Genomic DNA, 242,440 nt, shown 5'->3' on the forward strand with positions numbered 1-242,440 from the left:
GCCAAGCCAGCCAAAGAGGAACAACAGGCTGAACTCTATTCTTCTCCCTTTCACCGCTTCCCAGCATCAACTTCCATGAACATCTTTTAAAAGATAATACTAAAATCACTGTCTCTCCATCAAAGGTGACTGCTACTGCCCAATGAGTTAAAGAGCTATCAGAGCAGTAAATTAATAGAAAGACATAGACAACGATCATAAGCTTTGATCTCTCAGCAAACAAGGCTAACCATGGTTACTGTCTCATATTATTAGCACCCAAAATGCTTTCCAGAGAAGCATTCCTTACAGGGGAAAAATAAAATAAATCAGCAAGATACAACAAAATCACAGCCATTATCTTTTCTTTTTTTTAGACACTTGGATAATTTCTCTTTTATGAAGTACAGGACAAGGGATGTTCTGTTGCTTACAAGAAAACAAATTTGCATGGCATTTCCTGCATGTCTGCTTTAGAAATGGACAACAAGCTGCTCTACTGCTTCTGAAGACTGATCAGTATTGCGGTTCAGTACAAGCAACCTCAATGTAATTATAGCAAGTAACCAGGTCAGACTTCATAACTGAAAATGTGAACTTACGACTACGTGAAAGATCTCTTCCAGCTATTCAGTAAGAACCTGAAAGCAGATCCCTTGCCAAAAAAAAAAAGGGTGAAATCAGGCTGCTATCTGATAGACACTCAGTAAGATGTATCACAGGCTTTTGATGACTGATACATAGAAGGCTGAGCAGAACGAAAGATGCTTGCCTTCTAAGAATTTGCTTTCACTTACTTTGAGTCATATATTCCCATTCTCTTCTTCAGTACTTGCAACTCAGTTACCATACTGAGCCTAAATGTGCTGTACAGGTAACAAGATCTATGAAATTATACTCCATGAACTAAATCTTTATTGCTTGACAGAAGCAAAACTCTCTAAAAATATGGTCAACTGTTTCAAAAGAGACAGAAAGCCCTAATCCTTATTTTGATCTGTGAAGTAATCCTACATCCTCTCAAGTCTTGACCAAGACTTTTCATGATCTCTGCCAAAATGGTAAAAATTTTTTTATTGGGGTGTTGTACAGTTTAGAGTTTGAAAAGAACAAGTGATCATGCTCAGCTTCTATAGAGGAATTTTGCTATTCAGTGTTTGCATTGTATGCCCAGAAAAGGGGCTTTTGATAGATTCTCTTAGGTACTGCATAGACAGCTAATAATCTGATTTTAACAAACATGGTTTGAAGAAGACACCAGCAAATTTTTAAGTGTTTTATTAATTAAAGAAAAAAAAGTAAAAAACCTCAGCCAGTGTTATACTCTATAAATTGGCAAAGACATTCAAAACAATGGACTGGCCAAATATCTCTTATTTACAGTTAAGAAAAAATATCTTCCGGTGGCACAAATCCTCTAAAGACCTGGAAAGATCACTTATTCCCTGATATATGTATTTGAGAAACCCTTTCAAAGCCAGCATGAACTCAGTCAAGACATGATCTACTGTGAGGTGGTTGCAACTGGATGATCTTAAGGTCCTTTCTAACCAAAACCATTCTGTGATTCTATGATGGAAGAGAGAAGAGGGCAGGTCACAGTCTAGGGAGACAGGGCCTAAAACCAATCGCTCTTTCCCACACAGGAGCTGCTGTTCAGTATAAAGTGCAGATATTCCAGAATATTTTTTAACTCTTTTTTTTTTTTCTGTTTTATGATCTTAATATAATTTTGCACAGTATGTTTATACATTTGCAATAATGAATGAACATTTTAAATGAATGAATCTGATTGTATCAAATAAGCATCTGACAATGTGTCATTAGCGTATCTCCAGATCTGTATTCAAATTTGAGTATTTGCCTACTTTGGATTGCTATGTGTAGACAGCACTCCATTTTGGTTACCACTGTAACTATTAGCAGTTATCTGTCACAGGTGTCAGTGTACAGCAACAAAAACCGAATCCCAGCATATGCAACAGGACAATGTATACATAAAGGGACTGTTCAGCTGAGATGACAGGATGGAGGAACTGTATAAAGAGATGACTGTAATTACTGTGCTTTGAATTCTGTTGCATATTTCAAACTATTACTTTGTGATCCCCAGGCTTAGAATTTTTTCATAAGCCTTTGTGCATATTTTTGCTCTGTTTCTTTAATAGGAAAAAGCATGAATATAGAGACTTTTTCCCTTCTGTAACAATAATGCTATGGAGCTACCTTCACTACAGATTCAGCATTACCTGGTAACATCACTGTTATTTTTGTCTTCCTTCCCAGGCAATGTAACAAGAATTTCAGGCACCAGTGCAGATTCTCATTATATTTAGCAGTGTTTAGCTGAAAGCAATACAAAGGATAAGCTAAACTCAGTGTTTAACTAAACTAATGAACAAAAAAAAAGTAAGAATAGAAAAGAAAAAAAGAAAAAAGGAGATGCTTTAAAGGTATCATTACTTCACAAATACTTCAGATTATTTCAATCTTCCGTTCTACTATCTTCTGTTCCAGATTTGAAAAGTCAGATGACATTTTTACCAACTGGAAATTTCTCTGGAACTTCTGCTCTCATTTGAGAAAATAAAGATGGATAAACTGTCTTCTCATTAGTGTGTTTAGCACCCCATCTCACAGGGAGATCTCTTCCAAAACTTTGCTTGTATAGGCAGCATATATCACCCACTCACATCATGTCCAGCTGCAAATAGAAGAAACAGATTTGGAAGAAGCAGCATTGAATTCAAGTTATTTCTTATTGTGTTCAGCACTTAGAAAACAAAGCAAATTTGGAAATCCTTGTTGTATAACATAAATGGACTGCACAGAACTTAATACTAGGCTTCTATAAAGTACAAAAACAAACCTAAAACCCCTCATCTTCACATAATCGTATGTGCAATTTAAAGACTTAATAAAATTAGTTCAAAAGTAGAAATCTGTTTACTATTGAAGCTTCTTTAAAACTGTTTACACCATCAGCTTAAGCCTTGGAGACAGATTTGTAATGACTCAGCCTGAAAAAACAGCTTAAATATTTATTAAAAAAACCTCTTGAAATGCTTAAATTTCAGGAAGCCTATAGAGAGAAAGCTGAGAACATTAAAACATCTTTTTAAAAATTACTTTCAATTTTCAACCCACATAAATAGAGGTTCTAGATCTACAAGCTTTGTTATAATTTACTATAATAGCATTTAATAATCTGCAATCAAATAAGCAGCCTTACTAGCTCTTTTGAAACACACTAGAGGACACATTTAACCTATATAAACACCCGGGTTACTATATAATGTAGTATCATAGAATAGTTAGGGTTGGAAAGGACCTTAAGATCATCTAGTTCCAACCCCCCTGCCATGGGCAGGGACAAACATAGTATTAATATATAACATAGTATTTGCCATCATGAAATTACACACCTGGTTATGTTTTACAATAGCAAATAAGTAATTCCACGTGGCTCCTTTCTGACTCCATTTCTTAGGTGCTTTTTCTAAGCCACGCACATCTACTGCTTTAAGAAGCACTCACTCTCATGCATTTTTCAGTTACAGTTTAATTCTAAAGACACATAATGCCTTTACGGTACTCACCAAATCATCAACATCACCACCTTCATCTGTGGGAGGCAGAATTTCATTTTTCTTTTCTTTTGGAGCCAAGAACTGAAAATAAAAATATATTTATATGATATTGACAAAACTTGGGCCCTTAATGTTAAATTAACAGAATGTCCTCTTTATATTTCAAAACAAATCCACCTGTAATTAAGAATAATGAAGGAAGTTTGTTCTGGTTTCCACTCTCCAAAGTCATTTTGAACTACAAGAAATTTCTTAAGAGTTGCTTTTAAAGGATTTTATGGTGAAGCTTTAGACAAGGGCTAAAACACTGAGAAGTTACCAGCTGCATCCCATTTGTGGGAAAGTACCAGATATCCACTAGGATGAAAAGCAAATACATTGCTTCTGGTGAACATGAAAGACAGAGGAAGTGGACAACCCTCGCCAAGTTGACTCACTGCCCAAAGATCAGACCACTCCTACATCTTCAACGGCAACATCCAAGAGGAATGTAGAAATGTAGAAAGCTTATTTCTACAACAGACAACACTCATAATTTGAGCTCAGCATGTTAAAACATCATATAGATTTTGCAGCTGAAGAAAAAAAATAAAAATGAGAAGATGACAGGGCCAGAGGAAATTCGAATTACAAGATGCTGTATGTCTGTGTATCTATCTTTTTTGCTGGAAAAGTTCTCAATCTAGTAATAATATAAAGCACATACTATGAAACTAAAAGCTAGTAACACGCTCTGAAAGGCTTCTTAGGCCAGATCAGATTTCATTTTACACATTTAATTGAGAGTCAAATGGTATTTCTGAAAGTAGCACATTTTTTAAGTTTTCAAAATTAGCTTTCCCACACTAAGTTAGGTAAAGAAAGGTAAAATTTGAGGAAATGTATGATGAAGATTTGCAATAAATTGAAACCTTAAGTTTCCACCAAATGCTGAAGATCCAAAGTCGATTTTTTCCAAAGACTGCTTCACATTTATGCAAAAGCAAAGTACATATAATAGTTGTACTGAAATGCATTACCTTCCTTAAAGCACCAGAAAAAGCACTTGACATTTCTGCTCTTTTAACCTGTCATCCTCGTGCTCTAAAAAGAGTATCTCCACTATTACAGAGAAAAAAAAAGCCCTCTACCTAAAATAATTTTTTCTCAGTGATAGGAAAATACGCATGGATAATCCAGCTTAACCAAATCAAAGAAGAAAATTTTTATGTGTTACCTATCTAATAAGCAGCTCTGTAAGTCTTCTTTTCCCTTTCAAACAGCAACCCTATCAATCTGAAATCTTCTATTCAAAATAGTCCTGAAACTGCTTCAGCCAGCGATCTGGACAAAAGGCTTTTGTATCACATAGGACCACACTGACAGCCAACCCCCTGATCTACACACTTGCATGTGATCTAGTATAGAGATGAAGAAAACTTGCATCTTACCCTACTGTATGATATTTTAAAAGATTCAATATACCCTTTAGTGAATCGTATCACCTTCAGCATAGAAAACAAATGAACTGTTTCTGCAATCTACTACAGACAGAGAAAAAATCCTGGCTTACTCCAAGAATAAGTAGTCTTCCAGATTCTGAAGTGAAAAGCCATATGAACCCTCAACAGACAATGGCAAATCAGGGTTCTGGTTTTGGATCTTGAAAGTGCTTGGTAATGTGGTTATCTATCAAGTAAGTGGCATTGCCAACTGCCTAGTTAGCAGAGATGCAAATCATTTATTCTGAAAGTTAAGCTAACTGCCGTATTAGAGAACTTTGTTGCAGAGCAGATTTCATGCATCCTCTCTTACTCCATTATTTAAAAGGGAAGTTATGACTGCTGTAGGACCTTCAATCAATCACAAAGAAATTTCCTGCATTGCAACACCTGGCTGACTGTAGGATGATGTTAAACAGAAAAGCAATTTTGAAGTCAGTCTACAAATGCTTTGCTTCAGCTTAGCCTGGCAGCTGTAAATCTAGTCCACAGTACTCTGATTTGTACTGCATTCTTATGCAGGAACAGTATTTTTCAGTCACTTCAAGGTCACAGTTAAGACAACAGTATACTGTAAGGTCTTCATAGCTAGTAGAGATTTCTTTATGGAATAGTGGCTATTTCACATAGCATTAGCACATTTTGAGCATCAATGGTAGTTTAAGACTAGAAAGTGAAGTTCTCAAGAAAAGTACTGTCTTATGAAGTTTCCAAGTAAATTCATAGCATTTGGAATACACAACAACAACTGAAACTCTTTAAAATGACCACTGGGGGAAAAAGCTCTATACAATTATGTGTGATGAGAAACAGCCAGTAGGTCCTTCATGTCTAGAAATAACATCATATTCTGTCATTTGTACTCTGCACATGTGCTTAGCTTTCTAGTCTCCTACTTTGTTAGCTTTTCATTTTCATGACATTTCTGTGCCTCTTTCACTTTTAGGTAAATTGTTACAGATGAAAAAAGCAGTTTCTAAAATACAACCTTTTACCCACTCATTAATTCACTCATGGAGAACCTACTTCTACCCCTTTCGGTTATTGCTAATGTAAAGCCTGGAAGCTGCCAAATCAGTGTGGCATCTTTTAGAAAAGCTGCTTCTCTGCAAAGTACTTAAGTGATTCTAGCCACAGGTTTACCTTCGAGGTCTGTAATACAAGGACCTTCTTTCTCCTAAACTATTTAAAACCATGGCTAGCAGCCTGATAAAAAAAATGCCCGTATTACCATCACCACACAAATACAGTTTTTGACAGCAACTCTGAATCCCGCTTTCTTTGAAACAGAAGGCACTGCCTGTTAGAATTCATTCCTTTATAACTGTGACATCCTTTGTTCATCACTGCAGTTACTGAAGTGTTATATTCCTGTAGAAATAATACCTGCAAATACTCCAAAACTTTTGTTTCTAAAAGGATCTTACATGATCACAAATAATAATACCCGCATCATCTATGATGTTAATCAATCCACAAGAGCTCCATAAAGTGGAAAATACTGGAAAACTAGCCACAACAATTATATATTGCTAGAGTTCACAACACCTTAAACAAAAAAGGATCCTCATTTTTGAACTCATGTAACAATGAGATCGTGGTTCTTTCTATGAAGCTCAAAAAATAATCTTGCATATACAAATAGTCTGTTATTGTTCCACTGAATTCCTAGAGTTCCTATTCTTCGTAGAGGATATTTTCAAATAATGATGTCATTACATGCTACTTTCTAAAACCCAATTAAAGTAAAATGCTGTGGGACATGCCAGGGAATTATTTAAACTCTGAATTGGGGCAATTTCAACTGTGTGGCAAAAGACCATTCTTATTCCTTCATAAGGATCCTGTTTCATTCACCTAAAGATTTATCCACATAAGAAAGAATCTTCTATTCCACAGTAAGAACTCTATACAAATAGTTGTTCATTAAGAAGAAAGATACCTTTTCAGCCTCTTCACTAGTCACTGAACTTTCCTTTGCTTCATCTTTAGTGATCAAAGAAATTCTGTCTAAAAAAAAAAAAAAAAGATATAAAAATATCATTAGAAGGTCTCCCAAAACCATACTTAATGTTACAAAAAAACCCATCTTCCAAATTCCAACTTCTGACTGTGTCAGCAGAAGCAAAAAAAAAAAAAAAATTGCTTAAAGGAAAATATGACTTGCATAAATGAGTCAACTATCATATCAACTATGATACAAAAATAAATTAATGAGCATATTCATAAGATTGTGGAAGTATCCATTTAGGAAACTGCTAATATTATGACAATCAAACTAATGAGACACTGAAATCATAGATCACAGATGAAATGCTGAAAATCTATCAGAAATTACACTTTTAGTCATTCACAGCATGCTCTTAGGTCCTTAGAAAAATTAACTCCTAACATACAAACACTTATGCTGTGATTACCTACACTCTAATTAGCAAAGTGCTGGTCCTGCCCCACACTTTACTCCTTGGTTGTGTGAGCACCACTACCCTGTGCAGTGACCCCTGAAACAACAAATTAAAAAAATCTAAATTACTTTTTACCCCAATAGTTTTTCTTCAGTTTAGCTCATCACTTGGCTACACAAATGCCTGTGCCTCAATAAAGAAGCTGTAGGTGTGAGAGCAAAGAAAAGTCGATTCATAAAGGTTTCAGCAACAGCACAAATATACAGCCACCTTAATGGCCCCATAGAACTACACAGCAGGGTTTCATGAGACAAGTGAACTTGTCACAGATCTGCCTTGCTCTTGAGCTACTCACTCATTTACTCACTCCCATCCTCTTTTGGGGATTGCAGTCATTCATGACAATGCCCAATGTATGTCACATTTGGAAGAAAAGAGGGGATGAGTCATGTGGTAACAAGAAAGGAAAACAGGACTTCTGCTTTTGGTAGCAGCAAATGAAAAGCTATTTCAGCTGCCTAGTGAAAGCAGCTAGATTATGCACAAAGCACCATGATTTTATCATCTTCTTACAAGACAATCTATTTTGTATGAAAATATCATCTCTATATTTGTAATTCTGTTTTCTCAATACTATACTGCAGTTTTTTACAAACTCTGATTTATAAAATTATTCTAGCATTGCTTTGGAAGATCCAGGTTTCCTACTTTCAAAGTTTATTGGTTTCTGTTTTTCAAATTTCTTCAGAGGTCCTCTACAATACTTCTGAATATAACATTCTTTCAGTGTGGTCTTGTGCTGTTTGGGTTAAAAAACAAATTCCCATCTTGTAATTTGCAAAAGTTGGATGAAGTAGACATTACAGAGTGTCTACAGTTAATTACTTTAAGAAGTGCTATACAAAAGCATATATTTGCATTTTATAGCATGCACCTTTAAGAGATACAGCTGGGCAGTTAGCAGATTTTCTTATCACGGGTTCCAATTAAAAAGAGTATGACGTAAAAGATTATTTTAGTCCACCGTGTTTTGTATTTGTGCAAGTGTTCCTTTATTTATCGCCTGCATAGTCTCTGAATGCCTTTTAAACTGCACTGCCTTGTATCTTCCAGTTTAATCATAGGTAGGTGTTACACTACCACATATTCTGTCCTTCAGGTTGCTTAAATACAATATTATCAGTGACATATTTCGATACTATCTATGCCTTTTTTGAAGCTTAATTTGGAAGAATCTTTTTATATTGCTGCTGCATGAGTTTTTTCCATTTATTTTGAAATTCAGCTGAAATCATATCTTCTTCTCCTTACTCTGTAACATTTAATTTGTCTCACTTCTTCCACAATTAATTTATCATTTCAGCAAGACTTGGCAAGGCATTATGAACATTGCTGAAATATGAAACTATTAGTGCGAAAAAGGAAGTTGCAAAGTGAAAGATTATTTTGGGCTTTTTTGTTTGTTTGTTTTAAACTAACCCCAGAGCCATCTGTTAAATTGTCCCATTGCTAAAAAGAAGTTTTCTCTTAGATAAGGGATAATAAACTAGAAAAATGCCATGCTACCTTGCATTATGATCTCCCAGAAATCCGCTAAGGCTTTATCTTCCACCTTTGATTTCAGGGCCTGCAGAAAATCATTAAAGCACTGCACCTTGGACAGCTGAAAAAAATTACAGCAATGATAAACAAGAGATTAGAAATACTAAAGAGCACTGCAAACTTAATTCTTCATGAATGCATCTAACACAGTGAACACAAAAGTCATTACACATTTTGGTTTTTATCTCTACTAAAACCAAGAGTTCTAAGGAAAGGTGAGCCACTGCCTTTCAGAAAGCCAGAGAGACTTTCTTGTAACCAGCTTTATTGAAGAACAAATTGGTAGGATTGCTTATTTTTCTTTTACAAGCATCTTTTAAAAGAAAACAAACAAAAGCAAATAATACCAGAGAGGCTAGTCCCCATTTTGGTAAGAAACATAAAATGCAAACATATTTCTAATCTTTCAAATAATGTAACAGATTTTAATCTGTAAATCAATTCTTTTTGCTATAACAACAGATTATCAAGTTCCTAATAGAGCAAATAGATTCATCATGTCTTTAATTTGAAAGATATGAGAATTTTAACATATTACCTTCACAGCCTCCTCTCTGAAAACTCTGATACAATTGATCCCTTTCATGTAGTACTGAGAACCTTTATTTTCCAGGAACTGATCAATGCGGTTTATCAACTGCTGACTCACTGAAGAACAAAGAGAAATAAATGAAAGAATGCACACTTTCAAAGCAAAAAATATTTTTCTTTCACGTCTCTCTTTCTATTCCACAGGCATCTTTAAAGAGTTAATCATACCCCTACTGCCTCAAGCTACTTAAGTTGACAACTGTTACTTAAGCTACTGAAAATTACTTCAGCCTCTCTGGAAAAGGTAAGTATACTGGGAAGAAATGCAAGCATGGCCAAAACAAAAGCCTTTCACTGAAACCCAAGATAAAAAGCACTTGCCTCGCTGGTTTGATAGAAAGTAAAACTAAAACACTTGGGATCCTAAACTGAGGGAGGTTATGTTCTACAACACAAGCATATCCCCATAGCATCCTTTGAAATACATGCATATTTCAATAAAAGTGTTAAATATACAATGAAGATGTAATAATGTCAAAACAACATCTGTAGGCTGATTACAGTTATAAAAGAATACCTTCTTGTTATTGACATTAGAATATACCTTGTCTCTGTACAGGTAGTTTGATAACTTTTTATCCGGGCAATGCTGTTTATGATTATGGAGATAAGTATTATAAAATGTGCATGCAACAGAGAGCAACAGAGAGCAACAGAGAGAGAGCAACAGAGAGAGCAACAGAGGCAAACAACAAGACTTGTACCAACAAGAAGGGGAACACCAGATTCATTCTCACTGTTTAGCTTCTAAAAAGTAGGCAGCTGTAAAACACTGCAAATGTGACAAGTGAAAATGTCACTAAGAGCTTCTGCTCTTCTGATTTTACTATTTTCTTTTCTTCATATATCATTACAGGTGAAAAACAAAACGATTTTATCCTCTGGCAGACACCTCAGCCTAGGAAAAGACAAGTGGGTGAAGGATACAACAGTTATCTACAAACTCAGAAGCATTGTGAGGACGGTGAAGGGAGTGGTAGCCTTTCTCAAAACAAGAGTGAAGAACTGGGTTAAGAACATGTGGGGAAAAAAAAAAAAGAGTTCCTCTTCAAACAAAACCAGTTAACCTCTTTACCACAGGCTGCTGTAGGATGCTAGAAATTCTAACAGCTTAAAAAAATGCTGTAAGAAATTCTTTAATCAGGGAGATTAAAGGTGATGTTGACATTGAGGAAGAAAATGCAGGAAAGGATTCTGGAGAAGTCACACCATCTGCCTGTTCTGTTCTTGTACTGTTAAAGTTGGTTTACTACATTAGCAGAACCTTTAACCTTCTATAGGTTAAACCTATAGACCTTATTAAGTTCAGAAGTTATGGGCATAGATATCACTGCAAGTATTTCAGCCATGGAAACATCAACATAGAAAATAATCTGCCAGAGTGACGGAAGAGACAAGGGTAAGTAAACACACCAAGAAACAGACACTGTTTAAATATTGTATTCCACTCTGCTCACTGTAAGCATACACAGCAATAACTGTTATATTTATGTTCCATAAAATGCTTAACTGAATGTGAAGAACAGCATCTCTGAGTGAAAAAGATGTGAAACAAGACATGCTTGATATTCTTTCCCACTAGCTTTTTACAATTTCCAGAAAAGGAGGCAGACAATGGTTCTGGTCCAACAGCAGCCATCACACAAGAATGTGTGTGAAAGTGCTTACTGCTCCAGAGGTGATCTGCTAATTCTTTTTATTTACTTTACCAGTAGCTGACAAACTAAATTTAAGTCTCAGTACTTAAACTCCCTGAGTTAAGTCAGTCCATTTTTTCCATGGTTAACGATTTTCTCATTAAATGTTCTAATTTCTTATGAATTGCACTAATAAAAGCAAGTCCTGCTGGTTTTTTCAGTGGTGATGGTGGGTTTTTTTAAGCACTGCCTTTTCATTGATGTGTTAAATTAAAACCCCAGGCACTATGAGGGTGCAATAAATGTCTTTATTGTCAGAATGATTCCAGCATACTGTTTGAAATTATCAGATACTCTACTTCTTCCTTTGCATTTAATTTTTTTAAATCCCTTTCCATTTGATTGCACTGGCAGGCATCAGAAGACTTCTTGCTACTGACTGTGAATGCCTCCTTTTGAAATCTGTTTTAAGAAATAAAAAAAACCTTACATGTTTTATTAGGCACTGAGAGACTATATGTAGGAAACGGGTTAAAGGCAACACTATTTTAAGTCAGTTTTCTAATGTCTTTAAACAGCTTGGAGAAAGTTTGGTCTGTCCACTGGGCCTTGCTTAAGTGACAGGCAATAATTCATGAATCTAAAATAGATAAAATTCTTCTGATTAGATGACCAAATTATTTCAGGGGGCCAAAGACAATACCAAAGAAGGTAGATAAGGATTATAACTGGAAGTTCTCCAAAGTGGACTCTGTTTCTTTACATTTCTAGGTCTGAGAACTTTGGTGATTTCTTGTTGCTTGTCATCTGCCTGTTACTATGAATCTTTGGGTTTGGGTGCTGCAAAAAATAGATCTCCCTGCTTTTTGGCATGTGCTGCATAAAGATCTCTATTAAACTAAATTGTGAATGTTAAAATTAACTCGGATATGCCCCAGACAAATCTCAGGCATTGGGTTTTTGAAGAGCAAGTCCTAGAATTACAAACGGACACTCTATTCAGGACACTATTGTGTAGTACCAACTTTTTTTTATTTCTCTCCGAGCATCCATCATCCCATAGACACCTTTAAGGAAGTGAACTAATGAACTACATTTTACATAAACTGTAATTCCAGCACTCCTAATAGCCACCATGTTTTGCAGAGCAACCCAAGAAATTTTAATCTTCTGCTTCCTCCTTCTATTGTACCTGACTGGTTAGAAAACAAACATAGTGATTAAAGGCTGGAGAAGTACAGGGGAAAAAACATCTTTGAATACAACATCTTTTAGTTCTAACAGAATTTATTTCTTTCATCTCTGGCATTCAGATACATTTCCTATGCTAAAATACATTCACCAGTGCTGTTATTTCTCATGAAATATGCCATGAACAATTATATTCACTTCTTATCTCTGAATAGTTACAGTACGAAAGCGTAGTTATATTCTCATGTTTGTTCAGTTCTGTCCTTGTTCTTGATTACTATGTCATCCAGATTACAGAATAGTAATAGATAAAAACTGTATTAGAGTCCAAGTTCAATTACTTGGGGATTTTTTTTTCCTTAAAAACAAACAAACAAACAAACAAACAAAAACAAAACAAAACAAAACAAACAAACAAAAAGAAAACAACACCAGGTTAAAAAAACCAGTTCTTTCTGTAGATGCAAGACTCCTGTTGTTGTCTATCTTCTGATTTATCTGCTGGTGGTGGTAATGATTTATATTCATGGGCAGTGCTTAAAGTAAGAGTCACTGACAAATCAGTTAAATCACCTCATAATTCATTTTAAACTACTGCTCTGTAAGAATAACCTTTTTCTAAGTGAAAAGAAGAGATTCTAAACTGAAAACTGTCCTAATTTTTAAGGACTTCCTGCATCTTTAAGCCAAGAAATACAAATTTTAACATCAAGAGCTCCTGAACTACTTCAGTGTCCTATAAGGTGCAGTTCAGTTTTGAAATGCTGTCTCTAAAAGGCCTGTTGGTACAGACCAAAATGATTTAGACTGGACATCTGTAGGACATACAGCCTAAACCCCTGCTCAAACCAGGGTCTTTGTGAATCAGGTAGTTCAGTGATCCACAGACTTGAGTTCCAAGTAGCTCCAAAGATGGAGAGTCGCTAAGTTCTCTGGGCCCCTCTTTCTGCATTTGACTACCTTAATCATGATTTCCACCCCCCACAAATATCTAATTCAAATTCTGCTTGTTGCAACTCAGAGCTTTGCATCTCACCCAATCGCTAAGCCCTTCAAAGACAAATCTGGCTTCATCTTCTCTGTGAAGCAGACATACAGAAAACTTCAAAGTAATTTTATGTACTCGAATATTTGGTTTGCAAATATTCTTCTAATGACTGAATTATTTTCATCAAACCAGTCATTGCATTTGGCCTACCTAGCAGCAGAGCATGAATAGTCTCTGAAATACACAAAAACATCCAATAAGATAGAAATGCAGATGAACTGCAAATACATAACGCCAACAAAACCTGAAACTAAATACTTAAGAAAACCCCAAAAAACACCCCCAAAACTATCTTAGATCTAGAAGAGTAGCTAACTATACACATTTCTACAGAAAATCAATGAATTATCATCCTTATTGCAACTAATAAATTCCCACTGCAATCTCTTACATACAATTCTTTAAGCATACAAAGCATCCAGTGCAAAACCAATGTTTTACATTTTACTTAAAAAGCTATCTACATGCCATGGCAAAAGTGTGACATCTAGGTTTCAGCAAATACTGTTATGCCTGACGTGTGCAATTACTGACTCTTAACTTTATTTTTCTAGAAATGCCTTGTAATAAAAATATTAACAAGTTTGCTATAAATGACAGCTGGATACAATTTGTCTCTGGACATTTATGTCCATAACTGTACAGCTGTCATTGCAGATTTCTCTCTCCACTGACAGTACAATAAAAAAAAAAAAGCTCTTTCAACTACAGGACTTTAGACACCATTTTCTCAGATAGAAGTCCTGGAAGGTACAATGAAATCCAGCCTCTAAACTCACAAAATTCATAAACCAAAGAAAATACTATACATGTGCCAATATCTTTTTTTACTTCCCATTAAGACATCCTATCTTTTACAGAAGCCTATGAAAGTACAACACACAATATCAGACACCTTCGGCTCTTCAGAAATGCATACATGGATGGAAACCCATAAATAGTCCAACAGCATGAACTGATAGTCATGTGGCTACTCCTTTGGCATGACAAAGATGGCAAATACTCACTGCATTTGAGAACCGTCTTTGCAGCCACAGCAACGAAGAAATGCATTGTACACCCCTGGGAGTAACAATTAGATTCTGCTCAGGCAAAATAATCTATTTTATTTGCATTCATTGACAAAAATGTTAGCAGCTGTTATTAGAAAACTGCCCTTTGTGATGATTGTGCACTTGTAACCTGCTCAAAATAAGACCTGCATAAAATGACATCTCTCTGGCCATGAATGCAAATGAGAAAGATATCTGGAGGGGAAACACAAAACTAGTTACATGAGCAATCAACATTAGCCAGTAAGCTGACACCATCACACACAACGTATGACGTAAGCTGTGGGTTCCCTACTGCACTAAACTACACAGATGTCGATTTAAAACAAAGTTAATCACTGCTTCAGAAATTGAGCCACAAGTTTCAGAAAATCTAGCCCTAAGACGCTTACCAGTTTGAAACTCTCTGATTTTCTAAAAATAGGTATTTACACATTAGTGACCGAGTTCTCACTAACAGCAAATGCATTGTTTCTCCTGTGGGATGCAGCATCAGACTCAGGCTGTCTAACTTGCACTGAAGGCTTCTCCTGTGAATGGCACAAACATCAAATCCCAGTGAGGCTACTACATGAGATGCAGTGGTACTCATTTTGGTGATAAATATACCGTCAAGAGTTCTGACAAACTGGTAAAAAAACCAAACAAACTTGCTATACTTAGGTCTTGATAACTTCATTCCTTCTGGAGGGAGTCTTGCTGTGGACTGAAGAGGATGTGCCATTAACCCGCAGCTTAATTAAGAAGCCACTATACTGTCAATATTTGAAGTACGACTCTCCCTATTACTACAACTTCTCTAGCTACCAAAAATAACCCACCTCAACAAAACAATTGAACGGACTTTCTCCTCCATGTAGAGGGCCTCTGTTGTTGTTTTGTTTTAAACTGAGAATCTAAGCTCTATTCAGTTCGGAAGACTACACTGGATGCTCTTTTTATACAAGAAAAAAGCAAAACAGGATGCAACCTAGTAGTTCTCCTGTCTGCGTTGTGACATAAGAAATGTAACTTTTTCTTTTTTTTTTAACAAGCTATTTGGATGCCACAGATCATCCTTTCCTGCAAAGACATTTGACATTTCACATGTTCTAGCAGAGGGGAAAAAAAAAAAGTTTCATCATTAAATGTGATATAAAATTATACCAAAAAAACCCTCACACAGAACCACCGAACAGTTTTAAGGCGGATTTTACTATTTACATAACCAGAATGCAATTCAGCTAGCCATTAAAAACAAGCCTGTAATGTTTTATGTATCAAGCTACCTAAAAGGCTCTAAAGCAGAAAAAGGATTATGCAAAAGAAAAAGATAATATGCAGAACACGTTTTTATTTATAGTGGCTCCATCTCTCCTTTAAATGGGTGACTGTACTACATTCTGTCTAACTACACCTTATGATTACAGAGCAGATGACACATAAAATCAGATTGCTGAAAATTTCAGAAGCCATCCAAACATGTACTGCAATTATCTCTAGCACAGCTACCAAGTGGACATATTTAAGCACTCTTTAGAGTTAAACCACCTTTAAGGGTAATCACTTTACTTACTTCTGCCTTAAACCTTTCCTACATGATAAAATTAATTACCATAACAAAGTAGCCAACTGTTTCACAGTTTCTGTATTCTAATATATTGTACAATGCGGTTTTTTAGTGCATCTTTACTGCATTTGAGAACACAATTCTAACTAATTTTTCAATAAGCAATTTCTTTTGGATCTAATACAAACTGTAGGTAAAGAACTGCTTAACTGGCTTATAGGTCTGAAAATTCTGGAGAGAAATAGCTATGTAGGCATTAACAAACTGTACTGCAAATCAATATACTAGTCAACACGCTCCTGCAAGCCATGTCTAAAAGGACCAAAGGCCTTGTTGAAATAGCTAGCACCTCACTTCAGCACCTCTGCAAATTTTTTTCTTTGAAAAGAAACGCTACATTAGTGGCTATTCAGTAGGTGAGATTCACCTTGCCACAACCTTCAAATCACCCTTTAAAAGAAAAAAGGACCCCATCCATCTTGTGCATTCTTTTTAAGATACCTTCAGATGACTTACATCTTTGTATAGCTATTCCAGTAGGGAAATACCATACAAACAAATGATAATTCTGTTGCATTTTCAGATTCAGGGCATGCAAGACAGTGGCTGATCTGTGCTTTTTATTCTTCCTTGCCTCTACTTCAAAACCCTGTCTTATTGCACACTGAGAATAGAATAGATTCTATGATTGAATGGTTAGGGTTGGGAAGGACCTAAAGATCATCTAGTTCAAACACCCCTGCCATGGGCACTGAAACTTCCCACTAAACTATGTTGCCTAAGGCCCCATCCAATCTGGCACACAGAGTCAATTCAGTGCACACAGAATCACCTCTCATCTTTAGGAGTTACACACTACCTGCTCATTACACCCTAAATGCACCCGTGCATTCTTTTGCTCACAGCATGAAATAAAAAATGATCTTGGCATGTAAAGATTTAAATCCCAGGTATCAGATTCTTATTTCTTCCTTGAACAGAATAAGTAGACAGCAGAAGACAGGTTTCTCACACTGTGCACAGCCAACAGCTTTCCACTTCAAGCCAGAAAGATCATGCAAAGCTAGATGAGAAGCTGATACCCTTCAGAGATCTGTAAGAAACACCTGAGGAGTTGCTCAGATGCCTCAATATAGCTGTTTAGTGCCATCTTACACAAACATGGGTATCCAAGACTTTCAAATGAGGAAGGCAAGTATTGACATGGGAATTGAGTGACACCTTTCTTTGGTAAGTAGCACTAGAAGCTACCCAGAAAACTCCAAAGCATCTCACATAGTACTAGAAATTTATGCTTAGACAAATAGCCTGAATTTACTGAACCCTGAAGATGCTAAATATAATTAAGATAGAGAGAAGTCATTTACCATCTTTGAAGTCAGAATTTTTCTGCCTCACCAGAATCTGGAAATCTTCTGCTGGATTAACACTGCCAACCTACAAAAGGTCCGAAAAATGATACAACCATCAGCCAATATCCATCTCTTTCTTATGAGGCAACAAGGATCTTTATATTTCTGTTCATTTTAATGAGGAAACAGAAGCTCTACATTTTTCTGTGTGCAGACTGACAGAATGCAAGTCTTCCAATGTGTGTTAATGCACAGTACTCCCAACAGTAGTTATGACACAAGCAAGATGAACTTACACTTACTATGCTGCACTGTTATAAGCCGAATGTGTTCTCTAGGGTTCAGAGGTCAGAAGCACAGTAATTCAGGTTACCTGCTAGTTCAGCTTTGAAAATTTATGTAGCACAGACCTCTCTCTAACCTTGATAGGGGCTTAATGAGGAATGGAAGCTCCCAGGCATGTGGCTACAGAATCACTGGTTTGCCACTCCAATGGGACACTCAAAATTAAAAGCTTGCACTCAACTCATTTATCCTTTCTGGCTCAGTCTGACATCTTAAAGTTGAAGCTCTAAACAGGTGTACAAATGCAGAAGCCTTTCAAAAGGACTAAAACCAGGTGAAATATAAACACTTACTGAAAAATGGATGCAGCAACTTTAGGGAAAAAAAATTACATTGCTTAAAATTTTCTTACAAGAATGAAAATTCTCCTGAGTATAACTGAAATTTTTATGCTTGGCTGTCAAAATAATTTGTAGCTCTTCCAATTATCTTGCTTGGTCTCTTAGTCTTTCATTTAATTCTAGAAATGACACCTTTCAGGAAATATCAGATTTTCCAATATCAGAAATTCCAATATATTAAGAATTCTGAACATTTAAATATTTTTAGATTTTAAATATTTTTTAAAATCTGAATCATGCATTTTAAAGACCAAGCTTAAAAGATAGCACATTTGAAAACAACGGAAGGTATCTCAATATTAAATCACGCTTTTCCCTTCAATACTAAGAATCAAGTAAAGGAAGGTGCACAGTTATGATATAGGCTTCATCTACCCATGTGCACAACATCTGGAGTCAAGTTAGACCTAGCAGCAAGATGAAGCCAAATTTGCGATTTAGAACCCTGTCCTGGTTGCAGCAGAGAACAGTTTCGAAAACCACAGCAATACCTTCAATTTAATACACAGAAGGCAACTCCTATGTAGCAGATGGTATGAAAGAGAGCAAAACCAAAATTCAGCTACTGAACCCCAATTCCGAGATTCTGTTTTCTTCAGATCCTCAGGCTTGCCCTTTAGAGTTCTAGACACTTGGGTATTTTTTTGACAAAATTCTCCCCCAGACTGATGGGAATTTCTGCTAAAATAGACCTAAGGGCAGCAAATCTCTAGCAGAGTTTCAAACCTACAAGTTGATAGTATTTCAGTCATGTTTCAGCTAGAAACCCTGCTTTTATCAGGAATTCTATATATTCACTATAATAGAGAAACTAAACTTCCTCTTTAAGAAAGATTTGTAAAAATATGCTTACAGAGGTGACATTTCCTTCAGCAAGTTTCATGATGCTAAAGCTACCTTCCTCATCTTCAGTTCTTGGTTTCTTAGGGTTGGGTCCATCTTCACTGCTGCAAATGAGGATGAAAATTAATACAAACACTTGAAGTAAACTGTGCTGCCTACTAAGTAGAGAGTCAGTAAATTAATGAAATATACACTGAATACTGGACAAAACCTCATGATATAACTATTCCTAAATTAACACTAGACCAGTTTTCATTTTTCCTCACAGGCTGCACAAAGCAGACAGTAAAAACAGATCAAACTCTGTCTTGGCATAAAGCAAAGGCACTGCTTGCTGAAGGTGCAAGATTATTCATGCTTATTTCAGGAGTGAATTTACTTATACACATCTTTTCCACTTTTCTAAATATAGACTATCTCCAGTCACTTTATTTTGAAACTGTATACTGCATTAACATAATAATTACAGATTATGATTTACTGAATTACAGTATATTACATATAGTAATACATTACATATGTTACAGTATATTACAGTATATTACCCACTTCTGGTGATCCATGTGGGTGCTAGTGATGTTGATAGCAGTAGGCTGGAGAACATAAAGAAGGACTACAGAGCCCTGGGAAAGGTGGTTAGGGGCTCTGGAGCTCAGATTGTCTTTTCATCAATTCTCCAGGATACAGGGGGAAACCTTCAAAAAGCTAGGAGGACTGGCCAAGTTAATAAATGGTTAAAAGGATGGTGCCATAGTCAGGGGTTTGGGTGTTTTGAATACGGGACCCAAGTTAGTAGGCCAGGTCTACCGGGGGTTGGTAGAGCTGATCTGACAAGACGAAGAGTGGTTTTGGTAGGAGGCTTGCCAGGCTGGTCAAGGTTGCTTTAAACTAGATGTGTTGGGGGAGGGTGGCATCGTTCCATCCCAACACACCCAGTCAGTTGCCAGCACCTACAATAAATGCTCGGAGCAATGCAGAGATATTTCAGCTGCTCCAGCCAATGAGCCAGCTTCATTTGGAGCTCGGCTCAGATGCCTCTATACAAACGCCCGTAGCATAGGAAACAAACAAGAGAAATTAGAGATGTGTGCACGACTACAGGAGTATGATATAGTAGGCATGAAAGAAACATGGTGGGATGGCTCCTACAACTGGAATGTTGGAATGGAAGTTTACAGGCTCTCTAGAAAAGACAGGCCTGGCAGGCGGGGAGGGGGAGTTGCTATTTATGTTAGGGATAGGCTGGAAAGTATGGAACTCTGTCTGGGGATGGGTGAGCAGTTGACAGAGAGTTTGTGGGTCAGGGTTAAAGGGAGAGCAGCGATGGGGGACATCACTGTGGGGATCTGTTACAGACCTCCTGATCAAGAGGAATCTGTGGATGAAGCACTCTACAGACAGATAGGAACAGCCTCACGCTCGCAGGCCCTTGTTCTCATGGGAGACTTCAACCACCCTGAAATCTGTTGGAGTGAAGGTACGGCCCGGCACAAGCAATCCAGGAGGTTCCTCGATTGTGTGGAAGACAACTTCCTTCTGCAAGTGATTGAGGAGTCAACAAGGAGAGGTGCCATGCTTGACCTCGTGCTCACCAACAGGGAAGGGCTGGTTAGAAATGTGACGCTCCAGGGCAGTCTTGGTTGCAGTGACCATGAGATGGTCGAATTCGAGATCCTTGGGACAGTGAGAAGAGCATGCAGCAAGCTCACTGCCCTGGACTTCAAGAGAGCAGACTTTGGCCTCTTCAGGAACCTGATTAGTAAGGTTCCATGGGACACAGCCCTAGAGGGCAGGGAGGACCAAGACTCTTGGCTGTTATTCAAGGATCACCTGCTACAAGCTCAGGAATGTTGCATCCCAACTAGAAGAAAGTGCAGCAGGAGGGCCAGGAGACCTCCTTGGATGGATAAGGAGCTGCTCAGGAAAATTCAATGGAAAAAAGAGGCTTATAGAAGGTGGAAGCAGGGACAGGCGGCCTGGGAAGAATACAGGGATGCTGTCCGGGAAGCTAGGGACCAGGTGAGGAAGGCTAAGGCCTAGTTAGAATTGAACTTGGCTAGGGATGTTAAGGATAATAGGAAGGGATTCTATAGGTACGTAGCGAGTAAAAGACAGACTAGGGACAACGTAGGCCCCCTTTGGAAGGTATCGGGAGAACTGGCTACCCAGGATTTGGAGAAGGCTGAGGTTCTTAATGACTTCTTTGCCTCAGTCTTCACTGGCAAAGTCTCTGACCGCACCACCCAAGTCTTGGAAGGCGAACGCAGGGACTGTGAGAACGAAGACCCTAGGCCCACTGTAGGAGAGGATCTGGTTAGAGACCATCTTAAAAACCTAAATGTACACAAGTCCATGGGACCTGACGGAATCCATCCACGGGTCCTGAAGGAGCTGGTGAACGAAGTTGCTAAGCCACTGGCCATCATATTTGAAACACCATGGCAGTCAGGTGAAGTTCCCAACAACTGGAAAAAGGGAAATATAACCCCCATTTTCAAGAAGGGGAAAACGGATGACCTGGGGAATTACAAACCAGTCAGTCTCACCTCTGTGCCTGGCAAAATCTTGGAGCAGATTCTCCTGGAAGACATGCTAAGGCACATGAAAAACAAGGAAGTGGTTGGTGACAGCCAGCATGGCTTCACTAAGGGGAAATCCTGCCTGACCAATTTGGTGGCCTTCTATGATGGGGCTACGGAACTGATGGACGGGGCAGAGCAGTTGACGTCATCTGCCTGGACTTGTGCAAAGCCTTTGACACTGTCCCACATGACATCCTTGTCTCTAAATTGGAGAGACATCAATTTGATGGGTGGACCACTCGGTGGGTAAAGAACTGGCTGGATGGCCACATGCAAAGAGTTGTGGTCAATGACTCGATGTCCGGCTGGAGACCGGTAACGAGTGGTGTCCCTCAGGGATCGGTGTTGGGACCGGTCTTGTTCAACATCTTTGTCGGTGACATGGACAGTGGGATTGAGTGCGCCCTCAGCAAGTTTGCTGATGACACCAAGCTGTGTGGTTCGGTTGATACGCCGGAGGGAAGGGATGCCATCCAGAGGGACCTTGACACGCTTGTCAGGTGGGCTGATGCCAACCTGATGAAGTTTAACCATGCCAAGTGCAAGGTCCTACACCTGGGTCGGAGCAATCCCAGGCACAGCTACAGGTTGGGCAGAGAAGAGATTCAGAGCAGCCCTGCAGAGAAGGACTTGGGGGTGCTGGTCGATGAAAAAATGAACATGAGCCGGCTTCAGTGTGCACTCACAGCCCAGAAAGCCAACCGTATCCTGGGCTGCATCAAGAGGAGCGTGACCAGCAGGTCGAAGGAGGTGATCCTGCCCCTCTACTCTGCTCTTGTGAGACCTCACTTGGAGTATTGTGTGCAGTTCTGGTGTCCTCAACATAAAAAGGACACGGAACTGTTGGAACAAGTCCAGAGGAGGGCCACGAGGATGATCGGGGGACCGGAGCACCTTCCGTGTGGAGACAGGCTGAGAAAGTTGGGGCTGTTGAGCCTGGAGAAGAGAAGGCTGCGTGGAAGAAATTCTTTACTGAGAGGGTGGTGAGGCACTGGAATGGGTTGCCCAGGGAGGTTGTGAATGCTCCATCCCTGGCGGTGTTCAAGGCCAGGTTGGATGAGGCCTTGGGTGGTATGGTTTAGTGTGGGGTGTCCCTGCCCATGGCAGGGGGGTTGGAACTGGATGATCTTAAGTTCCTTTCCAACCCTAACTATTCTATGATTCTATGATTACATTTGGCATTCTCACCACATTTGTTGTAAATAGAAATAGCAATAAAAACTTAACATTTAAGTAAAAAAATTATTTACTCTTCAAAAATTACCTGCTAATTCCTGTACTGGAATTGATAGCTGCTACAAAACTGTTTATGTGGTGGCTTTTGAGTCTAATGACCCACACTCTCCACCAGCACACAAGAGCTTTATAAGCTTCCGAGTACAGCAGTCAAAAACCTGCTAGATAAACCCCAATTAAGTACATAAGAACTCTCAGGACATTTTAAGCTAATCGCAAAATGCTTTCCAAAGACTGTTGCTCTAAAAAAGCTAATTTTGAATTTAAGCTACTTTGTGGCTTTGTCCTTACAGAATCAGAATTACCAGGTTCGAAGGGACCTTCAAGATCATCGAGTCCAACCCATGCCTTACACCTTGACTAAACCATGTCACCAAGTGCCACATCCAATCTCTTATTAAACACATCCAGGGATGGTGACTCCACCACCACCCTGGGCAGACCATTCCAATATTTTATTATTCTTTCTGTGAAAAATTTCTTCCTAATATCCAACCTGTACCTTCCTTGGCGCAGTTTGAGACTGTGTCCTCTCGTTCTGTCAGTTGCTGCCTGGTGAAAGAGACCAACCCCCACCTGTCTACAACCTCCTTTCAGGAAGTTGTAGAGAGTGATAAGGTCACCTCTGAGTCTCCTCTTCTCCAGGCTAAACAACTCCAACTCTCTCAATCACGCCTCATAGGGCTTGGGGTCCAAGTCCCTCACCAGCCTCGTTGCCCTCCTTTGGACGCGCTCAATCATTTCCACATCCTTCTTAAACTGAGGAGCCCAGAACTGGACACAGTAGTCAAGGTGCGGCCTCACCAGTGCTGAGTACAGGGGAAGAATAACCTCCCCGTTTCTGCTGGCCACACCATTCCCAATGCAGGCTAGGATGTCATTGGCCTTCTTGGCCACCAGGGCACACTACCGGCTCATACAGGTAACATATATCAAGGTGTACGTTCAAACAAGGAACTTAACTGTAACATCTAATATGCCAATCTTTACAGCACGTCTTGGCAACAGAAGAAAATCAGATGCTGTGTTCTGTGTCACTTAATGTGACAGGCTACTGACACAGGAGAATCAATTTCAGTTTAAGAATGACTGAAAGCTACTCACCTATCTGAATGGCAGCACCTGTGTTCAAGGAATCCCAAAATAAAGTAAGAAGTTTTTCTCAAAAATTCTACTACTACAGTGAAAAGACTATATGGACAAAGCCAAGGCTCCTAGACTAGATGCCACTTTGCATTCTACAAGGTTAAAACTGATTTTAAAAACTGCATTGCACATTACAATCAACTATTAGAAGGCACTTGCACAGTCTTTTTACTTTCTATAGCACACCTTTCCCCTACTTTACAATCAGCATCTATCCCACTTTGTTTCAGCAGTTTTCTCTTATACTTAATTTTGTCCCTACCGAAATGAAATCCCTTCTCCTCAGCAACTCCTGTCATCCAACATAACCTTACTTATCACTCTAGGAGAAATTATTACTTCAGTTATGCCTCAGGACAAGAATAGGATACCTTGCTCCATCCTCAACCCTACTTTCTGGCTGACTTTGAACAAGGTGCTTAATTGTTTTGGACAGCAAATATGCCAGTCTGTAAAATGGAGAGAAACTGATACTTTTTTAACACCAGTGAGTTTACAACCTCTACTTGAACCAAAATCCTTGTATGTTGACGTGCTTTGATGAAAGGCACAAAGAACAATGAAAATTATCTTTCAGAATATTTTTCTCCAAAGCTGTTTTGCAATCAATTGCAATGTCTTGAAATCTTTTTCCTCCTGCATTATTTTCACTGATTCAAAATGCTTGGGGATTGGAGGAAGGAGGAGAACATAAATGCTGATGCTGCATTTAACTGCCGAGGACCAAATCCACAGCTGTCATTAATCAGTTCAGTACAGCAGAAACTAATGAATCCACACCCATTTATACCAGCCAAGGATCTGACATTTAGAATCTGTTACTGGCAATGCACTGATTACCAGTATTTTTAAACTGTAAAACGTGCAACAACTATTTGAGAAAAATTAATGAAATACAAGATTAATTTAAAACACCCACTTATGCATTTATATAGAAGCCTCTCACATATGCAAAGTTGGATGAGGCAACAGCCTCTCCAAAGCCAACCTAAGAAGGAAAAAGTAAAACACTTTCTGTTTTACTGGATTTTTTTAAACTACACAAAGATTAGCAAAAGTGAAACAAATGAATACTGAATATTAAAAACTGTGTTAAGATAGCATGCCTACATTTATGTCGCCTTAATCCCACTGGACCTTAAAAATTAAGTGGAGATGAATCTGGTCAATATGATGATAGGAGACACAAATTAGGCTTAGGAAAAAAAAAATAGGTCAGGAAAGCTTCTAGACAAACTTTTCAAAACATTTTGGTGAAATTATTTAGATCTGATAGTTTTAATAATTTGAATGTTATTTGTTGTTAAACATTTTTCTTCGTCATTGTCACAGTGCAATGCTTATTTAAATCTTCTTTATCAAAAGATTACATCACTCAGCTCTTCCTCAAACACAGAAAACCATACAGTTAACATTTCTGTTGAAGCAATGACAATACCATTATACCCATTCATTACTACAGCAATATCATTTATTCTGCAATTTCTAGAACTCTATTACCATTCATTCTTCTTTGCATAATTGAGTTTGTATCCTTTTATTTCCCTTACAGATTTTTTTAAACCAATTTTAATGCCCTACATAAATTTCTATCTTAATTATTTTTATACCTGCTTTCATCACCCTTCTAAAGGAAACCAGTTTTTAAACAAAATAGCTCTCCTACTTGCTTGTCAAATTGATGCCTTTGGGGTGATATGTTTTTAAGCGACTACCAATAAATTTTTGCTTATATGCTCTCTCTAGCTTGTTTGAATCTAGTTTTGCTTTCTTTGGTTTTGTTTTGGGTTTGTCTGGGGTTTTTTTTTAACTGGTTCTATCACCTTTTTAAAGTACACATAGAAATCTATTTATGTATACACACACACACACACACACACACAGAAACTGGGGCACAGAGCATGGACATAAGAGTTTGCTCAGTATGAATTCAAGGACACACCAGGACAAGACAGGCACACATAGCAACGAACAAAATAAAAAGCAAGGTGCTTCCCAGTTTGTATACAGAAATACATTCATCATTCTACAGAAGTAACGTGAGAAGTCCAATGTCATGTCTTGCCAAAGACAACATGCTGACAAGGCTCTAGCCATCCCCAGATAAGGGATATATGACAGCTCAGATAACCAAGGTCTCAGAATGGCTCAAAGACATTGTTACTAGCACTGAAAGGACTGAGCTAAAAAATGACAAAAGGGAGGGAGAAGGAGCTCATTAAGAACTCTCCAACATGTGAGAGTGGTGAGGCATGGAACAGGTTGCCCAAGGAAGTTGTGAATGTTCCATCCCTGTGTTCAAAGCCAGGGTGGACAGAGCCTTGAGCAACCTGGTCTCATGGAAGGTGTCCCTGCCCATGGCAAAAGGGTTGGAACTAGATGATCTTAAGGTCCCTTCCAACCCAACCCATTCTATGATTCTATGATCCCAGGGAACCCACTGGTCATATTATAAACATTCAATAAATTAAGCTCTAAGACACAGATTTCATTTCAGCTAATCGAGTTGGCTGGAGTGACAGTACTAATACAGTAGCAATTAAATGTTTATTCTTTATATCTGCAGCACAAATAAAGTAAACATAGTATACGTAACAACAACAACAAAAAAATCTTAAAAACTCTTCAGACAATAGATGTTTCAGAAAGCGTCTGTAGCAGTTTGATTCTTCAAGACATCCACATTTACTGCACAGAAGATAATAATGAAGCTGCTTTTCTTTTGATTTGGTATTCAAAAATGAAAGCTGCAGAACCACCTAAATTGAGCATGCTGAGAAAGAAGACTCATCTTTAAACTCAATTTAAAGCTCTGCAGCACTTATTGTAGAGCTAAATTAGACCCTCTGTTATTCTTATTTGAACTGCTTTGTTAACTACCAGTAGAGACCAGAGAGAGTAAGCTGCAACAGGTTGCTCAGAGAGGATGTTCAGTCTCCATCCAGACTGGGTGAAGCTGTAAGTTACATACTTAGGCCACAGATGACTCTGCTTTGACAGCAGACTGGGAAAGAAAGCTTCTGAGGCCCCTTCCAACCTGAGAGATTCTGTGACACCAAATACAGATATGAGGAAGTTACAGAACAGTTCCTAGTGTGTCTTGCCCAGTAATAGTAAGACCACTGTTAATCACAAAATACCCCAGACATACTGTGGTACCACAATATTCTCCACCCATCAGCATTTTTATAGTGTGTAGCTTATTGATTTTATGTTCCAAAGACCCTGAGACTGCTTCACCCAGCAAAAACAACTTGAAGTGTAAAACAAAGTTTAAAAAAATCCGTAGTACATCTCCAACTTACTTGTCTTTGAAGATGTCTTGAGCAGTCTTCTTGTCTTTTTTCTTGACAACCTCCTTTAGGGGGAAAAGTGCTTTTATTTTTTCAAGAGGACCCTGACACCTTTCTTTTACCACACTGGGCATCTCCAACATCTCTAAAAGGTGCTCTTCAATTGGTGGCAATGGCTCTTTGGGGTGAAAAGCCTTATGCTGCAAACACTGCAAGAAACAATTTCACCAAAGGAAAAATTTTAGTTTATGTGCTTTTAATATAATGTCCGTATGCCTGACATCATATGGTAAATGCAAAATATCTTCCATATTAAAGAAACAGTCTTCATATTGCTGAGAAATATTCCAGCTCACAAGTGCTCCAGTACAGAAGTGTATTGAAAGTCAATTGGTCAGCTGTTTGGGAAGCTAAATAATATTAAACAAGAACAGTGATGCAGATGAGTGTTCCCACACTCACTGGCATGAGTTCTATGAAAATTATTAGGAAAATCCCAGGAATGAAACAGTCATCTGCATCTATTCAGCTTTTTAACTTCACTTTGTCTTTAAAATGCAGTTCTATTATAAGAGTCACATGGCAGAGATTTCTACACATTCCAAAATTAGGAATTAGCAACAATATATATACCTCAATCATGTATTCCAGTTACTGTCACAGTTTGTTGTCCCTCAAAGAAAGTATTTCCTCTTGGTCAATAATACTCAACATGCACACAAGAGAAATTCTCACCAGCTTAAGAGCAAATGAAAAGAGAGAAGTTAAATGTGCACAGGTAAGACACAGAAAAAAGGTATGGTTGGAAATCAGCTTTGAAAGAGTGAGGGAATGAAGGCGCCTGACAGTTTACATCAAAGTTGGAACAGATGGTAGGAACTACAGAGAAGGCTTTTTCACCAAAGTGTAAAGGCAGTACACACAGTTAGGGAGCCAAGCAAAGGGAGAGAGGTAAGGTTAATGAGGCAGGCTATGGAAATTCCACTGAGAATTATAAAAGCAAAATAGGTATCTTAACTGTTCTGAAGTGTGGAATAGCAAAAGCGATGTATGTATACGTACATATAAAAATATATACAGATACTAGTGGATGCACACACACATGCATAAAACCACATAATCATAGAATGGTTTGGGTTGGAAGGGGCATAATGTACATGATTATTCTAAGCTCATTGTATTGGGTGTGTTAGACACAAGTGTGAAGGTAACCTCTCCCGGTAAACTAGAAATACAGCAGAAATTTGCTCCCCTGTTGGCTGTCAGACTTGCCATTAATTTAAAAAACAAAGCCAAAGCAAACAAACCCCTCTATTCATACTGAAAGGCTGCCAATAAAGAAAATCCAGACCATATGCTACACATCAATAGTGATGTGCTTTCATGCTGCTATTAAGATTCCAATCCATAATAGAGCATACTGTCAAAAGAAGGCAGTTATACAAGGCTATTGATTTGGAAAGACTTGTAATGATTTAAGGCATAATTACTTTGAAAGAGAGTAAAAATGTTGCCAGAAGCTGCAGTAATGGCTCTAGTGATACAAAAAAACCAATATTAAAACAACATTAGAGAACTGAATTAAACTCAGAAAGCAAAAACATTAAGTCTGCTGTTGTGAATATGTTTTCCATCTGAAATCATTATGAGTGCAGCTGGAAAAGCTGAGCAGATCGAGTAGCCACAACCTCCACTTGTTCCTCTTTTTAGAGTAGACAGCTACCTGTGAAACATGAGATGGTAGGTACCATCAAAACTCAGGTGCTAATTAGAAACTAAGTTGAACAGACTTAACCTATGCCCTGGACTTCAAGAGAGCAGACTTTGGCCTCTTCAGGAACCTGATTAGTAAGGTTCCATGGGACACAGCCCTAGAGGGCAGGGAGGACCAAGACTCTTGGCTGTTATTCAAGGATCACCTGCTACAAGCTCAGGAATGTTGCATCCCAACTAGAAGAAAGTGCAGCAGGAGGGCCAGGAGACCTCCTTGGATGGATAAGGAGCTGCTCAGGAAAATTCAATGGAAAAAAGAGGCTTATAGAAGGTGGAAGCAGGGACAGGCGGCCTGGGAAGAATACAGGGATGCTGTCCGGGAAGCTAGGGACCAGGTGAGGAAGGCTAAGGCCTAGTTAGAATTGAACTTGGCTAGGGATGTTAAGGATAATAGGAAGGGATTCTATAGGTACGTAGCGAGTAAAAGACAGACTAGGGACAACGTAGGCCCCCTTTGGAAGGTATCGGGAGAACTGGCTACCCAGGATTTGGAGAAGGCTGAGGTTCTTAATGACTTCTTTGCCTCAGTCTTCACTGGCAAAGTCTCTGACCGCACCACCCAAGTCTTGGAAGGCGAACGCAGGGACTGTGAGAACGAAGACCCTAGGCCCACTGTAGGAGAGGATCTGGTTAGAGACCATCTTAAAAACCTAAATGTACACAAGTCCATGGGACCTGACGGAATCCATCCACGGGTCCTGAAGGAGCTGGTGAACGAAGTTGCTAAGCCACTGGCCATCATATTTGAAACACCATGGCAGTCAGGTGAAGTTCCCAACAACTGGAAAAAGGGAAATATAACCCCCATTTTCAAGAAGGGGAAAATGGATGACCCGGGGAATTACAAACCAGTCAGTCTCACCTCTGTGCCTGGCAAAATCTTGGAGCAGATTCTCCTGGAAGACATGCTAAGGCACATGAAAAACAAGGAAGTGGTTGGTGACAGCCAGCATGGCTTCACTAAGGGGAAATCCTGCCTGACCAATTTGGTGGCCTTCTATGATGGGGCTACGGAACTGATGGACGGGGCAGAGCAGTTGACGTCATCTACCTGGACTTGTGCAAAGCCTTTGACACTGTCCCACATGACATCCTTGTCTCTAAATTGGAGAGACATCAATTTGATGGGTGGACCACTCGGTGGGTAAAGAACTGGCTGGATGGCTGCATGCAAAGAGTTGTGGTCAATGGCTCGATGTCCGGCTGGAGACCGGTAACGAGTGGTGTCCCTCAGGGATCGGTGTTGGGACCGGTCTTGTTCAACATCTTTGTCGGTGACATGGACAGTGGGATTGAGTGCGCCCTCAGCAAGTTTGCTGATGACACCAAGCTGTGTGGTTCGGTTGATACGCCGGAGGGAAGGGATGCCATCCAGAGGGACCTTGACACGCTTGTCAGGTGGGCTGATGCCAACCTGATGAAGTTTAACCATGCCAAGTGCAAGGTCCTACACCTGGGTCGGAGCAATCCCAGGCACAGCTACAGGTTGGGCAGACAAGAGATTCAGAGCAGCCCTGCAGAGAAGGACTTGGGGTGCTGGTCGATGAAAAAATGAACATGAGCCGGCAGTGTGCGCTCGCAGCCCAGAAAGCAACCGTATCCTGGGCTGCATCAAGAGGAGCGTGACCAGCAGGTCGAAGGAGGTGATCCTGCCCCTCTACTCTGCTCTTGTGAGACCTCACTTGGAGTATTGTGTGCAGTTCTGGTGTCCTCAACATAAAAAGGACACGGAACTGTTGGAACAAGTCCAGAGGAGGGCCACGAGGATGATCGGGGGACCGGAGCACCTTCCGTACGGAGACAGGCTGAGAAAGTTGGGGCTGTTGAGCCTGGAGAAGAGAAGGCTGCGTGGAGACCTCATAGCAGCCTTCCAGTATCTGAAGGGGGCCTACAAGGATGCTGGGGAGGGACTCTTCATCAGGGACTGTAGTGACAGGACAAGGGGTAACGGGTTCAAACTTAAACAGGGGAAGTTTAGATTGGATATAAGGAAGAAATTCTTTACTTTAAGGGTGGTGAGGCACTGGAATGGGTTGCCCAGGGAGGTTGTGAGTGCTCCATCCTTGGCGATGTTCAAGGCCAGGTTGGATGAGGCCTTGGGTGACATGGTTTAGTGTGGGGTGTCCCTGCCCATGGCAGGGGGGTTGGAACTAGATGATCTCAAGGTCCTTTCCAACCCTAACTATTCTATGATTCTATGATAACCTGGAGTTTCTAATTCCAAACAGTCCCTTTTAAACTTGCTTCATCTTCCTTCTGTGCTCAGCAAGAACCACTGCTACCTTCACCAGCTAGAAGCAACCCACACCGCCACCGGCATTCAGACTCACTGTTGTGTTCATGCGTGTTGCCAGCAACATACTAGCTCCTCCTTGCTCTTCCTTATTTCCTTACATTTCTAGCCTAGAGATGTAGCAAGCTTTCAGAAACAGGGGTCATGCTAAGATGCTGGTCAATGAAATGAAGAAGTGGGCTTTTCAAAGAATTTATTCCATGATAAGCAATGGCATAAATGCATGAATAGACAGGAATTTACTGCAAGAAAGCATCTTGCCTTGTTCCCTTCCACACAGCATTTAGAAACACACTTTTGTAAAGAACATATTTTAGCAAATCAATAATAAATCCTACAGCAACCTGGTAGTATTTAAAGCCTTAGAAATAAGAGACAGATTCGGCTAACTAAAAGATAAGCATCTAGCCTATCTCTACACCACCAAAATGATCATTTACTTATGATCTCCAAAACAAGAAGGATCAATTACTTTCCCAAGTTCTTATTCCATGGATTACGGAACAGGCTTGGACAAGTCAGCTGACACTAGTTATCTAGCTTTTGGGTGGTTAAACCTGTGTGAACTGAATCCCAACACGAGTGTCTTAAAGTTCAGTTTACAGCTAGTTTCTGACAATTTCAAAATGACCTTCCAAGAGATCCACTACGTTCAACTAAAGATAAGATTATTTTTTGTTGAAAGCCCTTAGACTTCTGTGAGCAACCTCCTGTCCCCTTCCATTCTGCTTTTTGGAAGAACATAACTGTCGTGGTTTAAGGCCAGGCCGTAAATTAGAACCACGCAGTCTACTTCCCCCCACCCCTTCTTCCCCGCCCCGCTTGTGAAGGGATGGGAAGGAGAATCGAAAGAATGCAACTCCCATGGGTTGAGATAAGAACGGTTTAGTAACTAAGGTATAACACAAATCACTGCTACTACCACCAATAATAATAATAACAATAAGAGAAATAACAAGGGAAGAGAACATAACACCTCACTGACTGATACCTCGCCCCCCACCCAGCAGCAAACCAGCCCTTCCGGGTCACTCTCAGTTACATCCTGGGCATGATGTGCTGTGGTATGGAGTACCTCTTTGGCTAGCTTGGGTCAGGTGTCCTGTTCCTGCTTCCTCCCAGCTTCCCCTCCTCCCTGGCAGAGCATGAGACTCACAAAGTCCTTGGTCAGAGTAAACATTCTGACCAGCAACTGAAAACATCAGTTTTATCAGTATTATCCCCAGGCTGAAAGTCAAAAACACAGCGCTGCACCAGCCACTAAGAAGTAGAAAAAAAATGACTGCTACTGCTAAACCAGGACAATAACCATACACTCCAACCATTTATAAACAAGCTCAGTCCTCTAGGGTCACTTACACACTTTACACAAGAGCCATTACAGCATATTTAGAGGCAGATTCTTCAGCTGGATCCCATGAAATACGTGATGCTGCAGGCTACTGTGCTCACAAGCCTTCCACCAGGTCTGTCTCAGTACAGAGGAATTGGTTTATTGGCTATCAAATAAAATGCACTGTGTTCCCCAAATATCGTACGTGTTTCAAATCCCTGTATTTAAGAGGAACAACTTAAACAGTGATGGTGGAAGTCTGCTACCACAAAAGCAATGGAAGTTCACTCAGGCTTTTCTCGAAGCAAGGAATAGAAGTTGAAACTCTGGATGTAGGATATTCCTCATCTTCCACTCCAGCAAGCTTAACAACTGCTTTCCACCACTCTCTCATTTCCTGATGCCTACCACTACTTCCAGAGACATAATTTAGCTTGACGTTTCTGTTTAAATCCTGGCTCTTGTCACTTACCATTCCAAATATCTTCATAAGGTAACAGAGCAAGGAAATTAAGAAGTTCATCTTTTCTTCGGAGTTATTTTTCCAAACTATTTGTAGGTCCTGTTTAGCCTAATCAATTTATTGGCTACATTCAAAAAATTATGCATAATTTTTCTTTGTATTTCTTCAGGAACCAGCAGTGCCACTAGGTCTACGAGCAAAATATTAAGAATCTGGAACACCTTTGCAGCAAATGAGAGAACAATCTGTCTGCCACTTACACAGATTAATAGCAGTTTTGTAACCACAACAAAAAAAAAAAAAAAAAAAAAAAGGGGGCTGTGCATGGCCAAAAGAAAGCACTAAAGGGACTGGCAATTTAAGGCTTTATAAACAGCAAGCACTGTGGACAGGAACTGTGTACTACCCAGCACATCAAAACAATCAATAAATACTTGTTCCACCAGTAGCATTCCCCCTTACAAAAAATCCTATTATCCTCTAAGGAAATTGGTGATTTACACAGTTACTCTCTTCTAGCAGCCCTTGACTCAACTGCTACAACACCATCATCACACTGTTCCAGAAGACAAATGAAACACCTAGAGAAAGATCTGTCATTTCCAGGCAATATCCACTGAACCAAAAGAATGCAAAATTGTATCTAGCAATACAACAGGGGATATTCTATCCCGTGTGTTTCATCTACAAGCAAAACTATTTTTTAATACCTAAGCTTCAAAATCCTTCCTAAAATACTAGCCATGCAGAGATCAATCCATTTTTAGCTCTTGCCCAGAAATAACCTTCTACTGACCAAATCTGGCATTCAGTTTACACATTGTCTTGTCAAGATGACTGGCAGAATTCAAAGGGAACACTGAGTTCTTAAAGTTTCAATCAGAGTAAGATTTGAAAAGAGTGGGCTTACATATATTCCTGAAACATATATATGACCTTCAGATCCTTTGGTTCTTTTGACAATACCGCGGTAGCGTGGCTAGTGGATGCTGGGGTAAGGTTTCTTAATTTAAAAAAAAATACTTGTAAACTGAAAAAAAATTATTTGCAATTGTTGAGATATGATGAACATGGCTGCTTTAACACCATTTCTGGTCAATTTTAAGAGTGGAGTCATGCACTCAATATATCTCCATGGCTCTGTATACAATACAATTCTGCAGCTGCATAAGTAATAATATAATTTTCCTTATTTTTGAATTTGCTGTGTCATTTTTTGAACACTGGAATTCCAAAGTATAATTAAGTCTCTCATCCTCACAGTTGCAATGAAAACCTCCATGATATGAAAGGAATGTAAATCAAAATGTAGACAGCTTGATGCAATAACTGCAAGAAGTGTGAACTGTTCAGCTCGCCTGTAAAGTGCATCAGCTCAGACACCCAAATGGAATATATTAAATGTCAACAGTGTTGACCATTTACTACTGACCAAGTTCACTCAGACTGATCGGCTTTGGAAACACTGCCAGATGTAACAGTGGACAGAAAAGTGACTGCTCAAGATTTGACAGGACACAGAATTAGAAGCTGAAGAGATCCCTGATTTTCAGTCAGTTTCTCTCTGCCCAGAAGTTGAAGACTGAGACTATGTCCACACTGTGATCACTGCAATACAGTGTTGAGATACCCAAGCAAGTTTTAATTTGTCTAGCCTAGGTCCTGTAAATATCACTGATGCTGTTGCAGACACCACAGCACAGGTGTTATTTCCTTTCCTCCCTGGAAATTGAAAAATTTAAGAAGTCTTATGTCAGAGAACATAGAAATCACTGGCTACCCTACTTGCTACTTAAATACAAAAGAATTTATATTCCATCTTCACAATACACATCTTTCCAATGTGAATCAAAGACAGAAAGGTGAAAAGCCTTAACAAAACAAGGTTTTTAGAAATGCCATGTAGTTCATCTCACCTGATACAGCCTCTGAAAATGAGGGTTTGGGATTTTGCTGGGCTTAAACAGGTCCTCAAAAGTTTCTCTGTCATCAGCTTCATAAATCAAACTCATGGAATCAATCAAAGAGTCAACAGCAGATAACTGATCCCCTAAGGCAGCAATAACATACAAAGAAAAGTAAATACGCTTACAGATGGATGCATTTCCTGGAAAAATTTCTAAATGAAGATTCACTTCAGAACGTGAGATTTTGACCAAGTCATTACATGCTACAGAATACACTACAGATATAGACATGCCAATACAGAATAACGGACACAATAATAAACACCCTACTTTATTTAAGGACTACAGTGTAAAGTCATAAAGCTTTTCTTTTCCCCCAAGACGTCAATTATTGCTGCCCTTCTGCTCCCATTTTTCTTCTTTTTCAAGATGTTTGTATTTGCAACAGAATGCTTATAGGCCATGTAGAAAATAATAATAATAGTAGATTTGAAGAACTAAAGGGCATAATATGAATTTTTAAAGTTCTGATGGCAAATTAACATAGTTCACAACAGTCAACTATTGCTTTGGTAAGTCAGGTTTGGGATTTGTTCTCAAACTACTGGTTAGAGGCAAGAAAACAGAAACTGTTTCAGAAACAAACCAGCATGCTTTATATAGCCTGATGTGCACATATCCATTTAATGAATCTCATAACAAATTTTAGAAGTGGGAGTTGATATTAAACTACATCCATTTAAACTCATTGCTATGCAAAATTCTCAGAACAGTGAGTTAAGCTTTGTATGGCTGCATGCTCTATGTCTCTCCAAAGACAACCTCCATCTGAACCTGGACACCAGTAGTGCATGCTTCAAAAAAACCCCAACACACCACAGAAAATAAATTCTTTGTCTTGTACGTTATATTAACAGGCCATACTGCAACTGGCTACAGGACCAGCTTTGAATGAATGGAGCTGACGCCTCTGTTCTAATTCTAACTGGCTAATCACACATCATAGCTCCCACAGGGTTTGCCATTTAGTCTCGCAAATGAGTTCAAAGATCAAAGGATACAGAGGACTAAATCTCCACTCTCTATATTAAGATCCTGTGAGACTATTAATCCCATAACCCAAGACAGAAGCCATTTAAAAGGACAGTTTTAAAAGACTGTGGGCAAACCTCAAGTCTGCTCAGCTTGCAACTAAGCTGGCAAAGTTTTGCTACAGGCTTTACTCATCAAGATCACATCACCATAATATACTCCCAAAGGGACAGGGTTGTTCTTCCTAAGCCAAAGTAATGACAAAGCTTATGTTTCCATTGGAAAGCCAGATATTCCTTTTTAGAGTATCTCAAATGAAGACAAATAGGTTACCTTGCCCAGCTGCCCAGCGAATTACTATCTTACCTGTAGGAATGCATTTTTTATTGTTTTTCAAGGATGAAAATATATACTGTCTTAAGTCTTCCATGTAGGGTAGTTGCACATAGATGAGACACTAAGTGAGGCAAAAGAAGAAACCACTGAGCCTGAAGAAAATAATCTAAAAGATCCCAGAGTGCCCTATCAGGGCAATATAAACATAAGAAAAAGCCAAAGATATACTATCTGTGTGCATGAAAATATTTAAATAAAACATTTACAGAGCAACACAGTTTTAAGCAGAATAAAACACAGAATTATTTTATAATATAGTGATGACTATACTCATTTTTTACTGGTAGAAAAAAAGACCTTTCAGGTCATCCAGTCATTTTTCTTGCACAGAGTTCCAACCAGCCAAGCTTTAAATAAGCCATATACTGGTGCTTTGGGAGGTTTCATCATAGCTTACTGTGTTCAAAAGTTGTTTTTTTTTTTTTCTTTTTTCATTCTCAGACTCATGTTTTCTTTATTCAAATACCTCTTCCAGTTCATACCACCCTAAATAATTCCTTTCCATCCTTTATGTTTATGTCCTTCAAAAGCCTGAAGATTGCTATGTCCGCCCCCACCTTCGTCACTGCTTCGCCATGTTATACATATTTAGCTCTTTCAATAGTCTCTCGTAAGTAAGATCAGTGGAAACATGCTGCAAAAATACTGATATGTGTTGCTTCTGGGTGTCTCAGAATTTTTTATATATATATTTCATATATGATTATGCTGCATACAGAATTCCTGTTTGTTTCTAAGAAACACTTCTTTTCCCTCCTGTTTCTTAAAATAACCTTTTCAAGTAAATACTGTCTTCCAAACTCTCCAGATGAATTTGAACAACAGCTTTAAATGCTGTGTCCTCCTCCCCTCAGTTCCAGTTGACTTGGAAATTTAACGACAACAGCCTAGTTGGACATGCTTGAAATGCCACATCAACTATCAAATTCAAATTCTGCACTACCAAGCAACCTGGAAATAAATACGCAGTTTAAGAAACTGAAGGAATCCAGTATAACATCAGACTGTATGCAGAGAGGTAGATAGTCACACAGCAAAAAAGCAGTGGCAACTTATTACATAACTATGGGATTATACTGGTTTTAGATACCAAAATTTTTGAGAGTTCCAGGATAGTAAAATGAAATTATTACTATGCTATTGAAACAAAAATCAGTATTATTTAAATCTGTAATATAGAGGATACTAGTGGAAGCATATTACATTATTTTTCCATGTATTTTTTCTAGGGAATTTTCTTATATTTTGTTACCTCTTTGTCCTAACAGTATTATGACTGAAAAGTCACATTGGTTTCTTCTGGTATTACAAAACACTGCATATGGTTCAAATATGATCATTTATTAATTGGTATTTGCAAAGCATCAGTATGGAAGCTCTTTACAGAAAGGTAAGAGTGAAAAATTACCTCATATGCATCCTTAATACATGGAAAAGCTGCTCCAATTTGTGGGTTGCTTCTTCTATCATAAGCATAACGTACTACAGCTACCACTTTCAACTCATCCAATGCATGAACAAGGGCAGAAAAAGCAACTGCTGCATTCTGGAAGGGAAAAAAAAAAAAAAAAATAAAATCCACACAGTCCTGCAAGCTGTTATTAGCCTGCTGAAATACATCTTTCACAGTGAACTCTACTGCACTGATTTTACTCAAGACTAGCTCCCATTTCAGCTATAACTTCAACAAAAGCATTTTTCATGTTCGAAAAATGGAGAAGCAGAAAGGTCAAATCTCATCATGACAGTGTATCAATTCAAAGCTGAGCAAACTTTAGATCTAGCACATTCCACCTTTTCCACTAGGTGTGAAGAGCTCTCAGAAGTATTACAAGAGAGAGAGAAAAAGAGGGAAGACAGACCCTTAAAGGAACACATCATAGCACCATACAGTGAGGTTTTTATCTCTGATTTTTAAAATAATTTGGAGGTCTGGTCTAAACAACACAGTGACAGAGCTTACCGTTGCTCTGCATGTGAATGGACTTAAGCACCAATTCTAGGTTCCAAATGCTCTTGCACAAGCATGGTATTTACCAGTTTCTCATTATTCATGGGTGAGGGTATTCATCTGGGGTCTAATCCAACTTCTTTTCATCCTAATGGGCAACGGAACAAGATCTACCTAACCTGCATTAGAACTATGTGCCTTATTAACACAGAAAGACAGGACAATCTCAAGTGCCACTATTATTCTTCTCTGTTCCATAGCAAAACACCCTTATCATTAAACTCCAGTTCATCTTACCTCATCATCTTTTGCTGCAAAGACCTTCAGAACCTGGTTGCCCATGTAGCAATGCCTCTGGATCTATAGATTAAAACGGCCAAGAGTTAGCCTGATCTAAAGAAAATGTCAGCAATGCAACTGGATCAGTGAAATTACGGAACAACTAACATCTTACTCAAGTGAGAAGCCACAAAATTTCATGACTGTGCATAGTAGTTAAAGCTTTGTATATGCGTCGTATCTCCATTTATCACTCAATATGGATATTCAGTCATATTCAATTTGACACTCTCACACCTCCATTATCATAGAATCATAGAATAGTTAGGGTTGGAAAGGACCTTAAGATCATGAAGTTCCAACCCCCTGCCATGGGCAGGGACACCTCACACTAAACCATGCCACCCAAGGCTTTGTCCAACCTGGCCTTGAAAACTGCCAGGGATGGAGCATTCACAACCTCCCTGGGCAACCCATTCCAGGGCCTCATCACCCTTACAGTAAAAAACTTCCTCCTTATATTCAATCTAAACTTGCCCTGCTGAAGTTTGAACCCATTACCCTTTGTCCTATCACTACAGTCCTAATAGAGTCCCTCCCCAGCATCCTTGTAGGCCCCCTTCAGGTACTGGAAGGCTGCTATGAGGTTTCCACGCAGCCTTCTCTTCTCCAGGCTGAATTCTCTTACGTGAGACTAAACCAAATTGACGCCACATCTATGCTATAAGATTTTCCTAGCAAAGATATGTCAAAAAGGAGCTGAAAAAGTCACATCCCTAAATAATAAAGCTACTTCAACAGCAATATGAAGCATATGCACCTGTGCTGCTGGCACTTCTGCTGGCAGAGTTTATGCTGTTCATGAACATGGCTGAACCATGCCACACACATCCCCAAAAATAAAAAATAATTTCTTCAAGGGTTATTGCTGGAATAGCTGTAACTACAGAGGCTGGGAGACACCCAGAGAAACACTAACAGGAGAACACCTGTCACTAAGACTGCATACTACTATGAACACCGGGTAAAATTACATTTCTTTGTCACAGAAAAATCTCTTCAAATTACTGTCCCAAACTAACGTGGAGTTGCATTATTTAGCAAATTACCATAATCCTGTTGAAGTCAGAGACAACTTGCATCCAAGAAGAACTGTTTAAAATACTACTGCACGATTTTTCAACTCAAATTATTCTACCTGCAATTATTCTTTGCTGTTCTGTCTTTAAAAACTCAGGAAATTTTACATTCAGTATAGTATAAATAACCAGATGTGTGTATCAGTACACCTTTTTGTGTCTGGGGTCAAAAAAAAAAAGGTCCCTTTGTAATATTTTCAAGTATTATTTCTTGATTTATATGGCATTACTTATAAATTAAAAATCAAAGTTTAAGCAGCCTCTGATCTTCTTTCCTGAGGGATGTGAATAACTCAGAAAAATAATATAAGGTGGTTCTATTCCTTCTTTAATTATGTATTTGAAGCTGTTCCAGTTTCTCTAGTTAATAATAATCTTTTCCCCAACATTTTTTAAAGAAACAATACAAAACATACATTTGAATAGTGTCAATATTACGATTCCAAACAATAAAATTCCAGAACCAAAACATAAGGAAAGCATGGGTTTTGAAAATTCCAGTCATAGTTGAAAACTTCCTGATATCATTATCTAACAGTGTAATTTTAATTCTGCAATCACACCTGAATAATTTTATTACACTGATGTCAACACAACTATTATGGGGCATAATTACTCACACTCCTAGTTACAGAATCAGAGCACACTTTACTTAAGATGTAATTCCTATGTGTTATGAAATCCACAAACCAGAGAAGCAAACCATAAAAAATTATCAAAAGCAATAAATAATAGATTTTGTGCACTGAGAAAATACAAACCAATTTGTTAATTGAGGCATATTTACGTGAATCAAGAATAATCCTAGAATTAATTATATTCTACAATTAATAATTAACTATGTATTTGAAGGTATTAACACATTATCTGACCACTGCGGGGGCGGAAGGGTGTGTGAAATCCACATGAAACAGCAGCTCATTTACAGGAGCATGATTTTTTCACCTGTTTTCCTCTTACTTTGTGTTTAAAATAAAAGTCAGACTTCAGGTCAACATAGGAGACCAGCCTCCAGCATAAGAAAATGCTGCATATGGTGAAATACATCTTGTGGAATTAAATGAAGACAGTAAGACTCAGCTTTAGGCCAAGTTAATAATATGCTTTGGACCACCACACTGCAATAACATAAGGGCATATCTAGCAACATGCAGGGGTCTCTGTGCCACCTGTACTGTAAAGTAAAAATATGTTTAGTAACATCCATTTGGGAGCAAGCTCCCACAGATACTACCTATTTTATTAGCATATCTCCTTCCTGGTAAAGGTAACGATTCCTCAGCTTTCATCACAGGTACTATTTTGTTCGGACAGCGAGACATTTCAAAGAACAGCAAGAGGGCTGAGAGCTTTCAGAACAGAAGGTGCAGTGCTGCCCTATGATTTTCTTTCTGTTTTGAGTGGTGAAGGAGACTGGGTGCAGTGAACTCCAACAGTAAAATTTCAGTCACTCTGTGCAATATCCTGGAGAAGAAAGAGTGTGAGCAGCTTAACATTACTAGCAAATACCGGCGCTCACATCTCTGTACTTTCATCCTTGTATGTCCTGCTTCAAGAAGGGTTTTCTTAAGCCTTTGACTAAGGCTTCCCTAATACTCAAGTCCTGGATTTTCTGCAGGAAACCACCTTTTGCTGGATAGCTTTTATTAAGGTACTTGCTCAATATAAGTTTCTTACATCTTCCAGGTAAAACAAGTAGCAGTTAATATCACAAGAACAGGTAAGTGCTTATAAACACCAAGCATCTCACTGAAATACGGAGAGCTTTTGAACGATGTTATCTTCATCTAAGTTCCATGAAGTCTTTGCTACATTTAGGTTTTGTTATAGTAGGAACAAGAAGCAAGTCACAGTTTACAAACTAGTCCTCACGGAAATAAGAATAAACCCAGTCAGTTCTCAGGCTTTCTGTGACATTTCTTTATGTTCAGAGAGAGACTTCTGCTCTCATGGCCAGACAAAACCCAAAAAGGCTATTGCATGATCTGAACAGAAGAGAGACCATCTTCTGTTGCAGATCTGGCATCACTATTTAAGTCCCTGAGATGAAATGAAACTACAATACCTCTTGACTCCACAGAGATCTGAGCTCAGTGGTTCTTACTTTACTTGAGGGCCCAATGGCCACATTTACGAACGTCTTTTCTCACAAGACTACATACTGTTTACATGTACTGGAATGACAAAGTCAAATCACTCCTGTATACATGACGGCAGATGCCTCGTTCCTAACACTGGAATGCAGTACAACATCACAACTTCAGTGAATTCAAACTGAAATCCATTGTTTGAACAACCCAGGTAGTTGAATGTGAACAGGCTTAGTACTGTACCTGAGAGGATCTGCTAAATCCCAAAACAGAAAAGCATTTTGCTTCTGTTTTGTATTTCATTTGCTCTTCATCTTCCTTGGAAAAAGGAACTATATCACTCCCATAGCGAAACCCTGGAGAATAAGACAAGAGCATCTGGTAAGCATATGGCCCTACAATTCTAACACCAAAATCAGCTCTCTGAATATTTTAACAATCATGCATGCCCCACAGCTACACTCCATGCACACTCATCAAATTACTTTCCCTGTTAACAAAAAAACCACACACTCATAGAAAGAAACACTTTGTACTTCATGAACAGCAGTTGCACTCCTTGTGCATTGTTTTATGTAATACACCTACCCTTGTAGAGAGAAGAAAATAAGGAAAAGGAACATCTTGCCCAACAAAGTTACACTTGCAGAATAGATTTAAGCAAATCAAAATAGAGTTCAGCAAATAGACTGCAACATTCCTTGCAAATGTAACAGAGAAAACCCCAAACATACCACAAAGCATGGACAAGAAACCAAAAGAGATCCAGAAAACAAAATGTGTTAACAGTGGAAGTGAGATACACCTTCATACACAAAGGTATAGGTTGTATGCAGAAGTGGTCTCTGTATGTATTTGTGTTTTACTTCCCATGCCTTACATTGCAGGGATACCTCCACAAAACAGGAAGTTGTTAGCTTCTCAGAGCTATCATCTGTTCCAACTGCTTATTCCCCCACTTCAAGCTCCAATATCCTCCCTATATGTAACATGGTCAATTTATTTATACTATAACAGACTAAGGACAGGTGCAAAGAAAGCAGGTGCAGAGAAAGCAGAAGGAATACAGATAAATCCCTGGATGAAAAACTATATGCAGATAGATTTTCCTGGAAACTGAAAAGCAAGCACACAAGCAGAATGAATGGAATTTCAGTACGGGTGCTTCACACACAAAATATTGTCTAATTACAGTATTTTTCAAAAAGTTCTCTATAGTCTCTGTGGGTCTCTATAGTTTGGAGAAGAGGAGACTGTGGGGGGACCTTATTAGTGTATATAAATATATAAAGGGGGAGTGTCACGAGGATGGAGCCAGGCTCTTCTCAGTGGCAATGATAGGACAAGGGGTAATGGGTACAAACTGGAATACAAGAGGTTCCACTAAAACTTGAGAAGAAACTTCTTCTCAGTGAGGGTGACAGAACACTGGAACAGGCTGCCCAGGGGGGTTGTGGAGTCTCCTTCTCTGGAGACATTCAAAACCCACCTGGACACATTCCTGTGTAACCTTATCTAGATATTCCTGCCCCGGCAGGGGGATTGGACTAGATGATCTTTTGAGGTCCCTTCCAATCTCTAACATACTGTGATACTGTGAAGTTCACTGACAGAAATTTTTGATCTCTTTGTTCAGAGTGAGCTGTTCATCCCTTCTTTTTACTAATATCCCACATCCACTCATCAACTTAGGCTGTCAGGACATCAGCAGAGAATGGTCACAAATGCTTCAAAATATATGTAAAATAAAAAGTGCACTTTTTAAATTTTATTACAAGTTTTGAAGTTATAAAACATAGACTACTACTGCTTACCTATCATTTCTGCTTAAAGAAACAACAACAACAAATAAAAAAATCACAGTCACTGGGACATTTTTATCTGCTACAAGACACCTATGATTGCTACAATTGAAAGATGTTAAATAAAAAAACAGTATTTAATTTTTAAATTTACTTTATCCATTTGAGAGCACTTTCTACACTGTTATCTCAATAGTTCTGCCCTTTATAGTTAATACGCTTGCCCTTGTGTGGGATAAAAACAGCAGAAGAAAGAAAAAAATTAGTAATAAAATATATTCATAAAAGCACAAAAATGTAAATATATTTGCTTAACTCAATTTTTTAAAACTAGAGCATTTCATACTTTTCTAGGGCCTTCAGTCTTCTCTGGAATTAAAACTGCTCTGAAACAAGCTGAAGGTTATAAAAGAAGTATTCTTCATAACACTACCTTGGATTGAACCTATTACAGAATTTAACAAACAAAACTAATAGACTCTTGAACACTAAACCTTCCTTTAATGGTTTCATCTTCCTAATTTCAGAGTATCTAGAGCAGCTGGTTATCTAGAAAAGAAAGCGTTATGAAAATATACATGTTATCGGCACAACTGAAGACTTGAAAACAGAATAGAGGTAGCAGCACTACTCAATACAGAACTGAAGTATGGTCCTCCAGCGAATATAGTTTAGGAAGCTGCAGTACCTTCCAAGTTCTACCTGGTGGTATTACTATTGTTATTCCTATTACTAGCAAAAGAAGGAATTTTTAAAATATCTGAAGACAAAGTCTCACATAATAGTGTCTGTGTTCCATCAGCTTACAGAGCTTACATTCTAAGATCACAGCTAGGCTTCAACGTATAAAACTGAAAGATGTTTAGGCGATTTAAAAGTACAAGCCATTATCATGATTTGTCTTCAGGGTGCACATAAAGAAGTCATACCTTGAATAGTATCATCTTTCTGAATCTCTGTCTCATCATCATCATTCAAGCAGTAAACAGTTTCTTTCCGCACATCATCTTTTCTGAGGGTTTTAGCATCCACAGTTGTCCAAACTTTTTTCACCTTCTCTTCTGTGACCTTTATATCAGAAGTCAAAGAAAAAGAACATCTTTCAGACTGCTTACAAAAACACGCAAAAAAGTGTTGCATTATTTTGCCAATAAGTGACTAATAATGACAGCCTCAAATATGTATCTCTGACTGCTGACACAGCGCTTTCAGCACAGATTGATCTGCTTGTGATCTAGCACCTGAACTGTATCATATTTGCCTTGATTACTCATTAAAGTAATGCACTAAGTCATTTGTAAAAGTCTTTTAGTCACAGGATAGCATGTAACTTGATATGTATTTTGCTTCCTCCACCTATATAAACACTTTTGACAAAAAAAATAGATATATGTTAAAGATGCAAGAAGATTCAATGCTTATTCAGCTTGTTTGGTCAAGTTTTGCATCAGGCTTACTACACTTCAGGATAAAAATACCAAATATTTCTGGAACTTCCCCAAAAGGCAGGAAAAGATCCAGCTGCATAACAGGACAGGGAGAGGAAAGAAGGAATAAATGTCTGCAATGACTGAATGTTTCCAAACTACAAGGAAAGAAAAATACTTTTTTTTAATCACTACTTTAGTGAAATCAATGGTGTATTTAGTGAATGAGAAGAAAAATGGAAAACTGCCCAGAAAACAGAAAAGACAGAACAGATTATGTCCATAGATATCACAAGTCTATTCCTAGCTCTGACCCAACTGCTGTATGACCTTTGGGCTAGTCATTCAGTTCATGTTGCTCACTCTCCCAAGCTTAACTTAAACACAAAATAAAGACCTTCAGGAGAGGACTTTTACTGTGTATTTGTACAGATCTGACATAATATCTCAATAAAAATAAATAAGCATAAATAAAAAGGCAGCAGAGATCTCTTTCAAGGCTAGTAAGCCTGTCTCTCCAAAATCAGATATATTTCAACTTCATAATACATCTTCCAGAAGCACTGTAACATTGGCCAGACTCTTGGTCTTGCGTTCAAATACAAACCAAGTAATTTCCATTTCACCAGGCCCATCAATGCTGCCACACTATATAGTTACCCATTAATTATTCAGTAACTGCAATTTTACACATTTTCTGTGTTTAAATACACTTACTTCTTCCTGGCACTGTGTGAAGGACCCACATAAACTGTAAGGGAAACAGACTATGCACAAGCTCTGCCAAAGAGTATAAAGCAAACAAGCCAAAAAAATACACCTTTTTTTCCAAGTCTGAAGTAACAACAGATGTGATTTGAAACAATAGGTGGTAAAACATTTAGGCCCACCATTTTACATACACATGTGCGTAATTCCTCTTGTGCCTAGAGCTTCAGAATCATATATTAAGTCTTATTGAGCTGCAGACATATCACTTTTGCCAAATGGAAAGCTTTACGTTTGCAGCATTCTTAATCAGGTTCATGAACCTCAACACCATTAAGTGTCACAGTAGATAGCAATTACTTTTATTTCTGTACATTGTGAATTTTAGTTCTTTAACATGTGTACAATAAGGTGAAGTTAGAGTTGCTGTGGGAACCACAGTTTCAGATGTACTAGCATCTAAGCACATAAAATCTCTGCCATAATTATTTTGGATGTTGTTTTATCTTTTATTTTCTTGGCTTTAAAGAAAAAACTTGCAGCTGCACCTAACTTGATGCCAAAGTACACTAAAACATACGATTCTATGAACTTACTGATTTGTAGGCCACAATCCTTATAGACAAATTAGAACCAATAGTGAGCTGGCAGGGCCACGCCATAGGTCTTCTTTCTATTTTCTTAAACATTGAAAGATGCTCCAGGCTTTCTCTAAATCAGGAAAACACAAACGAACTCTGGTAAACTGTAATAAAATATTACAGACAATATACTCTCTTCAAAGAGATGCAGGAGTCCAATCGTTTTAACTTAAGACTGCACAAACCACCAGAAAATAAACTGTATGAATAATCTTGTCATTAACTATTGTCAGAAAAAGAGAACGAAAAAAAGAGGTGGTACAGCAGATTATTCACATTTCAAGCCTTTATCATGGTGTGACATTAGTGCTTAAAGACAGTATGAAACTACACAATTTCTTATTAAGCGCTTTACAATTATCTTTGCTTACCCAATTAGGGCATGTAGCTAGTTGAAAAACCCGAATTAGAAAAAGCTCCCTAAGTGGCAAAATGTTTTCTGCAGTGGAGGTGAAGAAATAAAGAATCCAGTTTCAATTAACGAGATTTTGTTTGTGTGGTAATTAACTTTTGACACTTGGTTTTTTTATACAGTACTAATGAACTCATCATTTTCAGGGCATTCTGCTAGAGTTAAACAAGTTACTTTCAATGCTTCTAGCATAAACAGTATATATACAAGTTTATAAAGACAAAAAAAAAAAGGAACTGTAATGATTTTATACTAAAAAGTGTTAAATTCATTGCATAACTTTAAGCAGTGGAGTCCAAAAATTAAAAATCTACAGTAACTTATATTACTGTGAAATCAAATAGGCTTGCACCCCAGAACAGCTTCCAGCTAATACAAATCATATCAGCTATTTTGCTGTAAAATTACAATGCAGAGAAAGCAAACAATTTTTTTTTTTATTGCACAATGAAGCAAAGATAAAACAGTGCTGATCTGCTCTTTTGCACATGATGATAAAACCCAAAACCTACCTCTCTCTTCAGTAAAGCACTTGTCTGGCAGAAATCAGGCTTAACACCTAAATATTCAGTACAGAATTATTGGTATTTTCAAGTTTCTTAAGATGAGCTGACATTTTTAATGTCTAAGAGAATTTAAAACAGAATTAACAGTGAAAATGCACTGGGATTTTTATCATGAGATAAACATTACAGAATCATAGAATAGTTAGGGTTGGAAAGGACCTTAAGATCATCTAGTTCCAATCCCCTGACATAGGCAGGGACACCTCACACTAAACCATGGCACCCAAGGCTCTGTCCAACCTGGCCTCGAACACCGCCAGGGATGGAGCATTCACAACTTCCCTGGGCAACCCATTCCAGTGCCTCACAACTCTAACAGTAAAAAACTTCCTCCTTATATTCAATCTAAACTTGCCCTGCTGAAGTTTGAACCTGTCCTATCACTACAGTCCCTAATGAAGAGTCCATCCCCAGCATCTCTATAGCGCCCCTTCAGTTACTGGAAGGCTGCTATGAGGTCTCCATGCAGCCTTCTCTTCTCCAGGCTGAACAGCCCCAACTTTCTCAGCCTGTCTTCATATGGGAGGTGCTCCAGTCCCCTGATCATCCTCGTGGCCCTCCTCTGGACTTGTTCCAACAGTTCCATGTCCTTTTTATGTTGAGGACACCAGAACTGCACACAATATTCCAAGTGAGGTCCCATGAGAGCAGAGGGGCAGGATCACCTCCTTCGACCTGCTGGTCATGTTCGTTTTGATGCAGCCCAGGATACGGTTGGCTTTCTGGGCTGCAAGCACACACTGGCGGCTCATGTTCATTTTCTCATCAACCAACATCCCCCAAGTCCTTCTCCGCAGGGCTGCTCTGAATCTCTTCTCTGCTCAAACTGTAGCTGTGCCTGCGATTGCTCCGACCCAGGTGTAGGACCTTGCACTTGGCATGGTTAAACTTCATCAGGTTGGCATCAGCCCACCTCACAAGCGTGTTGAGGTCCCTCTGGATGGCATCCCTTCCCTCCAGCGTATCAACCGAACCACACAGCTTGGTGTCATCGGCAAACTTGCTGAGGGCGCACTCAATCCCACTGTCCATGTCACCGACAAAGATGTTGAAGAAGACCGGTCCCAACATCGATCCCTGAGGGACAGCACTCATTACTGGTCTCTAGCTGGACAGTGAGCCATTGACCACAGCTCTTTGCAAGTGGCTATCCAGGCAGTTCTTTAGCCATCAAGTGGTCTATCTATCAAATTTATGTCTCTCCAAGATAGAGATGAGGATGTCATGTGGGACAGTGTCGAACGTTTTCACAAGTCCACACTGTATTTTGTTTTTTCCTTATGGAAAGGAAGCAATAGAGACATCAACACAGGATTTTTAAAAGGAATCTGTTACATCATCAGTAAAAGTATTCAACATACATTCAAGAAGGTGTGTGAAAATCAAACACATGTCAAATGTCTAAAAATGTCATTTAAGCTCAATTTATGAACTCTGCCCTTTTAATTCCTTACATTTACAGAAGAAAAATGCTCCATCTTATCAAAGATGTAGCCAATAAAACCCTACTAAACACACATTTCAACTTGGGCTTTTAAAAAATGTCTTGTCTCTGTTCTCCAATCCCTTCCCCCAAAATCCAGAGGCAGCAGAAGTACCTCCTGTCCAACAGTCAGAATATCAAACCCTTTAAAACAAAACAAATCAAAAAAAAACAACTCAAAATTTGCTCACTTACTTTCTTGGCATGACTAATTTATGTTCACAAGAGTTGCAATATTTTTACAAGCAGGAATAATGAATATAGGGAAACAGAGAGTGTATCCCAGTTGGTAAATTATCATGACAGATTCACAAAGCTAACTTCTTAAACCTTGATAAGTAACGTAAACCTTGATAAGTAACTTAAGTGCATCTAAAACCTCACATTCTTAAACAACTAAAGCTTTAATCTATTAGCCATATGCCTATTTATCCAAAGATTTTGGACTTTCCCTGAAAGCATGGCACAAAGACAGCTTACACAGTAGCATGGACCTGTGATTAAAAAAAAAAATATAAAGAAGGTGACAAGCCATGTAGTAGCTTCATGCATATGGATTATCCTAATGGATAAATGGGCCCAGAAAGATACTGCTTTTCCATGCAACCTTTTGACAACTGACAAACCCTGCTTTCTTCTGCAGACTGACTCCCATGTTGACTAATATGGAGTACATACACAGTGATACATTTTTCTTCACTAATCCACACTAATGCAAAATAACAGTTTAACTGGCTGCTGAGGCGCAAAGCAGATCAGTTAGGCAGGGAGAGGGAAGGAAACCCCACAAATAAAATTATGAATAATAACATGCAAACCTTCAGATACAAACCTCATCTAAACATTACACTTGATAATCACATTGCAGTTATGGCTTACTAAGATTCCTGAAAAACACATTATCTAAAAGATGACACTCCATAATTGTAGAATAGAATTACTAAGACAGTAACATGAGACTTCTATAAAGCACATGGATGCATTTTGCTTGTTTCCCAACTGAGACAACACCTATATGGAAAAGTGTTGGATATATCATTAACTACAGTTTTTCAGACACAAATATATATTTGCATTCTTTCACTGGGGAAACATGAAGTGAAAAACCATCTTTCAATTCTTGCATTTAGGAATGCTTCTAAAAAAGTATATTATTTGGCACAACAGCACAGTAGTCTCTGATTAAAGACCAGGGAACTAGATGATCTTAAGGTCCTTTCCAACCCTAATCATTTTATGATTCAACAAACAACATAAAAAAGGACATGGAACTGTTGGATCAAGTCCAGAGGAGGGCCATGAGGATGATCAGGGGACTGGAGCACCTCCCGTATGAAGACAGGCTGAGAAAGTTGGGGCTGTTCAGCCTGGAGAAGAGAAGGCTGCATGGAGACCTCATAGCAGCCTTCCAGTAACTGAAGGGGCGCTATAGAGATGCTGGGGATGGACTCTTCATTAGGGACTGTAGTGATAGGACAGGTTCAAACTTCAGCAGGGCAAGTTTAGATTGAATATAAGGAGGAAGTTTTTTACTGTTAGAGTTGTGAGGCACTGGAATGGGTTGCCCAGGGAAGTTGTGAATGCTCCATCCCTGGTGGTGTTCGAGGCCAGGTTGGACAGAGCCTTGGGTGACACGGTTTAATGTGAGGTGCCCCTGCCCATGGCAGGGGGGCTGGAGCTACAGAATCTTAAGGTCCTTTCCAGCCCTAACTATTCTATGATTCTATGATTACTCAAAACATTAGTAGGAGTTCAGTAAACTAGTGAGCTAAAAGAACAAAGAACAAAGGCTACCATTAAACTCAAATGTTCTTTCCAAAACATGTTTTGCAATCTCATTTATAGAAACATTCTCTCCAAGACCCACCAAAATTTATCCAAATTCCACAGATAGAAGAAAATGGATTTCTTTTTCTTTAAATACAGAGATAGAAAATTCATTTCTACTGAAATCTGTAAGCTTTTCTGCCTATTTGAAGCCACAGAAAAAGCTGTTTGAAACGTACTGTGTGTACAATACGTTATAAAATTCACTGACTTCAGTGAAACTGGATTTCAAGTGACTGATTATTTAGTAAATTTCATCCTTCGGGGAAGAAATCAGAAATTAAATTTAAAGTATGATAAAGAAGATCAGCCAAGTTTACCTGAAAGTATAAATTTCTTCCAGCCCTCCTTCTTCGTCCAAAGTAAGCATCAGTTTCCTCACCACATCAATGCCTTCCTTCTGTTGCTCAGTTAAACCCTTTCTTGGAAAAGGGTTTCTGTGAATATGAGAACGTACACTGGCACTTGTATCTCCACCTCCATCATCAACATCCACTGGAAATGGCAGACTAAGAATACAAGCACAAGCAGCTAATTTTGACTTTCTTCTTAATTAAAGTAACAAACCAAAACAAAAATTGTATCAGGATCAACAGTTTCTGTCTAGCTGCTGTCAGATGTATAAAGAGCCACACGGCTTGTGAAACACATTAAGTAGTATTTCAAGTCTACTTGCATTGGTAACATCTTCACCAGGGTGCTGCACCAGTTCTGGGCATCATACAACAATAAAGATGTCCACATATGGGAAGGGATTAGGCAGTACAAACAATGTCAATTAGAAAACAGCTATGAAAACAGACTGAACAAAATAAAGCCCATAGAGAAGGGAGTCAGAGGGCAAGACAGTCTTAAATGTAAGTCTGCTGTTGCAGAAGGGAAGGGAACAATCGGCCTTACATACTCAGCTTGCACTCAAATTACATCATGGAGTCAGGCAGCTATTCCGAAAACTGATGCAGACATTTCAAACCATAATCTCTAAAACCAATTCCCTGAGGAGATAGAAAAGTCTCCATCACCGGAAATACTTATAAAGATTAGAGAAACACCACTCAGCAATGACATACACACAAATGACCCTGTCTGAAGTAAAGGATTGCTCTAGATAACTTGTTAAAAGCCACTCCAGGCTTGTGATTCTGCATCGGCTCCAAATGCCAGCAAACAGGACTTTCTCTGCAACGGAGCTGCTAGTTATTTCTGGAATATATGTTACTCTTTGAGATTTTAATAGCTTACACACCAGGTGAATTTCTGACTGAAGATGACATTCTTCCCTGCATTTAAGAATCAGATTCAAAAATTTAGCCAGGTGTTATAGATAAAATGATTCTGCTGCACTTCAAAATAACACAGAGCTAACAGTGTAATAATCACAGAAAAGAGACGAGTAAGATCCCCTACTCTGTGCTCCTGACAATGCCTGCAGATTTTTCAAACAGTCTTTCATCTAATCCAATTTTGAATGAACCACATGACACCTTTTACCACATTTCCACAAAGTAAAAGAAATTTGGCTTTGTATTATATTTTCAAGAAAGCAGCCTACAGATCTCTACCATACTTTCTCCTCATTAGTCCTCACTAAACTTATCTGTGAAGCAACATATAATAATCAGTTAACAATATGCACAACAGCATCACATATAGCAGAATTAAAGATCAAACTTCAACAAAGTGTTTGGTACCTTTTTAGGAAGCAGCATCCACTGACAAATAGAGAAACTGTATTTTAAAGCTGTTAGGAGAGCAAAAAGCTTCAAACCTCTGATACACAAAAGTAAGATTACTTTCATCATGCAGTGCTTAGAGACTCATGTGATGAGAATGGTATAATACCCAAAGCTATACAGTGTTCAGCATGCACTTAGCACTTGGCAACAGGGAGGAAGACCAACTATCTGTCACAAGTTACAATTTAATAAATAAACAGGGTATAAGAGATATAAGGATGGCTGATAACAAAAGGACAAGATTTAGCAAAACATTATTTTTAAACCACTATGCTGAGTATTTTACATTTGTACATGTATTTCTCAAAGCATCATCTGCCAGTGTGGCTGGGAGACAGGGTATAAATTTGCAGCTATTGCTGTAACAGCAAAACTTCTCTGATGCTTCTATTAGCCATAGGGCTTTTCCTTTGCTGTATTACAGGCAAAAAAAATGTAAAGATGTATCCGAAATTTCACAGAATAAAACTGCAAAGTTAACTTGTGGTGTTACCTAGTGCTAGTCTGCATAGCAAACTACAGGTGTGGAGACAAGGTAGCTGCATGAGGTACTCAGATTCATGGTGGTGTTGCCACTGCCTCCGGCATCAACAAGAGCTCAATAAGCTAGAAGGGCATGTCAAGGCATGTTGCAAGCATACCTTCTTTTCCTGTGTAGACAGAACCCGAGAGTAGTCTGACAGTTCTACACTCAGCCTCTCCCAAGCACAAACAAAAAAGAACTTTTTGGTGTGGGATCAGCCCATGATTTTTAGTCACTTTTTCCTATCTAACCCCTCTGTTATCTTGCAGGTGGGTCTGCAAATGGTTTTAATGAATTCATCAAATTCTTAACATTGCTCCTTACAGAATGCTGGACCTAAGTGAAAGCAAATATTAAAATGGAGAGAAATAAAACTGTGGCTTTAACTTGCTCCTGTGAAATTGTTTGTTATAAGCAGCAAACATTAATGTTCACACAAAGTCTTGCTTTTAAATAAACTCCTACTAGAAGGCTTATAGCTTCCTGTTACCATCATGTGCAACATCTAATACAGATCTCAGCACCCTCACTGATTCTTCAGATCAATGTCTATACCTATACAGCCAAGGGATTCCTGTCATAACACTTAAGATATCGCTTCCATTTTCCAAGTCCATCACTGTGATTATAACTCTTCAGACAAGCTTTTCTACTGACACCAGAATCAGGCTACAAACATCTGTAACACTACCTCTTTATTTCTTCCCAGTAATAACCTTATCTAAAAGGATCTAGGCTGCTGCTGTGACAAAACTACTGTTTCCAAGTTTCTGTTACTGTTTCTATTCCTGGCTCATTGTTTCCCACTTCTCTGCTTTTACAGCTCTTTTGTCACCCATTTTCAACTTCGGCTCTAACTGAACAAGAAGCCATCATCTTACCATGTATTTGCACACCACTTAACAAAAGAGACTTGCTCATAACTGAAATTCATGGCATATGTAATTGATAGAAGTACTTAATCATACTATATACTGGTACACCTTTATAGAAACAATACACCAACAGATCATCAGCTTCTTCAAGATCATTGTTAGGAAAGAATAAACATTTCCCTCAAAAAAAAATAAAAATAAAAATAAAAGGCATAGTGTGTAACATCTTCCACACTTACAAAAACTGAAGTGAAATTCCTGTTTTCTTCAAATTAGCAATGATAATTTCCAGCTGATCCTCACTGACAGGACTACGGAGGTCTGTAAACAGCTCAATATGTCTCTTCTCATATTTCTTTCCTCTTGAAATACAAAAAGAACATTTACATATATAGGAAATACAATCTATAAGGCCTTTTTCTAGTTCTTTGCTACAAACAAACCTACTTGGTAGAAGTTGTCCTGTCACTGGTTGTTATACTTATGGCAAGTTTTTATCTTTGTATAATTCCCCCTACTCACTCATATCTTCTAAAATTGAAGACTCTAGCCCTGTGACTGGGTAAGTCACTAACCACATCTAAATGAATGGAATTCTGCCAATTTTCACCAATGATGACAAAACACTAATAAAATGTTAGGTGCTTTATTGATTATACTGGATATTTCCTTTGCAGCTGTGTGTCCTTATGAAAATTGAAAATGTATTTTTAAATTACTGTTGTTGTTGGAGGTTCCATTTTAGTAAGCTGATTTAGTAAATTCATTGGATAAGATGGACTATAAAGCCTACTTAACGTGCTAAGAAGTAGTAACAGTAAGCATCAGAAAGTTCTGCCAGCTACAGAACAGAGTTCAGTTAAACTGATACAGTTTTTCTGGATGTTTAAGCATAAGGGTGATTTTCTCGAATTTTTACCTGATAATATTTCCTCAACTGATGTTAAACCCCATATCAAAGGGCTTGATGCATACAAGCAACTTACAGAATAACAAAAGCAGTAGCTTCATAGGCATTCAAGGTTATACTGTTATAAATACAGTCATTTAACTCACAACTCAGTTTCAGCCATTAAACTGATACAGCTTTCCATGCTGATTAGATTTTATTCATAAAAATACAAACTGCATCACTAAGTCTAGTCTTCTGCATTCACAATTACATCATACAGTATCTTTAACAGCACGTTCAATCTTTGTTTTGAGAGGAAATAAGAGTATCTTCCTTTCCTTGGACCATCAGTTCACCAAGTGTTAGAAATAGTATATTGCCAGTTTAAGTACATTCGCTGACACCTTCGTAATGCTTGTGCCAACGTTTTCTTTCAGCTTAAACAGTGTTTTTTCCTACTGCACATTTATCTCCCACAGCCTGCATATTTACAAAAAGCCAGCTTATCTCCAACAGTCTTTAATTTGCTAGGCTGAACAAACCTTTCTAGTTCTGCTCTTTTTCTCTTCTTTGTAAGATATGCCATCACCATGATAAATTTGGTAGCTCGTTTCTATGCTCTTTAAACATATGAATTAATGTTTTTTGAAAATGGATCACACAAAATATGACACTAAGTGAAGTCTGTGACTTAGTATTAATATTCTCTGTATTAATAAGTATTAATAAATCTACTGCAAAGTTCCTAGTGGCATCAGATAGCTCTTAAGAGAAGCCACATGTCTCCTGTGGATTCTTCAGGGACAGACTCCTGTAGAGCGTGGTTTGGTTTTAATGTGTTTTGGTTTAGTTTGTTTGTTTTGAAAGCATTCATATTTATACAATACTGGAAATATAATACTGACAAGAAATCAGATCAGCTCCACAGTGCAAGGCCAGAATTCTGTAAAAGGCTCTGGGTGACATACTCACATTGTTTGCTTCTGAAGCAAGTCCATACACACAATAATTGCATCCAGAACTAAGCAAATTTAAGAAAAATCTCATTTAGAACATGAATCATGCACACGTGTTTTTCCTATGAAACAAACTTTTGTTTCCACCCCCTCCCGAACACTGACAAACATACATTTTAGTTAACAAGCAAACTATCTTTTGAGACAAGTACTCTCCAAGTATCTACTGTGCAAGTTCCTGCATAAGTTGCCTGTTTTGTGATCTTGTCTCTTCCCTATTTATCTGATGGAACAGTAAGAAGGCTGCTCCAGGGCCCAGTAAGGAGGAGCAATCGAATCTTCACAAAATTACTTTGAATCCACAAACAAAATTTATTTGTACTTTCAATACATGATACTGTTTTCTCATGCAAGTTTTCCTTTAAAACATCTGCATCTGGCAACCTCTTTATAGTTTTTTTCTCATCACAATTTCCATTGAGGAACCTATTTTTTTATCACTGAGCACAAACCTGTCCACCCATTGAAGAAGGAACATGACTACTTCTGCTAAGATACAGCTGACTCTCTGAAACAGCTCTGACAGTCTGTATAGAGCTCACTGACAGTCTGTATAGAGCTCAGAACAATCATTTGATGGCAAAAATGAGGAAAGACAGCACCTGGAAGTTTAACAGCACATAAAAGAAACACACTAAGGGACACTATATAGGTTGTCTTCTTTTAAAACTGTTCACCTTATGCAACTAACAAAAGAATACATTCAAATACGAACAACATTCAAACCAGCAATGTTAGAAATACTTTATATAGAAATCCATCTAATAAACTTTTAGTCTGCTTTGTATGGCTTCTAGTACTTCTGATAACATATTTCATAAACAATATTTTTATTTGATGAAAAAGCATAAACCAAGTTCTGCAACACTGTTTTTAAAAACAGATGCCTTACTTGAGGAAAAAAAAAATAAATTGCAATTTTCATTCTTTTTAATTAGCAGAACATTTCATGAAAGCAATGATCCCCTAAGGCCAAGACTCCATTCTGCTAGCCTAAACAAATGTCAAAAGACAGCTAATCTGCTTTTGAACAAACTTATAGCCACAAATTAGCTGAATATTATAGTAGCTAAAATGCTGGAGCCAAATCTGAGCCTATTTCACAACACTAACTCCCTTTCTCCTATGCAGCTGAATCAAGAAGTGCTGTACAAAGAAAGGATACAGTCTGCTTGTTCAGAGCCTGGTTTAATCACATCTTGAATGTCCTCCAGCAAATCAAAATCTGGCAGCATTAGTGATCTATGTACAGTAATGTTTTGGTATTGATCCCTACTGGCAAGGTCATTCCTAGTACCATCAGTGCCAAACAAAACTACAGCGACCTCATCTTTACTCTCAGCAAAAACCTGGAAACACAGAAAATAAAAAATAGGTATAAAAACGCAGGTAGATTCATGCACAACTATGTTACGCAGACTCCAGCAAGCAGAACTAATTTTGACACAATGTCAAGTACAGTGAATTTACTTTTTTTTACATTTTCATGTTATATATTTTTTACATTTTCATGCTATACTACCAAAACGTAAACTTACAGAGAGATCACTAATTCAGATATAATTAAAACTAACAGATTGATATGATGATATCTGGGATAAAACAAATAAAATTGGCTCAGTCCTTAAAATGAATCTTCGTTGCGTTAAATCTTAAAAATGTTGAAGCATTTCAGAGAAAGAGTACTTGTTTCCCCTAAAAGTTTCTACTGCCCTGAAGAAAAAGAATTACCAATTCAACCGCTACATCTCATCCACAAAAGTACAGCTGAAACAAAGAGCACTGATCTGTCACTCCTTCATAAAAAATAGTCTAATCCATACTCATTTCTCATATATTTCAATTATTAGCAAATAAGGAAAATATTTCACAGATGTTATTGCTTCCTCTCCCTTTTTAACAAGTTTTTTACCACATGTAAAGTCACACAAACCTGTCGCTGCACAAACTTTGTCATAACCTTCTTGGCTTGTTCAAGTGAAGACTCCTCACCAGGGGCAGAACTGCTCATTGTAAAGCCTACATCCAGGCACAGCACTATGGCCACCTAGAAATGAAACAGAATGCATGCAAAGCGTAAACATGAGCATAATTACTTAAAAGGGTACCTACAAAAGCTAAAAATCAAGCTACATCACTACTGGTTTCTTTAACTGTTAATATGAGACAATAGTGAAGAATACAACCAGTACAACTGCACAGCACTGAGCATCATTTAATCCTGTACAATGTTCCAGACATCTCAGTGGAAAATACAAGAAATCCTATGTTTCACAATAATCTCTTGAGATGGAGGATTTCTGTATAACCTAATAAACATCTTAGCAATCTCAGAGGTCTTCTACAGTAAGGAAATAAAGCAGAGATGTTTTGGTTGACAATTATAAGCACAACACAATACAGCATACCTGCACAACACAACGTAAAGATTGTTTCCGAAAGTCTACAGCTACATCCACCCCTCGCGGTAAACTCAGAATAGCTGCAGACACCACTCTTTGGTCTAACTCAAGCACGGTAAGAATGATAGTGCTCCTATAGTTCCCAGGGACAGCCAGAACATTTATGCTACTGCAAGTGCCTGCAATAAGCACTGGTGTCTGCACCACACAGCTATGCTATTAATGCCATCTATGTGTTCACATTTCTGATCATTGCTTTAACTGTATGTATATAACTGTATGTAACACTGCTCAAGTCTTCCCCTTAACTGATTTATAAACTAGCATGTGAATAAAATAAAATTGCTTCGTGTCATTTCTCTTGTTCAACCTTTGCTAAGTTAGTTTCAAGTTCTTCCACAGACTCTGCTTACCTTGATTAACTTGAGTAATTTTACCATCTAGCTGAATGATGCAAGAAGAATTCAGCAAAATTATGCCCTGCATCTTGAAGGACACTTCCAAAAAGCCAGCTGAAAGTTATTGTCACTGATTAAACCAAGATTCTTTAAATATACATCAAAACCTTGCCTGGTGGATTGTCAGTAACTTAAATTACACTGCCTTCAAAAAATTACTGGTAGCCAGAACACAGGAAAGTTAGGTATTACCTAGGCTAAAACCAGTCACCTTGTTTTAAAATACAAAATATATTCAATTCTCTAAGAACTGAAGCTGCCAAAAGATGTGAGCAATAAATCAAATTAGAAGACTGTCAAGCAACATGAGATGTATAGTCTGCTTTTGCAAAACAAAAGAGATGAACAGAAAGAAAAGATGTTGGTCTAAGCTCTTTTGCAAATGGCTGGTCACATAATTCCAAGTACCTTTTTAAACATCAACCAAAAGAACCTGCTTCTTTTTGTCACCCAAATAGATAACTCTTAATATCAAGTTTAATGAATATGAATAATTTGCCCAGATTAACTGTCTAATCCTCTATATTAGCAGCTCCAAAATTTTTTTCTTATCCTCTTCCTTTTCCCAGAATATATTGTGCATCTCCCCTGTCATTTTAAGAAGCACTGTTTTAACTCCCTACATCCTTCCAGGACAAGAAGAAGAAAGAAAGAAGGCTGAGCAACAGGGTTCTACAAGACGTCCATCACGTTCTACTCATTCTCAGCACTATTCACTCTGCTTTTGCTGGTGGCTTGACTGGGAGCTAGGAATTAACGCCTCTGAGTCTGCTAGGTCTGCAGCTTAGAGCAAAATAGAGACACTAACTGAGGCTGCACTAGGTTCTCACAAGAGCCTTGTTACTGCTCACCTGCCAGCCTGAGGAATTAGTCTACCAGCAACTGCAGACCCTTTGCTTATTGCTGTCCTGCCTCAAGACACACAGCAGATGGCAGTTGAATTAATTCTGTTGTCTCAAACAGGTAAAATGCTCTTCACAGCTGGGAAGATGACAGCAAAGTAACCAGTCAAGAGCTGCTGTTTTGCTTAGGAAGAAAATGATCAAGTGTCAAGTGCTAACATGCTTTTCTGGAAGGCAGCAAAACTTCAAGCCTGGTGTGTATTCAAGTATGTGGAATTCTCCTTCTCGAAGACAGCAAGTCTCTCTTTTGGTAATCCTTCTCTATATGTCTTCTCATCCATTATTAACCTCTGAGCATCTCACCTGAGCATCCAGTGCTATCATTTTCAGGCGCAGTATACTAAGCAAAGCTTTTAATATGCATAGCATGTGTGATTGTAGGGCAGCACTGTCACACCTGTGCTAATATCCACTGTTTTGCTCAAGTACTGATAAGGATGAAAATGGAACAAGCCTGACTTTAACCTCAGTGCTGAAGCTCATTATAATTAAGCTACAAGGCATAGCTACAGCAGCACTTTAGCAGGCCATACAGATGAAACCTGTGCTTTACAGATACTGAATATCAAAAAAAATCTTAACACAGGTTTCACCAACAGGATTCCTTAAACATACCAAACAAACTGCATTTCTAACAGGGCAAAACCATTTCTATTACTCTAGCAAGAGCAGAATACTACTACTGTGGTAGCTGCACAGTGCTCAACATTACAGCTGCCCCTAAGATGGAAACACTGACGTTCCTTTGAATTAGACATCTGTACCCACAGCAGCTCGGGGGTCGGCACAGGGAAGAGTTACTCGGTTTCAGAGCCAGGCTTTGCAGCCGTGGCTGTCGCGCTGTTTGCTACTACCTCGAAGTTAGCTCACTGAACCAGGTCGGTTCAACCCCACGCTGACTGCGGTACCACAGAATCACAGAACGGTTTGGAAAGGACTTAAAGATCATTTAGTTGCACAAGCTCTGCCTTGTGCAGGGACACCTTCCGCTAAACTAGGCTGCTCCACGCCCTGTCCAACCCAGCACAGACAAGCCGCCTAACGGTGATAAAGCCGGTTCCCTCAGGTGAGCATGAAGGGACCGGCCACGTTCAGCTCCCAAAGAGAGAGAAGTACCGGAACGACCCCGCGGCCCCCTCAGAAGCCCCACACAGCGACCGCGGGGTCGCGCCAACACCCACCGCCCAGGGCCAAAGCTTAAACAGCGCTCGCGTTACAGGCGGGCAACGGTGGCTCCAGCAGGAGGGAGACAGCAGACAAAACGGGGTAAGGAACGCTAAAGGGCTGCCGGGATCTTATTAGACCCCTCTCCCTCACCTTGCTGCTGCGCGCCATCGCGCTCGTTCCGGGACGCGGTGCGCTCCGCTCAGCGCTCCGGCCGGCGACGCGCCCAGCCTTCTCCACGTCCCCCCGGGAACACAGCTGCGTGGCCTCGCGTTCCGCGCTGAGGAGGGCAGCGCCACCCAGTGGCGAGCGGCGGCGAAGGCGGGCCTTGCCGGGACGCTGCCGCCTCAGCCATGGCCTCGAGTTGGGCGGGGACTAGTGCGGGGGGCGGGGGAGAAGCTGGGCTGGGAGTGGCACAGCTGGGTGAGAGGGAAGGGAGGTGGGGGGTGACCCCTCAGCTTTCTCCTCAGGTCATCACCGTCAGAGTGCCCCATCTCGTAGGCTCCACTGTCCCTGGGAATTTGGCCGTAGGAGTGAGCAGTGGAGCAGAGCCAAGGACAAGCCCTGTGCAGGTGTACAAGGGCTGCTGAGGAGAGGCAGCAGCAGGGCAGGTCTTTGGGGCAAGCAAAGTCCTGCTGTCCTCTCCTGCCTCTGAGCACCTCCTGACTGACCCCATCTGTCACCCACCCCACAGGGACCATCTACTCCAGCCTCCTCACAGCAACCAGGAGTCCTGCAGAAGAGGAAGCAGCCATTACCCTTCACCACAGGACAGACTTTTGGGTTGGAAGTGTCTGATAAAGTCACATTCTGCCCATGGATCAGCAGTGGGACAGGATCCTTTAATTAAACATTGGCACAACACTAGCTGTCTCTCAGCACTAACAGCAGAGAGAATTTCAGAACAGCATTACATCCAGGCTCTGATGAAATGGAAACCTGCTGACCTTAAAAATTCCAAGCATAATACCTGCTGTGTATCCCATGTATCTTGGCTCCTGTTGGATGTTAAATCAGCAGCAGAGATGTATAGAGAATGGCAAATATTTCATCACATATATCGGGTACTTCTTGTTCTACAGTACCTTACTTGTATTGTTTAAGAATATCATTACTACTGTTCTTCATATGCTCAGTGTATCTCAAAACCCACATTATCATCTATAATTATTCTCAAAACAGTGCAAAGTGGTGATACCAGTATAGCTACAAGAGAGTAAACCTCACATGAACATTTCAAAAACCTTGTACCAAAAGACTGACCCCACAAACGCAAGCATTCCCTTTTCATACTGAGTGATGTCTTAAGACAAAAATTGACTTTCCCTCCTTACTACATTGCCATGCTTTGGGAATATTGGTAATTGAGGAATTTTCCTTTCAAAGCACTTTGCATATCAAAGGAACAGAGCAGCTTGGCAATGTGACAAACATTTTATGGGAAATGGGTAGACAAAAAAAAAAAAAAAAAAAAACAAAAAAAACCAGCAATTGCAAGAGAAAGGCATGCATTGTCTTCCTGAATGTCTCTAAGGGGATTTCAGACTAATCAGCCAAAAAAATCAGGTCTGCTTATTATTATTGTTCCTGATGTTACCTCCGTCCCTAGGAGCGCTTGCCACATACCTAAAGCCTCCCATCGTGCTAGCAATCAGGCAATCCCCCACCCCAACTGATTTCTGACGTAGCTCACAGTCTAGGCATGAGACAAAAGATGTGCACACACACATACAAATGCGAAAAACAGAGAAGCAAAAATTGATCAACTTCATCAGCAAAGGCTTTTCTCACACCAGCAGAAAAGCATTTTGCAAGGCACCATAAACAATGAACACTTTATTTTTATGCCAGGGTTGGGAGGTAAAACCCTTCATAGTCCTGTCTGAATCCTAGATCTGACATAAAAGCTGAATCCCAGGCTTTGGGCCAAACTCTCATAGGTGGAGCTGTAATTGCAAATATTACTAAGAGGAGATAAGTTGGGCATGAACTTGGCTTTGCAGGAAGATTGGCATGCCCAGCCCAGGTGTGGAGCCTTGTTCCCTTATGAAGTCTGAGTAAAACTAAAGACGCCTGTAATCATGAAACTCCATGTGTGATCTTCCTATCCATTAGCTCTCGGTCTGGCATAAATGGGGTCTTAGCACTCTCATCACAAAATACACTAACAATAAAACAAAACATTCCCCCTTTGCACCTTCATGCTGCCAGATTTCCTCAGAGCAATTTCCACCATTCAAAGGAAAACTGGCTAATAATTCCTGAAAGAAACTTTAACCCCGATTTCTTTTCCCTTCACAGCTCTCCACAGAGCCCCCTTATAGGTTGTCATCAGATCCAACTAATCAACTCCATTTGGGGGCACTAGTGCTTCGTTAACCGGGATTAAGATTTGACAATATTTGCTTGTAAACGCTTGCCAAAAGATGCTTGCAATTAATTGGCCATTTCCATTTTGCAGAATGTCAAATACATAAAAAATAAATATGTGATGTCTCAGAGGACTCAGCATCCAGAGTGATCAGCTGTAATCTCATTTGCAACAAAGTGACTCAGACCTCAGTCCCAGTTGAGGTTCCCACTCGTTGCTGCTACTCTTTTCTTGGTTATTTGTCTTCCCCTCAGAAAACTGAGCCTGGATTAAATAAGCATGCTCTTGGAAAATAGCAATGAGGGGCCTGCCTTGTGCTTAACTCTATGCCTTTGCAGGCAGTAATGAAAATGGCTTCCCTGTTTTATTACAACAAGGAATGTGTTTCCCAGAGAGTTGCAGCTGAGACTCAGCCACTTATGGCCACTCTGAGCAAATGCAAATGGCTTCGAAGTAAAAGTAGAAAGATGACTTGGCCTTTCTTCCTCCTGGAGCAACTGCCTACAGGGTAAAATTTTGGATAAATGCTTGGTGGAAAGGGGAAAAACACCATTGCCATCTGGGATCTTGCCCAATAGTTTTATTGAAATAGATACATGGAGCAGAACTGTCCACAGAAGAGTTAACTTCTCAGTCATTACCTATTCTTCACCTGCATTTATATGTAAAAGTAGGCACTAATTGCAAACAGAGTAGTTATGAACTGAATTTCCTACAGAAATAATCAAAGCAGGGCAAGGACACTGTGACACCAATCAGCTTTGTATTTCTACCAGTACAAACTTGGCAGCAAGCTAGAAGACAAAGTAGACAGGAAACTGGCACCCAAAACAAAGCAGACTTAGAAGCACAGCTGTTAGTGTCTTTCTGTGTTGGGCTTCATGAGATGCGCACAGTTGTCTTCTCCCAGGAGGTGTTTCCAAACACCTGCTTGCAAGCTCATGCCAAATCTGTGGTGCAGACCAGCCCTAGTATTTATTATGTCTATTTAGTGATTGCTGATGGTCCTTCCCAAGAGATATAAACCTAACACACGGTCTTTGCTTAGTTGCTTCTGTGGAATATATCTGCAGGGAAAAGATGTCAAACATAGGCTTCAGTCTCTAAAGCAAAACTGGAGCTGTAAGTCCACAGAGCTTGTCCTCTGGCCATCTATGACTCATGAACACTTGTCAAATTACAAATCTGGGCCTCTAATGAACTGAAAAATAATTTTAAAAGCCTTCTGGGGATTTAACAGTTCCCATCTGTTGGTCTACCTGCTCTGTCCATTTTTGGTTTACATTGAGCAGTGGAAGGAAGTGAGTCTGCTAGGAAATAAGGAAATTACTGTGGTAGGAAAATCAGAAAGCTAAATAGGAGGGATTATACCACACCATCTTTCCTTGCCTGAAAATACAGTTGAAAAGCATAGTAATCAGAAGTAATGAGCAAAAAAAAAAGGGTATTGGCTTGTGGTGTGTTATGGCAAGCACATGCTAGCTCAGGGGCTCCTGACTGTGGTAAATGGGTGCATCACAGCTGATGCACAATCTACTTCAAAGCAGCATACCCACAACTCCTAGTCCTACACCACTGCAGAGGAGGCAGGGAACACTTCAGAAGTGGCTCCATATGTGTCTACACAGAGCTGCAAAACTCCTGTGTTCATAGTTCCTCTTCCAAAAGACAGTGCCACCATTGCTTTTCCTCCTCACTGCCTCCCACTTCAGCTGCTGAATTTATAACCTTCTCTTTTCTTCTGACTGCTCCCTTTCACTGCTCCATACTATACAGTTAACTCACATTTCTCAGGCAGAGTAAAACTTACACTGGCTGCAGTACACCAGCAGCAGCCTTATTAAGTGCCATAGAGAGAGAAAACATGAAGTCACAAGACAACTGTGTTTACAACCCCTTTTACCAATGCGTTATTTACCTTTTTCACTCTATAATAGAGTCACCTTGAGGATCATTTTTCTGTTGCATGCACATACTGTCCTGCAGAAAGAATTGTTGCCCATCCAGTTGTTCTTCTGCCTGCTGTTTGTTATTCCTGCTGAACAGAATGACACATTTGTCTAACAAGTTGCATCATAGGTTTTTTCCTCTTTCACACCATTTATGAAATTTGCAATGATTTTTTTTTTTTTTTTTTTTTTTAAGTTCTAATCTTTTCAGGCATTGCATTTGCCATCCCTCTTTGGTGTAATTTCCAGATTTCATAGACACATTTTGTCTTTAACCAATTTATGAAAGAATAGTGCTCAGCCTGAGATAGCCACTCCACGAATATAGACACCACAAAAATAACCACTAATGCAGCTCTGTATATAACATTCTAGCTACTTTTGCAATCATTTTATCATAGGCTAAAATATACAACAGCTCCCTAGCCTGCTTACGAAAATGTCATTTAAAACAGCATCAAAAACTTATTAAAATAAAGTTAAATAATTTCTATAGAGAAAGCCTGTTTCTCACAAAAAAAAGTTGACTTGACACTATTTGTTCTTTTAAAAAATAACCTGTTTTTCCTTTTACTTATTATCTTCTGAGCACTAATAAATGGTTTAATTGTTACAATAGTTTCCAGCAGCTAGGGCACAAATAGTCTATACCTCCTCAACATCTTTGCACTTTTTCATCCCCTTTTTAAAAGTAGATAGTGTATTTACAATCTCACCTATCTTTTCAAGGAAAATCACTAATGTTTGAGATTGCTCTAGACAGTTTTATATTTGCCTTGGATTAAACTCACCTGGCTCAACTGATTTAAAAACATCTCCATTGGTTAACCATACTGACTTTTCCTGGTTTAACTCAAATAATTTTCTGCTGCTGGTGTTAATTACATTGCTGGATCCAAAGGTTTCACCCCAGCTGAAATTCATGTAGTTATCTGGAGGGGTATAATAATGGAATTTCATCTTATTTCCTTACTGTATTTTTCTTTAAGAAGTAAAGAGAACATTAAAATTGCAGAAGTCCAACTCCAAAATGAAGGACATTCTGATACTGAAGATTCTTGTGCAGTCTTAGCCAAGTACTTTGTGTCTATGTGTTATGATACAGGTTCAACTACAGGAGCAGGTACTTCTTTTTTTTTTTATTGTCTTTTCAATATGTATTGGGATAAAATTGGGGCTGTGCGCTAAAGGAGTCATAAGAATCTTACCTCATTTGTTACAAAAATTGGGAGATAGAGCAAAAGAGGAAATTCTTATGGTCATGCTAACTGAATGACATTTTAAGAAGAAAATTCTCTGGTTTTGTTCAGCAGGTTGCCTGCATTCTCACCTACAAATCGGAACCCAAGTCTCACACCAGTTGGCTTTGGCTATGTGAGCTACGTTTCCCCAGTGCTCAGTTTGAGATAGTCAGATATGTGTAAGTACTGAGCACTCGCAGGTGTTCATGAAAGGAGCTTCACTTTCAACACAGAAAATACCTTATGCTAAATGTTCTGAAAAAAAACCCAGCAGCAAAGCATCTCAGAGGTGCACTGAGACTTCATAGACATTTCTACTCTTTAAAAACCTTGTGCCTTTGTTGCCACATGTAAATATATCAACATTTATGCTACATGCTATTGAGAAAAAAAAAGTATGTTAACTACTTACATGCTACAGTGACGTGTTACTGAGAGATTGCTTTGCACAGTCTGTGCAAGGGAGGGTTAGGGCCACACTTTGAAATATAAGGGCAAAACAAAATGCTGGATTGGCTTCTTATTAACTTCTTTCCCATACCCCACTATACAAACCTGGCATGCCAGAGAAAGAATAGCATAAACTCCTGTGACTGAAGATTATTTCAGATTGCATTCCTATAAGGAACAGGGAAGGAGGGATTAACTTTATATTAATATATTAAAAGTTGGCATAATGTAAGTTCTTAGTATTAGCCGTTGCTCTTTCATGGTATATAGACTTCTTTGGCAGCACATGAAAGGGGGGGAAAAAAAAAAAAAAAAAAAAAAAAAAAAAAAAAAAACCTGCAGCGTGCTTTATTCCCCGTTTTTCAGTTTTAGCCACTGGAGGGCAACATGATCCCAGTCACCTAGACACAGCAAGCACTACGGCCTGCAGAAATGGGTAGCGAGCACCCAGCAAGCACCACTACTGCAGAGGAATTTCACAATAAATTAGACAAAACCCAGAATTTATATATACTTTTACATTGCGTTTTTCTGGGAGGGTAGATCTAAAAATTTCTTCGTACATCTAACATCTATTCATCTGGGTTTCTGCTTAGGATGATGTTTTCATGAGCTCTAAATCTGTGGATTAGCCAAAGAATTTTTGATGGAGGTGATGTGAGAACCACTCAAGCCTAGTATCACGAGAGGTGAAATATTTCCCTCTGCCACGTAACTGAAAACCTGACACATGTCTCTACTCTTGAAATAACTCTGGCAGATTTCTATGGATTAGTTGTTAAATCCATTACAACAAATGATTTCTTTATTAGAGGACTGTCAGCAGTGTAAGGTCTGATTTTCCTTAAAATTAATACAAATAGTTTGGCCTAACTGAACTCCAGAGCACGTGGGTTCCTGGAGAGGACCAGAGAGTTCACATCAGATATGCTGGCTTTGGGGAAAGCAACAACCCAGTGAAGTGTTTGAAAAAAGTTAAAGCCAGTATTTTAGGAAGAAGTAACAAGTACAAAGTAGATGTCAATAAAATGAAACAGCACCTTAGAAACTGGGGGGTGGGGGTGGGAGAAGAGCAAGCTGCATTATAGGACACAGTAAAATAACATTTTCCTCAGAAGTCTTGTATTGGCTGCTGTTTCAGGTTATGACAGAAGCAGAATCTCATCCGTCTTGTTCTCCACATGCTCTTCATTTCACAGTCTTTCTAACTCACCTCTCCCTGTGCAGTAAGTCTTTGTTTGCAGCCATTAGCAATCCAGCTGTGTTTTCAGCATCTCTGGAAAGCAGTTTCACGCAGTGGGATTGTTCTGGACAAGCCAGCTAGGATAACTCGCTGTGTGAAGGATTTGTTTTGTGGATGCACAAGGATAAGCATTTAGTGTCCTCCCGCCACCAGCACCATGCATGTATGCACACGTGTACACACACATGCTGTCTAATAATCCAGTTTAATCCTCACAGCACAGGATGTTGTTTCTTATCTATCCAACCAGACTGCAGGAGGGGATGGGGAGAGTCTTCAGCTGCCAAACAAGGCTCTTTCTGAACTGGGAGAGAAGATCCCATTTTAAATCCCTATTTGTTTGCCTGCACCTGGAAGCAAATTGAAATCAGACTGAAAGGATAGAAATCTGGATTTTTAGAGAAATATCAGCCTTAATGCATTTTAAAAATGGAGTATTGCAACATGGAGGATGGGAGATCATTTTTTAAAGCTTTTAATTCTTGCAGGTTCCCATTTTGTGCAGCTTTGCAGGATCAGCAGCAGTGTGAAGTCAGGAGCTGCTATTTCAAGGGGAAGAAACAGCAATTAAGTGTGTTTCTTTGTACAAATTGATGCTAACCTATGACACTACCAGACATATGACAACGTTAGATGTAGAGGCAAGGGAAGAATAATTTCAAGTTTTCTCTGTCAGTTATTTTTGTCAGGAATTCCTTGGAGGGAAGGAAGACATCAAGATGACAACTGCTGATTTCTGCAGGTCTTTTGTACTAGGCAGACATTCAGATTTTTATAACTTTCTATTGAAATAAATGGCAAATTTAACCATCAAAAGAGACTTGATTTTAGGGTGGAACTGGAGACTCAGAGCAATCCTGCTGTTATTGTGTGGATGGCTGAGGTCACCACCACCACATGAAACTTGCATTAGAGCCTGTTTCAATATTAGAGTTCATCACTTCAGCAGTGTGTAATTGCATTGTAGATGAGTAGTAGTATTACTAATGACCACAGATGTCATTTAGCAATGACACTACATGTGCCTTGGGATGATACTGCTTGCTATATTAAATATTTAACTTTTTTTTTTTTTTTTACTACATGCAGTTACTAAGAGTTATTTCTGCTCATTTCTTAAGTCACAGGGGAGCTCATTTGAATAAATTAATGGCGGTTGAAATTGCTTGTATTTATTAATTCAGTATGCAACTTCTACATGGTTAAAGTGTTAACAAAAATCTCCATTATGATGGAAGGATATTCTAATAACTTCCTGTAGTTATAAAGAGTGGCTCGCTACAAATTATTTAAATACATTATAGTGAAAGACATTAGAGGCTGACACTTTTGTAGTTTAGGACAAGTAATGTATTTTAGAAAGAAAGACTGAATAAAAGGCATGCTCTCTTTAAGCCAACTACCCCAGGAGTTGTTGTATTCATGCCCAGCATTGACACTGTAAAAGCCATTCAGCTTGCTTATATTTGGGGTTGTCAGGATCTCAACTGCAGGTGATTCAGATAACCAGGCTTGAATAAATTAAGCTATGTGCTATTTCATAATGAGCCAGTTTGCTGTTATTTTGTACTAGAAATATTTGATTCATTTATCTTACCACTGCAGGAACAGAAAGAATTTGATGTACATATGAAGATAGTCAAAGGCACCCTGAACTGTATTGGTCTTAATAAACTGATGGAGGAACTCGTAATAAACCAAGCCCTGAGGGAACATATTGCCTGGGAGGTGTATTTTTATCCTATTTGCCAGGCAGAACATACTATCACATTCAATAGTTATTCTTCTTACAAAGTTAAATTTCCACCTGGAAGAAATGGCTCGGAAAAGGAGCCCTAAGACAGGGATGTCACATCTGAGCAGCATCTTTGTGTCTCAGAGGGCTCCAGGTCAAATTCATCCATAGCATACCTAATTTCAATGGAAGCAAGCCACAATGGATTTTAACTGCTCTATTTCTGGCAGAAGGTTTTATGTTTTAGCACACTAAAAGCAAGAGTGTTTTTTTAACACGGGGGCAAATGTATTGTTGGCCTGGCTCAGATGTTCTCCTTATTTTAATGCATTCTGCCAGACTTCAGCTACTGTGTAATGATAAGAAATTAGGAAGACTGAAAGTAATGGAACTGGGTGACCAAGGGGGACCCATTAGAGACCCTCATTCCTCATTTCTCTGGGCTGCTTGTTCACATGCAGTCATACCACACCTGTTTATGTGAAAGGATGCCAAGGGGGCTTTTTAAGCCCCTTGGCAATCTACCCTAATCAAACACACAATCTACAAACCCTCCCTTATCTTTAAATGGTTGCTTGTCAGAAGAGAAATTATCTTCTAGTAGTGAAGGCAAGCAAACTTGATGTCCCTTCTAATTTGCCTAATTAATTGAAAAGTTACATTTCTAAGTGGATTAGCCCCCACTTCTGTTTCAGCCTTTCTCTGAGTTCCCATTTCCATACAGGGAATAAATTTGGATGGACTAATCTGTTCAGAAATGAATCTGCCTTAATATCACTGTCTTATACCACATTGAAAACTCTTTAGAAAGAAGCAGGAATGGCACTGGTCCAACAGATTAATTCACTGCCTGGGTCAAAAGGGGCTTGCATAAGCTTTGAGCAAAATTGTGTCCATCACAGTGCAGGAATGTGGGCTGTGCATTCTTATTTTCTCTCTTTAATGCTAGTGTAATTGCAGGCTTCAGTGTGCAAGAGCAGACTGTAGTGGCTTTTCTTAACTATCGTTGCAGCTTCGAAAAGGCATCCACAGGGTTGGCCACACAGATCCACAGAGCAGCCCCTGCTGTTAATCTCAGAGTGACAAATTGCAGGATCCCAGCCTCAGAATTCAAAGCCCTGGCCCGAAGCACAGTTCACACTGGTCGTTGTTTCAGCTCTTGGAGAAACTGAATGGGATGAGTAAGTTAGCAGGCAGAATTAGCCTGCTGGTGAAATACTTGATATAATCATAGAGGTGCGTTCTGCCTGATGCAAAGGTCTTCAATAGCAGTCTTTCCCACTGCCAACCATTATTTTATAAAATTATTACCTTGTACCTCAAAGATGAGACTGGAAAGGCTTATAAGCTAATTCTCTGGGTCCACTTCCTACATACCACCCCGCCATACCAGCAAGTTAGGTGTCCTTCACCGGGTTCTTCACTGGAGGTGGAAGTCCCATGCACAGAATCCTGTTCTCTTGGCAATGTTGGCAGCAGGCATCACACAGTAACTAGCTGGTATTTTCAACTGTTGTGTTGGATATGGCACTACCAGCTGGAGGAAATCACCTGCAGGTGAAATCAACTCTAAAAGCGATTCTCCTTTGACTCATCAGAGACATCTCTGGAGTACTAACAGGTTATGAGAAATCTTCCCAGCACAGCTGTAAATAGCATCTCCAAGTCACAGACACACAGACCATATTTGTAGAGTTAAATCTATACTTCCTATTTTGGTATAGAAGTGTGTCCCTCTCTACAGATCCTTGGAGCTAAAGCCAAACAGATACTCATGAGTGAAATTAAATTAAAAAGTTTTCATTTGTGCACTATTAAGTAAAACCAAAGAATAACCCAGAGCCAAGAGATATGGCAGCTCTGGACAGGCAAAGGTTAATAAAAGTTAAAACTGAGACCAGTTTCAGCCACACTTTAAAGTGGGTCTTGAAAGTTAATGACTTTTAATCAACTATCAGTATGAGATGACTGTCTATCCCACAGCACTGTTTTTAACACAAAATCAAGCAGAAGCATGAAAGCAACACTCTTCTAAAGCCACGTACATCTTTATTCTCCACCCAGGCCAGCAAGGATGGGAAAAGAGAATGCAATTAAAAATAACAATCAGCAAACACACACTACCTTTACTTAAAAAAAACCAAAAACCAAAAAAAAAAACCATCCAGACTAAAGCAGCCAGAAACATACTCAACATCAGAATAACTGGAATTCCCTGCAGTTTGACAGTGGCACGTAAGCAAAAATTACTTGTGAGTTTCTGAAAGCAAGGGTAGAACAAGACAAAAACTTGTGCTTTTTCTATTACAACTGATAATGATTATATATTTTGCAGCAGGCAAACCACTTCAGGGGATAATGGGCAAGAAAGAAAACAAAGCTATCCAGAGTTGTTTTGAGAAGAGTTGGAATAAAACTTTTAGCACCAGAACTAACCCCAAGCTTAAACTAGCCCCAACCCAAATCAATGTCAGAATACCTTGACATTAGCAGGAGCAGAGGCAAGCTTGGTTAAGTGTAAAGAAGTAGAAGACACACAATGGATTGTTCCAGTATATCCCCAAAAAGGTGACCTACAACCCCAGAAGTGTAGCTGCCACGGCAGAGGGAGGGTACTAGGACTTCTCTGACACTCTTTTGTGTCTACGTAGCAGTAAGAGGCACAGATTTGGTTTTTGTCTCCACTCTGGCAGGCTGTTAGCAATCCTAAAAGCTAATCCTGCAGCTCAGCCAACATTTCACATGGCTGTATTTTGTAATGAGCTAGTATTTATCATTCAAGCCCTCTGTAAGATGAAGACTCTTTGTGCTCTGACCCCAGCCTTTCGTCTAGCCTTGAACAGCTGCTGTTTGGCAGTGACAGCTGAATTGGGTTTTCTCCCTCTGCAGCAACGCACATTTGCCAGCCATCCTTCCCCCAAACCCACTTGTTTGCTGCATGTTGGGGCCAAGATACACAATCCAGTCCTTTCATGCCTGCAGTGTCCCTCTAGGCAAAGCGTGAGAACACTTGCCAACAGGCCTGCCTTCCCATTAATGCTTGTTAAGCATCACTTCTTCCCACCCTCTGGCCATGTGGGAGCCTGTGATTTTCATGTGGAAGAAGGCAGAGTGGCTGTGCTGGGTCACTACAAACTGCCAGTGCAGGCATGACTGATCCTCAGCTTCTCTATCAATTCAGAGGCATATCAAGCCTGATTGAAACAGCCATGTGAAAGGCATTTCACTGGTTGAACTGGTCCAAAACATAAGTCAGCTTCTTTGAACCCCACTGAATTACCTGCCACTAAGTTGGGGTCTATTTTATACTGGTTATTTTTGGTTTGGTTTTCTGAAAGTTGGTCATTGCTTTAAAGATTTAGCCAGTAAAAACTGAAAGCTGTGCATCAGCAGGCAGCAAATACAGCCTGGCTGTACCTGTCCCCACGGAGCACCTCCACTTTGCCAGTAAAGTGTGGGGCCAAACCTGCTTTTGATATTTAGCTATCCACTATTGGCTGTAACTATTCATACTGCTAATTCTCAAGACAGCACTCAGAGGCTGCTTTGGCTGGACCTCCCAGAAGGGGACAGACCAAAGATGCAGCAAGGACTTTACTTATTTATGTGTCAGGCCTAGAGGATCAGCAGACTTGTTTATACATCACCAGTTCCCAAATGTCTAACCAGGACAGTCAGTCAGTGGAATCTTGAGCTCATCCTTAGAATCAACACAAAACATTAGTTCCTGTGAAATCCAGCTTCTGAATGCTTCTCTACCATCCTAAAACTAAAGCAGCTCCACCTCTGGTAGGGAAACTGGGGAAGTGAAACACCTGTACAGACATGAGTGACTGTGCAGCGTAACTGCATGCTACGAATGATCTACCTACACACATGCAAATGGTGGGCTCCTCTGGGTTGGGGCTGAGCCAGACCTTCTAGCAGCACCAGCTGAACTGGAGCACTCAGAAAATTAATCATGTTTCAGATGTGTAATTCAGTCCCCATTAGAATCTATTACGCCTCTCTCATTTTCCTCTAGTCCTCCTAAGGCTCAAACAGAAAATGAAGTTGTCTGCTAGTCATCTTTTTAAAGAGACAACTTTTCTGCTAGACATCGTTTTAAAGTGGCCACCTCAGCCTGGTCTGGGAGCCCATTAAGATGCCATGCAAAGTCCCAAAGGAGGGAAATCAACTCTAAAAATGAGACATGACGGGAGGAGGATGTATAGTCCACTGCTCTTCCACATAATTACACAGGAAGTGTGTGGGAGATGGAGATTTCCAGAGCTGAGGCACTAATGCATTTGCACTGGCGCTAACAAACGTGGGCTCATGGATGTCCCTGTTCTGAAAGGGAAGGTCCAGCAGCTCTTTCATAAGAGCAATTTCAAAAACAGAACAACTGTTTCAGTGAGACCTTCCCATCCCAAGCACCTTCAACATTTGATATGGTTTAGTGGTGGTTTTGGCAGTTCTGGGGTAATGGTTTGACTTGATAATCTTAAAGGTCTTTTCCAACCTAGCTGATTCTATGATTCTAATCCCACCTACCTAAATATAGGTGCTGCCAGCCCACACCTGCATTGCAGTGACATGGAAACTGATCATGCTTCCTCAGAGCAGGTGTTTCTTCCCTATAAATGCAACCTTTGGCACTGCACCCTGCATATAACTCTCATAGCCTATTCTTCCCTAGCAGTGCACCTATCAAGAAACCAAATGCAGGTGTGTCCTAAGCACCTATCTGTGCACCTGGGGGTGCTTGGTGATAGGCTCGTCAGTCCCCATGCACCACATTACAAAGCAAGTCTTTCCACCATGTGATGGGTGCATTTCAGTGTAGAGTTCATGTGCCTTTCTTGGAAGGTGTGCTGTCCTCTCTCAGAGAAAGACCAGGTCTTTTTTTGCTCTGACAGCGTCTAAGCAGTTAGCTACCTGGAATGTTTGCTGCACTTGTTGGAAGGACTGGAAAAGGACCCTTTTTAGGAAAACTGCAGGAACATCACATGATTTGCGATTTAGCCTTCACCTCTGAATGGGTTCTTATCTCCTGAAGTTCATCTCCTGAGTATGGACTTCTTTTCAGGGGGTCAATGGGTCACTGTTATGTCCTACTCCTGAAAAAGAAAGCCTAACTTTACGGAAGTGAATTTTTCAGCAAGTCTCTCTGCTGTGCTACAAACAGCGTGAGCACCACAGACCTGGATTTTCTCACCATTCCTAGAAGTTGTAATTAGCTAAAACAGATGGCAAATCCTTGGGGAGCCATGCACCTCCCCACCCAGACCATGTAAAACTAGCACACTTGTATTCTGTGACATTTAAAGAACACTCCCAGCCCAATATTTTTTTCATTAAGTTTGTGTTTAAATATATATATATAAAAATTCAGCGTGTTGTTTTTTTAGATAAAACCACTCACATATGACCAAAATAGTCAGCCAGGACAAAGGCTTAGACTGCCGAGGTCTCAACCCCCTGTGCAGAGCTCTTGCCAGAGAGACTACCTGAGATATTATCAGAATCTAGCAGCTCAACAATGCTGTATGGAGAACAATCTTCCAAACCCAGCTTGCTGCAGAGCCAGCCACAGAAGCCCTTCTCCATATCCCTGACAGCATGCCACCAGTACCCAAAGGACCATGCTACCTGAGCCACAGCCGAGTACAGGCCTAGGGAAAAAGACACAACCATAATTATAATTGGGTAGAAGATGATCAGAAAAGGACAAAAGGTGATTTTATGCCAGAAGGTCCTCTCTTCGTTGTACACCAAGAAGATGTTATACCATGTAATGGTTCCATAGTAGAATGAAACCACAAAGGACACTACAAAAATGATGGGGAGGCAAATGATGGTCCAGAGGACAATGTGGGGTCCTCTGTCTAGCCCAACATCACATTTCTTCTTCTTCTCAGGTACATCCTCTTTAGGAGGTTCCTTTGACTTAGCGAGTTCCTGCAGCTCTTTGTCCGTTAGTGTGACATGGATGTCCACCATCTGACCTTTCTTCTTTCCCCTGGTGATTGTTCCAGTCAAGGTCACGTATCGGCTGTCTGAAGGCATGTTCCAGACACCTACAAACAGATAAACTCATCTACGTTAGATTTATTGTGTAAATCCCCAACGACCCCAAAGACAATTAGATAATGCATATGGAGTAACAGATTTTAAAAAGATGGAATGCAAGAAGCAATGCAGTATAAAGAAGATTATTATAGAAGAAAATGGAAGAAGAGCTACAGTGGGAGAAGAAAAAATTCCAGAATACAGAAACCACAAGGAAGAAGACTCCAGCATCTGCACTAGGGAAAATGTGTGAAGGAAAAGTGCTGCAGGAGTATATGAGAAAGAGATGAGATGGAGTGAATGAATCAAAAATCATATGCCTATTTTCTCTGGTATCCTCGTATATTTATTCCTGAACAGTGTGGACACTTGGGGTGAATTAGATAAGTATGATTAAAACTTCTGTTCTGGAACAAGCACATCCACACATGGAGTTATATTATATAGCTATAGTATATAGGTATGTAATAGAATAGCTAATATTTCACTTTACATCTGCACTGTGTCTCAATCCAAAATTATTTTCAAAGTCTAGAAAACACTTAAAAATTCTCATATAATTATATTTACGTTTTAAGGCATCAACAAAGATACCAAAAAGGTAAGTGCTGGAATGTGTGTTAAAAGTCACAGACTGCTTTGGCTTCCAAGCGACACTGGTTTAGGATGGTCCCTGCAGTAGTACTAGCCATAAAGGGGCCCCATAAAGGGGCTAAAATATGCTTCCTCTTTGTCTTAAATCTGACTAGTTCAGGAGGAGGTCTTCAGAGGCTACTAAAAGGAGGCTGAGCAGTTTGAAGTGGCCCACAAAAATAAGAAGGCAGCAGATAAGTCCTGAGGATAGAGGCTGGGATCATGGGAGAGTCCGGTGCAGCTGATGGATCTGGAGTATGTATTCACATTTATGCCCCTCTCAGCCTGCATGCTGTTTCACAAGAGGATTAGCCATAGGACCTGCCTCCTACACTTCTTCCCTACAAGGGGATCCAAGACAGACACCAGAAGTGAAAGTTGCTCCAACATGCCCTACGATGACCTTGCAAATAATCACTCTTAATGAGGAAGCTGTGCTGAGAATATGCAAACAGAAGGCAACAGCAAATCCTAGATAATGAGTAAAACTCCCTATCATGGGTAGAGCCACTAAACCCATCTGCTTCCATCCTTTCACTTAACAGGCAGTTGTTTCAGGTATGGAGAGGGGCTTGATCACAGCATCATTGGCTTAAAGCACACCCTTACAGCATTTTTCTGGATCAACTCCAATTAGCACATACATTTAAAACTAAGAGTGCAGCAACAACCAACCTCTGCAATGAACTGCAGGAGACAACCCAGCTCAGCCTGTAATGCTTTTTATTTCACAACGTTTTCATGTATGAACTCAAGCTGTCCTTGCCTGCAGACTTGAGGGTAAGAGGTTTGGTCCCACAGTCACTTCCATTTGACCTTAGTGCATGCTGGCATCAAAGAAAGTTTACAAAAAGTGAGTGCTCCCAGGAATACATACCATCTGCCGTGGACTGACCCAGGAACTTGGAGCCTTCCTCAGAGCCCTTCTCCCCTCCTTCTTCATCTGCCTGTTCTTCTTCCACCTTATTCTCATTCTCTGACCGATACACTATTATTGACTCAGGACGGGGCTCTTTCTTCTTCTTTTTCCTCCGGTCCATAGTGGCTTCCCCATCAAAAGTGACAGTGGTTGCCACAGCCCTTCTCATGGAGCCGCAGCGAGGACTTCGGCTTCCAGACTTGCTCTCTTTCTGCATGGTCTCCTCCATCCCACTGCTGCTTTCAAGCACCTCACTTGGCATCTTGCAGCACTCGTTTCCAATTTAACAGCTCCTGCACTTTGAAGTCATTGATCAGAAACAGTGCCAAGGATTCTTTGTTTTGGTAAGATGTCTCACTGCTGGCATCCAAACTATGCACTCCATTCCCAGCCTAAAATAAGAGAGAAGGCTGAAACAGTGGGGTTTTTTGTTATCAAGTAGAAAAAAATGGCAGAATTTTCCTGTAAAAGGTTACTTCCATCTGGTTTAAATGTCATCTGAAGATACTTATTACTGTCCTGAACATCAATTTTATTACATGGATACATGTTTTGTAATATCACCTAATCCTGATTCCCATGTTCCAATTTTACACATAAGAAACCAAAGCTACTGGAAAAGGAAAGAGTATTAACATTTATAAGAAGAGATTAAACAAGCACAGCTTACTGGGTGAATTTAACATTCCTCTGCAATGCTGGAAGTAAAAAGAAGACAACAGTTTTGGCCCACTTGCATGAGAATGAAGAAATGAAACCACAGATGAAAAAGAAGTTGACTGATTTAAAAGACTTGCCTAGGTGAGAAACAACTGCAGCAGGAACACTGAGCTCACCCTGCATTACAACAGCTATATTAGTGCCAGCCTTTCTCATTTTGAATGTCTTTCAACCATTGCAAGGATATTACAAAAAGCAACCAAATGATGTCAAAATGAATGATGGTTCAAACCATGCCAATTTAGCATTATGTAGTGCTGTCAAATCTTAAAAATATAGCATATACAGTGAATTTAAAGCAAAAGATTACTTCCCTGGAGGTGGAATTGGAAAACACAGCAAAATTTTCTGATTGTGCTGGGAAAACAACCAAAATCTTCACAAATAATTTCAACAAATATAAGGGCTCAGTGTGTACTCTTCATTCAAGCAAAACTAACAGCAATATAAGGTGACACTGTTATCTATGGGAAAGCTGTGTAAGTAAAAGACATATAATTAACCATGCATCAAGGCAGACAAAGCCTTCTCCATAAACATGGAAAATGCAGGATTATGGGTTCTCAGATTTCATAGCATCTAAGAAACTGACTGTGCCAAGTATTCATGAAGTATTTAGGTACAAATTTGAATACACTGAATAATGTTTTAACAACTCTGAAGAGCTCTGTTGAACATTTACATTTAAAAGAATGCATGTGACCAATAATTAAGCTTCTACCTAGTATCTGAGTCATCTCTTTAACAGGAAACTAAGAAACACAGTTATCATAATTTGTAGCCCACACAGTGCTGGGGAAATTTTTTAACAGATGCTAGAAAAAAGCTGAGCATTTTTAGATTTGGCAGTATGGTCCTGGGCTTCCCACAAATTTAAGATTTTGGTGGTTTGTTTTGAAATCCAACTGCAGGTCCTGAAGGAACTAGTGAATGAAGTTGCTAAGACACTGTCCATCATATTTGAAAAATCATAGCAGTCAGGTGAAGTTTCCAATGACTAGGAAAAGGGAAATATAACCGCCATTTTCAAGGGGTAATGGGTTTAAACTTAAACAGGGGAAGTTCAGGTTAGATATAAGGAAGAAGTTCAGAGTCTTCTCTTGCTCCTGAGCTGAGAAGCAGGAATGGGCAATGGGGGGACAAGCCCTTAAGCAGCACTGTTGCTGTGGCTGGGTCAGAGCCCTCGGGATAAAGAAGTGAAGGAGCCCAGATTATTCTGTTTAAGCACAAGCAGGTAAAATCGGATGCCAGTCTGTCTACATCAGAAACAAAAACATGGCAAAGGAGATGCCTTTGATCCAGCAGAGGTGGCTGCAGTAAGATAAAAAGCTGAAAGATACAAATACAGGGCAGATGTTAGGTAGGTGTTTAAACAAAGTGGGTAGGTGTCATTTGATATATGTCACAGAGGGCTGCGGGGAACTGTCCATAACTGGAAACTTCCAAATCTGGACTGGGTATCTTGCCAGGTAATCAATATTTCAGCCTAAGAGGTATTAATGTGGAGAAGTCCTCTGGCTTATATTAGGGAGCAGTCAGATTCAAACAGCAAAAAGATTCCTCCTGATATTAAGCCTGCTTTCACAGTAGATGTTTATTTTTTCTCATCTGTTTCTGCCAATGGAGCAGCTGGGAATACTCTCTGCCACCTGGTCCAGGGCTGAACACAGCACTTCGAAATACCACCATCAGCCCCACATCCCACAGGGATGATGGTGAATCAGACAGGTTCAAGCCTCAGTCTCATTTTTCCTGGGAATATTTTCTCTGTAGATGCAAACAAAAAATGGACTCTTGCAGAAATCACAGTAGTGTACACGAAGTTTATTTTTTCTCTCTTCCTTTTCTTTATGTCCTGTAAGAACATGACCAGCCCTCAGCACCACACAGCTGTCCACAGCACCAACTCTTTTCAGACATACACCGAGATCTTCACTCCTTAAAAGCTTTGCTGTGGAGCTGAAACATGACAATTGCTGTGCATCTAATCCTAGTGATGTCTCCCATGTTGGCAGCACAGGGGCAGACAGGAATCTAGTAACTGTCCATAGGAGGGAAGGAAAAGAAATGGTGACATTTCAGAGATAGCTGGGAGCAGTTTATTAGCCAAACAATTTGTTATTAATCTCTATGTGCAAACAGATGGAGAACCCTGGGGAGGCGGCTCTGCAAAAACACTCTGTAGAGGAATTTTTAGAAGCATAGTCTTCTGTTACTATGCAGGAAAGCTACTGCTGCTTATGCTTCCCATGACAGTATTAGTCTTTGACACACAAAACCGGAGCCTAAAAGTTTGGCCTTGCACCATTTAGGTCAGAGGAGGCTTTTTCCCATTGGTTTTCACAGCTTGATCCTGCTGCTAACAGAAGAGAAATTATCTGGCTTGAATACAGACAGGAAGGAAGAGCCTTCCCACAAGCTAAAAAAAATCCTTAATCTTAAATCCCTGCTACAGCACAAGTAACCTTTTTATGACTGCTCAGAGCAGACATGTGAGCAAAAAACATAGTCAGTAAGCAGTGAGGACCATCAATTCTTATTTTAATAGTCATATAAAACATACAACATGTAAGAAGAACTAGCAGTGTCTTCACTCACATGATGCAGGTGTTATATGCAGAAACAAAAACCAACCTGTGCTTTAGAAGCATTGTGAGTTACCCAGAACGGGAAAGAGATAAGGGGAAATACACCCCAGAGACACAGCTTGAGAGAGGGATCCCCAACCATAGATCCTCCTTCGCCTGTTCCTTTTACTCCATAGCCTTCCCATCCCCAATCCCTTCTTCACCCAACCCTGCCTCTGATTTTGTGCATGGGGATTTGTGTGTTTCTAAGGATGCCTATTACCCAAAGTACTATTTCCAATCCCTAGAATTTTTAAAGGGGTTATCTGCTGGCAGGCTGCACACATGGAAAATAGATAGTAGCAGACGCATCCAGCTGTTTAGGACAGATTTGTCTGTCACCAATCATGTTATAAAAAAAGGCACTGCTCTAATGCAGGACATGCAGCCCCAGACTCTACAAACATGTGGCAAGACCTATGTAAGAAAGCACATTTAATTCAGACCTTATGCTTGGAGAGGGCCAAACAGTAGGGCTCCCTCAACACCTCAATACCTAAATGACTCCACATGATCTTTCACATATATGTCCTCACCATACCCTGCTGAAACAGAGGACGTATGCCTCCTCTTCTATTCATGGTGAAATAGCTCAAACTATTACACAGCCACTTGAATGTAGCAAAAAAACCCCTCAAAGCTGTGATGAATAACGTGTTAGAAGGCAAGAACAGCCCCTCCCTATCATACTATAGTCTGTGCATCTGGAGGTAAGCTTGACAGAGTGATTTGTCTCACTGTAAATAACACTTTCGCATTTTAAAAGAAAATAAAATGTTATTTTCAGCCAGATGCATTTCCTCGTCAGGTTCACCATGAAGCTACCCCTGGAGGAAAGAATGTTTAAGGAGGGGGAGAAAAACTACTCCTCACAACAGTGCCCACCATGAGGTTTCATGAAGTGTCTGTATAACAACAGCAAGAGGCACAAAGAGAAACATCTGCCTATGCCATCTCAGCAAGGCAGGAGAAAGCAAACAGTAAAGCTCACAGATTGCACCTGTCTTTCCCTCCCTGCTTAATCCACAAGCTTCAAAGTACTTTCATTTGTCAGAGAGAGAGACAAGAAAAAAGACCATGCTCTGTCCACTCAAGCAGAAGTAGACCTCAAGGACTACTTTTTAGACTGCCAAAAGTAGAGGATTGCACCCAGCACTGGAACAGAGGAGATAATGCAGTAAGATGATTCATGCCACCAAAAAACTTCATGGGTGTTTGCTAATGGAGACCCCACCCCATGTATCCCCCGAGAAGCAGAGGGTGCTAAAAGCAAAGGGAGGAGCGGGCAAGCAGCACCGTTCCACGTTTGCACAGTCCTTCTGATTTATCAACTGGCACAGGGCTCTTGCCTGTCAGCAGGTGGCATTAGTGCCAGTGCTGAGCAGCTTCTGGACCTATCCCGCTGGCCCCCCTGTGTTGGCCAGCACAGGCAGACTATCACTGAAGCTGCAGGTGCAGACTCACTTGGGTGTGACTAAGGGCTCGCTGGCTCCCAGCGCCACGCTGGGTGGCTCAATCCCCTTCCTCTCCCTGTGTCTTTCCATGAGACACACAAACGCTTGCTGACAGTAATCTACGAATACAGCCAAAACAACAACCAAAAAAAGTAGTGGAGAGAGGTGTTCCAAAGTGTCCTAAATTGTTTCTGGATGACATTTGCAGAGGACTTTTTTAAAAGTCAAGGACATTTTATAGAGTATTGGGTTTATGAATCAGTTATTTTTATTTTCCTCTGCTGTTTCGTAACTTTTCCAAATGTCACAGAATAATAACTGCTGTGCAAATCAGTATTACTGAAGGCTGGAAAACAGCATACAAGAATAGCTGCACATTTCTATTTTATATTAAATTAAATGCCTGATTTTCTTTGCATACAAACTTTTTCAAAATCCCAAAAATGTACTGGTCTACCTTTTTTTAGAGTGGAAGCCTGAACTGCTGTCTCTCCCTCCCCTCCCCACTCTTTTGTCCAGACTGCTAGAAAAAAAGAGAAATTGAGACAAAGGACACAAAGCTTCCCACTGCCTCCACAGGGATGAGACCTGTTTCTTTATGTTTATTATACTATGCTAAAAATGTCAATGAATGGCACTTGCACATTAGCCTTTAAAGAAAACCAAGGCTTTAAAACGAAAATGACTTGGAAATGGAGGTTGGTTTGAAATCTTCAAAACAAACCAAGTGGTTTAGATATGAATCTTGAATAAAATCAACAGATACTTCTGTATCTTGTAAGAAAAAGACCTCAATGATAAAGTGGAGACAGCATGTTCCCCTGTTGCCCTGCTCTACCCCTCACTTCTTCATTTGCCAAAGCAGGCCATACTGCACCTTGAAACAGCAGGTGCCCACTGTAATTCCTACCCCCATCCACCAGGTCACTGATGGATTACACTGTACAATAGGAATAGCCAAAAGAAGTCAGTCCCACCTACTTGAGCACAACATCCTGCCTCCGTTGCAGTGCCCTTAAGCTGGAATCAAGTGTTGCATCTATTTTTATTGGTATAATACCTGATTCATCCTCAGTTTGAAGGCCTGATATTATATGTGATGGGAAGATACACTAGGGGCTTGCTGTGCACATCAAACCTATGTTGTGCCTCTTCTAGGCATCCAAGTAGAATGTCTATATCCAAGTAGATGCCAAGAAGATAGTAACACAGCAAGCATATAGTACATTAAAACAGAGTTTTGAGCCTCTCACGTCTCCTTCCAGAGCTCAGAGAAAACACCTTCTAAACACACAGAGAAAACATCTTCTAAACACACACACAAATAAGAAACACTGGGAGTTGCTATGGCTGAAGACTGCAGAGCTATGAAGCATCAGTGCTGGGTGTGAAACACTTGTGCTAACGCAAAACAGCACAGACCTGGTGGGAAGGTGAATTCAGTGAAGGATTGCAAGACCTCTCTCCTTTTCTTAGGAAATCATGCAGTGCTTTCACCAGGATGTTTTAATACACGCTGGACTGTTGCCTGACCTTTACAATACCTGAAAACTAGAACTGTGTTAGCACCTCAGGCTCTTTTTCCATCCCTTGATACTCAGAAGATCCCTGACTATCTCTTTCTCCTCTCCTTTCCTGCCCTGCTCTGTGCTGGCAAGATCAAACACCCTCAACGATTTGCTCAGACAAACTTAGGAGAGATCACACACAGAATTACCTGCAACTAGAGAGCAAGAAGTTGCAGTCATGCAGCCCAATGGGAAACACAGTCAATTGTAAATCCAGTCTGGAAAGTATTATCTGAAAAATACAACCACCAAATTACATCACAGAATCATAGAATAGTTAGGGTTGGAAAGGACCACATCCTGTGGTTCTTATTTAGACATGATATTTGGGGGCTCCAGATCAGAGCTTTTTCAGACTTACACCTGGCTGCAGCCCAGGAGTTGCTCATGAGCCAAACTGTACAGAGAACTAGAAGATTCCCCTGGGAGTGATTCAAGATTGCTTAATGCATTGCAGAGTAAATATAATCTAAGATATTTAGACAGTTTCTCCAGCAGCAGGAATTAGTTGGCTCAGGGGACTCTTGATCTGATACAAGTACAGACACAGATCCATGATGCCAGGGTATTAAAAATGCAGCACTTTCAATTGCAGACAAGTGAATGCTTCAGTTTTATTAGTACGGTATTAGCAGGGTGTATGATTATAAATAAGACCTGTCTACATAGCAGTTTCAAAGTGTTTGATGCTGGTAATTCTACATCTTCCACCACTACGAACTCTGCTTCGAATGGTAGCACCTTTTTTCTAATCACTGAAATGAAATTCCTAGGGATGACAATGAAAGGTTAGAAAATCCTAATCATCTCCCATTTAGACTAAAATCCCCCAAGAAACTACTGAGAGTAAAGTACCCTTCCAGAAGAGAATTATCTGAAGAGATGAACCAACCAGAAAGCCTTGACTGTCAGCTAGGGCTGGCCAGCAGGCATTCTGACATAGAAACCAGAAGCCACAAGACAGAAGGGCACTTAGATGCTGGTGAGATATGATGAAAGGAAAAACAGCCACAGGAGAGAATGCACAGTCAGGAGGTGAAAGTAGCAGGGATTTCCAAAGAGGCCTTCTACATAATCCCACACAAAGGTCCAGAAAGGTAAGGAAAGAGATACACCCATTTTCATTTGGTTTTGGCTCAATTCAGGCATTTCTTGTAATAGGTATGGGAGACGGGGAGAAATTATGTTGTTACACTTTATGCAATTTGGCATCCCATAGAAAAGATATGAAACTGAAGCATCCATAAGAGTAGGGTTCTGGGAAAACAGAGGAGGCTGGAGTGCAAGCTTGATTTTTTCTGAAGGCTAACTAGCAGAAACCCTCTGTCATAAGTCATCTCTGGCATTAAAGAGTTATTTCTGGCATTGAAATGCTTTTACTTAAACCTCCTCTACTCTCACCTTGTGAGACTGCTGGCCCCAGGGATACCTCTCTTGGGGTTTGGATCCCACAGAAGTTTCTCTCCTGTTTGGAGCAATCTGTTTTCTCACATCAGGCTGGTATTTAACAACCCTGGGACCTTCCCCTTGCCAACATGGATTACAAGCTATGGGAGGGAGTAGACGCCCTTAAGGACAACAGGCTGTAAGGAGTTACTGCAGTATGTAACACTGCCAGGGTTTTTAAAGCATGGCAGCATATTGGACTGGTAGATGTCATCAGCTCAATAGCTAAGCCATAGGTCAGCAAAGCACAAAATCAGTGTTTGACAAAAAGTAGCCTCTTTTAAAAATGCAGAGTTCCCTATTCATCATGACAAATCAAACTAGTTCATTCAAAGCCAAGACCACAATCTGAGAGCTCTTAAACTCAGGAAATTTAGTTTTCCCCTTTTTAATTTTATAAATAAAAAAGTAGATGTTGAAAAATGACTTGTGCTAGTCCCACAAATCTGAAGGAGCTGACAACTGGAAAAAAAACTATTGATGAATTCTTTTTCACAACAACGTAATTTTGATATTTGACTGGTTAACGTTTTAAGAGACAGATATACCAAAAGGGGGTAGGAATGGGGGAATCAGGTGCTTTTAACTTCAAAAAATGAAAATTAAGACTTTGAGGCTTTAAATGCAGATTTATTTTCTTCCAAATGCAAGATGACACATACTGAGTAAATACATAAATAAATCAGCTGCCTAATCGGACAGTTTCCTAACATATAAAAATTAAGAATCTGAACATTGAGTTTGTAGAATAACATAAATATGAGCCTTCTGCTTGCTGAATTTACCACTACGGCTGTGTGTAGTGACAGAACAGCATGTTTTAACGATACTAATAAAAGAAAATGTTCATTTGCAAATAAGAAAGTACAAACATAGGAGAAGATTAAAATTGATTTTAGTTAATAGGATTTTCTTCTTTTCAGCTTAAATAATTTTGAATTTCAACCATTTGAGTAAAATCAATTCACACAAAGGTACATTTTGAATCCTTGGTTCAAAGGCAACCTATATGACAGCAAGTCATTCCCTTGCTGAAAACATCTGTGAGCATTGGTTATCTCAGCCCTGTTCTTTGCGTATAGATTTTGTACCAGAAGGGGCTACTGTCCACTGAATGCCAAGGACTGGATGTCTTCTTTTCTCAGCTCCTTGCTCTCCAGTCTTTATGCCTTTCCCTTTCCTCCTCCCACCCATCACTCATAGAACCTTAACTCATGTGTTCATCCCCTTACTTATGACATTTCTATGGCTACTGAGAAACTCGAAAACCCAAGCAACTTACCTATTATGATAGGGAAGAAAAAGTAATTTGCTAAGGCTCCTAGGAAGAACACTGAAATCGAGCAAGTCATATGAGCAGAGAGGCCCACTGGATTTCCCTTGGTGATCTGCAGCTCAGTTGGAATGGCAGGCAGGTTGGAATATGAAGATCTAGTTCACTAGCACAGATAAGTGCTTCTCCCTGCGATTAATTAATGATCACTGTGATACAGCCTAAGACATGTAGGGCCGCCAGAGACAGTTAACGGGGATCTGTGGCAGTGTCACCCACAGTACTTCACATTTTGCCTCCAGAAAGTAATGCCATGCTTTAAAATATTAAGGTATTCTGCAAACATTAACCCACCTGGAAGGCAACTTTGTCTAATGGTTGCCTCACTGGCCTAAGTCACTATGCAGAAATCTTCGTGTCTTAACACCCTTTGCTGAATGAGTCTGGACACACTGTCAACTTCTCCATGCATCCTCTTCCCTACAGTTAAATGGAGGGTATACAGCTTCCTTTGAAACACACTGAACTCCAGGGTGAAGATGTTATCTTACATTTGCCTCTGATTTAAAGTGTTAAACTTTAGGACATGTTTTGGGAAAAGTAAATAAATTTGTTTAACAAATGAGAAATCCAAAATAGATTCAATAATTCTCACACTTGATCTGTCTTTCAAAAAAAACCAAAAAACACAACAACAAAAAACAACCCCCCAAAAAACCAAAAAAACTTTCTCACTCTCTTCTCACATTAACAATCTCCCCTAAGGCAAAAATAATGGGACAAAATTGAGATATAATTACAAACATCTCTTCTATTGAAAAGGACAGAGGAGATGCCTGGAAAGATACTGAACATGCACACATGCTCCTGGGCACATCGCTGCTGGTTAAAATCACCTGCAATGGACAAAGATGCTTTGTCACTTCACTGGGGGATACACAGGAAAATAACGTCTGTCCTCTGTGACAACTGAATAACTAATACTGAGCTTACTGAGGGCGATTTTAAGTGGGGAAAAACAAACAAACAAAACCCCGTAAAGGCACATCAGCACACAATGGCTATGTTAGGGACAAGTAAACGGCACCACCTCAGCCTTCACAGCCTCTTCCTGACAAAGCCCATGCCTGGAGACAGGATTCTCCGTCCGCGGGTGCTTGCCATGAAACACCAGCGGCTTTCTCTGCTATTTATGACACTTTTAGAGCATTATGCTGTCTCCTCCTGGCTGGGGCTCCGTTACCCTGCTCCTCACGGTGTCTTCCCGCGTCGCTGCGGAAGGTGACCCGAAACGGTGCAGAAAACCACCACAACCCCTCCCTGTACAGCAGGCGAGACCGCGGGTGGGGGTAGCCTGGTTTGCTTCGAGGCTCCAGCAGACTGAGGCGACCCCGAAGCACCAGGAAGAACCTACCCCTCTCAGGTGCTCGGACAACGGTCCCTCCCCCACAGGAACAGACCCGGGTGCCACCCACCCGCGGATAACTGCCCCACCCCTCACCCCCTTACCTGCCGCCCGCGGGGCCCCGTACCGCACCATGCTGTGCCGTGCTGTGCCGCAGCACGATCCGTGTCGCCAGGACCCCGGACACCTCCAGCACCGCGCAACCAGCACCGCGCTCGGTGCACCCGGGGCGGGTGGGGCCGCGCGTCACGTGGCGGGGGTGGCGGCCTTGGCTGTTGTGTGAGAAAGGGGGAAGATGGCGGTGATGAGCGGACTGCTGGCAGCTGGGCTGTTCCGGAGGCAGGTGGCCATCGTCACTGATGGCGGCACCGGCATTGGCAAGACCATTGCCGCCGACTTGCTGGCGTTAGGTGGGCACGGGGAGGGTCCGCGGGGAGCCCCAGTGGGGTAGCGGGGCAAGGTGGGTGTTGGGGGAGCAGGACTGGGAGTGAGGTGAAGGCGGGGGATGGAGTTTGAAGGGGAAGGCTCGGGGGATTGTGTTGTGTTATGGGGGTAGGCAGCGCTCTGAAGCGGCTGAGGAGTTTATGGGTGGGACGTTGTGACAGGAGTCAGTGAACAGTTGAGGACGGGATGAGATTGGTGTGGGACTGTATCTTTTGACCTGCTTGCACTTAAACAGGTGCATTATTTTAAACTAGAGTGGTCAAAATGAAGTTAAACTCGGACCCTTTCATTTTTTTTTCTTAACCGAGTTTTCATCTTGCTTAATTGGAGGATTTACTTTGTTGTTAAACTGAATCTTATGGAGTAGTGCAGTTTTGAACTGTTGTCCGCATGGTCAGCTTAAAAGAAATGGTGCTTCTCTCTTGGTGCTTGTGACAGAAATGTTCTGAAGTTAATCTTAACTTAGCCACTTTCTGGGTTTTCTTACCCTATTGATTATAGAGAAATGGTAGAATCTGGAATGAAAGGCAATCTGAGTAATCCACCTTGCAACACCTTTTCTGCAGGTTTCAGCACAATTGCTAGGAGTCATTGGCATCAGACTTGTTTCAGATAACGTGTTGCCAGTGTTGATTCACTGTCTTCAAACTACCAGCACTATTATGCCATACTCCCTGTGGTTTGTGCTCTTGAAATGAGCACTGTACTATTTCAGCGGGTAGTAAAGAGCTTTCTTGGTTAAGACTGTGCTGGGAGGCATCTTTGCCTCTCCTTGCCCTTATCACAGCTTTCCACATATTCAGTGGAGATGAAGTGAGGACTAGTTGTGCTACCTTTGTATTACTGGTGAACAGTTTTTTTAAGCTGTCCTTACATGCTGCCTTAAAGAGGTGCTTTTTAGGCATCATCGTGTTGTTGCTCGATGAAGGTACGTGGTTACCTTAAAATTGTACTTAATTTGATCTGCATTATTTTTCTCAAACAAAGTAACAAAAGCATGTATCCATAACATCCTAAATAGAAAACAAGGCTGCAAATCAGACGTGAGAAAATGAAGAAAGAACTATGACTGAAGTTCATCTGTGTAACTGTCTTTACCTGCAGTCTTGCTGGCTACTCCTGACAAGAAAACGACCAGGAATTATTTCCATGTATACTTTGCACTGTAGGCTGTATCATTTTGGAGGAGTGGTGGATGGACAGAAAATGCCTGTAGAAGCAGTGACAGATAATGCCAGTTGTGATGTAGTTTGTTTTTATAATCAGTTTTGTATGAAGCCTTGTGTACAGATTTAAACTTTCTATCTGGAAAACTCTGCTCTTTCTCCCCTGACTTTATAAGGAAATGGCCTGGTCATTCTTTGTGAATTAAAATAGGTGAAGTTTGTATAGTAAGTACCAAGTGTACCTCAGTGAGTTAGAATCTCCCCATCCACCAGTTAAGAGTATTTAGCAAAACTATAGTCTTTTACTGGACCTTACTATCAGTGTGTGTATTAATAAGCACTTAAGTTGGTAAATATAACTGTGCTACTGTGATTTAGTATTTCGTGTTAATCGTTAATTGTGTGTGCCATTTTATGAGCTCTGCGTTAGTCAGGTGGTTGTGCAAGTGGCTGGAGTTCATAATTTAAAAAATCAGGAGATGTCAGAGACTAGTATCTTTACGTGTGTTGTTTTAAGATGGCCACTGATTGAAGCTCCCATTCCTAGGGATATGTAGTTACAGCACTTCCTTCTGGAAGAATTAAACTCCTTTAGTTATTTATTTACTTTTATGTATAGTTTTACAAAACAGCCTGAGCCAAATGAACAGCTTGCTGCTCTTTACACCTACTAGTTATTTTTAGCTGATTCTTGTGTTTTTGATCATGAGAGGCCAAATTCCACTCAGGAAAATAGCAACAGCAATAACAAAAAAACCCCACAAAACCAAACAAAAACAAAAAACAAAACCACCAAAAAAAACCAAAACCACCAAAAAAACCCCCCCAAAGCAAAACAAAAAAACAACCCAAAAAAACCTCCACCAACCCACCAGTCAATATGTTAACTTTTTTGGTGTTTTTGGCTGGTTGAGGGTGTTGAATTGGTCTATGTTGAAGTAGATGAGCAGCAGGGCTGCTGGATGGCTTCTGAGACTATGGATGGAAGGAGGGAACTGTTAGCAAGATGCCTGCTTGGCAGTAGAGGTTAGTAATTTGCTTGTCCATAATATGAAATTATATGCCTACTGGATTTGCATTAGGAATTAGTTTGGTGTGCTCTGCTTTTGTCTGCGTAGTAGCAATTGCTGAAGCCTGAAGGCTGTCCTGAGTCCACTGGTGTGACAGACAAACTAAACTGGTTGTAGTGTAAGTGCTTGCTGTTAATTTGGCAGCTGCATTGTTTTTCTCTGTAGAATGAGTCCTCCTGCCTCCAAATGCTGAAATAAAAAACAACAGAAGGCTTGAGCTCCTGCCTATTTTTTCTTCTCCTTTCCAAGCTAGGATTCTGCAGTGTGTGGTGATGCCACAGGGAAGCCTCTGTTTCTGCTGTCTATAGTCTGCAGATAGGAATTAATCTTGTGAGGCTGTCATCCTTCCCTTCAGACTCTGTAGGGTTAAAAAGTATTTGCTCACTGCTAGTCCAAATTACAGCCAGACATGCAGTAAGATTACTTTTGTGGGTTTAGGAGCAAGCATTTTTTGGTAATCAAGGCCTGCTGAAACATCTTTAATTCATGTAATTGATAAACACAGCTGTGAGCAGAGGCGGCAGAAGTGATACCTGAGAGCTACTTTGCTGACTGTGCAATTCACAGCCTATCTTCCCTTCTGCAGGAAGGACAGGAAACCTTGTAGACATTTTTTTGATTGCTCTTCTCCTGGCACAGTGGGATCTTGTTGCTAAGAAGCACCTGACATTACTAATTTCTTTTGCAAGAATTTCAAGACTGTATCTTCTAGGCAGTGACTAATAAACTCACATCCTACAAGATATCTCCACAATGTTATTAAACCCAGCATAACTGTAATTTTAACTATGTTACCTGAAGGATGTTTCATTTTGTCTCTACAGGTTGCAGTGTTGTTATTGCCTCTCCTAAATTTGACCGATTAAAAGCTGCTACAGAAGAACTGAGTAATATGTTTTCTTTTATCAGTCCTGCCAGAGTGACTCCCATACAGTGCAATATCTGCAATGAAGACTAGTGATGTTGTTCTGGGGATTAACATGTCAAAAGTGTTTTCTGTTTATAAATTCTCAGCTCTCCAAAGGTCTGCTCTGTCCTTCTCAAAAGTGGCTTAGAATAGGGGAAAAGTGAAGTAAAGCACTGTTAAACTGATCTAGATAAACTTGCTTTCCAAAGGAAGACTATTTTTTAACCACCTAAGCAAGAAGGCATTTTTAACTGCAAATATTTTTCTGAACATGCATACGTATTTCAGATATTTCTGGGAGAAGCAGACTTTGGAAATGGCATGTCCTACAGCCAAGTCAGAGCCCACTTAGCATGGTTCTTTGTCACATTGCTGTGACAGCAGTGAGGGGGCGTTAACTTATGAGGATGGAGACCTCAGAATAGTTTCTTCAATCAGGAAGTCATAGCATGGAATCTCAATGCCTGTGACTTGACACAAGTGCCCTGCATTGTCAATTTTGCTTGTATTGAAGGAAAAAAACCCCAACAACAAAACAAAACAAAAAACCAACCAAACACCCCCCCTGCCCAAGAAAAAAAAAAAAAAACCACCAAAAAAACCACCAAAATGCTATGGATATTATTATTTTTAGCCAATTTCAAATTTTGGTTACAATTTGTGGTGTGCCTCCTTATGAACTCTATCACTATCCCACTTGAGTTTTTTTTTTCCTTCAGATTGCAAAGAATGGAAGATGAAAAGCAAAAATACTTAATCCACATTCTTCAGAAGTCAGCATTCCCATCCCAGTTTTTTAATCTGTGTAATTAAACATTTAAAAGTCTATCATCGGGTTGGACTTTTAACTTACTGAGGAGAAATAGAAAATATTCCAGTAACCACCGACTGCTACATTTTTCTTAACCTTTCAAAGTCTGTTAAATTCTAGTGCAACTTAAATTCTAGTATAACTTACTTAATGACCTTCACTAGCTATGTAGGTTCTGGAAATAGCCTAACATACAACCATAAAGCAAATAAAAAATAAAATTCTTCCCTCAGGAAACAGCTAGTTCTATAAAATATTTAGTGATAGACTTTCTCTTCTGAAGGAGATGAGCCTTGGGGCTGTGCAGTATGTCACTTCACCTACCAGTGAATTTTAGGTTAGTATTTACTAGCATCAGCAGCGCCATATAATAGGTTATAACAGATGTCAGAGGGCAACTTACATGATTAAAGCTACAGGAAAGAAAAGAGAGAGAGAGAAAAGGCTTAAGCCTTCTTTCACATCACTGTTCTTGCAGAAAGTACTCTGGCATGCTCAGTAACCTTCTGCAGGTAAATCTTATTTCTGTATCAGTTTAAAAATGGGTTAGTGGGAACTGCAGTGTTCTGTGAGATGATAGGGAGCTTGGATGGCAAAATGAGGTAATCTCCACTAAACAAACTACCATTCATTTGTTCCCTGTTTATTAAGTGTGACTAACTACGTATTTGACAAAACAGCCTTAGATGGCTTTGGAAACTTTTTTGAAGGTGCTTTTAAAGCCTATTTCATAGTGCTGTATAAAGTTTTTTGGCATTATTCTGTTACTGGTAGCCAAGCTGATACTTGGAGAAATTTCTGCTTTGCTATTACCCTGCAATTTCATCATAGAATTGTCGTTTCCCATGTAGTTTTAGTCTCATTTACAGATGCACCTGAACTTTTAATACAGTGTTGGAGAAGCCTCTATCAGGCATCTCCTGCCAGTGCAAGTTCTCTTAAATCATTGCCATTTCATATCTGTTTCTATTGAAGAGAGGATTCAGAGGAATAAGGTAAATTAAACCCTAGTCTTGCATTTTTCTGTCATCAACACTGTCTTATAGTTTGACTCGCTTCAGTTCTCCAACTGCTCTTACTACTTTCTGTTGTATTCTTTCCTATTTAGAAAAAATATCACTATGAAAACTTCATAAGCCTTTTGTGGAAGTTTTAAATAAGGAATGCAATTTCTGTTGTTTGTTAACATAAGAACTTCAGTATTCATGCTAAACAAATATTTATCCATTCCAGATGCCCATCTCCAAGACCGGATATTTTTACTGGTTAGAGACATCCTGTGATTTTTGTTCTTTAGCTCTCGTTTTTCTGTTTCCACAAGGGAAAAAACTTCAGAGTTCAGGCCTCCTTAGATGTCAGAACTGATCCATCACAAGCTACAAAGCCCAGGAAGCTTCCTGAAGAGCTACATAATTCATTTAGTATCTCCTTCTCTTTGACATCTCACTGAAACCTTTCTAAGAGTAAGTCTTTCTCTTAAAGGAAGCCGCAGTTATCACCTTTAGAAAAGCTATCTGTTTGTACAGTGGCATGCTTTTTTTTTTTTTTTTTCACATCCCTACATCTCTGCCAGTCGTTCTGCATTTCTTTAAAGGTCCCTATGAATTTTGTCATGGCTTTAATTTTATAATCGGGCAAACTGGAGGGAGAGATTTTCAGTAGAGGAGATCTGAGGAAAATGAAAGTGCTTTCAAAATTGCCAGATGATCTTTTTGTTTGCTTGGGCTTTTTCACCTCCTAGTAAAAGTCTTAAAGTAACTGACCTGCTTTGGAGGTGACACAGCTCATTCCTCCTGTGTATCTTAGTCTGGATCTGTGAAAATCAAGCATTAGAATATTCACCCCTCATCATAGAGTGCAGTTGGTTTGTTAGAGCTCTTTCTGGCCTAGGAAGAGTCAAAGGAGGTGCAGTGAATTAATTGCTGCAGAAGCTAGATGGCAGATATCATGGCAATAGCTTAAGGAATTCATGTTTTGAAGTCTCTTAATCTTCATCCTCGGAGGCCTTCTTGCTGTCTAGCAAAGGTTACTTCTCATTTTATGTACAAGAAATAATCTTGCTTGATGGAGGATTTTCAGCCACTGCATAATCTGTCAGGCTTATTTGTCGTAAGTTTGCTGCTGCTGCTTTTGGCTAGTTTTCTACCGAGTGTTTTATAGAGGCTAACATATCTGGTTTGGTTTTAAATATGGAAGAGTAGAGGGTTCTGGATGTCAGTAAGAACAACTGAGGTTTTTGTGCTTTGTCTTCATTGAGCCTTATTCTGAAGTAATGTCTGTGCACCTGTTCCTTGTCCTGTGGTCTGGAGTATGTAGTGATCAATATTGCTTCTTAGTGATTATGAAGCTGAAGTGACTGTAATTATTTCAATGTTTTCTAGTACTGCCCACATAATTGTTGAATATAACAACAGCAGATCAGCTTGCTCTTGCTGAGATGCAGGCCAGACAGCTATGTGTGTGCCTTTTCAAACCAAGCTCTTTTTCCAAAGTCAAATTAATTAATTCATTCCAGTGCCTTTGTGTAATTTTGGCTGGACTAGAGGAGAGAGATCCTCTCCTTTTTCCATTATGAAAAGAGCTTTCTATTTATCTTTGTAGGTGTTGGGAAGGGGAAGCATTTATTTGTATGTCTTAAATGCTGAACAACAGAAGATCTGTTGACAGGGGAAAGACAGACATGAGGAAGTTTTTACCCTTATAAAGCCTTTGTGATACATGTTCTGGACAAACATTTATTTAACTGACACCTAGATAAGTAGAAGACATATCTGGATAAGTGGAAGATAAAACTTTTTACTTCTAGTAGGCCAGTGTTCTTGAAATCAGCAGTTCAGAATTCCGTACACATTGTCCCCTTTCTATACTTAAGCTCCAGCAATAACTGTGACTGGATCAGAGCCTGAGGGTAAAACCTATCACTTGGACATCTGACAAACAGGATTCCTTGAGACAGACTCAGTGCAGTACTATTTAGCGCTTACCTTGTGTCTGAGTTCACTAGTAGCTTTTCTTTTCCAAAAAACTTTATAGCTTGGCATAGTCTTGGTTAGTAAATACTGTGTAAAGCCTGTGGTGGAAGGCTGTGGCTTGGTGGAGAACTGTGGATAAGAGATTCTTGTACTTTAACACAACAGAAACACAACGAAAAAAATAACGTTATCACTGTGCAAGAATGGCTAGTGGTTCTAGTCCCACATAGCAAATCTCTAACATTCTGTAGTGGGTAGTTTGCCTGGTGAGCTTTACTCAAGCTCCAGGTGACCTGGAGCAAGTGGACATTTGTCCCTTTTCTCTGTGTCAGCGAGTACTGTCTGTGCAGGTGTGCTACTGCATAATGCTTTTGAGTTGCAGTCACCTTACTGAACAGCTCCAGTCTTCTGGTTATGTCTGAAGTGCCTGATTTTGTTCTTTTCATTCTTTCTCAGAAGAGCACCCTAAACTGTTAGCTCTGCCTTGTACAGTTTTGCTTTGCTTCCAGAGAGTCTTTAGTAGCTTTTTAATTAAGTTCTTTCTGTGTGGATTTTGAATATTTAAGGATAGAAAGCAATCTTCTTCAGTTCTCACTGTGATTTAAATGTGTTCTACCAGACCCTCTCTCTTGCTGTGCTGGTGACTGCTGTCACCATGTTTACTGTAACTGGGAGAAGCACTGCAACGATGCTTTCTCTATAACAGAAGACATTATGAAGATTGCTGCAGCTGGAGCCATCTGAGTTGTCACTAGAAAGCTGACACCTGCTAGCTTGTGCTGGCTTTCTGAGAGCAGAACTGATAGACAGTTGGGTTTTAGGTTTGAGTTGGGATTATTTGTGTTTGATTTTTGTTTGTTTGTTTTGGTGATGTTTTAATTTTTTTTAATTGCCTCTGGAATATGGTACAAGAAGTAAGAACAAGAGTTTCTTAAGATATATGTGGCCTATTTTGAATTGATATGTCATAGCATGTTTTGTCTACTTGTTGAAAACTTACTTGTAATTTTTTTTTTTCCCAGTGGATTTTTCTTCTGATAATTTATTGGGGTTTGTTTGGGTTTTTTTACTGTTATTAGCATTTTCCTTTTTCTCTCTCCCACCCTGACCCTCCAGGCTGAATAGCCTTAGTCTGTTCAAGCATTCCTTGTACTGAAACCATTTCTCTTCCATAAATGAGCCTGTACTTCAGTGACTTATGGATAACAATATTCAAAGCAAGATTTTCAGGCTAACAAGGAGAAGAGTTTGATAGGTTGAGCAAAGCATGATTTTTGTTGCCTGTTGAGGCATAACTTGTTTTTCTCTGATTGTGAGCAAACTTGCAAGTCTTTGTGGCATGGTGCTTCTCACAAGTCATGGGTTTGGGACTGCAGTCACAAATGTTATATTTTTTTGATTATTTTTTTTTTCCTCTCAGATCCCTCAAGCTGCAGTGACTGATCTGAGGAATAAGATGACATTCAAAACTTAAAGATGGTGATTTAGGTATCAAAATTATTTTCTTAGTTTTTTTTTTTTTTCTCAGGAAGCATTAGTTTTCAGTCAGGCTTCAGTCGCTATATGTTTAGATTCTTTTCTTCAGGGAGGTGCATCCTTACAGGATCCATACTGTCCTGTTAAACCATCCTGAATTGAAAGGCAGCTATTTATGAGACTGAGTTGGTGACACTCTTGGCGAGATACAGATCATGCATTGCTGCTTCTTTTACTTTTTGATATGTCCTACTACTAATTCAATATAGAGGAGGGCTGATTGACATCCTTCTCTTAGCCAAATCTGTTTCAGAAGTAGCATAGCTCCTAATGTTTGGTTGGTTTTTTTTTATTTTTTTGGTCTGTGTTTTCTTTGACCACAGAAGATAGATTAACTTTTTAGGACTAGGAATAACTGATGCATCCTATCTAGTTACTATAGGGAATGTAAACAGGAAATGGTCATGTTGTCCCATTTCCCCTGTTTCTTGAGATAAAGATTAAATTATTAAGTAGTTGCTACAAAGTTCTTATTACTATCTTGTAATAGGAAATATACGTCAGCTTTGATATCTGTAAAATCTTTCAATGCTTTGAAATATGTTCTCCTCCAGAAGCTCTCTTGTGCTTAGTGTGAATGTGTGGTAAAGCTGCTCTACTTCCAAAAAAAGACAGTGTAAAAATGCTTAGTTTACAGCCTGTAGCTCAGATTAGGTCAATGTTAGAGCTAGGTTTAGGTTCTCAAAATCTCTTTCTTTCCATATGAATTTAAGCCACTTTTTTCTGCGCTGACAGCTCTTTGAGTGAGTGAATAACATGTCTATTGCTATTTGTTGTTAATAACTTCTCAGAGTACCCAAAGGTAAATAGTGCCAGACAGTGCTCTTAATTATAGTATTCATCCTGCTTATAGAAGGCAGTATCTGCTTAGTCAAATATTCACCTTTCTTTTGCTAAAGAACACAGCCTGCAGTATTTTCATAATTTTTTAGAGTTTGTGTTTTTGGGTAACAAACTAACCTTCTTGGTCTCTGTAAGAAGAGTGGCTGTTGTTAACTCATATATCAGAGCTTTAGTGAATGTACAAAATGTCTAGATAAGAGTGTCAAAACTTCACAAGGTGACTTATATTTTATATCTAAAATGCTCAAGTACATATGTCAGAAGAAAATTATCATAGTTATTTTATATGGAATGCTTCCAGCATCTGGTGCGAACAACCCATCCTTGTGAAAAATGTCAGCAGGTTCTTAGTAGGTCTTAAGTAGCTGGCTTTTGTGTATGTTTGCCTTTATAAACCTTCAGCAGCTTAATTCCCACTCTTTTTTCAGTGCTGGTATTTTATGTAGCACCTGCGTTATAACAGGAAGATCTCCTAAGTAAACATGGACTTGGCCTAATTCTTCTTGTTTTACTAAACTTGTCATACTGATCTTCCAGCCTTTATGAAGGCAGGTGCCTCCTGTTTATGTGTGAAAAGGATATGAGAGAGAAAATACTGTCTCAGAATGAAATTGTGTCACAGAAAGGACTCAGTCGGAGATCAATGTGATCAGACCAAGCCATTTATTCTAGAAAACTAACTCTTTATATACTATTTCTTAAAAATGTTTTCACTAACTTGGCACATTGTGATTGGATACATATCTGTGAGGCCCTTAACAACTAACATATAATTGGTTAAGCACAGGTGTGAGAACCTGACCTTCAAAGTTTTCCAACAGTCCTCAATTTAGCAACTCAGTAAATTCCAGCTCCTTCTTATCTTGCTGGGATTCTCACTCCCAGTGCCTCGCTCCCATCCTCCTTCACCTTTTGTTTTCCTTGGTTCATGTCGAACTCCATGTAGGCACTTGCTGATCTGGGTATGTGGCTGTTCTTTGCCAGAAAATCATCCACATCTCCCCCTTTTTCTTTTTATACAAGCCAAACACGCTTTGTAGCACTCATAATCATTCGTTGGATACATTAAAAATACACAGCAACAAAATCAAAATCATTAAAATGGCAATAAACACCATTAGTCCACCTTCTACTAAAGCAACCAGCCAACCTGTCAGTTCACCTAATAAATCGTCCAGCCAAAAGGCTTGCCCATCCTTATACACCATGTGTAAGATCTTAGCATGTTTCCATATTTCTTCAACAGATGCCAATCACAGGCTACTGGGTCTGCCATTTTTCTCCTGGATGTCTCTTTGGTAACAGGGGAAGCCATCCCTCACATCAAGGTCTGGCATGGCATGTGTCCCCACCGCTCCACGCCTGCTGGGTTGCAGCCAACAGCAGAGCTAAAGGTTCTTCTTGGTGGCAAACACAGAGGCCAACCCAGTCTTGCCCTTGACAGTGGCAGCAGGCATTTGGTCAACCTCAGTTCTTGTACCTGGTTGTCAGTGCAGAGTTTCACCTGCTTCATCCAGTAACAAGTTGCTACTGTGGCAAAGCACACACAGATTTACATTACCAGAGTAACTATTACAGGTTACAGCAGCATGTTGAAGATACTGATGGCAACAAGAAACCAGCCAAAGAATTTTCTTACCAGTGGAGTTCTCCCACCCTCTTAATTTGTTCCATTACCTGCTTTATAACACTACCATCATATTAGAATCTTTCTAGCTTTTGCCTTAGCATTTTCTAGCAGCTGCTGCAAATTTGCATGCTCTAACATCTCTTTTACAAGTAACAAATCCACACAATACAAGGTATAGTTTCTCATTAGCAACTGGCTAGTACATACAGGTGGTTTTATACACAAAATCACAGCCTCTAATAATAGCTACGTTACAAGCACACATATTCAAGTTGTTACTTTTCAGCTGCCCCCAAGTGATGTCCTGTAATCATTCATTTTTATTTTTATTTTTTTTTTTTTCTCTATTTCATTCTGCTCGAGGTATTCACTGTCAGCTCCTATAACTGAGGCACTGGGTTCCTCCACTTGTCTGTCCAGCTCATGGTGAGGCTTTGCAAACTTTGCAGGCAGCTGCCACGGACCTGTAGGTAGGAGGACACAAACATACCCCCTCTCCCAGGCTATCAGCTCTTGAGAAGGAGTTGGGTTAAAGTGATTCAAAGGCATCCTGATGGAAAAGGAATGTGAAGCTACAACTGCCTGCCTGCTTAGCAGCAGCCATAAATACCTGCTAGCAACCACACTTTCGCATTAACCCTTTCTTGCCCAAAATGTTAATCTGCTACCCATTAAAAACTTTTACACAAACCCAACAACAAAAAATACACAGAACACTGTCTGCCCTCAACACACACACACATGCATGCATGGGATCCCACAAGCAAACTCCATACAATTACAATATTCGAAATACAAAAAACAGACAATCATTATTCCCACTATACGGTCCCTCATACAGAACGTGGAGTAAGGACCCTGTGAAGACAATCAAAAATCAGCTCCAAGCAGCATCATCGCAGTGTGAGGCAGCAGGCTCAACTTTAGCAGGCGTCCCCGCAGAGGCTCTGCCTCCCTCACATCGCACGAGTCTTGGGCTTTTACACTGACCAAAATGCACACTCATTCCGATGCAGGTGGCCAGCCTACATCGGAAGAAGTGGTCAGCAATATCCATAAAAGTCTCCAAGGGTTGATAGAAACATGGATATACTTATATTTGCTATCTTCTAGTACATGTGGATCACAGAGAGACTATCAAATGAGTTGTATAGGGGGTCCCAAGTCCACAGTCCACAATGGTACTCATATAACATGTTCAAAAGCCTACAAGGGTTAAGACTTGTTCAATTATTTAAAGGGATTCCTAATAATGGTGCATTAAATTGCTCTACATTTTCACACACCCAACAGTTTTTCACTTGTGTACAATTAACTACCTTTTCTGACAGATCTACAGAAGCATTAGCCTTAAAAGCAGTATTAGCTATCTGAAACATAAGCATGAATATTGAAAGAAAGAATACTCTATTTACACTCATGACTATGTCTATCTTCATGCTTCTAAGCAGATCGCTTGGCACACCTTCGCTTAGTCCCCTCCCAATGCTCAGGAGGAATCTGCCATTTGTATGGCACCAGTAAGGGCTTTGAACATTCAAATTGAATAATGCGTATCTGCTTCTTCTGCTTCAATACCCGTCTCTGCAGCTCAAACTGTCCTTCAGAAATTCTAGGCATGAAACCTGGCTCGTGCCTCTTCATCCAGCCAATTCATTCGTCAGCAATGAGGGTGTTCTGTCTTCTTTTGGCAACGCTGGCTCCTTCCAAGGTTTCACCCATCGAGCTGGTACCCAACGTGGACCAGAGTCTGTGATTACACACATATATCCTCCACCAGTTAGTTTTACTTCCACAGGACCCTTCCAGGTACCAGTTTCCAGATCCCTATACTGGACCAGTATACCCTGAGTCTTATTCACATAACCTGACCCTAACGCTTGACATGTATTACAGCAGGAGGGTCACTAGAGTCTCCTACCAATCGCAAAAAGTTCATAACATACACAGCTTTCTGTATTTTTGCTGCCGGGGTAAGCCCTTCTTCCCCCGTTTTTTGTTTTTCTAACAATTGTTTCAAGGTCTGATGCGTACGTTCAATAATAGCCTGACCTGTAGGAGAATGAGGAATACCAGTGATATGAGCAATGCCCCAGTTATTTAAAAATTTAGACAGCATTGAAGAAGTGTAGCTAGGTGCATTATCCGTTTTAAGCTGTAAAAGTACTCCCATAACTGCGAAACAACCACGCAAATGTGTGATTACATGGTGTGTGGTTTCACCAGCCAGAGGGGTAGCCCAAACAAAGTGCGAAAAGGTGTCGATAATAACATGCACATACTTCAATTTTCCAAAAGATGATTCATGGGTTACATCCATCCGCCAAAGTTGGAGAGGCTGGAGACCTCGAGGATTGACTCCAAGGCCTATGCTTATTGTCTGGCCCTGACAATCAGGACAAGACTGTACAATGCCTGTCAGGGACAAGCCAAACTGGCAAACTAACATTTTTGCTGATTGGTGAAAGAAGGCATGAAATGCTTGGGCTTGTTGAGAAATATCTACCGGTGGTCCTGCCCAAGCTGGAGCAACTAATTCATCTGCTTTGTCATTACCATCACTAAGGCTCCCTGGGAGGCCCAAGTGACTGCGAATATGCATAATGAAATATTTACAGTTATGATTATTTACGAGATGTAACAGAGTTTTCAACAAAGTCCATAACCTGCAATTAACAACCTCCTGTAAAATTGCCCTCTCTAGACGTTGAACAATTCCTATGACATACAAAGAATCACAATGTTAAGCAGAGTATCAGGCCATCGCAGAAATACTACAACAATAACACTTAGTTCAAACGTTTGTAAGAAATCTGTAGAGTGACCAGGTATTTTGTTTCTTCCAACCATCTCCTGTTTTCCAAATGTATCCGGCTATGTGATTATTTCTGCTAGCATCTGTAAAAACAGTTATACCTGAAACAGGTCTGTCAGAGTAAAAGGTAACATCTTCATATTGGTTGTTTTTTAGCACAGTAAACAAGTTATGTGGCGGAAAATGTATGCTAACTTAGCCAACAAAATCTACTAAGACAGTGAAAAACAGTGCTGGACTACTGTGCCCACTCCAACCATATTTTGGTAAGGGGTAAACAAATTTGTGATGGATCACTACCTAGAATTTCTTGACAACGTTCACAACCTTGCTTAATTAAAGGGCAAAGGCTTCCAATCGTGTAGTAACAGTTTTGCGCAACCAGTAAGGTAAGAAGATCCATTCCAATATACACAAGGGATCCTTTTTCTGCAGATTCCATTGTGCCAACAAGCTAAACGGATGATACTGATTGTTTACAACAAACAAAGTTATAGATAAATCTGGGTTCCATTGGGAAGCATAAGAAGTAGATACTTTAGCCATAATATGGGCTAGGGCCTCATGCTGGATTTTTGACAGAGTTCTCTTTTCCTCTGTCTGTGGTTTGCTCTTCAAAAGAGGCATTAGTTCTGCCAAATCATTAGTAATTCCACATAAGGAACAGATCCACTGAATATCACCTATTGATTTCTGCATGTCTGACAAGGTTCTTATCTCCGTAGTAATCTTCATCTTCTGGGGCCTAACTTCAGTTCTGGAAATAATCCACCCCAGGTATCTCCATGGGGCATTACGCTGTACCTTTTCAGGTGCAATCACTAAACCTACTTTTGCCAGTTTGGAGAGGTATCAGTTATGGTAAAATCTATTGCTGTTGCCATGTCCACTCCAGCACTCCCTGCTGTAGCGGAGGGGATGCGGTCCACTCTGATTTTGTGTCATCGCGTGGGGTGGCATCGCGCTCACATTCAAGTTTCCCAACGGAGTTCCATCTTTCTTATACTTCGAGTGGCATTCAGTTGCCCTATGGCCATGTTTGTCGCATCTAGTACAATCACCTGTAAAAACTGAAGCACCACCTGCTGAGTTAGTTTTCTTTACATCGTTTTCTATGATGTCCCATTTGCCCACAATTAAAACATCTCACGCCCTTCATACCCACTCGATCACCTCGACCTTGCTGTAACAAAGGTTTGACAGCAGCAGCAAAGGCAGTAGCCATGTATTCTGCCTTTTCTTCAGCCGTGCTCACCTTAGAACAAGCGTCCATCATTTCCTGCAAGCCAGCAGATTTCGGTAAAACCTGTAAAATATGCTTACAAGCTGGGTTAGCATTTTCCATGGCCAAGGACATAAGCACAGATTCTTTAGCATTAGGTGCCAAATCAATATTCTTTTCAATAGCTGCTGTCAATCTATCAATAAATTGCATATATGGCTCAGTAATTCCCTGTTTTATCGATGTATAGGAGGGATTAGGTTTTCCTGCTTCTGGCACAGCTTTTAAAGCAGCTAAGGCCAATTGCTGCGCTTGCTGTAACACCTCGGTTCTCATACGAGCCTGTACTGCATCAGGGTGAAATTGTCCCTTCCCTATTAACATTTCATATGTAACACCATGTAAGGGATCATTAGGGTTGCGACCCAAATTATCATCAGCAGCTCTTTCAGCAAGCTCCTCAAACCCACTTTTAAAATGTAATAGCTGTGAAGGAGTTAACAGGACTGAAGCTACCTTAAGACAATCATTGGGAGTTAAGACCATACTAGAAAACAAGGCAGTTAACATTTGTTGTGTATATGGAAAAGACAACCCATATTGAGAAATTGCTCCCTTAAGTTCCTTTATGATTTTCCAGTCCATAGGAGTCCATTGGGTTTGTCCCTGAACATTCATAATGACTGGAAATGCAGCAGGGATGTCAATTGGTAGAACAGTGCCGTCTATCATTGCGTCTTGAATAAGACCTCGCCATCTCAAGGCAGTAGGGTTAGGTTGCAGAGGGGGCTTTGAGGGCGGTGGCAAGGGCGTAGCAAAAGGATTAACCTTGTTTAACTTTTCTGATTCGTGCCCCTCTTGCTTTGCTTCAATTCGCTCCAATCGGTCTCGTAGGTCCCGTAAATTTTTATCTAAAAGCTTAGTCCACTGCCCCCAATCCTGGTCAGTTTTTGGCCCCGGTTGGGGCAGCGCTAACGATGGTGTACATGGTACGGGTGGGTATAAATTCGGAGTCTCAGTGTCCTCCTCTGGATGTTCCCATTCTTCTGCATCAGGCGGTGGAAGGGCGGCGGCGGCGTAAAAGCGGCCGTCAGGAGCGGGGGGGGCTGTGAAGGCGCCGTGAGGAGCGGGCGGGCCGTCGTCGACGTGAGGGGCGGGCGAGCCGGCGTGAGGGGCGGGCGAGCCGGCGTGAGGGGCGGGCGGGGGAATTTGGGGGCTGGGCTCAGGGGCGGTAGCGGCACGAAAAGGATTCGAGTTTGGCCGTTTTGGCGGTCCATCATCCTTTTCAAAATCCCGATCACTAGTTATTGCTGCCGCCGGTGAAGGCATTGTCGGCACAGGATAGGGAGGATGCGCTGGATCCTCAAACATTCGCACTCTAGGGTGCACAAGCTTTCGAACCAGATGTTTTGCGCTTGAAGCGGCAGGCAGTTCCCCCTTAAGTACAGTGTCCGCTGTCGGACTCACAGCAGCCGGTCCCCCATGGTTTTGTGACGGCGAGTCAGAAAAAGCCGCAAAAGCTGACTTTACTACTTGTTGCTCAACCTTCATCATGCATATAGTTTCTTTTAGTAACCGCCACAGGGTAGCTAGAGATTTTGCTTCTTTAGACCCAAGGGTAATTTCGTCCCACAGGCGTGCCCCGATCTTTTCCCAAATCCCAAGCTCAAAGGCTTCGCCGACCCCCCGGATTAAGTTTTTCTCTGTACTCCAGAGCAACAACTTTTTTAACATAGAGTCATCATACTCTATCCCTCTCGTAAAGGGGATATGCTGGAAGAGCTTAAATATTGCTGCCTTTTTTTTACTCAATTGAGTCCCCATTTTAATCCTCTTCCTAACACTCGGCTGCTCACCTGAATTCCACTGTAGTGTGTCCCGGGCTCAAAGGCTCCGTAGCGTTCCGAGGCTTCTGCCTCCCGGACTCAAAGGCTCCGTAGCGTTCCGAGGCTTTTGCCTCCCGGGCTCAAAGGCTCCGTGGCGTTCCGAGGCTTTTGCCTCCCGGGCTCAAAGGCTCCGTAGGGTTCCGAGGCTTCTGCCTCCCGGGCTCAAAGGCTCCGTAGGGTTCCGAGGCTTTTGCCTCCCGGGCTCAAAGGCTCCGTAGGGTTCCGAGGCTTCTGCCTCCCGGGCTCAAAGGCTCCGTAGCGGTCCGATCCTGCCGGATCCCGGTCCTGCCGGATGAATCCTGGTCCTGCCGGATCGACTTCCCCGCGGCACCGCGTTCTTCGTTTTCAATGTGAAAAAGCCTGTTCGGGCGCCATTTGTCACAGAAAGGACTCAGTCGGAGATCAATGTGATCAGACCAAGCCATTTATTCTAGAAAACTAACTCTTTATATACTATTTCTTAAAAATGTTTTCACTAACTTGGCACATTGTGATTGGATACATATCTGTGAGGCCCTTAACAACTAACATATAATTGGTTAAGCACAGGTGTGAGAACCTGACCTTCAAAGTTTTCCAACAGTCCTCAATTTAGCAACTCAGTAAATTCCAGCTCCTTCTTATCTTGCTGGGATTCTCACTCCCAGTGCCTCGCTCCCATCCTCCTTCACCTTTTGTTTTCCTTGGTTCATGTCGAACTCCATGTAGGCACTTGCTGATCTGGGTATGTGGCTGTTCTTTGCCAGAAAATCATCCACAAAATTGGGTATTTAGTTTAATCAGAATACTATACTAACAAATATTGTTTCAGGTAGAAGCTTTGATGAAGTCTACACTAAGCCTGTATGGGAAGATTGACTTCCTGGTGAATAAGGGAGGGGGCCAATTTGCAAGTCCTTCTGAAGCCATCCGTGCAAAAGGCTGGAATGCTGTAATAGACACAAATCTGACAGGGACCTTCTATTGCTGCAAAGCAGGTAAGAACTGCACATAAAGCATTTTTTGTTTGGTTGGTTTGGGTTTTTTACAGCAATACCAGAAGACGAGAAATGTAAATTTTCCCTACCTTCTTTTTTCACGCACTTAACTGACAGCGGATATTTGTTTTCACAATCTCATCCAAAGCTTTATGTTAAACTGTACATTACATTTGTTCATATATACAAACATACATTTAGGGAACTATGATCTTATGGTTAAGTGCAGATTTGGGGAGTCAATTGGCTTGGATACTCACTTAAATGATTGTAGGAAAACCGATTAATTTCTGTGGCCTGAATTCACTGTGTGTAATACAAGAAAAGATTGCTCTCCTATCAGGGATGTAAATTTAACTTTAAGCATGATACGTGATTCTCAGATAACACTGGAAATGCGGAAATGCAAGTAACTTATATGGAAGGAGGGATTCTTGACTTCCACCAAAAGGCTTCTTGAAAAAGATCAAGCCCTATCTGGACCACACCTGTTAGCCCAGTGGTGAGGCTATAGTACAAAGAGCAGATTGTTTATCTAAATCCACACAGGAAATGTGTAGTGTAATTGGAGTTAGGAGTCAAAATTTGGCTCCAGTTGGCCAGTTTGCCTGCATTTCTGCCAATATTTATAGGTTATCTTCTTCCTTCGTACAGTGTACAATGCTTGGATGAAGGAACATGGAGGAGTCATTGTCAGCATTTTTGTTACTGTGAGAAATGGGTTCCCTGGAATGTCGTAATATATATTTTATTTTTACATTTTCCTGTGTTTTCCCCCTAGAAGTGCTAATTGCTCCAAAAACCTTCATTTTAGAAAGGTCAGCAGAAGAGCATAGAAATACTGCAGTTAGTTCAAGAGAGGACAATCATATCACTTGGCTGTATGTGTGGGGGTCTCTTCCTAATTCAGTAGAGACTATAGGAGTAAATGGCGTCTCTGTTCTCTGACGACTTGTTTGTAGGAAACTATGAAGCAAGACTTGCTAGCAAAATGTTATGCTAGTGGTACAAGTTGCACTTAAATGGAACCTTTACTTTCTCTCTAAATTTCTGGAGAATTTGTGAGAATTTGGCCTCTGTTGTTTTCCTCTTCTACTGTCAGTTTAGAGGTGTTGACGGTGTAATGAGTTATGGGAATACTGAAGTAGGAGGAACATTTCTAATATGTTCCTAGGTTTTGGTTTTGTCCTTTGGGTCATGTAATGCCTGCCTTTCCTGTTTTCCTTTTTACTCTCGCTTTTGTAGCCATCTTTCTTGGAGAAGGTCTCAGATACAGAGAATTGGTTCTATTTGCTCTGCTCCTTTCTTGGAGCAGAAGGAGTGTCAGGGGTACAAACATACTACCACATTTGTAGTTCTTTTATACTGACACAAATGATCACAGCTGTTTGCATGAAACTGCAGCATCCTCCCCATATCTGTGTGTGTACTACATTTATGCAAATTTCTTTATCCTCAAAATGGAGGTGAGCCAGGCATCTTCCAATCTGACACTTTTCCACCAAAAAAAATTTTGTTGAAAGAGAAATAATGCTCAGAACATGAATTCAAATTAAATTTCAAAGTTGTCAAAATGCTGCATTTTGACAGTTTCTTAATTAAAAAAAGTCTAAATTTCTTCTTTGAAACCACTTATTTTTTACATTTGAAATTAAATTTCTATTGAAGAAAGTATAGAAATCTAATTTGAGCGAATGTTACATTGCCTCTCTTTGTCCTGATTCAGAGTTTAAAGCTTTCAAAATTTTATTTTTTTTTTTTTTAAGGAACAGCAGAATATTTTCTCACTAGCTTGTTGGCAGTGCAAAATACATTTAGATATCCACAGGGTGGTGCTGAAGTTACAGTTATTTGAGTTTCTCCATTCTGGTTAAGTCTGTTTGAAATGTCACAGCATATAGGCTGAAGCTGTATTTGAGAGTTGAACCAAGAGATAAAAAACCTAATCCCGAATAACAGTGGAAAAAAAGTTTTCCAAAAAACTGTTGTGTGTGGATGAGGATGGACAAAACTACTTTCAAATTAAATTCTTGTTGATTTGATACTTGGTTTAGAAATCTACTGTTGAAAATTACTTGCTTTTACAAGTCCAGCCACCACTTGTGCCAAAAATCACCTGATACATTTTTGCATAAGTATAACTTCTGAACATAAAACTAGTAGAGTTTTTTTGCTCATAATGTGCCTGGAAGTTATTTATTTATGGCCTGAACACATGAATAAGTTGGGTTTTGTTATATTTTCCTTAAGTTTTTCTTATTTCTTTCCTGGTATTTGAGAAGCTTTGTATCTATCTTCTCTAAGTCTGTTTTGTTAGTCTAAAGGAATTAAACTCTATTAGTTTTCTCTGCATCCCACTTTCTGCTGTTCATCATTGCAGTCATTTTGTCTGCATTTGCTCAGCCTTGTAAACAGTCTACTTTTTGTAGTTTTACACCGTTTGAACTTTGCCTTCAGTTGAAAACAAAAACATTTTATAAGCCTGCTTCTGCAATAAAATGTAGCTGGCCTCATGTCACATTGGGGAAGAGATGATAAGTATTTCCAGAAATGACAGGAAATCATAGCATAGCTTGTTAAAACTGTGATGCTATGGTTGAACTTACAAAGTAGAAAATCTCTCTCTCACAGCTGGTCCAGCCGTGGAAAGCTACTCTGACTACCCTAGTGAGGATGTGGTAGAATTAACATTGGGCACTGTTAGCTGGGGAAACAGATGCTTCTTTTGCTTTTTCTCAATAGGCATTCAGGAGCTGCAAGAGCTGCAGTGAATAACCTAACCAAGACTTTGGCTTTAGAATGGGCCCACAGCGGAGTAAGAATCAACAGCGTTGCTCCTGTAAGTAATGGCAAATGATCTGATTAAACTTAGCCATCATACATGTTCAAGGCTAAAACTTTCATACTAAAAGGGATTTAAAAATCTATAGCCTGTAACTGTTTGTGGATGTCCTGGTTTAGCAGTAGCAGGCATTTTTTCTACTGGTGCAGTGCTGTGTTTTGACTTTTGGCCTGGGAATAATACTGATAAAGCTGATGTTTTCAGTTGCTGGTCAGAATGTTTACCCTGAGCAAGGACTTTGTGAGTCTCATGCTCTGCCACCAGGGAGGAGGAGAAGCCAGGAGGAAGCGGGGACAGGACACCTGACCCAAACTAGCCAAAGAGGTATTCCATACCACAGCACGTCATGCCCAGGATGTAGAACTGAGAGTTCCGGGAAGGGCTGGATCACTGCAGGGTGGGGGTGAGGTACCAGTTGGTGAGTGGTTGTATTCTCTTCCTTGTTATTTCCTTTATCATTATTACTATTAGTGGTAGCAGTAGTGATTTGTGTTATACCTTAGTTATTAAACTGTTCTTATCTCAACCCATGGGAGTTGCATTCTTTTGATTCTCCTCCCCGTCCCTCCAGAAGCGGAGGGAAGAAAGGTGTGTGTGGGGGGAAGTAGACTGCGTGGTTCTGATTTACGGCCTGGGCTTAAACCACGACAGTGGATTATTTATATATCTTTTTATAATTTCCTCATCTACATTCTTCAGGTCATTTAGAGTGTTTTATACTGTTCAGGTGATGAACCAGAGATGGAGCATAGAATTGCTTCTCCTTTCTCCTTTGACTTGGCACTCTTGTTTTGATTTGGGTTTTATTGTTTGTTTGTTTGTTTGCTTGTTTTGGGGGAGGTTTATCTAGCTTAATGAAATGATACCTGGGAGGGTTGTTGACCTGTCTTACAAACCCTTGACATAAAATTACCAAATGCTTTGCATTTCAGTAATGATTACTTTATTTCTGAACTCACAAATTTTTTTCTGTTTGAGGTTCAGGTATGCTGATGGTTCCCCACCTGTGTTTACAAAGTTATTTTGAAAATCTTTTGAATGTGTCACAATGTCTTTACTTTGTCTTCTACATGTTAAATTAATTGGGTTTAGGCATAAAAAGGCTATTTAGAGTGGATCCTCTCTCAAAGATATTATGTATAAAAATGTGTGTTCTGATTTTATTTTTTTCTTCTTATCAAATATATGCAGACAGGAAACCACTACACAGGTCAGCTAAAATACACGTCACATTTCTGAGGAAGCAGGTAGCATGTAGCAGTTGTTTTACATACTTGTATGGAAAAAGCAGCTGTCTTTTTCTAGTGCATGGTGCTGCAGACATAGAGGTTATATAGAAGCCCTGGCTTTAACATTTGAGATTGTGTGATCTGTTCTGATCTGTGTAATCTTCACTCTTAACCACAATTTATTTTGCACATTTACTCCCTTGAGAGCAAAAGAGGAAAGGAAAACTTTGTCCTACGTTCAGCATTTATCTTATCTCACAATATAGTTGTCAGATTGGTTTAGCTAGTCCCTAGGAAAATCTTTGTACTATCTTTGTAGGATGTCTGTATATCCTATTGTGCCTCTTGTCCTAAAACATCTGGCCCACTTTCTCTGGCATAGCACAGAATGCTTAATGGCAGATGTGTGTTGATCGTTCAGGTAGCAGCTCTTATGTAGCCTCTGTGAGGACTGAGCCATCAGGAGACTTGTTAAGGCTTGTTTTTCCTGTTTGTTTTTTCTGATTTACGAAGTCTTGGGGAAGTAAGTAAGACAGCATTATTATGTGAATATATTTTTCAGGCATGCTAATTACCTCATGAATCATACTAATTATATATTATAGCATATGTCAAAGGAAGTTTTTGACAAGCAAACACTTCAGTGGTTTGGCTCTTTCAGAAGGATTTGCTAGCTTTGTTACTGTGGTGGTAACAAAAATCCATGTAATATTTACAGTAACACTTCATATCCTTCTGTCACCTTTGTGGACATAACTAAATCTGTGGTAACCATACAAAACAGTAAACATTTCATAGGAGCAGAGTAATATGCAGGGAATAGGTACATAGACAGAGAAATGCATTCTAAAAAAATAGTTTCACATACCAGTTACTTCCCTGGCTCCCAAAACCTAGCATTCACGTTTCACAGATACCTTAGAAGAGAAATCTTAGCATGTACTCCATGGATGAACTCAAGTTTTATTATCTTATTTAAACTTGAGTCCCAAAGGTTCTGTTATAACTCATCTACGTAACTCTGTGTCACCACTGCTGTAGACTTCATCTTACCTCTCAAGTCTAAACTGGACTGTATAATTATCAGAGCAAAGACAGTCACCTTTTTCTGTTTCTATAGCAACTAAATAGGGAGAGTCTGAACTCTGATTGTGAAATCTGTCTGCTTCCATAATTCACAAGAAAACCAATCTAGCATTCTTACAGATTACAAGAAACTGTTGAGAACTTGTCCTTGGGGCTTTGTAGTTTTCTGCTGTAAGCTAATATGAAATGCTTGTCATTTCAAAACGGTCTTTGAGTTTCTTCTTATGCCCTCCACTGTAGTTATTGAAGTGACAGCAGAGAATTGGAATAATCTGAATTACTTTGCTTGAATAGAGATGTGAGTAGCAGCCAAATTACCTTATTCTATAAATTATACTATTCCATTAAATTTAAAAACTTGCATTCAAGTGCTGTTTGGGCGCTTTAATGCCACAGAAAATGAAAACTTCAGAGTTTTACAATGATCACAGTTTAAACAGTATGCAAGAGACCTTAATTTTCACTATGCTGTTTTAAAATAGGGACTAGTTTTTTCAGAAACTGCTGTTGCAAATTATGGAGAGCAAGGTACAATGATGTGGTTAAAGATCATACCAAATATTCCTGCCAAGAGGTCAGTGGTTCCTGAGGAGGTAATGTACTTCAGAACATTTGTGATATTTCTACTTCTGTGTCTCTATTTTGAAACCTCTTTGTTATATGGAGAATAAAAAATATTTAATTTTGCACTGTGATGGATTATTAAAAAAGAAAAAAGCTTGTGGTAACGTGTAGTAGTGCCAAGCAGGAGACTTAACCAATAGTCACTGTTATACTGAAAGTTTAATTTAGATGCTTCTTACAGCTGAAGTGTTTAATAATAGACATCAGTTTCTGAAAAAGTTGCCTTTCAACAAGAAGGACTGAAAGAATGAATTTAATGTGAAAAAAAGTGTCTCTTAAAAGTACTTAGCTCTCTTCCACCAAGAATGTGCATCTTTGATAAACTGTTCAACTCTTTTGTTTGATCATTGAGAGCTGACTGGTTTTCAACTGTTACGTACCTGATGTTTGAGGCTGGAAATAACGGCTTTAAGAGTGTTTAGTTTTCATTTCTGAATAGAAAACATTGGTATGTCTTGCCTGCAAAAGTTTTTACAAAAACAATTCCCAGCAGTTTAAGAAAGATTAAAATTGTCATTCTAGTGTTAGATATCTCCTGCAGTGTGTTTCCTGCTGTCTCCAGATGCTTCTTACATAACTGGGATAACTCTGACTGTGGATGGTGGCCAAAGTTTATATAGCTCTCCCCTAGAGATACCCAGTAAGAAACGGGCTACAAAACAGTGCACATCAATTTATTGAAGTCAGGCAATGGGAGGGCACAAAAGTAAAATGCCTCAATTCTCAATCAGTTAAGTATGTTGTTTTATTTGTTTTCTTCAGATCATGACAGATGGCCCTTGCCACCAGAAGGAAAAAATTCTGAATGCTTCCAAAGTTTCTTTCTGGCAAATTCAAGCCAAAGCTGTAAAAAGAATGATATTTCACCTTATTCCTAGTTGCACACTTGCTGGTAATCTTGCTTTGTGGTTTGGGCTGCTTACTCTCAGTAATTTTTTTTTTTTTTTTTTTTTTTTCTTGTACGTAACTACATTGAGTACCCTGATCTTTGTTGATTTATGTTTTAAACTTGAAAGGCAGTACATAGTGAATTTCTTCTCTGAAAACACTCACTGCCCTGAAAACATTCAGTCTCCTGGGGAGGGAAGGTATAAAAGACATTCTCCATTTGTGCAAACATTAAGAGTCTGAGACAGAGGTGAATAAATAACACTTACTTTGAAGTAAAGGGAGTAGAGAGGGAATGTTTCAGAATCCTTCTGTTGCTGATGAATTAGGGGAGAAGGTTATTTAAATCTGTTATTAGTTGCATTGATAACCCTTGAGGTAGCAGTGAGCTCTACCCTGTTTCTGTTCTGCCACACACTGAGTGTTCAGTGATGCAGTGATTTGAGGACTGAGTAGGTGTTTCTCAGAGTTAAAAATACTCTCTACTCAGAATTAAAAATAAGGCAGAATACTGTTATTTTCGAACTTCTATGGCATATCATATTGGAAATGTTTTTAATTGTTCGCAGATATGACGACATAATGGAGTAAAGCTGGTGGCAACTTAAGTTTGATAATCAGATAATAAACTTAAGCTTTAACATACAGTGATGGAAAATAGTATAAATTCAACAATTTAACATGAAAAATCTTGAAGCAAAACCTGTGGTGTATATTGCAGTGCTTTCTGCAGTATGCTATATTGTGAAAGCAGAAACTTGGAATCCTTCATTTACCTCTTAAAATGCTTTCTATCCATCCATACTCTGTTCTCTTACAGTGTTAATGCAGTTTTCTTCATCAGTGTCTTCAATGCAGTGTGATTTTTGTGATCAATGGAGAGATTCCATTTAAAAACCAGAAATCTTGCAATGTATCACTTGAAGATGCTATATTTGTCATTACTCACTTTTTAAAATTCACTTCAAGGCAACTGTTCCCATGTCTGGTAACTTTATGTTTGCAGCAACAACTGAAATTCATGGAATCAGGTTGCCACTATAGAAACAATCTCTTCAATACTTCATTTTGGATTGAATGTAAGAGTCTCTGCAAAGAGAATCTTTGCCTGTTTGTTGTCTGCAAAGTGTTTGACTTTTGTGTCTTTCATTAAATTATGGGAACTTGCATACGTACGTGTAGATTGCTTTTTCTTTTGAATACCTGAATGCCAGTTTGAGGGGAGGGTGTTGGAACCAAAATGCTTTCTCCTTTTGATATGGCCTCTTTCCTTAGTAACTGGGTGCTCATTTATATGGTATAAGCTTGTACAAAGATAAAAATCAGCCTTTTTCAAACCTTTTGTGAAAGGTGTATTTTTATTATTGCAAATACTAGTTCAGGGTACACAGAAAGAAAATCTGTGGAAGAAAATGCACCTATTAGATAACTATAGCAGTCTGGCCCATTGCATTTAAGGGAAATTATTTTGTTTGTTAAGAGATTATTTCTACATTCTTCACATTTTTCTGTAAAAGAAGGTTAAACATGAACAGGCTTGAGACTTGTGCAATTTAATTTCTCTTCACATTTGACACTGAGCTTCTGTGAGACATGTGGACTGTAGATTTGATGTGAAATGGAAGTGATTTGATAAAACTAAGTTACTTTCACTATATCCCAGAACTTGATTGAGCATAAACTTGGAAATAATGATTTTATACTGTTGCAAATTTCCTCTTTAAGTTTGCTGGAGTATGAATATTCATGAAGAAGGGAAGTTTATACATAATGATGGTGAAATGCATCACTCAGTGAAATGGAACATTGGTGAGCATTATCCTGTGTGGGAGACATGTTCAGTCTAGAGTTAATAAAGTCCTCCACAAGTAAGAACTATAACAAACCTTTCCACTTGCTCTGAAAACAAGGAACTTTTATATGACTTTACCTTCTTCAACTTCCAGCAGAGCAATGGATGTATTAGAAAGATATGAAGAGGCTTGTTCCTGTGTGTGCCTTTTTCCTTGGCAAGAAACAGCATTTGTGAAGTCATAATGCACTGCAGCTTAGTGCAATAGGAGAAACATACTCAAAATAGTCTAGGGGTAAGTATGGTGTAAGAATACAGAAAATGCACCCTCTCTGCCTTTTTCCCCTGTTGTTTTTTTTTTTTCTCCAGTAATAATACTGATGTCCCCCATGTGCTTGAGGCTTACTATGCACAATATTAAAATGCTTATCACATTATATTAGATATAAGGATAGTAACTCCTTTGCTGTGATGGTTTTGAAATGATCACAGCCCCTCTTTTTCTTTTTCTTTTGTTTTTTGCATATTTTTCTTCTTGCACCAGGAAGAATGTGAAATGTTTAATTCTTAGAATAGAGGTTTTGTTCTGGTCTTTGCCTCTTCAGTCCATTTTTGTGCAGATTAAAATTATTTGTAAAGTTTTGCAGTGCCTTGCAGAAACCCAGTGTTGTGTTGGCTGCAGCATGAATGTTTCAGGTTTCTGCTGCTAGTGCTGCAGATAAAATCAGCTGTAGCAAAGCTCTTCCTACGCTGTTGTACCAACAGCTCTTGATCAAAGGGCATTGAGAGGTTAAAAAAAAAATAAATGGGTGTGGTACCAAAACATCCTTGACCTGATTCAGATTTGGGTATGTGAAGTTCAGAGAACAGAGCTTGATTTTTTTATTTATTTATTTTTATTTATTTTTTTTATTTTATTTATTTTACAAGGGAGGTGAATGCAACTGTTGGAAAAGGGTTAAGAAACCTTCGGAGGAATCAGGGGTATTTATTGACCAGACACTGAAACTGAACCATTTGCTGTGCTGTACAGTTGTAATAAACACAGAGGAAACTGTTAGAATGACGGTTACATTTACCATTCTGTTAGAAATCTCTTTTCAGTTGCTTTACTATTTACCCCTGGCTAAACCTGTACCTATTCTACCTACCCCTTACCAGATACTCATTTGACTGGTAAGTAGGTGCTTATCAACTGCTACTTTGCTTCACTGTCTGGTGTTATATCTGAATATGTGTTACAGAACTTCACATTTATGAAAGCAGCATCTTTCAGTGAAAGGGATTTTTATCAACTGTACTTGCCTTATGTTTTACCAGTATTCTTTGTGTTAAGCAGAATATTGATTATTGAGGGTACTTATGTAGCGTAAAATGAAGTTTGGTTATTCAGGGTTTAACAGTGTAAAATGAAGTCTGTGTTGTAAAAATTGTCATTCTGTAAAGATTAACAGTCATCATGTTTGCTGAAGGGAATATAGTCTGTACAGTGTCAAATACAAGTCTTGCTTGTTACAAGCTTTTATGGTTATGCTTAGTCTTCTGAATAGTTGTATAGAGTATCCTGTGTAATCTTTAAGAAAGCATGTTATTTGTAATTTCATCTACTTCTAATCAACATCTAGTTTACTCTTGCCATCTCGAATAGCCGGCTTCTGTTAAATGGCTAAGTAATGTAGCCATTAAGGGAATAATCTTATTAGTAAAGTCAACACTGTTCTGGGTAACTGAGTATGGCTGAGTCCTAAAGGTAAATAGGTTTCTCTGCTCCAACCCTATCATTGAAGTTTATGAAGCAACCCATCAGTACTGTTGCCTAGTCTCCTTTATAGTGTGCTTTTTCTAGAGAAGCAACTCCATACCTGAATAACTACTATATTTTCCCACATTCTAGACAATTTTTAAGTGTTATAGACAAGTCAGTAGCTGGCTGCTCTTTTTTTCATTTTGCTCTGGAGCTAAACTGAAATGTCTTGAGCAGTGGGACTGCATCCTGAAATGCAAAATACTAATTACAATGGTAGATTCTGATCTGAGTAAGAAATATATGTGCTAGCAGGGAAGATGAAGCCTCTTCTAAGTCTTTCAGCAGAGGCTTAGGACTGTCTTCCCTGAGCTATTTGCTCTTCTTCTCTTTCGGCATCAGCCTCACAGTGATGGTGCATTTGTATTGGGAGGAACTGGAACTGCTGAGATACAGGCATGTGTTTCTTCTGTCTTGGAAAGGCGAAAGAACACAGAAGGCAGGTAAGGCTAGCGAAGGCTTGAAGTAATACTATTGTTTGTTCAATGCATGAGAGCTGGATTTAAATTTATAATAAGAATGTTGGCCCTCCTGCTGGTGACGATCACGTTATAACATCTTGGCATTGCAAACATTATGCTGCTGCTGCTCCTAGAAGAAGACATTTTGACTTCCCTTATCTGCTTTGTCTCTAGCAGCTTGTTCCTTTGCCAGTTAACCCTTCTTCTGGATTAAAAAAAAAAAAAAAAGGAAAAGAAGTATTAAATTAATCACCTAACTGGGTCCTTTTCTGGATGTAGTTCAGAATGTGGTAACATGGTAATATAGTGCCAGCTATAGGAAAGACGGGTGGGGAGGCAAAGAAACTTGGGAAGGAAATGGAGGATGATGTCATGGCCATGAAAAGGAGCTGTTTTGTTCCTTTCTAACGTGTTCAGAAGCTATGTCTTTAGTGTTAACTAATACAGTCACTTGTTAGCCTCAAGCAATACATCTAGGAGATGAGAGCCTCTTATTGCAATGAGGTATTGATTCTGGAATCCATGAAGAGTCTTACTGCCAGATATCAGTCAATTGCTTGAGTAGACCATCCTAAGATGTGCTTATGCACTCCTCCTGACTTCCATCGCCTGTAAAGGCCTTGTGCTGAATGCATCAAGAGCTAATACACTTTACTGCAACTTCTGTCATCTATTTTTATGCTCTTTTTCCATATCAGCAATTACACTTGTCCCTATAAGCTTTATTTTGCTCCAGTAGCATGACACATCATCCATGACAACCATGCCCCTGGGTTTGGGCTGAGCTCACCATGAGCCACTGTCATTAAGTGCTGGTCCCTGGTGTTGATGGATATTTTTTTATCTCAAAGTCAATATTTAGCTCCTGATGCTGAAGATGCTCTGTTTTAGGGATTATGGCACAACAGATTTCTGTCAGGATGTACATCACCTCTGCAAAGCACTCTCAGGACAGCACTCACAGTGCAGAGAGAGTGGTCTGTTCCAGGGCGGCTTTGTGCAGAAGTACAAAGGACCGCATGGGCAGAGGAATGTGGGATTATTCTCCACAACCCTTGCCAGCTGCTTCTATAGTGAAGGAATTCTGACTTAAAAACCTGCTGTTCGCTAACCCTTCTTCCATCAGTGAAATCTATTTGCAATATGCTAAAACTGACAAACGGCCATGAACTGGAGCATTAAGGCCAGGGAAACACTGGATGTGTTTTCCAAGCTGTGTAAGCAGCTGTGGCTCATTGATCTTGCTTGATGGTGCAAGAGTATCACACATCAGCATTTTTCTTGGCTCTTTCCCTGTCATTTAGCAGAAAAGGTCACCTTTTTAACTTTCTAGTTAAAGGCTCTTGGTCATAGCAGGTGTCTCATGAACATGGCTGACAATTTTGCCAACTATGGAAAAAGTGTCTTAGCTTTGAGAGACAACTACATCTTCATGTTGGCTCTGGAGTTCTTATTTAACCAGTGTGAATCAGAGCTTTGTGCCCCTTTTGGCTATGCTTCATCACATGGTCTTTCTTTAGCACAATCCATTTTTTTTTTTTTAAGATGACAATTTTTGTTTTATCATTTTCTGCAGCCAGTTTCAGTGGAACATCTCCAAGCTCTCAGGCTGGGGGCCTTGATGTGCAATTTTGGAGTTTTATACGTGGTTCCCACTGGAAGTTTACGTGCCTGGGTGTGCAGCTTGGGGTCTTGTCCCACTGAAAACTTCCCTATATTACCAGCATAATTATGTATACCTATAATAACTATGTCTTACAACTTCCATTCAAGTAGATTTTCCCAGGTTTGTTTAGGGTGACCAAAATAAACCCCCAGCCCTTGTTTTGGGTAGATTTTGAGGGCTTGTCCAGGCTTTACAAGCCTCCAATTGTCTTAAATACCTTTGCCCACGTAGCGAGAAAGCAGTGCTTGAGTGCAGCTCTGCTGGGAGGGCTGTGCTGCACTGAGGTGCAGCGGCACAGCTCGCTGCTGCCCTCTCTGTGTATCCATTGCCCATCATCAGTGTCACCCAAGGGCGCTTGGTAAACATGCACAGGTCACTTGTGCATTTGTACACAATGGTTCATGGCTGCAAGCTTATTTTTAAATCTGTACAAAACTGCTTATAGTGCTGTAGTAATATTTACGGTCATGTGCTACTTAGACTTCAAGGATATCAGTCATAGCTGTCCTGCTATGTATTGGGAGGTACTTCCTCACTGATTAACTTTGGGTAGCATCCTTCTTTTTAGCATGTGTTGACTTCCTGAAGGAAGAAGGTGGCTCCTGCAGAGAGCAGTCAGGCTACACTGTCAGAAATGGACACCTTGAAGGTGGCAGACCAGCATTTTGGATTGTCCTAAAGTCGTGTGTGGCCTGCTCAAGGTGGAGTTAGGGCAGCTTGTCCTACCGCAGGGCACCTACTCTGGGCATGCCGGGGGTAAGAGGCTTTTTTGAACTAAGCAGCAAAGGAGCCATGATTGCCCGGCTGGGAACGTTCACACCCTGCCCTTGATCATCGGAGATTACAAACCCGCAGCAAAGCAACAGCTCAGAGCCCGGCAGAACGAGTAGCCGCTGACGAGAACGCTGGAACCCTGTGCTGACCAGGCCGCTGTGTGCCAGGCGGCAGGAACCCACCTCACGCGCACCCTCACACCCCTTCCGTGCTTGCCCCTCCTGCGCGTGCGCAGAGGCGAAACTCCCCCCCTCGCCCCGCCCGTCCGCCGTGACGCTCTTTCCCAGCCCGCCGCTGGCGGCGCAGTGACGTCACGAGTTTCGGCGGAGAGGGAGGAGGAGCTTTCGGTTGGCAGCAGGAGCGGTAGCGGCTACCGGCGCCTCACGCCTGACGGGCTTTCCCCACGGCCCGGCCCGGCTCGGCTCGGCTTGGCCTGGCTTGGCCCGGGTCTGCCGCGGCGGCAGCGTTCCGGGAACCCCTTTCCCACTCACCCCCTCGCGGGCCCGCCTCGACGTGCGACTCCCTGCGTGCCGGCCTCGGTGCCTCCTGTCACCCTCCCCGCCGTGCCCCCGGGCGGGCAGGCTCCTGGCCCCTTCCCCCCCCTTCTCGGGGGGGGTGGGCTCCTCTCCGGAAACCTGGCCGCTCCCTCCCCGCCGCCCGCCCAGCCGGGCCTGCGCCCGCCGCCACCGGGCAGCGCGGGGGGTCCCTCGCGGGCGCCCGGCCTCCGCTGTGACACAGGTCGGTGCCCGCGGGGCGGGGGGGAGCGGCTCTGGGGAAGGGCGGACTGGCGGGCGGGGGCGGCCCGGATGCGGTGTGCTTTTCGGGGGGGCGGATTTGTCAGAGCGCGTTGGAGGGGACGCTGGTACGGGGCCGCTTGGGGCAGCTTCGGTGTCCAGGAGGTGTCGGGCCGGGTTGGGGAGGTGCGGGAACCGCACTGCTGAGAGCCGCTGGGGGCACCGGCCCTCGGCAAATGGAGGTACGCGGCGGGGTAGCTCTTTGAGGTGCGGGGGGGGGGGGCGAGGGGCTTATTAGTCATTTACGTTAGAACTGCAGAATCCCAAGGATTTTACGAGCTCTACAAATATTTATATGTCACCGTAAACCTTGCTGTGATTGCATACTGATGCTGTAGCATCCTGTCTTTAAATTGCTGTACAGTGATAGCAGCGCTATGATTTGGATATGTAGGTCAGATTCTGCAAGATATTTTTGTCAGAGGAAAAGTGAACGTTAGATTATTTTTTCCCTTGCTGTATTTGAGGTGCATTGCAGCACCCATGAGGTTGGTTGGGTTTTGGTTTTTGGATTTAAATTTTTATTTTTTATTGGCTTAATTTTTTGCTTCATAAAGCTGGTTTTAGATTTTGGTTGTGGAATTACTGAAGATCAAAGCATTAAATAAGCTGAGTGCTTCTGAGATGTATCATGAAATGTCCTCTAAGAGGGTGGTAAAAGATAATAGAAACCTACCTTGAAGTAAGAGGGATTTCTGGTCTGCAGAAAATGTTTCTCAGCTATAGCGTTTCTTTAAACAATGCAGCACATTGCAGAGTGTGAGAGGCCTTCAGAAATGTGTTGCTATGCATATGGCAAAGATGTAGTAGTATTTGTAGAATGAATGTCTACATGCTTGTCTTGCACTACATGTCGGATTCTCTGATGGCATAGCATTTATTAGCAGAATACCCTAGAAAGCGCTCTTTCCTATGGAGTGCCCTTATGGATCATTTTAAGTGAATGGGCAGTGATATAAGTTAGTACTTAGGCCACACTGAAAAACCTTAGAAGAATTTTCTTGTTTTGGTTCCCACTCCTCATGGAGCCTGTCACTGTCATTTGAAAATGAGAGAAATATTGCATGAGGAAATTTTATTGTCATGTATGCCTTTGCTGATTTTGGAAATAACTGCTTTCCTCAGGAATATATTAAAAAAATGAGAACTTGCTGGAATTCTTGTTTTATTCACACTTTGTCACTATTGCCACTGAAATTTATTGACCTCGAATATTGATTCAGATAATGTGAGGCTGTATACGATTAATTTGAGTTTTTTCCAAGGTTCTGTTGCATTTTGGTAAAACAGAATAGCAAGGAAATGTTTATCAAATGGACTTACTGCTGGAGGAAGATTTGTGTACAATTTGTCTTGATGAACTCTGTGTCAGTGGTTTGCCTGACACTAATGGAAGACTATGGTGAAGGAAACAGATGTTTCTGAATGGCTTGTCTTGGCTTGCTGAGATTTCTAAACTGTCAGAAGAAACTTTTCTGAAGATAGCTGCGGCATCTGGTAATATTGAGAGCTTTTATAGTATATGTGGGTAGGCAGATACCTGCAACAGGTAGACTTTATTAATGTAGGTTAACAAGAGCGTAACCATGTTGTTTAATATGGTGGAGAAGCTTTTTTTAAAATGTTGATAAAACCCTAGATAATATATTTCAAAAATGAATAGCCTTTCAAATGTGGTCATAGACCCATCAGTGTTTCTTTGCTGTGGCTCTTGGGAAAGGTCATCAATGAACAGACTTGTGGAATTTAGAGCCTATTGAGGGTAAATGCAGAAGACTTACATTTTTATTATAAAGATAAAGCTTTCTTCTGGAGAAAGAAAGGAAGTTGGTCATGCTGTAAATTTAATTCATGTTTATATTTTTTACTTTACATTTTTTCTCATAAATTCCTAAAATACAATGTTAATATTTAGGTGCAAATTACAATTATTGTTTTTTAAACCTTTATCATTATTAAGTATTCATGGAGATCTTCTCAAAAAAACTTTGTGTATTAGTAATCTTAAGTTTCATTTTATGTTTTTCATCTGTATTATCTTTACTGCAGGCTGACTTTTTACAGCAGCAAGCTGTCAGAAGTAATGAGTAACATGTAACATACTTTTTGACGGATTGTTTGGTGGCTCTAACTGAGCATTCTCTGAACTGAAAATGTTTTCTTAGGAAATACAACCTGAGAATGATAATAGTAATTTCCTTCATTGATTCCGCTTCTCCCGCCAAACACACAACCAGAGGTGTTTTGATCTATACAGAAGTACTCGTTTGGTTTGGAGTAATGAATGTGTTTTCTAATAATTTTGTTTTAGATTGTTGTTGTTCACATTATTCTCTGTTTAGACAACTCCTTGGAGAAAAAGTAGTGAATTAGGAAAATGTGACTGATCAACGTAATTAAGTACATCTTGTTACTTTTACAGAGCTTGTTTTTCATGCATATGATAAACTAATGTAAATATATATATTGACTACTGACTCTGCCTAGGCTTATCTAATTGGCAAACAACTAGGTGTGCTGTCCTGAAAAGTTAATTTCTAAATTTAAGCTTTTCAAAATTCTGAAGTAGAACTGAGACAGTATTAAAAAACAAAACAGACTAACAAAAAATCCACAAAAGCCCCAGTGAATTCTATTAAGCATGCATTTTTTTCTATGGGAGAGAATAAGAGGGTTTTTTTAGAGCAATAAATACTGCATTTGCTATTTTAATAGTTTGGTGTGTTGCAGTGCTAAGGAATTATATGTAAACATATAATTGGGCAGTGGGAACATGCTCACAATGCAGTGCAGTCTTGATTCTCACTTCTGGATCATAGCATGACATCTTGATTTAGTAATATAGTAATAACAAATGCAGATTATGGCTCTATTAACTGATTTCGTAGTCTAATATGCTGTTTGCATTTTGTTTTCTGAGGTGTCTTTAATGTATTCACCTTGTGTAGTTTCTGAGGAGCTGTAGAAGGTCTGGTGACAATAAGAAAAGGAAAGATGGAGTTCTGTTAGGATATTACATTGATTTCCACCTGTGTGAACCACTGCTCTAGGGAGACTTGGCCCACAAATATATATATATGGCATAGTTTAGAGCCCAGCTTAATGAGGTCATTTGAAGTGGTACTTACTTGAGCAAGGCCAAAACGGGAGGTATCTGCAATGTGCTTTAAAAACTCGGAGTTGGGAATTGGTAACGTAGAGAGGCCTGTAAAGGTGTGACTTTTTCCTGTCCATTTGCAAAGTCTTTTACTTACGTTAATTTCTGTATCTCAAATTATTGCATGTTTTTGAAATTATACTAGCAAATTGTAATTTAGTTTTTCACATGATAGACAAAAATGATTTTCTTTAGGCAACAGGTATTTTTCTTTGCTGTAGCTTTGTTTTCAGCCATAATTTTTGTTCTTTGAGTCCTTTACTATGTTTTCCTTATTTGCTTCTCTTTCTGTATTTCCATTAAATCATTTGTCCACTTCTGTGGATTATCTGCAGTAGTAAAAGATGCTTCACAAAGTACACTATCAGTCTGACAACAGTAATGTGATAAAATTCAAATGTTTCAGAAATTTATGTTGCAAGAACTGTGCTTCTAAAGCTTGGGTATGGTAACATAGATAAACAGTTGTCATTTGGATAAATGAAGAAATTATAGATGTGTAAGAAGGGAAGGGATTTCATAAAGTCAGCCCCTGCTGTGATTTCGAAACAAATACACTGAAATCAGGTCTGACAGACATTTGTCCGATCTTCTCTTAAAAAATTCAAAAGAGGGGAATACCATACCTCTTCACTGATCTATTTATAGCTAGTACATAACTATCATTGTAGTTAGGAGACTTTTTTTAATATTTAACTTAAGTCTCTGTCTTCATGCTAGTTAAGCCAGTTAGTTCTTGTCCAAGCATTATTACTCATGCAGGGTAATGATTTCTGTACTCTTTGCACCAATGATTTGCATATGTGAAGACTCCTTCTCCTTTTGTTTCAGACTTCTCTCTACTAAACTGTGCAAACAGGCTTTTTCTTCACAGATCAAGTTTTCTCAGGGTTGTTGTTGTTGTAAACTCTGTAAGACTCTGTGTGATTTGTCTATATCTTTTTCAAAGTTCCCCAGGCAAAGTCTTACAGCAACAGAGCAATTAACTTACTCTGTAAGTTACAGCAGAAGTAACATGACAGCCTTATTAAAATGTCATTCTGGAGTGTGTGTCTGTGGATATGGTTTGGGCTGGTGCTTTTTTTGGTGTGTTTTTTATATGTTTTTTGTGTGGCTTTGTTTTGTTTTGGTTTTTGGGTTTTTTTGTAGTTGTTGGGGTTTTTTGGCTTTTTGTTTTGCTCCTGCATGTTAACACAGGAGCTTGTATTACTGCTTGTTAAATCAGGTATCCCTTTCTTCTTATGTATGAGTTTGAATTATCTTTCTGAAGAATAGAACATTATACTATATTGAATTCAGTCTTTATTTCTGGTTAGTTTTCTTATAGTAAGCATTTCTAGACTCAAACCAGGATCACTGTTCAATAGATTATTCTACAGGAAAATGTGCAGTTTCTGCGCTTCCGCATCTGTTTGCCAGCACGTACAATCCCTGTGACTTTTGAACATATAGCCTACTCTACAACAGGAAACTTGATTGAGGACAAGTTCTCCTAGGGTTAGATGCAACTTTTATTGGCAAAAGTGTGTCATTACCAGCCTGTTTTATACATGTGCTGTCTTTCAAGTAAGTAATTTTGCTAAGATAACTTCTGTCAGTTTAGCAGTACATGAACAAGCCTTTTGCTATTTTGAGATGTCATACAGTCCAATGACATAGTAGAAGAAATTTTTATTATATAGGCATGCCTTATTGGAAGAATTGCAGAGTGAGCTGCGGAGCAGATGTGTTCAGCACATCTGTTAATGCTGTTATATATACCCTGGCTTACACCATTTTATCTTATATAAATGATTTTAACCGTAATTTTCAAAGCTAGATCACAGATGGGACAAATTGTGAAATCCTTTCAGCAGTGCTGCCTTCACAAAAACCAAAACAGACATCAATAATGATTCTTAAACAAGGTCTCTAACTTCTTGCAAAAATAAGTAGTCAGTGTTGATTACCTCTTACCTATCCCAAAATTATTTCAAAATAATTTGGACAAGAGAGTTCTGTAAATGCTAACAGTTTGTATGTCATGCTACCAAAATGATAACAGTGGGAACTATGGTCTCACCTTTGAGCCAAGATTTGAAAGCTAGGATACATCTAGATCAAGCTGTTTGAATTTTAAAAGAGAACTAAAATCCTGACACAAGCAGTAATTAAACTGCTAAAGAAAATCTAAAGAAAATAAGATATTGTACATGAAGATGTTCATGTTCTCTACAACATGAGAATTGTAACCCTAAATATTTTTTGATGCTAACTGCTCATGACTGGTGAAGCTCAACCTGTATTTAATTGTTGTTTTGTTACACTGTGTATTTTTAGAAATGTCACAATTATTGTATCTCCAGCATGAGGCTTTTAGGCTTTTTTTTTTTTTTAATAAAAATCGATTGGAATAAGAAACCCCAAATCTTCAAGTGCCGTTTTGTATTTTCCGTAATGGCTTCTTGATATCTGAATGGGTATAAAGCAGGAATTAGAAAAGCATTTCTTGCAGTGCTGATACCAGTAAGTGCAGTAACTTCAGGCAGGGATAAGGTTGATAGTGTAATGAATAACTTCTTAAACTGTTGCAGCCAGTTCCATTAGAGAATATCTGTTATGGCTCTGTGACTGTGATACTGGCACTATCATGAATACCAAATGACACCTTGAAATTAATATTTAATGCTATTGGTGAAATGGCTGACAAGTTTTACCTAAAATTGTAAACCATAATGAAATCAAACAGAAGCTAATCAAGGTTTTCCTCCAACAGGTGAGCATGAATGAATGCTTATGGAAGAGTGAGAACAGGGCAAGCTTATATAATACTTAGATTAAATATTCTTTCAATCCCTAAATATTTTCAGAATTGTTCTAAATCTGATGTAGTTTTTGTGTGGCTAGTAACCTTTGGACTTTTATATTCAACTTGGCCAGTTGTTGGGTTTTTTTCATGCTTCTGAATGTCTGGTATCCAAATATCCTTTGGTATGGTTGCATTGTTTATTTATTTATTTGTTGCCTTTTTTTTTTTTTTTTTTTTTTTTTCCCATTATTTATTTATTTATTTATAATTTTTTAACTTAGCTGGTACTGTTATCCTTTGGTGCCACATTTCTTTTGAGGAAGAATGAACAATCCATCTCTTTGTTCCTCATATGAGTTTGTAATTCTTTATCGCTTTCTTCTTCCACCTGAATATTTCTGAATCCAGAGTGTCTGAACTTGCCTGTTTGTTTTCCCCTGTAGAACCCATTGTGTGCCTTCAATTTTACTTTTTGCTCTTCTCTGAAACTACTCTTTCTTCTTCTAGAGCTGAAGGCCCTAGCACTGCTAGTGATACTCAAGATGGGCAGTGTCATCTGTTTTGAACTGGTTTGTGTTTTCCCTCACCCCCCTATAATAATTAATAATTCCTAATTGTCTTTCATTTATGTGTGTTGGCAATATTCAGTGCGAAGCCTATTGGTTTGTTATGTGCAAAGTTAGAACTGTTTTTCTCCACCCTCATCTCTGCCCCCCAACTTGTATCACTTCCATTCGTCTGTGCTGTCTTCTGTTTTATTTGCTCAGTCCCTGAGTTTGATAAAGACCACCTCCTCTACTGCTGTCAGCCCTTTCCTTGCTTTCCCAAATACTGTAATATTGATAGACACAGTAGTGTTGGAAAACTTTTCACATTGCTCCTGTCCCTTGGATAGTTTAGAATATCTTGAACAACACAAACTCATGTGAAGCTTCACTGGTACCCTCCTTTCTTATGAGAACAGCCATGTCTGCAATTTTCTGTATTCTAACCAATTTCTTGATGCAAGGGTTGTTTTTCTTCTGCTGTGACTGCACGAAAGCCTTTGAGGAGACTTACAGCACTGGAAGTCCAAGTGCACCATGATAGTGACTGAATGGCTTTAAACTGACAGGGGGTAGATTCAGATTAGATATTAGGAAGGAATTCTTCACTATGAGGGTGGTGAGACACTGGCACAGGCTGCCCAGAGAAGCTGCGGCTGCCCAATCCCTGGCAGTGTTCAAGGCCAGGTTGGACAGTTTAGCATAAGGTGTCCCTGTCAGTGCCAGGGACGTTGGAACTAGATGATCATTAAGGTCCCTTCCAACCCAAACTATTTTATGATTCTGTGATTTTAAAAAGATCAGAATCTGTGCAGTGGCCAAGAGGGATGGTGCCAGCATGAGTTCTTGCTCCCTTTTTGTGTTGGTATTGGTTCTTTGGAACTGTGAGATCAGTTACATAGGCTGATGGTTAATTAAAACTTCAAATCTTTTCAGCTGGATTAGCAGTTTGCCCTGCACCCCCTGCTTATCACTGTGGTTCATCTGGAAAGCAGCAGTTCCTGTAGACAAGCAGAACTACTCCCTTGACAGAAAAGCAATCTTGGCAGTGGAACTGTAATGTTAAAGGTGATTATTAGATGTGGGCATGTACATAGTAATCCTTCCACTGGAACTTTTGATTCTGTAGTTAGTTTACCTTATTATCTGTATTTATGAGGGTTCTTAAAATTTTATCACTTGAGAGGAAAGTATAATTATGTAGCATCGTAGATGTCACTGTGATGATTTAGTACCCACTCCTAAGGGGTGCGCAGGGGGAGATGTAAGAAGGAAACCTTGTGAGGATACATTGTGTTCATGTCTGTGCATTTGATTCTGGAGTTTTTTGACAAAGTGAGGCTTTCATTGTTACATTCTGGTTTAAATGTTATTATGAGGGACTGAGTTAAATTACTTTTTTTAATTTTTTTTATTATTTTTTTTCCTCTGGTCTGCAGGAAGCTGATGGTTGTTAGCAAAGCACAAAGTGAAAGAGTTTGTGTACTTGATAGCTTAGCAGTATCTTACTGTGTCAGTCTGTGTGGGTCATGCTGTTTAAAAAACAGTGTATACTGAATATGGATATGAAAATGGACAAGTTTGGCCGTTTAGACTTGTTCGGTGAGACCTGCTGGTTACAAAAATGATGCACAATCTTCTTATGCATGTGGTAAAAAAAAATCCTTGGATTTTGCATACTACATGTTACTTATGCACGCACATGTGGTTTTCTCAGTTTCCATTAATGTATATTAAGGTTATACTTGTCTGTCTTCTCAATGGTATTATTCAGCCCTCTGTATAGTTCCAAGTGGGAGGTGTCTGAGTATACCCATACCTGTGGCTCCCTGGTTAAATTTATTCCTCTTTGTTGTTGTCATTGGTGAATGTTTTACTCTTGGAGATCAATTCAGTTGCTGGTTTTTTTTTTTCTATGCTGTGTCAGAGTTCTGTATGACTCATGTTATCCTACTTAAATATTCCATGTTAATGTATTATGAGAGGCTTTTGCATTTTGTATTTTTATTAAGGATGGAAATAATGGAATAAATGTCTGACAATGTACAGAGTTAATTCCTGTTATGATGGGGAGAGAGCACACAGGGTATTGAACCAGGAAGATCAGAGTGTGAGCCAGGAAAGGTATCTTAAGCAGAAGCTCCAGGCAATCGTGTGTTAATGGAGTGCGAAAGCTTGATGGCAAGATGGAGAAAGAAGATGAGAAAAATCTTAGTTATATTGCCATGCTCTGGTTTTCCTCGCTGTATTGCTGCCTTATGTAGTGTGCAGGAAGAGCCATGCTTTGAGGAATGAGTAAGTGTGTAATGAAGGCCGTGCTTTGAGGAATGAGTAAGTGTGTAATGAAGGCTGTTCACTGAGGAGGGTTGCTCCTTGAGCTGTTGCAAGATTTAAAAGATGTATAGCAAATGAAACCTGAGATGCCTTCACAGTCAAGACACAAAAATTACTCTAGAGAATTAGATTTTGTCCGTTCTGGTGTCAGATGTCAGTCTGACTGTCAAGATGCCAGTCAGACCATGTTAATCAGAAAGGTTTGCATGTATTGTTGTGTTCAGGTTTTTTGGTACTTGATTTGAAATGATAGTAGTGTGATTTGCAGCCGTGATTAAAACTCACCTGCCATAGTGACTGTGAAATCAGTGAGTTTTGCTGAATGGAAAGTGCTATCAATTGTGATGATTATATTGAAGAAAAGTGAAGTTTCTTATCACCTGAAGATAGATATTAAAACTAGCTGTAGAAATGGAAAATGAGTTTATTTCTCTGGCTTATTTCCCAAAATAGTCTCTCAGTCCATCACTGACACAGAACTGGAAAATGAACTGAAAAGGACAGAGGTACTTATGGAGTTTAAGGATGTGCTTTCTTCTGTATGTTCTCAAAAGCAAAATCTGGCTGATGATTTATACATAATTCCTCTCGTACATTAATTTAAATGCTCCGTTTACAATATTCAGTTTCTGCTGGAAGTCTGCTTTTTTTTCTTATGTACTTTATTTTTGCTTAAAGAACACTGATCATAGATGCTAAGTGGTTTGGAATAGATTTACTTTGTTAGTGAACAGTTACTCTTAAAATTAATTTGTCACTGGCTGTAGCACAGTGTTCTGTGTGCACAGTTGTGAAGATTGCAGAAATTGCCAGTATCAGTAATGCTGGTAAGATTAAGTTTGCTTACTGTGTACAGTTAGTCCTTTGGTTTGACTTGTGATCTTGAATTCTGTAACAAGGGAGAGAGATGCACTCCATTCTTTTAAAGTGTATGCTGTGAAGGGTCTGTGACACATACTCAAAAAAAAGAGTTTTCTATCTGTTGGATCTCGAATAGGGGACATGTAGTTACATTTGTAGTGGGGAATGGTTTACATTGTAACACCTTTAGCATTTCTCAAATATTTTGACTTGCTTAAAATATTTGAGTCCTAAGTTTGGAGTAAAACTAACACTGATGCCACTCATGACAACTTCAGCAGAGGCCTCCAAATGACAACAGCAGCTGCTGGATGGAAAGCACCACTGAGATTTTTAGAAGAAACAGAAGCACCTAAATCTGATTATGACACTCACTGTAATGCATGCTTCATGGGAATGTATGGATTGAAATTTCATACACCTATCTTATTTGGGAAGCCTTTTATGGGGCTACTCAGTTCACATACGATAATTAGTAAAAAAAGTTACAAACGTCACAGAAATATTTTACTCTATGGGCATGATTATGTTAATATACTGAGTAAGCCATCAATGTTTTTCTGATGTGAGTAGCATTAATCAGTTTGTATAGCATATAGCTTAGTTAATGGTAAGGAATTTGTTATTCTTAGTTGTTGTGATGCTCTGAGGCTTCCCATCATGATGGTGGTAATAAATTTCTGAGATGCCAGAGTGATTTGGAGGCAGTGATGCGGTTATTTGTAGGCCAGTGAACTGTGTCTATTACTTTTTAACATACCTTTGTAAGAAAATCTGCTTTTGGATAAGAGGAGTATGAGCAGTCGATTTCTAGCCACTATGTTCTATTGCAAAATTGGCAACACTAAAATATTTTGCAAGGTGTCACTATGGCATCTGTCCATAAGTTCCAGCTGTTGTGACCCTTTCTCACTTTAAAATGCATGTGTTTGTTTCATAATGGTTTAAGTTTCGTCTGTTGTTTTGTTTTGTTTTTTTCTTGGAATTGTGAACAGGTCTTAGAAAGCATTATGACTTTCAAGGCACGTTTGCTTGATGTATCAGCAAAGTGATATTTCAGTTAGGTCAAGAAATGAGCTGTCAGAGTGCTTTGGCTGCTGCTGAGCAATAACAGATATAGGAAATAAAGAAGTTCTGTGAAACTTGAATTAGGTGAAGAAAGAGATCTTGCTGAGGAAAGTAGATGCTTTTCTGTTTGAGGCCGAGTACAGTCTTATCTTTTTTGTGTACTTGGAGTGGGCTCATGAAGGGTTAGCCAGTAGAGGCTCTTGATACCATTTGGAAAGAAGAGATTCATTCAAAGCAGGAAACTTGTATTTAAGTGCATTGAAACTCTCTAAATATGCTTATCGCTCCCTATCAGCTGTAAAGGAAGTATAGAGAGATTAGCTTTCCTAGACTACAGTTACTCTTTGTGAATATTGCTGTAAGTGTTAAGATACTTATCTCAAAAGCATAATTTTGCTATACACTCATCTTGAAGTAAATTATCTGCTACTTTGCATTTTTATGAGAACAATCCTTAGAAGACATCCTTGCATTTTCAAACCTTCCAGCACGCTTTTACTTTTTCAAGTCGAGATCATTGTTCATCAAGCTGATAAATGTTCTATGAATGTGTCAAATTACTGTTTATGGAACAGCAGGAACTAAAGATTTAATCTGAGTAGGATGAAGATTTGCTTTTGTCACTGGGCATGTTGAATCTTTCAGTTCATTCTGAAGTCTGTTTCTCAATGTACTTTGAGAGATGAGCTGCCTTTCTGGTGCTAGAACTGACAGTACTGCTTTTAACAGTTTTGTCCTTCCTGTAATGAGGAGGGCACTATCCATAATTAAAAGTTGTATTTTATGCAAGTCTGGATTTCTTTTTTTTGTCCTTTTTTTATTAAACTCTGGAAGGAGTACAGCTGTGGTAACCATTCTTTTTAAAAAATAAACAAGCACCAAATTATATCTGTAGCTGTACAGATGAGGTAAGCCTGCATGGTCTTGGGTGCTAACTTAGGCATAAATTCACTTTTTTTTCTTGCCAGGAGGATTTTGAATGTCTTCAGATTAAGAAATTTCAAGTCTGCACATTGTAGAGATACCTGATACATCTGTAACAACAGTAAAGGTATTGATGCTTCAGCCATCCCACAATTGTTGTCTGCAGTCTTTCTGATATTCTGCACTGAACAGTGTATGTGTAGGTTGTGTACAGAAGAGAGATAGCTTCTGCATACACTGCATTTTTTATACAGGTGAGGATTGCATTATCCATCTAATTTTTTATTGCACTTATGTTAGATGGTATGTTAGATATGTTGTGATTTAGTAGTTCTTCTGAACTGTCTTCTGGTAGGGCCGTCATACATTGCAGCTGCCACTTTTTTTCCTAATTTCCTTAATTATTGTCTTTATGTCAAAGTGCATTTAATGCAAAACCGTTATTAAATAAACATAATAAACCACAATATTTAGGCTTATATAAAATTAATCTTCTGAGTGTTGCCCTCCCAGTTGCAGGGAGGATAAAAGTTCAAAAAGCAGTTCTGTCAGTTTTAGCACCATAAATGCAGCTCATCTCCTTTTTTAAAAAATTAAACACAATAACAATTAAATTGTGGAAAATCACAATAAATTATTATATGTATTAAAAATATTAACTGTGTATATATATACAAAATGTATAAATACATTTTGTTGGACTTTTAAATATGATTCAGGTTATTTGCTTAAGATGCAATTTATGTGTTTTATTGTGTCTACTTGATCATTGCTGGTTGTTAGGGGGTTGCGCTAGGAGCTGTGTTCATTAATGTTTTCTGCTAAATAGGAATATGGATCTCAAAATGTTTTATTTTAGTCCATCAACTGAGTTTCTTATTAGTTGAGACTTTAAAGCAAATAATAAAAATTTCATGTGATGTTTAGCCAGATATGTTGGAAAAACCTAAGTAGGGTAATCGCTGTAGTTAGTTCTGTTAACTGATCTGTAATCATTTCAGGAAGCCATATTTTGCTTGGCAGTAATAATAATCCTTGAAATCAAGGCATTTACTGTGTTTTTACTTTTAATTCTGAGGTGGAAGCCAAGATAATTATTGCATTCTTTTACTCTCAACTGATGTGAAGATTAATAATGGCAGCTCTTAGACTCTTTCTGTTAGCCTGCTCAGTTATTTATACAATATTTAGAATTCACTGGAATCTTCTTGTTTTCCAGGTATTTCCAAACATTTTCTAGAATGGTCCAGGAAACTGAACCACTAAGCTTGTGAAGAGGTGTTGTTAGACTCTTACAAGTCCCTGGATCTTTAATTTAAAATATTTGATCTGAAGTATATTATAGCTAGTGCATTGTATCTGTTGCTGTTGTGGATGGTGAAATTTCTATTCCAGTACCACTGTGCTGTGGTTTGGATATATCCTGTTGATTTTTAATTTTTTTTTTCCCCCAAAACCAGAACAAAAACTAGATGCTGGCTATTTGTTCCTGTTTTTTATCACCACTAGCTATTTCATCATCTAAATTCAGTAAAACACGTGTATCTGAGCGGTTCCCTACCCTTTTAGTACATTTTTATTAAATTAAAAAAGAAAGTTTGTTAACTTTGAGTGGAGTGGGTGCTATTAATTTATGAAGCACTTTATGCTGATCTAGGTAGTTGGCTCATAGTACTATGTGCTTAAGGTTGTTTGATCTCTGTACAATAGGTTAAAATAGCTCAGTCTTCTGCAGAACTGGTTTAATTACAACAGAGAGAAATTCAGGGCCACATTTAGAAGTATACTGACTAAGCTACATACAGTCAGACAATCAAAACAAGGCTTAATATGTTTTGAAAAATAAACCCAAGTCCTTTGCAGGAAATAAACCAGAAATGCCCTTTCTGCAAAGGAGTATTTGATGTGTTTATGGTACTTACTCTGTCAAATAGTCATCCTAGTGGTAGAAGAATTTAGTTCAGCTGTTCAGAATAGAATTGTTGAATGATGGTAACTATGGAAGAGCAAGCTGTAAAGAGGAAAAATAGAGGGGAATACAGTTTCTCATGCTGTCTTGGGTCCAGGACAGGTAGTCACACCTGAATTGCTGCCTTGGTTGTGAGAAATGCTGGTCTGGATTGTGTCTCTTCCTTGCTCTGTGGTGTCACCTGGGAGAGCTTGATGGGTTCTCTGGTTTTATCACTCCTTCCTAGTACAGCAGAATTAGGTGAACCTTCTCAGTGTCTCCTGTCCAGTACAATTAATCTTACTATCAGGATTAATTACGAGGAGAAGAAAGTGCTTCAGAATATAAGGGCACATGACAGAGGAAGACCTAAGGAGGAGAATATTACTGCTCTGTGGCTCATAACCTTTATGGCATGCTGCTCATATGCAAGATAACTCCCTGCCAGTTTTCGGACCTTAAGATTCTTTGAGGTGTGCAGAGAAGGCTGGAAGCTTAACAGCTTTTTTTCTAAGCAACTTTTATCCATTAATTCCCCTCTGATATCTTTTTATTTTAAAAGATCCCATGGTACTGTGACAGGAATGTTTGTTATCTTATTAATCAGTTAATTTCTAATGTTCCAAATTTGACATACAGACTCCTTTGTTTTGTTTTGTCTTACAGATGTTACCTTCGTATATCAATGTGTCATTGGCTTCTGATTTGCATTGATTTAATCTTTTTTTCCCTTTTTTGCTTTCCCTGTGAACACCTTTTCTTATGTATTTTTAAAATATGTTAAAGAGCTGAATTTTTCTAAAACTGAATTCACATCTGATGGGTTATTGTTAGACTCCAATTATTACAGACCTTTCTGTTATCTACTTAAATATTTTTGTTATTGCTTTTTGCCTCTCTTTTTTTCTCTCCTTAATGATTTTGTGTTGTTGTCACTGCTTTTATAGTCTTTAAAAAGGGTGATTTTTTGTCCAGTGTTCATTTGTGCATATGTCCAGATAAAATCCTCTCTTACTCTTGTTTCTATGCAGTTATCTGCTTTTAGGTATCCACTAATTTGATTTTTTTTTTTTTTTTTTTTAATTTAAAAATTGGAGTGAGCAGTGCTGCACATTATTTTGGTTAAAGGTTAAGTAGGTGTATTTGACTAGGTGATCACCTGAGGTTTTGTTATCCTTGCTTACTGTGATTTATAAGAGGTTGGTTGTTTACAAGTAACGCTTTAGAGGTAAAACCATTTTTCCTGACTCATTCTTCTTGCTATGAAATAAATTTTTATAGTCTTACTTTATATTCTGATTAGCCATTCTGCAGTCTGAAAAATTATCTGTGAAAACTCGTTAATATTTACCTGACTCTTTGTATCATCTACTTTTTTATAGATAGACATGTCTGAATAGCAATGCTAGCAAATTTTATTTTGGTTCTTGTCATTTTGGTTTAACTTGCTTATGCCTAATATAGCATAATCTCCAATTTAATCTTCACCTGTGGTTGGAATAGTTATAGTGCATCTTTCTTCTTTTGAGTTCACATTGTGTCATTTTGCTCTGGTGCAAGAATGGGGAACTATGTATAGAATCATAGAATAGTTAGGGTTGGAAAGGACCTTGAGATCATCTAGTTCCAACCCCCCTGCCATGGGCAGGGACACCCCACACTAAACCATACCACCCAAGGCCTCATCCAACCTGGCCTTGAACACCGCCAAGGATGGAGCATTCACAACCTCCCTGGGCAACCCATTCCAGTGCCTCACCACCCTTAAAGTAAAGAATTTCTTCCTTAGATCCAATCTAAACTTCCCCTGTTTAAGTTTGAACCTGTTACCCCTTGTCCTGTCACTACAGTCCCTGATGAAGAGTCCCTCCCCAGCATCCCTGTAGGCCCCCTTCAGATACTGGAAGGCTGCTATGAGGTCTCCATGCAGCCTTCTCTTCTCCAGGCTCAACAGCCCCAACTTTCTCAGCCTGTCTCCATACCGGAGGTGCTCCAGTCCCCTGATCATCCTTGTGGCCCTCCTCTGGACTTGTTCCAACAGTTCCATGTCCTTTTTATGTTGAGGACACCAGAACTGCACACAATACTCCAAGTGAGGTCTCATGCGAGCAGAGTAGAGGAGCAGGATCACCTCCTTCGACCTGCTGGTATACTTGGACTGATCTACTTTATGAAGATTTGTAGGGAATTGATATCCTTGAGATTCCTGCTCTGCTATTGGAACAGGTTTGGACTCCAAGGATATAAGGCACCTTTCTATAATGATAAAGTGTTACTGTACAACCTGAGTTCCTTACAAGATCAGGCTAAGTTAGATTGCTTGCTTCACTGTATTTGTTTTCTGAGTTTTTAACATAGCATAGGCTTATGTTCTTAAGTTCTTTTAGATACTGCCTTTACTGTTCTCATATGATTAGTTTATGGCTCTTATTGTAGCCATAGCTAAATTTACTCTTAAAAAATTGCACTTATGTTATGAAACTGGATGCCATAGAGACCATTTAATTTCTTCACACTGTATGGCTCCATATTCACAGAACTAAAACACCCTTTCTAGCTCACTTAAATACTCATAGAGTATCTGCTTGCTACCTTCCTCTACTGTATGAGGGTAAAGCTTTCATATTTTATTTTTTTGTTTGTTTCTAGCCTACAAATTTTCTGACTGTGACCAAGTCAGTCATGAGAAATGATGGAATATTTATGCTGGTGTTGTGTGCTTTCATCTCTCAGTTACCGAGAGGCAGCTTAATCCTGTTGTGTTTATTACAGGAAAAGTTGTATACATATGGACAACCAGCACAGAGTGTCTGAACAACTGGATTATCATCTGCATGACTTACTTACCTTCAGGCTTTGTTTTATTTGCCATGAGAAAGCTAAAAACAATTTCCAAGAATCACCTGGGTATTTTCTTCCCTCAGCAGCTTTCACACATTCTGAAAGACTTCCAGGCTCTGTGGAAGGTGGCTGATGGGAAGTGAATCATGAATGTAAATCAATATCTCTCCACCCTTATATCCAAAATGCTGTTGCTAGAATATTCTTCCTTGTTTGCTACTCTTATCACATCATCACCTTTTTGAAATTCATTCTCTGTCATCCTTTCTTTAATTACATTCAAATTAAAGCTGCTTGCATCTCTGCTAGACCTTGACATAATCTTATTCTACCTTTGCATCTGCTCTTGTATTTTGCTGCATTTTCTTCTCCAGAATCTTTCTCTTGAGTTCGTTTTCTCTGTTTTGCTTTCTTTTTGTCCTGGATTGTCATATACTTTGATGTGTGTTTTGCTAATGCTCCTTTGTAACCATAGATTAGGGTATGCTTTTTTCCCTTTCTACTGAATGAATATTTTTTTGTTTAAAGAAAAAAAATTATTTTTGTCAGCTTCATTTTTTAGCTCTCTCCCCACCACCACTCTGTTGTTACAGTCCATTGCAAAAATGAGCAGTTAAAACCAGAATCATTTTAATGTTATTAGCTTGTTTTTGGAGTCACACTAAATGCTAACAAAAAGTTTGTTAAGAAGTTTAGTTGGCGAGTTAATTACACTTTGTTTGGATAGAAGTAATTTTGCTCAAAAGGGATGATAAAGTGAGAAGTCCCTGAGGTACACAGAGAAATGTAATTGCAGGTTTTCTAGTTTTTTGCTCTCATTTTTTCTTTTTTCTTTTTTCTTTTTTTTTTTTTTTTAATATTGTAAGAAGGAAGTGGAAGCAATAAGAAATAGATGCTCACTCATTAGTTTATGTTCTTCGAATGAGAGATGCCAAAGATTAATAATGAGGAATGAATTCTTTTAGCTGGAGGAACTTGGAGAAGATGTTTCCTAAGATGTTTGGGTGACATGGTTTAGTGTAAGGTGTCCCTGTCCATGGCAGAGTGGTTGGAACTAGATGAGCTTAAGGTTCTTTCCAACCTTAACTATTCTATGATTCTATGTTTCTTCTTCAGCTTGCCTGCCGTTTATGACCTTTGTAGCTCAAATATCTTGAGCTTCGCGTATGGTTATTTCAGCTAGGTTAAGGAAGAACATCTAGGGTATTTTTGTTTGGAGATACAACTTTTTTTTAACTTTCTTAAAGTGTGGCGGAAGTTTTAAAATGTCTTACAGAACTTACGTATTTCTCTGAAATGCTTACAAGGAAGTGTTACAGAGTAATTAATCCAAAGTCATGCAACACATTTTTATGTTTAATGTATTAAGACAGCTCATTAAATAGTGCATTTTATAAAATTGCACTATCTCACATTTTAAGACAGTTGGATCAAATACAGAATTAAATACATGTTCTATAGGGACTTTAGTGAATAATTCTTTGGAAGGTCCTCCAAGAGTACTGCTGATACAAAAAACATGGCATAGGAAATAACTGAGTATGTGTTCTGTTTTACCTTTTTGACTCTTGGGGATGCAGAACACGCAAAGAATTAGATGTGGGGAAAAACATTAGTGGTATTTAAGACTTTAAAGGTAACCCCAGTTTGCAGAGTAAGTCAGATTTCCTGGAATCTTGTGTACCACAGCAGCTTGCTTTTTGTTGGTCTTTTTTTTTTAATTGACATATCTGTCTCCTGCTGTGGTGGCACCAAGAAGCTAGAGACCATGTTAGCAGCAAAAGTTGGGGTTGTGTCTTGAGACTGTGGGCAGCTAAGGCCAGATGTACTAAACTCACTCTTGCAGGTTTTAATACTTTACAAAGCATTAGAGGGGAGTTTCCCACAACACTTGGAAGCTATTTCAGGTACTGTTTTGAGGCGCTTGATGTACTTCGGAGTATGTAACTTGGAATACGCTTGAATCATATTTTCAGCTTTTAGTTCTAATGTGCTCTTTTGCATGTGCTCTCTACTGAACTGATTTCTGATTGCGGAGTGGGACCTCTGAATCTTCTTTGAAAGCCTGATCTCGGTTATTATGGAGCTTGAAATACTCAATAGTACATGAGTCCTCTGATATGTAGCTAAAAAGGAGTATATAGGAAAGACTTTCTTTATGCCTCTGAAGTCCAAATTTCTTTCTGAAAAATATGCCAGAAGTACTTGAAGCTTTCTAGTTCCACGGATGAAATGAATATTGCTTGAAAAGGCTGTTTTCATGAAATCACTATGTAAGAGAGGTGGTGCCAGAAACTCTTAGATGCCTAAATGAAGATCTTCAGAAATCCTTTGGAAAATTGTAATTAATTTGTTGTTAGCTAGAAAATTAGCAGAATATTAAAGCAAGTAAGCCTGACTGACTGGTGCTGAAAAAGCTGCCTGCCTCCCCTCTGTTCTCTCAGCATGTGCTCCCAAAGGCAGTCCTGTGCTGGCATCATGGGTCATTTGGCACTGGCAAGGAACTAAACCATGAAGGAAACACAAAAAAAGGGTCGGGTCATTCTGTTGGTTTAGCTTCTTGAATGAACTTGCAGGGAAGTCATCTGTGTTATCAGAGCAGGGTAGATTTTTCAGCTCTGAGGCAGGAGGATGAATGGTCCACGGCAGCAGATAAAAGGAAGAGGGGAATAGACTGCCTCTACTTGGTTACAGTGACTGCTTAAGAAATTGGAGAGTTACCTTCTATGATCTTGCATTAAAAATTCTGGATTCTTCCTATGGTAGCCAGTATTACAACAAACCTCATTGTCTATTTAGGGATATGTCTTTAGTTTTTTGCTCTTAAGCGCTGTAATAGCATCTCATTGAAAGATTATTTTAATTGGTCCTTAATTATCAGGGATTTTTTTAATTGGCTGGTGTTCAAGATATTGTGATAAACAGGGTTTGTTCATAAATATGTTCCCTGTGTTTCTGATTTTCTGGATAACTTCCATATTGTATGTAAAAAGTTAATACCTGCTGTCTTCCAGAGGTATTTGCCTTCAGGAGCGTTGGAATATCTGTGTAATGCTCTTGAATTATCATTAAAAAACCTTACCAATTGAAGTTTTCTAGTTTATATAATCAGTAGGTATTGATGAGTCTTGATTTGTGCTGTGAGTTTCATATATATAAATAAATATATATGAAATATATGTAGTTCTAAACACAGAACTTTGTACACCAAATACAGGAACCTGTAGAAAAAGAATTGGTTCTTAATAATCTGCACTAGCGAGTAACCCATGTACAGTGTTATGGCTAATTAAGCTATTAATCATCATTTTCTTCATCATCCATTATATTTCATAATTCATCATTTTTCATCATTCAGCTTAAGTCTAGAAGAATGTTTAGTTTGGGCTTTGTGTCTTCTGAAAGCCTGTCTGTGTTGCTGATAGCCCAGTGAGGCTTTGAGGACAATATCTGTTTTCTCTGTATGTTACCTACGTATGCAATCTTACTTGTACTTTATGTGTGTTAAACAAATTCAGCTAGCAAAACTTAATTCACAACAGTATGCATATTTGATATCTGGGATATTTGAAAACCTGACTGTAAGCAGTGAAGAGTTGACTGTTTTACATGGCTTTGACAACTTCGGTAACTGTGGTTTTGGTTTTGCATTTTAGGAAATAGAATAATGCTAATGAAGCAACAGCTTTCCTGAAGTTCAAGTTTTCAGACTCACTGCCATTATGGGTATGTCTTGTGTGTAACATGTAGGAAAAATTTAATTTGGACACTTTTAATTTATGTTGAAGACCAGAACCATTAATACCATTCCTAGGAAACACGTGCTTTTCCTGTATAACCCAATGCAATGTGTATGGGCAACGCAGTGTTCAACCTTTCATGATACTTCTGTGGTTTTTCTATTGGAATATAGCACTTTTCCCTCACTATGTGGGAACTTAAAAATTCAAGTAAAAGAAATTAAGATTCATGGTATTAGGATACTGGGCAATATCTACCGTGCTCTTAAAAGGTAATGGTTATTTGGAACAAAACCCCCACAAATTCTATAGTAAGAATTTTACTGTGTTGCCTTGTGTCATTGCAGTGTAAAGGCAGGACTGTGTAGATGGTCTGTGCTTTTCTGAATATGTAGCATATTCATATGTACATGCTTTCTAATGAGTTGACTGTGTTGTTATTGTAATCTAACAAACCAACCAACCAAAATATGGTTACTGGTATTGCTTTTGTTTAGCTGTTATTGTTATGCTAATTTGTCTTAACCTCATGCTTAAAAATCAAGTAGCTGAATCTAGGAATACATCACTCTTTAGATTTCTGATATTCTCCAGCATTTTGTATGAGACAAATGACTACTGAGTCACACTGGGTATCCAGCAAACTTCAGATACTTTGCCACAGTGCTTTGATTTTCTTTGTATGAAATATGCTACCGAGCGACCACTGGAAATTCAATATCCTCCAGCCAACTGCTGGAATAACAGCACTAGAATAGGCTATAACACCATGAAATAGTTTAACTTTTAATTGTGGCAAGATGTGAAGTATGTTTCAGTGTAAAAAAGGAATAACTAAGTTGCAAGAATGCTTTCAGTTCTGCTATTAAATATTGCTAATTAGACTTGCTTTAATAGATTTGCATATCTTAGTAGTTACGAATAATGACAGCATGAGTGATGATTGAAGTTAATAATTTTCAGACCAGCTTTCTGATCTGTTAGGAATTTATTGAACTAGGTGCTGAAACTGCAGAATTTCCTGATACGACAAAAATATTTAGTTATATTTGAATAGTGTGTGAAGGAATTCTCATCACTGGTGAATACCTGGGATACTTGCTTGCTGAGTTTTATTCAAGACCATATTTGAGAAATACTGGTTTTTGTAAATCACAGTGCTTAGGAATTCTTCAACAAACACATCCTTTGGGAAGTAGTGTGAAGGCATACAATCAACACCTTTGTAGATAAATTTTGTTATCCAGAGTTCTAGATGTATATTGAGTATAGTAGCTTTGCTGTGGCAAGGAATTAATATAAAATATTAGTGACAGATTTCTCTCAATGATGAATGTACAGGATTTTGAACTTCTAAGTGCTTTCCTAAAGGAGCATCCCAGATCCAGGGCAAACCATGTCTAGCATGGCCTCAGTCCATCGCAGCTGCAGCAGATCTTAATGGTGGGCAGATGGATGAACAGAGGCATTCCTGTGTGTCTTTGCTTTACTGTAGTTTTAATTGCTTTTCAAAAGTTGAGGGCATTTTTTGTTAGAATTTTATAGTAAATCAGGTCTTCTGTAGATCAGTTCAGCATGCTTTTCAAACACCATCTTCATGATACCTGTGTGACCAAGCACACTGTGGAGATGTAGTCCTAGGAAGCTGTGAAGGACATATAACTGCAACCCTGCTAAAAGCAAGCTTACATGATAGAGGGTTGAAACTTTCTGGGGTTGTTGTATGGCAGTATTTGTAGTAGTAACTTTTGCAAAGTCTGGGAAAGTTATTGACTGGATTCTTGCACATTTGGTTGCATTTTGGTTTTTTTCCCAGATGTTCCGAGTATAATGCTGCTGAGGGTCTCTAGAAATTTATGCATTATATATTGAATAAAGGTGATGTTTGGACACAGCTACTCCACAGGTTGGAATGGTGTCTCTGTATTGTTTAGGAAGTACTTCGTGCTCGGTATGGCCCCTAAGTATGAGAGCAGCACTGAGTAAAACAGGTTTTTCTCTCTTAGAGACTAGCTGTTCCTGCAAGGAGCAGGGAGTTAAACTCTGATCCTTATGGGTCCCTTCCAACTTGAGATATTCTATGATTATATGCTTTATGATTTTGTGTGAACTTGATATCTAAACTGTATAGCACTGGGTTCAGTGCTCTTGGTTTTCCTAGTGAATTACTCCTGTAAGCCCACCAAAAAAGGCCTACATTTGCAGTCTTAGAGAAGTTTTGGGGTTTTGTTCCATTTGATCGGTTTTGTTTTTTTTTCTGGGGTTGAGGGTTTTTTCCCCCTTTTTTCCTTGTTGGTTTTTTTGGTTTTTGGGGGGGTGTATGTAGTTTTGGTTTTGCCTTTTTGTTTGGTTTTTTTTTTTTTTTTAATTACTTCGTGGACCATCAGCACATGCATGGAGGAGGAGCTTTTCTGGGAGTTTGTATATGCTTCCTACATGCGTGACAGTACCAGTTCAGTAAAGAGGAAAATGATTCAAAAGTACTTGCTTTTATTTTATGAATTGGGGATGGCAGGTTATGATTTCTAGTTACATCTGATCCGTGGACATTGAAACAAAGGAGATAAACCTTTTTTTTAATTTATTTCTTTCTTACCTGCCCTTCTCTTATTAATGCTGCCTGAAGTTTTGCAGTTAGCAATCTGTTCTTCAGTTTTTTAAACCTGCCTTGTAAGTCTGTTTGCTAATTGAGCTGTTTATTTCCTTAAGCATTCTTAATGATAAGTAAAATTAAAATGCTTGCAACATGGCAGTATATTTTTTTTAATTTGGCAATTATGTATTGAAGTGGAATAGTCTTCTAGATTTTAGTGTAATGTTTGCCTGTTTGTGAAATGAGACAGTAATGCACTTCAGATTTAACAGTCATTTACACTTCTCTTATCTGGTCTCTTTCTCTGAGCAGATGAGCAGCAAGCTTTGAATTCAATCATGCAGGATTTGGCTGTGCTTCATAAGGCCAGTCGTCCTGTACTGCCCCAGCAAGAAACAGGAAAACCAAAGTCATCTTCACCTAAAAAACAGGTAATCTTCAATACCTTTACTAACCTATTGAACATGGAATGTCCTGCTGTGACTTCTATAATTATTTTTCTTGCCAGACCAGTGAGCATACCAGAATGAGCTATTAGTCTCTCACATGTACTGCCATTTTCTTTGTTCTGGTTTTTAAATTAGCAGTAAAATGAAATGGTGGCATTTCAGACCAGATCATAGTGTTTGCCTAAATTAATCCGATCCTGATAAATTGAAGATTATAGGAGTATTTTGACATTATTGATATTAGATTGCTTATTTGTCATCGTTTTTTTTTTTAGGTATTGGACTATTTAAAATATCAAGATGTTCTAGTATCTCTTATTTGGAATGCTTTGTTACAATGAATTTTATGTGTATATTAGATTGCCCAGTTGTCAGATATATCTTAAAAAAAGAATGTCAGTACAGCAGCAGAAACATGCGTTCATTTGCTGTATCTTTGGCCTTGATTTTTTTTTTTTGTTTTGTTTGCTCATATACTGAAAATGTGAGTTCTTTTCAGCTGTATTTGTTTTTTTGCAGATACTGCACACAGATAGAAAAATGATAAATACTTAGCTGATACGTTTGAACTACTATATAGAGAAATTAGGAGAGGATGTAGATTTTTGAGCCAAATTCTAAAAAACATACAGTTAACTCAATAGGGCTATTTGGTCATTTAATTGACAGGCCAGTATTTCGTGAAACTTCACTTTTTGCAGTCTTGTTTTAACCTGTTGAAGGTCAAAGCATTTGAATATATTTGGCTCTTAAACTGTCAAAAACCAATGGCTAATTTTTTTTCATTCTGTGCTTTAAAAGCTGTAAGAGTTCAGTATATAACACAATGGTGCTTTGCTCATGTCATATAAGTCACTTCCGAGGTATGACTTCAGACAATGTACTGATGTGCATATTGATCCCACGTGATTTGAGCGTAATACATGTTAGAAAGTTAGAAGAAAAACAGTTGATCTGTTTCTGAGTTTAAATGTGTTAGTGGTGAGAGGGAGATACGTGTTTGTCATTTAATTTTTTTAATTCAGGATGTAATCACTTGTGAATTGAGTAATTCTTTTGGAACATGCAACATTGTTATTTGGATATAATCTCTGCGGTTGAATGCTTTTTTGGCTTGGGTTTTTTTTCCTGCAATAGTGAAAAAAATTTGATTCTTAAAATTATGACTTTTTTTAAAACAATTTTATTTCCATGTAACTTCAGATATTTACAGGTATCTTTGTTACTGGGAGATTGATTGCACGAATGCTGGCTTAATTACATGTGTGGGTTTCTATGGTAATGCTTATGAAACAAGATATGTTTCTTAAGCCTGGAAGGCTTGGCTCAGAAGCGTACATAAAAACCTGTTATGGTAGAACTTACCTGCCTGTTCATAATAAATTACTCTTTGATAATCAGTTCCATGCTGAATCTGAAATAATGAATCTGTTATATTACTAAAATATATTGATAGAAAATAGCGGTTTTACTTTCAGAAGAATTTGTTGTACTTCAGAATATTTATTTTTTTTCTTATGCACTTTAAGCATCTATCAGAAAACGCCAGCAGAAGTAGTGTGTTAAAATGCTTGCTATATTGGAAAGTACAGAAAATTAATATGGACTGCTTAAGGATTTTACTTGTGATGTAGGATTATTGAGTGTGATTTCATGACCTTCACTAAAGAACGTAGTAACTAACTAATAGTGATTTCTTTGCCTCTTCTTACAGAATGATGTCAGAGTCAAATTTGAACATCGAGGTGAAAAAAGGTAAGGTGGTACCATAGGAAACAATCTTGCCTTTTAATTATTTATAGAATTTTATTGGGTTCTTATTATAAAGTTCTAAATAAACTGTGCAAAATGTTTCAGATATCTAAGTGTATTTGATTTGAGCTTAAGTCTAATTTGGATATGAACACAATTTAAGGAGAATTAATCTGTTTAAAATATGGGCTCTAAGTATACATAAATGCAGAAATATCTTACTGTAGCTGTTGCATGTAATATCCTTCATTTGTTTAGCCTTCAGATTGATGTTTGTAGCCTAGAACAATCACTTAGATCATTAGCATAGATTTCAAATAAGACTAGTCCAGCAAATAAATATTTTTGCTGCATCATGTGCATAATAAATGTACAATAATACATTGTTACTGTAGCACCCAGAGTAAGAAGCCTATATCTTAAAGCCCAGTATTGCATTGTACTTTGGAAAAACCAGTCTGAGAACTGTAATAGAAAAATTTATAGACTTTAGATTGTTTTCATTGATAATTTTGAATAACCAGCTTTTAATTTCATTTTGTGTATGGGAGGTGAATGATGTACATGCTTAAAGTATACAAACATCTCTGTATATCTTTGCTGGCTGCTCAAAAGCTTTTGCAGAAGTTGATCTACAATTCTGTGCAGAGCTTGTTTGTGGACAACTCATTCTGTCTGTGTCTTTCTGAAAGCATAAAATCTTCTACCTACCTACAGAGAAGTGGTTATAGAATATGATCTTTGAAAATATGTACTGAACAGGAAATAATATCCTGGTCATGCTATTTTTCAATGGAAATGGTAAATTCCTTAAGATGACTTCAGAATGCTATGCTACTTCTGAGCAGTCCCTAGTTCAGTGTGTGATAGATCACATGCTGATTATAGTACTTGCCCTGTCTTTACATGGGGTAGTAAAATAGGGTTAAGTTCCCTAGGTATTAGCATTCCTCAGCTTCTTTCTATTGCTTTTGTGAACATAACATGTAACAGTGCATTGGTAATGGTTGAGTGCTATAAGTAATTTGGAGAAAATAAGCCTTTTCAAAAGCTTTGAAAATTGAGGATTCTTATCTAGTAATTCATGTGAAATAAGCGGCAGCATGAGTATAAACCAGAGAAGTGTTACTCATTGCCAGTCTGCACAGACTACATTCTTGCAGTTTGTTAATTCACTTTCACACTAGACTAAATTAATCAATTCAATATGAATGCAAGCATAAAGTAAGTGTGTAGAAAGATACTGTTCCCAAGCTTTTCTCCTGATGGCCTAGCTCGAGTTTGGACTGTCCCAAGTAATTTGAGCCTGATTGTCCAGGGGCTCATTGCTCAGCATGCTTTGTAGTACTCTGTTGCCTGAGCATACAGATCTAAAGATAAAATAATGAAATCATGCAAGAAAAATAAGTTATGCAATGGCTTTCTCACTAGTTTTGAAAAGGGAAATGGAAGACAGAAGTGATTCTAGAATTTATTTCACTAGTGAACATGGCACTCTGTACCAAGGACTGGGAGGTGTGATGGGCAGAGCTCCAGGCATGCTAAATAAATTAACTGCAGTGAAAATTGGTGCTGTTTTGGGGTTTAAGGTTTTTTGAGGGGTTTTAGGTTTTTTGGTTTTAGGTTTGGTTTTGCAGTTTTGGTTTTTGGGGAGGTTTTTGTTTGTTTGTTTTTTCTTGGGTGTTTTTTTTTTTTTTTTGTTTTTTTTTTGGTGTGGGGTTTTGGGGGGGGGTTAGTTTTTTTTCAAAATAAAAATTTTGAAAAAAAAAAAAAAAAATTAATTGCAAGTGGCCTGGCTTCTAGCTTTACTTCGGGGAGAATTACTGTTGCCTAACCAGTGTACTACCTGAAACAGTGATAAAAGCTTTTCTGCTTCACAAAATTTGAGTGCTGTTTTCTTTTTTGAATGTACCTCACTAGGTTAGTCACTTCTAAAAGTGTTTTTTCTTTAATGGTAGTGTGTCTCAAATAATACAATAGTTTTCTATAGTCAAAGGCCAGTTACAGGCATTTTAGGTTATTTATTTTATGAGACATTGAGTTAAAAGAAAATCTGAGTTTTTGACCTACAACTGCCCCATTCGTACAGGAACACACTTGAAGCACAGATGGTGATGGACTCAGCAGTTCAAGCATGTAATTCATTATGGTGAAAATGGTGACATTTAGTTACCTTTCTCACATAAGAAAGTCTTTTGAATTTCTCAAAAATGGGGATTGTAGGAGTAATTATTTTCTGATACTTAGGCTTGCCAGCCTATGGTACTCATTGTCTTAGTTTTCTGAAGTAAAAAGTTTTAGAGGTTTCTAAGAATTTGCCTCTGGAATGGAGTCATGCAAAGCATTAGGTTAAGAAAGAAGCCATTTTCAAGTAAGTAAAATAGTCATAATGAGATCTAATTTTATGTGTGATTATCCCTTATAACTTTCTCACTGCTTTGCTCTCGTGTTTAAAATAACTCAAAACATGGAGGTCAGTGAATAAAGCATAGCCTCTTATGGTCTTCCTAGTAATAAATTCAATTTTGAGATCATTCTTGAGTAATGAGGTGTCAGATTTTCATAAGTAACAGACAAAAATTCTTTACAACTTGAACTGTGTTTCAGGATCCTGCAATTACCACGGCCTGTTAAACTTGAAGATCTTGCAGCTAAAGCTAAAGTTGCTTTTGGACAAACTATGGATTTACATTACAGCAATAATGAGGTAATATTCTGTGTCTTGTAAATTCTCAGTAACTTGTACATTGATTATTTTAAGGCTGAATTTTGCTCTCATAAGCAGTGAGACCCACTCCTATTACAAAACCTCAGATTCCTAATGTGTGTGTTCTCAAATATGTAAGGCTTGTCTAAATTAGGATGAACAGGAGAGGCATGAAATGTTTTATGAGGAGAGTCATATCTTAGTGAATTATGTCTCAGACTTGATTGGGAATGGATAAATTGTCTTCCTGCTGTGCCACAGTCCTGTTTATCGGTTTGGGAAAGTCTTAACTGCTTTGAGCTTTGTCACATTTGTAAATTTGAAATAACATTTATCCTTTCTTGTACAGTTTTTTTTTTTTTTCTTTAAGGTTTAATCTTGTTCAGTAATTGCTAGAATGCCGCGTTTAGTAATGTTTAAATTGGAGAACTAGGCTTAATTGTTGCTCCTCTTAAAGTAGCTGGTTCACAAATATTTCTTGGCAACAGTTCCAGTGCCATCAAGCCACTTACGCCTGATCAGTATTACTTCCAGCTTTCCTTTAGAAGTAGAGATGGAATCAGTAATGGGAAATACATTTGCAGATGCAGGATCCATTCTTAGGAGTTGCTTCTGGTTTTTGAATTGAGCCAGCAAAGTACATGGAGGATTATGTGTGCTTGGTTATGCACAACGTAATTGCTGCATCTAATCTGCATCTTTGCAGAAGAAAATGCCTGTAATTGCTGTTTATTGGTTACTCAGTACCTTACCAGGCACTTTAGTGAAACTGATCCTCAAAATGAAGAATTCCAGCAGAAGGCTTTTGGGGATTAGGGAGGTCAGAAGAAGAGGTGATTCATGATACTTTAGCCTCAGCTCCTTCCTCTGACAGGTTTTGAGGCATTTGAGCAGGTTTTCTGCTTGTCAACTTCTACACTAGTTGGCAAATAATCCTATAACCTTTCAGAAATGTGATGCTAATTACCTGTCATTAGGATTAAAACTGCAACTTGAAATGAAGAGTGTATGCATGTTATGAAGACCATCCCCCGTTCCCATTTCTTTTTTGTGTAAAAATACTGTATTTCAATTGATGTTGTGTTTGAGCAACATTGAGTCTATCACAAGTAGAATACATTTTTTAAAACTACATTGCCGTGTTCCTTTGTTCTAAAAAGCAGAAATTATAACTTACCATCCTGAAACATAAGCTAAATTTTAATTGTTACAGAACTCAAGTGCGCTTTAATAGCATAACATTTTCTGTTCTAAAGATACATGTATGCCAAGTTAATTCTAATTAATTAGATCCAAGTAAGATTCTTGTGAGGACTACAGTTGTTCCATGTGAATCACATCATGCCTGATAGAATTCCTTAAAAACTGTTTTCTCAATGGAGAAATTCTTAGTGATGCAACTTCAAAGCTGTATAGTCGGAATACTGTGAGATACAAAAATATACTTTATGCTCTGCAAAATAGATCTTTATTTTAGACTTGCATTAATTTAGGCAATGGCAAATACATTGACACTGTTGCACATGTTTCTGTGAAAATTGTAGGATATTAAGTTGTGCGTATGTAAAATAGTTGTTCTTTCGTTGTGAATGTTTGTTCCACCATGCTGTACTATTGAAGGCATCAGAAGGAAGAGTTAAGGTTAAACTTCAGATATTTTGGTGCTAACTTGGGGCATCATTTAATACATTTTCTTTTCAAGTTCTTTTGAATTAAAGGAAATATAGCATCAGTTTATTAGTTTCTCTGCACTTGACTTCCTGATTTTTTTTTTTTCTTCTATCCTTGTTTAAGATCGTGTCTTGTTTAATACTTTTTTGGGTTTTTTTCCCCATTTTTGTAGCTTGTAATTCCATTAACCACACAGGATGACCTGGACAAAGCTGTTGAACTGCTTGACCGTAGCATTCACATGAAGAGTCTCAAGATACTGCTTGTAATACATGGAAATACACAGGTATGAGTTGATGTGCTAAATGTCTTTTTCCTCAGTTTTCATATTGAAGTATAATTTGTATTTTTTCTTCAAGATGACATTTTTCTAAATGAAAATATTACTGATTGCTTCTTCAGTGCACTTCAGGTATCTTAGTGTTTTGTATTGACTCGGTTTTAACTTTTTCCTAGACCCTATTCATCTCCCTCTGTTTGCCTTTCCTACATAGTTAGAAAAGTGTTCCTTAATAGGATGATGATGTGATACAAGTTTGAGAAGCACATAGAATTTAAGTAATTGTAGTTATTTGAAACTGTTCCTTAAATCCTATGTTGTTGACACCCCTTTGTGGCAAGTTAAATATTTGTTGTAGCAAACAGTAGTAGTGGACTATGGGCTAAATACTGAGTTATTTTGGTAATATCTAACACATCATGGCCATGATATTGATAGGATTTGTATACTAGTACATCGTGAAAATGATTTTTAAATATTAAGAATGAGCTACTAAGGATTAATTTTTATATAAATTGGCAAGCTGCTTTTTTGACTGTTTGAAAAAACGAATGTGCTGCATGAAGCCTGTAAAGTTGATGAAGTATTTTCATTGCTATGAGTATGAAGTAATAGCCACAGGTTATAATATGTATGTATTTTCAGTCACCCAGTGTAAATAATGTCGAACCCTTGCCCTCACTGGAAGATTTAGACAATACAGTGTTTGTGACAGACAGAAAAAGGCGATTGTCTATAATAGGTAAGCTACGTATTTCAGTATCTTTAATTATAAAACCTTTCCTTTTGTAATAGTCTCTTTATTAAGATCTTGCTATCAACACAAACTATTTGAATTTCTCTTACTCATCAGTGACTCTAATATAGAGTTGTACTTGGGGAGGTGAATTTTGAATTTTTAGTCAAATGTGTTTTAAATATATATATATATTTATCCCAAGGAAATGAATCTATGTAGAATTATTTAAGATAACTGATGGGCATCCTAAAAAGTTGATGTTAGTACTCCCTTTTATGTTCAGGAACAGGAGTGAGTTCCTGAAAAAAAATCTGTTAGTTTATATGGCAATGAATTTCCTTGCTCAGTTTAGGACTTGTATGTTTTTCATCTTAATGTGTAAACATTTTTTAAGATACTTTTGGCATTGATATAACCTTTTGTTTATAATCTGGTGTGATATTAAATTCCAAATTTAATTATAAAACTGGAGAGTTTAATGAATAATTTTCAGACAATTTATTATGCATTTATTATGAATAGAAGTATTCATATTCTTGCAGACCTAATATTCCACAAGAAAAAACTGAAATTCTCAAGAGCTGTAAAGAATGAGTTGACATGAGTGAAAGGGTTTGGATCTTTACTTTGTTTCAAAAGAAGAAATGCACACAGCTAGATGTGGAGGGAAATTATATTTCTGTTCCTATAGAACCAATATTCTTTTTAAAGCCATTGAGGCAACCCTGCTCCATACTTTTCATAATTCCTGGATTACAGATTTTAAATGCTGTATGTAAGTATTGCATAGGCATTTGGGAAATTTCTAAAGCAAGCAGTGAGCCAAGCAGGCTCAGTGTCTATGAAGCATTTGAATAAAGCCCCTGGGTTCTGGGTTATTGAAGAGACTCTAACTAGCCCTTTTCTTTCAAAAGGTTCTAATACTCGTGACAGGAGTTCACCTCCTCCAGGATACATTCCAGATGAGCTGCATCAGGTGGCCCGAAATGGGTCCTTCACCAGTATCAACAGTGAGGGTGAATTCATTCCAGAAAGTATGGATCAGGTGCGTGTGTGATTTATCAAAATTAAAGTTTTTGTTAGGTTGATCTATTAAATACTGCTGTTCAAGAAGGGTATGGAATTGTTGGAAAAAACAGCTAAGAAGTGACAACCCTAGAACATAATCTGTGAGAAAAGGTTAAAATAATTATGGTTTAGTCTTGTAAAACCTGGTTTTAACTCTGTAAGTCTCTTCAATTATTTAGGTATGTTCCTGCAAGGAGAAAGATAATACTCTTCATTTCCATGATAGTTGAGTGAGGTAATGATATAAATTACACCAAGAGATGTCTACATTAGAAAACACAACCCCCTTTATTTTAATGAGAAGTATCTGTAAGCAAGACAAGTTTTACAACTTTCCCAGGTGATTAAAAGAGTTTTTAAAGAAGAGTTTGAACTGTTAGAATTATTTGGACTTGGTTGATACTCTGTTGGTGTAGAGGTGGTGGAGATGGGTCTTGTACCAGTAACCTTTGAAATAATTTCCACAGTCATGTTTTTGTATGAGGATCACTGCATGCTATTTTGTTCTTATTCACCTGCATTATTGGTGTGGGATTCATCAGCACACTTAGCATGAATAAAAATCCTGCTCTCTTGAGTATCAAAATTGCCCTTAAAAACAGCAGGAAAAGATGGAGGAATGTAATGGTTCACAGAACTGGCAATAGAGAGTTATTTAAGGAGGAAGAAAAAATAATGCTGCATACCCAAATCACATCAAGTTCTTGTTGACATTGGCACTGTATTCACAAATGGCAACAGGCAATGGTTTTTATGAGCTGACTAAATGAGACACAGATGATAGAATAAAAATAGAGGGAGAGAGATTGTGCAATTTGTTGCACAATTCTAATGACTGAGCTGGGAACAGAGACTGCATCTCCTAATTTCTAGACCAGGATGCTATTCATTATCATATCCATGTGGTCGGATTCAGCCCAGATCATTCAGTGGAATGATTGCTTTTGGCCTGGGCAAAGTAATTTTTGGTCACTGGTCAGACAGACAGATGATCTCTGAGGCCCAGGGTGTCCTTTTACTCCAGAATATTCAAGGTTACAGCCTGGCATGTATGCATGGCTGTGTAAGCTGTCAGCAGGATTTAAATACAGGACTTTTACTTTTGTAGGAAGCCAGGATAGTTCAACCTAAGCAGCCTCAAGGGCCAGATTGGGGTGTTAGGAACTCACTACCTCTGTTTGCTTCCTTTCCCCTCAGTTGCCAGATCACATTGGCAAGTGTTGACCATGCTGTCTACATCTGTCACAGCCTGTCTTGCCAAGAAGGGAATTTGTGAGTGGAGGTCTTTGCTCTGCTTTCCTGTTCATCTGCATGAGCACAGCTATTCACACTCTTGACAGCAGACCCCACACTTTCTCTACAGAAGAGGTGATGGGTTGAAGTGGGTCATGGTCTGCTAGTTGGAACATATTGCATTGTTAATAAGTCCTTGATTGGTGCTTGGCAAAGTATGTGCCCAGGACCTTTAAGATGCAGCACAGACCATAAAAATTGGAGGGTAACTATTCAATTTACAGCAAAAGACTGGTGTCCAATTCATAGAAAATAATAGATCTTATATGATAGACCAAAGGAAACTTTATTTTAGGAAGCAACTCATTTTAAGACAACAGATGAGCTTTCCTCTCTGTTTTTGAAAAGCAGTCTGGTAAAATTGTCACATTCAATAATTCAAAATTTAGATTCTATTTTCACTTCTGAAAAATCAATCTGTAAAACATTTCGGATTGCTTTACTGCAAAAGAGAAGGGAGTGATATTTGTCTGTCAGTAAACTTAGCACAGGTAGCGTGAGATAAAATAGATGTCAGCCATAGAAATGGCTGGTAAACAAGACTGTGCTCTTGATAATCAATTTCTTTTTCTCTGGATTAGAGTTTAAGAAGCAAAGTTTTATTTTCATTATGTAATGGATCTGGCCTAGGTAGGTTTGGCTTCTTCAGACTGATACCTGACAGATTTCACACAGCTCATGACCATTGATTACTAGGTCATCAGAAGTGTTTGGAAGGGAAATAATCTGTCTTTGGTGTTTTTGTAGAACTCCAGTTTCACATGGAAGTTTAGTTTATTTGGAAAAGGGAGAGTGTTTATATATTTTATGAATTCTTCCTCTTTCTCCTTCAATTTTCTCTTCAGTTCTATTTAAAAGTAACACAGGTGGAGTCCTAACTAGAGATAAATGTTTAACAGCATTTTAGAGTATTTGATTTCAGCTGGTTTCTGTAACTCCTAGTTGGCAAAGTTTAAGCCATTACAGAAACTATATAAATTGTAAGCTCACAATCTGTCATGTTTGAGGTTCTTTTTTTTCTTTGATATTATTTTTTTTTTTAACAGTCTCAGCTTTTTATCCTTTGGAGGACTTATTTTTGTTACTCTGTTTAGCTACCCTCATGCAGATGTTGCCATAATATTAAAAGACAGTGGTGTGTTCAGGAAGAATGTAGCAGTACAACTTACGTACAAAGCATGATAGAAGATGAAATACCTTAACTAAATTTTAGTTAGAAGTGAGAAAAATGAAAGAGTCCTTTCAGGATTGCAGAATGCAATGCAGGTTCAACTATGGCAGCTAACTTTAGTAATTAATTTTTCTGGTTTGTTAAGTGTTTCAAAGCGGAAACCTTCATTTAAAACCAACAAACAAACAAAAACAACAAACCCAACCCAAATGCTAACAACTTGAACTTGCTGGTCTTTCTCTGTTTGTTATTTATTAGATGCTGGATCCACTGTCTTTGAGCAGTCCTGAAAACTCTGGCTCAGGAAGCTGCCCCTCACTTGACAGCCCTTTAGATGGGTAAAAGTTACTTGCATTCATTATTTATCTTTATTAGATTGCATAATGTATCTGTTGTAACATGTAATAACTCTCCAGTGACAGCTTTTACTGAACTTCTTCCAGAAACTCCTCTGCAAGTTATAGAACATCGATAAAAGCTTTTTGAAACCTAATTGCTTACTAATACATGGAAAATAGAATTATTTGGGTTTTTAATAAACTGTATTTCAAACACAGAAATTTAGACTTCAAATCCTACAAAAATGTACTGAAGGTTTTTACTAGATTTCACCCATCTTACATATATGTGAATTATATTCCATGTCAGTGAGCCACCCCATCAGACTTTCATTTCTTAGATACTGCCCACAGTTTCTCAGCCATCAGGTAAGCCAAGCAAAACATACTCCTCTCTGGCTTATGGCTGGTCAGGCAAATAATAATTGGGTCTTATGTTGTGCAGATTTGCTCCTCTTTATTTGGAACTGCTATACAAATAATACTGCTAATTAAATATTTAATTGATATAAAAAGTTGGAAATCATTACCTGTGGCAATCAGAGGTACAGTATTGCACAGTAACATTTCATTTGAGGATATGTTATCTGAGGACACAAATCCGTTTGATCTAATAAATTTTTGAGTTAAATAGCGAGTCTCTATTTCACAGGGAAGAGAATAATATATGCAAAAGGTATTTTGTGATTAAAGTGTGATAGGTTATACACACAGGGTGTTTGATGTAGTTACACAGCACAGAAATTCTACCAAATTGCCAAATTTTTAGGGTTTTGTGGGGTAAGGTGAGTGCAAGAAGGGGAAACAAAACCATCTTAATTCAACTCCTGTTTCTCCAAAACTTCTTTTTGTTGTTTATTATTTACTTTATTTGTCACCTCTACTTAGTTTGTTTTCCTTCTTTTTTTTTCTTTTTTTATTCAAATATTTCCTACAAAGATGTAGGTTTTGTGTCTCCATTTAGCTTCTGTTACCCATTAGAGAAATTCTTGACAGAAAAAGGAGGACATTGTTTTGGTATAATTATGGAAATATACTGTAATCGGTTGCTCTGACTGGCAATCCCATCCATTCCTTTTGGTGGCTGGGAGTTACATACCAGCTGTAGGTAAGAAACGATATGATTGTATAAGAACCAAAAAATTCTTCATCATTCTGTAACTCAGTAAAGTTACTCTCTTAATCCTGTGACTTCCATGGAGAGAAAAGGAACTATTTTGAGACGCTAAAAGGTTCTACATTTCTTTGGCTCAATTTCCTCAAGAGTTTTTGTAGACTATGTATGATGTTTTGCCAGTCTATAAAACTGCGTTTAGCCATAAAGGTGTTAAAAACAACAGTGCTCCTTTGTGGCTTTACTTGTGATAATTCATGTTTTTACTAATACCATTGCTCATTAACAGTCTGTTGCTTTCTTACTACATTAAGCTCATTAAGCAAGCTTTTCCATTCTTACTGACCTTGAATTGTTATTGATACCTATTAGATTTGATTCTCAAAATTGGGTTCCACATTTGTGAACCAGTTCAGCAACTTGTATAGCAGTAATTTTTCATCAGTCATAAGGAATTTTGAAACAGTAAGATAAAATTAAGTACCAGATTAACTTTTTTTAGATGCTGTGTGTTTTTACGCTTCCAGAGACAACTATCCCAAATCTCGGATGCCAAGAGCACAGAGCTATCCAGATAATCATCAGGAATTCTCAGGTAAGCAAAAATCACTGAATATACTATCCAGAATTATTATTCTTGCAAATAAGGGCTTAGAAGGGAAGTTCACACTGAGAACTATTGTATTATACAAACTTAATATGGTAGGAGAAAACAAAGTCACAAAATCCAATCCCAACACACAGGGTAAAATATATGATGAAATATAATATCTTCCAAATGTTTTTTTTCTAGATTATGTATAATACCACTGTTAGTGTGCAAGGTATTGACTGTGTGCTTCTCTGAAAAGAACAAATGATGCAGTGGAGCACACAACAGTTGTTAAACTGGACTGTAATATCCATGTCTAAGTTTACACATAACCTTGGTTAACTTACTTAATTTTGAAGTGGTGTGGTTTAACCCCAGTAGGGAGCTAAGCACCACACAGCTGAATGCTCGCTCTTCCGCAGTGGGATGAGAGAGAGAATTGGAAGGGTAAAAGTGAGAAAACTTGTAGGTTTAGATAAAGGCAGCTTAATAGGGAAAGCAAAAGCTGTGCATGCAAGCAAAACGAAGAATTCATTCACCATTTCCAGTGGCAGGCAGATGTTTAGCCATTTCCAGGAAAGCAGGACTTCATTACACCTAATGGTTGCTTGGGAAGGCAAACACCATGAATCTGAACATCCCCCCTTTCTGCTTCTTTCTCCCAGCTTTTATTGCTGAGACCAACCTCATGTGGTACAGAATATCCCTTGGCTCAGGTTGCGGTCAGCTGTCTCAGTTGTCCCTTCCCAACTTCTTGTGCACCCCCAGCCTGCTCACTGGTGGGGTGGTGTGAGAAGCAAACAAATAAAAAAAGCCTTGATGATGTGTAAGCATCGTTCAGCAATAACCAAAATATCTCTGTTATCAGTGCTGGTTTGGCCAGAAATCCAAAACATAGCACCATATAATATACTAAAAAGAAAACTATCTAGCCAAAACCAGTACGTGGAGTCTTAATTTTCTCCTGTGTGAAATGAGGATCACTTTAAAGTGTTCATAACTTCTGTAATTGAAAGCACTGCAAAGTGAAAGCATGGAGAACTGTGTGCTGTGCCTATAACTTAATCATCACTACTAATTCTGTTTTCATATGATACTCTGGCTAGAGTCAAAGTTGTTGTGCATGGTTCAGGATATGAAGTGCAATGGGTAACCCCAAAAGTGCTGTGAAGTGTCTCTCATGGACATGCTTTGCTACAGAAGTTTGCTGTTGAACAGTAACTAGCTTCCAATGAATCTGGGGTGTGTTGTGGGTTTTGGTCCATTCTGTACTCTGTTGTCTTCATATTTTGTTTATGAAGCTTTATCCAGGTAACTTTGTGATGGTATGTTTTTTTCTTTTAAGGATTCTAGTGTGCTTCACAGATTGTACCACTTCTAAATTAAAATAAAAGCAAAACTATGTAAAAGAGGCATTTAGATGCCAGAGATAAATACCAATAAAGTTAATTATGTCAAATTAGTTTGACTTTGTTAATCTAGTTTATTTGTGTTTATTATGGTTACTTTTCTAATGAGATAATCTGGTATATTAACAGTGGGATAGATAGTGCTCATTCATTCAACATTTATTCTCATGATTTGATGTGAAACAAAAGCAGAATAGTATATAGAGTCAGGAAAAAAAGTCCATCTGGCCTAGTCCTTCCTCCTACCACAACCAGTACCAGGTTTCTGTAGAGAAGTGTGTCGTATTCCTTCCTCAGAATATATTCCTGGTCATGTATAGCTTAAGGGTTCTGTAAATGCAAGATACTCTTCTGTGATTTGATGGATATATTTTTTTTCCCTTGCACAAATTTTTCAAGTCTCTATTTCAACTTGTATGAACTTCTTCAGTCTCAACAGTATGTTGTGACAAGAAGTTGTGCAACTTACTGTGTTTTATGAAGAAGTATGACCCTTGTGATTTTTTTTATAATAGACTTTGTCTCCTTTTCTAGTCTATAGAAGCCAACATTTCTTATAGAGCAGCAATTTTGTATCTTTGGTCATCTCTGTACTTCTAAATCTTTTCCAGTTTTACTAAATCCTTTGAAATGGAGTAGACCAAAACTTTGTTCAGTTTATCTTAATGATTTATAGCATTTAATTTGCTTCTTAGCCAGTACAGGGAATTCAGCAGCTGCTTTATTGTAACTCTGTCACAAAAAAACCAACCAATATCCCCTTTACAGTAGCCTACATTGAATTTCATCTGCCATTTTAACATCAAGTCACATAGACTCTTAAGGGCTTTCTGTAATTCTATTGGCTCAAAATGATTTTGTCACCTCAGTATTCATTGTTCTGTCCAGAGAATTGATGCATAATTAAGTAGTGTGAATTGTAGCCCAGATTCTTGTGGAACAGTTCCAATAGAACTGTTGACAATTCAGTCCCATCTTTCGGGCTTATCTTCAAACCAATTATTTATGCATGAGGGACTTTATCCTTCATCTTATGAATATTTTTCTTCTTCAGTATTTTTTTTAAAGAGGACCGGTTGAGTTCTTCTTCATAATTCAAGCTTTGTTGACTCTCTCACCAATTATTCATGTTTATGCATATTCAAATTTTATTCATTGTAACGGCTTCTACCAATTTTCCTTTAGAAACTATTTTTAAAACCAGAGTAATTAGGCATGCTGCAGTCCTCTAAATTCTTTCAAGCAAGAGGTTAGAAACCACTTGATCTATTGAATCCTTGATCCTTTAGAACTTTTGGCTGAATGTCATTATAATTCTTGTGATTTTTTTTTTTTTTTAGATTTGTGGCTTTTGTTCTGCAATATTTTTTTCTCTCATTCTTAACTTGAAACATATCCTCTCATATGTTCCACCATGTTTTAGTTTATAATATCAAACTGATTAATTTAACATGCTTTTGTCACATTTAAAATTTTGAAATGTATCTTTTTATTTTCTAGTAGAGTATGATATTCCAATATTTGAGAAATTTGGAAAGGGGGGGACTTATCCCCGAAGATACCATATTTCATATAATCAACAAGACTACAATGACGGTGAGTGTTAATATTGTAGGAGTTCTACTTTATTAATCTGTTTTCTCTGTTAATCTCTTAAGATTGTAAAATCTTAATTAATGAAAAAATTGGAGAAATTAAAGATTAATTCTTTCCCCAAACTCGCTCAAATTCTAATAACTGATAGAGCTCCTGAACTGACTTAACCTCTGGTAAAGTTACAGATTACAGAATTCATGACTCATGCGCAGCTATCAAATTGTGCATGCCCAAAGATAGAGAACAAGTCATCCAGTATAAGTTTTTGACCTTCGTGGCACACACCCCTGCCCCTTCTCTATTCTTGTAGTGGCCAAAACCTGGTAGACTGCTGTAGCTGAGGCTTTTCTCATGGCCAGTTTATGTATAACATAGGATATAACTCGGTATGTAACAGTCATGTTATTACATTCCAGAATGATACTTAACTTTTTTTCATAGTCACCATACTGACTGCTGTTCAGTCTCTGGTCCGTTATAGCTCCTATATTCTTTTATTTTGTTCCTTTTCCTTTTCTACATGACTTTTAACCAACCAATTACTTTATACTTTGTGGTTTCTGTATTTGATTTCTCTTTTTATTTATGTTGTGCTGCCTTACTGAATTTCATCTTTTGGATTTCTTAATCATCTCCAACTTACTAACATCATCATAAATTTTGATTTTTATCTTTTAAGTAGACTTCCAGCCACACCTCACTTGATGTCATCTGCAATATTTCAATGTATTGTGTTCCATCATATATACATCATCAGTTAAAATGGCGTATGGGAAGTGGACTGAAGGTAAACTGCTGTGGGTGTCCACTTAAATCATCTTCGCCTCTGAGAAATAACTGATAACTGCTCTGAATGTCTTCGATATACTCTACATAGTAAACTGGTCTATGCAAAACTTCACTAGTTAGCTTATGAGAATGTCCCAATGAAATGGGGAAATTGGGTTAGCTACATACGACAAAAAAATTATGGCTGGTTTATCACCTTATCTTCTCAGTAGTTTATAAAACTGCTTAATTTGTTTACATATCTTTCTTGGAATTTAAATCGGCCAGACTAGTATGTAAGTCTGTGTCTATTTTTTCAAAGGTATTTTATCTGCTGCCTTCAGTTCCCCTGGGAACATCTTCTCCGATGTAATACCTAATGAATCAGAGACTACTTCTGCTATTTCTGAGTTCTGTAGGATGAAAATTCATCAGGCTATGCTAACCTAAAACTGTTAGTGTTATCCAAATATATTAACATGAATTGTGTTAGTTACCTGATTGTAATTATCATTTCATATAAATGCCCCCCCTCCCTTTTTTTTTTGTTTTGTTCTAATGCTGCAGCTATCTCTGAATTATGCATGGTTTGTGATTTCTCTACATATATATATATACATGTATATGGTCTTCCTGTTGATTCCATGTGTAGGTCTTTCTTTGCATTCAGTTCTTTCTAGCTTACAGGATGAAGATGCCAGCCTGGGCACCACTGGAATGTAAACAGATCTCTTGCTCTCCTATTTATCAGGAGAGTTTTATGTCTTAATAGAGCAATAGAAGTAGAGGCAGGACGTCTTCCTTTTTCCTCTCACAGCCCTCTTGGTTTGTGAAGCACATCGATCATATTTCAGAACAGTTCCAGAATTTGGTCCTAATTTCAGTCACTGAAATGTAAACCAGTTCTTATATCAGTCTAATTCTTAGATACATCTGTGGTGAATGTTTGTTTTTGTCTCGGTGGACAGTTAAACCAGTAAATTTCATGATCATTACATCATAGAATCATAGAATAGTTAGGGTTTGAAAGGACCTTAAGATCATCTAGTTCCAACGCCCTTGTCATGGGCAGGGACGCCACACACTAAAGCATGTCACCCAAGACTCCGTCCAACCTGGCCTTGAAAACTGCTAGGGATGGAGCATTTATCACTTCCTTGGGCAACCTGTTCCAGTGTGTCACCACGCTCACAGTAAAGAACTTCCTTCTTATATCTAACTTAAACTTCCCCTGTTTAATCTGATAAGCTGCAGAAGATCTGAACTACATTATGTGGAATTCATAATATATTGCATACGCACATTGCATAGCAGTGGTTTTTGTAGTGTAATATTAGTGTTCTTTGTATATCATTGAAGGTCGTAAAACTTTTCCAAGAGCCAGAAGGACTCAGGGGAATAGCTTCCGATCACCAGTTAGTTTCAGTCCCACTGATCACTCACTGAGCACCAGTAGCGGAAGCAGCGTCTTTACACCAGAATATGAAGATAATCGCATGAGGAGGAGAGGAAGTGACATAGACAATCCTACCTTGTCAGTCATGGACATCAGCCCGCCCAGTCGCTGTAAGTTAAAGCATTTTATGAACTCCACTGTAAAGCTCTCTTACCTTTCAAGTATATAATGTCAAAGTTAAGTGTGTCATCAAAATATGTGTAATTGAATAACATTTTTGTCTCTCTAATAGGGAAAAAGTCAAGACTGTATACTCAGCAGTTTTTTCGTTGCTTACTGTGCCAACCTTCATGCAGATTTTCACATGGAAATTGCATCTGTAATAACAGAACACTGTAAAAACATTTCTGATGATTTGTTAGACTCTTGAGGACCCGAGAAGGGTTATCTAGATTGCAGTTACTATTCATTTTTGCAGATGTTGTTCAAGTCTTCTGATAAACCGTAGGCCTTAAGTGGTACTGGTTTATACCTGTGGTGGCATTTCAGGAGCAAATTTACTTTGTGATGACTTCAGTAGCTGGTACATTTTAATCATGCCTCAGTTCTGTTTAGATTGTTACTAAGTTATTTAACATGCTTTTCTGTTTTAAGTATGTTTACCTCTGCCACAAAGTATTTTGTGAATAAATTTAAGTAGCTTGTGTTTCCCATCTTACAGGAAGTTTTATTGATCTTTAACTTAATTGGGAAGTTTTAGGACACATAGTTTCTGTTGTTGAAAATGTAGTCTTTTAAAAAACTATTTTCTGTGTATTCCAGTTTTTCTCGATCAGCTGAATAACAGGCTCATTTGAAAACAAAAACATACTTATATTTTCAGCACCACGAGCTCCAACTAACTGGAGACTTGGTAAGCTGCTGGGTCAAGGTGCATTTGGCAGAGTATATCTGTGTTATGATGCTGATACCGGAAGAGAACTGGCTGTTAAACAAGTTCAGTTTGATCCTGATAGTCCAGAAACCAGCAAGGTAAGCGATACCAAAGAGAGTTTGCGAAGAGCTTCTGCTGAAGTGGTGTGTTGTAAACTAGATTGATGTTACTTTTCTTGAACAGCCTGATGTTTTAAAACATGTTTTCATGTCCTTGGTAGTAATCCTGTTTTGTAAGTACTTTAAAGAATTAGTTTGGTTAGCTGATTTTAATGTTGCATCCCATTTTTTTGTTTAGTTTTCAGACATATCCTTTACACAGTAAACATACATATCTTAATTTGATGTAGTCTCAGCCTTTAGAACTAAATGATTATTATCAGGTGTGCTCTGAAATAGGTAATTATACATACAGGAATTGGAACCAGTTCCACTTAGAAGCAGAAAAATCTGTACTAATTTAAGTGTTCCCAAAAATAAGTTCTCAAGGATATTTTGTTTGGCTTTAAAGACAGTTAGAAATTTTTATCTTTTGGGGGGGAATTGTTTGATTGCTTTTTTGCTTTTTTTTTTGTTTGGTTTTTTTTGAACCTTGGGCATCAGGGCAAGTTACTGTTACTTGCTGTATTTCTTCTTGAAGAGCAAAAGTTTCATTGACAGTTTATTCTCGCTATAAAATGAAACTTGTCCTTTTTTAAATACGGGACACTTGAGGAAAGAATCTATTTTAAAGTAGCACCCATCTTTTATGTCTTTTTTCCCAAACTGTACTTGCTGCTTTCAACAGGATGGAAAAAGAATTAATAACTTCCTGCATTAGGACTACATTCTGCACTGTGGGGAGCAAGGCCAGGGAAACAATGTGTGTAAGCATGATTGCAGAATTGAGTAGCTACCAGTTATAGTTGCTGCTACTAGTGATGTAGGATCAATGAAAAGAAGACAAGAATCATTTGTGCTGTAGATTTCTAGTTGTTGTTGTTGCTACTTCTCTAAAATGTAGCAGAAAAACTAATTATGCTTTGAAATGTTAAATATAAAATACTGTAGTCTGTCCTGTAGCAACAGTTTTGTGACCTCTGTTGTCATAGCGTTTTGTAATATGTGCCTTTTGGTATCAAAAATTTTTTTTCTTCTAACCTCAGAAGAGCAAGGATATCAGTAGTAGTCTGTGACAGATAAAAAGTAAGTTTCGGTGAAAGACTTGTAGGTGAAATTTGGAATCCAGTCGAGATTGAATTCATGGGTTACTATTTTTCCAGCATCTTAATACACAGGCCATTTCAAATATCTTTCTGTTTGCAAAAGTTTTAATATTTCAGGTAGCTCTAGGGAAAGGACTGTATGCGTTGATGTTGTTTTTTGTTGTATGTCATTATCACAATGCCAAGTGGTCTTCAAAGGCATTTTTAAAGCATAGTCTGTCATCCTGGAAGAGTCAAGAATTAATGCTAATTATTGCATTACAAAGGTATAAAGATTTTTTTTACCCACTCGGAGGATTGTGACATTTTGCATAATGATCACTTCATGCACATAGTGGTACCTGCTATGCTCTGAAACAAATGTAGCTTCAAAATCAGAGAAACAATGGTGTAACACCAAAATCATCCTAAAGTCAGTTTATAGAAAAGCCATAGCTTTTACTTCCTTCAATCTAACAGTTATATTTTCTTACTATAAGAGGTATAAACTTTACATAAGCTACAAGACTTTTTTTTTTGTTAGTTTGCATAAACCTTCAGTCATGCTTTAAAAAACAAACAAACCCACAAATCCAAAACATTACTATTCCTATGTCAAACATGGTAAATCTTGTCTGTTTTTTCCTTTTAGGAAGTAAATGCACTTGAATGTGAAATTCAGTTGCTGAAAAATCTGCTGCATGAGAGAATTGTTCAGTATTATGGCTTCTTGAGAGATCAGCCAGAAAGAACACTCTCTATATTCATGGAATATATGCCTGGGGTAAGCAAGAGAGACTGTTCAGTCATCATTACTATGCAGTGTGACGAGCACCCAAGTAGACAGCTTTTGCAGTAGTGCACATAGATATTAAAGAAATGTCCAAGTTAAAAACAGCACCCAAAGATGGGTGCTGACAAGATCTTGCAGTAGCTGACATTCTCCATTGCTTGTTTGGGGTTTCAGAGTTCGAGTGGTTTGTACAAAAGTTTTTTGCGTTTGATTTTGGCATAAGACGTGCCTGGCAACATCTTTGAAAAACAGTGTTATCATTAATGAATTCACGAATCTTCCTGAATTTTAATGTTCCTTCTTGCTGTTGCAAAGTCACCATGTGAAGTGCTCAGTTATTTAAAAAACAAAAAAACCAAAAAGTAGCGAAGATGGGTGTGGGAATAAGTGCATACAGAAAATAATCTTGGTGTTTGCTTTCTGTGTGGCATCCAGGTACAGCTGAATGATTCTTCTACTGTTTTGTTAAGAAACGTAGTCAGGTCAGAAAACTGTAGATTTTAATTTTCTCACCAGGTGGGGTCAGCAGAGCTAAATAAAATGTGCTTGTATAAAAACACAGGCTCTGTATTTCTGCAAAGTTACAACACTTACTTTACTGTGAGACTCCACAGAAGAACAGTGGCAGTGGGGGGAGTTGGTGGTGGTAGTGAGTAGGAGTTCTTTTGTTTGTTTCTTTTTTGGAGTTTTTTTTAGGTGAGTGCTGCACTTTTAGGAGGGGCCTTGTTAAATTTTTCTGAGATTTGGAAGACTTGTTACACAGTTTGTAACAAAGCCAAGTTACACAAAACAGTTACGAAAGCATTATTTTTTTATTTCATGTTATTTTAAGTCAAGACTTTCTTACCTTTTAATTTTTACATAAAGCACCGTCTTCCAGCATTTGGTATTTTTGGCCATCTTTTTTTTCCCTGAGTATAACTAACCAGAGTGAATGATGTGTGTTCTGTTCAACTTGAGCATCACCATTTAACCATCAAAAAATTAGAGTGGTGTTTAAGGGAAAATAATGTTGTTTTTCTGTACATTGCACTGGAACTTTTCAGCTGCTTGACAGTTTTAAAGCTAATAGGTTAGCATTTCAGTATATGAGTTCTCTGTCCAGCCTTTTTTTTTTTGTCAAAGTGTGTATTTTTCTCAGTGGGATAAAACTTTATCTGTGCGTATAAGTCAATCCAGAGAAGTACTGCAACTTTATGCGTCTGCATTTCAGGCATAAATTTCATTGAAGTTCAGCCATAGTATCAGCCCACTTGTGATTCTAGAAATGTTAGTGGTTTATACTTCTTGTTTGCCATAGGGTTCCATCAAAGACCAACTGAAATCGTATGGAGCACTCACAGAGAATGTGACTCGTAAATATACGCGGCAGATTTTGGAAGGAGTTCACTATTTGCACAGTAATATGATTGTCCATCGGGATATTAAAGGTAATGATAGTTCTGTGCACAGTTCAGTGCTCTGTGCTACAGATTCTGTACCAGTTTTGTGTGAAGCACTAAACTGTGTAAGTTTGAAATGCCAAAATACTGACTTAAAATCAATAAGGTTGCTTTCCATCATTTATTCTTGTCACTGTTGTATCCTGAAGAGGAGAATATAAGCATCTTTGTGATGTTCTAGCAGGCTTCTGGCAATGTTTCTGTGGTGTCTGTCTGCAAAACAATCGTAACAGATTTCTTTCTAGTTTTATTTCAATATGAATCGTTTTTAACATACCAAAGGATGTCGTTGCAAATAGAATGTGCAGAGGAAAGCATCATGATTTGAAAGCTTATTTTTATAGAGTTTTGTTTCATCAATTACATTGAAGTTACCCAACACTTCGCTGGTACAAGAAATGACTGGCAGAGGTGACTTGCCTGGTCAAATGACTCGGACTTCTTCTATTTACTGACAGGAAACCTGAGGAAACAGACATTTTTGCTTTCTGCAGATAGATAGGTACAAGATGGCTTGTATAAGCAAATTTATGAATATGTAGGGAGATGGTGATGTGCCAAATAGGTGCATTGAACACACTGTTGCGGTATTCCCTATAACTTTTACAATTTTCCTGTTGCTTTGTATCAATAGTGTTGTGTTCCAAAAAACATTGAGCTGTCATGGTCAGTTTGTACATGCTTATGTACATAAGTGTTCTGAAAAAACCTATGAGACAGCCTGAGGTTTTGATTTAATGTAGAATGAAGACATTTTCAGTTGCAAGATTTCTTTCCTGTTACATTTTATTTCCCTTGTATAACACAATCCTTATTTTGTCAGGAAGGCTTTACAAAATGACTGGTACTTCCCAAAAAAGGCCTAGGATGCAAACCTGTGTGTACAATTATTTTCTGAACCTCAGAATAGAGTAATAGGAATGAGCAGAGAATGTAAATTCTCTGGTTTGAAATACTAGGCTGATCTTGCATTGTATCACTACAGCCAAACTTTTGCTACCATTTCCCACACTGAAATGGTAATGTGCCTTTCATGAATGTAACACTGTGTTCCCTTCCTTCCAGGAGCAAATATTCTGCGAGATTCAGCAGGCAATGTGAAGCTCGGTGACTTTGGTGCCAGCAAACGACTGCAGACTATTTGTCTCTCTGGCACAGGAATGAAGTCTGTCACAGGAACTCCATACTGGATGAGTCCAGAAGTTATTAGTGGAGAAGGGTATGGCAGAAAAGCAGACATCTGGTATGTTAAGAAGGAAATAAATTTCTTCTGAATGATGTCATTTCAGAATGGGCACTTTTTCAAGTGTGTAGGTGCTTGTTATCTGAAGTTGGAGTGTTTTGCACTGGGGTTTGAGCTGAAGAAGGTGGCAAGTATGAGCACTTTGAGTCATAGGATATTTGGAGAGTGTAACACTGAAATTTGGGAATTTTTCATTTGGCAATTTCTTGGCCCATCAATTTAAACAACATAAAATAATCTTTTGAACCAGTTCTGCATGAAGAAGAGAAGGCTGTGTGGAGACCTCATAGCAGCCTTCCAGTATCTGAAGGGGGGCTATAGGGATGCTGGGGATGGACTATTCATTAGGGACTGTAGTTACAGGACAAGGGGTAGTGGGTTAAAACTTAAACAGGGGAAGTTTAGATTGGATATAAGGAAGAAATTGTTTACTGTTAGAGTGGTGAGGCACTGGAATGGGTTGCCCAGGGAGGTTGTGAATGCTCCATCCCCGGCGGTGTTCAAGGCCAGGTTGGACAGAGCCTTGGGTGACATGGTTTAGTGTGGGGTGTCCCTTGCCCATGGCAGGGGGGTTGGAACTATGTGATCTTAAGGCCCTTTCCAGCCCTAACTATTCTATGATTCTATGATTCTAAGTTAGGATTACCAGACTGCGGGTCCTTCAGAGGTACTGGGTTTGAAGCACCAGTTAAGTCAGTGTCCTGTAATGAAATTTCATCACTGAAATACCTTTGATGCAAGGCAGAAAGTGAAATGCAGGTCCTTTAAAAAACGAGCACATAAGAATGAATTTACCAGATTTAAATGGGAAGTATCAAAAAATAATTTGGTTTAAGTTGTTATTAAATACTTAAGAATTAAGAGGGAAAGGTAATTTTAAAAAATGAATGCTTATGATACACTCTGTAATATGACATAGTCTTAACATAGGTCCAGCCCAGTGGACAAATGATTTTAGTGATTAGATTCCTTGCACTGCGAGTGATCATAGAATCATCATAGAATCATAGAATAGTTAGGGTTGGAAAGGACCTTCAGATCATCTAGTTCCAACCCCCAGAGGTCAGGGACACCTCGCACTAAACCATGCCACCCAAGGCCTCATCCAACCTGGCTTTGAACACTGCCAAGGATGGAGCATTCACAACCTCCCTGGGCAACCCATTCCAGTGCCTCACCACCCTCTCAGTAAAGAATTTCTTCCTTATATCCAATCTAAACTTCCCCTGTTTAAGTTTGAACCCATTACCCCTTGTCCTGTCACTACAGTCCCTGATGAAGAGTCCCTCCCCACAGAATAATGGGTAGGCAACAGTAGAGATGCAGTAGTAATACTTTGTTTAAAAAAGAACCATATTTTACCTAACCAATGGCAATACTTTAGATATCAAGGAAATTAATTTAGCCTTAACTTTACTTATTCAAGTACAGCAGAATAATTACTATTAGAACAGCCTTGTAGATTTCAGGCAGTTGACTTGTTCAACATTGAAGTATTTGTACCAAACTTAATAGATGTTCTTGTGATGGAGAAAATTCTTGTTAAAAACTAAGAAAAAATACTGAAGTTTGACTTCAGACAGTCAGTAAATTCTATTGTGTAAATAAATGTGCCTCTGTCTAACCGTAAACTTCTTGCAAACGTATTAGTAAAACATGAAACTTTGTGAAAAATGGGAAATTTTCCAGCTATCCATTTTGTGGTGTCATTTGCTTGTTATTGGAAGAGGCTGATCTTGCAAGACTTACGGAACAAAAGTTTTCTGGCCACATTTGTATCTTTCTGCCTTCCTAAATCCTTTAAACATAAGCTTTGTATACAAAGATTGTTTAGGATCTTAACATTTTGTCTGGCAATTTAAGTGTATTTTTAGTATCCTTAACTAGCAGAGGAAGGTACCACTGAAGTATGGTTTTCAACTTTTGAAGTGCCGTGTTATGTTTGCGCATTACTCATGCATTTTTAAGGAGCTAGCAATATATACAGCATACTCAAAGCATTCCTGTTGCTTTGCATTTCCGTTAGGCCTTAAAAAGAACGAAAGCTTTCAAGTGCATCCACATCCTGCAGGTGTCTGAAGAGCTGGGGCACACAGGTTGTGCAGCGCTGGTGGCCTGCTGAGCACTGAATAATGCAGTGCCATAACACAGTTGGTATTGCGCAGATAAATATCTGATTACCTCTTCCTTGAGGTAGTAGCTTTTTGCCCAGTGGAGTAATAAAGTGAAGATGTAGGTGGTGATGTGTGTAACTTTAAGATAGAGCATATAGCTATACATGCAGGTTTTTTAGAGCTGTTTTCCACTGAAGCTGCTCTGTAGTGTTAACTAGACACTACTTACCTGGGGTATTTTAGTCGCGTTCTGCTATTTCTTTGTTTTCCTAAGAGGGCATGACTCTGTTGTAACCTGCTGTTTCACTTCTGCCTCTGTTTCAGGAGCGTAGGTTGTACAGTGGTAGAAATGCTCACAGAGAAGCCACCGTGGGCAGAGTTCGAAGCAATGGCTGCCATCTTTAAAATTGCCACTCAGCCCACCAACCCCCAGCTACCACCTCATGTCTCTGACCATGCTCGGGATTTCCTGAAACGGATTTTTATCGAGGCCAAGCTGCGACCATTTGCAGATGAACTGCTAAGACACACGTTTGCACACTATCACTAACAGCCTGCCTCAACTCAGCTTGCCTCTACTGCATTTATTTTCTATTTGACTGCACTTTTATTTTTTACAAAAAAAGGAGAAAAAAGACAAGAGAGAATTTTCTCTTGAATCTTTGTTTCACTTAGATTGTAAACAATCTAAATTTTGTATCTAAGATGAGAATCTTCTCTCCCCAGCTCCCACCAGGACTAGAACTTTTTGTTTCTATGATGTACTGATGTGGTTCGTGTAGATAAAGCACTTTAGTACATATTTGTTCCTTATTTAAAGAGGAAAAAAAAAAGACAAATGCTTGGACAGTCAGGAACTGTGTGACTTTTTCTGACACCACTGACTGACTCAGGGTGCAGGGAAAAACAGACATGCAGCTAAAGGACAGAAGGTTACTTCTCTGTGATTCTTCTTTACATTGTAGGTACTTGTGGCAGAGAGTTCTAAGTTCTTATTATATTTTAGCAATTTAATCAGTTTCTGGATTTTACAGTTTAAGTTGGAACACGCAGTTCTGAGAGTTAATGATAAAGCTAGAACTTGGAACTCTTTGTACACCAGTGTGTCTAATCGGTACTTCTATGTGACCAAAAGAAAACAAAAAAGAACTCAAGACTGATGTACTAGTTTGAGGTTTCAGTGTAGAACTATTGTATTATCTTAATAGGAAAATTACTACAGGCAAACAGATTATAGAACCAGACTCCTCAGAACTACTATACTGCAAGGGGGAAATTTCCATAATAGACAAGGGTCAGCTGTTGGATGTAAATAATTAGAAGAATGCCTCCTGCTGTATCTGCGAAAGAGAACCTCTGTGGCATAAGCTTGAAGGGCGACGGTTATCTTAGATAAGGAAAAACAGTGATGTTGAGAATCAGTTCTCCTCCACAATCCCATGAATAGCTGGAGGGGGAGTGACTAATCCTTGTGCAGTATATGAGTTACTTGAGTCAGAATGAGCTATAAGAAATGTTTTCAAAGTTGTTGAGAGGTGCTAGGATGGAATGTATGTCAACATCAAGTGCCTGAATAATACAAAATTCTTCCCATTATGCACTAAAAAACCTGTTTTAGTAACACAGTTCAGTCATCTAGGATGTGTTGAAAATTCCTGAAATAATTAAACATCTTTAATACCAGGAATAAATCCCTGAGAAAGACAACACTCCATTTACATTTTTAATAAGGTAGCGATGTTGAATCCACATAAATAAGGAGGCACAGCACAAAAGACTGTATGAAGAATAGGCCAAAAACGCAAAGAGGGCCAGCGACTAAATAACATGTGTGATTACTCCAGCCTGATAATCCAGATGATTGGTATTTGTCAGATTTCCAGCTGTCATAAAACATATGTTAATCACTTCTTCCATTGCTGAAAGAGTATAATAAAAAGAACAAAAGTAAAACTCTGAAATAGTGCTTCTCAATTGAGAAGTCCAGGTACTGATCAGGTGTAGAATGACTGACTTTTCATAACAGAGAAGTCAAACTCCCATAGCTTTGTAGAAGAACACAACACAAGTAATTCAAAGGGTATTTGGAAATAAACTGTTGGACTACAGAACTGAAATACTGTATACTGTTTTGGATGACTCATTACTTGCTTTTGTTGTTTAGTGAAGGCAGAGCAGGCTGGTACTGTGAACCATATCCAAGCTGACACGGCTCTACCTGTTTTGCATCTTTAGAGGACTATCAGAATTATGAAGTGCATGGAGATAGAAGAAGCAGCTTACCTATTGCCATGGTAGCTCACTCGTGAGATTTCCAAATTTATGCTGCTAACTTCCAAATTTTATATCGGAGCATAAGCAGGCATATGGCTTTATCCTAATCACTTTTACCTGTAGTGGAGCAAGAATGACTTCTTTTGAGTCCATCATCCCTCCTGTGACTGAAGGCAGTGTCGTCTTTGGTTTATATGAGTATTTTGCCCAGCACTTCGAGTTTTCTCAGTCAAGGTACACAACTGTGCAAGGTTTTCTGAGCATGGGAAGAACTGTCCAAGCCAGGGAAGGTTTAGAAGGCTGGAAGGAAAAAGGAAAGTCAGTTTGTACTGACTTTTTTTAATCACTTCTCTGTCACTAGATCAAAGCTGTGGAAGCAGCTTTTGAGAAGAATTCTTATGTACTCTGCTGTAAAGTACCTTTGCTTTATAAGCAAAATTTAGTGACAGCAGGGATGTAGAGCATAACAGTTTATGTAGGTACTTTAAATATCATATAATCAAAATGATTGGTTTCAAACAGATAAAGAAGGTACCAAAACCAAGATGAAAAATGTATATAAAAATCAGTATTGGACAGTGATACCTGAAAAGGTAAGGAAATTTTCTATTACCATAAAAGGACATTAAAGGGAAAGTGTAACCAGGTTTATCTGCAGCATTCATAACATTTAAATATACTATTCTAAAATGAAAGTGCACTCTCTGAAGCTTGAAAATTTTCAGAATCTAGTTTTCTTATAATGTGTCCTTTTTGTGAGGCAGTGCTGGCTTATGTATATTGCAATATCACTTCCTTGTTGGGATTTTTTTAATTAGTGAATAATCGAGTTTGCTGCTTTTGTGCCTTTCTGAAAAAATGGCATTCAGTCATGACAATGGTAAGCATTTTGGAGCCAGGAAAAAGAGAATTGTCAGAAGGCATTTTCCTTCATTTCTTTGCCACATCAGAAAGCTGCCAACATAGAATGCTTCTTAAATGAAGATGACATTTGCCAGTTAAAGTGATTCTAGTAAAATTTTATTAATTTAACCAAGATTAGGCTTGAGCTGTGTTTTTTTCACCCTATGGAGATCTTGTCTGCTGACTTAAGCAACTTACAGTATATTAGATAGATATTAACATAAATATTTTGAGCTACAAATAATTATGAAGCTAAATCAGACTTAGCAAAAGGCTAGCCTAGTATTCATCCCTTATTGGCGTAATGCAGTAAAACATGCTGCAGTACCTGACATAGTACCTCTGTATACAATGTCTGTAGAACACTTACACTGGCTACTGATAATGAACAAATGCTAGTTCTAGAGCCTGAGAGAACTTGAGAGGATGCGCGGAACTGCATATCTAAATCCAATCCATTCCACTTTAAATCCCTGCTCGCAACTTCTTGTATCTTACTAACAAAGATGCCAGCATTTTAGAATCGTGAATTATTCTTGATGTTGGATCCAATGACTAGAAAATGCTAGGGAAAAATACCATTGCAGGGTGTTTTGCTTTCCTGTAAGTGCCACAATGAAGTGGTTCTTTCAGTCAAGAAGGACCGAAGTTCCCAGTGAGTATGCGTATCTTCAACACTTACTTATTGGCCACTGAATTTTATTATTCTGCCTGTTGCATGTATTAACTAACAAGAGTTGAACTGCTTCTCTAGTATGGTTTTAATGGTGTAACTAACAGACCTGTTAAAATGCAACTGAAAGTTTCAGTTGTGTTAGAGCAAATTGTGTATTTTTAATCTGTGTGATCGGAGTATCTGTGTGGAAACATGAAAAGGTGTGGATCCAATAACTGCAAAGTTAAATTGGCCTAGTCTCTTTTCCTTGTCAGTTTTAGTCTTAAAATTTGGAGATACAATTTGATTTGTAGCTACAGTCCTTTAAGTATAACAACACAAAAATGTCTTTTTGTTGGTTTTTCTTTTTTTAGCTAGTGCCTTTTTATCTGCATGCCTTAATTTTGTTCATATTTGAACACCATATTGAAATATGTCATACAATTCTGTGTCACCAAAGAGTTTTAGAATATGGGCACTTTTTCCCGAAGTACCCAAACCAGAATTTGCCTGACTACATTGAAAAGTGTGCTTTAGTTAGAACCTGCAGCACATGTTTACACTCAGAACTTTAAAAAGTCATTTTTTGAGCACTTCCTGAGGGCTTCCTGTGCTAACACAGGTTTTGTATTTGTGGTTTGGAGATTGTACACTGATGCACATACCAGAAAAGGGACTTCTCTGCACTCACAGAAATACTGTTAGAGCTAAGATTTAGCTTTCTAGCTCTGGGTACTAGACTCTGGGTTTACTTTAGAGATTGCAGCAGCATTCTTAACAGGCTTGGAGTTATAGTTGGTACATTTGTAAACGTGGTACTGAATTAAAAGCTGTTTACTTTCAACACACAAGATACAATGTGTCTAGCAAATCAGCAGATTTCTCAGTGAGGCTACCACCGTGCCCATGACATTCTTTCCTGTGCCTTTTGGGTAAATCTAACCTGCCGTTGTCTTGACTGAAAACCTTGTAGCACCTATAGGTACAGTGCAGTACAGCAAGCCATTCTCTGGGACAACAGAGCAATGTCTAACCGCAGCTTCAGAGACTTGAGCAAATTGGTCAGATCTACAGTTATTTATAACTGATTTCTTACTTTTTTAATCTTGAAAGTCTTTGTCACGCATATAGAAGAGCATAATGTGTGTGCTTGAATGTAAGTCCCTATGGTGTTTCTGGAAAAGCAGAAGTATTACTGCCAGTATCATTTCTTCTTCCTGGTAACTTGCTGTCTTGTGTCAATAACAAGTCTGCAGTGTAAAATCACATACAATTACCAAAGCTTTTCTATCCCCATATACATATAGCCAGAAGTGATGTTTCATGAATTAGTACTGATACTTAGAGATACATGTATATCCATCAGAAAGCTACTGCTGATTAAAGCCGGTACTAGTAAAAAGTGATAGACACTGCCCACATTTAAGAGATTTGGGTGTTTGTAGTCGCTGTTTTGATGTGCAAAATTCATGCCAGCATTAAAATGAAGAGTTTTCTTTTTAAAACTCTTAATCTTACTATTGTCATTTTAAAAATAGTGCATAAGCTTGGTGACTAGACCTGGTGACTTTTGCAACCGGGTTTGAGCTTTGGGACATTCAAGGAACACCACGAAGATAAGTAGATTTGTGACCCGAGCTGCTCCATGTACCATAGTGAACATTTCAGAGCTACTGGGGAGCAGTCTGTTTGACCTTACGGCAACATGTCACCCACAGCTACCCTGGGTGTCAGTGTTGCCTTCAGGAGGAGCCACAAATGCACACCAGTGGAGGCAGGCAGAAATGCCACCAACCCAGGGTTTCTGAATGAAAATCCTCAATCAGAACCAAAGGAGCTCCTTTCTCTCTTTATTGCCCCCACTTGGTTTGCATGGGTTTTCCCTCTAGTTGGCATAACTTCGGTACTGCATAGGTGGTGGCCACTAACAGCTCCTGAATAAGGTGCGAGTTCACGCACGGCTTTATACCAGGGCCCTGTCACTGGAACCCAGGTTGCTGCAGCTTCCTGCTTGCTGGAATAACCCTTGGGTTTTCCCTGGCAATATACATACATGTGTGCTTGAGGGGTCAATGGGATGGAGGAAATGAGCTTCCTCACGTTTCAGAGCACTGATGCTAGCAGGCAAGCTTCTTCTAGGTCTTAGTTTTTATAAATTTATTTTAAAGGGAGAGGAACTGGATAAAAACACATTAAAATTTTATCTTACGGTTCAGCCCTTACATTTAGGCCACCGATAAGGATTGGAGGTCAGGGTTTTCTGGAGAGAGGGAGGGAAAAGGATACTCTTAACTCCAGAGGTTTTTCATGTCTTTCTCTCCAAAACTAGATGATCCTTTTTCCCAGAGGTTATATAATGTGGATTTAAAAACAATGATTGCATTTTCTTTTGCAAACAGGCATTAGATTGTGGGTTCCGTAGTGTTTATTTCTCATTAATATCAGTGAAAAAGGTGGTGTCCTCCTAAAATTGGAACAGTTTATTAAAACCTAGTGTCTGTCATCTCAGACCTCGCAGAAGTTGTGTAATGGAGTATCACTGTAAATACGTGGAGGAAACTTAGATGAATTGGAACGTAGGCTTTTCGTTTTCATGAAGCTATGAATAAAAATTTGTAAATTTTCTCTTGATCTAATGTACATTTTTATGTAGCCATTAAATTCTCTATTTAATCTATCAGTTTCTCACTGTAAATGTTTTTACTCTCAGTTGAATGCTGGGCACAGTTTGTAATGTATGTACACAAAGGTGTTTTTTTCTATCAACGTTGACTTTTTTGCACATTTTTGGAAATATTTAATTTGTACACTGATTTAATACTCTGACCAATTGTTGATGGGTGTATGGGAATCACGTGTGCGTGCAATGTACTACTGTCTGGATGTATGGGGTTTTTTATTACTTTTGAGATGTTGCTACCAGTAACTGCACTGCTGTTGCTGCTTTACATGGAATATCTTGTGTATAAAAAAACAAAAAAAAAAAATATAAAAAATACGATTAAAAAATTAGCCTATGGTTATCTTGGTTGAGGAACTCAGGAGTTGAGTATTGCTTGCTAGTTCCGTTTCTCCAGCAACCCGCCAAACTGAGAAACAAACAGACCCCCTTGTAATTCTGTGTATGCATTGAATGTGTGTGTGTATATATGTATCTCCCAGTAATCTTATTCCACAATTTCATTTCTACATTTTTATGAACTTGTTTTTTAAGGGTACTATGTTTAGTTAGAATAATTAAAATATATAAAAGCTTTGAGAGATGATTTACTAGAAAAATATATTTTCAGCTGGCTGATGTTCAAAATATTTTTTTAATTTTTGTTTTTAACCATTCGAAATGTATTTGTATTTCCAAAATCAGACACGAATTGTACTTAGAAATCTATTAAAACACTCTGTAGGGACAAGAGTGTCATTTCTGTTTTCAGAGTTGTGTGTTGTACAGCGATGCGGGATGTCAGGAGGGTTTTCTTAAGTGCGGCAGCCTGTAGTGTTAGGTATTAGTTATTTTATCCCTCTTCCCCGGTCTCGGCCCGCTCTCTCCCCGCAGGACCGGAGCCACAGTTTCCCCGCCCGCCCGCGCGTCCCCCGCGGCGGGAGCGGCCCGGGGAACAGAAAGCTGACGCCGCTGGGCTCAGCTCCCTCACTGCGTGCCTCCACCCCTCCGGCGCGGCGGAAGTGACGCGCGGGCGGCCGCAGTGGTGCGGCGGCCGTAACGCAGACCGGCGGCCATGGGCAGGAAGGAGAGGGGTGCGCGGCGCAGGCCGGGGTTAGGGTGGGGTCGGGACCGTGCCGGGTGCCGCGGGCCGTGTCACAGCTCCGGTTTTGCTTGCAGAGAAGAAAAAGTGCAAGAAGCGCCATTGCGATGAGGACGAAGACAATGAAGATGAAGCTCCCGGCAAGGAGTCGCAGGAGGCAGTGCCGTCCGCGGCGGGGAAGCAGGTGGAGGACAGCGGTACCAAGCTGGACGAGTACGGGGCCAAGGACTACAAGCATCTGATGCCCCTGAAAGCTGACCACGCCTCTCGTCCGCTCTGGGTGGTACGTGTGGCCCCGTTCTCTCACCCCTTTTGGGCTCCCCGCAGAGGTGACGGCTGTGCCGGGCTGCTGCAGGTTGGTTTTTCCTCTCCCACCGCCCCATGAAAGCGGTGGGACCGCGCCACAGGCCGTCCTGCAGGGCCAGCGCCGCTCTCGGGTGCGGTGGAGACGCCGAGAAGAAAGGATGAGTTCGTTGTGTGCGCGGGTGTGGAGGGCGAGCGTCAGGGTTTGGCCTGGGCAGCGCTTTCGAAGCGGGATTTGCTCTGGGGTTTTTTTCCGGGATTTTTCCCTGGTCAGCCCGGGAGCCCTAGCTCCGCGGTCTGCGGCTGCGCCTTGTACCGACAGGGCGGTGAGTGCCTCAAGCCAGTTGCTTTTGCGTGTGAGGTAAAACGGCTTATGGAAGTGGCTGCGTTGGCTGATGTCACGAGTGGGGTCTGTTGTTGCAGTGACACAGCAACGGGGGTTTCTGTGTTGGAATGAAGCAGACTTAAGACAGGCTGGTCTCACCATCTGTAAACGGTACCGTTTGTTTCTTCTGCCCCAAAAGGGACATTGATAAACTTATCCAAGGCTCTGTCAGTAGTGCAAACATATAGAGCAGAGGTGGTTGCGTTGCCAGTGTCTGTTCCTGAATGCTGTGACATGCAAGTGCTGTCTTTCCATGCATTCCATGTAAAACGAGTGAGGAGTTCTGTGTTGGTTTAGGGGAGCATGGGTGAAAGCTTGCCTCTGCTCAAGCAGTTTGCTTAGTATTAAAGAAGAGATGAAATACCCCCATGTGTTAGTCTGGAAAAGCTTAATCGATCCGGGTGTGGTTTTTTCTTAGTGCTATGGAAGAGACATGGACAAATCAATGTCCGAATTCTTTCAGAAGACAAAATTTGCATGTTCATGTGTCTCCCTCTTCTTTTTCTTATGATTTTTATGTTAGGGCAAACACATTTTTTTGAAACCCTATGACTTGTTACTACCTAAATAGTGGACTGTCTCTGTGTTACAGTGGCTGCTGTGTAGGAAATTCCTGATCCTGTTCAGCTAACCCAGTTGTGCCTTCAGTGTTTCTCTTTATTTCTGCAGGCTCCTGATGGCCATATTTTCCTTGAAGCCTTCTCTCCACTTTACAAATATGCACAGGATTTTTTGGTTGCCATTGCCGAGCCTGTGTGCAGACCAGCCCACATTCATGAGTACAAGCTGACTGCTTACTCACTGTATGCTGCTGTTAGTGTTGGGCTGCAGACAAGCGACATAATAGAGTATTTAAAAAAACTGAGCAAGACGGGTGTCCCAGATGGAATAATTCAGTTTATCAAGGTAAGACTGTTTTATTAGCACGGGAAATACTTCTGCTGCTACTAGTGACATCCTTTCCTGCTGCCTCTGCTTAACTATTTTTTTTTTTGTTTTTAATCATTCTGTTTCAAGATGTCGTGGTTTAGTCCCAGCCAGCAGCCACTTGCTCACTCCTTACCCTGGGTGGGATGGGGAGGAAACTCTGAAGAAGGTTTTGAAGACAGGTTGAGATAAGAACAGTTTAATAATTGAAATGAAGTACAATATAATAATAATATTAGAAACAATAGCAATAGTAAGGAATTAGAAGAAGAGAGAAGGAGAAATGAAAATTCAGAAAACACAAGTGATGCACAATACCATTGCTCACCACTCACTGACCAATACCCATCCCAATCCGAGCAGTGATCTGCCCCTTCTGAGTATCTCCCCCCAGTTTATACACTGGGCATGACATGCTATGTGGTATGGAGTACCCCTTTGGCTAGTTTGGGTCAGGTGTCCTGTCTCTCCTCCCTCCCAGCTTCTTGTGCCCCTCTTCACTGGCAGAGCATGAAACTGAAAAGTCCTTGGTCAGAGTAAGCATTACTTAGCAACAACTAAAACATCAGCGTGTTATCATCATTGTTCTCAGACTAAAGCCAAAACACAGCACTGCACCAGATACTAGGAAGAAAATTAACTATCCCTGCCAAAACCAGGATACAACAACAGAGGCTTTATCTTATTGTTTGCCTTTGATAGCGTATTGATGTGCACGTGATTTTTACAGTATATTGCATGTGGGGTTTATACCTTTTTTAAAAATAAAAAATATCCCCAAGCATATCCAGACTTTCAGCCAGTAGGAATTGTACGTGGGGAAAGTTTCCTCAGATTTGCTCTGGAAGAAGACTGTGAATGTGGGAAGCAGTCTGGAATAGCTGAACAGAATAAAATAAAATGGAGCCTACCTTATCCTGCAAGTATGCTCTTGCAAGTCTTGGAGGCTGATGGAATTGGCTATAAAAACTTGAGTATCTGTGACTGATGGGCATGAGACAATGTGTGCGTCTTCTGAAAATTCCTTTTTAGGTTTCTTCTGTAAGCAGTACGACTTTGCAAGTAAATGTTCTGTGATAGTATGCTTCCCCACAAAGACCTAAACTGCATTGCAGCACTTGGTCTCAAACACAGAATTGCTCTTCTGCCTATTCCTAATGACTGCTTTTGTTCATTTCTAGCTGTGTACTGTCAGTTACGGGAAGGTGAAGCTGGTACTGAAGCATAACAGGTGAGTGGTTGCTTCTGTAACTGCTGTGGCAGAGGAAGACTCCAGTGCATGCCTGAGTGGACTCAATAGCTGTTGAGTCTTATGGCTCCCCACTAAGTGGGGCATCTGTCAATGCAAGATCACTTTTTCAGTTGTTGGAAGTATTTAATATGTTAGTCAATGAGTTCAATGAGTTTGGTTTGGCTGTCCTGAGGTACTCCTACTTGTCATTACATTTTTAAAAATACGTTGCAAGTTTGATATTCGAGCTTGTTTCATTACTGCTTGGACTTGCAATGTATTCTTAAGGTTCCTTCCAAATTTCCATGAGCCTGGTCAGACAAGTTTTTCCGCAGCTGTCCTTAAGTCTTGTATATTCCGATTCCTAATCCATTGTTTGGCAGACTGAGAGATTGATTGGCAAGAGATGTATGCTTGTTGCTGGGTTGAATCTATCTTGTTTTAAACCTAGAAGATAAAGTTGGAAGGATACTTGTTCAACTTGAGGGTCAGCTTGTTTAGAACTAATCAGTTTTATCTTAACCTGTGATTCTGCAGTAGGCAGAGGGAAATGAAGGAGATGGCAAAACCACAAAGCCTGCGACTGTCCCTTGCCTGTGTTTTCTCTTTCTCCTTTTCTTTCTTTTGCCAAGTTCTCTGTTTATCTGACAGCCATAGGTAACCTCTGGGACTGTAACCTAATGCTCTGCTTGTGCTGCTGCTTTTTTGAAGCTGCTGCTTTGGTAGAACTAACACAAATATTACTAGCAGGATTTTGTTCTCTTCCTGGGTGTTTCTGAAAAGAAGGTACCTCATGTCACTTAAGGCTTAACTTGGCTCATATTTTAACTGGGATGTCCAGCCAGCATTGTTACTGATGAATCTTCAGGGAAAGACACAATTTCAAGAGGCACTAATTTAAATTGTGGATGGTTTGTGTTTTGAAGGTTTTGGGGTTTTGTCTTTTGGGACTTTTTTGGGTCCTGTGGGCAGGACTTCAAAACACCGCATCTAGTGTTTTCACAGCATCGCCTCAGTTCAGTCCCAAAAAAATGGACTTGTGTCACATGTCACAAATAATCTCTCTCTAGATAGTTCTGCTGGAGTTTTCCCACTTGTGGTAGGAAACATCTGAGCAGGCTGGATAACTGCCGAGTACATGATGCTTTTGGTGAGGCATCTTTGATTGCCATGATTCCTTTGGTTTTAAGTTGCTAGCCCAAGATTGGCTACTTGAGAGTGCATGTGGGATAGTTGTATATTTAAGCATCTGTGCTACTCTTCCTGTAAGTCGATTAGTTCATAAAATTGTTTTTCTTTGTTTTTTTCATTTTAGGTACTTTGTGGAAAGTACCTTCCCTGATGTCATTCAGCAGCTTCTCCAAGACCCAGTAATTAAAGAGTGTCGCCTAAGAATGAAGGCTGATGCTGAGGATGACGAAACAGAGTTCCTTACAGAGACATTCACCAGTAAATCAGCGGTATGTTTGGGCATGTTTTACAATTACTGAATGAACAGTAGATAAACTGTTGAGTAGTTTGGGATGGATTTGTTTTGTTTGCTTCATTGTCAGTTGCTTTTGATTCTGTCAGCAATGATCTGTGCCTCTTTAATGAGCCCACATTTGGGGGGTGTTAGTCTAATGAAACTCTTGGTGAAAATCTTGTCCGTTTCAGATTGCCAAATCCAAAGAAGGTGGCTTTGGTCCATCAACTTCACAGGAAACAGATGCTCAGAATAAGCCAGATGTCCCAGCTGACTTATTTGAGTTTTATGAACAGATGGACAAAGATGAGGAGGAGGAGGAGGAAACACAGACAGTGTCTGTTGAAGTCAAGCAGGTATGAGTATTTTAGTCTCTGCATTTGTAGCATTGGGGAATGCACCTGGGACTTGCCAATAAATAAGCACAAGAACTTCATGTACTGCAGCCCTTGGTTTGATAGGGCAGATCACTGAAAGTCATTGACATTCCTTTTAACTTCCTAAATCTTAGAATCCTCCCTTTTTGTAAAGAGAGTGGCAGGGAATCTTTCCTTCCTAGCCCACAAGGCTTAGGGCTCACAGGCTGGAGAAAAGCTCCAAGGTCTAATCATAGAATAGTTTGGGTTGGAAGGGGCCTTCAAAGGTCATCTGGTCCAACCCCCAAGTAAGGGAGGTTCCCATCATGCACAGCTTAGTGTTGCTTTGTGCAAGACAAGCAAGGGTTCAATGGAGAGCAAATCTGCTGTTGGTTTCGGAGCATTCTTTTTTTTGCCCTCCCTGTTTCTGTTCTGTGACTCATGTTTGCAGAAGAAACTCTTGAGGTTCTGATTTCATAGCTTAAGAAGGGAGCTGGAGGTTGGAGCACAGCCCTGGCTTGTCCTGCAGAGCTTTTGTGGAATTTCTCAAGTTGTTTTTGGATTCCGTAGTGGGGAAAACTGGAATTTTAAAACCAGATAACTTAGTAGCTACTTTGTTTATTTTAAAACACCCAAACCAAACCAACAGCCTCTTGGTGACTGAATCACCCTGTCACTGTGTGGAATAACTGCGTTACTGGGACATGGAGATTTTCCAGGTAGCAGATGTGCAGCTTTGGTAGGTCCTGTGTAACACAGAACCTTTTGTGTCTGTTCCTGAGCAATGCTGCAGGACTTCAGAGTGTAGTTTAGTCACTGCAGATAAACAACACATCTGAGACTAATGCATTGTGTTCTTAGTCTGCCTAAACAGCCATCTCTTGATAATGGAGTGTTACTTAAATGCTTGAGGAGTAGAGGTGATCACAATGTTTTTTTGAATGAACTTTAACTCTTGCAGACTTCATGAGCGTGAAAAATAAATGTAACTTCACGTGGTACTAGATCATCTGGCTGGGTTTTAAAAAAAGTTACTTCAGATGCGGAGGACTTAACTGAGGCTTTGTTTCCTTTTCAGGAGATGATTGAAGAACTTCAGAAGCGTTGTATCCATTTGGATTACCCCTTGCTAGCAGAATATGATTTCAGAAATGATTCTGTGAATCCTGATATTAATATAGATCTGAAACCTACAGCTGTCCTCAGGCCCTATCAAGAGAAAAGCCTAAGGAAGATGTTTGGAAATGGGCGAGCCAGATCTGGTGTTATTGTTTTGCCTTGCGGTAAGTTTGAGTTGGGATTTAGGGGTTTTGTTCTTTATTTACCTGTAGTAAAGGAGCTTCCAGATATGACAGCTGCTGGGATTTCAGACAGTCGTAGTTGGTCTTTAGTGAGTGGATTCTGGGGCTGTGGTGAGGGGGAGCTTGGTTAACAGAGCTGCCAGGTGTCTGCTGAACAGTGCTGTCAGGATCCCTGTAGTGACTGAAGAACTGATACGTGGTTGTGGTAACTTCAGGTTATCATTCGTGCTTTCGCTGTTCCCTCTACATCAGCTCTGCCTATCCTCCAGTGAAATGTAAAGCTGTTGGTACTGGAAACCTTTTTTCCTTGGTTGGGAACAGGGAGACTGGAGGGGACTGGGGCAAATATGGCATAAGAGGGGTGCAGGGAAGAAAACTTGTATACACAATTTGTGGGCAGAGGGAGCTTAAGAAAGAAGTGAGGAGCATGCAGATTGGGACAACCTATGGGACGCAATGGGAACGGGAGGGAACACAAAACTGCATGCCAGTGCCCTTGGTATCGTGGGTGGAGAAGGCACATGGGAGAGATAGCGAGGGCTTGAGAGAGCGTGTAAGAGGAGCTGGAAGAAGTGTGAAGGAAGAGTGGAAAGATGTAAGGACTTGCTATGTGGGGGAATGCTCATGGGAGTGGGGGGGCGGGGGCAGGGCGATGGATCACCCCTAGGGATAACTTTCTGTAGCCACCTGGAATTTAACATGCTTTTGAAATTAAGAAAGCATTAAAATGATTGTTTCTAATAGGCAAAACAATTGTTTACGGTGATTCTCTTGAGAAAATGCAGTTAAATATCCAGTAGACAATCCAGTAGAAGTGAATACTCCATTTCTTTAAAACTGTTACAGTAGAGAAACAATGAAGAATTTGTCCTTACATGATTTCATATCCTCTCGCAGTTTTCCTTTGCTCTTTTTTCTTTTTTTCCCCCTCTCATACTGCAGTGATATCTGAGAGATGACTAATGAATATCACTCTCCTTCCTTGCAGGTGCTGGCAAGTCTCTAGTTGGAGTGACAGCTGCATGTACTGTTCGCAAGCGATGTCTGGTCCTTTGTAATTCTGCAGTGTCTGTAGAGCAGTGGAAAGCCCAGTTCAAGATGTGGTCCACCATCGATGACAGTCAGATATGTCGGTTCACTTCTGATGCCAAGGACAAGCCCATTGGCTGTTCAGTTGCTATCAGCACATATTCCATGTTGGGGCATACGACGAAAAGGTCCTGGGAAGCAGAAAGAGTAATGGAATGGCTTAAAAGTCAGGAGTGGGGCCTTATGATACTTGATGAAGTACATACTATCCCTGGTAAGGAAATGGTGTGCAAATCTGCTCTTTTAGAAGTGATGTTTTTTTGCTGTCTTACTCATGATTAATATAGTGAGTAAACCCATGGCTTAGGGTTGTGAGACAACTAAACTGTTCTACCTTCTTTTTTGTTTTTCTTTTTCCCTTAATACTACACAGTGTAGCTGACCATGAGTTTTCTGAAACCCTTCAAATAAGACACTGTATTTTCTATAACGGCAGTGTAAAATACAGTGCCTTCCCCTTCAGTGTAGGTTGATAAAATGCTCTTACAATACCCAAATTACATTTGTATAATTTTGCTGTAGACAAATTTGAATAGGAGAGGAATTCTTCTGCCTTCTTTTCTTTTGAGATGTAGTGGCACTGAAGGATAGCTTTTAATATCTATTTCTACTCAATAAAATATGAGTAACCATAGCAATTACTGTCCAGAAATAGCTGCTATATTTTGATACTACTCTGTAATTGAGAGCTATACTATTGGAAAGCAATAATGTAGTATTAACGTGTCTGTGGAATAATCCTGGTTAAAAATACCATCCAGGATTCTGTTAGCTGCTCTAGCTTGTTCTCCTGATCTGCCTTTGAATATATAATTTGGTATCTATAGAAACGGTGGATTTCGGAAGCAGACATTGATGATTACCTGCCCTTTTATCACAGCAGCATGTTGCTGCCACTGTTCTTTTGCTTTTGTTCTTACTTGGTTTTGTAAAAATTAAGGTACAGAATCTCCTTTGTGATCTCTGTCAATGCTGAATTCTGCAGTAATTCTGCTATATATACTACAAGTCCTGAATGTGGCAGTCAGCCAGGAGTCCTTGCATCATAGTTCATCCTGTGAAATCCGTATGACCTAAAACAAGCCATGTAACCCCTGGATCTATTAATTTTGTCTCTGGAAATGGGAAATAATAAAGATGCCAGGAAGTTTACTGAGGTTTTCAGAGTACACTGAAGATGTAAACTAAAGCTGCAGTCAGTATGAAGTTTTGCTTAACGCAGATTTGTTAGAAGTGTATGTGAGACAGGGTTACATTTCCCAGCCCTGTTCTTGATTTGTGTTCAGGAGTTGACGAAAATATTCTTTTAAATTGCAGTATTTGTCTTCCAAATCCATTCAGGAAACTAAACAGAAAATTTCTTTTACATTTTTTAGCAAAGATGTTCAGACGTGTGCTCACTATTGTGCAAGCTCATTGTAAACTGGGGCTGACAGCTACCCTGGTCAGAGAAGATGATAAAATTGTTGACCTGAACTTCCTGATCGGACCAAAGCTCTATGAAGCCAACTGGATGGAGCTGCAGAACAATGGCTACATTGCTAAAGTCCAGTGTGCTGAGGTGAAGCTCTGCTTTTTAGTACTACTAGTACTATTAGTTTATTTAATATGCTTATTTTTTAAGAAGATGTATAAAATTGCAAGTATTTAACTGGAATAAACAGGACTCCTTATGACTTCTCATGTACTTTGTCGCTCAGGCAAAGCTGTTGCTAGTCAGTATGAACATGTGGCAAATCCAGTAGCCATGTGTTCTTCAGAGTGACTTCAGCACACTCTGTTTGTCAGCATTGTGGTGCTTGATCAGCCATCTCCAAGTCAGTGTCTGGAAATGTGGACAGTGCTTGCAGTGTTGTAGATCTAGTTTGGTGCAGTTGACATTTGTGTTGTCTGGCCTGACTTGATATCCTAAGCATGATTCTCTGTGATAGTGTAACACCATGTTACAATGAGCCTGACATTGGGCAGCATGCTGGAACCTGCCTTTTAGAGACTTAAGCCAGTAGACAGTCTGTAGTTGTTTGAGGAAAATTCTTGTAGCTCTTAAAACAAAGGAGGATAGTAGAAAGTTTAAAAGCCATAAGAAAATAGCTGCTTATTTCAAGCCTGAATGCATGAGGGTGAAAATTGAAAACATAGGACTGGATCTTACTATTTCTTTCCAGTATAATGCAACCTCTGTTTTTTCCCGCATATGGATGAGAGAAAAATCTGGTATCGCAGAAGTGGAAACCTTCCACACAGGCACATCAGAACGTTAAAGAAACCTTTCTGGGTCAAACTTAAAGGTGTAACTTAATATATTTCTGATAAATGTCAAGGAAGATACTTAGGGAAGGGCATATAACAAGGGCAGACATATCTGTTACTTCTCCTGATACTTCTCCGAGCCATCAGTCACTGGTGAGCTGTATGTGGCTATTGTGTAGCTGCCAGTGAGTTTCTTTTTCATTAATTTTTCCAGACTCCCATTGAATGGAAGTAAAGTTTTAGCAGCTACAACATGCTATGGTAGACTTTTGTAATTTAAATGTCTTTTGGGGGGGGTTTTGCTGGCTTTTTCAGTTGTGTGTATTTGGGTTTTGTTTGTTTGACGTGGTTGTTGTTGGTTGTGGGTTTTTTTGTGTTGATTTTTTGTTAGTGGTGTTTGGGTTTTTTTTTTAAAACCTGTGTTGCTAGTTTCGTGTAATTCTTCCCAGGTCTGGTACTGGAATAAAAGATGCAGGTGCAGGTCAACTGTTCTCCTTTTGTACAAACTGGAGTTGTAGAAGGAAAAAAACCCCCAACTATTTTTAAGTAATAGAATGCAAGTAAAGAGCATGTAGAAAGTAAGTAGGCTGAAGGGGGAGTAATCGGTTTGCGAATTCAAATTAGATTGTTTAGGCACTTTGGTTGATTCTGCCTTAGGGGCGTGATTCTTCTCAGTCCTTGAACTACCCTTTAGACATTGAAAAGTGAAGCATGGGCTACCTTTGTTCTGAATGATGTGAAAATTCTGCAAGTTTATATTCTTTAGGTCAGTGTTTGTAAGTAACTTTTGATGGGGCTACCAAAAGCAGAGAACCAGCTGTTAAAATCAAGGTCACTCCTTTGTGAAAAGTATATATATGAAAAAAGGTTGGTAAATTTGTTCTGCAGTGAAGACTGAATGTGTCTCTAGCTTTCAGAATATGGATTAAAATCTTTATGGTAAAAAACTGATTGCTGTGACAGACAGATTACACAGACAGTTCAATCCCTTAATTATTGCTCTGTAAAAAAGCATTCAGTAAAATTAAGTATGAAACATAAAGGAAATATCTTCCAGTCTTGTTCAAATCCTGCTGCCTTTTTCTGTCATTGATCCCACTGCCAAAGCATTTTGCAAGGCCAGAATATTAATGAGGTTAAACATTTTGGCTGTGCCAGAGGCTACCCCAACCTGTAGCTTTCATTTTGGTACACAAATTACTGTGTGAAGATGTGGCTTGTGCTTTCCAGAAAGTTGTAATGCATTATCACCCCTCTGTGTGTGTGTTTTCTCTGATTCTAGGTTTGGTGCCCAATGTCACCTGAATTTTATAGAGAATACATAGCTATCAAAACAAAGAAACGAAAACTGCTGTACACCATGAACCCAAATAAATTCAGAGCCTGTGAGTTCCTGATTAAGTTTCATGAGCGACGGAATGATAAAATCATTGTATTTTCTGACAATGTCTTTGCACTGAAGGAGTATGCAGTCAGACTTGGGAAGTAAGTGTTCACAACCAGTGATGACACTGTTGTTTTCCAGGGTGCTCCTCCTCAGGTTCTCAAAAGGTCTTAACCTTGTCTAAAAAACCAGAAAACCTAGAGACAGACTTTTTGGGGGTCTGTGCTGTACCAGTGCATTGCCTAGAACTACTGTAATTGTTTAATAAATGAAAAGATATTGCTCCCATGAGCGCCTCAGCCAACTTAAATGACTTTAATGCAAGTGCAGTTATGGAAGGTTTTACAGATAGAGTTTATTGACGGGTCAGCATCAGTTTATTCATCAGGTTTGGAGAGAGATGATCGGAGAGAGTATTTGCTAGAATCAGGTATAGAGCAATTACTGGGGAAAATAAGCACAGAAGCTGGCCTCATCCTTTCTTTGAAAAGCTGTGGGGTCTTTCGACTTTCGATTTCATGTCTAGGAGTTTCAGCAGTACCACAAACAAGTGTTACGCTTAGCAAAATTCTTGATGAGTTTTGACTGTAGTTTACAGACATATTGTGCTGGCTTGCTGTGACATCAAATAGCAAACAGAGCTTGCTATATGTTGCTGCATGAATTCCAGCACCTGTGGTTTCTTTCATCATTTTTTTTAATCTGTCTGGACAGAGATTAGCTGTAATGATGCCCCTGGAATGTCTCTAGCAGTGTTCAGTGCACCGCACAAAAAGCCTTTAGCAAAGGCGATGCTGGGAGGGAGTGCTTGTGAAGTTGCACAATAGTTAAGTGGAGCAGATGCTGTAAAAGCGTGGCAGGAAAACCAGTTAAAGAAATACTTTTCACTTCCTTGAGTGAATTCTTTGTTCCTCACACCATTTATGGAGCTCCAGGTTATACTGCTGTGGGTGTTAGAAAAAAAGGAGGCTTGCAGTGCTGGATAAAGGTAAGGGAGTCTTTTAACCAGAGGATTTTCCATCATGATTTGAGCATGCTGAAACACAGAGAACTGTTAGTTTGGATAGAAATTACACGTGTAAGGAAGAGAGAACAACCTAGCAGGTATGGTGGTGGTGGCTGAGGCTCTGCTCTACTTGTGCTGGCCCAGCAGGAGCACAGTTCCCACTGAACTTCCCATGACCTGATTGAAGTATATAGGATGGGTGGCTCCCAGGTGGAAGGAGAGATTACGGCCATCGTCTGGCTATCTCTGTTGGCTCTTCCCTTAACTGCCCTTTCCCTTGGTACTGTCAGGGAAAGATCATGCATGCACATGACAGGAATTATTTTTACTACAATTTTTGGGGCAACAGAATTCAAATGCGCTTAACCATCTTTTACTCTGTCATGAACCTGTCCATTATAGTATAGCTCATATGCTGACTGTTTTTGTCTGGTGTTATTAATATGTTTAAATCACTGTTTCTGAAGGACTGTGCCTCTATGGTTTTGACAGGTATGTCAGTTGGAGAAGGATTTATCTTTGCAAATTCCTCAAATGTCTTGCAGTGAGGAAAAAGAATAATTTAAAAAAAAAAATTAAAGTCAGCCTAGCATTGGATGTTCTTGAATGAATTGTTGTCAGGTAGGATCTAAGTGCATTAAAATGGAGGATTGATAGTCAGGAGTTCTGGGTTATTCTGTTCGTAAGTAAAAAATGTGTTTGAACCCCTTCTGGTGGCTTTAAGAAACAGAAGGCTCTCAAATGCTTTAGTTTCATTTAAATCTTCCATTTAAGTTTTGGGGTTTTAAAATCATCACAATTTAAATATTAAATAAAAATTTAAATAAGGCTTAAGATATTAATGAATGCTAAAAATTGAATAATAATGGTACTGTTTCAGAGTTCACTTGTTGGCCACTTTCATTTTTTAGCTGTATTTTCCTAAAGATCTGGTTAAATACACTAAATAGAAGGATTAATAAAAGTGACTAGGATCGCATGGTAAAGTGAAAGCTAGAATAAAGTCTGTAGTTGTCCTGGGTTCAGCAGCAGCAGTCATTTTTTTTCTCCTTAGTAGCTGGTGCAGTGCTGTGGTTTTGACTTTCGGCTGTGGAACAGTGCTGATAACACTGATGTTTTTAGTTACTGCTCAGTAATGTTTAGTCTGACCAAGGACTTTCGGAGTCTCATGCTCTGCCAGGGAGGAGGGGAAGCCAGGAGGAAGCAGAGGCAGGACACCTGACCCAAACTAGCCAAAGAGGTATTCCATACCACAGCACGTCATGCCTGCGGATGTAACTGGGAGTTACCCGGAAGGGCTGGTTCACTGCTGGGTCGGGCTAGTTATCGATAGGCAGGTGGTATTGTATTCTCTTCCCATGTTATTTCCATTATTATTATTGGTGGTAGCAGTAGTGATTTGTGTTATACCTTAGTTACTGGACTGTTTTTATCTCAACCCGTGCGAGTTACATTCTTTCGATTCTCCTCCCCATCCTTCCGGGAGCGGGGGAAGGAAAGAGGGGGGAGTGAGTGAACAAGCTGTAAGGCTGGGTTTAAACCACAGCAGTAGTAAAGAAACCAAGAGGAGCCAGTGCACCCAATTAGTTGGTAAGAATAGAAAACGTTCGTACTGTGCAGTGCATGTTTATGTTCAGCTGCCACCCATATATGTGCGATAGTAAAAGTTAAATGCAACATTTGAGATTGGTTCCTTGTGTTAGGAATAGCGTATGGAAGTGTGAACAAAACAAATGGTAGGCCTTGATTCCTGTTATTTGGTGATGCTTTTTATTAATGAGCATTTGTAAACATAGTGCCACAGCTGAAGCAGCAGTTGGACACCTGCGCTCCTCTCATTTTTATGTGGGTTTTGCCACTTTTAGCCTTTTTTTTTTTTTTTTTTTTTTTTTTTTTTAACGAAACCAACTCTGCTTCAGCAAAAAGAAAACAGCCGAACTCTAGAGAGAACCTTGGGAAATACATAGTAGCCCAGGTTACTCATGAAGTCAGTGGGTGACTGAGTTTGTGTAAGCGTTCTGGATTGAGATATATTCCATGTGATTCATTGTCAAATGTTAGAAACCTTTGGTGAAATGCCACTGTGAGCTGCTTGTGGCCATGGAATGTTTGGGACCTTGTTTTCATTTCATTAGGTCCAGAAGGTATTAGGAGGGGCAAGAGGTCAACTTCAAAAGCAAAAATAATTTTCCCAGAACAACATCTAGCAGCCAGCTTGTGACACTTGGCATATAATTGATCGAGAAGCCTGGATTTTCAAGTGTTTAAATAGGAAGCAAAGGTTGCGGCTGTCAATGTGCTAACTCAGTAAATTTGAGGGAAAAAATGTCTTATTTTAACAGCTGCCTTCAGTCTTTCATGTGGGCTTAAAGAGTGTATTCAGTCTGTGATATAGAGCTTCATTGGTGCATGTAATTGCAAAACATTTGTAACTGTCAGAATTTATTTCTGGCAGCCTGCATTGCTGCAGAGGGCTCCACAAACAACTGGATTGCTGCCATAAGGAGCCAGATGAACTAAAAGTAATCTGTAACTGTAAAGTGCCAAAATCTGTTTTGTTTTTATATCAGTTCAAATCTATCCTGTGCTCCCTGCCATGGGATTGTAGTACCTCATGAAGAAAACTTGAATTGATTTAATTTGTGTATGTTCTGTTCTTTTCAGACCCTATATATATGGTCCCACTACACAGGGAGAAAGAATGCAAATTCTACAAAACTTCAAGCACAATCCAAAAATCAACACTATTTTCATTTCCAAGGTAAGTGAGGACACTGAGTGTGTCCTTGTACCTGTCCTCAGAGTCAACTTCATTTGAGAATTATACGTGCGTGTTGTGCGTTTGACGTCTTTGTATCACAGCTCACAGACGTATACTTTGCATTAAGGCTTTTTGATGATATGTAGAAATAAGATACTGCTCAGAGGCTGCTTCTCTGTTACAGGTAGGTGACACCTCCTTCGATCTGCCGGAAGCCAATGTTCTGATTCAGATTTCATCCCATGGTGGGTCTCGAAGACAGGAGGCTCAAAGACTGGGCCGAGTGCTGAGAGCCAAAAAAGGTAAATGAGTGGTTGGTAAGACTTCCAAAGGACAAAAAAAACTGAAGAAAAATAAACTTCTTGTTCTTCGGTGGTTCTTTCATTTCTTCATTCCTTGATAATTTCCTCAACATGAAATCCTTTTAAAAGAATCACGCTATTACTCTAAAAAGCAAGTCTCTAGAAGGCACGTTTTTCATATTGCAGATTACTTTCTTTTAAAAATGGGATTTGGTTTCCAACTGGTTGTGTTTTTGCAAAACATATCCAAGGAGCTTTTAATTTAGAAAAATGAATCTTAATACACTTTCTGCTTAAGATCTGCGGACACTTACTTTATGTGCAGTTGGTGCTAGTTACAGCTGAGGCTTTGTTTGAAAATGCATGCAAAAGCCATGTTAGTTATTTAACAAAGTCTTAGTGAAACCTTGGACTTTAAAAGGGACCCCGATGCTGTTTGGAAAATAAATCTTAAAGGACTGTAAGTTTAAAAAAACATATTGGTACACAGCCCGGTGTATCCCAGTCTTCAAATAGCCCTAGGAATTCTTAGCAAATGATCTTTGTCTTGCCTTTTTTAATGCAGAACCACTGCAGACTCCAATTTACACTGATAAAACTTTTCCTTTATCTTTCTCTGAGCTTTTTTTGACATGTACTGCAGTCCTTGCTCTTGACTTTTTACTTCCTCTTTACCCAATAGACTTTAAAAAATCTTATCTTCCACCTTGTCTAGCATAATAAAGAAGCAGGTTCTTCTCAGGGCACCAGTGTGTGTGGGTCTACATTTCCTCTTCTGTTTTTAACTTTTTACCCCTTCTCAAGTTATTAAGAACAAGGGTAGGAAGTACCACGCTGTGCACTTGGTTAGTTTATGTAAGGTCTGGTTGGAGCTAAACTTTGCAAATTGTTTTTGTGGAGAGACAACTTGTTTTCACTATTCAGTCTTCGTTGTTCTTTGCTGCAGTGTTCCAAATAGAAGTACTTACTTGGTGTCTTTGTCTCCTAGGCATGGTTGCAGAGGAATACAATGCCTTTTTTTATTCTCTTGTATCCCAAGACACTCAGGAAATGGCATATTCAACAAAACGACAACGGTTTCTTGTAGATCAAGGTTATAGCTTCAAGGTAATTTGTCCCTTCTATTTATTATATTTGTGGCCTGGGAATGTAACTTGCATATTCTTTCATGTTAGTACTAGGTCAAATACTTGAGAATTCCGGTTGTGGAATGTATTAATGAAGGTTTTGCTCACAAGCAGGAACCTTTCCAGTATTGTTTTATCCATCTATATTGCTGTGGGGGTAGATACAAGCAGCTTAGTACAGCTTCTGGAAAGGTAAGTATTCATACTTCAAACCAAGCACCCACTGGGGAGTGAAGTAGACCGTTACTTGCGTGGTTGTTTTATATTTATGCTGTGCAATTGTCCATCTGTGCAGGCCTCCTCTTACACCTTATACTGGTTGTGCATAAAGCATTGTTGATAGGTGTTCATGTCGTAGTTGCCAGCAGTAATTCAGAAAACTTCCAACACATCACAAATAATATCCGAAGAACTCCAGTCTCAGACCAGTTTTTCAGTATTGGGAGAAAATCTTTTTCTTTGTGGCTTAAAGAGAACATACAGTAAACAGGATTCATCCATCCTACATTCGTACATCTGACTGTGGTTAGGTGTCTGAAGAGTCTAGTAGCGCATTCCAAAAGAAATAGTTTTTGGGGATCTTGGTGCACAAGTGTGTGGACAATTTCCACAATGCTGTCCAGAGCCTGCAGTGCTACAGAAAATCAGGAAGGATGCAGACGTGTTGATACAGTGGCTCTGTTAGCAGAAACTGTTCTGGCTGATAGGGGTCTTCAGTCTGCTAATTTCCACCAACAGCTGGACCTTCCTCTTGTAATTTTCCTCTTCATGGAATGAAGTATATCACCAAAATCACTGGGTTGAATGTTCATTGATTAAGAGATGTCAGAATTAACTGCAGGAAAATACTCTTACTGGAGAGTAGCGGTCTTCCTGCTATAATTAAAACATACTCCTCGAAACAGAACATTTTCAGTGTTGACAGAGTAACAGAGCCATGACTTGAAAGGCAGAAGTTTCCCTCTAAAATCCCTTTTGTAAAGAACTGAATGCTGTCTCATTTCTCCAGACATCCTTGAAAATTGGTCACCCCTTGTACTTGGTTTGTTACGTATCTCTGTGTCATCTTCTTCTAAACATAAAATGTCATTCTACCAAGCCTCCCCTATTTTACCGATTTCATGGTGTATCTCATTTAATTTTCTTTTAATCCATGGGTTGCTCTGTATGCTCATCTATTGGGTTGTTAAAGGCAACAGACTGTCCTGATAATTCTTGCTTTTAGGTAAATTATTCTTTTACAAAACTGGAATTTACATCTCCGACTAGAAGCCTTCCCAATAAGGAATACTGCTGAGAAAAAGAAGAGCTAAGGCTCCCTTGTCTGCCTTTAGGGAACAAGCTCAAGCTTATGGCATTGACAGAATTGTGCAAGGATTGCACGAGGTGCAGTGGCAAGCAGCCTCTGCTGGGTTGCACTTGAGCTTAGCTATGCAAGAGCTTTGCCTCATGAGACAATGCAGTACAGGATGTCCCTGTGGGTAAAACCTCTCTGAACTGCAGCTATGCTGAAGTAAATAATTGCTCTCTAATCAGTGGCCTTTAAAGAGAGCTTTGAGGGTGTCCTTACACCAAAACAGGCATGTCACAGTCTTCAAAACGGTTTTGCTTTGTAGTGAATGTATTTTGACAGAACTGTAGATCAGTACTAAGCTGCAGCTAATTACAGCAAATGCATCTATGTGGCTATAGCCAAGAAGATTAGAAAAATCCCTTTACTTATATTTGAGTGCCTTGGATTTTGGAACTAATAAAGAGGTTAAAATAGAGGAATTTTATTTTGCAAGGAAGACCTAGGCCTAGGAGTTCTGATGTAATATGGGGGAAAAGCAATGCAAGAGGCAGCTGAGTATCTGAAGCAACATTTTAGCTGACCAGTACTGGGATGTTTTTATTTGCAGTGTAGGAACAAAACATTAGAATATCTATTTTCTTCTGTTTGACAAACTTTAAACCTTAGTCATAGCTGGCATCAAAGAATAATAGAGCTGGAAGAAAATTCCAAGAAACCATCTATACCAACATAGCCAGGATCAACTGTGTGTATGTAATTCCCAGAAGATGTTTGCCTTCTTATTCTTCCAAATATGGAGATTCTACCTTATCTTTAGGTGATCATTTCAGTGCTGGTGTTCACTCCTTCAGAATCTTTGTTCCTAAATTACTAAAAAAATCATTACTGCTCTCAAAGGGTTTTTGGTTTTTTCTAGGACTTGCTTTCTTCCTGTCATCTCTCAATAGCTCCATTCTATGCCTTTCACCAAAAAGAGGACTGGAATAATACTGCTTTGCTAAATCACATCTTTTTGTCTTTACTTCTTAAATAGGAGCCTTGTCGTTACAACTTCCTGCTTGGAGTTTACTGCTAGTGGGGTTTTTTTCTGCTAACTAACCATAGTTTAGTTATTTACTGTGTTGTGGTTTTATTTAGAGGCTTAATGTAGGATATAGAATCATAGAATAGTTAGGGTTGGAAAGGACCTTAAGATCATCTAGTTCCAACCCCCTGCCATGGGCAGGGGCACCTCACACTAAACGTTAAATTTACTAAACACTAAATGTTAAATTTTAAAGCAGTAGCATGACTCATTAAGAATTGGGGATGAGTTTAGGCTTAGCATCTGTTGAACATCTTAAAAAAAATGGTGATGCAGTGGGAATTCTTTCCGTTCTATGAATCACATTAGCACTGTTTTGCAACCAGAACTGGAAACAGGCTGTTGCAATTTAAAATTGCTTTTTGAGACTCCTTTTTCTTTATTTTTCAGGTGATCATAGCACATGCCCTTCTGAATAAACTAGAAGGGGATCATGTGTTCCTTTAGCCACATAGTAGGACAGACTGCTTCCCCGAATGGATTCTTAAATCTAGGACATTTCTCAGACATCCATTTTCAAATTACAGATTGCCATTGACAACAGCCTGCAACACGGATTAGGGTTTCATGTCTCTGTTTTTCAAAAACAGTACTTTGTGGCTAATGTGGATTTATTTTACCTTAAGATGTTTTTATATTTTTTTTATCAGTCTTTTTGATCAGATCCAGCCCAGATTACTGAGGTAATTAGTTTCTAATTGTATTGACTTGGGAAATAAGCTGGAAAAGGTAGATGAGGAGGGCAAATACTACCTAACCAATGGAAATGGCTGAATTAGAATGTCTTTCTCAAAACCTGTACAAGTGGGAAAACTGAGATTCTGATGTATAAACGTGTTTACCATAATGTGTTTAACTGCTGGAAAAATTCTTGTGAAATTTGAAAAATACCTCTAATTAAGAAAGCAAGCTGCCTATTTTAAAGCTTTATAACAGAAGCTTGAGAGCTTTTCAGTTCTTCAGAGGAGGTTTTTCAGCTAGTGGAGTATATGGCACTAAACTGCCAGTAGATGGCGTGTACCCTGCGTGCAAGATTACCAGATAAGTTACAAAAGAATTTCAGAGAAAAATCTATCAGCTTAGTTATTTTGCGTAAGTACACGAACATTGAAAGGGTCCTTTTGCTCTGCTGCTGCTGTGTTGCAAGTTGCTGCATTGTCTCTCAGCAACTGTTCATACATCTCAATTTGTTAGTTTGTGGGTGGGTTTTTTTCTATATTCCTCAATGTTTATTGCTGCAATTCTCAGTGTCTGGAAATCTAGTGAATTATTTTTCTTAAATATAAAGCACTAGTTCTTTAACTAGACAAATGTAGAGCCCATCATGAAGCTGACCTTGCAGTAAGTTCAGTTTGCATCTGAGCTGTATGTGCTTTGGTGAGGTTCTTGATCAAGCTGGCATGGACACTGTTTGGCTGACATCTTCTGTCCAGAGCTTTTATTTTTCCTTTCTTTTTTAATTTCAAAGGTTTGTATTCTGCATTTCCAGCTAGACTATAAGAAGGAGGGTGGAGGGTGGTGTAATTGTATGTACCCCACTTCGGAAGATTTTATGTGTATCTGTGCTATTCATGCTGTTAAGCTGTTCAAACCATTCATAGAAGTTGAGGGCATTTCCAAAAGGATGTGGAATCAGAAATTCTTCTTGGTTTTGAATAGCTAACAATGAGGAGGAAAATTTGTCACCTTGTACTATATATGGTCTGTTTCTTAGGTAGTAACAAAGTTTGCAGGCATGGAAGAAGAACAACTTTCATTTTCAACCAAAGAAGAAGAAGAGCAGCTTCTGCAGAAAGTCCTGCAGGCATCTGACCTGGATGCTGAGGAGGAAGTAGTTGCTGGAGAATATGGTTCAAAGTCAACTCAGGTAATGAAGAATGCTTTGAAAAGGATGACCACAGGTGTGGCAGAACTGGATGATTCCATTTTCATTCTAAATACAATGCCATCATTGATGCTCTCGTATGTGGTAACTAATTTTTTTTGGGTTAATGTTTGCGTAAATGGCATTTTGATGAAGTACATTAGGAATTCCCACTTTGAGGTATACTTACGGTAAGTGGCAGGCAGTGACTTTCTTTGTAGAAATTCTTAAGAAACAAAATTTGAAAGGCTTTTTGGCTTTACAGTCGCTAGATGAGCAGCACTGCCCAGCAGCCAGTGGGCATTGGTAGGTTAGAGTGTGACTGTCGAATCACACATTGACATGTGCTTTTTTAACTCTTGCAGGTGTCACGTCGTACAGGCACAATGAGCTCTATGTCAGGAGCAGATGATACAGTTTACATGGAATACCACTCTTCACGGAATAAGGCATCTGGAAATAAACATATCCACCCGCTATTCAAACGCTTCCGGAAATGATGTCCTTCAAGTGTGCATTCAAACTGCAGATGAACACACTGACTGCCAGAACTAAGAATATGGACTAAAGATTTCTTTTATATGCATCTATGTAGGCACAACAAAATCTTACCACAGGAAAGATACTGTCCAGTGACTGGATCCTGGTTATACTTGTTTGGTTTTCAGGGTAATTAATAGAATTTATTTTTATCAGCAGAAGATTCTTTTTCAGAAGAATTCTGGAAAATTAAGTTTGTACTGATGTTTGAATTGTTATTTATCTGACTGTTGTGTCTGTTCAATGAAATACTGGCTTTTTAAATGCTTAAGTAAAAATCATTCATTTAGCTGAACAAATCCTGATAGGAGCACTTTACATAATATTTTTAAAACTAGGAGCTAATTTATACTTACGACTTAATCTGTTTTAAAATTCTAACAAATTGTTTGGAAATATTTTGAAGTTTGAAAACAAGGAGAAAGAGGGGCTATGTCTCCAATGTAAACTCAAGGACAACATTAGTAAATACGATTAAATTCTGTGCTCCATTTTTTTTTCTTTCAGCTGTTGAGAAGTTGCTGAGGTAAAAGCTGTTTCCCTCGTCTTTATGTTATATTTATTAACCATGCAATAAAACCATTGTAACTGCTAAACAGCGCAGTGTGACAGAAGTTATTATTGAATCAAAAAGTGTTTTGACATGTCATAAGGTGAGTTGGAAGCAGAGGCTGAAGGAAAGATTCCCAGGTTTGGGGGGGTTTATTAATGAGCACTGTATATTTCTAGAATATTTGAGGAGAGGTGGTGGTTTGTGGCAGAACACTTTTTAAATATCATCTGATTAATATTGTAACGGTTATGCTACTTGGTATTGTATTATGAGGTGGGGGTTTTTGCTGAGAGTTTGTAGAACTTTAGGAACAACTTATGAAATAACATGATCTTGATCTGTTGGTTCAAAATAGGTTGGTATAATTCTTTTCTGGAATGAGTATGTGTGCTAGAGCTATCCTGTTTATATGGCAAACGTGCTTAAAAAAATACTCTGTTTCTTATTAGCATAAACTCACAAATTGAGAATATAGAAATAATGGAAGTGCAATTCAGAACACATGGTACTTGGTTTCAGTCTGTCTGTCTCAGAACCATGTAATTTTGAAAATAGAACTGATTTAGTTGAGTTTAAACTTGGTTTTATCTCAGCCCTGCCCCATAATGCATGGTTCTTCCTATTGAGTTTTTTGCCTCACAAACTGGGACCAGCCATGACAGTGCTTGAGTGGTTTATATGGAAGAGATCAATGTGCAGTATTCTGGTGCCAGCTTCCTCTCCTCAGTTTTACAGCATTATTTACTTCTACTAGTTTGGACCAGCTCTTATGGCAACAGTAGAAAAACTGTACTTCAATGTAACAGGAGGTGTCTGTGACAGTGGGATAGCTGAGCAAGTCAGCCAGTGTCCCTCTGCGTAATTCTAATGACATGCTGTATGAATTGCTTTGGAACTTTTCTCCACTCTTAATCAACTTGGAAAAAACAAAAGAGCAAACAAAACCAACCTACTAAATGTGGAAATGGCTTAATACTGATTTTTGTAACTGCAGTGCAAGTAGTAGCTGGATTTAGGACACTGCTCTAGTTCTGGCACAGTAAATCTTGGCTATGCTGTCTTCTTACTTGTCTTACTTGTCTTATCTTACTCTTCTAAGTAATGAGTCTGTGTGGGATGCAGTACTTCCAGCATCAAGTAAAGGATAATAGTTTTACAAGGGAAGAATGACTCCATGCTTCAGTAATAGTGTGTTGGTATTCAAATTTTAGATGTAATTACTTTGATATGATTACTGCAGTAATTACTGCCTGCTGTTATTCCAGACTGTAGCTGCAAGTGTCAGACTGGTTTGTATTTACTCACTACAAAACAGTTCCAGCTTTGCATAGTACTGGAATATGGTCTGTCCTGCTTTCCAGAGCGGGGTCAGTTGCTGAGAAATGCTGCTGATTCCTGGAGTATTTGTTGTACAAGCTCCTCACTACTCCTACCATCCAGTGCTTCTCACCCAGCGGTCACAATAGACTGCTCCAGAATTCATCTGTAATCACAGCCCTTTAGGACACTAAATTGTCCTGACCAGTCTCAAAACTCAGCACTGTATTTTGTCAGGTGGATGTCTTTATTTGAAGCAGTACTGTAGACTGCAGTTGTAATGCTGCACCATGACCAGGCAGTTCATGGTGGACTCTCGCTGCTCCATAGCCTGAAGCCAAAGAGTCTGCAACCCAGCTCTATTGGAGTGCAGTCAGGCCCTCACACACTTTTACCATATGCTCTTGTTGGCCAAGGCTTCTCTTGCACAAGTGGATTGCAAGCTCCCTTGCTAACTATACTGTGGAAACAACATGGCTAAGTGCTCCATGCTTGCCTTGAAAATGTGCACATGAAGATGATCTTGCTTTCTGCCCCTGTGCTGCTGTATACGTAACCTTTCCGAGATGCTGCCTATGTTCCTGTATGATGGCACAACACTACAGCAAGCAAGGCGCAATACAGTCTGTGGATCCAGATGACTTGTAAATGGACAGCGGTAGTTAGATAATTGCCCAGAAAGGATTTGTTTGCTCCAAGGCTCTCGCTAAACTGGGTGCAAAATAACAGATTGCTGTGGCCAAAATGTGTTTTACTTGAGCGATGGCAGAGGCCGATGAACTCAGGGTAAGTACACTATTTGTTGGAATTCTGTGGACAGAGGAGGTGTGATCTTCCTGGATGTGATTCAGGTTTCCTTGCTGAAATAAAAGCTTTTACTTTGCTTCTTGACCTCCTCTTTAGTTAGGCTGAATTCCATACTAAGGAAATTTAATCTTTTTGAGGAATTGTCATTTCTTATTAGTTCATTGTTTGTGTTTCTGATAGGCTACAATACTGAAACTTGCATTTATATGTTTTTCATCCTTGTGGGAAACCAGGAAGTGTCTGTTGCTATTATTCACTGAGATGGCTTCCTAGACTAAAAGGGCATAGTGACATTGGGGTGGCAATTTCGGCAGCATTACAGCTCAGCAAAGCACTAAACTATACCCAATTTCTATTTCTTTGGTTCCTTATGCCCGCCTGATAGTCATAATTTTTAGTAGTGCCTTTTTCCTACTGTGTTTAAAAACTTGGGCGTTCAAGGCAATGTGGTACACAAGATGAAGCATAGGGTAAGGGTCTAAAACAGCTACAAAAGTTCTGCAAGTAGAGCTGAATTCTTCCAGCTGTTGCAGTGGATTCATGGAGGTTTTGTTAAGCACCAAATTCATGCACAGTGCTATCAACACCTGGGATTGGTTAGCTTGCTGTGACTTAAATATCTTCTGTTTGTACAATATTAGATTAGGATTTTAATTGTTGTCATATGATAGATGAAACCAAAGATTGAGAGAAGCCGTTTTCATTTTTGTTTTTAAACTGAAGCTGCTTCAGTAGTACATTACCTGTAAGCTCTGTTCTCACCTCATAGCCTCTTCAAATTTGTCCCCTTTTCAGGAAGAAGCATGGGGATTTAGAAAGACTTTAAAATTCCAAAGAAGTACCTTCACAAGTTGCAAATATCTTCTGGAAGATGGGTTTGAGGACAGTCAGGAAAAGCCAAAATTCATGACTAACCATACGGCTTTTTCAGTGAAGAGATGTTTCAAACCACAATGAAAACTGCATGTGTTTCTGACAGCTCAACACTGTTTTCCAGTTTTTCTTCTCTGCAAATGTCCTGAAGACCCAGTCTGTACGGTCTTAGCTGAAGGTGTTACATGGGCAAAGTTAAATTCCTATGAACAAATATCTTTTACTTCCATAAAGTATACTTCTAGATGCATTAGCTAAACCGTTAGGTAAAGCATACAGTACAATATTTATTTATACTGTATATCATAAGAGAATGTTCAAATAATTACAAGCCAGATATAACAAAGACTGTTAAAAAAGTGAGAATAATTCTAAGAAACCAGAATTCCTAGTAGGATGATAATGTACCTATTGACTCTGAATACTGATGTTCCTAAGACAAAGAAAGCTTCAGCTGAACTTTGCTAGAGTTCATGCAAAGAGAAGGGCAAGTTTAAATTGGATTTAGAAATAACTAAGTGAAGGTAACAAAGTACAAATTATATGACCCCACTAGGGGGTCTGGACCAAGAGAACAGTATGACTGTGGATTTGGAGACAAATTATCATCCAAAAATAATATATAATCTAAATTATTGATAGTTTAGTTCATACTGTGATCCCGTTACATACCAGAAGTTAACTAAAATTGAAGGACTTCTGCTGTGGAGAAGCATGTGCTTCAACTTGTTTAAAATAATAAAAGTCCTAACTGACTAGTTACATAAAATGATTTTTCAAACTCAGCAGACTGACAGGCTGGGCCAAATGTCATTGTTTAAATTTAAAGAACTGTGAATGTGTTTTCAAGCCAGTCTTAAGATCTCTGATAAATATGTGTGCTAGAAGATTGTAGAAGTAGGTGAAAATATTTATCTTCCAAGCCACAGAAATATGTTCTGGTTGGCTAGTGCTGATGGCATAGCTTCTCCCTTCTTTACAGTTTGATGGTTTTATGTCATTGAAAGGAGGTTTTATATCATGGCTGCTACTACACTCACTGTTATTACTGGGAATTCTGTGGCAATACTACTAGACTTATGATCACAGAATTCTTTAATGTAACAGATTTGAGAGGAAAATGAGATCAGGCAGTGCTGACCCTTAGAGCAGTTTCTTTGTTACATCGTAAACCTTTCACTATGTAAACCCCTCTGCTGCTCTTTCAAATGTTTGTTGGGTTTATTTGGCTCTTCCTTCCTTTTTTCCGAGTCTACTGTAGGAAAATGTTATTTCAGCTTCATCTATCATTAATTATAAATTTTGGGGTTTACTCATAACGTTGACTGTTTAATGTGCTGCAGTTTACAAGTTTGACCTCCAACTCGGATTCTGCAGAAGTACAGATGCTAAGTGTGTCTGTTATAGTTGTGATAAACTTCATTATTTTCTGTCTGACATGAGTTTTCTTAACAATAGATGCACACATCTGTAGTCTGTTGTCATACTCCTGGTAGTCATCTTTCCCAGATGAAATAATTCCTCAACTTCCTCCTTACATAATTTTAAAAAGCTTGTAATTTTTTCTGTTGCTGTTCTCTGGATCCTTTCAAGTACGGTGAAGCCCATTTTAAAGACATTATTTTAGCTTAAACCAATATGAACTTTGTAGATTTTAAGACAGTTTACCATCTGCCTTTTGTTCCTTTAATATTTACTGCTGTATCTACAAAGACTGATGCACATGTCTAACTTCAGGGATAGATTTTTTTCTGTGGTTATCGGTGGTAAAATTAAGCATGTACATGAATCTTGATTGAGTTGTGGTCTCAAAATATAAATGTAGAAAAATAAACAGAGGGAGAACAAAGGCAGATAACTTTGAAACTCGCTAAACTTACTTTTCCAGCTGCTTATTCATAACTGAGTTCTGGAAATGGGGATCTTCCTTGAGACTTTTGTCTGTCCTGAAGTTTTTTACATGAGCTTCTGATTCAGATAAAACTGAAGTGGCTCTTCCACATAATTTCTGAAACTAATCAACATTTTACAGATTATCACTAACACCTTCAGAATCATGCAGAAATACATATGAAGACCACACAAACGGTTTTGAAACTGCGCAAACCAAACTGATATACAGATTGGAGCTCAAGTTCTCTGTGTGTGATTATAGAATCATAGAATAGTTAGGGTTGCAAAGGACCTTAAGATCATCTAGTTTCAACCCCCCTGCCATATGCAGGGACACCTCACATTAAACCATGTCACACAAGGCTCTGTCCAAACTGGCCTTGAACACCACCAGAGATGGAGCATTCACAGCTTCCTTGGGCAACCCATACCAGTGCCTCACCATCTTACAGTAAAGAACTTCTTCCTTATATCCAATCTAAACTTCCCCTGTTTAAGTTTTAACCCATTACCCCTTGTCCTATCACTACAGTCCCTGATGAATAGTCCATTCCCAGCATCCCTATAGGCCCCCTTCAGGTACTGGAAGGCTGCTATGAGGTCTCCACACAGCCTTCTCCAGGCTGAACAGCCCGAACTTTCTCAGCCTCTCTTCATACAGGAGGTGCTTCAGCCCCTGATCATCCTCGTGGCCCTCCTCTGCACTTGTTCGAACAGTTCCATGTCCTTTTTATGTTGAGGACACCAGAACTGCACACAATACTCCAAGTGAGGTCTCACAAGAGCAGAGTAGAAGGGCAGGATCACCTCCCTTGACCTGCTGGTCACATTCCTTTTGATGCAGCCCAGGATACGGTTGCTTTCTGGGCTGTGAGTGCACACTGAAGCCGGCTCATGTCCTTTTTTTCATCAACCAGCACCCACAAGTCCTTCTCTGCAGGGCTGCTCTGAATCTCTTCTCTGCCCAACCTGTAGCTGTGCCTGGGATTGCTCCAACCCAGGTGTAGGACCTTGCACTTGGCATGGTTAAACTTCATAAGGTTGGCATCAGCCCACCTCACAAGCTTGTTGAGGTCCCTCTGGATGGCATCCCTTCCCTCCGGCGTATCAACCGAACCACACAGCTTGGTGTCATCGGCAAACTTGCTGAGAGTGCACTCAATCCCACTGTCCATGTCACTGACAAAGATGTTGAACAAAACATCTGTAGAGCTGAACTGAGGCAAAACTGGAGTGGAACACTTCGCAGTTACAGGGCACTGGTTATTTTCTACAAAAGTTGATGCAAGCTGCTTATGGAGTATATCCTGTCCAGAAGTTAAATCATTCTGCAATGCATATAACATCTCTGGATCTTGTAATTTACAGGAACTGTTTGTAAAGTTACTGTTTAAAACCACTGCTACTTGTGTGTCAATGCTGAAATGTTTTCTATGTATGTTACAGGATGATGAATGGTATTAAGGAAATACAGGATTTTCCAACATATGGAAATGAATTAGTGCCACTTAAAAAATAGCCCTAAACTCACCTTTTTACTGAAGGAGACAGATAGGGTAAATCCTTATGTGGGCTTTTTGCCAAACCAATGGTGGAAAGAGAAGAAACCTTAACTTTGGCTGCGTGTTTAACGGGTAAATTTATCTGATTTGAATTATACGAAATAATAGGTTAGTTCTATTCAAGTCTCATCCCAGACCCACCCCCCTTTTCCAGCCCTAGGGGAGGGAGCGTTAAATAATGGTCTTTGTAAACTGATGCCCATGCAGTAAGAGTTTGGAGAAGTGCTGCTTGTACAAGTTAACGCGGGCAGCGAAGAAGGAGCAACCAAATTAAAAGCAGCCGCAGGAGCAAAGTGGACCTTTCTGAAATTAAAAGACATGTCTTTCTTCACGAGAGTTCTGGCCATGAAATGCAAGCAGACGCTTGAATCTGAGGGAACTTACTTCTACCATGCGCTTTTTGCCAGCAGGTTTCACCAGCTGCCCAAACTTTCCAGCAGCCAGTCCCTGGAGGTGCAGAATAACTCCCCAGCGGCGGCAGAGAACAAAGGCGAGGCGACGGTGGGGGGCTCGGGGCGTGCAGGGGAACTGCTGGAGCCCGCCCCGCGCCGGCTTGGCAGGGTGAAGAGCCTGCACGAAATGCCCGGACCCAATACCCTCTACAATCTCTACGAGTTCTTCTGGAAGGACGGCTTCGGCCGCATCCATGAAATCCAGGTACAGCTTACTCGGCTTTTAAATGTTTTAGTCACCCCTGGATTACTTAAACTTTTCCTTTTCTCCCCTCACAAAACGTTGTTTAGACACCGGGTTAGCAGCACCACGGCTATTCATCGCCGCGTTCCCGCTGTTAGCCAGGAGCCGCGATCCAGAGGATCCCCCCAAATTCAATCTCCCTATCCCGTAGCACTAGTAGGGTTTAGCGTTTTTGTTTCGGTGAGGAGCCTGTGAGCTCGTTCTGCGTGCTCGTTCTATGCGCCGTGCCGGCATCCCGTTCCCGGGACCCACGTCCCCCGTGCGCGGAGCGCCTGAGCTCTTCCTTTTGATCTTTATGCCTATTTTGAACTCTTAGGAGGTGTCTTAAGACTAAAAAGGGGAAAAAAGTCAATGCATCTTTTTGAACTGGGTGGTTTCACAGACTTGCAGAGGGCTTACTTTTTGCGGGCAGAGCTGGGGAACATGGGCTTTCCTCGGACGGCAGCACCCGCCCCGAAGGTGAGGCAGTGCCGGGCCGTTTCCACCCGGGACCGCCTCAGGCGTGCTGAGGCGCCGCCGCCCGGGCAGTGTGTGGGGGACTCCCGCCGCGTTCAGCTCGGCCCCTCTGCTCTGGGTAAGAGACCATTTTGTTTCTCCAGCCCTCGCTTCTGCCCCAGCCTCCCCTTACATAAATACACTTCGCATATATAGGTCCCCGGAGGGGGCGGTATTTGTGCCTGGCCGTGCTGCTGTCAGCGCTGCCCGGCGCACGGCTGCCGCCCGCTCCCCTCAGCGGGAGGCAGGCGGGCGGTTTGAAACCTCCCCCTGTGTGTGTGGGGGGGGGGGGAGGGGGGCGGGCGCACGGCGGTGGCGGCCCACGCTGCCCGCGCCCCCCCTCCCCCGGCAGCCCCATTGGCTCGCGGTGATGGGGAGGGGAGGGCGGGAAGAGGGGCCCAATGGCGGGGTGAGGGGAGGGCGGCGAGCGACTCCTGTCACCTGGACCATGGGCGGCTTTGGAGTAGGCCGGGGGGGGGAGTGTGTGGGGACGGTGAAGAAAATGTGAACGAGGGTGGGGGTCGAGAACTGTCCACAGTGGTTTGGGCACTGCCACCTCTGTGGTGGTGCGCGGGCCGCGGCTTGTAGTGTACCCCTCCTCAGTCGCAGCCGGCGAATGGAGAAGTACGGTTATCCGTGCCTGGGGCAGCAGGAGCTGGTGAACCAGTATACTTCCTCTTTACAGCGTTTGCTGGATGCTGGGATGGGTAACTGTCTTACTGCAAGGCTGACTATATCAAAAGATGATTTTTTGGTTGCCTGGCCGAACACGTGGGTTTCATTCCTAAACAGTCACAGTGCATCTCCTGGGGCCCTTTCCCCCTGAAATCCAAGCAATTCTGAAGTGAGCACGTGTGTTTGAGGGAGAAAAGCAGCGTTTCTTATCCTTTTGCAGTTGTGGATCCATAAAGTTTTCCACTGGCAGTACAGATCTCTTGGGAATACCTCAAACGCAGCATTAGTTATTTTGCTTTTCTTAGTGACCTTTCTCAGGTTGCTGGGAAGAGATTCACAGACAAGCCTAAGAGGTTCACTGCCTGAAAATCACTGAAATGAAAAAAGAGAGTGTGAAGTGAAAACAGAAAAGGGAAACCAAAGGGAACAGGACAGGACTTTAAATGGTTTGACGGTCAAAACTCAATGGATCAAAAATCAAAACTCAAAGGACCTAAAACACCAGAAAGAGGCAGGGGGAGGAAAAAAAAAAAAAAAAGTACTTGGTTCTGCCTGTCTGTTGCATTTACTATTTAGAGCTATGAAAACAAGTGTTAGGCTCCTCAGTGCATGCTGTGTTTGATGAAAGCTAAACAAGATTGCCAGTGATGAATTGCTCCACTTAATTGCTTGCTAACCTAGGGACATGCAGATGAAACTTCATGATAGCTAAAGCTTTCTGTTAATTTATGTTTCTTTTTTTCTCTACTTCAGTGGTGGTATACAGAATTTAAGAGGCACTCAGCAGTCATAACTCGAAAACAAACAAACCAAACTCCCCCAACTACTGTTGCATTCAATTTCGTTCACTGTCAGAACAGTGAAAATAGTTCAAAATAATAAAAGGAATGTAAGACAAACTACATAGTATATGCTTTTCACTACCACTAGCTGATATGAGTATTTTCTTCTTTCATGAATATTATTCATAGAAAGGAAGTCAGGAGGAGGGATAAGGAGGAGTTTTAATATGGTACTGATTTTTATTCTGTTTTGAGTCTCAAAAAAAAAAAATCACTTTACAAGTCATGGGTGCCCTGTTTGCGTACATGCTGGATGCAAATAGGCATTATCCGGATTAATAACAGTCTGTTAAACTTAACAATACAGTGAACATCAGGAATGAATTAATCTAAACCCCTTTGGTAACCAGCACAGCTACTTAAACAACGTCCTTTGGTGCACACAAATATTTGTATGCTATATGCAGAAGGGGTGGGGAAGCTGAGCCCTTTTTCACAAAGGAGGTTCTGTTCTCAGTAACATGATTCCAGTTACTCCTGGCCAAAGCAGTAATGCCTACAGCAATTATGACAAAGGGAAAGTATTTTTAATTTGATGGGGTTATATCCCTTTTGTATCATCAGTGCTACGCAAGTATAAAGAAAGGTGAGGGAGGAAGGTTTGGATGCTGGCAGTTTGAATTTATGATGTGCAAAAATGCCTAGTGTGAGAGTGGTATGTGAGACATTAAAGTGTAATATTTTTAAGTTTTGGAACAAGGGGAAGAAAACCTATGTTGTGATAGAACATATGGAAGAGAAATTCCTGGCAGTTTTTTAAACATGAAATTGATGCACTGAATATCATTCTGTTTTAAAAGCAAGAGATGCCCAAATATCTTGTCCTTGCCTTTTTCTGTTTAAAAATTAGTATTGCATTTATTTGATTGTATGGCTTGACCCTTGATTTGTTTTCTGTTAAAGTTCATCCTCACATATAAATCTCACTGTTAGCGGAAAAACCAAGCTGTTCTCTAAATAGCAAAATTTGTTGAACCTGTTTTTTTGTGACTAGTGACCTGCATCCCTCTCACTCCACTGCCTCTTCCTTGCAGCACCCATCTCCCAACTCATTCTTTTCTCCAAAGACTCATGCTCTCATTTCTCCTCAGGTTCAGTTTCAGTATCTCTGAAGATAATTCGGGATTTGGATGTGCTTGTTCATATATTGGCATGCTTGTCTGCTATGTGGTGTTTGGTTAGCAGCCAATCAAGCAGAAATGATAACAGTTGAGTTCCTATTGTAGCATTTGCCTTATGAAGGTGACTAATACATGTGTCTCATTTGAATCCAGGTGCTGATTTTTGAAAATGGTAAGAATATAGTTGTAGGGGACCTTTAACTCTGTTAAACTCGACTGAAATTGGCCATTGTGCTCCAAAAGTAGTAAAGAGGAGACTGATAGAGGCCACAATTGCACAACTCTTGTTTTATTTGGAAAATGGGCAGAAAGAGTTAACATTTTATATAAGCACTTGGTACCATATGCTGAACAGTGATTAATGTATCTTGAACTTATTGTTGGCAATTAAAAAATTCATCTCTGTAACCAAGACTGATTAAAAAAATATTTCTTGTAAGTTAATCAGGGGTCAACACTAAACTTCCACTAGTGTAGTTGTATGAAACATCTTTGATACAACTGATTTATACAATATTTATTTACATTTATTTATTTATTTACAATCTGATTGATACAACATTTGATTTATAATCAGTGTAACTCTGCAAGGTAATGTGTCAAAGTGAAGCTTTGGTTGGTTTACCTTGTTTTGCTACTTTAAGCTGAACTAAAGGTGTTAAAATTTAAAGCTTTCTTAAATTCAGATTCCTGAGAATAGCTCTTTAGCAACTCCTTTTCAGTTTTGGGGGGTTTTGCCTCTAAAATATTTATGTACCTCTACTCCAAGTGAACTCCTGAGAGTTTGGTGTTTCATTTCATTACCATATCAGAACGAAATTTATTTGAAATAGTAAGATTTAATGGTATAGTCATAGCACAAATCTTACTGGAAAACTTTTTTTTTTTTTTTTAATACATGATGTTTTCTAATCCTTAATTGCCTGTTGCTTGCCTCCAGCTTGAATCGTGCAACTTGTGGATCAGCCACTAAATAAACCTCACTGCTGGAATAAGACCTTAACTTTTCTTTCCTTTTGCAGAATTAATGTATGTCTTCCTAAGAAAATTGCTGATGACACTGTCCCAAAATGCAGTTCTTCACTAGGCTGCTGTGCTATCATAGTCCTCAGTTAGGTGTGAGAAACTTATAAGTAGTTATTTGTAAAGAACAAATTGGTAGACCAAGTATTTACAAAGGATGTTAACGGTAATTATTATATTTTTGTATTCTACTGTTCATTTCACCCTATTTGCCTCCACATTTTTCATTTTCTCAGACATTCTTTCTAACCTGTTTGATCTGAAGGGATGTGTTTTTAGGTGCCCCAAGTCCTTTCATCTTCTTGGTATTTGGTTTCACTCACACTCGGTGCCTTACAGCTTTGGGTCTTTTCAGTCAGAGGTGTGACCTCTCTGTTTTCCTTGTGAATATTCCACAGTAATGCTTAGATGCTTTCTGCTGACATTCCAAACCATTCCTTGACTGGAAGCCTCGTGATCAAGTTCTAGATGTCATAGATTGATTGACTGTATGACAAATTGTCAGTTTTCCTTTTGTGATATTTTTCCTTAGTAATACTTTACTTCTGTTTCTCTGTTGGTGATATTGTAGCAAAAACACACTCAGCAGTATGGAAAGATCTTCAAGTCTCACTTTGGTCCCCAGTTTGTTGTATCCATTGCAGATCGAGATATGGTTGCTCAAGTCCTCCGAGCAGAAGGTAGAGCACCACAAAGAGCTAACATGGAATCCTGGCAGGAGTACAGAGACTTGCGAGGGAGAGCCACTGGTCTTATATCTGCGTAAGTGTTGCTACTCCTTCATTTTCTTTGTTTTCTTGTTAAAGTTTGATGATTTTCTGAAGGACTCTTCAGGTCATCTGGGAATTCAGGCTTTTCTGTGTGGGGAAATTTGTGTGTCTAGAGGAGGGAAGAAGGTAAGAACTGATAGTGAATTGTCTGTTCTGCTGTAAATTTTCAAAGGGACGGTAATGATGGGTAGTTTGAATGTCGAGTAAGCTACCTTGCACAAAAGCATTCTTGAGGAATGTATATCAGCTAGAGCTGTCTGAGCTGACTCACTTGTTTGGAGTATTGCAGAACAGAGCTTATGAACTTTGGAACATCAATGTGCAAATGGGGTTTTATTGCTTCTGGACTGTTGCATCCAGTTGTCAGTGTGCTCTGTGGACTTGTTGGCTCAGGTTGGCTTTAGCTTTATTGTTCATTGAAGTGCCCCCTCAGTAGACCAATGCAGAGGAGTCACTGCATGGTAAATTCACACTATAGTGCATCCCCATGCAGATATTTTTCAACATGGCTGATTCTAGAACTTTTCTGTCTGTAAAGCTTACATAAACTGGCAGTGCGTGTGGGTGTGGTTAGTTGCCACTGCGAACTACTCACCATCCCCACTGATTTAGGATGTTTGTTTAGAGGGAAACTAATTTCCGGAGTCATGGACAGTCTGTTTCTTTACTGGTAGGAAAAGGCATTATGTGTTGCGCTGCAGACTCAAATCTTTAGTGCAGTTCAGAGTCAAACTAATAGTTTCTTTATATTTTGTTAGATGAGATCTTAAATCAAGAGAGTCAGAAAATATCTGCCAAAGAGATTATTTTGCTGGTCAGTAAGTACCTTGCAGTAGCATTGCTCCAGGTGAATTAAAAAAAAAAAAAAGGAGGGGGGGAATACATGGCAATTTAAAATAAATGCATAAAAGGCAATTGCCTATCTTCATAAGGAATAGAAAGGTATCTCTGGAACCGCTGTTCCCAAATATTCTGCTTGTACAAAGCATGCAGATGCTGCAATTCAGATTTTTAGTCTTCAGCACAAAGATTTCAATACATAGCTCAGCTAAAGGAGAATCTAGCTGTAAATTGTTTCATTATAGCTATATATATATAGGGTCTGCTATTCTATTACTTTGTAGGTTTAGAATTAGGGTATCTGAAACCCTAATCAGAAATGGAATTTATGGTACTGGATCAGATCCTTGATTTGTCAAATCTGAATGTGTTACCTGTCTGAGAATTAAATGCCAGTTCTAGGTAAAAACAATTTTTTGGTTTGTTTGGAACATTTTAAATAAACATTTTAAATAAATGTTTGAATAATTCACATGTTTATTTAAAGTAATTTTAATAAGCAAATTTTGCTAATTTCTTGTGTTAGCTACTACTAAAATACTGATACAGAGGCACTTGTCAAATTCAAAATACTGAGTGGACAACTTCTGTCACTGAAACCAGAGATTGACTTATACCTGTACATACATGTTGCAACACTGAAATTTAATGAGGATATTCAATAAATATATTGTAAATCTATAGCAGCATAATACCAAGTACACATGATCATAATTTTCACCACTTGCTTTCGTTTGACATGAAAAATTATAAATGGTTTCATTGAGAAGCTCTCACCCAGCTGATGATTGTTATAGAAAATTGTGTATCGACATTATTAATAATCTCTTCTAGGGAGGGGGAACAATGGCTAAAAATGAGAAGTGTACTGAGGCAGAAAATTCTGAAACCCAAAGATGTGGCTGTTTACTCTGAGGGAGTCAATGAAGTAATTGCAGACTTAATTAAAAGAATCCACACCCTCAGAAGTCAAGAGGACGATGGGCAAACAGTGACCAATGTTAACAACCTTTTCTTCAAGTATTCAATGGAAGGTAAGCCCAGGCTGTATAACATCTGTAAAGAAAGTGGACGTAAAGCAGTGTGCTTATGGTTAGGCATTTTTAGCAAATGACTAGTGCCCCTTTGTGATTAATCTGAAAAGAAAAGCTTGATATTCTGCTTTCAGATGTCTTCCTACTTAGTACAGCAGTTACCAGTAGAATTCCTTTGTAGACTCCAAAGAGATGATACCTTGTAGTAAGGGTTAATTCCTGTGGAAACGCTGGCATATATGTAAAATGCGCAATCAAGGTCCTGAGCAGTTTCAGTACTCTGTATTTCTGTATTAATTTCTCAAGAATAAGGGTGCTAACTTTCTAATTGTGTGACTTCAAAGACATGTTAATTTAACACCATACTAGCCAAATTCCAGGTGGAGAATCACTGTGTGATGGATCTAAATTCTTTTTATAGCTTAATGTGGGAAAAGATACTGCTTTCGAATGCTTACACATGCCAAGCGTAGGGTTGTTATGCTTGCTTTAAAAGCATCTGCCACTAGCTACCATTAGTGAGGGAATGCTAAATGGAACTCCAGCCTGAGCTATTATGGCATTTCCTGTGTTCTTACAGAAATCTTAATGGTGATTCTATGTCATGCATTCCTTTAACTGACTGCGTAGAACCTGATCTCATTACACATAGCGCCTTTTAAAAACATAGGTACCCTGCTGACAGGCAGCTGAATGATGTGAGCTTTGTAAGAACTTCCAAATTGCTCATCTATGAAGATGCTGTGTCAAATTGGTGTCTGCCTTTTGGTTGAAGTAACCTGAGTCTGTTCTACATTAATAATCTCTCAAAATGGCATTAAACTAAGATTTACCAACCTTATGGAATTTTAAACTCTTGAGCTTACAGATTCACTTTAACGGATGGGTTGGTTTAAATTCTTTGCATTCTTTTAGCTTTTCATTTATAACTTGTGCCTGGCACGCACTTGTTTCCTATATGAATTGTAGTCTTAATTAGCTTACACCGTCAAATGTTCAGGGAACCAATGTGTAAGATTTTTTTGAGAGGACTGTGTAAAGAATAGAAGAATGCGTAAGAGCTAGCAGTTGCCAAAAGAGGCACAAGAGAAATAAAAGGCATAGAAAAATAATCTTCCCAGGGAGGAAAATTAGAGAAAAAAAGAGTGTGTTGAAAACAGCCAGATTTTAAAATTATTTTTGTCTCTAAAGAAGAAATACAAAGCAAAGAAGAGGGAAAAAGGAAATTTTCTTAAAATATCTACATGTATATATACTTGAGAATTTATGGAGAGTTTGATGGAGGGGAAGAACAAAGTAAATCATCATTATCTATTGTACTCTGTTTTTAAAAGAAAAACAGAGAAAAAAGAGACTAGAGTGTTAATAGACCATTTATTCTAATTATCTAGTTATTAAATATTTCCTGAAAAGATGTGGACAAACTGCTAATGAATTTAAAAGCACAACATTTATTTAAAACATTTGATTTGATGCAAATGGCTTTGAGAAATTATCTAAATGCCTTTTTAAATTTCCTGATTTCCCTACTGGATTTGATAAAAATCATTAAATAAGATTATTTTGGTAAAAGGAATGCTTTTTATACCATACTATGTGGTCTTTTCATTAACAAACTGGGTAATGTCATCTAGATTTTGCAAGTTGAGAGGAAAAGTTGCTAGAAACCCATTTCAGGAGGTAATTAATAAATGGTGCTGTCAAACTGAAAGAAACATTTTGGCTTACTCCAGTAGGGCAGTTCCTGGCTGAGTTCTGTCTAGTATTTAATAATTTGGGTATGTTTATAAAACTGACCTGAGAGATTGCAGGGACACTCATGGACAGGTAAGAATTAATAAAGGGAAGAGATGGTCCAGAGTTGGGAAGAAGAATAATAATTTACAGAAAATATATATGAGTACTGTTCATTGGTGGGGGAAAATGGTATTTCTAGTAGGGATCACTGCAATATTGCAGAAGAAAAATATCTGAGGAAATTATAGCATGTCAGGAAGAAGAAATGCGTCAACACTGTCACTTGCAACAGTGTCACATGCTTGCTGATTTTCAGGGTTACATGGAATATATTGTGTGCAGTAAAATCACTGTCTAGAGTGCAAGCTCTTTATCTGTTTGTGCCTACTCATTATTCATTTACTGCCAGCTTATGACAAACAAAGGCATAGCCACTGCTAGAAACTTGAGGTGTCACCACAGTTATCAGAAATGCCTTTGGAGTTGAGTGTCCTTGTGTGTTCAGAGACCAACACATCAGGCTCAGGATTTGTGGCGCAATGCAAAACACAGCAAACATGCTGGAGGGCTGCTCTGCTTCTGGTGGAATTCCTGGCTGTCTTCTCAGTTTGAGCATTACTGATGCAGCAATCAGTGTCTCACTACAATGTTTAGCTGGTACTTTTTACTGTTTTAAATTTCATTTTATTTGCTCCCAACTGCAGTAATAATAACTAAATATTTTTGGAAGGTAGTTCCATTATGTTAGCATTTTAATTTCTTAAATTATTAATATGTATCTATGCGTATGTATAGCAAAATTCTTTGATTTCATATGTGCAGGTGTGGCAACTATTCTGTATGAATGCCGGTTGGGCTGCCTGGAAAACCACGTCCCGCAGCAGACTGTTGAATATATTGAGGCTCTGGAGTTGATGTTTAGTATGTTTAAGACCACTATGTATGCAGGTGCTATTCCCAAATGGCTTCGTCCACTTATTCCAAAACCCTGGAGGGAGTTCTGCAGATCCTGGGATGGACTCTTCAAATTTAGTAAGATTTAGTAGTAGAAAAGTTCGGCTGTATTTCTGCAGGTTCTGTGCATTTGGACAGGACTTGCTGAATTTCTTTTCTAAAATTCTAGGAAGAGATTGTGACAGAAGTAAGTTTCACATTAAACACAGACTGGCCAGAGGAACCATTTAAAAAACATACTCTATTGAAAAGAAAATTTACTGGTACACTTTAAATATTCCCTATTTTATACTGCTTTTTCTTTGCTTGTCTTCATCTGTTCCAGCACCCAGGCCTTACTCCAGGTTTGAGTTCTTTGCCAAGACTTTATCTTAAGCCACTCAAATTTTAATGAGGGTAGTTTTGTTGACTTCAGCAAATTTTCAGTCAGGCACTCTGACAAATAATCACCACTAAAATTAACTAGAAAGTTAAAAAATTAGACTTTAGCAGTTAATTATACTCTTTGTGAAGATTATGTATCTACCATACAAGCATGTAAGTTGACGTAGAAGTATATTGCTGTACTACAGTATGTTTTTTTTTGTAAATAAAGCATTCCAGGCTACTTTATGAATCAGCTTTCATGTAAGAAGAAGGACTTGTCTTTGCAATTTTTTTTTTTTTTTTAATATTTTGGACCTTCTTTCTCTCTCTAATGTTAGAAAGCTGCATGCATTTTTAATGTTATTTTATTAGCACTATTTGTCTAATTAGGTCTGTTTACACCTTCTTGAGGTCAGATTCTTTAGTTTCTTAACCTTTAGTACACCTAGTATGCTTTTTTTTAATATGTATTGATCTGTACCTGTAGTAGGCATTAGGGAACCCACTTAATGCTGATTTAAGTGTGTTTTCTGTGAACTGTGTATATTTTTACACTGCCACTTTTACATTATTTCCCACAATAATGTACTCCTGTTCCCTCTTATGGGTTAAAAATAACAGCAGACTTCAGCTTTGTCCTAACAGTGGCTGAAAAACTGTTCTTGAAGAATTTGTTCCATTTGAAATTTATAATGCTGTTTCTTTGTTGAATCCTTTTCTGAGAAAGGAATCAAATGGTGAAAATCACTATGTGATATGTATTTGTGTAGGCTTCACAAAGGAACGTGTTAATTCTAGTTCCTTCTTTGTAAGTTCATTCTGTGAGGCATTAAGTTTCTGAGGGTTTTTCCTCTTTTTAAAGCCCTTGTTTCACTGAAGGTGCTGTTTGTAATCATTAAGTATAAATGGGACTGTGGGTGAACTTGTTCAAAGTGTCATTCACTGATGTTTTTTCAGTTTTTGTTATTACTTGATGCTCCTCATCTTCAGTGTGATTCAGTTCTGTGGCTTCAACCTTCTGGTTGCAGCTAACATCTTGTAGCAGCTTCTGTGTGCTGAGTTACAGCATGCTCTGCAGAGTTCACCACTTCTAGCAGGGTCATCAGAAAACAAGCCAGGTGGGCAGAAAGACTTGACCTTGAACTTCCTTCATTCCCAGTCAGAAGCTATAGTCTCCTGTGTCCTTTCTTTGCACTCAGCATTCTCTTGCTGTGAGCTACTTAGGTTCCTGTTAGCTCAGTCTTTCCTTACCATAAGTACCCACTGACCTCCACCACTACTCTGTTATCTTTTCCTTGAGAAAATAGATTAATTTATTTTATTTTTATATGTAGTGTAACATTAGGGAGAAATGTCATTACAATCTGCAACCAGCAGAAAAATAAAAATGGAAGCTTAATTATTTATTTTTTTTTAATACCAAAGGTCAGATCCATGTTGACAACAAATTGAAAGCTATTCAGTCTCAGCTGGATCGAGGAGAAGAAGTGAATGGTGGGCTACTTACATACCTTCTAGTGAGTAAGGAACTTACTTTGGAAGAGATCTATGCCAATATGACTGAAATGCTTCTGGCAGGAGTGGACACAGTAAGCTTGTTACCATTTTTCTTGTGCACAGTTGTTTTCAAATCAGTACCATTTGCAGCAATCTTCAGGGGGGTTATGTTTTTTATAAGAACATAAATTCTGACACATTTAAGTCATGACATCTTTAAAGTGATAGAAAATACATCACTTTGTAATCTCTCTGCTGGAATGAAATTGGTGTTCTCTTCTAGCTAGGAACCCATCCCTTTGGGTTCTGCAGTTTATTAAACAGATAAAATAGCAATTGTCTTTACATTGGGCTTGAATTTCATACATTTTCTTGTACTAGTTTGAATATTGGGTTGGTATTTGTGCTTCTTTAGGTAGACCACAACAAAAAAGGCTGCTGAAAGTTGGTGTGAAAAAAATTGATCAGTAAACTCATAGGTAGAATTTGGTAAAGGATTTTCTTGTGTGGCTTATTAAATCGACTGAGGCACATATTATGGATTGGCTCCTGGGTTCTATTGAAGTTTTTTAGGAGGTGGGTGTTATACAAGCACTAATGTGGATAAGGCATAAGTTTACCCATGCTTGTGTTGCCAACACACAGTCACTCTGAGGCAAAGAGCTGTGGTAACGGGGCTCAGTATTAATGAGGCCAGTGTATGGAATATGTTAACACCTAGTGAAGCATTCTATGTGGTCATCTTTCCTCATTCTTCTGATTTGTCATCTGGAGTATTTGAAGAAACATTAAAGTCATGTATGTATCTTCCCTTCCTCTCATTCCTGTCATCAGTGTAGCTTGGTGTTGACTGCAGCATGACAATCAGAAGAATGAGAAAGGATAAAAATGAGTTATTGTGTTGTCTACACAATGTACACAAAGTTATTCAGAATATCAGTGAACACTTATTGTAAATAATTGTAACCAAACAAATTTTTAAAGTATATGAATTTGATAAAGAAAGTGCTATGTAGGACTGTTTAATAATCTTACAGTAGAAAAGATTAAAATTAGTTAAAAAGTAAAGTGGCTTTAAAGTAAAAAACCTCTCTGGATAACTGAAATCAGATTTTTTTTGATTTAAGAAAGTTTGTAAAAAAAAGTGGTACTTCTGAATTCCAACGTAAGGAGCATATGTAAAACTTATTTATGTGTCGAAGATTGTTTCATTGGTTAAATATCCCAAAGGGCTTATGAGTTTGGAGAGCTTTTTGATGTTTGGTTCTCATGTAAAGCACAGTTATTCATCCCATTTATTTTCTAATATTTCAGACCATTAATTTTCCATTCTTAGTGTGACAAAGCTTTCATTAAACTAAGAGGAAAAGGTTCAAGTTCATGCCAACAACTTTCCCTTTCCATTTGACTCAGCTTTCTCAGCCAGCAGCATACTTTTTTTTTCTCTGTGAGAGAATGGTACTTCTGATTTCCTCATTTTCAAGTGCAAGATTGAAACTGAGGGAATCTTTTCCCCTACCACTGTCACTTCAGTTCTCATTTTATCATAGAAACTGAAAGAAGTTTAGAGGGTTATAAAAGCTTTCAACAAAATTGTAAGGCAGGTTTTAGCTACAAAGCCTTTTGGCTGTCCCTGGAACAGTGCTAATTTTTAAGAGGTTATGAAGGAGCTGGGAACCTGGGAAGAAACAGTGTTTGTATCAAGATTTCTGTATACAGCTGGCACAACTGCCAGCTCCTCTGAGCTCTGAGAGGAATAGAACAGAGTTGCATTTTAGCAAGGGACACTCAATATTCCAAGAAGAAAAAAAGAAATGTTCTGAGAACGATACTTCTAGCATTTGTTTGAAGACAAGACATGATGAATTTGAATTCTAAATTTTTCTTAGATATAAGCCCAAAATAGGACATTTCAGGAAGTTGGGGGTTTTACCCATACATTGTTTATAACCTGATGCTTTGTTGTACTAATGAGTGATAAGCTGAAAATAAAGCTGTTTCACTTTCTACATAGGAAACTTTTTGTCTCTCTTCATTATACAAGTTGAAAAAAATACACTTAAAAATAATTCCAAAAAGTTAAGGTAGATGTTACAATTTTTCTGTCTTAAATGCAGCAAAAGCATGGAGCAGATCCTCCTGGAAACTGTGATAAGGCACATGGAAAATGAGGAGGTGACAGCCAGCATGGCTTTGCTAAAGGCAAATAGCATCTGACAAATTTGGTGGCCTTTTATGATGGGGTTACAGCATTGATGGGTAAGGGAAGAGCAGCTGACATCATCTGTCTGGGCTTGTGCAGAGCATTTAACACTGTCCCGCACAACATCCTGGTTTTTAAATTGGAGAGGCATGGATTTGATGGATAGACCACTCAGTGGATAAGGAATTGGCTTGATGGCTGCACTCAAAGAGTTATGGTCAACAGCTCGATGTCCAAGTGGAGGCCAGTGTTGAATGGTGTTTCTCAGGGGTCAGTATTGGGACCAGCGCTGTTCAACATCTTTGTCAGCAACATCAACATTGGGATTGAGTGTGCCCTCAGCAAGTTTGCTGGTGACACTAAGCTGTGTGGTGCTGTCAACACAGTGAAGCGAAGGAGTGACATCCAGAGAGATCTTGAGAGGGCTGAGAGGTGGGCTGGTGCAAACCTTTTGAAGTTCAACATGGGCAAATGCAAGATCCTGCCACCTGGGTTGGGGCAACCCCAAGCACAAATACAGGCTGAGTGGAGACTGGATTATGAGCAGCCCTGAGATGCTGGTTGATTAGAAGCTCAACATAACCTGGCAAAGAGCACTTGCAGCCCAGAAAGCCAGCTGTATCCTGGGATGCATCAAAGAATCGTGACCAGCAGGCCAAGGGAGGTGTTTCTGCACATCTACTCCACTCTCATGAGATCCTAACTGGAGTACTGCATCCAGTTTTGAGCCCCCAACATAAGAAGGATATGGATCTGTTGGAGCAAGTCCAGAGGAAGGCCACAAAGATGAGGGCTTGAAGCGCCTCTCCGATGAAGACAGGCTGAGAGAACTGGGCTTGTTCAGCCTGAAGAAGAGTAGGCTCCAGGGAGACCTTACAGCAGCCTTTCAGTACTTAAAGGGAGCCTACAGGAAAGCTGGAGAGGGGCTTTTTCCAGCATCATGTAGTAATAGGACGTGGGGAACTGGCTTTAAACTGAAGGAGGGTAGATTTACATTAGATATTAGGAATAAATTCTTCACTCTGAGAGTGGTGAGGCACTGGAACAGATTGCCCAGAGAAGTTATGGATGCCCCATCCCTGGCAGTGTTCAAGGCCAGGGTGGATGGGTCTTTGAGCAACCTGATCTAGTGGAAGGTCTCCCTGCCCATGGCAGGGGGGCTGGAACTGGATGATCTTTAAGGTCCCTTCCAACTCAAACCATTCAATGGTTCTATGAAGTTACTAAGAACAATATAGGTAAGGAACAGAATGACTGCATTGTCACTTTGCCAAATGCCACTTTGTTCCAGTCAGGAACGCTGAAAATACATTTTCATGGTAAATTTTCTGTCTTCAGTAATGGTTGTGAGGGAAACAAGATCGAGTAAAGCTATTTGCTTGACCTTAATGTCTGGGTGCAAGTGACAGTAGAGGCAAAGTGTCCGGAATCTGTCTAGTATTTGAATGGGATAGCTTGAGAAATCCATGTAGCTTAAACAGAGGGGACTCATGGTTAAAAGAATGGTAAATATTGGATCACTGTACTTATTTACATGTTAGTACAGATGGAGTGCATGATCTCAGAATGTGTCCTAAACCACAAATGTGCATTGAAGTGCAACCTTTCCAGCTGAGGTGAAAGAGGATTAGATGATGGGTTCCTTTAAACTTTCTTGTGCTTGGAGTTGAACTGTTTCCTGCCTTGTGTCCCATTTCTTCCTTTGTACAAAATATTTTAAAATTATTTTTCAGACAGTACCTCTCTTTTGGAGCCTTGCTAATTATTCGCATCATTAATAAGGAGGGGAGTGTATTTTAACATTTTGGGGGCCACTTTGAATATATAAGCTCTTCTTCAAGCTTCCTTAAGAAAGCTGTCAATAGGATGCTGAATTTCAGTCAAATGAGAATGTTCATGAGATAGAAAGTGCTAGTTGTGATATAGCACTGCTTACCAAAGGAGAAGGTATAATATTAGTGATAATATCAAATCTGTTGTGTGGAGGCTAATAGGAGATCACCATATGCTTAAAAGGGGTTGGTAATATTCTGAGTAGTATTCTCTTGATTCCTGTGTATCCTCTTGCTTCCTGTGAAACAATTTTGTTGGGAAGAAAGGTGAAACACATATTGAAAACTAACAGTTAACTCAATCCATTTTTGTTTAGAGTGTTCATGTAGTTTTGATTGCATTTGTTTTTTCTGTTACTTTTTATATATCACTAGAAAAATATCAGCATGGATTGTTTTGGTATGTGGGTGATTTTTGAGTGGAAAAAAGATGAAGAAGGGCTCGTGATGTCTGACATCTCATTGAGTCCAGATATGAATCATTGCCAGTTTGTTTTATAACTGTAAATTTATGAAACACATAGTTGAAAACTGGTTGTTTTTCTTGGCTTGAAGTTATTCTTAAACTAGTCTTGTTGAACTTGATGATGGTAGTTATGTGCTTTCTTCCTTAGACTTCTTTTACTTTGTCCTGGGCAACATACATGTTGGCGAAGCACCCCAAGGTTCAGCAATGTGTTCATGAGGAAATAGTCAATAAACTGGGGAAAGACCAAGTTCCTGTTGCTCATGATATCCCAAAATTGCCTTTGATTAGAGCTGTGCTGAAAGAAACCTTGAGGTAAGTAGGTAGCCTACAACTACAATCATTAATTAAAAAAATTAATTCCACGTAGCTGTAGTGGATTTTGAGTCCATACTAACATTTGTATTTGGTCGCTGTTACTGCTGTTTGCTGCTTCTGCTTTTATTTATTGTATAAGTATTGTGTCCAAGGATGCCTAAGCAATGAAATATGATCGATTGTATAATGTTTAATGATTTTAGTGTGATAGAAGTAGTATGACATACATAAGACATGTCTGTTAAGGTAAGTAATTGAAAGCTAGATTTTTGCATTTTAAAGTATCGGTCTCTGTGATGGACTGTAACAGCCTCCTGCCCCACACTGGTGCTTTGCAGTGCCACTACAGTGATTTTAAGCTTCTTGATTTAAATTGAAGGCATATGACTTACTTTTTTAAAGTTTATACCAAACGTTCATAGTGAGGTGAGGGCAGTAAGAGGACTTTAGGGAAGGCATCAACAAGGCTTTTTTAGCTTCCAGTAGTGCTAAAACGTCTCCAGCTTGACAAGTTGATTGCATTTTTTGTACATGTGTAAAGAACATAAATATACAGGCCAAACAGCTCAACTTCGAGTTACTAGTAATAAATTTTCTCCGATATTAATCACATTCTCAGAGATGATTCAAGGCTTTTGAATCTCCAAGGTGTTCTGTACTTTTGAAACCTTTTTGCTGTGAATGCATATTGCATTCATAATGCATATTTGCGAATGCAAACTGGAATCTAAACTTCTAAAGTTGTATTTAGGTATTACTTCTCATAAATATTTGTCTCTAGGTTATACCCAGTATTGCCAGGAAATGGAAGAGTGACGCAAAAAGACTTGATTGTTGGAGGATACTTGATACCTAAAGGGGTAGGTTCTATTGCAGTCCTCTCCAGAGAACACAGTTTATTTTTTGTGTATGAAATGTGATCTTTTACAATATATATCCACTTAATTGATTTCAAAAGATTTCACCAAGTTAGAGCATTAAGAGGAAAATATTTCAATAATAACCATTTATATGACAAAACTGGATTTTATAATTGACTGTGTTGATGCTGGGGTTTTAGGTTTGTCCTCATGACTTGTTTTTAATATTCCTGAGGGTGTAGTCTATTAACTTTTCTGTGCAATGTTACAATTTCATTTAAAAAGCATTAATTTCATTATTCTTGCAGCTTTCTAATTCTTTGCAAGTTAATTCCCTTTGTAGCAAGAGTTTAATTTCCTTTTAAAATTATGAATCTTTTCTTTATACTATTGTCACAGTTTAAATCCAGCAAAGATTGCACAGAGATCATGGTAGAACTATATGGCTCTATTTTAAATGGCAGCATTCCTGTTAGAGCAATGTAGCTTTAAATCAGTTAGGATTCTTAATACAGTTATTTAAATATTATTCCACATACATCCTTCTATTCTCCCCCCCCCACCTCCCCTCCCCAATTAATTTGGAAACATTATCACATCAATTATTGCTGTTCTTTTTCCTGAGGTGGTGTGGTGTTTTTTCCTTCTCATCATCTATTTTTTTCCTTTTCCATTGTCTTGTATCTTCTCCCTTTCTCTCATACTGAGACAATTCCCAGTACTTGTGACTTTTGTTCCCATCTCCTTCCCTACTGCATCTTCTCTAATGTATCCAGCAACATTTTAAACAATTTGAAGATTATTTCATTCAACCAGGTGAGAATGTGATCTGATATTCCAGGTATCCTTTTTTTCTTCTAGAATTACTCAAAGATACTTAATATTTATCACCTCATATTGCAGGAATGGCATTAATTACAAATACTTTTGTATTTTGTTATATATATTGGAGTTAGCTAAGTATAAATATGATTTATTTCCTCAGACGCAGCTGGCACTCTGTCATTATGCTACTTCGTACAGTGAAGAAAATTTCTCAATGGCAAATGAGTTCCGACCTGAGCGCTGGCTGAGGAAAGATAACTTCGACAGAGTAGACAATTTTGGTTCCATCCCCTTTGGTTATGGCATTCGAAGTTGTATAGGAAAAAGAATTGCAGAGTTGGAAATTCATCTTGCACTGATTCAGGTTAGAATTATGTGACAGCATTACAAGAAGAAAAATATATTGGTATGATTCTTTTCTATGTATACCATTTCTGGATATCTTACAGTGCTCAAAACCTTTGGTTTTGAATGTTGTTTAATATACTTATCCTGCAAAGGATGCTTGAAATGTGGTGTGCTAGTTAAACTACATTACAGAATTAAAAATCCTTATAGTACAAAAAAAGGTAAGATTTTTAAGGAAATACATAGATTCAGTATAGAGGGTTTTGTAAGCAAATTTGAAGTCTTTCTTAATGTATACTACAGTTGTCATCTGCTCAGTTTCAGTATTGTAGTTATGGAGAATTCAGTACTTACATAAAGTAGTTTTTATATCCCTGTAATGACCACAGTGTAATGAGAAATAGTAGAATTTTTCTATGTTCTGTGGTTTTCTATACTTTTTTGTTCTTTCTTCTAACCTTATTATCACTTTCGATATACATAATTTATAGTTATATAAGTAGTTAGTGTATACATATATATAGTTTTACATTGCTTCATATCATAAAGAAAGCTTCCCAACAGCTGCTACATTTTTTATCATTTAGAAGACACCATTTAACACAAATACTGAGCTCAGATTGTGCAAAAATTCGGAAACTATTTATAGTTACTTATCTATAGAAATATTTAGATCATTATATGTATTCAAAGCAAAGCTTGATTGAATTTACCTTAGAATTTCCTTAAGTCCTAGGGCAATCTCTGGACAGCTGTTTGTCTTTTGGAACTCAAAGTGAGATAGCTCTCAGGGGGCTGTATAAAACAAACATACTTGCTTCTTTTTCAAAAGGAGTATCGAGGAAGTAATAGTGAGCCTGCTTTTGTTTCCTGGAAAGAAACTGGAACAAAATAGCACAGAACCTTTTTACAAGCATCGAGGTATTTCAGGAAGTATTTTTCATGTTTTATACATTGTTCTCATAACTAAATTAATAAAATTTGTTCCAGATGGAAGTACCTATAAAATGTATGCACAACTGATTAGAAAAAAGAAATAGCTGGAGGCAGCAGCTGCTGAACTGGGAAAGCATTTTATTAAAATTCTGTAAGACTCTGTCCTGCATTTGATTTAGGTTGGTATTTTCATTTAGAGTGGAAATGATGGATTAGAGAATGCTTTTAGTGTTTGCATAGGATACCAAGCTGACATGAACGAAGTTAAAATCAAAGGATGTGAATACAGAATTATGAAAAAATGTAGAAATGTTCCAGAATCAACACAAAATTGTTCACTAAGAAAAGTTGCAAGTTACTGCCTGTAGAAGAAATCAGTTGCATGACTACAAGTTGCTGACCGTCTGGGTAATTAGTACCATAGAAACAGACTTGAGGGAAATAGTAAAAAATCTGTAGGCAATAATTATGCTAATTCTGACAAAGCAGTGTAATTCTTCGGTATATTAACAGTATTAGCAAGCATGTTGTATATCAGAAAGAGGAGTTAAATTACTCAGTCTTAACACTGACAAGTCCTCAGCTAGATAATGATACACAGCTGAACCTGTGTGCTGCATTTTAAGGACAACATAGTCAAATGGGAGGAAGACTGAGAGAATAACAAAGATGAGGGGCTTGAAAAAGAGAAGAATGAGATGAAAATTTGATCAAAGACGTAACACTGAAAGATAGTTATATATAGGAAAATAACACATTTCTCATCATGCTTACTAGAAGGGTAAGAGAAGATTGCTTAGTGTATAGGACAAAGTGATTGAGAGTTAGGAAAAGTTGAGGATGTTATGGTATCTCCTTGAAAGTTTAAAAATAGATAGCAGGTTGTTGTGGTTTAAGCCAGTCGGCAAGTCAGCCACGCAGTTTCTACTCCCCTGCCCCGGCCTCCCGGAGGGATGGGGAGGAGAATCAAAAGAATGCAACTCCCATGGGTTGAGATAAAAACAGTCCAGTAACTAAGGTATAACACAAATCACTACTGCCACCACCAATAAAAATAATGATAAGAGAAATAACAAGGGAAGAGAATACAATACCACTCACCGAAAACGAGCCCAACTGAGCAGAGAGCCAGCCCTTCCGGGTAACTCCCAGTTACATCCCCAGGCATGACGTGCTGTGGTATGGAATACCTCTTTGGCTAGTTTGAGTCAGGTGTCCTGTCCCTCCTTCCTCCTGGCTTCCCCTCCTCCCTGGCGGAGCATGAGACTCACAAAGTCCTTGGTCAGACTAAACATGCTGACCAGCAACTGAAAACATCGGTTTTATCAGTACCGTCCCCAGGCCGAAAGTCAAAAACACAGCACTGCACCAGCTACTAAGAAGGAGAAAAAGTGACTGCTACTGCTGAACCCAGGACACAGGTGTTCTATGCTCAGCCTCAGGATGAATGAGCTAGATCTCTTGAGGTTTCTTGTAGCCCATTATTTCTCTGATTTGCAATTGGTTCTCTCAGTTTTAAGTGTATGGAAGTAGAATTTTAATGTATGGAGAACCTGGATGATTGAATTATAGTGATTCTGATCAGGAGAGGCTCTAATATTTGTCTTCTTGAACTATGATTGTTTTACTTGGTGCACTGGACAGTTGCTGTCTCATGAGGTTTGAAGAGATCTTAGTTTCTTTGATAGCTCAGACTGTTTAATCTAGTTGTGTGGAAATTCTTCAGAAAGGACTGGCTCAGTCCTCCCTCAGTCAGATGAGGAAGATTTTTAACTATAATCTTCACCTTCTAACAACTATTTTTTCTGTGTGGGAATCATAGCACTTAGACTCCACAGAATTGGCAACAGAAATTTGGTTTATGACAGTCTGTTATGTTCTCTTCTCCAAAGTCTAATCTTCGTCTGTAATTCTGCAGCTTTTGTAATATTTGTCCTGTTTATTTTCACAGTTGCTTCAGAATTTTGAGATCAAAATTTCTCCCAAAACTGAACCAGTTCATGCCAAAACTCATGGACTTTTGACTCCTGGAAACTCCATCAATGTGAGATTTTCTGACAGAAAGTGAGACTCCAGTGTTTTGGAAATACTTCTATGATTTTTATGGGAACAGACTTGCATCTTATGGATGTTTAATCATGCTTGTTCTATGGTTTGTAGGTATTTGGCAACATGGTCAAGTATTATTTTCTGCCTTAGTACTAGCAGTACATAAGAGAAATTACTTCTTCTGTAATAATTACACATATGAAAACATATAGTGAAAAAATTCCTTCTTGCACTGCGTATCTGCCCTTACCTGGAAAGATTCCTAGTAATAGCAACATATGCATTGAAAAAAACCCAACCAAAATTCAGTCCTATCATTCAGTGCTTTTGTTACACTGCTTTGTCATGAAAGTCAGCTACTCGGTGAGTCTATTTGCGAGCATGCTTTTTAGTATATAATATGTGAAAATTAGTTGAGTTTATGAGTTTGTGTTTCCTTGTTTCTTGTCCTCCCATGTTTTTTAAAGGTTTCCACCTAACATTGAAATTCTGGATCACTTCTCTCTTGTCTGTAAAAACATTTACCCTGTGTGTATTAAGAAGTTAATACAGTAATATGAAAAGTAAAGACAGAAAAAATACAATTCATGTTAATTTCTGGTTAGGCTCAAAATACAGAACAATTTAAAATTTATCCAAACATAATCCCCATGAATGTTTCTATATAATTAAGAAAAAAAAATCTTTAAAATAAAAGCTTTAGTGTCACATTGTGGAGTTATGAATCCAGACATTGTTCTCATCACCAAAGCATAAGCTAAGTGGAACAGCACAAGCCACTTTCACTGTTCTGGTTAATATTATTCCAAAACTAAATGTAAATAATAAAAATAAAGTAGTTGCTACATTTTAATAATTTAATTAAAATGCTACTATTAACTATCTTTAACAGTAAGAACTGGAAACTTCCCATTGTGTCATGCTGAACCCATAGGCAGGTGCATAGTTGCATTCAGTAGGATGGAAATGCGACTACTAAAGTATTTGGAGGTTTTTTCTTCTTACCATCTACTGTCTTAATTTCTTCTTTAGAAAGAGTAAATACCTGAAAAGTTTTGTTGTTTTGGTTTTGGTTTTTTTTTTTTATTATTTTATTTTTCCTATGACAGCTAACAGAAAAGTCTCTCTTGCATGATACTTCAGTCTTTAGATAACTTTAGTGTCACTGCACTAACCTAACTTCATCATTTTTGAGAGAAACCTTATACCTTGGGACCATGTTATGGCTTGAACGTCATTCAAACCTAGATATCCTAATATGAAATTAACTGTAACTATGTATAGTTAACTCTTTATGCATAAGGCTCCGACTGCTGTTTGTGAGGTAGTTTACGTACTGATACCCATGAACTTGTCAACCATATGAAGAGTTAAAAAAAGTTATGCAACTCTGTTTTTAACATGCCAACATTTTTCTTTGCTCATCTAGCTGGAAGAAGTCAAAGACAGGTTACAAATTAAATAACACATGGTATTTTTAATGGAGTACATGAAATTCAACTTAGATAACTTCTACAGTCCCATCATTGTAGTATTTTGATTACTTTTGTTGTGCCTTTTCAAGGTCTTGACAAAAGGAAAACAAAAAAAATCTCCTTTGTATGGATCTCATATATAAAATAATACCACTAAACAAAATTGATTTGATCTGTGAGAAGGTTAAATGCTTACATGATGACTTTAAAATGTTAATCCTATATTGAGCAAATACATGTCCTGTAAGAAAAACGGGTGATTTGTGGGCAGTTTTTTCCTTTAACAAGCTTCCCTTTTGAGGCTGTTTTCCGGTCTCCACTCTATTCCTTTGGGTTTTTTTTCTCCCGCTGTTATTTCCAATTGTCTCTATCTTAAATAGAATGAAGAGAGTTGTATTTGCCAGAGCCAGCTGACATCCCAAGGGAGATGTGTTGCAAAAGTCTGTTTAAAAGTCTGCAAATTGACTATTTGACTCCATAACTCCACCTACTTTTTTGACTTGGGGACCAAGGAGCCCAAGCCTTGAATCCAAATTTGGATTCTGTATGGTGACCTCCTCTGCATTGTCAGCACCGTTAGAAACACCATTAGAAACACCAGCCATTGCTATGTTGTGGTACATTTGCTACTTGGTATCAGTTCCTAATTAATCACTGCAGAAGAGGGAAGAGGTATTCTAAAATGCTCTTTAAAGCATTTGAATCTTTTAATGAAAACAGAAAGCTTGTGATTTTTTTTAATAGAGTATCTACCCATGTAAGTTGTCTTTTATAGGTAATAAAATATTTATATGGAATTTACAAGTCCTGGTTCTTATTTCAATTGTTATTTATAATTGCATTTTTCTTTAGCATTTTGAAGTTTTTAACTTGTTGGATAGAAATGGAAGATTTGCTGCTACATGGGAAATTACTAGTTCGGCTAGAAAAGACCAGGATTCACACAAGAATTTAGCGTGTGTAGTGACCTGGCTCATAGAGAGGTAATACTATATTAGAAGTATTGTCAGTCTGAAGGAAAGTCAGTAGCAGAATTACCCAAGAAATACGCTAGGGCTGACTCTAATGTAATGTTTTGATTAGTGATAATTACTTAATACATAGAAGACTATTAATGATATAAAGTGTGAAGGCATAAAGTACAACCCAAAACAAACCAAAGCCAGCAGAACCCAGAATATAATAGAAATGGGATGGCATTTAATAGCAAAAGACATGTATGTAGGGAATAAAAATAATTTATTTGAGGAGCTCACTAGCTGAAAATGAAATTTGTAGAGGAAGACCTAACTTAATCACAGATGACTGGAAACTGCAAGTGTTGGAGTAATGAAAAATAAAGCCTAGAATATATGAGATAAAGTATCTTTGATAGAGACAGGGGAAGAATAGCTGAGACTGCATCTTAAGTGCTATGTGCAGTGCTACATGTTCAAGAAAGGTGGAGTTTGGTTTGAACAGGTAAGGCAACTACTAAGATTATCAAGTTAATAAAGTTGCAGTGAGTGGAGAAAGCACTGACATTTGTTTTTACTCTACTTCCCTGTGCTTTAAGCAGACCACAGACTTTAGATCAAGACCTGCCACATCTGGAAGCTGTGTAACCATTTGGTTAGGAGAACTTGTTTCTTTGGACACAGAATTGTGCTGACTTGATTACACTCCTTCCAGTCAGATTAGATACCAGGTATTGAAAACATGGATGTCTGCATGAGACTAAATGTATCCTCAAAAATATTCATGTACTTAGTCTAGAAAAGTGAATACTGAGGGAAGAGAGAAATGTTCTTTTCTGATACCTTCAGGTTGAGGTGTTTACTCCTTAAGGTAAAGGGCAGTGCTTGCCCAAAATGAGTATCACCAGCTAACAATGAATAAACTGATGTAGTTTCAAGCCATCAGAAGAATGAGAGTTTAAGGTGATGGTTTAATTAGAATAGCTGCATTCTGTCCTCTGTTTTTCTTTACTCTGTTGTAGGTACATAGGTGTGGAAGGAATCTATGAGGACAGTGGTGAACTGGTCATAACTTCAGCAAAATTGTATGCCAGTGGTGAATGAAACTTATGAACTCCTTATACCCCAGCACCAATGTGGCTGTGAAGATGGAGAGTAGTATGCCTGACAGAAGTAGGCACTGGGGGAGTGTTCAGAGCTAGAAAGCAAAGAGTTGTGCTGTCAAGCAGAAGACTGGGGAAGGGGAATAGCAGAATGGAGGCTTTGGGGCTATACTAAATAATCTCTGGAAAAATACATGAGATCAAAGTCAAGGAACTGGAGAGATAAGCTGTAGACTGCATGTAGGGAAGGGGAGGAGGAGAGAAATGAAATGAAGCAAGAGCAGTTTAAGCACATGGTATGTGTGCTCTTTGCACCACATACCGAAAAACCACCCCACCGTTACTGGTTTTGATCATTGAGGTTTTTCAGTCATAGAATCATAGAATAGTTAGGGTTGGAAGGGACCCCTTCAGATACTGGAAGGCTGCTATGAGGTCTCCACACAGCCTTCTCTTCTCCAGGCTGAACAGCCCCAACTTTCTCAGCCTATCTTCATACGGGAGGTGCTCCACTCCCCTGATCATCCTTGTGGCCCTCCTCTGCACTTGTTCCAACAGTTCCATGTCCTTTTTATGTTGAGGACACCAGAACTGCACACAATACTCCAAGTGAGGTCTCACGAGAGCAGAGTAGAGGGGCAGGATCACCTCCTTCAACCTGCTGGTCACACTTCTTTTGATGCAGCCCAGGATACGGTTGGCTTTCTGGGCTGCAAGCGCACACTGAAGCCGGCTCATGTTCATTTTCTCATTGACCAACACCCGCAAGTCCTTCTCTGCAGGGCTGCTCTGAATCTCTTCTCTGCCCAACCTGTAGCCGTGCCTGGGATTGCTCTGACCCAGGTGTAGGACCTTGCACTTGGCATGGTTAAACTTCATCAGGTTGGCATCAGCCCACCTCACAAGCGTGTCAAGGTCCCTCTGGATGGCATCCCTTCCCTCCAGCGTATCAACCGAACCACACAGCTTGGTGTCATCGGCAAACTTGCTGAGGGCGCACTCAATCCCACTGTCCATGTCACCGACAAAGATGTTGAACAAGACCGGTCCCAACACCGATCCCTGAGGGACACCACTCGTTACCGGTCTCCAGCCGGACATCGAGCCATTGACCACAACTCTTTGCGTGCGGCCATCCAGCCAGTTCTTTACCCACCGAGTGGTCCACCCATCAAATTGATGTCTCTCCAATTTAGAGACAAGGATGTCATGTGGGACAGTGTCAAAGGCTTTGCACAAATCCAGGTAGATGATGTCAACTGCTCTGCCCCTGTCCATCAGTTCCGTAGCCCCATCATAGAAGGCCACCAAATTGGTCAGGCAGGATTTCCCCTTAGTGAAGCCATGCTGGCTGTCACCAAGCACCTTGCTTTTTTCATGTGCCTCAGCATGCCTTCCAGGAGAATCTGCTCCAAGAGTTTGCCAGGCACAGAGGTGAGACTGACTGGTCTGTAATTGCCTTGGTCATCCATTTTCCCCTCCTTGAAAATGGGGGTTATATTTCCCTTTTTCCAGTTGTCGGGAACTTCACCTGACTGCCATGTTTTTTCAAATATGATGGCCAGTGGCTTAGCAACTTCATTTGCCAGCTCCTTCAGGACCCGTGGATGGATTTCATCAGGTCCCATGGACTTGTGTACATTTAGGTTCTTCAGATGATCTCAAACCAGATCCTTTCCTACAGTGGACCTAAGGTCTTCATTCTTACAGTCCCTGCATCTGCCTTCCAACACTTGGGTGGTGTGGTCAGAGCATTTGCCAGTGAAGCCTGAGGCAAAGAAGTCATTAAGAACCTCAGCCTTCTCCAAATCCAGGGTAGCCAGTTCTCCTGATAGCTTCCAGAGAGGGCTGATGCTGTCCCTAATCTGTCCTTTATTCACAATGTACCTATAGAATCCCTTCCTATTATCCTTAACATCCCTAGCTAAGTTTAACTCTGACTGGGCCTTAGCTTTCCTAATCTGGTCCCTAGCTTCCCAGACAGCATCCCTGTATTCTTCCCAGGCTGCCTGTCCCTGCTTCCACCTTTTATAAGCCTCTTTTTTCCCTCTAAGTTTCCTTAGCAGCTCCTTATCCATCCAAGGAGGTCTCCTGGCCCTCCTGCACTTCCTTCTAGTTGGGATGCAACACTCCTGAGCTCGCAGGAGGTGATCCTTGAATATCAACCAGCACTCTTGGGCCCTCCTGCCCTCTAGGGCTATATCCTATGGAACCCTACTCAGCAAGTTCCTGAAGAGGCCAAAGTCTGCTCTCTTGAAGTCCAGGGCAGTGAGCTTGCTGCATGCTCTTCTCACTGTCCTGAGAATCTTGAGCTCGACCATCGCATGATCGCTACAGCCAAGGCTGCCCTGGAGCGTCACATTTCCAATGAGCCCTTCCCCACTGGTGAGCACGAGGTCAAGCACGGCACCTCTCCTTGTCAGCTCTTCTATTACTTGCAGAAGGAAGTTGTCTTCCACACAGTCGAGGAACCTCCTGGATTGCTTGTGCCGGGCCGTACCGTCCCTCCAACAGGTATCAGGGTGGTTGAAGTTCCCCATGAGAACAAGGGCCTGTGAGCGTGAGGTTGTTCCTGTCTGTCTGTAGAGTGCTTCATCCACAGATTCCTCTTGATCAGGCGGTCTGTAACAGATCCCCACAGTAATGTCCCCCATAGCTGTTCTGCCTTTAACCCTGACCCACAAACTCTGTTAACTGATCACCTGTCCCCAGACAGAGTTCATACTCTCCAGCCTATCAATCAGTAACATAAATATCAACTTCAGTTGTATGTTATGCTGTCATGTAATGTTCATAACTTTTAGAATTGCTATCATATAATTACTAAATATTTACATATCTGGTAATCCCAAACTTCTCATGTATGTGCCTACAGGAAGACTCTGACTGGTTATAAAAAATCACATTGTTCCAGGACAATGTTAGTTTGCATTGGCAGGCTCCCATGGAGGCAGGTGCCTTGGAGGATTTTTCATCTCCTGAAGTGCCAGTAGAGGATTTATAGGGTTATGTGAAAAGAAGATGCTAAGATGATTGCAAATGGTACCAGGTTATAGTCACTGTGCTGTACATCTGCTTAGGACAGAAGTAAATACATATGGCAATACAGTCACTACAGAAGACAAATCCAACTGGTCTTACATCCTGGACCCTTCTGATTTTTGCAAGGTGATTAATTGATCATCAGTGTCATGGACTTGTACGTATTGAAGCAAGATAAACTGTGGTTCACTGGAATATCTGTTGGAAAATACTAAGGCAGAGGTCCGAAGTTGCTGGGTATGTCTTATATAGGTTTTCATCTAAATTTTACACCAGCAGTAGTAAACAGTAAAGTTAGATGGAAAGGTGTGAGTAGTAGCTATTCTAATACCTGATCATTTTTTAAATATGTATATACCTATGCACAACCCCCACCCCCACATTCTACGCTCTGTGATTAATACGCATACCTTTTTCCCTTTCAAAGGGTAAACACAGAACATAAGTAAATGCATACCCAGAGCCTGAAAATATAATTTATTCATGTTCATTACAAATTAAAAAACACCCAAAACATGTAGATATCGTGTGGGTTTTTTAAAAGCAATTTCATCTGAGGGTTTTCTCTATGATTTCCAAAGTAATTTTCTTCAAGGAAACTACTGAAAATGCTGTACTGTAGTTTGGTACCACTAGGTGGTGCTGCCATTATAGTATTCCTTAATAAAAGTCCGTGATTATGTATCTATGGAAAAAAATATACACATAGCTAAAAGCAGTCTACTTACTATAGCTTTTTAAAGATGGAGGAGCCTTGTTATACTTGTTTGACAAGGAATCTTAGCCCTCATATGTGTAAATGTGCTCAACTTGTGTTCATGTTTTGCATATGCTTGCTTAAAATGGGAATTTGTACCTAACTAATAGTACAGTATGTCCAAAGTTTCCTGCAGGCCTCGTTAGAGAAAGTCCAGCCTCTGCAGTCTTGTATGCCTTCTACTGAGAATTACATTTTACACTGTTAATCATTGAGCTTTGATACCCTACCTGTTATCACGCAAAATTCAAAATAAAGAGAGTTCCTATTCTGAAGAGATTAAGGTCTGGGTGAGATAAAAGTAAAGAAGACGGGAGATAATTGAGGGAGATATTTTGGGTGTTTCAGGCACTATTGTAAATTACAGTCCTGCAATACAGAAAACAGCAGGTCTTTTGACACCATTTAAAGGGGATTGTACCAATCTTTGCAATGTTTGAAACATACTGTTTGCTGCCAAATGCTTATCTAGTTGGGAAACATTTAAATTGAGTTGTAAACTGGCTGAAGCAGCCCACTTTATTCAGATAAAAGGAAAGCTGGAGTCAGGGATTTTGGAAGGATGTATCTAAGGGATAAACAACTGCAAGAGAGTATTTACCACTGCAATTAAGTTTCAGGATAAGATCTGCTTTTACCATTTTATTGTTTCAAATCAGTCAAATGTAGAATTGGTGTCTAAACCAGAAGCTAAAAGGTGTGAGCATATTGTTCAGATTTTATTGTTTCTATATTTCTGAGAGGAAAAAATTAAAATATTTGGAAGTATGAATGAAACATTTTTCTTAAAGGCAAAAAGTTGTGTGCTTTCCCCTGTGCAGGGCATATGCTATGAAATTCCCAACTTAGCTCAAGTTAACCATATTTTGTTTTTGTTTTTTCAGAAAGCAAGTTGCTCAGGCAGCTTAAAGAAACAAGTAAGCAATAGTAACTGTTTGGGATACATTTAAAGAGGCTAAATTTCTTTGTCTGTAATATGCAAGTAAAGATTTGCATTCAGGTTGCCACTTGTCAGCTGAACTGCAGCAGGTTTGTAAGGGCTCTTAGCTCCTGAGAAGTACAAAATAATGCAAGGAACCTGCAATAGAGAATATTTAAGTAAAGTTATACTGTCACAAGCCGGGATTATGCACACAGGCAATACCAAACTGACCTGATAAATGTTATCTTAATAATTTTTCTGAATACTAACTTTCATGGGAGGTTTGTAGAGTTGAAAGTGTATGCTAGGACACAAAGTGGAAAAGGTATAATAATATGAGATAAAGTGATGCCCGCATGAAAGTATTTCATACACATCATACATTAAAAAAAAAAAATCAACCCATCCTGAAGCAAGTAATTCTTTGCAAGTGGTCTGAAAAATAGTATCATTGGGTATCTTTCCCAATAGGAAATGTTGTTCTTAAAATTTTAATTCATGCCAACATATAATTGCCATTTTTCCCCTAGGTGTTTATGGGAAATGTCAAAGAACTGTAGTCAGAGAACATGACTAACACGTTAAAGGAACTGTTGATGCATGTATAATACATCAGCGTTAACACATCCACTATTACTACCATCTAGTCTTATACAAAAAAAAAAGTTTATTTAGGATGAAAGAAATTGTAACATGGAAAATCTAGGGTGTGCAATTAAGTAAAACACCTAGAATGTACATTAAAGATGCTAATTTATGCTAGAAGAGAAATCTTTCACCAGGGTATAAGGGAAGCTTATAAGAACTTTCCTGAAACAAGGCATTAAGTAATAGCGTAAGATTTCAGCCATGTTTACATTAGCAGCTGGGTTCTTTTTGGCAATTGATTGTCTGCTGTTTGTTTTTCTAACTGAATTAGTGCTTACTTTGATTTCCAATTGCAGGTGTAAACAAAGAGAAGATGAAAAAACATTTAGAAAAGTCTCTTTTACTCTCAATAGCTCAGCTTCTGAAGGTCTTTGTCTCCTTTATGCAGATAGGGGTAACCCCTTGAATTTGCTTGAAGATTCCCAAATACTGCAGAGATAATCTCATCCCAAATGGAAAAAGGAAGCATTAACTTTTGATGATTAGAGAATCAAAAAGGTATGTAGGGAATTAGTTCCATATATCTGCAAGGGTTTGGTTAAAAATTGTCATGTAAGATAACACTGAAAAGGCAATCAGTATTTCACTATGACATAGATGCTTCTTTTGTGTTATTGTCACAAACTCATAGATAATAAATGCATAGTAATCATGACAACTATCAAACACCAGATGAAGTTGTATGAGAAAATATACCATTCTTTTCACACAGAATTAAGGCACCAAATTCATCCAAGAAATAATCATTTACTGGTTGCTGGTCAGCTTAATTTTGCAGTATAAATAGCTATTAGTGCCAGAAAGTGGGGGCAATTATTTATTTCACTTCTAGCCTACATAGTATCTTAAAGGGGGTTACAAAAAATCCCAACTTTGCAGATTTTTAGGATATTAGTCTCAGCTGGAAAACTTTCTGATTAATGATACAGTTGACTGATCACTTTCCTTCCAGGTAAGACTGCAGGGAATGGCTACATTTATCCATTCATTGGCTCTGTGAGATTATGTCAATGCAGGAAAGATCTAATTCAGCCATAATACTCTACCAAAGCAAATGTCTCTAATGCTTGGGTATTTGCAAATCTGTAGTTTTCAGGCCCACAGTGAACAGTTTCAGTGTGCTGAATTCCATTTTCTGCATCTTCTGTTGTTGGGTCATCATGATTGATAAGGCATTATTGGCAAATGTATACTAATGTTTTAATCTGTCATGACACTGGGCCACATGTGAATGCATGAGTAGTATTTGTAATGACTGCAATTATATTGATGTATGATTACATATTATGTATATTTATAATTCTTTTTGGCGTTGGCGTTTTACTATCTAATAGTATGGGAGAGGGAGAGAGCAAATGAAATTTACTCAATTATTTGGCTAGAAAAAAATTACAAATAGAACACTCATTCTACTGACACAGAAAATAGTGGTCTATTAATGAGTTTCTGCCACAAGAAGTGATATCAATTGTTAATTCAGTTAAAATAAAATTAATTCAATTACAGAAAAATGTATAATGGATGGGGAATAATCTTATTAGATTAGGTCAGGCCTCTAAGGCTTTTTTTATTGCACTGGCTGCTTCTAAGTGGAAAAAAATCTTTCCTATGCCTTTGCTTCACTTTTACGACTAGTACTCCAACTGCATAGTCTTAGAAAAATGTTAGAGGAGAAAAAAGTTTGTTAATTTTTAGATGTCTTTAAGATAATGCAACAAGTGGAAGCACCCTCCAGTCCTTTATTGGTTACCTTTATTGGCTTCTAAAGTTTGGAAGTCTGTTGCTGGACAGTTTGACTGGAAAAGTGATGTTTAGCCTCAAGACCAGGGAAAAATGAGAATCCATTATTTATTTCTCAGGAATTTGTAATAGAGTATTTTTTAAGGGAATGGCAAATCAGAAGAGGGTAAGAACTGCTAGCTAGAAGGTGCTTTCTTTTGTTGGTTCCTGTGATTCTTGTTGGTGTTTTGAGTGACTAGTGGTTTTGTAACCAAGAAGCCAAGAGAAACAGGTATCAAAGACAGTGATGGTTCAGTATATTCTTCATGGCCAGCTGGAGATTCCTACAGGATGGATAGGAACCTGTAATTGCAAGAAAATTGAGGACTAGTACTTGTGTCCAAACAACTGTCTCTACCCTTCTGTATCAATGAGCAGGAGCATGTAAAATATATTTTTAAAAAAGAGCATAGCTGATCATATCAGCTTTATCAAAACATGTCTGGGGCACAGTTCCATCCCATATGGTATAGAACCAAAAACTGTGTGTGTTTATATTTTCTGATATTTACATAAGAAGATGAAGACTTGTTTGCTCTCAGCTTTGTGGGTAGGATAATTAATTAAATATCTCTAGGAAACATTTCATTAATGGCAAAGTCAAACCTTGTTCTCCCCTCCTTGAAAAAAAGCTTCCCATATATAATGGGAATATCTAATTTCAGTAGGAAACAGTTGTGTGGTTTCTAGGATTATCACACTTCTATGAGACTATGAGTAGATATAGTATTGGTTGAATTTGCAACTGACTTGTGCCTATTTGTTGCTCTGTCTGGTGAATGTAGGATTGCTTGCCTTGCTAAATGTTTACCATGTTAGGGAGAGATATTGCTTAGTGGTTTTTTTTTTTGTTGTTGTTTGGTTTTTTTTTTTTTTTTCATCTAGGGTATCAGAAGATCAATGAACATCCATGCATCCAAAGGATAATGCTGTGCAAGTTTATTCTTACCTAAGCAGTTTGCCTTTTGTTGCTGTGATGGAGCTCACTAGTGTTATGTAGATCGAAAATACTGTTCTCTTACTATAGTTCCCTTTGGGGTTTCTGTTTGCTACCAGTTTCTGGAAGCTAAATATGAGTAGCTATAGTATGCAGTGGCTTATTTTCTCATACCTATTTGGGGGTATGAAGTCTACTGTTACTCACAGTAGTGTGACAATAGTATTAGAGCTATAAACAAGCTAATGACCTCAGTAAAACAGGAGTAGATGAGGAGCAGTCTATTCCAAATCCCCAGAACTAGAATATAGAACTACTACATTCTTTGGATTTGAAAAGATCAGATCATAAATGGTGGGGATTTTTCTTTTTTTGTAATAAAACATTCAGCATTTCTAAAATCATAACATTGGTCTATTGTATAAATGCAAAATCCATGCAGGCAGAGTAGGAGAAATTAAATGAGTTTGATTTTGCCTTTATTTTTTTTTTTTTTTTTTTAAATGATAAACTTATTTTTGGTATTTACTTGAAATAGAATATCTGCAATAAGCAATTTCTCTTTCATGCCTCTCTTTGCATATAAAATGGAATTACTGGGTGGAAAAATGTCCTTTTGAGAAAGTGAAGGGTAACATCAGCAGTCCTACCTGGAAATTATAGCTTGTTTTCACAGTTTCAGGTTCCTGTTTCAAGAAAGAATTTGACATATATTCATGCAGGTTCCTTAGTTTCCTCAAAGGTATGAGATGGTGACAGGGAATGGAAATATCAAAACCTTTCCTTCATGGAATGTGGAGTGCCTCTATTTAGGTATTTCTGGATATTTTCAGTTTTTTATTTAGACTGCAATGGGGGTGTGAGCATTTCAACCCATGAAACTTTATTCCTTTATAGGGAATGATCTTTGAAAAGCTTAGCAAACTTCCAACTAGTCAAACTGTCCCATTTGCTAAAGTGTTGGAGGCTCTTGCTTCTAGCACAGACAGATGCAGGTTTAGTTCCCACATTCAGCCCAGCTTTGTGCACAAAAGGCTTGTTCTGGTTTCTCAGAGTTAGCTGGTTAAATGAGGTTAGTCTGGCACCATGCACTCACTCATTTTGGACCAGGTAACTTTGATTCTATGAAACATCTGCCTGGATGTGGAGATATGAGATTATCTCCTCATGTTATGCTTCTCTTTCCTGTCTTTCTTATAACTGTACTGTATTTTGGTCAAGTTTTTGCCAAATATCAAACCAGGGGATACTGATTGTGACCACACTGCCCTGTCACTCTTAGGCAGGAAAGAGATCCTCACTTCTCTTAAACTGCCAGGGTTGTACCTGCAGTATGCAATAGCTGTATGAAGTCTGCATGAAGGGATACAAACGGGGAGAACAAAACATTTAAGTATTATATACAGTAAAGACCCCATGTCTCACATGGAAAGAGCTTTCTGCTCCTATTCAACACATTAGGAGCAGTCGGGGGAAGAGTAGGAGGTTCTCTGGTTGTTTTCCAAGGAGCACATTTTTGCAATATAGAAACTAAATTTATCTATAACTCCTTATCCAAGAGAGAAGTCTCACATCTCATGTCTTCCCTTAGCTTATGATTCAATGTCATTATCATCAGAATATGCAGAGAAAGAAATGACCGTGAATGCCTTAAAATAAATGAAAATGATAAAGCAATGGCTTAATTCCCCCTGTCCTTCTTTGGTTTTGAGTTTTTGGGATTCAGATTTTAATGTTTTCTTCCTGCCTGGAAACCTATTAATGTAATTCCAAAAAGTGGAGCTTTGAGAGAACATCCTGTATTGCAAAATTCCTAGTAATGATGTTGAGATACTTCAGCATTTCCAGACTTGTTCTTCTGCTTTCAGAGTAAAGTAGTAGAAATAGCATGCATTTCTGTCACTTGTATAGTGATATGTTAAGAAAAAAATTCACAGCTTAAGATATTTAGTTGGTTTATCTGGTAGAGTTGTCTTGACGTTTATCTTTGTTCCTTCTAGCATGCTGATGACCATGATATCTGCATACACAAGGCTGTGACTCATTAAACTGTAGAGAATGCTTACTTTAAGACTCTGTTTTCTGCCAGATTTGGCAGGGACATTTCAAGATGTCAGAGCATTGAATGACATGTAAAAATGTACATTTATTAATTACATGTACCCAAGAGTCGGGCCAAATCAACCTTCTATATCTTCTGTCTTGAACAATAGGACGTCTTTTGTTAACAGCTGAGACGTATGTTGGTACACGTGAGGAGCTGGATAAATCAGATAGATCGTCCCTCAATTGTTTGACATCCTGGGACAGTTTTTCCACAGCTGAGATGATGGAAGGGGTGAGATTGTCTTCGAACTCTCGGAGTTTGTGAATCATTTCATCCACTGTTGGTGTTACTATGTCACCCCAGGTTACCGTTGCCAATGAATGGGCATATGATGACGGTGCATTCCGTGTAAGTTTTCGCCACATGGGTCGTGTACATGACGTACCTTCACCACCAGGTTCTGCACCCGGGCAGCGATATCTTGCCACAGTGCAGCAGCCCAGATGGGTTTACCTCTGCGTTGCCAGTTGCTCTGCTTCCATTGCTGCAACCACCCCCACAGGGCATTTGCCACCATCCATGAGTCAGTATAGAGATAAAGTACTGGCCACTTGTTGGTTGTTCTGGTGTTCCTCAGTGGCCAAATGTAATAAAAATAATCTGTGAAGAGAAATATACCAATTCTAACTTTCAATTCTAAGTCTTTATAGTATTCTATTGTCAACCATGGATCAAATATTTGTCTACGAATCAAAGAAAATTGGTAATTTACCAAAGTTGGAAACAACTAAGTATCTGCAGCAACTGAGTACAGTATGTAGAATTTAGATAAGAATCCAGGTTGGAATAGCAGAGTTCACATTAAAAACATTTTGATGGGATCATCTTCTCTTTTCTTTCAGAATGGCTTATGCTTTATGCCTGGCTTTCTAAGAGTGTACTATCTCTGTGCACGGACTCACATTATTTTTAAGGTGGAATATTTGAGTGATGCAGCTGACATTTAGATAATATGATTCCAACTAATGAAGGCTTACATACAGTAAACATCTAGTTTAGTTCTCTTGAGCTTGTTCTTTTTTTTTTTTTTTTGAGTAGAAATTAACTGTTTGGTGTGCACCAAGTACTGATATAAAAAATAAAGCACGTGCATAGTTTGAAAAGTTCCTTAAAGTCCCTATAATATCCAGAAGCTTAGTTTTCCTATATAATATTCTTTTACTACAAATGCAAACATGCACATTGATTTACTGTTACTAAAAACTAATGACTCCAAGAGTGATTTTTGTACAGATGTACAGTTAACTTTTAAATTACTTACTGTGGATCTTCAACTCTTTTGAGGTCTTTACTGTTTTTTGCTGAATCTTTATGAAAGTCCTTAGCAGTGTTGATGAAGCCAGCTGGTGGAAATGACTGAGTTGTTACAGGTAAGAATCATTTTATTGCATTTGTCTGTATTGTATTTTCTGCAGTTCAGTCCTGGTCCAGGACAGGACTATTATAAATATCAGCAATTACTAATTAGAATAGATTGTAGTAATGATGTATTTAATATATGCAGAAAACTGCACTTTCCCAAACTGGAAAGTTATCCTCCTCATTTTGTGAAAAATCAAATCCAAAACACCAAAAGCAATGAGTTGGATCATTCTGAAAACAGAACAAATCTGAAGTGGTAGCAAGCTTACAGTAAATGAAGGTGAGAGAGCTCTTGCAAATAATTTGTAGTGAATGAGTCACTCAATTTAGTTACCAAGGAAATGAAATGAGGGTATCGGTAAAGGGAACTGAGGAGGAAGACATTGCAATTGGGGCAGCTGTTACCATTATATAAGCCTACCTCATATGGTTATCGCTAATGTAAAACCTTGTGGAGGTATGTTTTATAGAAGATGTTTTCTGGGTTTCACTAATATTTTGTGCTGTTAATGTTGTATTCTCATCATGTGATATCCTTTGTGTGACTCCACCAGATTGGCCATGTATTCAACCATAGCTATAGACAGGGATAAACTGGCCCATGTATTAGAGTACATAATTAATTACAGTTTTTAAAATATTTTAATAAATAGTAGGCTTCTGGAACCCTCAGAATAATTTCACAATAATTTCTAAAGCAAGCACATGATTCACTTCCCTGCTCCCTTTTTGACTGATAATGAAAAACTAAAAAAAGCTGTTTCATATGTGCCAAATCCCTTTTTTTCTCATGATGGGGCACATAGAAATTTTGGTAAGTTTCTTGGAAGTATACTGTGCAAAGCTTATGGACTATTCCCAATCTTTACTCCATTTATTAGTGAATGGTAATTAAACTGTCACAAATTCAGGGCCTAAGATGAATCTGTGGTGGCCAAATCCACATAAGCAGAAAACAGAAAATAGCTACATGCATCTGAACCAAGCATCCAAAATGTTACAGGGATGGAAAAGAAATTTGATCTGAATTTTGAAATTCGGTGAAAAATCTGCCGAAGTTTTGAAAACCCAGGAAGATATATCATGAACATGACACAGTTCTCAGGAATTCCAGCAAGCTTGCAGTCAAGGGACAGCCTTCAGTGAGGTAGGTGACAAAGTTTTAATGTAATTTTATTTCTTGCCTCTTCTCTCTTTCTTAGTGAGTGAGCCTTTATGAACTAGACCAGCAAAGCTTTCAGATTTGGAGCCTTCCGTGTGTTATTGT

The 242,440-nt window shown here is 39.0% G+C and overlaps 6 protein-coding genes across 12 annotated transcripts; 4 read left to right on the top strand and 2 right to left on the bottom strand.

Annotated features, from left to right (window-relative positions):
* Positions 1 to 1,210: 1,210 nt before the first annotated feature.
* On the bottom strand, positions 1,211 to 60,985 carry XRCC5 (X-ray repair cross complementing 5; the record flags this gene model as incomplete). 3 transcript variants are annotated; one of them, XM_080622212.1, is made up of 21 exons in its annotated part: positions 60,907 to 60,985; positions 57,761 to 57,874; positions 56,993 to 57,176; positions 55,784 to 55,832; positions 54,159 to 54,281; positions 51,106 to 51,294; positions 46,453 to 46,567; positions 44,651 to 44,789; positions 42,163 to 42,275; positions 38,709 to 38,771; positions 37,869 to 38,006; positions 36,431 to 36,521; positions 35,042 to 35,175; positions 27,276 to 27,472; positions 19,017 to 19,110; positions 17,493 to 17,562; positions 9,596 to 9,705; positions 9,022 to 9,118; positions 6,993 to 7,060; positions 3,579 to 3,650; positions 1,211 to 2,683 (listed from the first exon to the last, which is right to left on the bottom strand). In XM_080622212.1, the coding sequence occupies exons 1-21, from the start codon at positions 60,922 to 60,924 to the stop codon at positions 2,669 to 2,671; spliced, it is 2,193 nt and encodes a 730-aa protein (XP_080478338.1). In that variant the 5' UTR covers positions 60,925 to 60,985. The 3 variants fall into 3 exon arrangements, with proteins under 3 accessions (XP_080478338.1, XP_080478337.1, XP_080478339.1); XM_080622211.1 differs by lacking the exon at positions 1,211 to 2,683 and having other exon boundaries at positions 3,534 to 3,650; XM_080622213.1 differs by lacking the exons at positions 1,211 to 2,683; positions 3,579 to 3,650; positions 6,993 to 7,060; positions 9,022 to 9,118; positions 9,596 to 9,705 and adding an exon at positions 12,521 to 12,834.
* Positions 60,986 to 75,181: 14,196 nt separating this feature from the next.
* Positions 75,182 to 77,610, bottom strand: TMEM169 (transmembrane protein 169; the record flags this gene model as incomplete). Its single annotated transcript, XM_080622175.1, has 2 exons — positions 75,182 to 75,804; positions 77,307 to 77,610. 2 exons carry the CDS (start codon positions 77,608 to 77,610, stop codon positions 75,182 to 75,184), a joined length of 927 nt encoding a protein of 308 aa, XP_080478301.1.
* A 10,526-nt stretch (positions 77,611 to 88,136) lies between these two features.
* PECR (peroxisomal trans-2-enoyl-CoA reductase) lies at positions 88,137 to 113,284 on the top strand (the record flags this gene model as incomplete). The annotated part of the gene is given in 10 exon segments (XM_080620859.1): positions 88,137 to 88,251; positions 91,346 to 91,474; positions 91,477 to 91,478; positions 105,955 to 106,120; positions 106,775 to 106,856; positions 108,863 to 108,959; positions 111,760 to 111,870; positions 112,430 to 112,541; positions 112,664 to 112,701; positions 112,707 to 113,284. Coding segments are annotated over 10 exon segments (897 nt in total). The 3' UTR covers positions 112,752 to 113,284.
* Positions 113,285 to 119,632: 6,348 nt separating this feature from the next.
* Positions 119,633 to 176,419, top strand: MAP3K2 (mitogen-activated protein kinase kinase kinase 2). Of its 5 annotated transcripts, none has more exons than XM_080621905.1 (17): positions 119,633 to 120,024; positions 140,203 to 140,272; positions 143,192 to 143,310; positions 145,043 to 145,083; positions 147,688 to 147,787; positions 149,631 to 149,744; positions 150,384 to 150,480; positions 151,392 to 151,522; positions 154,268 to 154,347; positions 155,989 to 156,056; positions 158,963 to 159,058; positions 161,186 to 161,392; positions 162,106 to 162,254; positions 163,992 to 164,123; positions 165,433 to 165,562; positions 166,640 to 166,817; positions 169,256 to 176,419. In XM_080621905.1, the coding sequence occupies exons 2-17, from the start codon at positions 140,269 to 140,271 to the stop codon at positions 169,479 to 169,481; spliced, it is 1,872 nt and encodes a 623-aa protein (XP_080478031.1). In that variant the 5' UTR covers positions 119,633 to 120,024; positions 140,203 to 140,268; the 3' UTR covers positions 169,482 to 176,419. The 5 variants fall into 5 exon arrangements, with proteins under 5 accessions (XP_080478031.1, XP_080478034.1, XP_080478033.1 ...); XM_080621908.1 differs by having other exon boundaries at positions 158,966 to 159,058; XM_080621907.1 differs by lacking the exon at positions 119,633 to 120,024 and adding an exon at positions 120,190 to 120,262.
* A 30-nt stretch (positions 176,420 to 176,449) lies between these two features.
* ERCC3 (ERCC excision repair 3, TFIIH core complex helicase subunit) lies at positions 176,450 to 197,782 on the top strand. The gene is made up of 15 exons (XM_080620715.1): positions 176,450 to 176,516; positions 176,602 to 176,807; positions 177,882 to 178,118; positions 179,321 to 179,370; positions 180,686 to 180,830; positions 181,027 to 181,191; positions 182,270 to 182,474; positions 183,481 to 183,795; positions 184,958 to 185,142; positions 187,114 to 187,316; positions 190,886 to 190,982; positions 191,167 to 191,284; positions 192,273 to 192,391; positions 196,504 to 196,656; positions 197,019 to 197,782. Exons 1-15 carry the CDS (start codon positions 176,498 to 176,500, stop codon positions 197,151 to 197,153), a joined length of 2,352 nt encoding a protein of 783 aa, XP_080476841.1. The 5' UTR covers positions 176,450 to 176,497; the 3' UTR covers positions 197,154 to 197,782.
* A 6,734-nt stretch (positions 197,783 to 204,516) lies between these two features.
* On the top strand, positions 204,517 to 226,104 carry CYP27C1 (cytochrome P450 family 27 subfamily C member 1; the record flags this gene model as incomplete). The annotated part of the gene is made up of 9 exons (XM_080622176.1): positions 204,517 to 204,855; positions 209,622 to 209,812; positions 211,495 to 211,694; positions 214,254 to 214,463; positions 216,177 to 216,340; positions 220,898 to 221,064; positions 221,849 to 221,927; positions 222,913 to 223,116; positions 225,988 to 226,104. The coding sequence occupies 9 exons, from the start codon at positions 204,517 to 204,519 to the stop codon at positions 226,102 to 226,104; spliced, it is 1,671 nt and encodes a 556-aa protein (XP_080478302.1).
* Between the last annotated feature and the right edge of the window lie 16,336 nt (positions 226,105 to 242,440).

The sequence above is a fragment of the Psittacula echo genome (genome assembly GCF_963264785.1).
Source record: "Psittacula echo genome assembly, chromosome: 6".
NCBI classification, from domain to species: Eukaryota; Metazoa; Chordata; class Aves; order Psittaciformes; family Psittacidae; genus Psittacula; species Psittacula echo.

What these genes read in the sequence shown, in the direction of transcription:
- MAP3K2 (XM_080621905.1), top strand. An exon ending in CTTGACAGCCCTTTAGATGG is followed by an intron (nt 154,348 to 155,988) that starts GTAAAAGTTACT and finishes TTACGCTTCCAG; the next exon opens with AGACAACTATCCCAAATCTC. An exon ending in ATAGTCCAGAAACCAGCAAG is followed by an intron (nt 162,255 to 163,991) that starts GTAAGCGATACC and finishes TTTTCCTTTTAG; the next exon opens with GAAGTAAATGCACTTGAATG.
- ERCC3 (XM_080620715.1), top strand. An exon ending in CATTCACCAGTAAATCAGCG is followed by an intron (nt 180,831 to 181,026) that starts GTATGTTTGGGC and finishes TGTCCGTTTCAG; the next exon opens with ATTGCCAAATCCAAAGAAGG. An exon ending in ATCAAGGTTATAGCTTCAAG is followed by an intron (nt 192,392 to 196,503) that starts GTAATTTGTCCC and finishes TCTGTTTCTTAG; the next exon opens with GTAGTAACAAAGTTTGCAGG.